The 253,953-nt window shown below is 35.0% G+C and overlaps 1 protein-coding gene across 5 annotated transcripts; it reads right to left on the reverse strand.

Annotated features, from left to right (window-relative positions):
• Positions 1–41,251: 41,251 nt before the first annotated feature.
• On the reverse strand, positions 41,252–168,987 carry TFEC (transcription factor EC). 5 transcript variants are annotated; one of them, XM_057504695.1, is made up of 9 exons: positions 168,942–168,987; positions 167,758–168,004; positions 85,360–85,611; positions 77,710–77,796; positions 54,391–54,505; positions 52,366–52,422; positions 48,706–48,781; positions 43,427–43,574; positions 41,252–42,556 (listed from the first exon to the last, which is right to left on the reverse strand). In XM_057504695.1, exons 2-9 carry the CDS (start codon positions 167,953–167,955, stop codon positions 42,176–42,178), a joined length of 1,314 nt encoding a protein of 437 aa, XP_057360678.1. In that variant the 5' UTR covers positions 167,956–168,004; positions 168,942–168,987; the 3' UTR covers positions 41,252–42,175. The 5 variants fall into 5 exon arrangements, with proteins under 5 accessions (XP_057360678.1, XP_057360680.1, XP_036787443.2 ...); XM_057504697.1 differs by lacking the exon at positions 168,942–168,987 and adding an exon at positions 87,716–87,774 and having other exon boundaries at positions 167,758–167,846; XM_036931548.2 differs by lacking the exons at positions 167,758–168,004; positions 168,942–168,987 and adding exons at positions 87,716–87,774; positions 109,302–109,437.
• Positions 168,988–253,953: the final 84,966 nt, after the last annotated feature.

Consider the following 253,953-nt stretch of genomic DNA (forward strand, 5'->3'; position numbering starts at 1 on the left):
ATACTTTTCAGTTTTAAATTTCCTTCTAAGCGTGGCTTTAGCTACAATCCCTCTCTCTTGGTATGATGTGTTTTCATTTCATTCATCTCCATATGTTTTCTAATTTTCCTTTTGATTTCTTCTTTGATCCACTAATGATTTAAGAGCATGTTGTTTAGTTTCTACATATTTGTGAAATTCTCGATTTTCCTTGTTATTGATTTATAATTTAATTCCATTATGAGGACATGATTTTCATGATTTTAATTCTTTTAAATTTATTGTGGTTTGTGTATGGTCTAACATATGCGGTCCATTCTGGAGAATGTCCTATGTGCACTTGAGAAGAATTTATATTTTGTTATTTTGTTGTGCTTGAGTGGAGTGTTCAGTAGATGTCTGTTAGCTCTACATTGTAAGTTGACAAAGTTCTTCATGTCCTCTATATTCTTGTTGATTGTTTTTTTGTTCTATTTTCAGAAAAAAGTGCATTATTCAAGACTTCAACTTTTACTGTTGTCTATTTTTCCTCTCAGTTGTCAGTTTTGGCTTCACATATTTTGAGACTGTTGTAAGGTACATATATGTATATAATTGTTATAGCCTGCGAGATTGAGACTTTTATCATTATAAATAATCCTTCTTTATCTGTAGTAACATTTTTATTTGTTTTAAAGTCAATTTTCTCTAATATTAGTGTAGACACTTCAGTTCTACTATGGTTGTTGTTTGCATGGTATATATTTCTTCATCCTTTTATAGTCATTCCATTTGTATTTTTAAATCTACAGTCTGTCTCTTATACCCAGCATGTAGTTGAATCATTTTCTCAAATTCAGTCTGACAATCTCTGCCTTTTGATTGGATTGTTTAATTCATTTAAAGTTAATGTTGTAATGATATTGTTGGATTATTTCTGGCATTTTGTTCTTTGTTTCCTTTATATCTCATGTCTTTTTATTCCTCTCTTCATCCTTTTCAGTCTTCTCTTGCATTAATTGAATATTTTCTTGTGTAATATTTTAATTCTTTTAACAATTTTTAAACTATATGTTATTTTCTTAGTGGATCCTCTAGAGTTTCCAAAATAGACTTACTAGAACCTTCTTCATATTTGTACTAAATTAATTCCAATATGGTATAGAAATATTAGTCCTCTATAGCTCTGTTCCCTCTTCCCCTTTCTGTGTTATTATTGATACACATTTTATACTTATGTATATCACAAACTCAAGACACACTGTGATATTTATTACTTGAGGTAATTTTTTTGTCTACTGAAAAACAGAGGAGAGAAAATATATACTTGTAGAGTTTTATGTATTACCTTTCAGGTTCTCTTCATTTGCTCCTGCAGATTTAAGTTACTATTTGGTATTATTTTCTTATTTTAATACAGCTTTGATGTTTTTCTGCTATTATTGTCAATATATTGCATTTCTATATATTTCTGGCTCACCAATAAAATTATATATTGTTTTATGTAGTTTTCAAATCAATTAAAAGAAGAAATGCGCATTTACTACCATTAAAATTACCTAAATATTTACCTTTACTGGCAATCTTTTATGTGTGTGGATCTTTTATTAAATGAGAAATTACCACAGTATATGGGATACACCCCAGTTTGTACTAGTGTATAAATAATTTGGAATGAAATGTGTCAAAATGTCAATCATCTTATGTCTGATTTATATCAATGTCAAGGTCTTTTATCACATTTATACATACATACTTTAATACATTTTCTAATTTCTATACAATAGATGCTATTTTAGATTAAATAAGCATGCTTTAAAATATAGATTCTAAAGTAGCACATTCTTTTTTTAATGTCTTTTAAGTTTTCTCTGAATATCCCATTCTACTTACTTAAATTCAAGGATAGTGGAATGTGCACAGTTCACCACAAAAATTTCATCATTGGTAATCATCCCAGTCAAAGAATTTACTTTCCTCAAAGAACATTGTTGCATCTTGTCAAGAAGAAAAAGTATTCCAAAGAATGTGAAAACGTGAGAACAGTCTAAGTTGGGATGAGGCAGCCTCTCATATAAGCACAGTTTAAAAAATTTTCCCTCTCATTCATGAATTTCTAGTCATAGCAAAGTTTATTTGTATAAAACAAAAATCAAACACGCTGTGACAGTTGAACGGGCATTCCCATGGATAAATGCCTAAGATGATGTGAAGGAAAGTAACGGAAGCCGGCTTCATCGTGCCGCCCTCAGAGGCTCCCTCACTTCTTGCAGGAAGATAAATCAGTGCAACCGAATATGGTGAGTCCCATACGTGTTTATCTGTATTGTTCTGATGTGCTCTAAGGGCTTTTAAACAGGTCTTATTTGTGGAGGAAACTTTTTCAACTCGTCATGCTTTCATTCATTTCTTAAATACATTCCTGAAGCTGTGTTTCAACAAAGTCAGGTGGATATCAGTTGACTGCCTTAATTATTTTTATTCCCATTTTGGGTGGTTTAATATACAAAATTAGTTAAATAATACACGAACTATGATACTTCACTCTCAAAATGAGAGCACTCTTATTAGAAGCTGCATACAGTATAGTAACAATGGGCAATGACTTACATGATAAAAGTATTTAGACTATTATGGATTCTGTTTTTAAGAAAAAGGTCCTTGGCAAAAGAAAAAAACAGAATCTCTCTTCAAACCTCAAGGAAAATTAGGCAACTTAAAAAAGAGTTAAGTGGAGTAAAAGTTAAGCATTTTACTTTCCAAAATATTAATTTAGTGATAGGTAATAACTTCATTGCTCTCTGATTACTGGCAAAGGCATGATGTGCATGCTCTCCTCTGAACACTGTTAATGAAATTGAAGGTTGTGTGCTTTATGCAGTGTATGTTCTGCAACATTTTGAAAGCTTAGCTGGGAATCCCTGTGGTGCTGACTGAAGGAAAAAAGGAAGCAAAGTCTTCTCCAGTTTTTAAAAACCAGAAGTATTTTTCAGAAGTCATGTATGAAATAAACTGCTTAGGAGAAAATGACTGTAATGTTGCCTCAGTGAATTTTCAGTGATAGAAGGATCTATTTAAAACACTCTGGCATAAAAAATAAATCAGCTTTAACTTCAATTATTAAGTACTAAAGTAGCATTCTTTGATAGAAAAGGGTGGGTTTCTGGCATTTCAATGATAAATATGTATGGAAAAAAAAAAAAGAGTTGTATCACCATGGAAACCGAAACCTCCCCGTACTTTTTTAGATAAGGCAAATAGTATTATAGAAACCAGGGATCTCTAACAGCGATACTGGCGACCAGTCAGTGTTATGGTACATTTCTGTATTCTTAAGTTTTAGCATTCTTTAGTTTTTAGCATTCATTTAAAGTTTTGCAAAATACTGTGAGGTTTTCATCCAGTCTTTTTTGAAATTTCAAGTTTTTTAATGAATGTGTCTAAAATAAGCATTGAGGCAACTCTCTTCATGGTTTTATTGACTAATTTGTTTCACAACTTTTGAACAATACCCCTCTGAAGGAATCAAATGTGTATTTCTCCTGAGTAACACTGCTCGGGCAAGTAGGCGATACCTCTTACTTTTCTCCTTCAGTTTTTATTTCCTATGAGTGAATTCTGGACTTAGAGATGAAGATGGTACCTGAATCTAGTGATGTTTTCCTGTGACAAATTTTACAAATATTTTCTGGAGTTTCGGGTAGAGTGCCTGCCCCTTGGCTTTTGTAGTTCCAAAGGCCTTCTGCTAGAAGCCAATACATTTCATATTGCCTCTTTCCCTACAACTATAGAGTTCAATTATCTTTAATGACTTAATTTTAAGAACATGTATATTTAAATGAACGTTATGATAGGCAATTCTAATATACCTTCTGATGTAGGAGTCAGTGTTGATGATGGAAAAGAGCACTAGTCCAAGATATCCAAATGTCCAACCCTCATTCTTTTTTAAATAGCCATTTGGCCTTGGAAAAGCCATTTTATCTCTCTGAGCCCTAATTTCCATGTTTATAAAATGGGACTCAATCTAAATGCACATGACCAGGATTATTTTGAGAAATACAGTTTATTTGAAAAATTTTTTAAAAACTGTAAACTACATTTCAAGTATAAGTTGAAAGTAAGTTTTATTGCAGCTAAAAACACCCAGGCTAAATCTTGCATGACACTAATGAATGATAAACTGAGTTTATAGCTCACAAACTACATCTAGGCTATGTTTATGCAACCAAAATATCTTGTTGAAAAGTGAAAATTCATAAAGGGCATATATGCAAATAAAATTTCCCCTGCTTGCTTTCTGTATTTATCTTATCAGCCATCAGAATTATTAGTGATTATGGAGTACCATTGAACAGTTAGGTAGACACTTTTAAGAAAACACTGTGGCAAACAACCCTTACCACAAGAGACATCATCAGCTTTGATATGTCTACCTGACTGATCACTATGCTACTTCAATGAGCAAGGAGAAATATGGGTATGGCAAGAATGGGACTTTTCAAACATATAAGTGAAATGTATATAAGTGGTAACAAACAACAAAAAAAATTCCAATCTTGTAGAGCACCCTTCTACTAATAAGTTTTTTGTAAAGAGCTTCCTACCTCTTCCAGAACATCCTCCTCCTTCCCTAAAATCCCATAGTCCATGGCTGCTGCACACACAGCGACCCTGCTATGGCCCCCAGGCTGGTGCCAGTATTTGGTGCCAAGGCCAGTGTGGCTTTGTAAGGGTTACCTAACAGCTCGTGTGAGGATGCACAGCCTCTTCTGTTCTCGGCGAGCCCTTACCTTACGGTCAGGAGACGCGCACCATGGCTGTCAGCACACCCCACACACCCTCAGTGCCTAGGGAGGTGGTCCAAATTCCACACTTACGGGTACATTAAAACACAGCACCAGACAATACACTGTCTACCCTGAGAGCAACTGTTTTTCTTCTTCGTGATGAAATCTTTTTCCTGCATAGCATTCAAAATGATTCTTTTATTATCATAGTATCAAGTCTGACTGAGTCTTTGGAAAGTCTAAGAGTTTCAATATGGTTAAGAAGGACTAATAAGGTCTCATTCACAAGCTCAGTGACCAGTAAAAAAAAAAATGCTTGTGGAACAGACTGTGACAAGAAATATGCCCACCTCCAAATGGAATAATGAATTTTACGTGCTCGTTTTTCATTATTCTTATTTATTTCAAAGGAGAGTATATATCTATTAAATTTCTTTTATTGGAAAAAATGTAAGTTTTTAAGTTCCTTGCATCTTAAAGTAAGTTGCAAAATTTCTGGTTTCATACGTAACCTCACATATTTTCTGGAACACAGACATCTAATTTCAAAATATGTTTTCCTCTTTGTTTCCTAGGATCAGCACCCCTGATTTAAGCAAAGCTATAGTTTATTAGGAATACGTTAAAACAGTAACTGATAGAGCAGTTTTCCTGTTGAATGAACGTATTGAATTACAAAAATGTGTATCTTTAACTACACATTTATAACTTTAAATGTTATCCCTTATTTAATTTAAATCTCAACTGCTTTTAATGGCAAAAAACAAGAAGCTGTTTGGGCATATTCTGGGATAGACTGGAACATTACATTCAATGTAGACACAAAAGTAAACATTTAGATTAAACAAAAACAAATAAAATCATTCTCAAATCCAGATTATTTCCTACACAATGACTAGTATCTTGAAATTTCTAATTATCCAGACTTTTTTTTTTTACTAATACCTTCAAATACCACAGATACTGCAATCTCTAAACTAGTAATTTCCTACAAAGAGGATCACTATCCAATATTGTTTCCACACTTCCATAAATTAATTTCTTACTGGGCAGGAAAGACTTATTTCTGCTTTTTTTCTCTCTACAAGTACAGAGTTTAATGTTTTTTAATTACATAAATATTTGGAGTCTTGGATCCTGGTGGACAAAAAAAAGCACTAATATTTTAGGTTTTAACAGACTGAAATATCAGAAGGCAAGAAAGGACGAACAGTCAAGGTGACTTTAAAGTTCATGTACACATATTTGCTTTTTTTAGGTGATGACAATTAAGCAGTGTGGGACTTATAAAATAGGAAGCCTGTTTCAAAAGAAACACTGTTTTAGATAGCTCTAAAGCTAAGAAAGAAAAATCCTCATAAATATATGCATAATAAATAACTAGTAATCTATTTTACCACAGAATGCTCTCATTCCTATCTCAGCTATGTTGCTATGTCTCATGTGTACACAATTTATCACAAAAGGCAAAGAACAAGAGATAGCAAGTGACTCAGTGAAAATCGTTTAACAGGACACTCAAAATTACAACATTTTGGTACCTAAAGTATAGCAGGCACTCTTAGACCTTAATAAAAGAAAAACTGTCTTGAACTCTCATTGTGAAATGATTACCTATTTATCAGTTATTAGCCATTTCTTTCAAAGCTGTATTTTAAAAACACTGTACTGCTTATCATTATTATTGATTATATAAGAAACATAGATTACTCAAATAGATACCTAGCTTTTTATACCACATTTATGTGAAGAAAATCCCCCACTCACAAATGTATGCAAAGCGAGATGAAAGCCAGGCTCACGTCTGGGTAAATAACCTGTGCTGTGAATTTAGGGACGTGTGGTAGGTAACATTTTTCTAAAGGGTCAATTCATCTTTTTCCTGTTTTATTCCACAGTTTAATGGCCACTAAAATGCTTTGAGAATTGCGTTCAAAGAGTGAGTGGAGTGAGGAAAAATTATGTAAAGAGAGAAGAAAAGCATAAGTAAGTTGAGGGTTTGAAGTTAAAAAAAAGGTACAGAAGAAGAATCTGAGGTCCTCAAAAATAAATTTCACCCACTGTAAGCTCTTCCTAGACTTGACCGTCTCCTCTCTCAAGAATCCCTCTGCCACCTCTTGACATCACCCATATTGGTTTACCTCCAGTAAACGTGGTTTATCTTAACACACATGGAATATACAACCACAAACATACACTCTTGTATGGGTGACTTATCAGCCAGCCATGCTTTGACATTTTGCGCTGAGAATTGGAAGAGATGAATAAACAAAAAATGGTTTTCTGATACTAGATCCACAGGTAGAAGATCAGTATAAACAATGATACAAGCAATTTTAATGAAAACTTTAAAAATCAGAACTGATCCTTAAAACTCTGGCTGTTTGAGAACATCTATTGAATACAATGCTCACAATTTTTCAATTTAATTTTTAAAATTATTTCTGTATTTGAAACCATGTTGTTTTCCACTAACTTTTTTCCCCCCAATCTCTTTTTTTTTTTCATTTATGAAACTTTCCAGAACACAAAATGCAACTTGTAAATAATTCTGGCTTGGCAAGCCCTCCTATGCATTCACAGATTGCATACTGTTCTGATTAGGCACACGAAAGAATGCTACTCAGTACGTATATGCGCTTCAACTCATAACGACAACTGATACATGGTTCACTATGCTGACTGCTTGAGGCATTTTTTTTACTGGTTCGATATTCATATATATTCAAGTCAAAATTTTATTGTGAACAAAGCAAATGAAATGATCTAAAAGATGGCTACTGACAGAGTTTCTCAAAACTACCCACTTGTGCTTTAACGGAAAAAAAATCTTGTCATTGTGTCAAATTCCTATGAAAACAAAGTAGGTCCTTTTAAAAGTAAAATAAGGCCAACGACATTCCATTATGTTTCCTGTGCCATTTCAGTTATTTGCCAAACTGAAAGAAATGTCAACAAGATGGTTTGAAGGTTTGCTTCAGAAAATTCTTTCATCTTTCTCCATTAAGACAAAGTCCTTATAAGACAGAAAAGACAAATTCTTTCTGTAACTTCATCAAGTCAGAGTCAAAGCCAAGTGGCCCTTGGCAGCTGCCCTTTCATGCACAAACTTCTGCATGATCTAACTGGTGAGAGTCGCCGTACAGGCAGGAGACCATGCTATTTTACCTTAACAACCAGCTATAAATCACTCCATCAAGGGAAACACTTGTTAAAAGCTTAATGGTCAGAGAAAAAAACATGCAAATTTCCAAAAGGAAAACTGGCACCTATTTCTGAGTTTGTCTCATAAATTGCACCCACACCCTGTTTCGCCACACAGGAAGAAGGCTCAGCTCCTTGCTTAGGTAGTAAACCCAATTTTCTCAGTGGAGAGAGAGAACACTCTGGATCCATAGATTCTTGGCACTTTGAACTCTGATAAGGGATTACTACAACCTATAATTTAATACTAGGAGGGGATACTTGAATAGGTCTATTCCTATAGTGGATTAAAAGAGGGAAAAAAATCTATATATACATGTGAATTAAGAAGCATATCTTTTAAAAATCACTAACATGAATTTACATTGTCTTCCAGATGGTTTTCATTGACTTCAGAAAACTCATTCAGGGTTTAAAGGTGGAAGTGGGAACAAAAGTTAAGCATATAACTTTCTAAAATGTCACAGGTGGATGAGAGAGAAAGGGATTTAAAAAAGGATTAAAAGATAGGGAAATAATAAAAAAGGGGGAAGTGTGAAAAGCTTTTTGGGGGTCCTAGGTTGTTTTTCCATCACTACAAAATATATTAAAAGTAAAGCCTTCTGATTGTTAAGACTGCAAAGAAGTCTGAACCAATCTGATTCAAACCAATTGCATTCCTTTATAATTCCCTGGTAACTAACAGAATTAAAATGTTCTTTTTACTTATGGGTTGCTAAGAAAAAAAAGGTAATGTGACTTCTGAAAAGTTTGGAAATGCCTTAAAAACTTTTTTCCCATAGTATGGTCAACATCAGAATGTCAATACTTCGAATAAAAGTAATCTGATAAACACACAATGTAATTACCAATTACCTTACTAATGTAGATATACAGAATAAAGATCTCATAAAGATGCAATATCATATCCTTTCAAGAGAAAGGCCAGCTTTGTTCTTTCAATTCTAATTTCTCTCGTGCAGATTTTCAACTTCCCTATTAAAATGACAATTTATTTTACCATCCCTTTTCCAAAACTGTACTTTGAGATGCACAAATTTCACTATAGACTAATTTCAACCACAAATTGCCTTGGAAACAAAAAGAAAGGAAGGAAGGAAAGGGAGGGGAGGGAGGGAGAGAAAAACTACCACTTAAATAGAATCTCCTCATTGCTGTAATTTGGATAATTTTGTTGTTGGTCACAATGGGTGTGGCTAATAGGGTCAATCTATCCTTTTATAACTTAGAATATTCTGAATTAAATAATAAAAAAAGAACTGCCTGAAACCAGAAATAATATTTCCTAAATTAGGAACAGAAACAGGAAGGAAAACATACCTTTAGGAGCATAGTGTCCTTTGATAGATAAAAAAAAAAAAACCCTCCTGCATTGAATGCCTACCCTGAAAAACCATCTTTCTTCAAGATAGTGCTTATTTAACATTCCATTAAAACGAGCCAATTAATACTCAAAAATAAGTTTTCCCAAGATAAAATGTTATTAACATGTTCTTAGCTTGTAAAACTTTTAGAATTTATATATATCTGTGGTGTATACACTGTGATGTTTCCAAGCTGCTGTTTGTTTTTAAACAATTGGGTCTTTTTCTCTGTTTCCAGAATAATTTGGTTGTATAGAGGTCCTACAGTATTCACTTCCCTTTTTGAACAGTCTCTTCAACTGTAAAATGAAAAACTAGTGTCTAAGACTCCTTCCCAAACTAAAATCCCACAAGTCTGTCATGCCTACGCTATTATTTCAGCAATCCGAACAGCTCTGACTAGTCACCTGCATGTGCTCTTACTGGAGGCGAAAGGGAGTTTGTCACTAATACAAAGAGACCAAAACTTTGTAAAAATGTCTGTTCAATCTAGTCACTCGAATTTTAAAATGTGCCAATCTTATATCTAATTTCATTGATGAGTTTTGTTGTTAATTGACCAGTAATTCAGTTAAAGTAGTTGAAGCAGTTGCATGTGCATATTTAGCTTCAGTCACCAAATACACTGATATGGCTGAGTTGGTGCTGAAAGAAAATATATACTTAACTGTTTAATAAATTACAGTTGGAGGAAGAGATTTCCAGTGAACTCTTTGGGTAGCAGAAAAAATTTCAATACTGTAAATAATGCATCACCTATTTTCTGCTTCTGCTAGAGAAGAGTTTTGGATTCTCAAAACTGTTGCTTGACAGGTCTGTGTTCTTCTGTCCAGGTGGTGGTACATTTCTGCTTGTCAAATTTCCTCACGCCCTTTTTCATTATCCAGTCTTGCACTGTGCTTAGCCACTGTATCCGTTCATGCAGACATACTCTACCTTCAGTGTAACACTAAAATTGATTTGCTAGGCGCTCCTTTGCTTCTTCACATTTCACATCTTCCCATTGCAGCCCTTGTGTCAGGAGCACAGCACTGTCTTTCTTCTTCCATCATCAGAAATCTGAACCCTTTTTGGGTTTTCCGAATATTTAAATGACTTTGTGACTGATATCAGTGCCCTTCATTGTATAGTACTTTGTTCCATGCAATTTTGTATTAGTCTTTGAGAGTGTTCAGTGTTTGGTTTCATTTTGTATTCTTTCTGCTTTAACATTATTGAAGCATACTGACTTTTTTGCGTGAATTAATGGCAGCAGACTTTTCGGGTAAAAAAACAAAGTTCCTGTTAGAATTTCCCCCAGAAAATATATATTAAAGACAAAACAAAAAATCCTACATACAATATGCATTTGTTTGAAGTTAAAAGTTTATATTCTATAAGAGGAATATACAAGAAAACAGCAAAAGCTAAACATACCTATAAAAATTAGAAAATAGGCTTTCTTTTTTACATGAAATGGAAGAAATGAATTTAAAATGATTCAGGCTTGCAATTACATGATCTAAGTTGGCACCAGATTTTAGATGTTCTTGGGAGAATTCAAAGCCTGACCCTTTAGTGTTACTGATGAGACATATTTATTGTTGCATATTGTTTTAACTTCTCACGTTTTGAGACTTTTGAAAGTGTAGGTGAAAGTTCAAACTTCTTTACTAAAGTGTAACCATAGTGTAATAAAGTACCCAAGATGATTCATTCAGTCAACGCAGTATCTACTCATCAAGGAAGAGAACAAGCTAAGGATGCACTATATCCTTCTCTAGCAAAACAAGTTAAGTGCAGCATTCCAATCTAAAAGGTAGAATTGTTCCTTTGAGTAAAATAATTAATGATCCCAACAAAAGGAAAGCTGTTACGAGAGAGACCTCTAGTGGAAAAAAATACAAGTGCCTTGGCGAAGGATGTCATTGTTTATACTTGGCCCGAAAAATGGACCTTGTGTATGCTGTTGAAGACACAGTTCACAAAATAGCAAACTAAATTCCTCTTTTGTGATTAGTACATACAATTTGGTCAAGAAAATAGTGCTTTTCAGAGCAGGCCCAACGAAATATCTGAGGGAGACTTATCTTCTTAGATACCAGGTTTTGAAAAACAGGTTACAGGTATCTAGAAGAAAGACAAAATTTGTAAAGGAGGGCAGCCAGAATTTGGAAGCACTGCAGAATCTAGAAATTATAGCCTTATTTGTTTGTTGAATCAACACTTTAATTGTAGGTAATTTTTTATATGTAAAAACATCAAAGCACTTTTCTGTGTGTGGAGGGTGAGGTATGATTGGGGGATTTTTCCAGTTCCTTACAAACCATAACATTTAATAATAAAATATATTAAAATGTTAACCCAAAGTTATTTTTTAAAAATAAATGGCAAAGGTCTGTGATATGCAGAGGCACCCAAGTACAGATTATTTAAAGAAAATAGTTGCCTCTGGATTAGAGTCTCTCATTCAACAATTGCCCTTTAGTTTTAAGATTACTTTCCTCTGTTCTCTATACAATTGCATTTAATTCACCCACCAACATATACCTAATTTTAACTGCTTTTACTTTAAACATTAATGATAAATATAAAAATTAGGATATGTTTTCTGGTTAGAGCACTAAATCCCAGAGGAATCTGGTCTACTCCGTGCATTTGCCAACTAGGTAGTAAACTTCTGATTTCATTTGTGACATCCTCTCTAGCTCAAGGAAACACGGTGACCCAGGGCTACATAATTTAAGAAAGTGCTCTAGGCATAAGGAAGAAAGTGAAGGAAGTTGGTAATACAAATGTATAGTATTAACTCAGCACTGAAATATGGTCACAGTTTTGAAGGAAAGTATAAAGCTGTGGGAACCAGCTGCTTACAGTAACAATTGCTGAATTCTCTTCTATAATAATGACAATTGTTACATATAACTAAAAAAATTAACCACAATAGAGCTTTACTTCTCTTATTGTTTGGCTGTTCATCATCTAAATTTAGGAAAGGAGTATTTTATTTATGAGGCTATTTTTATTTTCAGTGCCAGCCCCAGTGCTTATCCATCTTTAATTTTGCCCGTTGTCTTTAAAGAACTCTCTTCAATTTTTCCTCAGAACAATGAAATTTTAGAGCCTGTTTTCAAGACAGGTTGTTCACAGCCCTTATATTCCTCATACTAATATATCTCAGATAATGCTAGAGAGGAACTTTCTTTCCATTCTTACCAAATTCTGCACATCCCACAAGACGGGACATCATAATGCCAAGGACGTATAGTTCATGAATCTCTTCAAATTTGGGCTGGTGGCTGGCAGCCAGTGAGATGAGAATTGGTAGTCGTGTGTGGATGTGGGCGGAGGAGGAGGTCGCTAGAGAGTGTCACACAAATTTTGCTTCCATGACTTTGTCTCCAGTTTAGAATGGAGCTGCTTCAAAGAAAGAAAAATGACCTTCAAAATTTGGAGGCTTTGAATGAGATTTTTTTTTGTTTATATTTAAAAATAACTATAATGGCTAAAAGATATTTTCTAGAGATAGAAAAACATAAAGCTACTTTTATATATGGCCTCCTTTCAGATTCCTTATTCTTTAAAAGAAAACTAGTCATATTCCTAGGTTGCCACATGTTCTTTAAATAACACTGCACAAATTTAGTTTATAACTATTTTCCCTGCCAGCTCGGAAACCTGTCTCCTTTGATATGTGCACTTCTAGAATGGTATTCTTGCACTCTTGCTGATCTTAGTAGATCTCACCATTCATGGTATGCCTAAAATTAATTTCCACAAGTACCTTAGGATGTTTTGAGAAACCGTGAAGGTGGAAACAGAAGTCTTCAGAGTTTGCCAGAACTCTCAGTGCAAAAGTCACAACTGCATCAGGTCGAACGGCTGAAATGCAGACAGCCCCCCGCTCACCACCTTGTGCCTTGCTGGAGGGCCTCACTCACACACGTGCATACTGTCAGCAGGAAAAAACTGTGCAAATACAATTTCAGTCTTATTTTAGGTATGTTGCAGGCCCTGTCTTAATTATGAATGTTTATACACCTACTATTGCCCTTTTTGCTTCTCTCTTTTGGGTGCAAACATTGGGGTAAAAATAAAGAAAGGAAGGAAGAGAATCAGTCCCTTCTGTACTAGACATGCACATTATTTTTAATTTCGCTTTTTAGTTTGGGGCTATGTTTTTATATATGCTTCTTTCTGGCTGCAACAATTAATTCAAAATGCATCATTTACCATCATTCAATGTCATCCTTACCTTATCCCAACAGCCTTGAACCACCAGATAGGCACGAGATGTCCTATTACAGAGAAGCACTCCAGCGGAAAGACTGACACCAGGGGAATGGTGCTCAGTTGACCCGAGTGTTCTCATTTCGGCAGCACGTTTATTGTCACTGCACTGCCAGTAAATAGGTCACTTTAGTAGCCCCTAACTCTTCTGCGCTTTGGTTTATCTCTCCCAACTTGAAGATATGACTATTTCTCCTATACAAATGTTGATGTAAAGAGAAAGTACTTTGAAGAAATACAAATAGAAAGTAACATGGTGCATGTGAAAATGAAGATGGCGGCTGTAGGATACTGTCAGAAGGAACGTTCTACCTCACAGAATGGATGGCTGTCCTTGGAATCCCCCAGCTCAAATCCTGCCTTCAGTGCTTCAAGACCTTCCTGTAGTCACACAAATGACCGACACTGAAGTGTGGGTGAGACTAAGCCAGTCTTTGGACTGACCTGTGCATGTTTCCCTCCCTTTGCCAGCAAAGCAGCTCTGTCCAGTCAGTGGTCAACATCACCCTCCAGCCCATACGTGATTTCAGGTCCCAGATGCACGGGAGGGCTGAAGTGTCCAACCCCTGATTGTTCCAGGCTTTTCAGCCTCAAGGCCTTGCAGAGGGAAAAGCGACCTCTGGGGTTATGTGGGTCATTCATACAACAGGAATTATTTGAGCACCTACTAAGTAAGCAGAGTTTTCTCTGGTTTGCCAACAAGAGCATTTCTGGCAGGAAATCTCCTTGTCATGTAAGTTATTACAACTGACATCTTAATCAATTCAAGATTCTTTCACCAGAGTTAAAAATTAGGCTTACTTTCCCTTTCTTATGGGAGATCACAAAGGTCAGTGAGTATGGATGTTCTGGAAGACCATTGTCCCTACATTAAATATAGGGAAATAAGAAATGAGGGTTGTCACCTATCTTCTCTAAAAGAACATCCATATAATATCAGCTTACCTTCCTCAAAAGGTGTTAGCTAAAGTACCCCTTCCACCTCTACAAACTCTGATTTTAATTTTCTTTGTTTATGTGGTAAAATTCATAGGAATTTAAAAATTGTGTATATCAGTGTGAGCTTGAATTTGCTTTTGCATATTGTTTTGCCAATATTTGCACACTGAAAAGTAGAAATAGAGCAATTACCGGATAGGCAATTAATGTTGTTAGGGTCATACGAGTTTAATTTTAAATTGTGTTATAGTATGTTGTACATCCACCCATCTCCTCTACTATATTATGAGTTTTCTGAGGGCAAGGATCATACTAATCTTTATAGCTCTAGTATCCTGAATGTACCCATTCATATATTCATTCAGCATTTGTCGAGCATCTGCTAGGTGCCTGGAATAGTGTTAAGTGTACAAATATTTACAAAGATGATCTTAGCCGGAAAAGAGCCCACATAAAGGAAATAGCATAATATTTTATTATAAATTTTAGCAACTATACAATTTGAAAAGCACATTTACTTCCATGATATCCCTGGAACCTTAACAACCATGTGAGGCTGGTATAATTAGCCCCATTTTTACAGATGAGGACAGTGAGTTTCCCAGAGGTTAATTATGTTGCTTCAGGTCACTCAGCTCATCAATGGCAGATCACGGGCTCTAGGCTTCTTCCTCCAGATCCTGTGGGTGCTTAATAAACACTACTACTAACCCAACAACACAGCATTGTAGTAGTGTCATTGGATTTTTAGTTGTCTTGCTTCTTCTGAACAAATGAAAATATTTTTAAAATATCTTCCTAAACATCTGTCTTAAATCCATGCCATAAGTAAATTACATGTAATCAGAACTGAAACTCCTCATCTGACCAGATGAATTGTGAACACAGAATCTTTCAAAATAAATCAAAATAGTCACATATCCTCAAAAAGTTAGTACCACAAATCTGATTCAGTCCATTTCAACAGGCAAGAAAGCTGCTTTGGTGCATAAGCATTGCATGCAATAGAAGGATATGCTAGTACTTGCCCCCATGGTTCCAGTTCAAAGAATGACTGTGCCAGAAGTTGTTTCCTCTGTTTCTCTGTTACCAGCCCAGGAAATCTGATTCTAGTTAGTATCACTCCCTGTGCACAGGGAAAGTAGGAGAATGCTGCTTTGACTCAAGTCCAGTCTACACAGAGCACTGCGCCTGCCAGGCTGAATATGTATTGAAAGGAATGAAAAGAAGAATATGTTACCCGAAAAGCTTCTGTGTTGCAACCACAGGGACGGTGGGGCAGGGGGGCGGGGCTGCAATGGCATCCTGTGTGTCCTGAAGAAATGTTACAATCACTTAAGACAATCAGACCATATGTTATGCATACTAATTGGAGTAAACAATAGAGTAAACCAGATAAAAATTGCGTGAGGAATTATCAGTTGAGGAATCATTTAAACAAAGTGTTAAATATTCTAAATGTCAATATGACACAAGTTGATTGGTGATAGATGTAGAATATTCTGTGAATCTCCTCCTGACTTTGGGTCTATGTTATTCTCAAGTATAGCTACCTGATAAGCAGGTAACATATATCTGGTCCATATTTGAATCATAAGCTTTCCCTTCTTCTTTTTTCTTTTAAATTTTCCCAAACCAAGGTTTGAGATAAAACAGTGTTTAAGATTGAAAAATACCGTGTCATGGGGTTTTTTGAGTATCTCAGATGCAAGACTAGCAAGCAACAGATTGCAAAGCAAGTTCATGTATCTGTGGCTATGCATCTTGTTCACACACTCACTCACTCATTCATTCAATAACTTTTATTGACATTGACCTTGGGGTTATAGAAATGATGCAGCATAGGTCTTCCCTGTAGAAACCCACAGCTTAGTAAGAAAGACAGATGCAATTACCTCTTCCAGTGAAAGTCTATCAGTTAATATTGAAGATGAGAATCAAAATGAAGATGAGGAAGGTCAAGTCCTTTGATAAAGATGTAATACCAAGATTGTTATCCAGTTTCTAAAGAAGGAGGCACTGCATGGTTCATCTTTATGCTCTGCAATACCTAGAAGAGTCGCTGGAATGTGGAAGACAATAAATGATGGGTGAATGAATGGGTGTAATGAACATTGCAGGTCAAATTCTCAATGGATCCATAAGAAGTTAGTTTTCTTGACTCTAGTGAGTACATAGATGTTAAGCTAATGGTGAGTGAATGAAATTAATACTGTAGACCTGATGCTCAAAGTATTTCAAAAGACCAGCTTTGTTGGCTCAGTAATTTGACCCCAAACTGCATTTCATTTTTGACCCAACAACCTAATCATTTTGTATGACAGACTGAGTGAGTAAAGACAGACAGTAAGTTTAATCATGTGGCAGGTAAGGTGTACCCTGGGTTTTACAGGGGCCTCACCTGCCCGGTAGAGTCCATATAGTTTCAATATAATGTTTGGGTTTTAGGGCTTCTAGTAAGCTCTGAGATTTTTTTACCCACATCCTGAAAACATCATGTATTTTAGTGTTTTACATATGATATCACTCTGACATACTGTAAACATGACAGCATATTTTATGGCACTGGAAAAATAAGCAAAAAAAAGGAAATATCCTTCTTCCTTGCTTTGGTAAAATATATTTTATAGTTAACTAAACTTTGCACACATGCGGTTTCCAGAAATGTTCAGAAATGAACTTTCTACTGTGAGTAAATTTGATCTAATGAATGCAACTATTCACAGAAAAACAGAGATTCCTTGAAAATGTATTATTTCCCATTTCAAAGATATATTAGCTCCTCTAGCAAAAAATGTCTTTACTGTAATTCTAGTTCTAGGTCACTAGTATTGAAAAGCTTATTGCTCACTTTCAAGCTTTCAGAGTGCAGATAAAGGACTGAAATCTGAAGGTTTCAATTGATTTTAAGTTGGTTATTTCTGTCCTCCCACCCCACCTAGCAGAACCACAGCCATGAACTCGAGCTTATTTTTATTGAGCAGCCATCAGAAAGAGGAGAAGTGAGACTAAAATTCAAGTCAAGAACACATGGAGAAAAGAGGGTAAGAAACCAACAGAACCACAGTATTGGAAATGGGGCAGCTGTCAGCTTTCTCATCAGCGAGGTTATGTTGGGTCCAAGCTCTTAGCACTGTCCTGATGGTTTGAGAGGCAGACCTTGTACTTGATATTTGAAAGTGCAACAGGGTAGGTGGCTTATCATGTATGTTATTCAAAATTATACACAAAAAAGTAGTATTTAGTAATTTCTTCAAGTGTTTTTCAAAAGCTTGGGTCACCACCTTCTAGTTTCCCCTCAAATTTTTCCTGACTTTGTTTTCCTGAAGACAGTTGAAAACATCCATTGGTGTATATTGCTTAAATACATAGCCCCAGTTTACCCTGTGTGTAAGTCATCTCAGCAGTAAATATTTAAGTATGAAAATTGTTTTTCATTAGGTTTTAATTTATGAGTCACCTTAGTTATGTGAACAGAATAACGCATTTTGTTGATTTGCTTTTAAAAAATTAAGGAGTAAAGAAGAGTTAAGTTCAACTAGTCCAGCATTCCTTAGAGACTTAAAAAATCAAGTCCATGTGTTTACATGTAAAAAAATAATGTAAGAAAAAAATTCTGCCTAGAAAAAGCAACATAACTGCTGTCTTCCAGCTGACCCACACAGAGGGTTTCGATTCCATTAGCTTCATGAAGTAAACTGCTACTTGTAACATTATAAGCATAAGTTTTCCTTCTTTTTTCTGGCATTTACTAAGAATGTTTAAAATAATCTGAACTTCTTCAGCAGCTATTTATTGATGCATTTTATGTCTTTTGTTAGCTATAATCTTAGTCATTTTAATACACAGAGCCCTGATCTTCAAGTCTGTCAATCCCATTTTGCATTACAAATCATTTGTAGTTTTATAACTGTCATTTCCAAGGACATCTGGAAAAGATGGATTTATGAAAGGTTACCAGGCATTCTAAGGAGGCCAAGAATTAGCATGACTTTGTAAAGGTTCTTATAAATTGAGCAGCAGTCATCAGTGGCAATGAGGTGTTTTCTGCTTTTGTCAAGTATCTTTATTTCAATATTAAGGAAGAGATATGACCTTTGGCCTTGGAGAGCCTTGTGACATAGCAATGGCCCAAAGTACTAGCTGTCAATGGAGTGCTATGGCCTGACTCTCTCAAGGCCCCTATTTGTGGACAGTGTTATAATAACCCTTCCATTAGGCATCCCCAAGGCAAATAACCTCAGCTTTAACAGAGTCAGTTTAAAATTCCTTAGAGTAACATTAAGAGACTATCTGGTTTATGTCAGTTTAAGATCAACTACTCCCTGCATAGGTTAGTTCTGTAAATTTTAAGTAGCCACAGTTATTTAAGAATTATTTCATATATGCCTGCAGGTAAATATTAGACACATAGAATATAGAAATAACTCCATCTACTTTGATTTCTTAAGCAGCCTCTTTGGAAATTTACTGAACCCAAATGGGCTTGAGAATTTTTTTTTTTAATGACTTTTCATCTGTATACATATCTTTTGCTGATAGAAATTTCACAGAGTTGCTGCTTATGGTATGAGCAGGATTTGGAGACATCAAATCACAAATGGAAGAGACAAGATAATATTCATTTGGAAACAAGCATACCTCTCTTATGTGTGTGCTAGGGCTAGATAATGGTTAGCAAACCAAAAGTGTTGAGCTTTTTTCTGCCTTTCACCCTGATTTTGTCTGCCTCTTACACTATTTTACCCCCAGGTAAGTAAATCTGGTTATGCTCAGATGAAATGCTTGCATTTTGTTCACAAATTATTATTGCTCTTATCTCTAGCTACTCATTACTAAGACTTTGCAGGGGAAATCTGAGGTCAAAAGACATCCTTATTCTGCAAAAAAAATCAAGGTCAAGCTACCCAAAAATGCTCTAAAAAATCACCATTGTCATCCTAAGTCTTAAAATAAATCACTAAAGATGATATGAACACTTCAAATACTTGTCCATGAAATGAAGTAGTGTCTCCCCTGAATCCAGTTTTTGTATTTGTGTGTCTGTGATTTTCACTTAACACCTATCATTCAAATTAAAAAATAAATTCATTAGTGACTGTAGATGGTTATCAAATGCAACCTTTTTATTTATTTTTGTATTTATCTTTAAATACAAATGAATACCTTAATTTAATTTGGAAATTTCACTTTTAAACTAATGAGAAAGTCAACAAATGTTTACAGAGTGCCTACAATGTGTACATAGCACTGGGATAAGCATACACATCTTTCAATATTCTTTCCATTCTTACAGTAAAAATTTCAGTTATTTAAAAAAATAGTAATTTTTGGGGGAGAATACATTATGTTTACTATTCATCTTTACTTATTGATGCCAGGACATTAAAGTAAAAATAATGGTTGATTGAGTTAAGTATTATCTACATTAGGTTAACTGCTATAAGAAAAAAAATGTGAAATGATATCATGTGCTAAAACCCCAGGGCTCATAAACAACACTTAGCTTCTGATTTACAGTGAAATCACAATTCTCCATTTCTTGTTCCCTCTATCTCTGACATTGCATGTGAGACCATAGGGCAATACATGTCCTACGACATAATATAGGATGTAATTTAAAGCATTCTATTGATGCTGTAAATCACAAGTAGTTCTGCTGAAGCAGTTTATGAATGGCAGTAAAACACTAAGACTGGATTATATCATTAGAATTATGTACCACATGTAAGTATGGTTATTTGTAATTGGGGATAAAGTATTACAAAACGCGTATATAGAAATGTCATTTTTCTTGGTATTTACAGGCTTCTTTTAGGCAAGAAGATGTGTTTTTGGATAAAATAAGAAGTAAAGGGTTGTAAAATACCTCTCATTCTGGAGAAAGCATTTGTGTGCTCTGGGAGTAGACCATAATAGAATATATTCTGACATGTCATACATAACCCAATTGCCAGAAGCACAAAAAACTATCTGCACATGAACCACCAGCAAACTGAATAATGTTTAATCAGAGACATAATCCCAGAAAGTCATGACTTTATGATGCTTTAAAAATGAGTTGAAAAGTATACAAGATCAAACAACATGTTAGTGCTTCCTACAAGAAAATCACAACTGTGACGGATGGACGTTTCCACTGAACTGACTGGTTTTTCTAAGTATATATAGCCATTCTGAAGCCCTGACATAATCTGTACTTACAAGTTTCTTTTCTGGGAAGATAATATGATGGTGGCAGTTCTGTCAACTAGTCTGGGTACATCCTTAACAACAAAGAGGAATTCCAGTCTTCCAGCCTGTTTAGCTGTATCCTTCTGATACTACGAGTGAATTGTCCTAAGTGGATGTGTCTGTGTGACTGAAGCAGATGGCTTGGACTGATGCTAAACAGTTCTTCCATCTGCCATTTTATTCTATTTTTCTTAAAGAAACTAAAGTAACATTTAGGGGAAATCACAAGTAATTTCAGAATATTCTAGGTGTGTCTTTGGGTTCTTCAGATTAATTTCTCCAAATGAAGGCAATCCTGAGCAATACCTAAAATAGGTTAAGATGTTAGTGGCATCTACCTTTCTCTCCCAGGTGCTGACCAGCAATGGCCATCAACCTCCAGGCTTACCCCTAGTTTCCCAAGATTCATATAGGGTACTCCGGACTTATTCATCTGATTATCACCTTTCAGAGATGTGTCCTATCATTTTAGGTTTGTTACTTCCATATTTCCCTTTCCCTTGAAACAAATTCATTCTAGTCTTATTCCTTCTGGACAGAGAGAACAATTAATTGCCTAATAAACTATCCATATTAATTTGCAAAGGTAGCAGTTACTATATATAGATCATTCTTAAGTGACTTTCTGGGAATAACTCTATAGTCAATTAATCTAAAGATTAAACATGAAGGCGAGTAGAAGGGGCAGCTGATACTGTGGTGATTCAGTGGTGGTACTTGATTTGAATTTGTTGGGCACTGAGTCCATTCATGCTGAATACACACACAAAAAAACCTATCCACCAACACACACATATCCATGCAAATGCAAATAAATCTAACTGTGTATATGTATGTAATTCATCTCCAAACCTCAGTGCTACTCAGAGGAAAGAATTTTCATAGCTACTGATGTCCAGGGACATACCACATTTCAGAAGACTTAAGGAAAACCTATAGCACTGTAATATGACTAAGAGTAAGATTTGTGAATCAGATTAACCTGGGTTCCAATCCTTACGAGTTGTGTGATTTAGGTCAAGTCACTTAACTTCTACATTCCCAAATTTCCTCTTAGAGTAATTGAGAAAATTTAGTAATTTATGTAAAATGCCCACGGCAATGACTAACAAGTGAAAAGCATCCTGTGTATGTTTGTCATTAAGATGGTAAATTGTTCTTTAAGAAAGCCAGAGCTTATTTAGTGATATCCTAAAACATGTACACAAATTTTTACATAGAAATTTTGTATTACTGTATTATTGGGTTTGATAGTAATCCATCTTTCCATAAATTTATTCATTCAAGAAATTTTTAAACACCTAAATGTTAAAGATGTATATTTTTAACACCTAAGCTAAATGCTATGAAATACACAAAAAAGATCATTTTCCTCAATGAACTTAAAATCTATTGCCACTGAACCATAAGATATAGGCAAACAGTTATAATCCAAGATGGAAAGTGATAAGGCCATAAAGAAGTTAGAGATAATGTGCTATGACAGTTTAGACATGGTAAAAATGACTTGCAGCTAGAGGTTCCTTAGAAAGCTTCTTGGAGGAGATAAAATTTGAACTGATTCATGAAGATTAATCAGCATGCAGAGATAAGAAAGATGATCATTCTGAAGGAGCTTAGTCAAGGCACAAGGGCAGGAAAGTGAAAAATTCTGAGTATGGGAATCAGACACTCAATCATTGTGGGAATGTTGGGAAACATAGAAGCATGTGTACAAGAAATAATAATTTTGAATTATAATCTTGCTGCCAAAAATAATCAATACTAATATTGTTATACATTTTTGCTGATTGTTTCATGCATATATTATTTAAATAATTGAGAATGCACTGCATATATGACATATGATATAAATATATGCATGTATGTATGTTATATACTTTATGATTATATGCAATATTTATTTAAAAATAATTAAATACTTAAAATGCATACTTTTTCATAAGAATGAATAAGAGAACATTCAACTTTATGGGAAATGTATGTATTTTTCACATTTTGCTACTGTTAATAAGGTTAGAGTAAACATACTTACATATAAATCTTTGCTTGTATTTGCAATTGTTTTCTTAAGATATGTTCCCAGAAGTGATATTAGTGTCAAATATATTAAAGATTTTAAGGTTTCTGATACATAATGCCATGGTGCTTGAGTATATTCATTTTAAACCCTCCAAGTGGTAATAGACTGTTATCTTAATACTTACAGCCCCTTTTTCAATTTGATATAAAATTAATTTTTGGCATAAAATTGTATTTAATTTATCTTTACATTTATAATTTCAAGAATGATAACACATATTTAACTTTATGAGTCAGTTTCTCCTTTTTATTTCTTTATACTGATCTCCTTACTCTTACAAGGCAATTCATTCACCTATGAGAATGTCAGAATTGTTACTACAGAAATAGAGAAGCAAAGGTTTTTAAATGGCTTCTAAATGCAAGATAGGATTTTTTTTGTAGAAGTAAAAATATTTGAAAAATTATTTTTGAGGTCATTTTCTGCTGAATCCAATATCTGGATTATCACTGGATTTGCTCCTATTGCTTTTTAAAAATCTCCTGTTTTATCAGAAACTTTTCCTGGTAATACTGGATTATATTTCAAACATAATTTAATTTATAGTAGAGAAACTCTGGATTATGTTCTTTTCCTCTGGAGAGTGTAATACTTTCCTTTGGCAAAATGTTAAATTATTGGAGGGTGAATTACAGCTATGAAGAATTGGTTTTGGGCTTTGTTAAAGTGAATACCATTCAGCTTTGCTATTTCTCCAAAGATAGATCCATTATTCCTAGAGCATAACTCTTACTTTTAAGGCATAGAGTTTTTCAACTAAAAGTCTAAGATGCTTGCCACTTTAATTGGGTCTGAACTTTAATTTCTTTATATCACTCTCTGATTTCTAAAACAGATTTGAAAAACCTCATTCATCCCAAAGTTTATAGCCCAGAGTAGTTAGGATGGTCTTGCTTCAATGGGGTCTATTTAGCCCTAGATTGAGCACTGCTCCAGACTCCCCAAATATCATAAAGTAAGACCCAAAATGATCAAACTACTTCCAAGTAACTCAACTGCATGTCAGAACAAACACCTGGGGAAGCGAGCTAGGAAGTGGCTCTTTCCCAGTTCACCTTTGAGAGGACTGCAGCCTTGCAGAGGCTCAGAGTCAAAAGTTACTGCTAAGTCACATCTGGATTCCTGACCCACAGGAACTGTAAGATAATACAAGTTGTTTTAAACCATTAAGTTTTGGTGTAATTTTTTATGTAGCAATAGGTAACTAATAAAGAAGGGAACTTCCACAACCTTATAAAAGGCACCCATGAAACACCTACAGCAAACATATTTCATGGTGTAATACTGCATGCATTGTCCCCAAAAGTTAAGTAACACATAAGGATGCTTGCTCTTACTACTTCTGTTCAGTCTGTACCATGGGTTCTAGCCCACGAACCAGTTAGGCAAGGAAAAAAAATGAAAGGGATCCACACTGGAGAAGGATAAGTAAAGCTGTGTCTTTATTTACAGACAATATGATCATCTATGGAGAAAAATCAATGGACTCTACAAAATGAGCTACTAGGACTAATAAGTGAGGTTAGCAACATTTCATGTTATAAAACAAATTTACAAAAGTTGTCTTCTTTATATTGGAAACAAAAATCACAAGTTGAAATTAAAAAATACCATTCACAACAGCATAAAAAATATGAAATAGGGATAAGTATGACAAAAGATGTGTAAGATTTATACACTGAAAATTGCAAAACTGAAAGAAATTGAAGAAGACCTAAATAAATAAGAGAGATTCCATGTTCACAGGTCAGGAGGCTATTCAATATTGTTAAGATGCCATTTCTCCCATAAGTTGATTTGTAAATGCAAAACACCTCAGTTTAAATTTCAGCTGTATATTTGCAAAAACTGGCAAGATTCTAAAATCATATGAAAATGTAAAGGATCTTGAAAGAAAGAAAAGAGTTCTCAAGTCTACTATGTGCCTTCAGGTTACATGCAATAAAGTTATGAACAGAATAGAGAGGCCAGAAATACACCTTCAAAAATATGGACAGTTAATTTTCAACAAAAGTGCACAGACAATTTAGTAGAGGAAGGATAGTCTTTTCAACAAATGGTATTGGACTAACTGGATATCTGTAGGCATAAAATAAAAAGAAGAAAGAGGAAACTAAATTAAGCTAAACAAAGCTAAACATAAATACCCCCCCACACACATACAAGTATGAATAGATTGAACTTTAGAAAGATAGAAACAATTTACTAAAAACTTACAGAAAACTTCATATTTATTGCTAAAAAATGCATACACATTCCCATTGCTGAAGCATGGTTTTAAAAAGTTAAAACCTAACTGTCATACAAACATATAATGAACTTGTAGAGGTGAAAGACCTGTAGTCTGCAAGACATTGATTAAAGAAATTGAGGATGACACAAATAAATGAAAAGATATTCTACGCTCATGGTCAGGAAGACTTAAAATTGTTAAAATTGTCATACTGCTCAATCTGCAGATTCCGTGAAATCCCTATCAAAATAGTAATGGCATTTTTCACAGAAGTAGAGCAAATAATCCTAAAATATGTATGGAATCACAAGAGACCCTGAATAGCCAACACAATCTTGAGAAAGAGCAACACTGGAGATATCATGCTTTCTGATTTCAAACTATACTACAAATCTAAAGTAATCAGAACTATTCCTTACCAGCCCCAAAAAGACACATAGATCAATAGAACAGAATAAAGAGCCCAGAAATAAACCAACATCTCAAATGTATTCTTATAACTAACGAAAATTTCCAGCAAGATTTCTGGATTAAATATCAACACACAGAGAGCAGTAGCTTAGACTCATGAAGACAAAAAAGAAAAGGAGAGAGAAGACTCAGATTACTCAAATTAGGAATAAAAGAGAGAATCTCACTACCAATCTTATAATCTTAAAACAGATTATAATGACATTATGAATAGCCATATGCTAACAAATTAGATAATTTAGATGTAATGGAAAAATTTCTGGAAATACAAAAATCAACAGTTTTCTCTACCCTAAGTGTAAACATAGAAAAATTTTAATGTAAAAAATATCACATCTGTACTGGAAGAAAAAATTTTAAACAGAGGTATAAACATAATTAAAGTTATGCAAGATCTTAGAAAAAAATTACAAAACACTGTTAGGCACATAAAATTTGCCATAGAGGGAAAGGCTTGACATATTAAAAGTGTAAATTTCCCTAATTAATCTTTAAATTAAATGCAAATTTTTAAAAATATGCACATGATTCACAAAACTAGAAAACTGTTTTTCATATTGATGTGATCTACAAGCAGCAAAGACAATTATGAAGGGAGGTAGTAGGAACATAGTCTGTATATTAACGCTTATTGTTAATCTTCAGCATTAAGGCAGTATGGAGCTGGCAAAATGATTTTTAACAGAAAAGAAAATGGAAAATACTCAAATATATACCATAACATAGCAGATGATAAATGTGTATTACAATCATTTTAGGAGAGATTACTTAATAAATGATATTGGGATATGTTGGTCTAAAAAGAAAATTTGATCACTGCCTTACAATGTACTATATACAAGAATACGCTCCAGAAGAATTGGTCTCAAGTGTGTGAAATAAAAATTTTAAACTATTATAAGGTAATATATGGAGTATCTTTAATTAAGGGCACAAAAAGTTCCTAGCTAAGATATATGACATACAACTCAGAAAGGGTGATTAAAGATCTTGACTACATCCAAGTTTAGAATTTCCATTTAAAGGGAATAACTATCAATTTAAAAAAAGGCCACAGACTAGCAAAACCTGCCTGTAAATATATAACCAACAAATAATTGGCATACAGAATATATTCTGAATTCTTTTAATCAATTAAAAAATAGTTTCATGCAACAAACAATAAAAAAGAGACAAAGGATAGAGAATACTCATAAAAGAAATCCAAATGGTCAAAAATATTTTTAAAAATTTATTCCTAGGAGGAGTAAGTGACATGTAAAGTAAAGCAAGACAGTAACATTTTATCCTGTGAAATAGATAAAAATGAAACAGAAAACAAAGTCAAGTGTTGAGTTTTGGCCACAGGGAATGATCAAATGCTTCAAGTAGAGATATAAAATAATACACCTGCTTTGTAGGACATTACCCTATATTCTAGCTATTAATTTTCCAGGAGTGCATACTGAAAGATACCTACATGCAGATTCACTCACCTTCTGCAAAAGTGATATTTAAAGTCCATCAATAGGGGATGGTTAAATCAAATCAGTTACATCTTGACAATGTAATTTTATGAAGCTATTATAACAATGTTATATTAGAATATTCAATGAAAATAAAGATATCCCTAACTGAGTTAAAAAAAAAACAACTGTAATACGGTCATATTTTTGCAAAAACAAATCTTAGATGTGTTATGAACACTGAGGCACACATTTGCATACAGTCACACATGTGCACAAACACATATACATAGCAGCAAATTTGAAGAAGCTAAGATAAATATCAACAGAAATCTTTCTTTACATGGTAGAATATGAGTTGTTATATCTTCATTTTATTTAATATATTTTGACAGATTATATTTGTATATTATTTTGGAAGTTTGAACTAAGGTAATTGTATAATTTATCTTTTTATGTCATATTGTTTATATTATTTTTATATACTTGGGCTATCTAGGTATTAAGCATTTATTTAAAAAACAATAAACATTAATTTTCTTTTTAAAACAGGAAATAATTTACTTAAACAGTCTTAAGAAAGCTGCTTTCAGTGACATGGGATAGCAACACTCACCACAGACTCAGGGTGGAAGTCACTGCCTTCAGGAACCTTCTCCCGACGCCTGTTCGTCTGGGTACTTGTGCCTCTTCTGAGATCTCACGTTTAATTGTGGGTATACTGGTTCCTCTTCTCCACCAATGAGTTCCTTAAGGATGGAAACTAAGGAAACCTTTTCTCTGTCAACCACTGACAGAATGTGAAATACCAGACACCTGGTATGAAGAGCTGTTTGAGAAAGGCATAAACGGGTGAATGCAAGAAGCTGCGCTGTCATAGCAGCTGTGATCATGTCCATTTTGCATTCAGAATCACTTGCATTTCTGTGAATATCAAGAGAAAAACTGTAAATGATATAAATCAACTTATTTTCACCAATAGGAGGAGCTAGTCACATTAAGGGTATTGCAAAAAAGCTCTGCTTGTTTGAAAAGGAAAATGAGCTGTCTCTCCGACATCTGAATTTCCTCACATACATATTTCAAACCAGCAGAACTTAGGACATTGGATACATGTCCCTAAAACATGGAAATAGGGAGTTTCAATATGTGAAGATTCTGTGCTGCCTGCAAAGAGCTCAGATGGAGAATCAATGTCCTGCTCCCTTCTTAAGCATCAACACATGGGGGTCAGGCTTCAGTGTTCTGCCGCTGTCTCACACACCTGGGCCAAGTCTGTCTGAAGACCAGGCAGTGTTGTTCCTTTAGTTTGGGTGTATCTATTAGCATGTTTTCATTTGCCAGTACCAGAAATTCCCACCCAAACTGGCTGAAACATTCAAGAAGACTTTTTAAACCACAGAACTTAAAAAGACATGTGAGAGGGCAGGATTTGGGTGGGATTCAATTAGCACTCCCGTTGTGTTTCTCTGGAGTTCTCAAAGTCCCCTCCCCACACGTGTCTGGCCGGTCCTCAGGCTGACTTTCCTCCAGAAGACTAGATGGTTGCCTGCATTAACTGGTCCCACATGCTGCCCTGTTCACAAACATGGAGAGACAGCAAGCAAGTCACTTGCACTTAGAACAAAAGTTCTAAACTTCCCGAACGTTCCCACCCTTGAACCAATTATGGTGCCACAAACCAATTTTGTTGCCACGAGCTCATTATTGTACACCTGGGTTACCTGAACCAACCCCTATTGCAGGAACTCACACTTGAAACTCAAGAAGGAATCAGTTCTCCCAAAGTGACACAGTTGCTTCCTGCAGGGAAGGGCTGAATGAATGACAGCCTACGCTATTTCCATGCTGTTGACGAAGGCCCTAAATGCTCTGACAACACTCAAATATTTCAGAGTATGCTTTTGATATATTTGTAAGAATAATGCCTTCTAATGTTCTATCTGAAAAATGTTTTGGCAGATGAAAACATTTAATTCTACAAATGACTGACTCAAGAAATATCCTAGGCACTAGAGTACTAACCACACTACTCCAATTAGTTTTATAAAGGAGAAGTGGTAATAACTTGCTTATATCCTAACAGGTGATAATCTAGTCATTGTAGAAGTGGGGATTAAGCAGTTTGATATTTCCAGACACATATGGTCATAATCCTAGCCCATGAGTAAGTCCAAACAGACTGGCCTATCATGTGATGAGTTTGGAAGACGAAGTTGTAGCGGGAAGATAGGCAGATCATAGCTGCAGAATTAGATTACCTGTACCTCTACCCAGGTGTCCTAATACATTCCTCTTTCTCTGCTATGCATCACACTGGCCTTACCACTCCTCAGTCAAGCCAAGTTGTTCCACAGTGAGGTCTTTTTAATATTTACTCTCGCTTCTCCCCGGCATGGTCCTTTGCACAGTTTGTACACTCATAGATTTGCAATGTCTGTTCAAAAGTCACGTGAACTTTGAGGCTCTCCCTGATGCATGTTTAAAGCAGCAATCTCCCCTCTCATCACTGTTGATCATATTATCATTCTTTATTTTCTTCATAGGACTAATGGTACTTCAGAGTATTACATAACATTTTTTAAACTAATTTTTAGTATTTATTATTTTTATAATTTGTTAATTGCCTATATTCCCTATTTAAATAAGCTAAATGAAGGCAGCATCTTGGTCTTATTACAATGTTCCTGTGTGTATTATAATGCCTAGCAGAGTACAAACACCACCTTTTGTGGAAAAAAGTGAGTTGAGGGTGAGAAACTGTGGTGTGGGTTATGTGATCTAAGGCCAGCTATTCATCACTTTTGTGGTGAAATTTTTCAGTACTCATCATGTATATATGAGCTATTATATGTGAAAGCACCTTAAAAATTATAAAATCCTATGCACTTCAAATTCTTTCTGTAATAAGGAAGTTGTTTGATGTATGGATTAATGGATGGCTAGACAGATAGGAAGAAATGCTGGGATGTGTAACAGAAACTATAATAATGTTGAACCATCAATATGCTGACCTAAAAAATTAAATAAATAAAATTTGATAGGAAACAGCCATAGGGAGAAGCACCTTATCTTTGATAATAGTTATCATAGCTATTTTTACTGGGTGCTAGCTTACATGCAAAGGATTATGCTAGATTTTTTGTGCACTTTCTCTAATTTAATCTCCACTAACCATTTCATATGGTGGTTATTAAATTTGTTCCACTTTACACATGAGGAGACTGATGCACAGAGAGATTAAGTGAATTTTCAAAGTCACGCAGCCCCTAAGTTGCAGAGCAGGGAATTGGACCACTTTGATGACAAAGATTGTGGAATTCTCAAATATTACAGTTATCTCAAATATTACATAGAATTGAATCTGAAAGTCTCCAAGACACTTTGCATTTCTTCTGTGCTAAAACGAATGTGATCTGTATAGAATAATATCTGGAGTTAGGTTACTCAAAAGACTTGTTGAAATCAATAGGATCTAGAGTAGAGAATACGATTTTAAAAGCAAAAAGTCATTCAAAACCTAAACCTTCCTGCTTTCTCTTTCTGAGTAATTAAAAAACAGAGGCATTTTTCATTGAAGAGATTCATCTTCACTCTTCTTCATCTGCTCACTTCTCTTCCTCCTCCCTGCTTTCCCCCTTCTTTCTTTTTTAACTTACCTCTTTCTTTTTTCCTTCCTCTTCTTCTTTATTTGATTCTTAGCCTTTTTATCCTTTTCTTTCTGTTTTTTTTCTGAGACCCTGCTCATACACACACTTGTGAACAACAAATCTACTATGAGCACTCTCCACGTCCTTGGTGATCTCTTTAGTGACCTACAAAAACTACCATTATTCCACTGCCCACTAATTAACTGCATATTACCCATACCACTCTGAATTGGATGCTTTTAAAGCCCCATCTGTACAGGTATTATGATTCTCCTCATCTTTAAGGCTTAAAATCTTGAAGTTTTCACTGAATTAGAGCAAATAATCCTAAACTTTGTATGGAACCACAAAAGACTATGACTATCCAAAGTAATCTTGAGAAAGAAGAATAAAGCTGGGGCTATCACACTCTCTGCCTTCAAGCTATACTACAAAGCTACAGTAAATAAAATAGTCTGGTACTGACAGAGAACACATTCATAGATCAAGGGAACAGAATAGAGAGCCCAGAAATAAATCCATCCATATATGGTCAGTTAATATATGACAAAAGAGGCAAGAATATACAATGGGGAAAAGATAGTTTCTTCAATAATTGGTGTTGGGAAAACTGGACAGCTACATGCAAAAGAATGAAACTGGATCACTGTCTTATGCCATACACAAAAATAAACTCAAAATGGATTAAAGAGCTAAACGTAAGACCTAAAACCATAAAACTCCCAGAAGAAAACATAGGCAGTACTTTCTTGCACATTAGCATTAGTAATTTTTTTCTGGATATGTCCCCCCGGGCAAGGGAAATAAAAGCAAATATAAACAAATGGGACCACATCAAACTAAAACTTTTCTGCACAGAAAAGGAAACAACAAAATAAAAAGGTAACCTACTGTATGGGTGAATATATTTGCAAATGATATATATATCCAATAAAGGGTTGATATCCAAAATATATAAAGAACTCATACAACTGAACATCTAAAATACCAAGTAACCTGATTAAAAAAAAGGCCAAAGGACCTGAATAGACATTCCTCCAAAGAAGACATACAGATGGCCAACACACATGTTGATGGCTCAACATCACTAATCATCAGGAGAATGCAAATCAAAGCCACAATGAGATATTACCTCACATCCTGCAGAATGACTAGTCTCAACAGGACAAGAAATAACTAGATGGAGATGTAGAGAAAGGAAACCCTCATACACTGCTGGTGTGATTGCAAATCGATGCAGCCTCTATGGAAAGTAGTATGGAGGTTTCTCAAAAAACTAAAAATAGAAACACTGTATAACCCAGCAATTCCAGTTCTGGAAATTTACCCAAAGAAAACAGAATCACTCCTTTGAAAAGATTATGTTTATTGCAGCACTATTTACAATAGTCAAGATATGGAAGCAACCTAAGCATCCATCCATAAATGGATAAAAAACATGTGCATACAATGTAGTATTACTCAGCTTTAAAAAAGAATGAAATCTTGCCATTTGTGATAACATGGATGGACCTAGAGAGTGTTATGCTAAGTGAAATAAGTCAGACAGAGAAAGACAAATACCATATAATTTCACTTACATGTGGAATCTAGAAAACAAAACAAACAAAACAGAGAGACTCATAGACATAGAGAACAGACTGATGGTTACCATCTGGGAGGTGATAGGGGGATGGGTGAAACAGGTGAAGGGGAAAAAGCAATTTGTGAGAATATTTGATGTCTTGATCTGGGTGATAGCTACATTGAGTATATACATATGTCAAAATGCATCAAGGTGTACACTAAGATTTGTGAATTTTATTGTTCATATCTAATTTTAAAATATCTTAAACTAATTCTCTACTGTGTACATCTCCACCTACTGACAAATTCTAAGGCCAATTCATCCAGTGAACATTTATCAAAGAAATAACTGTATTGCAAGCACTGTATCAGCTGCTTCCAGAGCTAGACAGGGTCCTACAATCTGGGTAACAGCACACTGGTTTGAAACTGGTTGAGCTGGGGTTCTAATCTTAGGTCTGGTTCTGTGATGGTGACAAGCTACACAACTCTCTTTTCTAAACTGAGTATTGAATATCAAGAAAATGATAAAGTTGCATCTTTTGACCACAGCTGGGAAAAGGTTTCTGCTTTTAAGGACCCATATGATTAGATTGGGCCCACATAGACAGTCTCTCATTTTGAGATCCCTGATTTAACTATGTGAACAAAATTCTGTTTGCCATGTGAGATAATCAGAGGCTCCAGGGATTAGGATGTGGGCCTCTTTGGGGTGGCGGCGTTGTTCTGCCTGCCACAGGGCTCTTACAGCTAATGCTTCTATCAGGGTGGAGGTCCAGTTACTCCTAAGAATCCCCAGAAAAAGTAAGTGTGAATAGTTCACTTCTATTTGGCTTCATCTGCCTTCCTTCAGACAAGAGAGGTAGAACTGCACCCTGGCCAAAGGGACGTGAAAGCCAAGGTCAAAGAAAGTACTGTGGGTGAGCAAACAGATCGGAAAGGGAGACAACTGGAGCAATAAAGGCATTCATATAAACATACCGTGCATGTTACATTTTTTCTTTGAATAAATAACACATTTAAATGCTTCAAAAATTCATGAAAAGAATAAAAACATACTTAGTGAAAATATTTCCATATCTGCTCCCTCTTTATTACAGTTATTAGGTTCTTGCATATCTGTCAACAGTTTAGTTTTGCTTGTAAGCAAATATAAATACATATTATCTTTCCTTATCACCCAAAAGAGACTATATTTTACATGCAGTTCAATACCATATATTACCAAGGAAAAACTGTTCATAGAGAACTTTCCATATCTGAAAAAGGGATTTTCTCCCTTCATTTCTCATTGCAAGGACATAGTATTCCATTTTATGTATGTCCTGTCATTCTCAAATAGATGGGCATTTGGTACAATACCAACATCATGAATAGAATCATTTCTGCTTTACTGATTTGCAATGTTTCCTGTATGTGTAATTCCAATATGTATTTAGGCTTGTTTCTGCCCATTGGACTGTCTGTTGATTCATGTCCCATACCACTGGTTTTTGCTTAGTGAGACTTTAGGATATGTTCTAATATGTGATAGCCCTTGTCTTCTTCATTGCTCTTCTTTTTCAGAAGAAGTTTCCTTTTTTCTTATTTGCTTATCTTTCTTTATAAAGTTTAATATCAACTTGTCTGGTTTACAAAAACCTATTGGTACTGATAAAATTTATAAAATAATTTAGGGAGAATTGAAACTTTTATTACATTGCATTTTTCCATTCAAGGATGTAGTGCCCCTTTCTACTTCAGCAGTCTTCTTTTCATACTAGGTTTCCTAAATAATATGAGTTGAATATTAGTGAAAAGAGGCAAGGTGTTATTGAGTACTGTTGGGCATTCATAGACAGTGGGGAGAGGTACTTCAAAGGGGAAACTGCCACTGTAAGCAGAAGCTTTCCATATGGCTAATAAGCAAACAGAAAAAAAGAACACCCATATCACCTATCCGGGAAGGAGAGGTGGTAGTGGTAGAGCTATTTGAGAACAGTGCACCTTAGTTCTCCATATTAGTATACTTCCTACTCCTCTTCACTCACACACACACACACACACACACACACACACACACTCTGAAATGTATATACTTTCTTAATCTGGGCCTAGGAGAAGTAACACAAGGGTCCCCTGACCAAGGATCTGAGTAATCTGGTTCCTATATGATATGAGTGACAGTATTTTAAGACTAATGATTCCAAGTGAATCTAAATTTTCTGACCCCAAAGAGTTACATTCCATGTATGGAAAGCACTGATGAGCCCTCTGAATTAGTAATAGTAATCTGACCGGCTGCCTCTGTCCTCTCTTTTGCCTCCTCTTCTTGTACCAGGCTAGCTCCTGATCTGCCTAGAGGACTGTTTCCCTGAGACAGATCCAGATGACCTGATTTATGCTTCCCTAGTACCCTTAATTCTGCCTGCATAGCACTTACTACACTTTACTGAAAGATCTGTTACTTTCATCTTTTACATTCCTCCTAGCAACAACCATTGTTCCTTGGGGGATGCTTATTAAAGGAAGGATGAATGAAAAGAAGAATGAATACTAGAGTAGAAGATTTCTCTAAATCTATTATTGCAACATTAGACATTATTTAGGTATTAGGAACTCACATTTTAGATAAACCAAAAGACACAAATACTTACTCCCTGCAGTTGAAAGATTGACAAAGAGAGATTGAAACAGATTCATTTCAATGAATGGTCACAGCCTTGAGTGAGGACCATTTCATTATCTGAAGAATTTGACACTTGCATACTTTCCTTAACTACAACTAACAATCACTTACTCATTTATTAAGGAATTCATTTATTAAGCAAGACACTGTGTTAAGGGACAGGGAGAAAGCTAAAGCATAAATTTTATTTCCAATGGCCTTCCATCTGGTGAGGAAGTTGATCTATGCACAACTATAATAAACAGCAATACAAAGATAGATTTTAGGTAGCAGCTCACTGGAATATTTAGCAAGGACCACGATGATGATTGTTGGCTGGGGTGGTGAGAAAAAGCTTTAAAAGTAGAAAAATCTTGAGCTGGCCTCATTAGATTAAAGAACAGAAGGCCAGGCCAAGATGGAAGTTGCATAGATTGACTATCTTTATTGATTTGGGGACCCATGTAGAAAAAAGGCAATTCATCTATATCTCAAATCCACTCTTTATATTTACCCAGGAATAAATAGAAATTTAATGCCAGAATGAATAAAGTCTAAGGAACTCCCCTCTTCCTGTCCTTAGGTATGTCAGAATGGGTTTTATGCAAGTATATTCTGTTTCTAAAACTGTTAGAGTGATTGCAAAATCTTGAAGAACTTAGAAACCTACTTGTTTCATTAATTATACAAAATAAGTATTTTGAAGAGATAACCATATAAATCATACAGTATTTCTCCACAGATATATACAGCATCACTTTTCACTGGTGTAAGCAAATAAATTAAAATCATGCTTATAGTATTGGCAACAATTTAATTTTTCTGAACATAGCTCTTATTCTATTATAATGCTTGAATGATTCACATGCAATATTTCCAATCTGCTTTTCCTGCCTTGTGAAACTTTTTAACGAAATGTTAGCAGTTGCAGGCACCAGATGTTTTGACATAAGGAGAAGCAATATGTAAATTTTAATCCATGCTAGGAACAACAGCCTGCAGGCACCTTTTTCTTATTACATGAATCATATACTTAACCACAATGTGGTCAGTCCTATCAAAATCATCACCATCTACAATGCTGTCCTCTTGTCTTAGGGGTGCCAATTAGTGAAGCTGATATATATTTTACATGATAGGTATCTATTACTTACCCAATAAGCCTTGTTGTATTTTACCACTTCACCACCCCATAGCTGGAACTCTGCAGGGGATCATAATAATACTGACAACAACCTTTTAGGTGGGTTTTAATATTCCTTTTGGTGGTCAATAAAAACAATGCTTGTATTATATCTGAAGAGTTTATAGATGCATAACATCACTATTTGAACAAAATTAATAAAACCTATTACAGTTTTCTTCAACTTTTCCTTCTTCTGGACTCAACTCAGAGTAAGATGTGTGTGAATGTGTTTCTAATAAGAGAGATCTGGGGATAGCTTCAAACGTTGCCTCATAAAGTTCCAGTAAAGGTTGTACATTCAATAAAGAATAATATATAGAGCTCTCTCTAATACCAAGAGATTAGAGAACTTTTTTATAAGCTCCCACACTGGCCCACATGTATTTATGCCCAAAGGCGCCACACATGTACAGATATACACAGTAAACAACCAAGTATAAAATCCATTCAGTCATCCATCCACAGTCTATATAGTGACAAAAAGTCATTCTGACTTATTTTTACCTGTATTAGATTGCTTATTTCTTTCCACACAGAAATTACTGTATTGATCAGTATTTTTTGGCATATTGTATATGGTACAATTTTTTTAAAAGAGCAATGAACTTATGTTTGAACATAGAATACTGTCTTTTATAGTCAACCCAGAGCCATCCTGTTTTATTATTTTTGAAGCAGGTATGTAGAAAAGAATTCACAAACATGGTATTAAATATTAGAATATCTTAACATTTAACTGAAATCCTTATTAATTTCATTACCAAGGGATAGGTCTAGTCAATTAATAGCTTTAAAATGTTTTACATATTAAAACACAGTAGTCTATTTATCCTAGATTGTCTGGGGACCATGTAGTATATTAAAATTTTTGCAGAGTTTCTTAGTGATTTCAATGCTACAGTTCTGCCTGTGGGCAGTTTTGCAACATTTTGATAAATATTTTCCATGAATCAAAAAAAACCCCACAATGTCATGGAAAAACAGATGGTAGGAGACTATGAAGAATTTTCATTAATCATTAATCATTGTTTTCAGCATGGATTATATAGTGAGCAATTGTCAATTGTTAAGTCTAGTGGCTGTTAAGTATAGTTTCAGACAATTAACCCATGTTCTGTATTTTCCAATACAGTTTATATACAAAACAGAACAAAACATATATTAAAGCACTTAATAATTCTATGATTTCATTTAATATATGCAGAGAAAATATTAGTACAATTTTTAAGAGTGTGCATATAAAGATTCATGTATGTATTAAAGTATACCAGTGTTCTTCATTTTCTTAGAAAGCAAGACACATTACTTTGTTATTAAAAATGAAAAATAGCAATAATTACAAATTCTACAGTATTATCACACTAACAAGGTTCTCTGGATCTAACCAATGTTAGATTAAAATTACAGGAATGTTACTTCAGCTATTCATATATATAAAACAGTACTAAAGTTAAGATTTTTAACTACATTGTTATTATTAAGATTAAATAGCTGAACTAATTTTAGCCTTGTATGTCATAAGCAACTGCAATGCTGTTAGATAAGATTCTTGAATTTAGTTAGCTTTTAAACTTTAGTAATTATGTATTAAAGAAGAATATGTAACTTTCTTATTGTATGTAATTCAGCAAGATAATAATCTCCCTTTTCTTTTACATATTTCCTATATTTTATCTGTTATATGTAACCACCAGCTTTAAATAACACATAAAACTTATTTCTGTGGAAAAATCAAAGTTGAAAATACAAAATTTTAAAAATAAAATGGTATGACAGGAGTGGGAGAGGGAGCATTTCAAACAGGAGCCTTTTTGACAAATGTAGGAAAAAGACATTTTACTGAAGATTTCATCAGTAGAAAACACAATAGAAATCATTTGGATATGTAGAAATACATACACAAATCCCTTTTACAAGAAGATAAAAAGTTCCCTTTTATATATAAAGTAGCAGATAATACTATTTCATCATTGAATTGTTTGAATCCAGTAGGAGTTTTCATTTAATCAAAATAACTATTTTCTGATAATCTCCTATGTACTCAAATTCCCTGTGAACCCCACAGGAAAAAACAGTGTAGCACAGAAAAATTCTAAGAAAACTATTTTCATATATTTTAACTTTTTTTATGTTTTTTAATAACTTCTTTGTTTACAAATAAAAAATCATACAAATGATAAAATATTGTTATATGCAATGAATAATGATTATAGGAAGGTCATGTGACACATTAGATCAGCAACACAATGTGTATAGTATTTCTTAAGTAAATGTAATGAAATCTCTGTATATGTAACTTACACGAACTTCAATTGACATCTTATACTTATCAACATGCAGGGCGCTGGACAGACAAAAGATGTAATTGTGTACATGTAGCACATATAGGCTGACACATTATCAGGCAAACAGAAGTCAATCCTTCAGGTATTTTCAAGAAACCCAGATGTTTGATCTAGTGCTGATAACACAGGAAAATGGCTAATTGATTCCAGTTTTCATCTAAATCATATATCAGGTCATTAAATATCAGCCTAGAAATACTGTAAAAACATTGAAACACTTATTTATTTATATAAATATCAAAAATCCACATTATCAGAACAGTAAAAAAGTACTTTCATGATACCTTGAAGTAAAAGAAAATTCCAATATGACTCAATCTATCAAAACAAAGAAAAAATATATTCTTTTTTCTGTTGTAAAATCTAACTTCTCTCTTGACACAAAGGGAAATGAGCATGCCAAATGAAGAAACTCATATCTAATTTTTAAAAAGGACTATTAAATATTTTATTTAGTCATGTGTGGGGAAAAAAAATGAGTTAAAAAAGGAGGAGGAAGGCTGTAGCTCAATGTCCCAGATCATCTAGCTATTTATTATTTAGAGCTTTTGTAGCCACATAAAGAAGGCTACAGTCACTAAGATCATCTATGAACTGAGGAAACATGATGTGTACATATGTATATGTATATATATATATATTCCCCAGTTATGGGAAAATTCAAGAAGAAAGGACAAAAAAAAATTGTGAACAGCTATATCTACTCATAAAAGCTTTCATTATTTTAAGATAATTGACAGTAAGAAAGGCTGCTTAATATAAATCCACAGAAAAGGTGGCCAATGTTTTAATAGCGAAAAAATATTGGATGGGACATTATCTTGTAAAGATTACTAAAATAATGAAAATATAATTATTTTATCTTATTTTTAACAAAGTTTTTGTTATAATTGCATTATGTATCAATTCCTTGAATGAACAAAGTTCAGTTAATTGTGCATCAATAGTTTTGTGATAGATGATGCTTTTTGTGACAAAATTATTTGATAACCAATATTCCTCTTTTACTGTCATAAGTCTCATTTCTGCATAAATATTCCAGACATACTTCAATTTTCCTAAGGATCTCCCTTGATTCTGATACTCAAATATTTTGCTTTTGAATTTATATTATTCTTACTTTGATATTTATGTGTATCATTTAAAAATGTTAATGTCACATATTTACACCACCAACAATCATAGAGAAACTGACCCATAAATATATAGGTATATAACGGTGTGCATATATGCATATATATTATACATATGTGTGTGTGTATGTGTGTGTGTGTGTATATATATATATATATATATATATATATATATATATATATATATAAATAACTGGGGATGTTTGAAAGTCATCTACTTTATAAGTAAACAGCTTCCTCATTGCATAGACTGGTGTTTAGTACACTTGTACTTTCTTATGCAACCTCATCACTACTGGGGTTGGGATGATGATATTCTGATAACAAGGAATCCCTTCTCCATCATTGTACGTGACATTAACTAAGCACTTAACTCTTGAAAGAGACAGAACTAACAGAACTACAATGCCATCTGTCAACAGATATGATCTAATGTAATCCTCTTCTATGATTTTCAATGTTAAATTAACTATTCAGATAATTAAGTGGCATTTTTTCAGAAAGTTAAAAGAATACAATGTTCTCTCAAAAATTCTTGAGGAAATATATCTTATTACTCCCTTTCACATGGCATATTTCAGATGAACTTATCTATCTGGCTTTAATGACTAATCCTACAAATTAAGAATTATTTTTTTGCATGTCAAACAGTGAAAATTGTGTTAACTCTCCAAACTTTGAGCTAATGCTAAGTTAAGCCTGAGACAATTATTATACTGTAAGACTTCAACATTTTCCTACTTTTATTAACGTGAGAGTCTCAAATTGTGTGATGACGTATTTTCCATGTAATACCCGAAACATTCTTTTAAAACTTATTTCAAAGTTAATATTCATGAAAGATTAAAGCTCAATCAATTTAGTAATGTACAGTAGTACTTAATTTTTAGGCTTCTCTCTCCTTGTAAAAAAATCTATTTCTACTATACCATTTCACCCTAGCTTTCTACAACCTGTTGTTAATATTATTTTCAAGGACTCCCCAGTAGGCATCTTCTAGGATGACCAGATCTTTCTAATGAATGCCCCTGGAAGACACTTCCCTAACTGACTCTCATTTATATCATTTGATTGAAATTATTCCCCCATATTCCCTCCCCTTAACCAAATTTATGTTTTTAAAGGAAGTTAAATTCTGCTGTTTCCATAGACTTTTGTGATTCTACTACCTGCATTTATTTTCATTTTCTCTGACCTTCTATATTTACAATTAGGCTGCACCATGTAGACTAATTTTGTATGTCTTCTATCTTTTGCTGCTCTTTCTCATGTAGTTTTGTTAACTATCTGAGGAATAAAACCGTATCTAGTTCATTTGTTCTACATTTCTGAAGGACCCATTGCATTTTTAGTATCCCTCCATTGATTGGATGATCACTCGTGGAGGTCCAGCACAGAGCAACATGCTTGGTAAGTCAATTCCCAATCCTAAAACAAGCTCAAAAGAGAAAATTTTGAGTAAAGCATTGCAGATATAAATACTCTTAATAAATGTTAACAAAGCTAGTAAAGTTCAGAGGATACTCTTGAATATTTAATGCAAAGAGAACTATTATCCTCCACTCAGAGCTGAATGTAGCAAGAAAGAGTTTATGTTTAACTAATGATTTTGTCAGTTGGAAATTCGATTTTCAATATTTTGCCAATTTGGAGCAAAACTGTATCAATTAATTTACATCAAATTTTGGAGATAGTGATCAATTTTAAATACCCAATAAATGATCCTAGTAGGATCATTTTACTTACTGAAATTGAGTATCCAATATCTCTTCTTGATGAAGAAAAGAGGGTTTGAAATGTGATTTCTAATGCTTATTAGAAAATCAAAAGAGTGAAGGAAAAAAGAGAACACATACTACCTGCATCGTGCACCTGTTTGTGACTGTATGCTTGTGGGAAGGGATAAAGTTCTAGCCTGTATTCTTGAGGAAAGTATTCAGTGTTCCTTTTTCTGAATTGATCATGTCCCACAACTGTACAAAGAGACATTTAAGAATTAGTACAATTGAACTGACTAAAGGAATTAGGGTCTAATTTTAGAAATCAAAGTTTTTATAAATTTTCTGTACTTTATTGTGGAAAATGCTAATGTTTATTGTAGATTCACTTTCCAATTACAAGTGACATAACTTTTAAATCATTTCCCCTGTTAGGCTTGAATTCTGGACAATATGCCCCATCCGACAGTTGAGAATGGCAATGAGCCACGATGTCTGTTGATCTTGATTCTTGAAAATTAATATTTTAAGAGCTGACTAGGAAGGAGATGGAAGTGAATAACTAAGAAAAGGTTTGTTTATTTCAGTATGTCTGCTCTTTGCAGTCTGTTGGTTCCAACAGTAGCACATCACCAAGTTGCTACATTTCAAACACCAGTAGAGCTCTTTCCTTTGTTGTCCCTCTTTTCAGGAAAACAAAATTTAAGTAGATTCAGACTCCGCAGCCAAAGAAGAAAACATATTTTGTAATCCTCAGTAATTCAACACCATGTTTCTTCTTCCTGTGAATTCTTCTGTTGTTTCTGATTAGTCAGTTTTTCATGAACAATATATTCCTTTCAGAAGAATTAAGCCAAAGCAATTTATGAAACACAGAACATAATTGCATAGCACCAGTATGGAAGTGCTTCCCGGCTGATGAATTCAGCCTGTTTAGGTTTTATAACTCATCGTCATCATCTGAGCTAAAACTACTTCTCCTACTGCTCTCTTTGGAAACTGCAGGGGAAGTGGCAGATAACAGAGGATCTGATCCAAATGGAGATACTGCGTCATCCAGTAGCATGTCATCCAGTCTTTGTTCCTCTTTCAAAGCAGCACTAAATGATAAATCTGTGAAGTGTGACAAAGGATCAGAGAAGGCCATAGCTTGATCATAGAGCTCAGGGCTTGTCCCCTGAGATAGAGCCAGTTGTTGGCAATAGTCCCCTGAATTCTGCTCAGGATGAGTCTGCTGTTTGGTGATGTGAGCACCTAAGTCAACAGTGCCAAGGGAAGCCAGGGTTGGCAGACCATGAGCACGAGCTTGTATTTCTAGTTCCTGCAATTTCAAACAAGAATAAATAAGGACTTTGAAAGTGGACTTATATCTAGAAAATGAACCAGAAACAGAACCAAAATGTTAACAAGCATTCAAAATGAAGGGTAATAAATTTTATAAATATTCTATGCAAATAATAGGATGCAGTATATTTCTAATACCTGAAAAACAATCTTCAGATTAAAAAAAATTCTCCTCCCATTGCTGTTTAAAGGAATACATGACATATAATGGTCCTATGGTGGCTCAGACTATGGTACAGCCATTTGGAGATAGTGGAAAATCTTCCATTTTTTCTTCCTGATTAATTTCTCACTATAGGACCATTTCATGGAAACAGAGTAAGTGTTTTACCTGGCAATAAGCATGCCTACATAAAAAAGTCTTGAGAGTTATGAAAACCCATATTTTGATATTTTGTGTCACATAACAGATGTGGAGTCACTTAATATAAATTGGCACAATATGCCTTCAGGCAATGAAATCCATAGCAATATTATTAATGAAATAAAAGGGGGAGGGGAGAATTTAGTGTCCAATAATATCTAGAGAAACAAATGTTCTACTTATTATTTCGGCTGGGATAATACTGTGAATTTATAAGACTGGCTCTGTTTTCTGCATTTTGCAATTAGTTGTCATTCATTACATATTTTGAAAGCCAACTTGGTTTTCAAATCAAATCTGGACTTCTAATTAAAATCTAATTGAAACAACCCAATTCATAAACATCTAAAAGGCAATACAACTATCCTCAGGAGGAAAAATAATTGTTAATAGGAAAAAAAATATATGAGATTAATGAACAAAACTGATGACAGGTAAGTCATACATAAGCTATGGGGCTCATGGCAACATTCTTATAAAAACCTGAATGCGGAGTAGAAGCCGCCTGTTAGCCTGCTCTAATTTCTTCTGTCTGTGTTCTAATTCTCGGGCTCTCTGTTGTTCTTTTTGTAGCCACTTGATGTACTCCACTGATGCTTTTAGAATGGTTCCTTTGTTCCAGCGCATATCACTGTAGAACGGAGAGATAACCTTTTCACAATTGTGCGTGTCAGCAGAATTCATAAGAACTTACAAAATCTTTTACATTAATATGAAATAATGATTTACATGACTATTATTCACTCTTAGATATTATTGCTTCTGAATAGAAATTTTAATAGAATAGTTAAGAAGCCCTTATATAGTAAAATTAATCCCAGAATGAAAATAAGTGTCAAAAGAAAGTAATAAAGTGGCTTTTTGTGGGAGAGCTAAATGCAATATCATGATTCTACCATTACAGTTTTTATATTTTTAGTGAAAATTGCTTTTATTATTAACTCTGAGATTAAAATCTATGTGCAGTATTTCTGCATTAATGAACTAGGAAATGTACATTACTGAGGACTTAAGCCTAAATTTTTTAAGATCATTTCAAATGTACCAATCTTTTAACCTACTTTCTAATAAGGTTGCTTTTATGCTTCTAAGAAAAAAAAATAAGGCCCCTCCTGAATGGTGATCCTGAGTGATTGTGATACAAATCAGAGTTTGGCAACATCCCTCTATTCAATAGAGCAAAACTTTCTAGAATCATTAGGCAAATTTTTCTGTACAAAAAGCATCAATATTTTCTTAATAAACTGGATATCCATTTTTAAATAAATTTAAGGTAAGTAAATACAATTAAATATTACCAGATAATCTTTCAGGCTGTAACATTGAAAAAGTATTTTATTAAAACATTTTTAAGACAGAAGAAATGATGAATCTGGAATAACAGAATAGACTACTGATTTTACCATCTGAAAACATACATCAATGAACTTAATACTGTATGAGAACTGATAATACATGTTGCAAATGAGGCCAAATTAATTGCTAAAAGTTAATCAGAGCTGTTGAAAAACTTGATGAATTCTTTATTTAGAATCATGAGATTAAAAAAAATAATGCTGAAAGTAAGCATGTAAGTAAGTAAGCATGCAGAGAAATATTTTAAAGACTTTATATTGCATATATTTTTAGTTTATGTGAGCTATGTGAAATATATTGAACTTAATGTATATATTTATTAAGTGATCTGAAGTGGGAAAATATAGCTTATGAAAAATCTGACTTGCATATGCCTCACTGGAAGTCCAGATTAGATGGCAATTCCATTAGCTGCAACAAATTAAAAGAAGATACGTTTTTCTACTAGCAGATGAAAATGCTTAGTAGGCCTGGATAAGCTCTCTTCCACTGAAATGAATATTTTCATATACAAACATTACCAGTGTCTGTCTCAGTTTGAAATGCTTTGTCAGGGCTCCAGGGCTATAACAGGTGTTGGTCTTAGCCCATTCATAGTGATTTATCTGGTGGTGGGAAGGCTAGGAAACAGAGGCTGCTTCTGTCATTAAACCAAGAAGATATCTGTAAACTGAAACGTGAACTCCTGAATTAAAACTTTAAGCAGTGGCAGGAGCCTATTACGGCCCTAAGTGTGTTTCATTTCTTCTCATGGGAAGAAAACCTTGAAGGAGGGAGGAGTAAGATGAGAAGGATAATGCTAGTCAACTTTGAAGTCTAAGGTACTATTTATTTAGCTCTAAAAAATCCTTCAAAATGGTGGTAGAGACCACACAATAGGTCTCCCTACAATTTCAACCTGATGTCATTTGCACTAAAATTTAAAAAGTTCGCTCTATCTTAAAGCCATTTTTATATATGTTAAAACATTTTTCAAATGTATTGAGGTGTTTACCTCTCTTCCAAGATAATTTCAAGCAGCTAGGCATTAAAAACATATATAATATTAACAAATAAAAAGCCATGCCTAAGGAATGAATGTTGATACCGGCTTTTCATTATCTACAAAACAATTCTCCTTAAAGAACTTAAAATTTGGTGGGGGGAGTTAAAGGCTTGAATGCATTCAGGGCTAAAGCAGATAATAAAAATGCATACATTGGAGTGTAAGTGTGGCCAGGCCAAAGCATGGGAAAGGCATGACCTGCTGCTGTCACTGTAGGAGTCCCACCCACTCACAAGCATTAAAAAATAGAAGAGGAAGAAGCAAGACACAGTGACGGGTTTGATTTTTCTTGCTTCCACTGACATTTTATGACTTCTGATTTAGAAAGTCTTGTTAAGTCTCATGCAGTACTTCAACTACCATTCTTACACAAAAGCAAGAAGTTCTAACTACAGAGGAAGAAGACCACATCAACTTTGTAAAAAAAAAAAAACACCTGTCATCTATTTTAGAAATAAAATAGTAGAAACACAAAAGTTTTTAAAATAGGAACTGATCTTATTCATTTTAATGGTTGCAGTCACTTACTCAAAAATTAGACTGAAACTTAATAAACTCAAACTGAAATTTTGTTTGATCTTTTTAGATCCACTTTTTGTTAACTTTACCATTGCCACAACATGGTAATGGCATTTCTCTGAAGTGTGTTAGAGTGAGTAACGTTTCTCTGAACTTGCCTCCTCTATTTTAACCCATACTCTTTCCCCACTAATTTCATTCTCTGTTAACTTTTGAATTATCCATAGTAGCACCTGAAAATTTAACAAATGAATCCAAAATAATGCCATAGAGGAAGTGGCTACTCTTAGGCCCATGGACCAAGACTTTACTTCTCAGACCCATTTTAAAAAGCTACATTCTGGATTCAACCAAGGGACTCACACTGGTGAGCCCCACAGAGGGACACAAGAGGAACACACAAGGCCACAGTGAGCCAAGGGATAAGATGTGTTGAAATAGAACTGGCATTGGATGTCTGGAGCACCATGGCTGGCAGCGAAGTGGCTTTTCTGCCTTGTTTTGTGAAGGGATCAACATAGAAGTACCTTCTATGACCTAGAGGTCATAGGCTACCTTTTGATACACCTAGGTACTAATTAATGTGTTTTTAGTTAGACCCAAAATAAATATAATTTACCTACATATAACATAATGCAATTAAAATAAATAATTCTCCTTTCTGAAATCCATAAAGAACAGACACTTAAGTATGCTTACAGTGTGGTTTTCTTGTTTATGGTCCCTTTCAGATACGATTCTATAATTAATTGGTTTTCCATTTCTAGACAGGGGCAGGCAAACTACAATCTGTTGTCTGTTTTTGTCAATATAGTGTCATTGGATATAGTCATGCTCATTCATGTACACATTGCCCATGTCTGCTCTCATGCTACAGTGGCAGAGTAAAAAATTGCAACCAAGACTATATGGTCCACAGAGCTTGAAATATTCACTATTTGACCCTTTACAGGAAAAGTTTGCCATCTTCTTTTCTAGACAATGACTGGGATCTAGAAAGGAGACTTTTTATTACCTAGCTTCTATAAAAATGTAGACTAACAATAACCCTCACATAACCTTTAAAACTAGTACATTATTCTCATACATATTATTTGACTTTTTAAATAAAAACTCAAAAATACAATTGGTGCCTTACAGGCATGGTGACATCTGAAGATGCTCAGTTAGGCTTAAAAACCCAATCTTATAGGCTCATTTATCTGCTTATAACCGTGCCCTGGGATTGTGGGTTAGTTCTACCAGTTACAAGAGAAGCTCTTTTAACTGAATTTTACCTAATCACTTTCAGGATTAATTAATTCCCTTTGTGACACCCACTGTGACAAAACAAAGTAGGCAATAGAGGTCATAGGCTACCTTCTGACACACCTACGTACTTCTGATACCCTTGTGGTAACATGTACTTATCGAGAGGTGGTAAAATTAATGTCCATTGTTATAATGATAATATAATTAAATTATAAGTACATTAACTAATTAAATATGAATGCAAAAAAGAAGAAGGCATTTATAGAAAGTTACTGTTTTAAGAAAATTATATGAAAAGTTTTGGAAAAATTGAAAATATTAATAAAGGTAAGTTGACACAATTATGTTGTAAAAATTTGGTGTAAACATTTAAGTGTTTGTTTTATTTTAAAGAAATTGAAATAGAGTAGTCTAAGTGTTTGTTTTATTTTAAAGAAATTGAAATAGAGTAGTTTTTTGTGTTTTTATGTATTTTTGTGTGTGTATAGTTTATATATATATACAAGAAAGAAAAATTGAAAACATATGCAAACAAAAAGGCTTGGCCTTATATCAAATGTTTGGTAAGTGCGATTTACATTTTAAGTCTTAAAAAGAAAGTCCTACCAGGAAAATGGGTATTTTCTTCTGCTAATAGACAGTTGAGTGCTGAGAGACTTTAAAGGATTTGAAGTAATTGGCAGAGCCTCCAGTAAGACAGCTTCTCAGACTCTCTGACCAGTTCTTTCTGCCATTCTACTCCAGATACCTTTTCTACTTAACACACCCTATGAGGATAAATATTACAATCTGTTCTACTAAAAATTATTGATCAAGTGAATTGGCACATGTGGATTTAAGGAAAGAGTATTTCTAAATTTCATAAATAATACTTTACCAAACATTATTGTTTCTGAATAATGGATAATTGCCAGTACTTGGAGAGGCCAGTTCTCAGTTTGAATGAAGCATTTTTAAAGTCATTATTATTGCTAGAGATCATGATTTCATGTTTTTGGAGAAATATGCAGCATTCTAACTTGATACTTTGATTAATCAACTACTCCTTGAAATTTACAACCTCACTCATCTTGTTTAATTGGCTTCATGTCCATGACCCTGAAATCTGGCTGAAAATGTAATTATACTAACCAATTATTGGTTGGCCTCAATTAGCATGTTTTTACAATTCCATTTTTTACTTACATGTCTCCAGAATTTTGGAGCCTCTGAAAATCCAACAATTCAATTTTCATGTACACATAAAATCTTACACTGGAAGAATTGCTATAACCACAAATTGAGTATCCCAGTGTCAAAGACAACCCTTGATACTACCACTAAATCTGCCAATATTGAAAAGGAGTTCTATGAACTGAGAAGAAAAAATCATTTCCTATAGCTCAAAAAGGCAAGTGTTAGTAACAACACCGATGCCTCATAACTATCAGTCTTGAATAGATATTTAAATATGAGACCAGCAGTAGCCTTATCTTTAAACTAAGCTGCTTAGTTTCCTAGTCATTCGTTCTCCCCTCTCCCTCTTCCCTCTCACCCAGTTTTGGGGGTACTGAAACCATAACATTATTATAGAAACGACTGTTGAACTCACGGATCATTAGACTTGGGAATAAGAGTGCCAAGCTCCTTGATTCGGTAATTAATATTATACCTTCTTCTTCTTTCAACTATTAAAAATGAAATATTATTGATTATTTTCATTAAAGCACAATTCACTTTTGGTCAGCTGTAAACTTTCTTAATGATCTTTAAAAGACAATGAGCGAAAAAACTTCTGTTTAGTTAAAACAGTGTGTTTTGAAAATAAATGAAAAGTTCTAGTACATTTTATTCTAAAAGCAATAATAACATTAAAATCATGATTCTATTATTCATAACATTTTAAAAACATTCTTTCTCAAAAACACTTTTTTTATTCTTTGAAATGTTATATTTATACTGAAATATATTATATATATATATATATCCTATTTGATCATTATTTCACACATATGCATTTTGTCAGTCCATCAGTATTACAATCTTCTGAGGTCAGCACCATGCTTTATTCTTCTCATATACTCTCCTGGAAGCCTACACAAAATTTGGTACATAGTAGGTGTGTGTCCCTTGGGGGCAGGGACCATTTCTTCCTCATATTTGTATCCCCAGAGGGTTTGGCATATAGGAGATGCTAAATAAATATATGTTGATTAGACCGTAAATATATCTTTCTAATTTAAAAATGTTCAATAACATACAGAGCAGTGTTTTTCAAATTGTGATGTGCATCAGACATACCTACAGGGATTGTTAAGATGGATGTATGCCCCATACCTAGAGATTCTGATTTTAGTAGGTCTGATTTGGGACCCAAGAATTTGCATTTCTAACAAGTTCCCTGGTGATGCTGATACTTTATCTAGAGCCCACACTTTGAGAACTGCCACTATAGGTTCTCATTCAGGGGCTTCTGTTTGCATCAACATGCACTCATTGTTCATGGAAATTCTGTACATCTAGCAAATGTTCAAAAATGTCAGATACACAAATAAGCAGAGTTTCCTGTATTGACCCTTATCTAAGAGCAGTCTTGCAGAGCATAGTCCATTTTCCTTGTATCAAGAGCCATGTCATATAATAATACTTTCTTTTCAGTATATAGCATTTTTAAAGCTTTCCAGAGAAATGAAGGAAGAAAAAAGTCTTGAAGAAGCTGATCACATATCAAAAATTTTGGAAAAATACCTAAATAATTCATGCTTGAAAGTCAAGATCTGCTACTGAAAATAAGTCATGAAAGAATATCACTTGTCTTGGTGAACCTCTCAAAGCAATTTACCACAAATGGATTTGACCTTCAGGAATAATACATTGACATTCCTCTAAAATTAGAATATAATTGATTCCCGAGTGAGTTTATTTTCCCTCTTTATCAACCTTGCTTTTCCCCTGTGCATGTGATTAAAAAGACAATGATACTACATAAAAAAAAAACTGAAAAGAAAATAAACAAAGGTAAAGCTGATAGAAATACATATATATTTCACAGTGAGAATTTATTAATCATTCTGTGTTCAGACATACTCATTCCTCTATTATAAAACAGACTTTTAAATACAAGATGAAGAACAGTTATGAAGGATGTTCACAGTTTTATCTTAAAATAGGGGGCTGATTTAGTCCTATAATATTTCTCCAAAATCTATTATTTAATTGAACCTTATGTAAAATATCAGAAGTTCCTACTCTACTCAGATTGTGCTTAATAAATTTTTTAATGGCTAACTCTAATGAGGACTTTGGTTCCTCAATGTCCTCATATCTAGTACAAGTGATTCATAAAGGAGTCAAGTTTTAAGAAATTTCTAAGTTATTTCATTCCATGTACAGTTTCACTCTTCATGAAGTTTTTTATATGTTCATTTATTTCTGTCCTCAGATCCTAGGCAAGGAGGCCCCTGTCCTGGACCCCTTACTTTAGAGGAGCCACTTTTGCTTTCTCCCCACTGAACAAGGCAGCCATAGACCCACTCTGGGCAATTTGCACCAAGAATGTTCTCCCAAATTTCCTGAGCCCACTTTCAGACACTGTGCAGGCCACTTCCCAGACGCATCCTCCTGAGGGGGGCCATGACACCAGTGTGCTCACCCATAGGCCCAAGAAGTGGGCAATGGACAGTTGCTTACAGAGCTGTATACAGAGCTTGAATGTACAGGATGAGGTGCTCACACTCATGTCTGAGGTCACTGGCAGCACCCATGGGAACTGGGCGTGGGGAGAGAAATGAGATGGGCTGCTGGCTGAGGGCTAGCATTGCCCCACCCTGACATTCCCACTGAGCTGAGGAACTGAGAATTCTAGGTTCACACTTGGCCTTTCAGCCTTTAGGAAGGATAGAGCATACTTAATGGTTAAAATATAACTCATGCTAGAAAGGCTAAATTAAGCAGTATAATTTAAAGAGTCAGACACCTGGTTAAGTGGGTCTTCATTTGTCCTCTTGCCACGATTCTCATAAATTTTAGGGGTTGTCCTAGATCATTATATTTAATATGTGATATTAATTTTTCAACATTGATGTCTCCAAAAAGCAAGATCACTCAGTAAGGGGATCCCTCAGTAAGGGGACTTTGATAATGGACATACCAAGCACCCATCACATTTTACATTAAATGGCCTGTTGTTTAAACTGCAGATGCAGAGAGAAGAAGGAGTAAGGAGAGTGACAGCAGGATTAAAACTAAGAGAGGAGACCATAGTTCCCTGATGGTTTAATTATATCAACAATTAGTTCTTCCCACTCAAACTCTGTCTGTCTTATAAGCTGGACCCAAGCTTATCTGCTCTACCACTAAGGGCTTTGGAAGCAGATCATTTCCCTCTCCACGACTACCCTGAGGACAGTCACAACCACGTGTCAGCTCTTTCCTCAAGATCACACGGTCCACAAACTGAGCACCCTGTGACTAGGCAGGTATACTCTGAACAGACAAATGCAGTTTGCATAGGTATGTGTAGAATCACTTTCAGTTAATCACATATATGGAAATTCCTGGTTTGTATTAGAGCTTTAAAGTTCTTATTTTATTTTATTCTTGTCTCATTTTTTGATTTGGCTGCTGGAAATGAAGGGCTTCACACTCAATCAGTCAAGCTCACTGGAGACAGTTAAGCACTTGAGACATGACCAAACACCACCAAACAACATTCCGGCTCAGCTGATTCTCCATCACGTGTGACCCATTATCAGAGTGAAGCTGACCCCCGAAGGCATCGGAGACATACTTTTGCAGAGGTGGAATCCAACAGGATAATATAAGCAGTATCTTTCAGATAACTTATCATTAGCAAGGGAGGAGCAGATTGCACAGAAAGACAAGACCTGGAAATACATTTAGTGCTACTTACATGGTGTGTATTTCCTAAAGTCACTTTGATCTCTTTAAACCTCTGAGGCAATGAGTCACAACCGAGTTTAAATGTAACTCAACCCACTCAGTTCTGTCACATGTAGTCTTCTTGAGAGAAAGAGTATGTGTGATTAAGGAGAGAATTTGAGATGTTTTACTTTGTAAAAATGTATCGCATTTCTGAAGGTTAATGTTTAAATTTCCTAAGATAGCTCAACTAGTGAGCATGTACTATTCATTTTAGTCATCTGACCTCAAAATACTTATGGAGGGACAATAAAAAAACACACATTTTAACCTCCATGTATTTCCTTTTGGATTAATTAAATTTATTTGGAAAAAAGGAAAATATACTCACTGAGGTTGTGGTTGTCTTTTTTTTGTCTTTCTTTTGCCAAAGCTCGAGTATCAGTTTCTGATCAAAAGGAAGATAATTGAAACAGTACTTAGTTCTACTTTACAGCACCTACATTCAACATAATTTAGAAATACTAGATGAAGGTACAATATTACTTGCTCCATAAAATAATAATATTTTATGCAAATATTTAGAAATGTGGAGCAGAGTATTCTTTTACTAAAAGGCAATGGCAAACCCTTTAGGCTTTGAGTAGTAAAGCTTGGATTTGTATTCTGGCTCTCCATTTAATAACCTCGTGATCTATTATTTTCTGTGCCTCAGCCTCCTCATCTGTAAAATTGGTATAATTAATATAATACCTACCTAATAATCACTGTGATGGTTACAAGAGGTACAGTGCACAGCAAATATTAAACTTTCAATTATCATTACGATTTCCAGAATTATAAGATTATTCAAAATTATTCCAATCTAAACTTTAACGACCTACATGTTTCATAAATAATTATGATGTCTACAATCCAGGAGTTGGAACTAGTTACATTTCTCAGATATTCCTATCAAGCCACTCCAGACTTCCTGTAAATGACCCTCTCTGTGCCACATGGTTGTGAGCATTTGTGAGGGTCAGCCTCCAGCACAGCCCACAATGATTCTCACTCGTGATACTCACACCCTTGGTAGTTCTGCCCTCACTGAATAGGGGTGACCTGTGAAAACTATACAATATTGTGGAAATGACTAGTGTGGCTTCCAAGACTAGGTCATAAAAGATAATACAGTTGCCCTTTGGTGTCTCTTGGTGAAAACAGCAGCTGTCAGCTCTTTGGAGAGGCTCACGTGTAAAGAATCATGGCTGCTTGCCAGCTAGCAGCCTGAACCTGCAGGACCTGTGAGTGAACCTACATATGCCATCCTCCTGCTTGGGAGTGCATCCTCCTGTCCTTCAGGTGTCCACTGTCTGTATATCTGGCCAATATCTTGATGCAACCTAATGAGAAACTCTGAGCCAGAACCCATTTTCTAAGTCACCCCTGGATTTTTTCCCCACAGACATTGTATGAGATAAGAAATATAACAAATGTTTATCACTTCAGGTTGTTAAGTTTTTTTGTTTCTTTTTAACACAGCAATAGATACTGTAGTGTTGCTTGAATTATTCTAGTTTTTAAAGTAATATAGGAATATATTTGTTCATTTAAAACTGTATTCATTACTTGCAGTTTAAATATTTTGAATGCATAGACAGTTTTTAGTTATTGATTAGACTCCAAGGATGGATAAATTGCATGTACTAAAAATGTTAATATTAACTGTGTAAAAATTGCTAAAGACCAATGTTACAGAAATGTCAACAGAATTTAATTTTGTTCTTAAGGAGGACCACTGAATTTATAAGTCAGGAAATCCTTATTTTGATCTACTTCTGCCTCTAATCAGCTGTATGACTTTGGGAAAATAACTCCTCAGACACTTCATTTCCTCATCTATATACTGGAGGAACTTGACAGTGTCCCTATAATTCCTTTGAATTGTAACTGCTCTGAAATGTACTAGTGAAAATTGAGGTCTGTTTACGCCCTTGAGAAAGCTAAATGTATCTATCATGAAATTCATCAAGCAAGCTAAAAATGGGAAAATCTAATTAGTTGTCTTATATCAAATTCTACATACAAAAAATACTAGTTTTCCCTAATTGGTTATTTTGTGACCATGTTAATAATTATATTTTTTCAATATCAAAATGAGGAACTTAGCTGAGTTGTCATATATATGTGGGTAGAGCATCTGTGTATATTTTCTTAGTTCCCAAAATAATACATCAATTCAGGTGAACTGTAAGTTACATTAACTTACTGTTTAGGTGTCATAGGAAAAATAAAAGGATTCACTCTCTAGATGGCTCACATTTTAACTATTCTGATAATATTTTTAAAATTCTATTTACCTTGTTAATATGTATTGCTCATAACTTATGTAGTTGACAGAAACAAAAGGATAAAATTATGAAAGCAACATTACCTGTAATTTCTCTTTTCATTGGTAGGCTACTTGGACAGGAAGCACTTGTAAGGCCCATATTAACTGGTGAAATTCCCTGCTCACCACCATACACATTCAAAATACTTCCGGATAACTTTTGAGGAAAAAGGAAGAAAAGATCAATCAAACCTTTTGTGGACATTTATATATTAGTTGTATATTTTAAATTTACCACTTCAGTAATAATAACTTGTAGTACATGTAGCATTTTAATTTTAAACAAGGGTGAGTATGCATTGACTTTTTAAAATCATACAGGATGCTTGTGGATATATTAAAATGTTTTTTTTTGTATTTAAGCAAAAAGAGAAATTAGCTCATTACAAAGAAAAAATCTGGTTAATTTTTACAGTTATAGGGGTTTGATCTAGCACATTACCTGGTTATAAATTTTAAGAGGTTAAAAATGTCATTTGAACAAAAATCAATATACGTATTTGCAAAGCAGGAAAGTTCATTGCATATTATAAATGAGGTATGATGGGTGAACATTTTGGAAGATTTCTTAGTACCAACTGTGCTACTAGCAACTCACAGTCAAGAGGTGGTTTACACTGTTAATTAAGTGAGAAACTTTCTTTCCTTCCTTGAAGGCATACTTTTCTCAATGTACACTTAATGTTCTAGATTATTATAAATATCCCAGCTGGTAACCAAAAGTAGTCTTAAACTACTTTTGCCTCTAGTGAATATAGGGTAAATCTAATTACAGCAACACTGCAATTCTGCTTCTTGAGAAGTTTCCGGAAAAGCTGAATTACTTTATACACAATTCAAAATTGTACCAATTTATTCTTTAAAATGTGTTTATAGATTTGATCTCCCAAAAAAATTAAATTTAAATAATATTCATAATTGAAGTAATATTTATTCTAGAGCAAGCTACATTTAAAATGTAGGATTTGAACATTTAAGATATTTCCATTCTAAGTATCTTTATTTCATTTCTTGGCAATAAACCAAGAGCTGAATAAGTAGTAACTTCTTTTCTTAAGTACTAGAAAAATATAAGTAATTACACAAACCTATGCCCAAATTACTACAGAGACTTTAAGTCCTTATTCCAACTTTTTGCAAAACTCTGACTCAAACTGAGGGAACTTTTTTGATACTTAAAAAATCAACTGGAAATAAATGTGAAGAAAGGACAAATTAAGACTAAAATTAATTTCTGGCATATAATCAATTAAGCCATATGCAATAAATATTGGATATTTCTGAGGGAACAAAGTTTTGAAAACACAATGGAAATCAGGCTAATATACAAGTGTATGTGCATATCAATAAAGATCATATAGACTGCATATGCTATTCTGATGTGCTTCTTTTAATTATTTACTCTATCTGGACTCCTTATTTTTATTTTAAGTAAACCCTTTGTTTTAAAATGTTTTTTTTACTTTACAGAATTTGGAAGCGAGCTACTTAAGTCAGGTGTTTATTTTCTCATCTAAAAAATTAAGACAAATTAGATCAAACTGGATGGATGATGAGTGTTAGTATCAGAATAATAAAATAAGGAAGAGATCCTAAATGTAGATATTTCCCTAATGTGTGAGTCATTTAGTAATATTTGTAAAAGTAAAAAGTTTCCAAGCTCTTTTTTTTGAAAACCGTATTGGTTATAATCTAAGGCTCCACCAACCTGAATTTTACTTTCCACTGTGCCTCTGAGAGACATAATGCACGTGCTGAACAAAAGACAGGGAGCGAGGGGGAAGGAAGGGGAAAGGTACTAGGGACAAAGGGCACTTCTCTCTGAAGAGCTTGGATTCAGATGGATTTCAGTGCAGCAGTGGCAAATTGCAGAAATGTTTAAGAAGAAATGGAGCCATATCACATATACGTTACAACAATAAAGTGATAACTTCCTATCTATAGCATTTCACTAGGTCCATATTACCTGGTCAGACTATATTCATTGCATTTTTTTCCTTAGAAAGGGGCTGGAATTCTGATAATGAATCTAATCCCATTTAACTGTAGGTATATTACATCTTCTCCTTGGTTATTGTCTAATTTATGCCCTAAAGCACAATGATTAATATCCTATTTAATTTTATGCTGTAGGTACTACTCTATTTCATGTAATGGCTAATCACTTTTTGAATATCATTAGACAACTGGTTTCAATTTCAAAGTAGGCAATACACTTCATGTAATCTAAAGTGCCTTTTCTCCATTAAAATATATATATGAGTACAATGTTAGTGAAAATTCGAAGATTACATACACATCTGAAAGGGCTTACAAAACAAATTATATTTACTTTTCTCAAAGGTATAAGTTACTTAGGTAATAAAGCCTAAGTGTTAAATTTATTTTGTGGATTAGTAGGCACCAGGAGAGATATTTTATGAAGAAATATTCATTATTCTGGTAAAAAAAATGATCACTTTTTCAGTAAAACAAAACCTCTGACATGACACTAAGGGAACCTATTATTACTAACAACAAACTCACAAATTTTAAAGACATATAATAATTTATTATAAAATATTTTCAATAAGGTAGAACACACATCTCAAAACAATACTTCTTTCTGATAAAAAACATGAACTCCTGATCTCAGAAGTTGCTTTGAGGTAAGGAAGGACTGACAATGGTTCCTGATGTCTAAAATTCTCCACTCTAGATTTTATTCATTTCCTCACTACTGAGATCATAGAGACTGAAATAGACTGGGATCTAACCTTCTCACACATACACTGCTTTTCACAATAGCCAATATTCCTGGAAGAAAACAAGCTCACAGGTCAAAATATCAAAAAATTTGGGCAAAGTGATTATTTTAAAAGTAAAACAACATGACATACTAGGAATAACATCAAAAGTAAAAATAAAAATATAAAAATAAAAGATCAAATGAAACCAAATTTCTTAATGTAACTTAATGTACATTCTAAAAGCAATAATGGAAGACATTTGTGCTAATTTATAATACAATGTTACAAGTAGACATAAGAATCACCAAAGTGATTAAGCAGATACAGGAAATATGAAAATATAATACTTGATAAAAAGAAAATTAGAATGGAAAAATAGCATAATGGATACATGAGAAAGGAAAAAGGAATTAGTAAGTTATAAAACCAATAAATCTCTCAGGAGGATGAAGATATGGACCACAAAATAGAATATATGAAAGAAAATCTAATCAGTAAAGAAGATAGGATTATTAGAACTAGAAGACAGATATTAGGAGTCCCAGAGAGAGAGAAAAATAAAATTAGAAGAAAGAAAATATCTTAAGAAATAATGGAGATACAGCTGAGAATTAACAGTAAGTAAAAGACTAAGGTCTTCATTTCATCTTAATTTATCACTATTTTATTTTGATTTAAAAACCAAAGGGCCAAAGAAGGGAGGAAAAACTTATATACACTGTGGTGAAATGTAAGAATATGCAATGACAAGGAGAAAAATCTAAAAGCCTAAAGAGCAAAAGAGAAGATTATGTCCAAAGAAACAAGATTTTTCAATAACAAAATTGGGTGAAACAAGGAAGCATATTTTTTAAATGTTGAAAGAAAAAAACATAAAAACATAGAATTTTATATCCAGCCTAAATGTCATTCACATATGAAGCCATGATTTAAATATTCTTAGAGGGATAAAAAACTTAAGAATGTTTACCCACAAAAGACTGACATTTAAGACAGTTTTGGATAAAGTATCTAAGTGAAAGGAGAATTAGAGGATATTCTTCAAAAATATGAAATAAAAATGATTAAATATCTTAGCAAAGTCACTGTGGTCTGAAAAAGATGAGGGGAACCATGGTCAAAGATAAAATGAAATATATAACTATATAACTCAGTATTAAAGTTTAGATAATATCAGTATGATTGGGGTAGAATAATAAGCAAACCAAAGGATATGAAAGTACAAAAAAAAGTACTAGGGAGAAACATTTTAAAATATGGGATGTGTTTAAATAATAAATTAAGATGAGAAAAATAGGTGAAAATATATCAGTAATAAAAATATATCAATAATAATAATCAACTAAATAGGTCAAACTCCTTAGCTGAAAGGTTGACAGTTTGGGTAGGAAGACAGTATTTAGATTTCTGTAGCTTACACGAAACACATCTACATGGAAAAAGGTTGAAAATTAAAGATAGAGAAAAGATATATCCAGAAAATGATAGCCTTAGGAAAACTTATGTAGCTATATTACTATCAAAGAAAATAGGTTTCAAAATTAGAAAAAGTATCAGGGATAGAGACAGTCACTCTAGGATAATAGAGTTAAATTTTCCAAAAAAGGCATAGCAATTGTAAGCATGCATGTAGCTAATAAAATGACATCAAAATATATGAAACAAAATGTGAACTACAAGGAGAAATTAATAAATTCACCAATGCAGTGGAAGATCATATATATAGATTCAGAAAAACAATCAAAATGATATGAATCTAAAAGAATATAAACAAATTAATTTTCCATAATCAAATTGGGTTTCCCATAAATATGCTTTATGATGTTAAAAGATAAAAAGAAATCTATGATCATATGTATAGATTCAGAAAAACAGACAAAATTCAATAATAATAATAATATGAGAAAAATAGATAAAATTTTGAAGTTTGATAAATTAAATATTATTCTCAAGAAGCTAGAATAATACCTAAATAAGGTCAAAGAAAGAATAGCAGATAATAAAACAAGAGCATGAATCAGTGTAAAATAACAAATAACATAAAAAGTACATCCATGACAAGTTTTTTTTTAATTAACAAGAATGACATAATTCTGGAAAGACTGGTTAAAAAGAATAAGAACAAATAAATGATATTTTAAGTGAAAGGAGGCTAATTATATAATACAAGGTGAGATTTAAAAGATAAGTTTATGCCCCTACAATCAGAAACACACAAAACAAGGATGCCTGCTTTCACCCTTGTATTCAGCATAGGATTGGAAGTTCTAGACAAAACAATACAGCAAGAAAAAGAAACAGAAGCCATCTAAATTGGAAAAGAATAAGTAAAATGATCTTTGTTCACAGATGTTATCTTATATTTAGAAAACCTTGAGACTATACACACACACACACACACACACACACACACACACACAGTATGATAGAGCTAATAAATTAATTCAGCAAAATTGCAGGATACAAAATCAACATACAAAAGTCAGTTCCATCTTTATAAACTAACAGAGAAATGTGAAAAGGAAATTGAGAAACCAATTCCATTTATAAGAACATCAAAAAGAAAAAAATACTTAGTAATAAATTTACCCAAAGAGGCAAAATACTTGGATCCACATAAAAAAGAATGAAGTTGGATCCCTATCTTACATGATACACAAAAATTAACTTAAAATGAATCAAAGACCTAAGTATAAGAACTAAAACTATAAATCTCCTATAAAAAATACAAAGGGGAAAATCTTCATGATGTTGAATTTGGTCATGATTTTTTTGGATATGATATCAAAATCACAGGCTACCAAAAAAAACCAGATCAATTGGACATCATCAAAATTTAGAACTTTGTACATAAGAAGGTGGACACTATCAATAGATTAAAGACAACCCATAGAATGGGAGAAACTACTTGAAAATCATGTAACTAAGAGACTAATATCCAGACTATATTTAGAAAAACTCCTACCACTCAACAACCAAACAACCAATTAGAAAATGGGCAAATGACTTGAATAGACATTTCTCTACAGAAGATATACAAATAGCCAGTAAGTGCCTGAAAAGATGTTCAACATCACTAGTCATCAGAGAAACATAAATCAAGACCACAGTGAGATACCACTTCATGCTCATCAAGAATTATGTCATCTTATCCTAATTTTTACAAACATTTCCAGACAATAGAGACAAAAGAAAATATGTCCTAATTCATCGACACTGAAGCCATACAAACACATAATAAGAAAATTAGAGGTTCATTTCATTCATGATTATAAATCTTAAGAAAAATATTCTTAATGATATGAATCTAAAAGAATATAAACAAATTAATTTTCCATAATCAAATTGGGTTTCCCATAAATATACTTTATGATGTTAAAAAATAAAAAGAAATCTATGATCATATATATATAGATTCAGAAAAACAGACAAAATTCAATCCCTTTTATGACAAAACTCTTAGTTTTTGAGATGATAATTTTCCATGCCTTAGTAAATATAGCTTTGTCTATATTTAAAATCTGCTACTCTAGAGAAAATAAAATCTAGGTCTAAAATTATTGAATAAACATCCAAGTAAATTAAGAAAATGTTCATGCATAAATTTATTCTTCTCAGGCCAAATAAAGAACAACATAAATAATCTGACCTGAATTCCACCTATGTGTTTTTCTGACTGCTTTTCTTTCTTTGCCCTCCATATACTATGTCTGATCCATCACACCATTATGACTTTTTTCTTCTAAGTTATTTACCAGTTTAAATTTCTTCTATCCTCATATTTCAAGATCCTCAGGGCCCTAAGCTTAAATTATAACTCTCCAATAATAACAAATAACAGTATTTTAAGTAATCTTTATAACAACTATGAGGTGAATATCATAATTCTTACTTTAAATATAAAATGATTAAAACTCTGAAAAATTAAGTAATTATCTCTAGATCATACAGTTGTATAAATGGAGAGATTGGGATTCAAACTCAGGTCTATATGGCACAAAGGGATTCTTACTACCTACCTATTATGGAAAGGTCCTTGCCTTAACACCTTTAATGGAAAGAAGTGTTTTGAATAATCAAAAAAGTTGGGAGTTTGGGACTATATTTCTCTTGTTTCTATTCTTTCTCATTGTATTATCTGCCCCTAAAGCATCCTCACCCCTTCACGAAGCATCAAAAACCAACCTACTGTCTAAGGCTCAACTTTAGATCCAAACCTGGTCCAACTTTCTCCCTCAGCGCAACTTGATTTATTTTTCTCTTCACTGAAACACTATAGAACTAATAACCTCAACCATAGATTTAATAATTTAATTTATAATCATTGCTTTACCCCTCTTTATTTCACTCAGCAAGAGAGAGGCATCGCAGTATTACACTTACCATGTCCCTGAAAATTCATTATCTAAAATCCTGGAAATTTCCTGGAGATATGTGTGTATGTTCACATATATATGTATATATGTATTACATATATTATATACTTATGTGTATAGCATGTATGTGATATATCATCTCCCAGATAAACTCATTTTTATATTTACAAAAATATTTTCCAAAGAAAGGAAAATTTTATATACATATGGTTTCATATTATATTACCAGATAATTTTTCACTATAAAAATTTAAAGTGTAAAGAACCCTAAGCCCTTATATATATATATGTATGTGTGATATCTATATTATCTGTATCATCTTTTATCACATATTTATTGTGAGTTTCACAGGAAACTGGGGACATTTTTTAGTTGTTTGGATCTTCTTTTTGCTTTTCTGTGAAAACATCCAATATGAACTTAAAATGTTAAAAGCGAACATGAGGATCTGGCGGGAAGATGGCAGCATGAGTAGAGCAGCGGAAATCTCCTCCCAAAACCACATATATCTATGAAAATACAACAAAGACAACTCTTCCTAGAATAAAGACCAGAGGACACAGGACAATATCCAGACCACATCTGCACCTGAGAGAACCCAGCACCTTGCGAAGGGGGTAAGATACAAGCCCCAGCCTGACGGGAGCCGAACGCCCATCCCCCCAACTCACAGCGGGAGAAGAATAGGCAGAGCAGGAGGGAGACGGAGCCCAGGACTGCAGAACACCCAGCCCCAGCCATCCGGGCCAGAGTGCAGACACAGTGCGTGTGCAGGGGGCCCTGGATACTAGGAAAACAGGGCAGCAAGAACAGTGAGCGGGCACCGGAGGTCGGGCACCAGAGGACATAAGAAAAGCGCGCGACCAATTTTTTTTTGCTGTTTTGTTTTGGCGAGTGCTTTTTGGAAGTCTTAAAGGGATAGGGACCCCAATACTAGGGAAACAGGGCAGCAAGACCAGTGAGCAGATGCCTGAGGCTGGCACTGGAGAATAAAGAAAAACAAGCGGCCACCTTTTTTTTTTTTTTTTTTTTTTGTGGTCATTGTTTTGTTTTGGTGGGTGGTTTTTGGAAGTCTTAAAGGGGCAGGGCGGGACACTTAATCCAGAGGTAGGGAATCCGGGGATCTCTGGGCACCCTAACCCCTGGGCTGCAGGGAGCAGGGAGGCCCCTTACAGAGATAAATAGCCTCCGAGCCGCTCCCCCTCCAACGCGACTCCACCACTTTGGAGCAGCTGCCCGAGCCAGGCCACGCCCACAGCAACACCGGAGATAAACTCCATAGCAGCCGGGCAGGAAGCAGAAACCCTGTCTGCGCGCAGCTGCGCAGCACAAGCCACTAGAGGCCGCTGTTCTCCCAGGAGAGGAGGGCCACAAACCAACAAGAAGGGAAGTTCTTCCAGCCGTCACTCGTCCCAGTTCTGCAGACTATTCCTATCACCATGAAAAGGCAAAGCTACAGGCAGACAAAGATCACAGAGACAACACCAGAGAAGGAGACAGACCTAACCAGTCTCCCTGAAAAAGAATTCAAAATAAGAATCATAAACATGCTGACAGAGATGCAGAGAAATACGCAAGAGAGATGGGATGAAGTCCGGAGGGAGATCACAGATGCCAGAAAGGAGATCACAGAAATGAAACAAACTCTGGAAGGGTTTATAAGCAGAATGGATAGGATGCAAGAGGCCATTGATGGAATTGAAACCAGAGAACAGGAACGCATAGAAGCTGACATAGAGAGAGATAAAAGGATCTCCAGGAAAGAAACAATATTAAGAGAACTGTGTGACCAATCCAAAAGGAACAACATCCGTATTATAGGGGTTCCAGAAGAAGAAGAGAGAGGAAAAGAGATGGAAAGTATCTTAGAAGAAATAATTGCTGAAAACTTCCCCAAACTGGGGGAGGAAATAATCGAACAGACCATGGAAATACACAGAACCCCCAACAGAAAGGATCCAAGGAGGACAACACCAAGACACGTAATAATTAAAATGGCAAAGATCAAGGACAAGGAAAGAGTTCTAAAGGCAACTAGAGAGAAAAAGGTCACCTATAAAGGAAAACCCATCAGGCTAACATCAGACTTCTCGACAGAAACCCTACAAGCCAGAAGAGAATGGCATGATATATTTAATACAATGAAACAGAAGGACCTTGAACCAAGGATACTGTATCCAGCACGACTATCATTCAAATATGACAGTGGGATTAAACAATTTCCAGACAAACAAAAGCTGAGGGAATTTGCTTCCCACAAAACACCTCTACAGAACATCTTACAAGGACTGCTCTAGATGGGAGCACTCCTAGAAAGAGCACAGCACAAAACACCCAACATATGAAGAATCGAGGAGGAGGAATAAGAAGGGAGAGAAGAAAAGAATCTCGAGACAGTGTATATAACAGCTCAATAAGTGAGCTAAGTCAGGCAGTAAGATACTAAAGAGGCTAAACTTGAACCTTTGGTAACCCCGAATTTAAAGCCTGCAATGGCAATAAGTACATATCTTTCAATAGTCACCCTAAATGTTAATGGGCTGAATGCACCAATCAAAAGACACAGAGTAATAGAATGGACAAAAAAGCAAGACCCATCTATATGCTGCTTACAAGAAACTCACCTCAAACCCAAAGACATGTACAGACTAAAAGTCAAGGGATGGAAAAACATATTTCAAGCAAACAACAGCGAGAAGAAAGCAGGGGTTCCAGTACTAATATCAGACAAAATAGACTTCAAAAAAAAGAAAGTAACAAGAGATAAAGAAGGACACTACATAATGATAAAGGGCTCAGTCCAAGAAGAGGATATAACCATTCTAAATATATATGCACCCAACACAGGAGCACCAGCATATGTGAAACAAATACTAACATAACTAAAGAGGGAAATAGACTGCAATGCATTCATTCTAGGAGACTTCAACACACCACTCACCCCAAAGGATAGATCCACCGGGCAGAAAATAAGTAAGGACACGGAAGCACTGAACAACACAGTAGAGCAGATGGACCTAATAGACATCTATAGAACTCTACATCCAAAAGCAACAGGATATACATTCTTCTCAAGTGCACATGGAACATTCTCGAGAATAGACCACATACTAGGCCACAAAAAGAGCCTCAGAAAATTCCAAAAGAATGAAATCCTACCAACCAACTTTTCAGACTACGAAGGCATAAAACTAGAAATAAACTGTACAAAGAAAGCAAAGAGGCTCACAAACACATGGAGGTTTAACAAAACGGTCCTAAATAATCAATGTATCAATGACCAAATCAAAATGGAGATCCAGCAATATATGGAAACAAATGACAACAACAACACTAAGCCCCAACTTCTGTGGGACACAGTAAAAGCAGTCTTAAGAGGAAAGTATATAGCAATCCAAGCATATTTAAAAAAGGAATAACAATCCCAGATGAATGGTCTAATGTCACAATTATTGAAATTGGAAAAAGAAGAACAAATGAGGCCTAAGGTCAGCAGAAGGAGGGACATAATAAAGATCAGAGAAGAAATAAATAAAATTGAGAAGAATAAAACAATAGCAAAAATCAATGAAACCAAGAGCTGGTTCTTCGAGAAAATAAACAAAATAGATAAGCCTCTAGCCAGACTTATTAAGAAGAAAAGAGAGTCAACACAAATCAACAGTATCAGAAATGAGACAGGAAAAATCACCACAGACCCCACAGAAATACAAAGAATTATTAGAGAATACTATGAAAACCTATATGCTAACAAGCTGGGAAACCTAGGAGAAATGGACAACTTCCTAGAAAAATACAACCTTCCAAGACTGACCCAGAAAGAAACAGAAAATCTAAACAGACCAATTACCAGTAAACAAATTGAAGAGGTAATCAAAAAACTACCAAAGAACAAAACCCCCGGGCCAGATGGATTTACCTCAGAATTTTATCAGACATACAGGGAAGACATAATACCCATTCTCCTTAGAGTTTTCCAAAAAATAGAGGAGGAGGGGATACTCCCAAACTCATTCTATGAAGCTAACATCACCCTAATACCAAAACCAGGCAAAGACCCCACCAAAAAAGAAAACTACAGACCAATATCTCTGATGAATGTAGATGCAAAAATACTCAACAAAATATTAGCAAAACGAATTCAAAAATACATCAAAAGGATCATACACCATGACCAAGTGGGATTCATCCCAGGGATGCAAGGATGGTACAACATTCGAAAGTCCATCAACATCATCCACCACATCAACAAAAAGAAAGACAAAAACCACATGATCATCTCCACAGATGCTGAAAAAGCATTTGACAAAGTTCAACATCCATTCATGATAAAAACTCTCAGCAAAATGGGAATAGAGGGCAAGTACCTCAACATAATAAAGGCCATCTATGATAAACCCACAGCCAACATTATATTGAACAGCAAGAAGCTGAAAGCTTTTCCTCTGAGATCGGGAACTAGACTGGGATGCCCACTCTCCCCACTGTTATTTAACATAGTACTGGAGGTCCTAGCCACGGGAATCAGACAAAACAAAAAAATACAAGGAATCCAGATTGGTAAAGAAGAAGTTAAACTGTCACTATTTGCAGATGACATGATACTGTACATAAAAAACCCTAAAGACTCCACCCCAAAACTACTAGAACTGATATCGGAATACAGCAAAGTTGCAGGATACAAAATCAACACACAGAAATCTCTGGCTTTCCTATACACTAACAATAAACTAATAGAAAGAGAAATCAGGAAAACAACTCCATTCACAATTGCATCAAAAAAAATAAAATACCTAGGAATAAACCTAACCAAAGAAGTGAAAGACTTATACTCTGAAAACTACAAGTCACTCTTAAGAGAAATTAAAAGGGACACTAACAGATGGAAACTCATCCCATGCTCGTGGCTAGGAAGAATTAATATCGTCAAAATGGCCATCCTGCCCAAAGCAATATACAGATTTGATGCAATCCCTATGAAACTACCAGCAACATTCTTCAATGAACTGGAACAAATAATTCAAAAATTCATATGGAAACACCAAAGACCCCGAATAGCCAAAGCAATCCTGAGAAAGAAGAATAAAGTAGGGGGGATCTCACTCCCCAACTTCAAGCTCTACTATAAAGCCATAGTAATCACGACAATTTGGTACTGGCACAAGAGCAGAGCCACAGACCAATGGAACAGACCAGAGAATCCAGACATTAACCCAGACATATATAGTCAATTAATATTTGGTAAAGGAGCCATGGACATACAATGGGGAAATGACAGTCTCTTCAACAGATGGTGCTGGCAAAACTGGACAACTACATGTAGGAGAATGAAACTGGACCATTATCTAACCCCATACACAAAACTAAATTCAAAATGGATCAAAGACCTGAATGTAAGTTATGAAACCATAAAACTCTTAGAAAAAAATATAGGCAAAAATCTCTTAGACATAAACATGAGTGACCTCTTCTTGAACATATCTCCCCGGGCAAGGAAAACAAAAGCAAAAATGAACAAGTGGGACTATATTAAGCTGAAAAGCTTCTGTACAGCTAAGGACACTATCAATAGAACAAAAAGGTACCCTATAGTATGGAAGAATATATTTGTAAATGACAGATCCGATAAAGGCTAGATGTCCAAAATATATAAAGAGCTCACCCACCTCAACAAACAAAAAACAAATAATCCAATTAAAAAATGGGCAGAGGAACTGTTCTACAGAAAACAAATACAGATGGCCAAGAGACACATGAAAAGATGCTCCACATCGCTAATTATCAGAGACATGCAAATTAAAACTACAATGAGGTATCACCTCACACCAGTAAGGATGGCTGCCGTCCAAAAGACAAACAACAACAAATGTTGGCGAGGCTGTGGAGAAAGGGGAACCCTCCTACACTGCTGGTGAGAATGTAAGTTAGTTCAACCATTGTGGAAAGCAGTATGGAGGTACATCAAAATGCTCAAAACAGACTTACCATTTGACCCAGGAATTGCACTCCTAGGAATTTACCCTAAGAATGCAGCAATCAAGTATGAGAAAGATCAGTGCACCCCTATGTTTATCCCAGCACTATTTACAATAGCCAAGAATTGGAAGCAACCTAAATGTCCATCGATAGATGAATGGATAAAGAAGATGTGGTACATATACACAATGGAATACTACTCAGCCATAAGAAAAGGGCAAATCCAACCATTTGCAGCAACATGGATGGAGCTGGAGGGTATTATGCTCAGTGAAACAAGCCAAGCGGACAAAGAGAAATACCAAATGATTTCACTTATCTGTGGAATATAAGAACAAAGGAAAAACTGAAGGAACAAAACAGCAGCAGAATCACAGAACTCAAGAATGGACTAACAGGTACCAAAGGGAAAGGGACTGGGGAGGATGTAAGGGGGTATTAAGATTAGCATGCATGGGGGGGTGGGAGAAAAGGGAGGGCTGTACAACACAGAGAAGGCAAGTAGTGATTCTACAACATTTTGCTATGCTGATGGACAGTGACTGTAAAGGGGTTTATAGGGGGGACCTGGTATAGGGGAGAGCCTAGTAAACATAATATTCGTCATGTAAGTGTAGATTAGTGATACCTAAAGAAAAAAAAAAAGGCAGTTCCTGTGTGGTAACCACCAATGAGTTCTACACAAGGGTATAAAGGGCATATAAAAGTGTAGGCAAAGGGACTGTTTATGTTTATACAGAGGATCAAAGCCTAATTTGGCTTCCCCAAAAATGAACTAAGATACGATATGAAAAAGAATTTCCAACATCAGCACTCTCTGGAAGACTCAGGCCAGAAGATGATCATCAACAAAACTCCAATAAAGATCCACGCACTGCTACAGCTGTAGATGCACTCATCCCACCAGTTCCTGGACTTGCCATGGGAATGAAGAAGGAGATATCTAAGCTGGCCTGTGCATACAGTAAAACAACAAATTTGACTGGATCTATACTGTTGGAACTCAACCAAGAATTAGGAGAAGTGCAAATTGTAGCGCTCCAAAATCTTACAACTACAGACTATTTACTGTTAAAAGAACATAAGGGATATGAACATTCCTCAGGAATGGGTTGTTTTAATTTGTCTGATTTCTCTCAGACTGTTCAAGTTCAGTTGGACAATATCCACCATATCATAGATAAGTTTTCACAAATGCCTAAGGTGCCTAACTGGTTTTCTTGGTTTCACTGGAGATGGCTGGTAATTACAGGTATGCTTTGGTTATGTTAACTATACTCCTATTATGTTAATGTGTGTGCGCAATTTAATTCGTAGTTTAAAACTTATACATGCTGACGTTACTCTACAAGAAGATATGTCAAAGAAATAATCAATCTTCCCATGTTTTCTTCCGCCTGCTACTTCTATAGCTTTTCTTCTTCCTTCCTAATTACAACCCATAAATAGAATTCGTGTCACATATCAAATTTACCGAGTATCATAATTCTTCCAAGTGGTAAAGATACCTCAAGACAAATGCTGGGCATAGAAGCCACAGGGCATAAATATGCAAAGAAATAAAAAGCTAACCATTTCAAACAATAAGGCTTCTCTCTCACTTACCAACTTTACATTTCCCTGTATGGCCCCGGAAGATGACTGGTTAGCCAGAGACGGGTAAGATTCCTCAAGGGAGGTACAACCTAAGACAGGCACAGTCGCAGGGGGGTCATCAGGTGAGAAATTGGGGATCAACAGAGGTGAGGCTTAGAACCTCACCCCCCCTGTTCTGAGAGAAATGTTCTGCATACGTGGATGTTTTATTGCCCTTGTCTAGCTTGGATTAACACATAGTCTACAGGCACACACCTGATCATCTACATTTGCTCTCTTACAACACTAAACTATGTTTTCTACCTTTATCTTGTATCTACCTACCACTTCAGCATTTTATTAAAAATAATAATAATAAAGAGAGAAATGTGGTATCCACATATAAATCAAGTATAAAAATCAAATGAGTATTCATATTTGAACTGACTGTTTATAGTTCATAATGCATGAGCAAAACCGAAAGTTTCTGTGATGACTGCCCTTGTACTGTTCACTATGTAACTTATTCACTATGTAAGAATTTGTTCTCCATGTAAGAACTTGTTTGTTATGCCTCAGAAGATTGGAGACTGATGAAAATTAGGCTTGGGGTGGATTAATGATTGTGCATTGAGCATTGACTCCCCTATACAGAATTTTATTGTTGTTAACAATCATTTGATCAATAAATATGAGAGATGCACTCACAAACAAACAAACAAACAAAAAAAGTACATACTTCCAATGGTAAAATAAATAAGTAACCGGGATGTAATGTATAGCATAAGGAATATAGTCAAAATATTGTAACAACTTGGTATGGTGATAGCTGGTACCTAGAATTATCATGTATGTAAATGTTGAATCACTATGTTGTACACCTGAAACTAATGTAATGTAATACTGTGTCAACTACCCTTCAATAAAAAATAATTATCTACAAAAAAAAAAAAAATCCATCGATCTGGACACACACCTAAGATTTTTGTGCTTTACTGCATGTAAGTTAATCCTCAAAAAAAAAAAAAAGAAATAAAGCTTGCTATGAAATATTCCAAACATTCAAAAAATTAAAAAAAAAAAAGTGAACATGAGACTTTAGATAGAATAATCATAGACACAAAAGGAAGATAAAAATCAGGCATAAAGAGGTAGCACTGTAGGAGAGCACATGCCCCACACTGCATGCCCACAGGAAAACTGGCATTTAAAAGATTATTTTCTTTACTCTGGAGTATTTATTCATTTAAATGTAGTAAACTAGGTTTTTCCAGTTTTAAAACACACACCATTGCTCTCTCTCTTACTTCTATTTTATTTGCTAAAGCAGGGCTATCAGGTTTGAATGACAAACATTGAACAGGGAAGTCCTACTGAGTTATTATTATTATTTTATTGTTATTTTTGTTCTATTGTGAGTGAATAAAAGTAATGTGCTAGGCAGGCAAGAGAGATCCTTGTCCTGGGCCAGCTGGCTTATAACTCAAATAGAAAAGATAAAATATAAAATAGAGAAAGGTAACTTATAAATACGTCTGCATCATACACTTTATATGCATATGATCTGTTTAATATTAAATTAAATAAAAACAATTACTTTAAGCAGTGCAACAAATAATTAGTGGAACTCTCACTTTTTGATTAAAAAGTCACAGTAAAACATACTTTAATAACTTTTTTTACTAGACTATAATATTTTTTACTGTATTCAGAGCACTAAAAACTACCTTGTAAGTAAACAAGATTGTCAGTAGAGCAAATTACATATTACACATTTCAAAACTCAATTACTACCTACCTTATTTTATTGACTATTAGTATATAAAGTTTCAATTCAGTATTTAAGGTGGTTCCATCTGCAAACACTGAAAGAATTCCAAAATGCACTTGCTCACCAGTTTTAACTTTGAAGTGTCTATAACCACAGTAGAATGGTTTTCTCTTTCTACTGCATCATTTTCTTTTCCTTAAACCAGCAAACAGTAAGTGGGAGAGCTGTGCAGAAACTTATGCTCTAAGGTGAACTTTGGTTCTTCCTTGGACTTTAAGACTAATCTGGTCTAGATTGTGATTGACAAAAGCTTGCTTGTTGATGTTATGCAGTCCTTTCAAGTTCCAACCAAGCACAGGGGGTTGTTAATATTTACTCAGTCTTCGTCTCTGGAATGGTCTTGAACTATAACAGTTTACTGAGATTGCCAAATGGCACCAGCATTTACAGACACTTGATTGAAAAATACCTATAAATGATGAAAGAAATGAGTTACTATGCACAACCACGTCTCTGAGAGGAAGGGGTGATGTGAAGACCAGGGAGTGGGCATTATAAGGAAACAGATCTTAAACTCAGAGGCCAAGCAATCATTCAGATGGAGTGTGGCATAGGATCAGATCAGTCTTGTCCCTTCACATCCTGATTCCACAGTTGCATGAAAGAGCTTCTCTTTAAGCCTGCTGGTGCAGCAGAGTGGGTAGGCTGGCTGCATTCACTGTCCTCACTTGAACTTCAGAAACAGACTCCACCTAACTTCCCCACCACTTCTTGGCCCCTTGCAGCTCTTCTTCACACAGCAGGCAGAATGACCTTCACAAAGCAAAAATCAGATCCTGTTTCTCCTTGCTTAACATTCTGTTAACTTCCTGAAATCCTCAGAATATAATCCAGACCCTTTAACCACAGTCAGCACTTCCTTTAATTTTAGGCTCTGGCCTCAACAGCCTTCTTCCTGCCTCTCAAAGGCGACATACACATTATCATTTTAAGATCATTGAACTTCCTTTTTTTGGCTTAAAATACTTCTGTCCCAGATCTTTGCATGGCTGCCTCTTTATGCTTCAGGTCTTCAGTCCATACCACCTGGCCAAAGAGGCCTTCCACAATCATCCTAGGTAAAAGAGCCCACACCATCACTCCTTAAACCAGTCTTACTTTAATTCCCTCTGACAATTATGATTTGAGTAACAAAAATTACTTATTATTTTATGTACCTATGTATTGTGTGCTCTCACCCCTAGAATGTAAATTCCTCAAAGACAGTAATTTTATCTGTCATGTTCACCACTGTGTCCCTGCAACCTAGAATATGACCTGCTTATTATTTTATTCTTGGCACCCAGTACAGGTGCTCAGCAAATGCATGTTAAATAAATATTCTAAAATTCACACAAACTGTTGGAAAAATTGTTTCCATTATACATCATTATTTACGAATTTTTGAATGGGAAAAGGCAGTAGCAACAAAGATAACAATAATAGCGGCTACTATGCCTCACAAATGACAAGGATTGTGCTAAACACTTTATATGAAAAAATTGCATATCATCACCACAACAAACCTGTGAGACAGTGACTAGTATATCACAGACAGAGACTAGCAGCTGACAAAAAGCTGAGATTCAGGAAAACTTGGATACTGGTTAGAAGGGCATATTGATAGATATAGAGGTGCAGTAGTAAGAGAAAGAAGAAAAAAGAACTAATTTTTGTGTGTGTAAGTTGGGGGAGGGGGTTCGATATAAACCCAAGGCAGATTTGAGTGAGGGAAAAAACACTTGTTTTCAGTCATATTAAGTCTGAGATGTCTGTTAGAAGCACAAAAGATGTCACATAAGCAGTAAGATACATGAGTCTAGCATATAGGGAGAAGATCTAGGCTGGAGATGAGTTGCGATCATCTATAGTAGGTATAGATACATGAGAAAGAGGGCTGAAGTCTGAGCCTTAGGACAGTGTAGCACTTACACATCTGTTAGAGGAGACAAAATCAGCAAGGTGGGTAAAAATAGAAAATATGGTGCCACAGAATCCCAGATGTACTTCAAGAAAGAGGGAGTGGCCAAAATGACAAAAGCTACTGAGAAGCCACGTGAGGTGAGAATGGAGAATTTACTATTGGCTTCCGCACTGGCTGAGTTTATGAGCTCTTTTAAAATTGTGAGGACAGTAGCTCAATTGGAGGGTAGAAAATGGGAGGTGAGGAAATGGAGGCAGGGTGAAAATGGAAGCAGTGAGTTTTTTTGAGAGAAAATGAATCATGAAATGCCATGGCAGCTGGAGAGAAAATGTGTTCAAAGAGTATTTCTCAGTTTGGTTTTATGTTTAGGGAGTGTTATCAAAGACTAGTGTAATGCTGATATTTATAATCCAATAGATCATAATAGACTGATAACAGAGGAGAAGGAGTTGCTATTAGAGAAGGAGAATCCTTGAGAAGGTGAGAAAGAGTGAGACCCAGGACACAATGGTGGGCAGGCTTGAGGTTATGAGCAGGGACAATTATTTTAATAGAAGACATGGCAGAAAAATTAAAACAGGTGGTTTAGTGGAATTGGTGACACAAAGCTAGTAAGATCTAATCTGACTGCATATATCTGCTTTCTGAAATAGGTTATGAAAGAAATCAGCTGAAAAATGGAGAATGGACAGTGAATTGTAGAGATTTGAGGAGAGAAGATATAAAAAAAATTGTCTCAATTAATGGGAAGTTTTACCAGGAAATAGCTGTGTACTGTCTGGTAGTGGTGAAAGCGCTCTGTGAAATTTCGGTGACTTCTGAGGTGAGTACTATGAGCAATGTGGTGAGGTTTCATACATTTAGCTGCCCAGGTTAAGATGTAGGGGAAGATGAGAGATAAGTTTTATCAGGGTTGGGATTCAGCTAGGAGGGTAGAATGAAGGAAGACTGGGGACATGTTAAGAGTGTTTGCCAGATAATTGGTTAGAGTGCTTGACCAAAAACTCTAGCAGGTTAAGGAAGAAATCTTTAAAATGTCTTGAGTGGGAAGTAATAACAATTGAAAATAGCCATAGAGTCAATTGCTTTAGAGTCTCCACAGGCTTGAGCCGTTGGAGAAGTAAGACCATTAGAGAAGGTGGTCCGAAAAAACAGGATGCAATGGTTAAAAAGTGTGATATAAAACTGTTATGGCATAGATAAATGGGTAATAACATGATCCATGATATCATCACATAAGGAGATTGCTAAGAGGGGAAGAGAAAAATGTCATCGGCACTGAGAAGGAGAAACTGAGAGGTGAAGGTGTTGACAGAAGGACGTTAATCGGCTGAGCGTTTCTTGCACTTTGGTTTTCTTCGGTCCAGTTTACACAGCTGTTGCTGCTGGAACGAATGTCAGGAAGCTAACCTTCTTTATCAAGTAGGAGTCAAGAGGGGCTTCATTATTCTGAGTCTAGCCACTAATTACTTACAATTCATCTCTGGGTCAGAAATTCATGGGCTAAATTGATCTGTGAAAACCTTGAACTACTTCATTCAACCCAAATAAATGAGAAGAACTACCAGAAGTGACCCAGGCTTCCTCTCATCAGCTTCCAAGTTTCCTGCCAAGAGAAGTTATAACATGTCTTTTCATTAAGCCTACACACAATGGTCCTGGGTTAAATCTTAGCTAAGTGACATTCAAGGTTTTCTGCATGGGCTGCAGCAAACAAAACCTAAAGTGACTAACGGGCACTCTCAACAGAATGCCATGGGGACGTTGCACATAATAGGAGGAGGTGAGAAATTAATAATAATTATTGTTAGTGATAAATATCCTTGTTTTTGGAGCTTACCATAACAGACCTGTTTAGCCTCACTAGAATTCATTCACGTGTATTTTAGCAATAACTCCTGTGCTCCTGGTTTTCACTGTTTAGCCTAGATAATTTGTTGTGTTGGCTTCTCAGTCAAATCAGCTCCTACATGAGCCCAAGACCCAGAGAAACTGGTTTAGGGATAGCTATACGACAGAGATTACTCCAAGAAGAATTATTCCAGGTATTTAACTGGAACTAAGGGGATAAGGAAGCTCTCCTTCTCAGGTAGCCAAGCCTGACTGAATATATCCATTAGGTAACCCAATCAGAAAAATCCTGATAAAATTAATCTATAAAAGAAAGAAAAAAAAAATCTTACATACCATTAAGTCCATAGCTAAAGAACTCCCGAAGGGCATATAAGCAGTGTGTCTGCATTTCTATTGGCTTTTCCTCTCCTTTTGTTTTTGTTTTTGTTTTGCTTTTCCTTAATTTATCTTCCGGGCAACAAACTGACTACCTGAGTGAGCACACTGCCCTACCACACCAGAGAGAGGCGAAAACCTTTTCTTTCTTGGATATCCTTTAAAGACTAAAGAAAATTCCTAGAAGGCCCCAGCACCCTGCTCACCATGCCAGAATTGCGACACAACGCTCATTCTTAAGGGTTTCTGGAAGTGAAATGGGGCCACCAGGACTGGCTTCAGTTAGTCAGAAATTTCCTCTTCCTTATGAAGGAATGGAAAAAAACAAACTGGGTTAGCAATGAAGAACTGTGTGCATAACTAGGAATAGGCTGTGATAGTGTCTGCCTAGCAGCTGAGAATAAAGCCAGCTCAGAAGAAAAGAAGGCAGAGTTATGGAGGGTTACCGACATACACTATTACTTAGGAATTTATAGATGACATAAACAAATACCTTTCATGCTTAAGCTTACAATATGGGCCAGGTTCTACCATCTACAATCAAAAGTTCTCTAGCTAATATGCTTACTCAATGCATTCCTAACAGGCCTTCATTTTTATTCATATGAACTATAAAAATCGTTCAGGGTTTCCCTATCTCTTTTACTGGCCATTCTTAGACATTCTCTTTTTTCTCACTCTTTGCCTTTTTGTATGTTGTTCTCTTAACCTGCTAATTTTCTGCCTTCATGTTGTAAAATCTTAACCATCCTTTATAACTACATTTCAAACATCATATTTTCCTAAAGTACTTCAGAAAAATCTCAATTTAGCATGGTTTCTCCTTCACTTGGAACTCCAGAGTAACTCTCTGACCAGCATTTAAAATATGCACATGAGTCTACTAAGATTTAATATAAAAACAGCCTTGGAAACAAGTATTGTTAATTATTTTCATAATGCACAAGAAGAAAGCAAAGAGAGGTTAAGTGACTTGTACGATGTTCAGGTTAGAAGCTGGATTTAACACGAAGATCTGCACTTTCCGTCCCTGCTGCTCATGGGCAGCTCTCTGCACTGGCCCATGTCATGTGTTCTTGACATGTAAACTGTGTCTTACTCAACTTGTAGTTTTCTATGGTGTGTGTATTATGCTTTGCATATAGCACATATTGAATAAATATTTGGTTAATTGAACTGCTTGTTTTCTATGGTGATTTAGATTTATTTCTGACTACTGATTGGTCCACAGCAGATATTTCTTTTTATAAGTACAGATAGACCAGTTGTATCTACTTAACAGCACATTCTGAATATCAAAAGCAAATTCCTTATAGTCATCACCACCAATGTGCACTAAGCCATACTATGCAGCTACTACAAAACAAGTAAGAAAATGTGACAAAGAGAATGTTTCAACGCACAATTTCAATGAAGTATGTACCACTAAAAAGGAAGAGAAGATTGCAGGAAATGAACATCATTTCCTCAAACCCAGATGTTGAATGCTGGTAAGAAAATAGCATCCTCATGAAATTAGACAAGGAGAAATTAGCATTAAAAACATATTTATCCAGAGATTTCATCGAATTTCATGTATCTATCTACTTGAAATTTGAAGAAGGAAGAGGTAGAAAGAATTGTTACTCTACCCTAAAAGAAAAAAGACCTGCAAAAAAACTAGGTATAATCTTATTTGATCTTTGTCAGGTAATATTAGTATTAGTGACTTTTTATAAAATGGAGGTCCTGCAGACTGGAGAAAAGGAGGAAAGAGATATTTTTCTCTTCAATTAGTCTATATTCAATTTCTATTCAATTAGTCTCTTCAATTAATCTATTCAATTAGTGGGAACTACTAAAGAAAAAAGGTTGCCTTCTCCAATGTTTTCTAGGGTTTTAAATTTAAATATCCATCATTAATATAGCCGGCCCCATTGATTTATTGGTGAACATACAATATATATGTACTATAGCCAGAATTCACTTTCTTTAAATAGAATGTTTAGAGTAACAAATCACAATCTTTCCTATTTTTTCTCATTTTTCTAAAGGTCTAAAACCATAAACAAACTAACCAAGAATAACCCTTCAAAATGCATGGAAAGAGCTTGCACATTCTGTACAGATAACATGTTTAGTGATTAATAAATGTACAGTGAACATAAGAGCAATCAAATAGGAGATAAGATACCATCCCTTCATTGCATATTATTCCAGGAATTGGTGCTCATTTTGACATAGAAGTCTGTCTACATGCCTTAAGGAGGGCGAGGCCCCTTCTACCTTTCTTCAGTTCATCTTTAACCTCTGGCTATTGTCTCACAAGTTAAATTTTTTTTGCGGTTAAAATATTTTTCTCCTCTTCCAAGCGTAGAGTCTCTGATAGCTGTTAGACATGGTAAAATGGATAAAATTTAGCCATGAGTTTATGAGGGTGTGTGATTATATGCTCTGCTTCAAACAGGAAATCCTAAGATCAAATCATACATAGAAGATGCTATAACAGACTAGATATATAGGATATATAGAGGATGTTTATAGAGATTAGAGAGATAGATGGCACACTACAAGCCCTATCATCTTCCTCAATAACATTTTTCTGCACCAATAAATATTTTCTAATACTCATCTGTGATCCTCTGTTTCAAAAGTGCAGAAGAAAAACACTATTTGCTAATCAAATGAAATCTCGTTTTTTATCATTAGATGCTATTATTTATGCCAATTTCATTGACCTCCTCAGGTCTGGAAACACTTACTGTTCTTTGCATTAGCAGAGGAGAGTCTGTTCCTTCCTCTTTAAAACTTGATTCCATACCGATTATATCCTCAATAACGTGCTCCATCTAGAAAAATATAATACATTTAGAATATTGTGCATAGTGATAAAAGTTATGCTTCAACCTGAATTCATAGGGAGAAATTTTCACAATCTTTGAAAATTTTTAGAATACTCAAGATTATATGTCTAGCAAAACACAGAATATTTTAGAACTTAAAGTGAAGTAGCCCTGACACTCTTCAATCTGTGTTGCTTTTCCTTGCATTTGCTTCCACCAGAAGGAGGTGATGGCTGGGTGAGGCGCCCCAGGCTGGGCCTCTGGAAATCAGTATCCACATAGATAGAGCTGTTACCATGAGGTACCGCAACTCAGAGCCCATATATGTAAGAGACGACTTCCTACAAACTTTGTTTTTCTTTCAAAATGTTTTGATTGCATCTTGCAGTCTTGCATGTGGATATTCAGATATCAGTAGTCAAATTTTAGCTCATTAGCCCACACAGACATGAACTACATTGAAACATATTATTCAGCTTTCTCTAGAGACCAATAATAATAGCAGTAGCAGTAATTAAAAACAACAATAAAATTATAGATACATTCAATAGTAACAAGAACAAACATATAGTCAGGGCATGTGCCAGGCACTGTTGTACATGCTTTGCATATATCAACTCCTTGAATCTTCACAACAGTCCTATGAAGTGTACACTATCATTATCTTCATTGCACAGATGAGGAAACAGAGAAAAAAAGTTCAATAACTTGTTGCAGATTATACAGCTAGTGAGTGACAAAGGCAGGATTGAAATCCTGGAAACCAGGCTCTATAGTCCTAAGTTAGCTCAGCCTTTTACTCCCTTTCTCTCCTTTCTAAAATAGCCCTCATTTCCTTTTACTTTAGCTGGAGGATTTAAAAACTTTTATTCTTAAAATACCATATTGCTCCCTCTCCTTCTTTCTCACTCTAGCTCTCTTCTCTCCCATCATATTCTCTTTAGTGAAATTTTAAAACATGACGTAAACTCAAAGATAGTGAGGCTACTGAATTATGTAACTGTAGTACTCTAAATTTCCCATGTGTAGAAACAACCAGGAGTAAACTCTGGGAGATATACAAAAATATATGATTCTGTTAATGTTCTCTCTTAAGCAAGATTTTTGAGAACCTTCGAGAATCAAATGCTCACAGCCTTCTACTAAGATATTCCTAAAGGTGATAAACAAACAAATCACAACACTATCCATAGATTAAAAAATATTTATTGACCAATATTTATTGTAAGACCTTGTAAGCACTGAAACTGTAAAAGAAGCAAACAGCACACAGTTGCTGCCCTCATGAAGCTCAAACTTGATTGCAGAAATGGACAATAAACAGCTTGCTAATAGTCAGTGGTCTGAAGAAATTAAAGGAGGTAGGGGATAGAGCCTGATGACATGAGTGTTATTTTAGAAAATGGTCAGAAAAGGATTTACTGGTATTTGAACAGAGACCTGAATAACATGGGGAAGGGTAGTTCTTGGAAGGGAGGCAAAAATACAAAGACCTGAGGTAGGAAGAAGCTCAGGATTTGAAGGAAGGTGAGAGGAGTGGAGTGAGCAAGAGCAGGAAAGGCTTGAGATGGCCAGGAACTCACTGTAGAACCCTCTGGGCCAGTGGCGTCCAGGAAAAATTTCTGCAATAATGGGGATGTCCTATATCTGTACTGCCCAATTTAATAGCAAATAACCACATATGGATACTGAGCCCTTGAATTGTGGTTAGTGTAACTGAGGAACTGAATTTTTAATTTCATTTAATTTTTAAAGATTTCATTGAACTTGAATTAATTTAAAGTTAAATTTAAGTAGCTACATGTGGCTAGTGGGTATCATATCGGAAGTGCAGCTCTAGGCTATGGTCTGGACTTTAGATGTTACTCCATAGACATTGAGAGATAAAGGATCTAGGAAATAAACACATGCTTTGCTGTGGTTAGTACCATCTGTGGAAGTTTTAAAGTATCTTCTTGACTGTTACTAAATTCAAATTTTAACTTAATGGTATTTCTCTCATTCACATTCTACCATTAAGTGGGCAACAAATTTGTACTAAACACATGTGAAGAAGACCTGAGGGAAGAAGAAAGCTAAACACAATTTATGGTAAATGCTGTCCTTTGGGGTACTTCTAGTTGTTTCAGTAAAACTTACACATAAGTCATTCATCCCCTTTCTTTCTGGAAACTTACATCATAAATAACCCACTCTCTTGCATCTTTAATTTTTCCTCTTGCCTATAAACATGCTTAGGTTTCTCCTATTCCAGAAGGAAACCTTTCTTTTCTATATGAAAATTCACCCTCCTTAGAGGCCCTTCTTTTCCCTGTGACACTGCTGTCCCTCATTTCTGTCATCCACCTTCATGACTACCTTTTTCCTAATTTATTGAAGACATTAGTTCTTCCATTATCCTAAATTGATGTTAAGGTCTAAAATCCATTGAAGAATTTAGTTTCACAGCTTCTAGGAATCTTCAGAATCAATCATCTAAAAATCTAGCTGCTATTTTAAAAAAGACAACAAAAAACAGCATTTTATATCTGATGAAACAGAATTAACATATTAAACAAAAGAATTACAAATAAGCAGAATAAGCATCCGTAAAGTGATAAATGAAGATAATGAAATACAAAGAAATTTTAAAAATATTTTGACTAAAATCAAAATGGATATAACAGGCATGGAAAGTATAAGGTTCAAGGACAAAGGAAAACATTTATAAGCTTTGAGTGATTTAAAAATAAAGGTTTACTAACAACCAAGAGTGAAACTTTTCAACAATACTAGGTGCAAGGAGACAATGGCATAATATTCAAGGTAAAGTATTTTGAACCTAGGCATTTATAACCAATAAAATATCTTTTAAGTATGTGCGTAATGTTTTTCTTAGGTATAAAAAACTCAGAGGTTTTAAGGCAAAAGGACCTTTGAAAACAGTCTTTCAAGAACTACTCCAGTTAGATGATAAATAAAGCTATGACATCAGTACAAAATATAAGAAGAATGAGTAACAGTAAAATTTTGGGGGTCTAAATAACAATATAGACAGATAGATAGATAGCTGATAGACAATAGATACATAGAAAGGTAGATTCTATAAATAACACAGGAAGACAGGTGAAAACAAGAAGGAGCTGAGACCATTCTCGGGTATGACATAGATATTGCTAAACAATGATAGAGGTATAAAAAAAATGTAACTGTGTGTCTTAAAAAGTCAGGAATAACAAAAAAAAGAGCAAAGAACTTAACCTGTCTGATAGAGAACAGAAAAAGAGATGACAGACAAATAATAAAACAGAAAATACAGTAATTAAAAAAACATGTGAAAAGGTATCTGTGAAATCCTAATAGTAAAGTAATTACAAGAATGTAAATGAGTTAACAGACTGCTTGAGAAAATCTAATTAGATTTTTTTTAATTGCATTATTTTGTCTATATGGGACACATTTAAAATACAATAACAGAGAAAGCTGAAAATAGAGTGAAAGATATGCCACAAATACAGCCCAAAGGAAAGCCACAGTAGAAAATTTTAATATTAGGGCACATAAACTTCAAGATGCGATTTTAAAGGAAAAATAATATGAAGTGATCATGAATTCATATGCACCTAAAAATATCTATGGCAACAACTGTCAGAATCCTATGGAAAAATAAATCAACAATTATAGTCAAATATTTTAAACTTGCCACTCTCAAAGTCATAAACCCGAATTTAGTCTTATCTCCATCTATTCTCAGGCCCTGCCTTGAGTCTTCTCATCCTCTAAATTGTTCCATTCCTGAAATCTTAAATTCCATTATCTCTCTCATCAAATGCCATCTTCCTTTTAGATCCAATATAGATCCTGTGGCAGATCAACTGAACAATTCTCATTTTATGACCCTCTATGCCTTTGCTGTATTATCTCTCTGCCCAACTGTCCCAACCATTCCAGGACTTCATCCTCCCCACCTCCTGTTAACTGAATCCAAAGCAGAATGGTTTCTGCCCACCATCCTACTGAAATTCCTTTAATTGCTGTTTTCTTCGGCTGCTTGACTGCCAAATCCAATAGACAAGTTTTGGTCCTTATTTTACTAGACTCGGCTGCTGTATCTGCATGTGTAGATCATTCTCTCCTTTAGCTCTTTGGTTTCAGTGACACCACACCGGGTAACTTTTTACTTTGATTTCACGGGCCCTCCTCTGACCACCCCTTAAATGTTGGTGATCTCCTCAATCCTGTCCTTGATTCATCACGATCCTCACTATATTTGTTTTCCAAGAGCTCTTGCTCTCTTGTTCACATTTGCAGGTACCACCTACACGCTGACAACTCTCAAACCGCTTCCTCCAGTTGACGTTATTCCTCCCCAAAGCAAACTTGGAGATCTAGCTGTGCCACCAGCTCCTCCACAGGGCGGTCTCACCGAGGCCTGCTCCAGTGGAGAGCCTCATCATCTCTCACTGCGTCACAGAAATCACCTTCCAGTTGGTTCCCAGCTCCCTCCGTGCTTCTTCCCCTGTGTAGCTGAGAGTGATTAATTAAAGTTAAATATGATAATATCATCCAGCCCCCACATGCAGCCTCCATGAAATTGCTTACCATGGAGTGCCACCTTTCTGTGATTTGTTTATTGCCTACTTCCCTGGTGTTTCCTTTTACCACCACCTGCCTCTCATTTTCTACTCATCTCCTGCTATTTCCCATCTCTATTCTTTGCTCTTATTATCTCAGCTGGCTAAAGGCCCTGCTAGCTACTTTGCTCTAAGTATTACTACTGATGTACTTCTGGATAACACAGCACTTCTACACTCCTACCATTGTCCTTTCTACATAATACTGTATTTATGTGCTTTCTTTTTGGCTCTTCCCCAAAACCTGAAGCTCCTAGAGTACAGTCGGAAAGAAAAACAAGACAATGAATAATTAAAATGTAGCATGTGCTATGAAAATGCTGCAATGTTTATCTATACAAGTGTTACTATGAAAAGTCAGAGAATAGGCACCTAATCCATACAAAGAACCACCAACAAAACCACCACAGAGAAGAAACCTGAAATGAATTTTGAAGAGTGAATTGGAATTATCTAGACAAATGGTGGAGATTGAATGAGTAAAGAAAGGATGTAAGAAGAGAGAACCTGGCCACTGTGAGAATCACTAGTGAAGCCATAGCTGATGCACAGAGAGCCTTGGAGCTGCCAGAGGGTGGGTCCGGGTCAGGAGGCAAGGGTTACATGCGGAAGGGTCCTGTGTGTTATGAATAAAAATTTGGATTTTATCCTGGAAAGACCCATGCTATAAAAATGCTTCTTTTGATTTTATATACCACTGTCTCAGTGACCTTTAATTACCAAGTTACTACTAATTCCAAACCCCAAATCCTGAATCTAAGGTACTCTCACTTGTTGAGACTTGTTCTGTACAGACTTGTTCTGTAGTGGCTATGATTTCTGGAATCTTCTTTGAATTAATGAAATGTTCCATGATGTCACAGGAGGACAAGCTGAGAAGAAAGAAACACCAAAAGATGACTACAGCCACCATCTCCTGGACCCCCACTCTGTGCTTGTGTTAGAAACTTTAAAAAGTTCTTAAATGTGCAGGAATGTGGGGGAAAGAGGTTCAGAATTAGGACCACACGGCTGGTTGTGTGTGGTTCTAACCTCCTGCTGCTTAACTGTAAAACTGCACACTTTCTTTGTAACACCGACTCCTGGCACCAAATAAGGAATATTAGGAAATCACAACAGGATATATCTCAGCTGTTAAAGATAACAAGATTGAATGATGGTAGGATGTGAAAATGTGTGCATGAAAAGTCAGATTCAAAGAGAACCACACTGATTAAAACTATAATGCAAAATGAAATTATGACTAAATGGACAACAATGATGGAAGGGACTTTTATGCATAAAGTACAATGGTTTAAAAAATAAAAAAACGTTTGTCTGTAGCCAATGTGCACATTGCTCCTAGACCACTGCACCTCTTGGGGGTTTCAACCCTTACCAGTCATGCAACTACCGTTGACTGACACCACTTAAAGGACCACTATGATCATGTAAATTTCCTTTATAGTGTACAAAGTTATAAAAGAAAGGTAAGCTGTGTGCCTAAGGGATAACCATTATTAACCATGAAAAACCAGGAAGACTGATATATGTTACTTATTCTTTCTCATTTTTTAGAAAACATTTTTCATAAGATACATAATAAGATCAGTTTCTGGGTTTTGCCTAGAATTGACTGGCATATGCATATCCCTTGGGATTTGTTTTTTTCCTTTGGAAATCAATCTTCCACAGAAGGAAATGAACTTCAGAAGAAAGTGGTTGTAAAATAAATTGTATTGGGTGAGTTCTAATATTTACTGTACAGATTATTTTCATCCTATATTTATTTTTTCGATCTTCATAGAGTGAATGGAGAACTTAGCTCTACATTCTTTTCTTTTTTTGAAAATTCTTTGCGTATCCACAATTGAAAAGTTTAAGTAAATATACATGTAGAGATTTATGTTCAGTTTTGGATTTCAATGAGTCCTATTTTATGGCTGTTTTAAATTTCATTAAACAATTTATCAGATCTTTATTTTTTCCACTTTTCCAGATTAACATAAAATTTACAAAAAAAAATCTTCTATCATTTGGAATTCAAATAATGAAATACTGAGCATTACTTTTTTGTGCCTGGAGGCTACACCCTTAATAGCAGAGACCTGAAATCAGTAATAATCACCAGGAATGTAGACTGGGAGACTAAACCTGGGAGATCATAGGACCATGACTCCATTTAACAAATTAAATGAAAAAAAAAAAAAGAAACTGAAAAGAGAAAGCTCAAATATTAATGTAGTTTTTCTACATTGATATATTAAAGGAAGTCTTTCTTCCACTTCTACTTTCTAAGTTCAATTCATTCTTCTGTATTTTTGAAGATTCATTTATATGCAAGTCACAATAAATATAAATATCTTGAAGCCAGAAGACTAAGAAAATATCTTAGTCATTTTGTGTCCTCAGCACCTCTAAATTTCTGTTCATTAGTAAATGGTAATTCCTGTTTGTTAGTAAATGGTAGGCAAGTATTTGTTGAAAATGGAAATGAATGGATAGCCAATAGTAAAAAAATCCAGATATAATTCCAAAAATATGAAGTGCAACATTATTATTAGTCCTATTCTAATGGACATTTTAGAGCATGTATTTACTGCTACTTAAACAATTTCTGTCTGTCTTATTTTAATGGATATTTAAGATAATTGAACTACTGACAAATATTTTAACTGAAGTTATCAGAAACCCTGTACAATTAAAGCTAAATCTTCTTAACATAAATTACTATTAGAGCTTATTTTGACTCACGTTGACATAAAACTTAAATGAATATTTTTAAATGAGTTGTTATATCATGCATAATAATATGTATATAAATGTTACAAATTAATAAATTAAGACAGCCCTTTTGTTCAATGAATTTGTCTTTGGAATGTTTACTGTAAAAATGTTAGCTTCAATTTCTTTGTGTTCTTTTTTCCAAAATCTGATCATATACACTCATATACCCATAAGCAGCTATTAGACATACATGCCATTCTGCTCTGTCATCTTCTTTTCCAAGAGTTAGCAACTTGGTGTATGTGTTTCCAGTGAGTCCAGGGTCACTCTCAGGAGACAGGTGTCCATGCTTTTCCAGAAGCGCACTGCTTGGTGTTGGGGGATGTGACTGTTGAAGAGTCTGGCTGACAATCTGGTAATCAAAAGTCATGAAGGGTTTTACTTGCTGTCTCTGGATTTTCTGTAGCTGAGTCTTTGCAGGACTTTCCAGGTGCTCTGGGACCTGCAAAATAGAAGCCAACATAAGCAATATGAGCATCAGTCAAAGTTCCACTTTCAACAATTGGATTATGACAATAAGCACACTGTAACATCTAGTTTTTCTCAACTTTATGGTCTGTGCTTCTGCCATAATTTACATAAGATATTAATAGTTGACAGTTTTTAAGAAATAATTTAAAGTTCACTAAAATATTTTAAATGTTATCTAAGTTCTAAAATTATCCCTCAAAATTATATGCAATTGAAACAAAATTTGGAATATATAATACTTTTTGAGGGTCTAAAAAGAAAGCCTAAAATAATACAAGGAGAACTCAGCTGATTCAGTACTACTAGTGATTTTTTATATAATATATAATGCTTGGATTCCTTTATATTACATATAAATAGTCTATGGGATATAATCATGACTATCTTTTATTAAATTAAAAAAACTATGAGGGAAAAGAAACTAGAAATATATATGCTAAATATTAAGTGTGGTGAAAATCTAGGTGACTTTTTTTTTCTTACTTTTCTAAATTTTCCAGTTTCTATACTGAGCTTACTTTTATTTTTAAAAAGTCTTATCTTTAAACCTTTCTATATTCTCACTTTATAATAATAATTTCATAGACTTTTTATGAATTGACAGAAAAAAGCCTTCAGAGAACAATCTAACCAGTGTCATATACCAACTAAACAACTGTTCAGTATTTTAAAATCCCTTTTTCAAAACACAGACTTTAAATTCTGGGCATCTTCAATCTCATCATAGTTAACGACATACCATTATTTGTATAAGGACGATTTTAAGCATTTCAAGCTTTCCCTTTAAAAGCCTCTGAAAGTAGTTTGCCTGCCAGTCCCTTTATATTTACTATGCTGTGATGTGGCTTTTAATACATTTTCCTCAAGTGGCCTATATATAAGCCTATTTAATATTTCCCTCATGTTAAACAATAGTAAAGATTGCTGTACGGTGCTTATTTTTCCTTTTATTTCTGTTACACAAACTACTCCTTAAATCCCTTAACATGCATTAGCCCAGATAAATAGCCTTTACAAAGTATTTTGCATTTAAATTAGCTGGTTTGGGGTACAATATTGTAGTAGTTACTTTAGTTTAATTCTGTTATGCTGACATTTTTAGCATTATTTTAATTGTACTCCCATAAAATAATTTTTCAGTCAGATAAAAAAGATTAAGATTGGTAATAAAGATTACACATATTACTAATTATATTGCTATGAGCTTTAAAGTTGTAAAATAACATTGTATTAAAATGCCAGTGGTAATTTCTTTTAGGGTAGCTATTTAGATTATCCGACAGTTTTAAGTTAAACCTTCTCAATCTGTATACATTTACAAAGTATACATTATAAATAGCATTTTCAGTTTCACAAATTTTATTTCACATAATGTAACTAAACATTAAAGAACACTGTATATCTACAAATGGAAACTATCTCTGTTCTAAAAAGAACTAATTGCTTTCTCACTTTTCATCCACTGAGTCTAAAAGCCTTCATTAAAGTACTTATTGCATCGTGTGTTATGTAAAGAATACCAGAGAAGTCGTAGATGTGGTCCGGGCCTCTCAGAGTTTATGATCTACTTGGGAAGTATTAATCTCAACTATAGCAAGACAACAATAATGATAATAATAATATGGGCCAGGTACCAGGCACTGTTTTGAGCAATTTACATGCATTATTTCATTTAATCCTTGTTATAACTCTAGGAGATGGGTAACATTAATATCTCCATGCCCCATGTAGATGAAGCCACTGAGACAGCTAAGTTAACTGACACGCCTCATCTCGCCTCGCTGAGCTGCAACACAGAGCCTGCCTTCCTAAACATTATATAATAGTGGCTTTTGAGTAAATGACTGAAATAAGCACAAAGCAAAAGCTTAGTGATGTATACAATAATTTAAAAATAGTACAAAAAGTAGTAGATTTTGAAAACGAAGCAGAAGAGAAAGAGATTATAAATCAGGCCTTAGAAGGAGATGGTCTTGCATGGGGGCAATGGGAAGGAAATCTTCAAAGCAAAAGATCAAGATGAAAGAAGACAAGTTTGGGATAGTTAGAACTGCTAGTCATAAAAAAGAACTCACATGAATACTGTTCCTTTCTCAGTACTTTTTCCTTTCCCCCATCTCCTCATTAGACTACTCTATACAGAGACAGAATAAAACATAAAATGAAACCAACTCTAATTATGCCTAAATTATTATTTTTTAATAGAAAATTACAAAAGTTTAGGAGATGAAAGTGAGGACAATCTTGAACTCTGTAAGGATAAGAGTCTAGAAGTTTAGGGGAGCAGAGGAAGATCCAGCAGAATGTAATTAAACTACTCCTCAGAAAAATCGGATGTCAGAACAATGAGATGACTAAGGGTAACACATCAGTTAAACCCTGTGTAGCCTACTTTGAAATACTCTTAAATTGCCTAGGATCCGAAGATAAACATAAACCCATCTAATGGATTTCTTTTAATGAAGGCCCCAGTATTTTGTGGGATGAAGTAAACAAAACTATAGGTTACCATTGTGCATTTATTCACTTAAATAAGAAACATTTTTTGAGTACCAATAGTGTGTGCACTGAGCAGTAATTAGAAGGGACATAACTACAGAGTCTGCCTTCAAAGAGTTTACAGTCTGTTCACAGTTTAGACAGGGAAGAAAAATACGACATCTCCAGGGGCAAGATCTGTGCTTCACTTGCTGGCAGCTTTCCTGCCACATTTCCTGTACATAACCTAGAGAATAGTGCACAGCAGGCGCTTGGGAATATGTGTTCACATGTGTTCAATGAAAGAAAGGATGAGTCTTTAAAGTACCATGCTGTATGCGAGTAACTACAGTGACCACAGAGAGCTTTGGGAATCCACTAGAGGAGCAGGTAAACCACAATCAGTGTATCAAAACCTTCACTTGGAAGGCTGAAGCAGCTGTAGACTGTGATTTAGTTCACTGGACTGTTGACGAAATTAAGATCATGCAAATGTAGGGAAGTTTTGCTCTTGAAAATAATAAATAAATCATATCCCAAGAACCCTGAATTGTGTTTCAACATTATCACTCTGACATGCTGCTGTTGCAACTAAAAATAACAATGGTCAGTTTAATACCAAGGTTTTGTCAATATGCTGAAATCTATTTTATTTCACTTAAAAGAATGTATTTGCTTACAGTCTATCTTTCAAAACATTATATATAAATATGAGGTGTGAATGTGGTAAGAGATATTTACACCAGAAAATGTAGGTTGAAGATTAATATTGCAATGACACACAAAATTTACCCATGAGCATCCCAGCAGCCAAGGAAAAAGGAAAATAATAAATATTATTAGGTGGAACTTTGTGAAATTGCAGACATTTGACCATTTTTGATCTACAAAACCTCAGTTCCATGTAGTTCAACCACATGGAATTAATTAAATTGTAATTAAGTAATTAAGTTATAACAGTTCTGAGGATAGACAAATATTTTTAAGAATACTTAAAAATTTATAAACTAGATTTTTTTCATGATGGACTTGAATGGAATATTGAACAAAATTCCAATAGCAGCTTTTGTAAAATATGCAATGAAATTCTTGATATGTCTATATTTAAACAGACATATTTACTGTCTTAGTTTGGGTTAACCAGGAAACATATTTTGAGACTTGCCTGCAAGAGGTTAATGCAGGGTGCTTTCAGGAACTGCAACAGAGGAGGGTGAAGAAAATAGGATCACGCATTAGGATGCAAAGCTCAGTTATGAATGGGATGATCTAGGCCATGCACCATAACTTCCACTGTGTTTATTCTTTCTTTTTCCTCCATGTTTCTTGATCAAAGGCCCAAAGCATAATATGAATCATATAAAGTGAAAAGCCCAAATATATAACTTTGTACTGATCTGACTTGACTCTTAGATAGCACTTAACAGACTCCAGAGCAATTTACACTGCAGACTCTATCTTTGGATACACAAACTCAGAAGATCACCTGGTTATATTATGGCCCCAATACCAAATTTCTCAAAATAAGCTTTATTTGATCTACTTTCTCAAACAAGTAACTATGCTGTTTAAAGACATTTCCATTGTTTGGCGATAAAAAAAATGAAAAACTTTGCTTAAAATGTCTATTTAAAAAAATATATTTTAAATCTAGTTTAGATTTCCATATTCTAATAACAGGATGTGGGTCTTTTAAAAAAAATAGAAATGTATGTATTGGTGAGCTATTAAAATGCTTAGATCCATAGTACTTTTTTACTATTGCCTTAGAACAAGGGCAATGTGCTTAATGGGTAAGCTGAAGTATTTAAAAAAAAAAATTAGAATCACACAAACTCTTCTAAGAACAATGAGCTAAAGGTAAGGAGGTAGCCAGGAAGAAAAAATCATTCTCATGGTTGAAGGAAACATAATCATTTAGGGAACTACAATCACAAATACAAAAAGTATGTATCTGTGGCATATATTTTTCTCCTTTATTTATTTATTTTTTGACTAGAATAGATGCAGGAATCCTGACTATTGAGCTAATTGATGGAGGTTCATGAGAAAGCAGCCTAATGCCATAGGAAAAAATTAGCTATCATTCTCTGACAACTGTGGTTGAAAAACAAGAGAAGATGATTTAGGGTAACTGACATCTGATGAAAATTTTTTAAGCACCAGAGTTTAGATCAGTTATAGGAGGCTTCAACTCTACAAATCAGCAAAGATTTTGTTAGAAATTAGTTAAGACTAATAAAATGTTATTGAGTTAAGTAATTGTGTTTGCACTTGGGTTTACAAATCAGCAAAGATTTTGTTAGAAATTAGTTAAGACTAACAAAATGTTATTGAGTTAAATAATTGTGTTTGCACTTGGGTTTAAAATCTCCTAGTAAGTGGAGGAGCTGTGGAGTAATGTGGGCCAGCCATGCAGTGCTGGCTAGACTGACTCTATTCTTATTTTCAGAGTGCTTTTCAAATTCAGCTTCTAGATACATTAATTCATTCCCCCACTACTTGTCAGTATTCTACAATGTAGTCTTTTGAGTTAGTTCTTATATAGATTTCAGATCCCATCTAGTGGGTAACTATAAGGAAATTACATTGTGCAAGGAAGGACATTTTAGAAACAAAAAGGTAGTTAAACCAAAACACCTCTGATGGACTCTACCAACCCTGTGATTTTTCCATCTGTAAGTCTGTCTACTTGCATTGTCTCCTTAAATACTACTATACATCATACAAATACTTTTAAGCATAATTCATATTTATGCAGGCTTATATATGTATTTGAGTTTTTAAAAATATTATCTTTATATAGAGAAACTGCAAAATAATGGTAAAAACCCTCAGCTGATTCTTTCAACATTCTCTCAGCAAACATTTAATGAGAGTTTGCTTTGTTAAAGCCAATCCTAAGGGAAAGTCATTCCTCTCCAGAAAGCAGGTCTATGACCCATGTGTCACCATCCACCTGGAGCTCACTTATCTAAACTGAGGACACATAACCTGGGAGGAGATGAAACACCTTCTGCATACTGGTCTTTTGAAACTCAAAACTAAGAAGTAATGGCAAACATCACACAAACAATTATCTCAATAGCAAGACTTTTTGTCACCATTAATTTGACTAACCAGACAAATCAATCAGGCAAACACAGGCACCTATCCAATAACCATGTTTAAACTATCTGCAAGAGCAGAAACAGAAATATATTCAGCAAGAAATAGATTCATTCTCAATGTATTACCTGGTGATAATAAATAAAAACAAATATGCTGTCACTGAACATACACACACAGAGACATACACTTACGCACAACCCTATCAAAAAGCTACACAGACAATCCCATTCACTGCAACATGACAGTCCTTATTTAATTTTGTTAATTTTGTACTCAGCTTGAATTTATAAATGGAGTAAAAGCTTGGACTTCACAAGTGAGTAATAGGTAACTATTAATTATGTCCCTAGTATCAGAGGTACGTAAGAAGAAATCTATTTTGGGGGGCTTATGAATGTACTGCCTCCTAGGTACCTACTCATAAAAGCCACATGACATTTGTTAATGTTCTATAGTAAAAATTAATAACTCATTTCTTCAAATCTTACTTTCTTCACAGCGGTCTTTGGATATGATATACCCATAAATCTCATCTTGACTAAATTTAAAATTATACAGTCGAGCTTGTCTGATTGAGATATAACTACTGAATAAAGTAGGGCCTGGTTCATCAAAAGTTTTACTTAGGTTTCTGAATAACTGTCAGCATATTTCAGCTGAGTATTATATAATCCAAAGCTATTTAACGGATAATAATGTAAAATGTGATTGTAACATATTCCTTCAGTCCCAATCATTTGAATTTGGGTAATTCCAATAGTATGTCTTTTAGGAGAGGCCCACGCTAAAAGACTTTAAAGAGGCATGAATACTATTAAGCAGAGTTTTCTTAATTCAGTATTCTAGCAGTAAAAATGCTTGTACTCCACATGCACTCATGTTTGCACTAGGCTTCCCTTACAACGCTATCCAGCTCCATCTATACTTACGTTGATTTGCTTGGTTTGCTAGTAACTCAGGAAAATTACCTTACCATACCTTTCAAATAATTAGAACAAATACCAGCAATTGGTTTATTTAGCCTGATATGTTTTTTTTAAGAGTTTGTGTATTTGCAATTTTTGAGCCATAACATCAATTAAGAATTACATGAGAGACTGACCACGTCATGTAGGCTTTAAAACAACACAGTAGCCATGAACACACACACCTAAGTCAACTGGCAGCATCATCAACAAACAACACAAGCTAATATGAAACATGAAGATAACTTAAGGCATAATACTTAAAAATATATGTGATATTGCATTCAAAGGTTTAGCATTCATTAATTCTACAAACATTTTGAATGCCAACTATATATCAAGTTCTCTGTTACTTTAATAAGTCCTGGGGTCTAATGATGAACAAACAATATAATATAATCCAGTTTTCAAAAAATTCACACTCTATTCATGAGAGATACACAATTAAACATATAACACATATAATGTGATAAATCCTACAAAAGTAAAAGGTATCAGAAAGTCAAGCAGAAAAACCTAGATAAAATGGGAACAAGTCATTAAATGACAGTCTGGTTCATTCACTTAGTAGATATGTGTATGCCTATCAAAGACTAACTTTACTGGTTCATTCACTTAGTAGATATGTGTATGCCTATAAATCTTAGTCAGTATGCTAGTCCCTTCTATAGTTAACAGTGGTAATCCAAGGGAAACATGGTCTGTCTCCTCATGCAGTTTGTGGACAGGTGGAAGAGACAGCTTTGAATCAATCACATAAATGACTGTAATTTTCAAGTGCTATAAGTCACAAGAAGGAGATACACACATAACTACGAGTATGTAGGAGAAGATAATCTAGACAGAAGTTTCAACAGCTTCCCTGAGGAAAGGATGATAAGGCTGGAAATGAAGGATGAGTAGGAAGCAACTAAATATCAAAAAAAGCATTCAGAGAGATGGAACAGAATATGCAAAAACACTGGTGGGAGGAAGCAAGATGAGAAAAATGCACTGAAAGGAGATGACAGGACTACAGCAGGTGGATAACGGTGTGCAGTTGGGCTAAGGAGGCCAGTAAGACTAGTCCATGCAGTCCTTTAGGTCTATAAAGTGTCTTATCTATCACAAGTCAGGGAACAGTTGTAGTTCAGCCAGATGAATTTAGAGGAATAAAATGAAAGTCCAAGAAAGATAAAAGGGCCAACTGAATTAGGGTCATGTGAAACGGGTCATGTGGAAACAAGTAGTTTCCAAAGTTCAAACATGGATTAAGAAATGACACCTGAATTTCTGGCTAAAGTGACTGAATGGATAGTGATGGCCTTCACAAAGAAGACTGGGGTTTTGTGGGAAACAGAGAATCATAAGTTTGGTTTTGAACACACTGAGTTTGTGAACTCTTTAAGGTATCCAAGAGGGTATGTGAAATAGGCAGCTGGATATATGGATCCGGAACTCAGAAGTGAAGTATAACTGTAGATAAAATTTATATGACATTTACACTTAGATGATAACTGGTGAGATGAGCACTGGAGGATGTACGGAATTAGATGACAGGATCTAGAACTGAACATTGGACCAATTTTCTAATTACACATAGGACAATTGATTCTAATTTTAAACTCTGTTTTTCCCCTAGGTCCAACTGATTATTTTCACACTTTTTACAAAATTCTTATTTGAAGTTTGTGTGTAACACTTCAGGTAAATCCTCCTTAATTAAATGATCGTTAGTTTGCCCTACTTCCAAAATTATGAATTCAACACTGATATAGATACAGCCTTATTTTCCTAGTCCAACTGCATTACTAATCTCATACTGCCAATCCTCAGCCTCTTTACAGCGATTCCAAAATCCAAAATGCTCTGAAAATCAGAAATTTTCTTCTAAGTTTGGTGTAAATCTATTTCCTGGTAAAATCAGACCTGAAATGAAGTAGGACTATTTACAGTTCTTTATCCCAGTTACATCTTCAGATATACTGCTGCAGATACAGTAAGGTATTTGATCATGCGATGCTGTCTTGGGTTCTTTGTAAGGGTGTCAAGGAATAATTGGTATATATACCATATTGCCTTCCAATATCTGAAATACTGATAATTTTGAAATATATATAGCATGAGATTTTTTGGATAACAGACTTTGTACCTCCTTTTTGTTTATTGATCAAACATAGAAAGGACTTTACTATATGCTTTGCATATATTATCTTATTTAATCTTTTAATATCTCAAATGAAACCTCATTTGGGAAGACACAATTATTTTTTTAAACTTCAGTACAGTATTTAACTCATTTTATTGTCAGAAATTATAATATATCAAAAATTAAAATCAAATTGAACATATGCCATATCTTGGAGAAAGAGTGAGATGAAGAAATGCCCTTTCCAATTCAATAAACCAAATGAATGAATGAAAGATGTCTTCTTTCTTTAATAAGAATGAATTATCCAGGAGTAACATTATATTTTGATAGTATTAGACATATTTACATTTAGTGCTTATAGATGTATTGAAATAAGTTAATATCACAGCTTATATTGTTTTTAGAAGCTTCTCATACAATTAAATTGTTTCCTATAAATGTGGAAATATACATCTTAATTATTTAAGCTAGATTCAGTAAAATGTCTTAAATTTCTTTTAGAAAAAATTTATCTGACTGCATTAAAGCCTGAACAATATTTATTAAGAAGACTTCTATAAAGCAAAAGACATTTTTCTTCAGAAGTCAACAATCGTGTTTAGATGGTGGTTTACACTTCACAGTTTCTTTCAACTTAAAATAAAGCTCTTATGCAATGCTTAAATGCACTATTTTTCATCCTTAGTACAGTGACCTTTCAGTATTTTCATTATGAAGTTGTGAATGTTCTTTCAAGGATGCAGAAAATAAAGAAGAAACAAGACTGACTTCTTCGAGAGGTCATATTTCAAATATCTTTGAAAGTCATCAATGCATTTTTAAAAAATTTTACATGTTCTAAAATAAGTCCACAGCCATAAATAGAAATACCTGAGATAAAAATCCAAACATCCCTATAATACTTGCCATTGCTTGTATCTTTCTGCTACAAACTCATTATATTTTTTATTTTTATTATATCCTAATGGTTAGACTTGAGATACTATCCATATATTGTCAACTTATGCAGAACTTATTCACAGATCTCTCAATGTGGTTGAATTTATAACAAAGAAATTTTTATATTTTGTAAGAATAAAAGGATCATAAAGGTTTATTCCTGAAAAAAAAACTCTAAACAATTAGAATGGTTTTATACTATCTTAGGCTTGAAAACTTTTTATATCCTTTATCTATTTTATGAGTTGATATATGATCATCAATTAATGAAGTCATTTTTATCATAATAAAATGTCATCATTAGAACTGCAGTATTCTAGTCTAACCATTTTCTAAAGAATATGATTGGGGCATTTTATGTAGTTAAATATTAAAATAATCTAATTGAAAATGAGACTTTGAAATTATTCATTTTGATTGACAAACTGCAGAAAATGGCTTTGTTTCAGAATTACATTTCTATCACTCTATTTTTGCAGATATTACTAGTTTTTCTGGGAAAAAAGGTAAAATTTATGCTGTCTTTATTTTACTTAATTAATAAACAGTATTATATTTATGGCTTTCAATGTTTAAATGCACTTCATATTATCTACATTAATCAAATTCCTCAAGTAACTGGGCCTTCAGGTGGAAAAGGCTTTCAGTTACATAGTATAGTTAGTTTCACCTTCCCCTTGTCACTAAAGAACAATGCTCCTTTAGAATCAAAGAAACATACTTCTGTCCTAAATATTTTATGGGTAAAGAAAGTACATAGCCATGAAACATTAATTCACTGAGGATGCTGATCACAGGACCTCATGGACCAGTTGAAAGTCCCAGAATGCAAAACAATAGTAGCCACAGTCACATTTGAATCAAACATTCCAATGATCTGAGTAAGGACGTTTATCCTCATTTCTTAGGTGAAGAAACTGATGCTCTGACAGGTTATCAGACTTGTTCACAATCACACAGGCAAAAAAGTGAACTCGACTTCTAATCTTTTGATTGCAAGTAGGGTATTTCAACTGCAAGTTATTTATTATCAGCTCACAAAGATAATACAATTTAACCGCAGTCCCCACTATTTTTTTTAAATGTATCCTATATCTGTATATAAATATGAATCAACTGATTTCATTATCTGGTTACTTTTACTGCTTTTATCAGGATAGTAATGTGATCAACTAGTATTTCAGAAACATCCCTCAGGCAATAATATGGGGACTGAATTATTGAAAGACTAGACTGGGCATAGGAGAACAATTAGGAATTTTCAGTAATATTCTAGAAGAGAGGAATAGAGGAATGAAGCTAAGGCAATAGTATTTTACATTGGAAAGATAAGTCAAACGTTGCCCATAATATAAAAGGAATTAAACAAAAAATATGTATAGGACTTATAATTGATTTAAATAAGAGGTGAAGGAGAGGGAAGATTCATATATGATACTTCAGTTTGAAATGAGAAGTGGTGGAGAAGATGACACTTATCAAAATAAGGACTAAAAGTGCAGTCAGAAGTTTTGAAGGAAAGATGATGATTTCAGTCTTGGACTTCGTGAAATCAGAGTGCCTGTACACATCTGAAAGGAGGCCTAGTAAACAGCTGTGTTGGACTTAGATGTGGTGGCCAGCTCAGAAGTTACTGAATCAGGGTTTTAGTTAAAAGCACACAGGATGAAAAATTAGAATTAAAAAGACAGAATGCCAAGTAAAGAACTTTAAGGAATATCAACCTGGAAGGCAAGGCAAAGCTAAGGAATCTACAAAAGTATAAGGAAACTGAGGACAATAGTGACATTGCAAAGCCAAAATAGGATACAGTTTCTGGAAAAAAAGTGGCTAATGAAGGCAAATGCCACAAAGATGAGAGAAGAGAAAAGCAAGCAAGTGCTGGCAGCCTGGGAAATCACTGGGTCACTGGTGACCCTCGGGGGAACCATCTCAGGGACTTAGTAAGTCAGCAAGCAGGGACTAGAGGGACACTGGGAACTGTAAATGAGGAGACCTCAGGGATCCCCACTTGGTACCTTCCCTCTCTTTCCATGTTCTCCCCAAGGAGGTTCTTGTCTCTTTCTTTGATTTTAAATACTACATACATGCTAATGACTCCAAAATTTGCGTTTAGGTCCCACAACTTCCTGTGAGGATAGAACTTGGAATGCAGTGACTTGAGTGAGCTGGAGGTGCCACAACACCTGGCTCTGGACATCTTCTCGTTTTTTCTCTTCTACACAGACAATATCATCTGCCTCACAGTTTTAAATACTGTTGACATACTAACAAAACAAAAATTCAAAATGTTCTCTTTTTCTTGGAGGCCCAGCTTTGTATATATTAGATAGATACATATCTCAAAATTTAAAATTTACATGCCTAAGCACTCATGATTATCTTCCCCCAAACCTGTTTATCCCTAGGCTTCTCCAAATCATTAATGGCATCATTAGTCATCTAATTTCTCAACTCAGAAACTAAGCAGTCTTCCTTCGGTCCCTCCTTTTCCTTACCCCCCGACATATAATCTTCCCTATCCATTCCAGCTTGCAAATGTATTTCAAATAGACCCACCTTTATCACTACCATCTGAGCCCTATTCCAAGCCACCATCCTCCCTTACTGTGAATCCTTTGTTATTGATCTCCCAGCTCTTTCCATTGCTCTCTTCAACCATTCCTCAAACAGTCTACATAAGGGACTTTTATATCATAAAACGGATTATCCTCTCTCCTACCTAAAATCTTTCAGTTGTGACCATTTAATCTAGAATAAAATCCAGTTTCTTGTGACCTACAAGGTGGATAGGTGTTCCCCACCTACCTATCCAATGTCATCTCGCACCACTCGCCCCCATGCTCCCTGTGGACTGACCTCACTGGACTTTTTCTTCCCAGTTACTGCAGTAAGACCGGCACCAACCCCCAAGAGAGCTTCCAGACATGCTGTTCTCCCTGCTGGGAAGGCTTGTTCTTGGGTTTTCAAAGACTGACTTCTCACCTCTCTTGGTTATATTTCCTGACCATGCTGTGTAAATAGGTCCTTCCCTAATATTTTCCATTTCTGAACGTTTCATAGTGTTGGCATTTTCTAATTAGTCATATGTTTCTTTTTTAATTAACTATCTTATTGGCTACAGTCTATGCTGCTGTAGAACAAAGAATTGTTCTCTTTGATTTATAATCAGACATCCAATGCTGTGCACAGTGCCTGGTATATGATAGATTCTCAATAAATATTTTGAAAATAAGGAAATGAGTGAATGAGGAAAAAACCAAAAGTAGTTATGACTACCACATATTGAATACTTACTATATGCCAAGAACTAATCCATGTATTTATGTGTGTGTATTCATCTTTTAATCTTCCAACAATCTTATGGGGTAAGAACTATAACCATTCCCATTTCAATGATGAGAACACTGAGGTAAAAAGAAGTTGAGTAATATACCAAAGGGTACACAACCAGTACAGCCAGGATTTCAACCTAGGCAGTCTGCTTGCAGAGTTCACACTCAATCTGCTTTAAAGATTTCAGAGTACTTGACCAAAAACAGAAAGAAAAATCTTGGGGACTTCAGTTACTATGGAGAGCTCTAGGGATAATACACGGGAGTGTTTCTCTGTGTATTTATAAGCAGAGAGACTTCATCATACTCATATGAAAAGGGTAATGTCATTAAGGAAAGGCAGTAGATAAACTAAAAGAGGATGACTGACTAAGCAGGTGACTGAAAAAACAGTCATTCAATGGGACCTAAAGAAGGGGACCTAGCTTTGGCAAAAACATTCTTTTTCTATGAAACAGGAGGAAAAGGAAAGGTTGCACTTTGATAAAGATATTTTTAGATTTCTGGGGAGGGAGTTGAAAATTTCTTCCTCTTGTATTGGATTTTTCTCTGTAAAGTTATAGACAACTGGTGTGGAATCCAAAGACACTAATGAATATAATAAGATATAATATGCTGTATTTTTAGAGTATTTTATTACTTACAGAGCTCTTTCTTACCCATTGATCCCTTTTATGATCCCTTATTTGATGCATTTTATTTATGAACTAATGCTCAGAGAAGTTAATCAAATTATTGCAGTAGCAAAGAGTTAAATATCAACCTACGTCTACTTACCTCTCTCTCAGAGCTCCCTTCAAAGTTAAGAAGTATACTAGTAATCATGATAATAGTAACGTAAATTGCTGGTAAGTTTAGAAAATTGGCTATGTGTCAGGCATGGAGCTTGGGGCACTACACCTGTCTCAGGTAATCCTCACAGCAAGCCAGAGAGGTGAGCAGTCTTATTCTTTCCACTTGAGGAAGCGGGGATAGAGGAAAGGTTAAGGAAGTCAGAGGCAAAGCAAGAACTCAGCTCCTCTCCAGTCTCACTAATGAGTTTTTGGTCCTCATGAGAAGTGGTTATTAAAACAAAGGTTTTTGCCTTTCAAATTAACAAATATTTTTTAATGGTAATACCTAGTCCAGAGGAAGGAACCATGGAACAGGCACCCACCTGAGTTGCTACCAGGGAGGTAAATTTATTCAATACTATTGCACAGCCAAAAGAAATAATGCTAAATGTGTAAAAGATCTGAAGTGCCAAGATAATCATTGAAACATTACTCAGAATGATTCTTTAATGTAGAGAAGATATAAAATTTAAATATATATCCTAATGGTCTCTCTAGAGCATTCTTTAAACTGTGAAATTTGATATAATTCTCTCTTTTATTCAGGTCAAAGGGTTTTATTGCTACAAACAATCATAAAATGGCTAGAAAGCATAAACTTTGAAAGCAGAGCTGAGGTAAGCTTCCTTTCCCTCCATTAATCACAAAATTTAAAAAAAATAGAATGATACATCAAGTGACTCTAACATAAGAGAAAATATAAGCAAGCATTATAAGAAAAGTTTCACTATTTTAAAGTCATTATTAACACTCTAGCCCTAACTCCTCTCTAATCTGACCAATGAATTCATTTAATAAAAAGTTACCTGAGATAGCATCAAAGTCCTGAACATTTACAAAACATTTCCATGGGGAAAGTTCAAATTTTAGAAGAGCTAAAGAGCAGTACATGAAGAAGTCTTTCAAACAGTAACAGGATATTTCAAGTTCTCCAAGTAAATACATAGCAATATTCAACCAACATGAACTAGACCTTATAAACATGTGCTTAGCACAGACAATAACCTCATTACGTTCTCCCCATAAAGTTGAACACTATAATGTGAGAATAAATCATTCTTTCCATCCTTATGGTGGTGTTTTTGGTTTTTTTTTTTTTGTCTTGCCCAAACCTGGGAGCTCATTTCAAAGTAAATTTTTTTCAAGGAACAGAAATATAGATATACATAGGGGCTTGCTTTCAAAAAGCAGCTCAAATAATAATGTCCACCAGATTCTCTAGCCTCTCATCAAAAGTTTTGTGTGGTGTTTTATTTATTTATTTATTTCTCTCATATATCCTTCTTAGAAAGACTACTATCAGTGGCAAGGTCAACTTTGCCTTACCATCAGTTACTAATGACTGAATTGGTAACCTGATATCTGAGAAGTCATTTGCTATCATATACCTATCACCAACCCTTCAGAAGAGTAAGAGAATATGATACCCTATTTGAACTTGGCCAAGTTAGGGTAGAGTTTCAATAATATTAAACTCTATATGTGCATAGGGAAAAATGTGATTGTTTTGTAGCCTATAAATATATTGCTAGCTCTAGCAGAAGGCAAGTCAAATGCTGCCATGTGTCACTTTCAAATTTCTCTTACTGGTCCCAGGAAAATACGTACTGATTTCAAATAAAGATATTTAAAATAGATTCTGGTATACGGACATCCACATGTTCCAAAGTTAAATCTTCCAGTTAGACTGTCTCCAGTCAGACCACTTCAACCTGACAGGCAAGCCAGTCAAATAAGCAGGCACAGTGGGCCAAAAATCTGTCAAAATGGTTTGCTTAACTAGTGATTACTTTTTTGACTGATTTGAGCAGTCAAGTTAATCAAAACAGTCAAACCAGGTTTCCCACATATGCACAGTCTTAACTCTTCCTGAGTTAGTATGTGTGCCTTATTTATATATTTGAAAGGAGTTTTATTAAGTTACATTGCTTTTGAGAAACAAGTCAAAAAGTTGTGTGCAACTATTTGACAATTGGAGCTCTCTTCAGAGCTAATCCTCAGCTTCTGCACCAGGGAGAGAGGCTCACTGGCCCTGCTTGAGAGCTACGGAAGGGAGGCAGGAGAAGGGCCAGACAAGAGAAAGCACTGTGGGCGCAGGAAGGATCTATGCACTCCTAACATTTATCGGTTAGAGGACTGAGCCATGTGTCCTGACAAGTGAATAAGCTAGTTGTGCTTTTTGAGATTAAATTAAAACACTTAGAACCCATTGAATGTTCAGTGATATAGATGTCACTGTTGACAGTGGTTTTCCATTCTTAGTGTGAATAGCCATTTTTGTCAGAAGAAAGATAAGCTTGAAGAATCCCCTTAATTAATTTAAAAATGGGGGTGAGGGCAATTTAATTTCTCAGCTTGCACAAATGGCAACCTTGAATTGCAGTCTGATGTTTCAAAAGCATTGTTAGAGTAACAGGATTGCCGGTTTTGGAATCAGCCCACCTGGTTCCAACCTGGGTCCGCACTGACAAGCTGTGTGCCTTTGGGCCAGATATTTCCCTCCCAGTGTGTAAACACCCTTATCTGTACAATGGGCACATGATACTATTCACCTCCCAGAGCAAAGCACTTTCAGTAGGGTAGCGTAAGGAAGACTGTTCATCAAGAGGTATCTGACTAGTGGGAGATGGTCCATCTCAAGTTCACCATAACTGTGAGAGCGTCTTGTTCAAATACAGTTATTTTAATAAAATATTAGACTTTTTTTATACCAGTGTCTTATATTTAAGTCTTTCCCCAATTAATAGTTTTTTTCATATGGCTAAGGTTTCTAGGTCCCTCTGTGCAGCAATGAACTAAGAGATTTACCCTCACTTTCTCATTTAATAACCCTGAACCCAGTGAGGTATATCAAGTTTACACATGAAGACATTGAGCTTCAATCAAATCACATGGCCTGTCTAGGATAAAACAGCTGGTTTGGGGGTTTTGAACCCTAACCATCTTACTTTAAAACCTATGCTCCTAACATTCACCATGTTTCTAAGAGCCTGTAATGTAACAACTATCTAATTAATAATAACATTTCTGGCTCTTCCAGCAGAGAAAAGTAGTTAATATTGCAGGTTTGGTATTTCCTAAAGAGAAACATTTACCCATTAGGTCTCTGAAGATATTATAAGTTAAGCAGAGGAGCCAGTATGATTGGACACTGACCTATCGTATCTACAGCCCATGTTCTTTCCACTTTCTACCCTGTCACTTTGTGTTCCTAAAGAAAGTATCTAGAAATATATATGAAACTCACATATTCCTAAGGAATTAGAGCTCAACAGGATTTCAAAGACTGGTTGATTCAACAAATACAAAATAGAATGTCTAATAGAAGATGGCAGGAGCATCAGTTAATAGCCTGAAAACTAAGCAATTGTAATATCAAAACCATTTCATGCTGTTTTCATGGGTGATTTTTTCTGTCATTGATAGAGGAGGGAATCTCAGATGTTAATGTGCAAAAAACCTTAAGACTCTGAAGAAGCATGAATGGATGATACCTTTGGGAAGAGCCCAGGTTTCCTGCTAAAACTCAACATAGGACGGTAAAATCCAACATACAGGATTTAACATCTCGGGAGACTTGCCCTAGGTCAGCTCAACTCTCTGTGATGCCTTATCCTCTAGATGGAAATAAAAACAGTGAACTCTCTTAAATGTGCCCTATGGTCTGATTAAAGATTGAAAAGGTCTCTAAAAATCCACAGCACTCCCTGGGAAAAATGCTAAATATCATTATAATTATTACACCAAATGCCATAATTTGGTCTCCTCAGATTCTCCTTTTATGTAGATTCCATCACATTCTGACTTTTGACTTTTTGTGTCTCTGGCCAAATCTCTGATGACAAAGCAAAGGGAAATGTTGAGGCAATTAGTGGGGAATGGAAGCGATTAATTCCCCTTTTTTAGTGGAGACCTGGCCTCTGTGAACCAGTTTAACCACAGATAATCAATGACCTTTCTTTGACCAAACTGAAGCAAATCTACTTGATATTTGTCACTGGTTATCCATCTGCTGCTTCAACATTAATGAGTCTCTTCACTGTACCCCTTTCTTTTATGAAATAGCTATACATTCTAGTCCCTTGTTACTCTCTGCAACTGCTATTTTTGCAAATCTAATACAGTCAAAGACCTCATTATCCATGTGTAAGCCTAGGAACCATTTTTAGTGTAGCTGTGGTTTCTGATTTCCCCCAAACCTTCTCCCTTGAACTGTTTCCCCTTCTCTGTTATAAAGATGGGATCTTGTTCAAAATGAATGAAACAGAGCAACAAAGATAAAGTTTAAATTTAAAAGTGGCCAAGAAAAGATTAGATAATATACCTAGGTCTAAGCGCCATCAGACCTATGTTCAAGTCCTCGGCCCATCACTTAAACTCTGTGGTCACCTCGGGGAAAGCTACCTGTCCTCTGCAAACCATGCTTTCCTCTGGGAACATTGGAGATAACACTTCCCTCAAGGGTATTGTCAGGCTCCAAGGAGGTGATAACAAGCAAAGCTGTTAGCCCTTGATGAGAGCCCAATCAATGTCTGCTATTTTAACTGTTGAGAAGAGAAGATATCCTGCAATTTAGTTGATTTTGATACTCATGAAAACTCTTCTAAGATGACTGCTTCTCAAGCAGCAGTAGTTAACATCCACTGTCACCCTTTTATTCCTCAGTAGAGGACTTGGCCACTTATTTTATAAATTCTTTCCTTCTCTTGGCATATTTTGGAATATCTTTGCTTGCTATTTTGTTCTTGCTATTTTGTATTTAGATAAGTACATTTTAAGCAACTGGTCAAAAGTTTGGAGTGTGTTTTCACTGGGTGTTACATTCGGGTATTATACTGGGTATTACATTGGGAGTAACATTTCACTGGGTGGATTCAGTAAGACTGATTGTAAGTGAATTTAGATACTACTTAGTACAACCAGTGTTTTATACTGAAACAAATAGAAATGTGAATGAATTGGCAATTTGCTTTTTAGAAAGCATGGAAAAGTGAAGGTGACCTATGAAAAAATAACAACTAAAGGTTACTTCCCAAATTATGCAGAGTTGTTTCATTATCTACTTTATTTTGCTCTGAAAGCGCTGTCCTAAGGCAGAATCCTCTGAGGCTGTTTTCAGGAGAGGATATTGAGGAAATGAAAAAAAAGGCCAAATATACGAGAAAATAGCCCATGGTTATGTTTCACGCTCTGAAAATCTGTCAGAAATGTGAGATCAAGGATCCCATAGGGAAGAGAAAGGTCCTCCCTTTGGGCTGTGACCTGGATTTCCAATCTTAGAGCTCCCACATCCAATCTAAGTTCAATATCCCAGGAGTAAATTAAGAGCTACTATTTAGGCACCGGAGACCTAAACTTTACTACCACCAGACCCGTCATCGTTCACAGTCAGCCTTTCACTCTCCTCCACAATAGACATTAATTCAACTTAAAATATTCAGCAAACACACACACACACTTACTCAAAGTCACATGGCAGGATAGTAGCAAGCTAAAAATGCTGAATTTCTGACTTCCTATTTCAGCTTGTTCTATCAGCACTAAACCAAGCAACCACAAAGAAATCACAGAATCATTTGCAAATATTTGCTTAGACTACTGGTTTGGGTGCTATTGCATGTTCACTTTAGGTGGTTATTTCTACAGCAGAAAATGACACACTCTACCACCTTTGATTTTCTTATGAAGTAGATTCTATGGAATTCTTAGCAAAGCACTGGCCTTCTGTTCTTGCCAGAGATGCAACCACTCTGTGTGTTACCAGAGACACATCCTCGTCCTTGCTATCTTACAGCAGATACAGGAGCACTCTGTAAGCAAAACCGAAAGCTAATGACTCTAGCCTTCCATCCCTCCAATCTGTGTTCCAGATGTCCTGCTAAAATGCAATCAGATCAAGCTACTCTTCTTGTTAAAATCCTACCTTTAAAAGCATAGTTCTGGTGGTCTGACTCTACCTTTCCAGCCTTATTCTGTTATGTCATTCCCCACAGTGATGCCAAGCTCTAATCAAAGAGCCCTGATTGTGCCATGCTTTCCACCGCTGTGCACATGGTCTGCATAGTCTTTTGGTCCATGCCTTTCTCCTACCCTTTGCCTGCCTAGAGAATAGCTAATTATTTTTCAAGATGTACTTCAGCTATCATCTCTTGAACCCTTCCCCAACCCCCAGAACCATAGAGAACTCATATAACTTTATTATAACTATTGTCGTGCAATTAATTGTCAAGATGCCTTAACTGCTTGTTGGCACATACCACATCGTATGCATCTTAGCATCCTCAAAACCTCCTGTGACATCTGTACACTCTTCTACCTGTCACCTCCAACTTAACCAAACTTACATAGATATTAACTGATCAAGGCAATATCATACACTCGCACCTTCTCCAGAGGATGGTGTCATTAGTCATCTCACTGGGCACTCTCACTCACCGGTTTGTTCCTACTCCTAGAGTGGGTATGCTCAGAGATTTCCAAACACTGTTCAAAGGTAATAAGAAAATAATGGTTGTCTGCAATGAAAACAACAATAGATGTTTTAAAATTTGAGAGCAGAGAGAAAGTAAAGGAGGTTGAATACATATAGAAGAAATCTTTAATGGTAGTTAAAGTTTTGATGGAAAGAGCAAATCATCCATCATGTGAAAAGTGCCTTGCATACATAATGGAAAATCATAAGGTATAAATGAGGTAAAGTGATTGATTAAAAGGAGAAAAACATGTGAGGTTATGACTATAGGAATGCCTCTTAGCCTAAGGTTAATTAAGGAAAAGCCTAAAATTTACCAGAACTTTAAGTCTGATAGTGAAAAATGCTGCTGTTGCAGACCTTAGCTGGCACAGTAGGTTGAAATCCTCTCAAATAGGCACGGATCAAAGGGAGCAAGAGAGTATAAACATCTCAGCTACTGAGAAATTCCTTGCAGACACTAGCTGAGATCATCACAGACAGATTTTCAGTGTAGTAAGTACTAGTCTAAATTTTGGAGAAGTGGGGAAAGATATTTAATAGAATGAGTTTTGGCAAAGGGGCGGGAAGAAGGATACAACAAAATATCTGACTTAACAGACAGAAAGTACTGGTTCAAATTTTTATTTGGATGGAAATACATCTAGGGAAGCTGAATATCTTCCAGAACTCAATTTGTTCATATGCACATGAACTTCTGTAAGAGAAACATGTTCACGAAACAAGAAATAGAAGAAGGAACTAAGGGAGGGATAGAAGAAATTCTCTGGCCCACTGGAGGGAGCTAGAAAGTGAATCACAATCTGTTCCAGTAAGCAGGAATGTTTCAGGGAAGGTGAGAGGTGATTTGGAAATACTCTTCCATGGCAACTCTTAGGAATGAATACAAAGGAGCATGGGAATCCTTATTAAAATTCAGTCTCTATTTCCTGGACTCAATCACTTCAATTGCCTTTTTTAGTTCTATTTTCGAATTTTCACTTACTCTTTCAAACCTAGAGAAAACAGGCACCTATTGGATCTTTAAGGTCCTTAGGCTCAACCTCCTGCTGAATCCTGAGAGCAATGGCATAATCAAGGACAAGGGCTTTCTCTCCTTGAGCAGTCTTTTCTTAAAACTGGTCAAATTCCACAACCTATCTTACTATTTCACTTTTTAGTTATACAGATTCTCCCAATTTTTCTAATGTTTAACATAAACTACCTGTAACTACATTCTCATACTATTCCTTTTGTTGATGAGTGAGTGACCAAGACTTTTAATGTTCCAATAAATATAATTTAATGGAATCACAAAATTATCTATCATCAACTAAGCTCTCATAGACAAACTGATGTCTGCCAAATGTTGATATATCTCTAAACACCTGCATCCCAACCCACAGATTGCTTTACTAGCTGGTAATTCACAACTGTATAAAAAAGGAATTTTTGTACAATAGTTTTTTGCTGCTCAGTTTTTCTACAAGACTACTATTAAGGTTTACCCCCCAGGTATGTTTTTGAGGACCCTATGATTCTTCCTGCTTTCCTCATACATCCTCTGCTCTGTCTCCCAGACTCTTCTTACACATCTTAGTGAAATAATCAGTAAAGCCTGAATGGAAACCACATTTTGCACCATACATTCCTTTTGTTTTGTTTTGCTTATGGTATAAAATTTAAATATATGAAATTTCCAATCTGCTATTTATAAAAATCACCTCTCTAAATCTGCTATCGCTCCATTGCTTAATCCAGTGCTTTTTACTGTACAAGTTAATTAAATTTGCCTGCAAAAAAGAATATGGCCTGTTCAGCTAATTTCAGATAATTTTGTTTATGCATTGATTTGTTAAGAACTGAATGACTGTATTTCCACGTGTATAATATGATGATTATTTTGTCAATAGCCATCAGTATTTTCTTTGAAACATATTTCATTATTTTAAATTGTTGTGTAAGAATATTAATTTCTTTCAGTTTCTCCTTTCCTTATTTCTCTTTTCTATTCAGACCACTGTTTTCAAAATCATTTTCCACCTCCAGTGTGTTAATTATCACAGTTTCTGAAAATTTCACTGATGTTAGAAATTTGCATCATATTTAAGTGCATCCTAATTATTTTGGCCATCTAGAACTTAAAACAAACCATTTGCCACAGTCCTTAAAATTAAGCTAACTTTTAAGAAATCAGCTTGTTTCATTTTTTACATCAGCTCTCAGTTTCAGTTCAACAATGTACTCCTACATTGAACTCTTCTACTGCTTTGTAATGAAACTGAAAATTTTAGAAATGATAATAATAAAAACCAAAGAAACAGACATGAAAATTATACATGTTCTGTTTGTCTCATAGCTAAAAAGGATTCTTTTTCTCAAAATGGAGGTCACAAGGTTTGGCATATTTAAGGTAGTTTCACCCCCAAAAAGTGGAAGATTTAGTATTCAAAAACTACTTGAAAGTGTAAAGCTAGGCTCAGATTCATCTAGAATAGAAGTGAAGCAGAATTGTCTGAAGAATCCTGATAACGAGCTCCACATGCTGTTTCACTTTGCCTTATTGACAAGGTGGCTGCACAGGAAAAAATTGTGAAGGTTATTTTAAAGACTCTTAATGTTAAATGAAGTTCCTAGTAAATAAGTTACTAATAAGCTCTCCACAATGAATTAAAAATTACCTCAGGTTCATTTTTTTCTCAGAATATCTATTACAATGAAACATGTTAGGACAATATTGGAAGTATGATATTATAATTCATATTAAACATATGTTTGTTTATGTGTGTGTGTCTGTATATACAGATATATAGATAATCTTTAAGTCCCTACTATAATTCTACTAATTATTAAAATTGAAAGCTATTACCATAAAACATTATTGCTTTTGACATCCCCTACATAAACTTTTGTCCAAATCTTCATAAAAAACACAACAATTTTTAACCCTGGGAAAATAAATTCACTCAAGTACAATCTGGCGTTATTTCTGCTATGAACAGTATTCATATTTTCTTACCTTTAAAAGCCAATAAAATATATATTGCTAAAATGTAAACAGAAATTAACGTTTATTCATAAAATAATATATAAATGCAATAAAATGCTAAATTGTTCCAATTTAGTAAATATCCAAGAATATAAACTGGAAAAAGAAATTGCTTCAGTTATCATGAACTAAAACAGTGATTTCTACATTTTGATTAAAATTAGACATTAATATCATTTCAGATATATTTTACCCAAATTAAAGCAAATCACAGCTCAACTACTCTAATATGTTGATACCTTCTGATCATGCAAGATGAAACCATAATTATAAGGAAGCCACAGATGTCAGAGTAATAGGTATTCATTAGACTTGTCTTCATAGTTTGTTTAAAGTACAGAAAAGTAACCTGCCAGTTTAGTTACCTACCAGAAATGACTGGATTCTATCAGTGTTATCACCTCTACAAACAGCACCGAATTACAATCCCCCTCCATAACGTAAGCACCATGCCAAAAGAGACAGACGAAGTAACAGATCTGATCATGAATAATGAAAATTTGGGGCTGGTTGGAATCCACTTAGTTGAGGAAAGAGAAAAGAGAAGTGGCTCATTAGGGCATTTCCTGAACCTTGGCTGGAATTTCAGTTAAGGAAGAAGAAATGACACAGCAGTTTCAAGTAGGGGGACTTCCTTTCTGTATCTGAAATACACTACCAATTTGAGGAACAGCACTCCAACAAGACTACCGCGCAGCGATGTGGCCACAGGAAAAGCTCTCGTTGATCCCATTCTTGCCCCATAGCTGACACCTCTTCCCAGAATATACATAAGCAGTATATGGTTGCTATCAAAATGGACTACTAAGATTCCACATTTATTGCAACATATTATGTCACACATTTAACATTTCTTCAACAACCTGACCTGCACCTATTTTCAGTTTTTAAGAAGTTCAGTTTTGCTTAGAGTAGTAAAAGATTCTGACTTTTTGCAATCAAATTTCCCATATTTTCCACAATCACATTTTCCTTACATATGATTTTGATCTCAAAAGAGACTACAAGATAAAATGTTCTTGGACAAGATGGAAATTGTCTTCCCAGATAGATGGAAGATATACAATTCAGCTCAGACATTTCTAATTTTTATTTTTATTATTTTTCCTATCACAGTGTGATCTGTGTTTTTAAGGTACATGAGCATTGATCACTGACTGCCTTTACAAATGAAACTCCTAAAGAGGTCTCATTTTATATAGTAGTTATCTGCATGAACTTTAAAAATCTAAGCATACAACTTTGTTTCCACACTATAATTTGTGCTATGAAGTTTTACATTCATTCTATAAGTTACACCACTTGCTTATTTTACCTGTATTTAGAAAAACACATGAAGCAAAATGTTCATATTAATTACTGGAGTTTCATGCAAAGGTTACATTCAAATTTCTTTGCCGTTGTTGATTATCTGTCGATTAATTAGGGATTAATTGATTAAATATTTTTCTATTAATTAAATCAATATTTATATTTGTCAAGGAGTGGAAGTTATGTAAAAATATCTCAGTATTTTATGTTTTGCTTAAAGAACTGCAAAACTACTAAATTTAAAAAGTTCTCATTAGTAATAGCAAGTTTTGAGTCATCTTACATTTTCTGATGTTATACATTCATATCTACTAATGTGATGGGAAGGAGTAAATATTTAATTTAGAGTAAAACTTTGACTTAGATTAATATTAGAAATGTTAAAAAAACCAAGATTAATAAGGAACACTGTTAAGAAAGAGCAACACTTGGGATTTTAACTCACATTAGAAACTACTTCAGATTGAATTAGAATTTAAAAAACACTTGTATGAATCAGAAGGTAAGTTTTGAGAGTATTACTATATGGGCATATTTACTTGTAGAACTATTTTCTGAGTCCACTTCTCCTGCCATTGGTAAGCAACAATATTTTTCCTGTATGATCTCAATATTTTTTAACTTAAACATTATTTAATTTAAGCATTATCTACTATTGATTATGTCAGTGCCCCCACATATGTGTAACTTTAGAAGCAATCTCTACTTCCATGGCATTTCTTATTTCAATATGCTATTTCTTCCCAAAATGTGATGTAAGAAGACAATCCTTCTAATCCTTCCATCAGTTTTATTATTTCGTATATAACCCCATTAAATTACAGTCTTTCTGTTTTTAACTCATTTAAACCATGGGTTATTTCTCTTCCAAATTCTTATATTTTAATCTCCTTAAAGGTAAGGACCAAAGCTGTTGCCTTCACTAATGAATAAATGAATGGAAATATATGGTATTATTTTGATGGCTTAGTTCTTAATATACACTGTCTACTGTGTGACAGGACCATTTCTAATGGGAACAGATGGGGTCAGTGTTCTCTGTATACTCCCATATACCCCTTATCATTTCAGTGAGTGACAGCTTGTCTTCCAACAACCAGCATGCAAGTTTGGTCAGAGAGCTGCCCTCGGCATGACAGAGTCCAGAGCTGCTTGTGTGTAACTTGGGTAGGATGTGCCTGGGACTTAGTTTTCCTGGAGGAAGCCAGCAACCAGTGACTTATAGATTTGAGGGGTATGGTGATCCCAGATCCTTTGACTCCTGTCTGGAATAAGTTTAAGAAGTGTACTTTACAAACTTTTCAGTGTCATAAAACTAAGACAGAATTATTAATAAAATAAGAAAATATTATGGTCAAATCCAGCAATGAGCACATTTTCAGATAATAATTATAATACACTATGATAATTATCTATATATCATATGTTTTAAAGCTATGGGAAAAAATATTTTCCCAGTTTTTGTTTTGTCAAATTTAAAAAAAGCCTGCTGTTCTTAGAGATGCTTTAATATTTATGTGATCAAATGTGTTAGACTTGGTTTCTAATATTCTCTACTCTGTGAGTTATAATATAATCACTCACATTTTTTTGAATGATGTTTTAAAATTTTTAGTTTTAAATCTTTAAGATTTTTAAAATCAAATTCTGGGCATAGTAGAGGTACAGTTTCTCTATATATACTCCTTTTTTCCTCTCTCTGAACAAATCGTAATCACTTGCCTTTAAAGTATATATATATATATATATATATACAAGGAATTGTATCTATTTCCTACTAATGTGAAATACAACATTTAATATATGCTAGATATCTAAAAATGCATGTTTGAATTTAAGTTTTCTGCCTACTATACACCAGCAGTAAAGTATTAGTATAGTTTTACATGTTCAATATCTCATTGTCCAAGTTCTTCCTCACTAGTTTTTATTTTCAAAATATTTTGGCTGGTTTTCATTTATTCATCTTAGTAAATAATAACAGAAATACCCAATAGAATGTAACTAGAACTTTTGATGGATATTATATTGAACTTACAAATACATTTGGAGTTAAAATATATTGACATCAATATTTATACTAGAAATGTATGTAAAATCCCATCTGTTCACATACATACAAGTGCATTTAATTCTTCTTTCAAGGACAGTCTGTAGACGTGAGGTCAGATATGGTTTAGACTTCGGAAAAAAGATAGTCTTGCAGCAGAACATTCTAGGCAGAGGAAAGGAGGATGTTTTTGAGAAAGCTTAAAATCCAGACTCAGATTTGGTTGTAAAGACTTCTATAAACTATTCTAAAGAATTTAGAGTCATAGTTCAGGCACTAGGAAGTTTCTGATGTTTATAAGTAAGGAGAATGAAATGATCAAATCTGTGATTTAGAAAGATAACCTTTTAATCACAGTTCGTTCCTGTGGCAACCAGCCCCCATCCTGACGCTGTTTAGGGGCTCATCAGGTCCCCTCATTAACGTAAACTCTTATAAGGTTGAAAGGGGCTGTTAATGCATAACGGAAGATGCTCCTCTCACCCCTGTCAGGAACCAGGAACCAGAATGAATACCAAATATTTACTTATTATATCACAATATCACACAAAGGGTATTCTATCCTTAACTCTTTTGATGTATAAGCTATTTAAAAAATTAAAAATATATTTTAATACAAATAATATACATGTTTATTATATTAAGAATCTATAGGTAAACATTTTTTTAAAAAATCATAACTACTCCCTTGGACTATTATAAAGATAAGCACAGTTACACATTAGGTGCCTGTTCCTGCAGGTGTATGTATCCATGTGTGCATTTCCAATGTTTCAAAACCAAATGTATGCCCACAGAGTAATGCTCTCAAAACTTACCTTCTGATTCATACAAATGTATTTGAAACTCTAATTCATTCTGAAGTAGTTTCAAATGTGAGTTAAAATCCTGAGAAGATGGCATATTAGCCTTTCAAAAAGGAAAAATAATGCATTCATTGTTTCTTCAGATTGCTTTCACTGAAGTCTCAAACAAAAGATAAAAGATAAAGATTATTTCTAAATCCTTTTAATGGCAATTGATTTTATACATGTACACCTGGGATGTTGAGAATCTTCATAGTCATAAGTAGTCCTTTTTCCTTACCAACAAGTACCCTTGTTATAGACAATCATTAATTTATGAAACACTTCCAATCTGATAAACACTGAAGAAACTGGCTTCTCTTTTAAAAAGGAATCAAATAAATCAAAAAATGTTTCCTAAGAGTTTGGAAAGAAAGCCCAAGATCAATATTACCATAGAAAACAAGCAAACAAAATCAGATGTAAGTATATGGAACTGGAATTTATATGGCACTCATGAATAAGAATTGTACTTTTATTTAGAGAGATTTGTATTATAATTAAGTCACTTGGCAAATAATTGGCATTGATTATTCAGAAGTCTGACTTCATTAGCAGTTTTGGGAAGTGCAGAAGCTAGAAAGTGAATGCTCCCTGTTTTTATGTGATAACTCCAGACTGAATAGTATTTTGAGTACTTTAAGATAAACACTAAAAATGTTAAATATGATCTTGAATTCTCATATTTAAGAACTGGAGAACATCTAACATATACAAGTTCATCCCACTGAAATACTAACATTGAAACTTACATAGATTTCTACTATTTCATAGCACAATAGCAAGTAATATATTTGTAAACTTTAAAAATATATTTTAAAAGTACACTGAAGTTTTATTCTACCAAAGTCATTATGTCCTTAACAAGAAGCATACTAGGCAAGAGAGCTATGGAACATGTATAAAATGTGCATATTACTATACAATTGCAATGGTAGTACTTTTTCTCTTCTAAAATGTTCTTCATCTACTTCAGTGAACTTCAGAAACCACAATTCATCTATCCATCAGTGTCAGCAGAAGTGTATGGACTTACCATTGCTCCATGAGAAATGGGTAAATTCAATCAAGAGAATGAAATGACTTTCCAAAGTTTTTCTGTCCCCAACTCAGTTTTGAAGAGCAAGGAGTACCTAGAAACCTTTAAGGCATTGATATAATTTAATTCTTCTATGATGCCAAGGGCTTTAAGATTCTCTAGAGCTTATTTTTAATCTTAGCATTCACTAACGTATTAAACAAAGAGCCAGCACTTCAGAAAATTATGCAATAGGCAAAATTTGTCTTTAGCATTCAATCTCTATGTCCTTTTCCCTTTTGCCAGACAGGTGCCATGATCCCTTATCATCTCCCACTTTGCCACTATCTAAAACTATTTTTAGGAGACACTCTAATTAATTCATTACATACTTTATTCACTAAGGTATAAATGACTGATAAGATTTAAAATATTCTCCCTCCCAAAAGCATTTGCATTTGGAAGGTAATGAATCCTTAAGGTAAAGAAGAGAAGGTATATTTAAAATTGAGAAGGGATGATTATATATAAAATTCCAGAAATCAAAAACATCCCATGGAGGCTGCCATCTAATCTTAGCACTGCTCTATTCAGACCAGACATCGTAGTATCCATAAAATAAATAGAAGTGTAAAGCTTCTTCCTTTGTAATGTTAGAATGTTCCAAATGAGATGGCACCTCTCATGATTGACACTGCAGCTCCCTAGAGATTAGAAAAATGACAAGTCTTCTACAGTCTGCCAGAATTGTACAGTTGCGCTCTGTCAGACAGGGAGGATGGCATATACGCCATACAAACAACTCCAAAAAAACAGTGCTAAAAACAAAATGTTATTTCACACTCTACAAGTCCATTGTGGACTGGAAAGGAATGGTAAGGAATTTTGTTCCATACAGTCAAAGAGCTGGGATAAAAAAAGGTTCCATCTCCATTGATGCTTTCAACACTACTAAGGCAGAGAATAGGATGTGGAGAACCATATACAGGTTCTTAAAAGCTTCTACAGGAAGTGACACTCATTATTTCTGTTCCCCATTCACTGGCCAAACTGTCAACAGCTATGCCTAGTTCAGAGGAAATTACACTGCAGTCCTCCCATGTGCTCAGAAGAGAGCATTAGGGTCTTTGTTATTAGGAGCGATGACTGTAACACTCCCCTAATAGCCTTCAACATAACAACTTTCTCCAGGGAATCATTCTTTAGTAAAGACTAGTTCTCCTATAATGTCACCTAACAAACAAATTCAGTCCATCCAATAATAAGCTAAGAGCTTTATGCCAAACATTTCACCAGAAATACAAATAAAAAGAGATAGTTAGGTACAGGAATAGGGGAGGGCAGGACAGAGAGATAGTTGAAAATGATCATTTTAACTATCATGATTTGGGTATATAAGAACTAAAATAAAAGAAAAACTTTAAGTGTCTGTGTGTTTATCAGTGATTTTTACCCTTAAGATCCTTATTATGATTTTCATCCTTAAGATCTCTGGCAAAAACACATTTTAGATTCTACCTGTGAAGGAGAAATTGTCATCTTTCAGAGGGGCATAAAAATATGACTGAGACATTTAATAAATTCATATTTTGCTGGAAGCAGACATAAAGTTTTCCCAAGGAAACTATAATAATGATAACAATACAATTATTTTTAAAGGAAGAAAGTCCAGAAAGGGTTATAAGATCCAAGGTAAAGAAAGAAAAAAACATAGAATATTTTTCCATGTCTCCATTTTGAGGTTTCTTTTTCCTGTTCCTTTAAAGGTTTTAAAAAATGCCCATGCATACAAAAGAATCATCAATGCACACTTCTTGTTTTGATGTATAATTTTTGATTGGCACTTTCAATTATAATAAAACTACACTTTGTCAAAGTAGAATATATAATAAAACTATACTTTGTCAAAATAAGAATAGAAGGGGGAAAGAAGGGAGTAAGATTCTCCTCTTCCTCAAGTAAAATAGGATGTAATATGCAATAATCTTACAAAATCTAGATGTGACCTGGACAGAGAGAGCAGAATAAAGCAACATATAAATGTTCTCCTAGGAATAACATACTCTCAGTGACAAGAAATGTCAGAGGTATTTAAATTCACTTTGGTCAGTATAAATTCATGGTAGGGGAATAAAACAAAGGAAAATGAAGCTCATGTGACTTCATTAAGGAGTCAACAAATCCCAAGAAAATGATTGCATTGGCAGGAATAGTCTTTTTTTAACTGTTCGTCTCTTAGGAAGTAGCCAGCAAGATTTGCTCAGAGAGGGCGGGTTGGGGGAGGATTAATATTTTCTGTTAACAAGACTTTAATCTCATTTGGGTTCAGAAGAGAGAAGCCAAAATAAATACCTAAATCAGCATGTGAAATATGCTTTTCCTTTAAATTTTACAGGGACATACGAAACAGAAATTATAAATAGAAAGATATGATATTTTAATATTATTTTTGTTTTACAATTTCATTTTATTCATTTTTAAAAACTCTATTTTTATTTATTTTCTCTCCCCAGATTAAGTATCTATTATAATAACAAAATTGCAACGAGCTATGGTGGTCAGCTGAGTCCCCAGGTCAAGCACACACACGCAATAGCACATTCACTTGGAGCCACTGACATCGCGGCTGACGAAAACCATCCTGCATTTTCCAACCCACTTTCCCAGTCCCACTGCTGCCATTTGGGACTCATCTCAGAGGGTTTAACCCAGATTTGCCAGACTTCATGCATGACCTCTGCATTTGTGAGAATATTGTGATTCTTATGCGAAATGGTTAAAGAATTCATATTGGACTGTTCACTTTTATTTTGACAGAACTCAAATGGCAAAATAAATTAGATATACTACCATGGCTTAGGAAATCTAAAATGGAATACATTTTTACTAAGTAGCAGTTTCACTCAAGGGAATGTTAATACTTAATTTCCCAGGATACTTGCTTCATGTAGCTTGAGTATCTATCCATCTCCTGTCATAACATTGAAATGGGAAAGATTTGTTAAGTCTGTCAATTGAAATATTTCCCCAAATGTACATAATGATGTATCTAGACTAGCACGTAAATATCCTGATTATTTTGGGGAGAAGTTCTGTAACTCGCCTTAGCTTTCCAGGTGACATTTGTATGTGTTACATTTCCCATTGAGTAACATTTCCTTTCATTTTGCTAGCAACTAATCATAGAAAAAATGGAAGACATAAAAAGGAAAAAAAAAAAAGAAGTAAAAATATATCCAACTAAAACATTAGAGAAGGTAGGCCAACTATTATAAAACAGGCACAACCACAGTGAAGCATCAGCTTTAGATCCAAGTACTTTGGGTCATGTGTACATGTGCCAAGAGCCGTGCCAGGTGTTTCGCTTGCATGTGTGACGGAACACAGTGATTTAAAAAGATAAGAAAGATACGCACTTCAGAGATGATAAGTTAGAAGACTAGGAAATTCAGCCCCTTGAAAATTTCCTACATTAAATAAGAGAAAAAGATCTCTGGTAAGTGGCAGACCACCACACTGGTCTGTCTGAAAATCTAGGACAAGTAATGGTGTGCTCAGAAGTGATTTCTTTTCTCCTTGTGTACATCTTGCTAATCATGTAGAAAACAACTTCATTGTCTGGTTTCAACTCAAAGCAGGCAGAGGTGAGCTTTTAAAATCCCAGGGATTGATTTCACAGGTTTTATGCTCTCTGTTATGCTCTTGGGATGACAGCTCTGAAACAAAAAGGATGTACACCACACACACACACACACACACACACACACACACCTGCACAAATAATATAGTATTGGTGACACTAACTCCTATAAGACAGAGCTTCAAGATCCAAAACAAGGAGCAAGAAATGCAGCTCTCACAGGATATGCAGACTTAAAAACCAACTGCTCACCTTCTGCTGGCAATCTGATACAAAGCCATGAAGCAGGTTTTAGAGAGATGCGACAGGGTGAAAAAGAAGGGACAATAGCAGAAGTGGCACCCAGTAACCTTAATTTTTTTAAAAAAAGTAAAAAACAGGTAAATGTATCAGACACAATAGTTTGATTTTAGATGTCTATATTATCAACTCACAGAGCATAGATAGCAAAATGAAAATGACATTTTAGCACAATGAGATAAATGCAATCACACAGGTACCCCTGAAGAGTTGGTAGCATAGCATTCTTTTCTAGAATAGAGCCACAGAAGAACATGTTTGGCTTTCAAAATATATATAACACAGCATAAGCATTAGAAGGATTGCATTGCACATGAAGAGGAAACAAGTATGTGGGTTATGTGGGTTTCTTAGGCTTAGGGAAACATTCACAGTGTAGGCAACAAGACATTGATATAAAGAAGTAATATGAGATAGTCATCACCACATATCACAAGTGATTCTGAAGTTGTTTGGCTTATATTAATTTTGAACATTATGTGTTTTTTAATTTTACTTTTTCCAGCTTTACTGAGGAATAATTGACAAATATAATTTATATATTTAAAGTGTACAATTTTATGATTTGATATGCATATATCATTGTAAAATAATTACCATGATCAAGATAATTAACACAGCCATCGCCTCACAGTTAATCCTTTTTTTCATTGTGAGAGCACTTAAGATATATTCTCAGAAAATTTCAAGTATACAATACCATATTATTAACTATAGTCTAGTTGAAAGCAGAACTTTGTAGTTAAAATGGAGTTAAGTTCGTTATTAATTTGCTAATAGTTCATCTCTGCAGAAATATTAAAGCTAACTATGAGAACAATAAGTAATCCACAATGACATTTTATTAAATGTAATTACCACAAGTGATCTGGAAGCTGGAACTAAATATTTAAAAATAACAATCCATTCCTGAGTCTAACAGAATGCAGGACTCATTCAGGAGCCAGATGCAGATGATGGGGAGAATGAGTGAGAATAAGTCCATATCTAGGTTGACATGACCCTTCTCCCTCTAAGTTCCATTAATAAATCTCATTAATTCAATGGAGCAAATAGCTGAATAAATCTCAAATTATAAATCTGAATAACTTATTTGGGCTTCTTTAAACCTAATAGTTATATTTTCCAGAAAAAGAAAATAAACTCTCCTTACATTGAGAGAGAGGGCTGTAATATGTGAGACAACTGATCACAATATATGTACTCTCACTAAAACTTGAATCTTTTTACTCGTTAACTCAAACTGCCTTGACTTCTCATGTTTATGCAAAACAGATTTTTTTGGAGAAAAAAAGAAAGGTACCGTAACATCAGAGGAAATCATCAAAGAACTAGTGGCAACATCTTAAGGCTTTTATCAAAGTAGTGAGGGAATGCATTAAAGCAACAATATCTGAAGCTTACATGTGATGGGACTGCTAAATTTAATAGTGCGTCTTATGAACATATGTGGATATAATGATTTTTCTGTAAGAATACCTCATTTTGAAGGACTCTTTTTTCTGCATTAGAGAGCACTATTCTCTCAAGACAGTTCAGAAAAAAAAATCCACCAATATTTCATTAATAATAGATGCCTCACACTCTACAGAGGACCAAAGTTTTTGAAAAACTATATGCACTATAAGTGAAGGTTATACAAAAGGGAATAAGCTTATGAATGGAAAAAGTCATTAAAAAAATCCCTCATGGAATTCTTATGAGAAAGTGGTGGGTTAAAACATGAATTGTTAAAACTGCATCTTACTACATAAAGATTTAAGTAAAAGTAGAGGGCTCTCATCTAGCAAATCTTGCTAAGCAAGGTATAATCAAATATGAGATATCTATTTACATTTATAAAAATGTGTTAAAACTAAGCCATTTGTTATTATCAAGGAAAAAGTATTAAAAACAATATGGTTTTACCTGCAAATAATAGTTGAGAAAACAAAGGGAAGGAAACCCATATGAAAATGCATATCTAAGTATTTAACAGAGTGTGACCATTTGAGATGCTGCTACTAAGAAATGTTACGGGAGGTCAGCCACAGGTTCACTCATAAACCAACAAACTCAAGCTCAACATCTTATGCAAAGTCCATCTGCTTGGGGGTCAGAAAATGAACCAGGCACTACTGAACTCTTTGATTAATGAAGTAAAATGTATGGGTGGGAATAGTGATGCTATGAAGGAAGACGCTGCTGAGTGCCTGCCTTCCTGTGAACATGAACTACGAAGCCACTAACTAGTATTTCTAGGGCTCTCAGTTGCCACATAATGCTTAGATGTTTTTCTCAAAAATAAAAAGGTGATCTACAATCTCTAAAACTACATCATTTAAATTTATGGCAGAATTAGAATCTGTTTTGCAATATGAATACTGGAAAGTTTTATTCAGAAGGTATGAACTTGGACTTCTAAACGTTAGACAAAGTGACTAGCCCCAAAGAAGAAGGGAGTTGGATTTGTTAAATACTTTAAAGTTTTCCTATGCATATTCTCCATCACAGTTAGAGCAAGTCTTATGGTCTACCACACAGGCTAAAATTGTGTTACATCTAACTGATATTTTAAGGTATCTGTACAAAATCTATTTAGTGAGAGTAGACACTTGCTCTTAATTAATACTGATAGGACAGCTGGTCTAGGGCTCAGAGGCATAATCTACAGTTCCATTTGGAACCAACCTGCGTAAAATACAAAATACTCGACTGCAAGAGACCAACATCTGTAAAGAGGTTTTTCTTCTCCAAATTTTTTTCCACTGAGAATCACTGTTTACTTCAGTGGAAGAGAGACAACATTTTATTTTACCAGTTATGTAAGGATTGAGCAGGAGAACCCACACAAACTAGTGTCCTGTACCCAAAGTATTAGGTTGTTACAGTGTTACCCCAAAACTGGCACCCTATGATGCTCTGAAGGTGGCTGGAACCTTAATCCATCATAGACATTGGACAGAAAATAGTTGGGCAACTAGTAATTTATGTGAAAAAATATCTCTTCCTTGTTTCATACCATAAAGAGATTATGAAACTCTCAAAGAAGGCAGACCTTTTCCTGCTTAATCACCATTTTACCCCACTACAAAACTTAGTGCACATTAAAATAAAACTAGTGCTTAATAGTTAATCTGTTAAATGAATGAAATTCACAGACATTTGATACTGGTTATATTCCCACACTTTAAGTGCAGCTAAAGCCAGCTTGTTTTGTTCCAGAATGGTGCATATACAAAAAAATGGTAAGGAATCTGGGGCAAAATCACTCTGTGATTTATATTTTTGAAGTTGTGAAGAACTACTCCCATACGCATAGACTAAAACACCTGTAAGAGAGATAACACTTTGAATTTATGCCTTGGAAACTTCTGATGCAAAGGACCATTTTTACTATAACAAAAACAAAGTGGTGAACACTTATAAAGCACTTATAATATCTCAGGAACTGCACTGAAAACTGCACAAATATGAAAAAAATTGAATAATCCTATGAGGTGACTTTTTATTGTGCCCAGAAAACAGATGAGAAACTGAGGCATGGAATATTTCAAGTCCAGTCACTAGAGTCATACTGGAGACAAAATTCAAGGTATTTTGACTCAGGAAGACTGACTCAAATTGAATTCTTAACATTACATATCACTTCTAGTGATGAGATTCATTGGGTACTTCTCAAACTAAACTCAGATAAGTAGTCCAAAAGGAATTGCACTTCTACAGAACTAGAGCAAATAGAGAACACCTGATGACATTTCAGCCCATGGTATTTTATATTCAGGTGCCTATGTGTGTCTATTTATCTACATTAGCATAGCTTAGAAGAGGAAGAACAGAAAAGTGAACAGTATTAATAATAGAAAAATAAGCTGCAAACATTTATTGAATATTTAGTACACACCCGACACGTGGCTAGCACATTTCATGAATTACTGGTTTAATTCTATCCCAAATTTTTTGATAGTGCCACTATTTATCATCTACTTTTGCAATATTATGAAACCAAGGATTGGATCAGGGGGGCTCAGTCAAAGTAGGGGCACTGATAGTCCATTCAGAAGGAAAGGAGGGAAGCTAGACAGTGTGGATGGACTCAGAGAGGCTGGGGAATGTGGCTGTAAGAGTTTGGGGAAGTTCTTTTCTGATAGCTCACATTTCCTCATTGAGGGAGAATGTGAGCATGGGGGCAGGCATTCCAGGTTTCTGAGAAAGGAGAGGTGTGAAACAGAGGTGGAATGAATATTGGACATGTAAGTGGGTTTTGGGGGAGCAATAGGGCCAGTTTGAAGTTCACAGTTACTAATTTAAACTTAAACCAGACAACCTGTTTGTTTTGGTGTATTTTCCTTTTACTTTCCAAGTGTACGTACAGTGTACAGTTGGATTGAAATAAAATTAAGGTTTTTCCAGACAAGGAAGGTGAAGGAAGGGATTGGTAAAGGATTTGAGAATGTGAACAGAGACGTTTTGAATTGCTGGTGGCAGTAATTTCATGATGATGACAATTATAACAATGGCTGACATAATACTGCAGACAATGTACCAGGAAGGAACTGTTCTAAGCACATTATATAATTTTATTTTTCTTCTCAATAGCCTTATATGACATGGGTAACTCTTATTATTGCTATTTTATAGATGAGTAAACTGAGACAGAAAGATTAAGGTAATTATTGAAGGTTATGGCTAGTAAATGGTGAAGGCAGGGTTTAAACCCTTTAATTCAAGGTAGTCTGGCTCCATCTAACAATAATTCTATACCTCCATATGAGGAACTGTGGAATTTGTTGAACAAGGAGACAATTAAGACCATGAAGGATAAATGTAATGAAATGGTGGAAGGATCAATAGACTGTAGATCTCTGTGGAATAAAGAAGAACAAATACTGGAGTTTTAGATTTTCAATGATGTAGAATAAAAAATAGGAAGTGTTAGTTGGAGAGTGGAATTCTTGCAATTAAAGATTGTGGAAGATGCACCTATATTTGGAATGATGATGTCTCTAACATAATCATGTAAGAGGGTGGTTAATATTATAGAGTTCAAGAACCCTGGAGGAAAACAGATTAAAGAATTAAGAGACCTAGCATTGGAGATATTGTCTATAGCAGTATTGTAATCACTAAGATAGAACCAGTTTTAGAGAGAATGACATAGATACAGGGGCTAAATTATTCAGAGAATACAAATGGTGACCGGTGCTTAAGATTGCCTGACTGAGCAAATAAAAATACAGGATGCCCAGATACTTTTTAATTTCAGATAAACAAATGACTAGTTTTAGTGTAAGTATGACCCAAATATTGTGTGGGATGTACATATACCAAAAACATTATGTACTGTTCATCTGAAATTCATACGTAGCTAGGCATCTTGTGTTTCAGCTGGCAAACCTACTAATGGAGCCAGCATCTGAATTCAGATTTGTCCTACTCACAGATTGAGTTCTTAAACTTGGTATAATGAATCTTTACCACTAGCATTAATGTAAGCAAATAAATGATTCTTACCAAGTTAAAATTATACTCTTATTTTGCTAAATTAGAGTAAATGCATTCCATGATCTTACAATAGTATATTCATATAAATATATAAATGCATATGGCATTTTATGAAAGCAAAAGTATTTTAAAAGCACAAATTGAGATCTAAAATTTTATCACTAGTTATATGTGTAAGAAGATATCAATGGGCAGCCTCCCCAATCATCTCTGTTATTAATTCAGTTTAGTGAATAAGTCCAATTATGATGACAAGAAAATAGCTATGCATTATCACAAACCATCTTTCATCTTTGACATAAATGGGAAAAGATTCCTCTCAGTAATTCCACAGTTATATTTAAAACAAATTTAGCATTGTGTTTGAAGTTATGCTTTTAAAAGCAATAGGCCCCACAGTTTGGAATCAATGCTATAGTAATGTCTGTCATTTAAGTATGTCTTTTTTTTTTGCTTTATCCAATGCAATTTCATGCAATTTCATCTTTATTTTAAATCTTTATTAATTTATAGAGGCAAAAATCAAGAAAGATAGGAATATATGTGTAAAAGAAGAACAACAATCTAAATAGTTCCAAAACACAAACGTACAAGTATTTTCTATTATTTGTTATATAGTGATTTTATAGTCACTTAACAAATTATTGTTAAGAAAGCGTCAGCTGAAAAAAAAAACAAAACTAGTAACCATAATGTTGTTCAAGTAATTGTACATTAACAATACCAAAATTTTTTTAAAATAGCTAAAATGGTAAAAAAAAGAAAGAGAGAGTATCAGCTGGATGTTACTACAGCTGAACAAAACAGTAACAGGGAGCGGATATCCCCTCCTAAAGAAAACAACCAAAACACAGACAAAATACTTGGAATACCAGATTTTAAAAGACTAGTCATCAGTCAATAAAAGAGAGAGTGACCCCTGAGAGACCAGTAACATTCTAGAAAAAAGTGAGCTCAATGATTTTCCCCACTTACTGTCCTGAGAGTTTCCAGGATGTGGTACAAAGAATGTAGATGTGGTCAAAAGCTCCATGAGTGGATGAACAGATTTGAGAATAAGGGGAAGCCAAGGTGGCTAAAGTTCTCAGGACAGTTTACTGGGGAGGAAAGAAGTGCACAGAACAAGCACTTCAGGTATCTGCAGTACCCCTCTCCAACTATTAATCTAAGTACTGCTCAGTGCATTCATGTGAGGAAAATACTCAAACCACAAAGAACCACCTGAAATCATTAGCGGTCACAGCCACATCGAAAAGCATCTAATTCATGGCCTTTGAATACAGAACAGAGAAAGATCTTGCCTCAATTATGAGGATACTTAGCCCTAGATCTAGCTCTGCTTTGGTCTCATCTAAAAGAATCTTAAAAACATGATCCCAAAATTTAAAATTCTTTCTAAGTAACTAAACTGTGTCCCAGAACAAAGTTCAAAATAATCATAAGGATACAAAATTATCCAGTATCCAATAGTGTAAAATTCACAGTGTCTGGCATCTGATAAAAAATTATCAACCATGCACAGAAACAGGAAAACACAATCCATTATAGGAGAAAGATCTATTAAACAACCAAAACTGACACAGACAGTGGAATTAGAAGAAAATGGCATTAAAGCATTATAATAACTATTGTATATGTTTGAAAATTATAAAGACATATATAAAAAATATTCAATGAACTTCTAGAAATGAAAACTACATTGCCAATTTCATTGGATGGGAATAAGGGCAAATTACTACTGCTGAGAAAAAAAGATCAGGAAATTTAAAGTCATAGCAAAATAAACAACCCAAAATGAAACACAGAATAGAACAAAAATAAGAGCAACAATGAAAATGAACAGCAGTAAAAATGATCACAGTGTCAATTAACTGTGGGACAACTTCAAGCAGCCTAAAATATGTGTATTTGTAGTCCTCAGAGGTAGGAAAGAGGGGGGAGAAAAGAAAAATATATATATTGGAGAAGAAATGGCCTAAAAATTTTCAAATATGATGAAAACTATACACTCATAGATCCAAGAAACTCAATTAATTACAAACCCTAAGCATCAGGGCATATTATTACCAACTTGTTCCAAACCAGTGATATAGGTAGCCAGGGAAGAAAAACATGTTATGTACAGGGGAACAAAGACACAGATGCTAGCAGACTTGTCACGGAAGACAGTGAAACATCATTGTTAAGGTACTGAAGGGCAAAAATGGTAAACCTAGATTTCTAAACTCAACAAAAATATCTTTTGCAAATGAAAGTGAAATATTTTTCTAGATATACAAAATCTGAAAAAATTCATCACCATCAGACTCATACTATAAGAAATGTTAACAGAAGAAAAGGACTAGAAATAGTAATTTATGGGTAAATCTATAAGATTTTTTCTTATCTAAATCTCTCTAAAAGATAATTGAGCATCTAAACAAAATTAATAACAATGTAATGTGTGGCTTAAAACATATGTAGAGGCAAAATTAATAAAAATAAGACAAAAGTGGGGAGAGGAGAAATGGAAGTTTACTACTAGGCTCTATTAGTACACATAAAGAGGTTTAATATTAACTGAAGGTAAACTGTTGTAACTCAAAGATATAAGCTATAAGCCCTGAAGTAAGGACTAAAATATTTAAACAAAGAGTTAGAATGAATAAGCCAACAAAGGTGATAAAATGATATCATAAACAATATTTAATTTGATTAATCCAAATGAAGGAAGAAAAGGTAAAAAGGAATGAAGAATGACTGGGAAAAATAGAAAACAAATATTAAGATGACAGATTTAAATGACCCAAATTAATAATATTTTACATTAAGTATAAATGCTCTACTATCTCAATTCAAAGGCAAAAATTGGAAGATTGCATTTTTAAAAAAAGTAAGATGCAACTTTATATTCCCTACAAGAAATGCAATTTAAAATAACACACAGGTTAAAAATAAAAGGATGAAAAGGTATAACTACTAACACTAGTAAAGAGAAAATTGAAATGGCTATATTAATATCTGTTGAAGAGTTTTCTGAGCAGAGTATTAACAGGGATAAAGATCATTCATTATAATTAAAGTGTCAGGACAACAAATTTAAACAGTTATGCACTTAATACAGGTTCAAAATGTATGAAACAAAAACTGAAAGAACTACATTAAGAAATAGAAAATTCTACAATTTTAGAATGTTAATAACTCTCAATAATTTATAGAAGACAGAAAATCAGTAAAAATACAGGTCTTTAGCAACATTATCAGCCTACTTGACCTAATTGATATTTATAGAACATTCAGCCCAACAAGAAATTCACATTGTTTTCATGTGCAAATGGAAAATTTGCCAAGATAGACCATAATATAAGCAATAAAACAAATATCAATTCATTTAAAGGAATCATGTTATTCTGAGTATGTTCTCCAAATTGTAATTAAATTGGAATCAAAACAGAAAGATATCAGGAAAATCAAATGCTTGGAACAAAATAATATACTTCAAAATACCCCGTGGTCAAAAAAGAATTCAAAAAAGAAATTAGAAAACATTTTTAACTGAATGAAAACAAAAATAAAACAGCTAAATATGAGATGCTGGTAAAGCAGAACTTAAGGAAGAATTTTTACCACTAAATTCCTATATTAAGAAAGAAAAAAGGTCTCATATCAAAAATCTCAGATTCTACATTAGAAACTACAAAAAGAAGGCAAATGAAACCAAAAATAAAAAAAAGAAAGGAAATAATAAAGATCAGAGTGAAAATTAATGAAAAAAGAAAATCAATCAAACAAAAAATTTTGTTATTTCAAAAAAAATAATAATAGAATTGATTGCTTGAGAGCTTTGAACTTAACCAGGGAAGTGTTAAACTTCTTCAGATAAAGCTATTTAGCCAAATGGTAATTGTTTGTGTGCATTTAAAACAATTCACTTACAAATTAGAAAAAAAAAATCTCTGGACCTGAACATCTAACATGGGTTGTGTCTAGTGTGTAAATTGCCTCTTTAATACACAGAATGGTGCCCTAGTAGTTGTAAGAAGATAACGTAATTTACAATTTACTGAAATATTCCCTAGGCACACTTTACACAGTAGGTGTATATGACCTATTAAAGTCAAAGTACAATTTATGAAAAAACCATAATCCATCTTGTCTAAGAAGTGATTTCAAGTAAAATCTTGGGAATTCAATCATTTTCTCACATAAGAATTATTCGTATTTAAGGAAAAAATGTAAATATCCAGAGCTTTGAGATCAGTATGTAAAATGTACAGTACATTTAAAATGAACATTTAAATTCTGAGTTGTCTACTAACATTTCTTAGATTCTAATTATTGTCTATGGAGTCTCGTCAAAGGGGGAATTAGAAGGGTCCTTGGGAAAATGCCTCTAACCCAGAGGGACAAGGCCGTAAAACCTGAGGCAGGACCTGGGGAAAGCTCGTTATTTTTTATGTATTATATTACTCAGGATTCCCTGATTTTCCATTAACTTTGATTTACTCATTTCAAATGATTAGGAAGACCTATTTTTCTTGGATGTTTCCATGTATAAAGCAGGAAATGAAACAATTATTTTCAAGTGCTAATTTGAGAATGTTTGCAAAACCTCTGATACCAATGAAAACACACAGCGCCTCCAGTGAGATCCAGTGAGATGCTGACCATTGTTGACTTTGGATTATGGAATGGAAGATGAACAAGAAATGGAGACAAGAGAAATATGGAAAAACCTGTGGGAAATCAACCAAGAATTTTGGGTATCCATGACTACAAGCCTTTAGCTTGACTTTCACTTCATATTGCTTAGGCCAGGTGCACAGAGCAATTAAATGGCATATTGACCTGTTTCAAATGCTTTGAATATTCTTTGATTCTTCTTCTGTGCTTCTACCATCTTTGATCATTCATTTACTTGTTAATTTAGCAAATATTTATTAAGATCTAGTGTATGCTAATTGTAACTATTTCTCCCAAACTCATTCTTAAATAATCTATCTTTTGTCAAAAAGTGAATGTGTCCATGACTAAAGTCTTTCCACTTACTCCATATTTCTTCTCCACCTATAATGTGTGGGGTCATTAACCTGCAGCATTCAGTGCTGTCACTATGCTCTTTGGTAAATCGAAGGGAAAGAGAGGAGTACCATCTCATTTCTAACCTAAAGTGAAAGCTATCACCTAAGCCTGCCCTTCACTGAAACTCTTCACGAATCTACAGTTTTCTCACTCTTGTATCTTCTCAGATGCCCAAATCTCTCTCTCCAGTTTATCTAAATACTTACAAAAGAATAAATCCATGTCACTGTCTACCATTGAGTTTTTTTTTTTTCTTGCTTGTTTTGAAAGAGAATACTTGTTTCTCAAGTCAATGTTTAAGAATTTCAGGGAATGTTGTAAAATGAAATGAAGATTTCAAGCAAGACAGAAGCAATTTCTTTTTCATATATTTGAGAGGGTGAGGAGATTAGGAGGTTCCTGCTTCCCTTCCATTATATAAGGGGGTGATTATTTCTTTTTCCTATAAACCCAACCCTGATCTCCCTCAACCTAGAAAAATAACCATTTCAATGTTGTTAAGCCTGGAAATAGTTTGATTAAATATCACAATAAGTGCAACCTAAAAACAAGCATTCAGAGTATTTGACTCTGAAAAGCTAAAATGGTATATTAGTAAATTGTGGGTGTATAGTGTGGTGTATGAGTAAATGGGAAGGCAAAAAGCTAGAAAATTATACATCTATGTTTATGAAATAATTAAGCTGAGTCCCTGACACTAAAAAGTTCTAATATTCCAAACAGTATGCATAGTATGTTGTAATTTGATGAGAGATTTTTTAAATAATTAACAAAGTAGGAGGAAAGTTGACTTGTATATAAATAGATCATCTTTGAAATAAAAATTTAATGATTATTTTAACACTACCAGAAATGAATGCTTTGCATTCACAAGTCTTAATAACACATAATAAATCTAAAAGTAAATGGCAAAAAATACATCCCCAAACCACAGAGCAACTGCATTAAATCTATCAGATATACCTAGTGCTTTAGCTTATATACAGGCTACTTAACAATGATCTACTTTCTCATTTTTAAGATAACATTTATATTTTCCAAGGATATTTCCAGGAATAGAATACACTGAACTCGAACACATTGTAATAAAAAAAAATACAAACACAACACATAGAAGTAAGAAACAAAAACACAACTCTTAGAAAATAAGAAAAATAGGTAAATATAATTCATTAAGATTTGTTAAATTTGGGGTTTGTAAATATTACATTTCCCCATATTTGATTCTTGGGTAATGTTGAACTCTCATACATAGAAAGAGTGATTATTTTTCAAATTTAATGAAATAGAAAACAGAGGTACTCTAGAGAATCTCAACAAAGCTGTACATGGTTCTTTCAGGGGAAAAAGCTTTAAAAAAAAGATAAATCTCTGAAAAAATTGATCAAAACAATAGAGAAAAAATAAACAATATAATGAATTAAAAGGACATAATCACAGATAAAGAAGAAACCAAAAGAATAACGGGAATATTATCAACACCTATATGGCTATGCTATTAAAAGCAAAATTTTTAAATACCTAAAATTTTGTCTCATCAGAATTTACTCAGTAAGAAATGAAGAGCTTGAGTAAACCTATGCACATATTTGATATGTATTCCCTTTTCATGTTGATGATAAAAATGTGGAAGAAAAGTTCAAAGACTGTATTCTTTGAAATGCTGCTAGAGCCTTAATTCCAGGTTCTATTAACCAACACTACTGTTGATTAACGCTATTAATCAACAATGTAATAGTTTGTGCCATGATTCTTAAGTACAATTTTAGATTGACATGATTTATTCATACAGGTTTTTAGTCAGCACTGTTCCCTTTTCCAAAGAGGTCATAATTAATGGTTAATTCTATGCCACTAATGTGTTTGTCAGTAGTTTAAAAATCTTCCCACTTTTCACCTTTTCACTGCCCCTGCCTTAGTTGATGGATTCATGATTTCTTGTCTGAAAAATGATATAAGTTCCTAAATGGCCTTTTGCCAACCACAATTAGTCTTTCTACTAATCATTTAAAAGATACTTTTAGAAATTTACCCCAAATTCCTGATCTAGACTAATTTTAGTTTATCAAGATATTTGACCATTTTTAGCCTCCAGTGATGATGTGTACTCTGATTCACTCAGATCTACTTCTTTTAAGACAATATAAATACATATTATAGAAATATATACATATAGAAAATACATGAAATCATTTATAAGATATAAAAATATATTTATTTTATAAACATGCATATAAGTAATATACAAGCAATATAAATATGTGTGTGATTGATTGCATAGCCATTTTCAAAATTTCCAAAGTAATTCAACATTGTTAATTGTTATTAAGACCTATGAAATTCAGTATGATATCTTGTATCAAAATGTCAAGTATATTTATTTATTACTTCTTTTCAGCAAAGCCAGAGGCCATAATTAACCCCTAAAGCAAACAAATGGATCATTTTTGTTTATTTATACAAAAAATCCCTAACATATATTTACTTGAAAAATAAGATAATTTATTAATATCATAGTTTTGAACCAATATTGAAGCAATAAACTCAGAATATCTAATGCAAAATTATAGCATTAGGTATTTTAATATTTTGGTATTTAAGAATTTTGGCACTTAAGAATCTAGTGCTTAAGAATTTGGTATTAAGTATTTTGGTACTTAAGAATCTAGTATTATACCCTCAGAGATGAGTATCACTGGGTAATTAGATAAATATGAGGAGAACATAAATAGAAACACATTGGAAATGAGAAGAAACACATTCAATGTGTGCACCCTTTTTGGTAATTGGTTAGAAATTCATCCTTTAATATATATCACAATATACACCAGTGCCTATTAGATCTAAATTGAGGTTTTAATGACAAAATTTAGTTTTAAAGTATTAAATTTCTCCTATGATGAAATTATGGAGTTATGGAGCAGTCTTGGATATCTTTATCATGTAGTTAAAGTCAAATTGAACAATGTAAATATCCATGTTATGGCTATAAGAAAAGCATGAAAAAAATGTTCAATAACATATTTGAAGAAATAATATCCTAAGAAGAGAAAAACAGAATAAAAAAGGGTACAAACCCCAAAATAACAAATAGACATACCCATACTCACCCAAGTAATACACAATGAAATTGACTTAAAATATTCCTCTAAGCTATAAATCTGAACATAGTCTGTATTCTCCACACAGAAGGATTAAAAGAAAAAAAGGCAAAGATTCAAATGATAAAATGCATTCACACAGTCACAGTTTAAGTTATTTTGTTACTATATAAGAAGAGAATTTTTTAAATAAAATATTTTGATGATCAACAAGTTAACATTTTTTACATATTTAGGTGATGTTAAAATAAACACCTTAATGAAAAGAAAAATACCCCCCCCACAAAAAGTTGAAACTAAAATTTACAGATTCTCTGAAATTGAAGCTTACCCAAATAGATATGATAAAATTATATTCTTATATCAAATAAAATTAATACAAGATGAGATGACTCTTTCATCACAGCAAGCACACTAAAGTTAAAAAAAAAAACCTGAATATGAATCAAGGTATCAGGCATTTAAAGAGTGACTCAATATTAGCAAACCAAATTCAAAAATGCATCAAGAGGATCATACACCATGACCAAGTGGGATTCATCCCAGGGATGCAAGGATGGTACAACATTCGAAAATCCATCAACATCATCCACCACATCAACAAAAAGAAGGACAAAAACCACATGATCATCTCCATAGATGCTGAAAAAGCATTCGACAAAATTCAACATCCATTCATGATAAAAACTCTCAACAAAATGGGCATAGAGGGCAAGTACCTCAACATAATAAAGGCCATATATGATAAACCCACAGCTAACATCATACTGAACAGTGAGAGGCTGAAACCTTTTCCTCTGAGAACAGGACAGGGATGCCCACTCTCCCCACTGTTATTCAACAGAGTACTGGTGGTCCTAGCCACAGCAATTAGACAAAACAAAGAAATACAAGGGATCCAGATTGGTAAAGAAGAAGTTAAACTGTCACTATTTGCAGATGACATGATATTGTACATAAAAAACCCTAAAGACTCCACTGCAAAACTACTAGAACTAATATCGGAATTCAGCAAAGTTGACCTAAAGACTCCACTGCAAAACTACTAGAACTAATATCGGAATTCAGCAAAGTTGCAGGATACAAAATTAACACACAGAAATCTGTAGCTTTCCTATAAACTAACAATGAACTAATAGAAAGAGAAATCCGGAAAACAATACCATTCACAATAGCATCAAAAAGAATAAAATACCCAGGAATAAACCTAACCAAGGAAGTGAAAGACCTATACCCTGAAAACTACAAGACACTGTTAAGAGAAATTAAAGACGTCACTAACAAATGGAAACTCATCCCATGCTCCTGGCTAGGAAGAATTAATATCGTCAAAATGGCCATCCTGCCCAAAGCAATATACAGATTCGATGCAATCCCTATCAAATTACCAAAAGCATTCTTCAATGAACTGGGACAAATAGTTCAAAAATTCATATGGAACATCAAAGACCCTGAATAGCCAACACAATCCTATGAAGGAAGAATAAAGTGGGGGGGATCTCGCTCCCCAACTTCAAGCTCTACTACAAAGCCACAGTAATCAAGACAATTTGGTACTGGGACAAGAACAGAGCCACAGACCAGTGGAACAGAATAGAGACTCCAGATATTAAACCAAACATATATGGCCAATTAATATTTGATAAAGGAGCCATGGTCTTACAATGGGGAAAAGACAGTCTTTCAACAGATGGTGCTGGCAAAACTGGACAACTACATGTAAGAGAATGAAACTGGATCACTATCTAACCCCATACACAAAAGTAAACTCCAAATGGATCAAAGACCTGAATGTAAGTCATGAAACCATGAAACTCTTAGAAAAAAACATAGGCAAAAATCTCATGGACATAAACATGAGTGACTTCTTCATGAACATATCTCCCCAGGCAAGGGAAACAAAGGCAAAAATGAACAAGTGGGACTATATCAAGCTAAAAAGCTTCTGTACAGCAAAGGACACCATCAATAAAACAAAAAGGTATCCTACAGTATGGGAGAACATATTCATAAATGACAGATCCAATAAAGGATTGACATCCAAAATATATAAAGAGCTCACACACCTCAACAAACATAAAGCAAATAATCCAATTAAAAAATGGGCAGAGGAGCTGAATAGACAGTTCTTTAAAGAAGAAATCCAGATGGCCAACAGACACATGAAAAGATGCTCCACATCGCTAATCATCAGAGAAATGCAAATTAAAACCACAATGAGATATCACCTCACACCAGTAAGGATCGCCATCATCAAAAAGACAAACAACAAATGTTGGCGAGGTTGTGGAGAAAGAGGAACCCTCCTACACTGCTGGTGGGAATGTAAACTAGTTCAACCATTGTGGAAAGCAGTAAGGAAGTTCCTCAGAATGCTCAAAATAGAAATACCATTTGACCCAGGAATTCCACTTCTAGGAATTTACCCTAAGAATGCAGCACTCCAGTTTGAAAAAGACAGATGCACCCTTATGTTTATCGCTGCACTGTTTACAATAGCCAAGATATGGAAGCAACCTAAATGTCCATCAGTAGATGAATGGATAAAGAAGAGGTTGTACATACACACAATGGAATATTACTCAACCATAAGAAAAAAACAGATCCTACCATTCGCAACAACATGGATGGAGCAAGAGGCTATTATGCTCAGTGAAATAAGCCAAGCAGAGAAGGACAAGTACCAAATTATTTCACTCATATGTGGAGTATAAGAACAAAGGAAAACTGAAGGAACAAAACAGCAGCAAAATCACAGAACCCAAGAATGGACTAATAGTTACCAAAGGGAAAGGGACTGGGGACGATGGGTGGGAAGGGAGGGATAAGGGCGGGGAAAAAGAAAGAGGGCATTACGATTAGCATGCATAGTGTGTGGGGGGCACAGGGAGGGCTGCGCAACACAGAGAAGACAAATAGTGATTTTACAGCATCTTACTATGCAGATGGACAGTGACTGTGAAGGGGTATGTGGGGGGGACTTGTTGAAAGGGGGAACCTAGTAAACATAATGTTCTTTCTGTAATTGCAGATTAATGATACCAAAATAAAAAAAATAAAAATAAAAAAATAAAAAAAGAGCAACTCAAGTATGTAGCAATACAGAAATATTTATATTGAATTGAGATTTTGATATACTAGATAATCAAAGGTATATTTGAACTGACTCATTATTTTAAGAATAACTACTAAATTTTCAAAATATCCTTCCTTACTTTTCCTAAAATTGTACTGGTTATAAAGAGATTTATTTAGTCTATTTATATTGATTGCTGTATTCATGAGTGGGCACAATGAAAGAAATTCTGCTGTTGCCACATAATATACAAATCTTATTTTAAATAATTCTCTTATGAATGTTAATAACTTCCTTTTCTGATCTAAATATCTGCTTACGATGCCTCACTGTCTATCATAACGTACTTGAATTTTCTCGTTTAAATACCACGTATCAAGGCAGAAATCCATTTTCATTACAATATATATGCCACCATTTTAAGTAAACTATATAGTAGTGCTTTAAACTGGGAAGTGTACATTTCTCATAATAGAAATACATGTAAGACTAAGAAATAAATGTATTCACTTTTCACTCTTTCCCAAAGATTAGTCCCTATCTTTATTGAAATTTCATAAAAAATATAGCTATAGCTGCATACTTGTATATGTTTATGAAATGTTATTGTTAGTTTACAAAGAAAAATAACATATAAAATGTTATTACAAAAAAGCAAAGTATGAGAATACTGAAGTATAGGATACACAAATAATGCTTTGGTAGTCAGCTCAAAGAATTTTCTTAAAAATACACATCATTAAAACTAAAAATTTGTTATAAAAATTGCTAAATTAAAAAATTTTTAATGCCTACTCATCAAAATCATATGATCATTTTAACAGATGCAGAGATAGCATCTGATAAAATCCAACACATTTTCATGATAAATAAACAGCCAACAAACTAGAAATAGCAGGATATTTCCTCAACTTGATAAAGCGTATCTTTGAAAAAACAAAATGCTAAGATGATGTTGGTGAACAACTGCTTTTCCCTTACAATCATGAGCAAGACAAGGATGGCCACTCTTACCACTTCTATTCACCATTGTACTAAAGAGTCCGGACAGGGCAATTTGGCAAGAAAAAGAAATATAGGCATCCAGATTGGAAAGGAAGAAAAACTATTTCTATTTGCAGATAACATGATGTTGTACATAAAAAATTCTAAGTAATCCACTGGAAAACTTTTAAAACAAATAAATGAGTTCAGGAAGATTGCAGGAATAAGCAAAAAAAATGTTTCTATAAACTAAAGTCAGCAATCTAAAAAATGAAATTAAGAAAACAATTCCAGTTACAACGTCAAAAAGAATTTAAGATACTTAGGAATAAATTTAACAAAAAGTCCAAGATGTGTTTCCTAACCTACAAAATATTGAAAGAAAATTATGATCTACATATTTGAAGATATATCCTGTGGCTACAGATAGAAATATTCAATATGTTAAGGTTGCAATACTCACCAAATTGATCTATAGACTCAATAAAATCCCTTTCAGAATGCCAGCAGGTTGTTTTGCAGAAACTGACAAGCTGATCCCAAAATTCATGTGGAAATTGAGTTGACCCAGAATAGCCAAAACAAGTCTTGGAAAAGAACAACAAAGAAGCTGGAAGATTCACAATTCCCAATTTTAAAACTTAACCAAAAAAAAGGTACTATAATCAATATAAGTGGTACTGGCCAAGGATAGACAGAGATTAACGGAATAGAATTGAGAGTCCAAAAGAAAATCCGTACACTTACGGTAATTGATTTTCAACAAGGGGAAGAATAACTTTTCAGCAAATGGCACTGAGCAATTGGATATTCACATGCAGAAGAAGCTGAACCCCTTCCTTAGACAAAACACAAAAACTGACTTAAAACAGATCATAGATCTAAACATAAGAGCCTAAGCTTTAAAATTCTTAGAAGAAAACATAGGAGGAAATATTTGTGATTTGGGGTTAGGCAATGGTTTCCTAGATATGATATTCAAAGCACAAGTGACAAAAGGAAAAATATATAAACTGGACTTCCAAAATTAAAAACGGTTGTTCTTCAAAGGATACCATTAAGTAAGTGAATAGATAACCCACATAATGGGAGAAAACATTTGCAAATGACATACTTGACAAGGGACTTTTATCTAAAATATATAAAGAATTCTTACAACTCAATAATAAAAATATAAAGAACCCAATTCAAAAATGGACAAAAGATATGAATAGACATTTTTCCAAAGATCTAGAAATAGCCAATTAGCACATGAAAAGATGCTAAAATCATTATTTATTAGGAAAATGTAAATCAAAGTTACAAGGACTTCCCCCACCCTAGGACAGCTATAAGAGGACAATAACAAGTGTTGGTAAGGATGTGGAGAAATTGGACCCTTCATACATATCCAGTTGGAATGTAAAATTGTACAGTCACTTTGAAAAACAATTTGACAAATCCTTAAAATGTTAAATATAGAGTTACTGTATAATCTGGTAAATCCACACCTAGGTATATCCATACTGGAGTGAAATGAAAACATACATCCAAACAAAAGCTTATGCATATATATTATTCATAATAGCCAAAAAGTAGAAGCAACTCAAATGTCCATCAACCATTAATGGTTGAATAAAATGTAGTATGTCCATGCAATGAACTATTATGTCCCAATAAAAATGAATGAAGACGAAATTCTGTTACATGCTACAACATGGATGACTCTTGCAAACATTATGCTAAGTCAAAGAAACCAGCCACAAAAGACCATATATTGTATGATTCTATTTATATAAAATGGTCAAAATAGGCAAAAAAACAGAGGTGGTTGCCCAGAGTTGGGAAAATGGGGACAATGAACAGTGACTGCTAATGGGTATGGTGGTGTTTGTAGGCAATGATGAAAACATCTAAAATTAGATTGTGGTGGTGTTTGAATTGCACATTTTAAGTGGATGAACTGAGTGGTATATGAATTATATCTTAATTGCACTATTTTTTAAAATGTTAATTTCATTATCTTCTCACAAAGAAATAGTACACTTACATTGTCCCAAACACCAAAAATGTAAATGTAGGGGCTTTCCCTGAACTATACCAACTTTTTTACCTGGCAGTATTGAGTCCTGTGGAATCTATTTTTCAATCTTCTTTAAATCAGCCTCACTCTTCATGCTTCCTGCCCCCGCCTTGGTTGAGTGGGCCATAGTGTTATTCTCTAAATAATCTCAACAGCTTCTCAGGAGTTCTTGCCACAAGCCACGGGTCCACCATCTCCAGAGCAGCTACTCGCTGCTTACACGCTTCCTACAGCACACGTGCTTACAGATACTCCAAGTTCCCCCTGACCTCCCCAAAATAAGTCCAAAATCTGCACCATGGATAAGAGGTACTTTTCAGCCTGACCCCACACAATAAATTGACCTAATATCCTGGCAAATTTCCAACCAGTACACAGTAGTCAAAGTAATCTTCTAAGCAACTTAACTTGCTGCTTTTTGAATACAGTATGCTTTTCATACCTCGGTAACTTTGCTTAATATATGCCCTCACTTTTCACCTTTCCTGCCTGATTAATGTGTATTTAGCAACCGAGATCGAAGTTTAAAGGCCACTTTCTCTATGAAGTCTTCTGGGAGACCCCTCAGGCATTCAGTGACTCCTTTTTTCTGCTTGGCAAGAATGTTATTCATATGTTAATTATAGTATTGAACACTGTTGTATTTTATTATTCATTTACACATCTGTCTCCCCCCAAGAGACTGTGAGTTTCGTGATGACACTTTGATTCATCTTTACTGTTCCAGTCCTTCTATTACAATGCTTGTTGTAGGAGGAAATGCTTAATTAGTATTTTTTGAAGGAAAGAATGTATACAGAAGTAATAAATATTTGTACATACACATTTGCTTCAGGGTGAGTGAAGACGTGAACATGGTGAGGCAAACCAAAAGCCTCCTCACTCCTAAATTCCAAATCACCCAGATTTGGCTGAGCACTTTAGAGCTAGGGGGGCCTTTTGCTAGATTAACCTGATAAGCCAAAGTCTAAAGAAATTCTCTAAGGACTTTTAAAACTCTAACATTGTAAATTCAGAAAAATTTTAACTTACCACAGGAAATCTTTGGCCAATATTACATATTAATAAATCATTTATTAACAAAAATAAAAAGGTGCTTTCTGCTACTGATAAAGAAGAAAATGAATATCTTCTTCATTTAGAATCTAATTTGCTATTATGATCTAAAAGAAAATGTGTTAAGTTAAAAACTAGGCTATATCTCAGTAGATATATCCGAGGTAATTAGTACATATTTCATTTTTGTGAGATAATGAAATAACATATTTATGTTTCCAGTTAGTCTGATTTCCATCAATCATTCTCAATACATTTTAATAGATGTTTAATTAATGGGAGTCACAAAACTAAATTTCTATTGCCACCAATCTATTTTTTTCAGTATTTGACTCCAATTTGTCTCTAAAGTTTGAGAGAAATCTGACTGAATTACCAACAGATATATGAGTTACTTACTAACCACAGTATGCTTTGAGAAAGGCAATATAATAATAACTAAAAATAAAGAAGCTTTTAATAGAATTCTAGGTAAAATATAGTGCTGTTTTTGGTCAGATAAAATGATCACATTTAGTACTATGAAAATTTTGAAGTTTTAACTGATAGTCATCATGTGCATTACTTTTACTCTGATATTTGCAAATTCATAAAGATATCTAATTTCTAAAACTGAAATTAACTGTACAAGTATGATAATATAAAGCAATAACTATAAAGCTAACTTCAAGACTTTAAAGTGATTGATAATGATATTTTTCAAGTATTCAACTGCAAAAATAAAATTTACCCTGCCTTACATAATGATCATATAGAATTAAAAAAGCACAAATCTTGAAAATATTTGCATATTTTGTGTACAAAAATATAAGTTGTTATTAAAACATGTCCATATATACAACATATTTGGCTTACTAAATCAGAAAAATTCATAACACTTCCCTCAGAAATTTCTCAGGAAAGTTCACGTTTTCTCCCATTACTATCTAAAGTAAATAATCAGAGGTAATCAAAACTTCTGCAAACTACGTAACCCAAAAACATAAGAAATAATCTATAGTTACACGCTTGGAGTGTCAAAACCCTTGGTGTCTTTGTGTGTCATATGCCAATAATTCAGTTTCATTTAAAATAGTACAGGGAGTATAAACCCTCTATCACAGCCTCATACATCATTCAAATGGAAACATACATACCTGTCCACACCAAGCATACTCCAGCATTGTAGAGTTGGAGAATATAAGGCTTTCAAGATTCTGAATATGTGTGTAAATGCTGTTGATTCATTCAGAAGGAATCTGCTGTTTTCCCTCCTGAAAGAATGATTACTACTACAACTTCTTACTTAGCCGTCAACACAGCCACAATCCCAGCTTTGTTGTAATGTTGCACTCTTACAGCTAAAAACCTGTTGATAATGAACCTGAACCCATTATTTTGAGTCAATGAATTGAAAGAAATAGGGTAAAGAATGAAAGCCACAGGGCCAATTACGGGCATTCTTTGATGTATTACTTGCTTGCACCCACCGTATCACTTTGTGTCTTTGTCTGGATCCCCTCGGTTACTCTTTAATTATTCTGGAAGGGTTAAAGTTCAGAGAGCTAATTGCACAAACCATCTTTCTTGATAGGGATTCTCCCTCTTGTGACACTTTACCCAACTGTGCCCAGCCACCTTGTGTTATGCCAATTAACCCAATTCTTGGCATTTTTGCTTGGCCTTCCAATATCTTTTCAAGCTTTGCCTAAAATATTTTTACTAGGTCATTGACAGAATAAACCAAGGCAACTTTAAGATATTATTAAAACATATTTCTTGACATAATCTTCCCTAAACCTCTAATAATGCACTTTTTGTCTATACTAATTACATCAAAACACATTATTTATAACAAATAAAAATATTTTAACTAACCCATTGCTGAACATTTAACAAATATTGAATTATCCATTCTCTCTTCCTACACTGAGTCACAGCCTTTTATAATAAAAATGATTTTTTTTTGTATTTATCAGCCATGATCTGGCCTGAGAAGATAGTTTTTATATAGCATGCTGGTGAAGTTTCCATAACATATGAACTAACTCTAGTAGTATTAGGATATTTAATGTAATCAGCTGATGAGTCTACATTGTTTTTGGAAATTTTCAGTATTTGATCATTATAATTCTGAAATACAATTCTAAAAATAATCATGCCTTGCAGCTCTTCCTGGAATATATAAGGTATATCATGTCTCCTACTTCTACATTTTTTTCTAAATCTTCAGGAATCCTTTGCTCTCCATATATTTCAGTTGCAAAAGTATCTGGCAACTATTTGAAGCCATCTATTTTAGAGCTATGCACTAACTAAGTACTTATTTTTTTTTTGCAAGTATTGAAGTTGTATTTTCATTGATTAGTAATTATTGAGCAGCTACCACATATCAAGTATTTTCTGGTTGCTGTGGATAGAGTGAATTAATCAAATAGGGTCTCTGGGCTCCTAGAACTTTAGGCTAATTGTGTTATCAAAAGATCAGTAGATAAACAGACAATAATGTAAGTACTAAGAAATGCAGGCTAACTTGAAGGAGGATGCCCGTTAACAAATATGCCCATTAACTTGTAGAATGAAAAGGAGCCAGGCATGCAAAAAGTAGGGCAGAGGGAACAGTACATGCAAAAGCTCCTCATTAGAAATAAGCATGCTGAATTTGAGGAACTGAAATAGGGCTAGTTTGCAGTACAGTGAGGGGGAGAAGAATGTGTTGGGACTAGGTTAGGAAGATAGGAACCCGATCATGCAGGGTGTTTAGAGTGTGACAAGAAGATACATTTCATTTAAGGAATAATGTTTATGATGTGATTAATTTTTGTACTGCTGAGCAGAATACAACAGAGTTTCTAAACTAAGAGAGAAGTGAAGACAGGGCTCATTTTGTAAGAAGAAATTTCATAAATCTAATTATTTCTGTGTTAGAGAGTTTTTTGCACATACTCATAAAACTTTACATAAAAGTCTAATTTATAGAATGAGTTTGACCACATGGATTACATTTGTTAATCTCAAAAATCCCATATTCCACAAAGCAACTGTGTCAAAAGAATAGGTCAATAACTTCTTGGCTTAAATAAAAACATGTTTAAAAGCCTAGGTATGTAATTGTTGAATAAGATTTTTTTAAAGTTTGTTTATAGATTTCATTAAATGTCACAAGATAAAATAAGCCCAAAATAAAGTTAAATGAAATTATTAGCACCAGTGAAGTTAAACCAAGCACTCATTCAAAGTTATATAGATGTCACCTTTAGCTGGAATTGTGTATTAAATTTATTTGGTTAGTTCATTCACAGTGTTATCAATGACAGAACTTTTCAGATTGACCTTTTGATAAAGCTAACACAAAAATAACCAACCATGATTCCAAAGTTATTAAATGTATCCTTTTAACTTCTCTTTCATAAGATGCTCTAGCATGAACATTAGGATGGCAAAAATAGTTCCATGAATTAATTGACTCTTACATAACATCTGCAAAAATACATCTTTCAGAGCCTGTGGTTTGCCTATACCTCATTTTTAGAATGCCGATTATTCTCTTTTATATTTAACTTCTTTCACACATGATTTATTAAGATAATAAGCTATTTTTGTTAATAAAAATTAAAGGTAAATGATAGCTTTAAAAAATAGTTTGACTAAAGATTTTCCTCTCTTAACTCAAAGTAAAAAGTGGTGCTCTAGATTGATGTTAACCCCCTGACTCAAGATTTCAATGACTTATTTATGTTATTCCAATCCCTTTCATCCCCTTGGCCAAGTTTGTCAAACTGTTTTTTTCTAGCTAGTCACATAATGGGCACTTTCCTAAAATAATGATACCATATTTCCAGACCACAGAATTTGAGAAAGGCTAGCTGCAAATGACCATTCAATTGTTTTTCCTTATTTTTTTTAGAATCTTGAATGTTTCTTTACCACTATCCTTTCCACTGTTACTGAGGTTATAATGTTATGAGACACTGCACTTTTCCAACTGAGTTGTCAGCAAATGCAAAGTGATAATATCAACACTTTGAAGAAGTTGTATTTTACTTTTACGGATGAGACTTTGAAGAATAGTAACTCATTGTTCAATAGGAAGGAGAGAAAGTGGAATGTTCTGCCAAGTTATGTTTTTAAACTTTCCTCCCCTATTTGTAAGATACTAGTAAACTACTTGCATTGACATAGAATGGAAATTACATAATTATGTAATTTCTTCTCTCCTGTTTGTTTCCTCATATTTCACAAGATTATTCTGACATTTTCCCCCTGGATCTATAGGTAAGATAATTCTGAACCTGCCAAATGTTATAAAAGAAGGGAAGGACATCCTTAGAACAGTAGCACTAACGGAGCTATTTTTCCATGGGTAAATTCATTAACTCTCTTGCTTAATCTGTCATTATTTGGACCATTACTGGGAATTTTATAGCCAAACTCTTTGGTACAGCATCCACAATCAGTTAGAGGTAAAGGAAGAACAGATGTCTCAGCCAAAGTTAACAACTTCCAGATAAGCCTAGATGCCACCAACTCACATCCAAAGGTCCAGAATTTTATTCCAATGAAACTTTGCTAAAATATTTATTCAGGATAAACTATATTAAAAATGCTAAATATTTCACTAGGTCATTTCATATCCAATGGAATCATTTCTCTTTTAAGGGACTGTTTCAGGTGAAATTTTAAAATAAAAATTGTTGCATTTAATATTTGGGCCCTCTAAAACATGTAGCTTATCAAAACAGAAAGTCTAGAATTCTAAGAAATATTGACTAGTATGGCCTGTGATATTTTTAGCCTGTTCTCCATATCAAAACTGAAAATCTGTATTGTAAAAGACCATCATTTTATATTCCTTTACCATTTCTCCAAAATACATAGGGTTTTGACCCAAGAGCTATAAGATTGCTTACAAATTGAACTTCAAATATTATCAGATATACCTTATTTTCTATAAATTTTGAACTCAGCAAATTGGAGTGCTACATTCCATTGTTCATCATTTCTTAATATCATCCTGTCCATTCTAGTAATGATTTCAGGGGTAGGTGAGATGAAAAGTATCTTTGAGAACAATTTAAGTCCCTTCCCAGTGAGAGAAAGAAAAAAAATAACCTTTCAGTATTCATGAGAAAGGAAAATTTTCTAACCTATAATTAAATGTCTTCAGTAACAGGGATCTCAAACCCATTCTGCTGTTGGATCCTTCTAATAGCTGGTGTTTATTTTTAATCTTAAACTGTAAGTTACTACATTCTAATTCCTACATGTTAATTTCTGTTCATTTTTCCTTCTAGAATAAAGTGGAATGAGATTATTTTCTCCATTTAACAGTTCTTCAAAAAATACTTGCTATCACGATTTCCTTAAATCCTGTCTCTGAGGTAAATATGTAACATGTTCCTTCATCATTCTTTGTATGACTTTATGGTCAAGCTCTTGATCGCTCTTACCTCAGAGCTTTGGTAATGGCTGCTCCCTCTGCTTAGAGCAATATTTCCTGGCCCCTTACTGCTCCAGGCTACCTGTTTCTTATTCACCAGATCTTAACCTAGGGATAACATCCTTTGGAAAGCTTTCTCTAATTCAAAGAATGGGTTGAATAACCAGCCCCACCTCCACCCTTAGGGTTGCTATACAACCCTGTGCTGACCCTCTGTGGAACTTCTCCTAGTGCATTTCTCTCTTTTTCTCTCTGTCTTTCCAATTAGACTGCTAGCTCTCTGAAGACTGGAACTGCTTTAATCACTGATACATCTCCAAAACTGAACATGTGGTGAAAGTCAGTTAAATACTTGTGAAATAATTGGAAAACTGAAAAATAAGGCAGGATGGTGAACATCAGTGTTCCTCAATTTCTTTACATATAAAAAGAATATGAGAATACTATCCCCCTCTTGAGGTGACTGTATGATCAATTGAATCAATATACATAAAAATCCAAGAAAAGTTCCTAGTACATAGGAAGATTTCAATAAATCTTGCTTATTATTTTTTGGGATCCACTAAAACCCTTTCTTTTTCACATAGACTAATGTTAAACTATATCTACACAATTTTGCACTTATAGTGTCGATTTTTTAAATATAAATGAAGAATGAATTTATCATATATATTTGTTACTTTTCATCTTAGTCAACTGTTCCAGATAACTGCAATATGTACGCATTTACTATCTTCACCTAAGATACGAATAATAGACACACACACACATATATATATAATGTACATATAATATGTATATGGAACCTTTCAGTATTCATGAGAAAGGAAAATTTTCTAACCTGTAATTAAATGTCTGTGAACTTTCAATTACTGCAAAACATTAAATGATGTAAGATTTCAATTATTGCAAAACATAGTAAATGATGTAAGATTCTAAATATAAGCAAATGCTGTGTATATGGTGAAACAAATTATTGGTCAGGCCTTTTACATTTAATTGGATCTAACCTGTAATTAAATTAAAAATATATGGAATACATATTATATATATATGTGTGTGTGTGTGTATAAATATTATACACACACACAGAGTAACAGAAACAGGGAGATGAGGGAAGAATGGAGGAACAAAATGGTACAAAGAGAAAGTAGCCAAAAGTTGTTTATTGAACGACTGTCAGGTGTAAATTACAGCCCCTGACATTGATAGGGACACGATGATGAAACACACATTAGCCTTGAAGGCTACAAAAACAATCAAGTAAATTGAGGAATATAAACGTATATTTTTAGGAATTTATCACATAAGGCAGCTACGGCCACTTTTAAAATAGAAATTCAAATGATATTAAGGAGAAAAGATGTTAATTCCCACTGAGTAGAAGAGACTAAGAAAGTATCTCTGAAGAAAGATCATTGAAGCTGGGCCTTGAGGGCAGGAAGATGTCAACTACTAGCTGTGGGGGAGGAATGCACACAAACAGGAAAGTAAGGAGAGAAGCTGGTTTTAAAATGAAGATGGTAAGCTCTTCCCTCTATCCTTCTAGCCAGTTTCTCTGTAATTTCTCTTCTGTCCTGACGCTCAGGGAGTCAAGGTTTGGATCACACAAGTCCAACTCTCTGGGAAGAGGTCCCTAACCCCAAAGGACCAGTACGGCTTCTCCCAGGTGTGTCAACCCATCCCACAACTGGCAGCTGATATCTAGGATGCTGGTCTCCAAAGTGAGGTCTCACCACTGGGGTGAAAGTAGAAAATACTAGACTTTTCCTACTGCTCATGTTTTCTTCAAATGTAAAAAAGAAAACTTTTTTAGGTGGAAAAATACATTAGTACAATATTGTGAGTGTAAAATTTTAAATGTAGTAGACATACGCAATTTTCAGGTGCTCAAAAATGTTTTACCAGTAGAGTCACACAATGTGAAAAGATTGGAGAGGCTATTCCAGAGATCTGAACTATGGACTTTAAAGAGAAGACAAAGAAAATACTCTTCTTTCAATTCCTTATGCATAAAAAGTTCTCTAGGGAAATTCATTATATGGATCAAATTGTGAGAGAGCAATAATATAGCAGGAGAAAACATTGGTACCAAGAGTGATCTCTTCCTGAAATCGCAAACTATCCAGAGCTTTCAATTACTGCAAAACATATTAAATGATGTAAGATTCTAAATATAAGCAAATGCTGTGTATATGGTGAAATAAATTATTGGTCAGGCCTTTCACATAAAAATTCAGGATTGTATTTTTTCCCCACTTGTTTATTCCCCAGTTAGGTTATCCCAAATAGGAGATTCTTAATACAGGCAATTCACAAACATTTTAATGACCCTGCCATTAGAAAATCAGCTTCTTGATTTACAAAAATCATTCAGTGAGAGAATAAGAACAGAAACTCAAGACCCTGCATAAACAAAAAGTTTCTTTTCCAAATGGATGTCAAAACTGGCTGGGTAGCATTCTAACTGGAGAAACATCTCCAAAATGAAATTTTAAAATAATAATAAAAATAAACAAGAGCTCTAATCCCTTAATCCAATCTACAGAATCATCCAAGATTGAAAATGTGCCTTGTTCCAAACATGTTTATAAATGTGTTGTAAAATAGAGAAAAAAATTGCCCAGTTGCAAATACTATTGAAAAAAATATTTGTCATGTCACTAAAAAAATTAAAAAGCCCTGGGTACATATATTCATCCCCTTAACCATTAAGCTAAAGTGGCCCAAGTTAATTTCTAAAACAAAATAGCTACTAGGCTAGAATTTTGATGCCAACTTCAGCCTGGAGCAAATTTTTACATTGACAGTGTTTGCTCTGAAAAGTGTTATTTTAATGGAATCACTGTCAGGCCTTCATCTCCAGTAGAGCTACTGGATCCCCCTTACAGACATAATTTAAACTTCCAAACACAGGGGTCTTTTCTACCTACTAATTGTCCTCCAAAGATCAGACCACATCCCAATGTCTCCTATGAACTGCCCTGTGAACTCTGAAAGCATTCTTTCACATTGCCTTAAGGTTCAAGTGGAAAGGTAAATGGCAGAAAGTAGATATTACTGTTTGGTTCTTACATTATTCTTCCTTTAATACTAGTTACAACTTGAACTTCACCTAACTGACAAAGCCTGCAGACTCCATTCAATTAGCTTTAATAGGATTAAAACACTGCCGTGGAACTGCAGATTTAAGTAGACAAAAATATTGGCAAATACCTCTTTCATGTATCCCATTAATTCTAAAATAAATAAGATATTTGAGGCAAAATAAACATAATTAGATTTTAGCATTTTACTTTTCAGCTGAAGTATTTTTCTCATTATGGTGAAGTTTTAAAACCCAAAGTTGAAAAGAAATACCCATATGTGTGTATGAATTAGAGTTTACTCAAAACACATTCTTTGTTGGTAGTATTCTTCTAACTGACTTAAAATCAGGGCCAAAGCTAAAGGAGATACCACATTAATAAATTAAACTAACTGGTTTAGGTTGGGCCATCTCCACCAAGTGAACAGGCAGATTTCCATGATGGTCACTACTGCTCCTTTTATCTTTTTATTTTTCTTTTCTAATGTAGAAAATGTAGGTCATCTCAAGAGTCACTGAGTAGTTGCCAGACTGGAGCTCTAATCCTGTGTCCAAAATGTAAACTACAAAAGTGAATTGAATGTGACCATTACTAGAAAAATAGTCAATTTCCATTGGCCACAACAAAACACAAGATAAATTAACAAACAGCTCCACAAATGCCTTTGAAGCAATTTAGCCAGTCCAAAGAAAGAATAACCATTCTTAAAAAAGGTAAAATATTTGCATCCCTTTCATTGGCTCCCTTATTCAGCCAATTAACGTTTGCTGAGTAGCTACTGAGTTAACATATCAGCAGACTGAATACTTTGAAGTTTCAAAGAAAGCAGTAGACTTGGGCTTTATCCTCAAGGGAAAATTTGCTAGTAAGAGGCAAGACATGACATCCATGAAACCATGGTACGACAGGACATGAACTCTGCAGTGAGGTCTATAAGATATATACAACTGAAAAATGGAAAGTAAGAGAAAAATCTACTGATATAGTTCCTTGAACAGGTCTTCATTTTGTTTTTTAGCAAAAAAAATTCTCAAGGACACACAGATAAGGAAGAGATATTGTAAAGACACAAGGCAACAGAAGAGGCGATAAAGGACTCTAAGAAGAAAAATAAAGAATGCAGAATTTGAGGCTTTGAATTCTGAAGACTGAATTTACCTAATCTACAATTTAATGTATGACTTTTAGATAGTTTTAGACTGAGTTTACTTTTTGTCTTTCTTCCTTTTTTTGTTTAAATTCGTTCGTCATTGTGCTCTAACTAAATGCATATTCCCTTTGTAACTTCATGTTCCATAATTTTTTTCTCACATCTATTAATGCCTAAAATCCTCTCTTGATTTTTATAGAAAAATCTCTGCTTTTTTCCCAACTATTATGACTTTATGGATTTCTGAAGCTCTGATAGTGGAACAAGATCTAAGTGGATGTAAGGAAAATACATTCATAGGTCTATACATTAGAGAGAATGCAATCTCTAAAGGTTTGTATAGACATAAGCCCACCCACAAAAAAATCAGTATCAGAAATTTGGTTATGTTCACTTGTCTTCCTGAGATACTGTGGGGAAAATGGAACTTTCTGACCAGGATTCCCACCTGGCTTTAATAATACTCATTGTATATAAAATAAGAGCAATGTTTGCACATTTATGGAATGTTTACAGGCAACAGAGCTGCTGGTCAGTTATGGGACTGCTGGCCCAGGGTAGGGGTAGAGAGAAAACACTTATTCTATCCTCTGTCTGTATTCCTGATATGTATTTGGTTAGGCATCTGACAGTTCCCAGGGACCTACACACAGAGTTCCTCCTGGGGCATAGGAGCAGGGGGCTGGTCACTGTGGGAGAGTGAACAGAGAGCCATGGAGCCCCAGTGCTCCTGGAGAATTAAGCACGAGCATGGGAACAGGGATCTTGGAGGGCAGGGAGCAAGGAGAGACTGAGGCCTACTGCCTAGAGAATAAAGCTCGTGCTGGAGAGCAGACCTATAGCCAGTCTAGGGAGCACACTGGGGCCAGCCATGTGTACCGGGTCACCTGTGACCATAGTGAGAATAACCTCCTTTTCCCCCAACTTCTTGTCCTTGCCTTTCTTCAGTCTTATTGAATTCATAGAGAACTTTCCCTGAGTGGGGAACCCCTCCTCCTGGACCTAGACTAACTTTCCAAAGGTAATTTGCAAATCTACTGTACATAGGGTTTTGTTGTTTTGTTTCATTTTCCATCTTTCCCCAGGCTGTACAAATTGAAAGAATTTATTATAAAAGTGAGGTGAGTTTACCAAAACAAACACCACAAGAAAAATGTAATAGCATAAGGTACAAACATAGAAACTACTGAGACAGTTTGGAGACCAACAAAATATTATGTAAGGTAATTTAAAATATATTAAGAAGGTAGAAAAGGTAGAAAACTACATAAATAATCTTGATTCCTGAGTGTGAGATCATAAACACTATGGAGAATTTGCTGCCAGCATCTGGTAACCTGAACAATTTTATAAAAATCAGAATTGGTTTGAAGTCAGATGGGTAAAACCAACCTCTGTTAGTGTGATTACTTTTTTCTCATTATGCTTAAGTCTAGACTAGAATTCAGATTTAGCTTCACATAAGCACTACCATGTAATGACAAATGTATTTAAAAGTTTAAAATTAGACTACATTTTTTATTGGGATACACTAGCTTTACAGATTACCAAACTTGTGGATGGTTTTCCTCTACTCTTACTTTTAATTCAGTGGTCAATTTACTGTTCATTATTATAATAGCACCAGTATTATAGAAAGAGCTTACCACACTTTATGCTGTAAATTGAAGTTAAATTGCTAACTCCTATCAGATGCTAATTAAACTGACTATCACAGATTTTTTATGTAGCACATTGTGCTTTAAATACACATGCCTGGGATACCCAGCAGATGAATTGCTACTTACAGATACTAATAATGAGGATGTTGGTTATTTTTTTAACTTTAATTAACAGGTGTAATACCCACTTGCAAAGATATCATTAAAATGGTACCCAAGATTTACAGAATTTATAACACAGAGTCGGTTACTTAATATTCCTTTTAGAGCTTGACCTTTTCAAAATGCAGTCTAATATTTGGTCATAAAACCACTGAATTTTCAAAACTTTGTTGCCTTAGTTCACCTTAAAACCTATTTTCTCTGTGAAGTGTTTCTGTTTTATTAAAAGGAAAGACATTTCACTAATGCCACTATACCAACTGAAAAAACAGAAGTATGTGACTTCTGGTTTCCAGTCTGTAATGTAAGGAGCTTAAAAACAAGTGAAAAACAAGTGAAAAGCTGAACCAAAAAATTCAATAACTCTTTTTAGATCCATCAGAAAAGTGAGGTCATGGAGAAAACTGTTCCTCCCCTGCCCCAAGACTGCATAGACAGGCAGATACAGAGAATCATAACCTACCCAAGCAGAAATTCATAAGCAGAAAACTTCTTGGGAAGCAGTAGCATGGTAGAAAATCCTAAACTGTAATTGATCAATTGCTGGAAGTCCAGTGAGGACAAGGCTCAGAGTTAAAACTCTTGGGGATACCCAGACATATAGGGCTCCCACTTTTATGAGCTTTAACTGTAGGAGCTCTACCAAGTTCTCACAATGAATAATCAGAAAAAAATTCCCTTCTGCTTCTGGCAGCAGACAGAGAAGAAAAGTAGCCATTTTTAAAGACACCAGAGCATTCTGTTATTCTTAACAAGATCTTCCCTCAGGAGAAACTACTTTAAGAGATCCTAACCAGCCTGGGATTTCAACCCCATTTAGCCATCTTGTCACACCTAAGGTATGTGGAAGTAGAGATTCAGAATGTGTGAATCTCACAGTCCACAGTCCAGAGGCACAGGTTCACCAATAGAGTAGGATCTATAGAACATTCACAGGAATATAGACCAATTCCTTTCCCTGCACAACTTACCATAATATTACTGAAGGCCTGCCTATTTACAGCAGATTCTTTCACTCAATACATCATGAGTTTTCAACAAAGATACCACAAGTCATACTAAAATGCAAAAAACACAGTTTGAGAACATTGAATAAGCATCAAAATTAGAGTCAGATATGGCAGAATGTTAGAATTATAAGACCAGGAATTAAAAAAAATTCAACCTGTGATCAACATCTAAGGGTGTTAGTAAAAGAAGTAGACAACATTCAAGAACAAAGGGATAATATAAGCAGAGACATATGGAAGTCCTAAAAAGAATTAAAAACAAATGCTAGAGCTTAAAACACTGTAACAGAAGTGTGGAATGCTTTTGATAGGCTTCTTAGTAGACTGGACATGACTGAGGAAGGAATCTCTGAGTTCAAGGTTATGCCAATAGAAATATCCAGAGCTGAAAAAGAATGAAGATTGAAAAAAGCAGAGCAGAATATTCAAGAACTGTGGGACAACTACATGTAACATACACATAATGGAATACCAAAAGGAGATGGAAGAAAGAGAACAGAAGAAATATGTGAAGCAATAAGACAGAATTTCCTCAAGTTAATGTCAGACACCAAATCCAGGAAAGTTAGAGAACACCAGGAAGGAAACATGCTTGAAAGACTATACCTAGGCATATAATATTCAGACTTTGGAAAATCAAAGATAAAGGAAACATCTTTAAAGAAGCCAGAGAGGGGAAAACATACCTTACCTATAGAAGAGCAAAAATAAATATGGAAGCAGAAAAGGAGTGAAATGTTAAAAGTGCTGAGAGGAAAAAAAGCCCACATAACCTTCTGCAATTTGCAAAATTATCCTTCAAAAATGAAAGAGAAATAGACTTTCTCAGACAGGCTAAACTTGAAGAAGCTTGTTACCAGTAGACCTGCCTTGCAAGAAATGTTAAAAGAAGTTCTTTAGAGAGAATGAAAATGATATGGGTTAGAAACTCAGATCTACATAAAGAAAGGAGAAGCATAGGAGAAGGAATAAGTGAAGGTAAAACAAAAGCTTTTAGTTTTCTTATTCTTAAGTGATCTAACAGAAAACAGTTCATTCAAAATAATAATAGCAACATGTATTTGATTATGTATGCTTGTGTGTGTGTGCGCTTATAAAATGAAATGGATGACAGCAGTGATATAAAGAACAGTAGGGAAGAAATTAATACTATTTTGTTATTATAAGGTACTTCTACTATAATGAAGTAAAATAGTATTATTTGAAAGTGGACTTGGGTTAGTTGTAAATATATATTACAAACTCCAGAGCAAACACTAAATAAGTAAGAACAATATAATGGATAAGCTGAAGAAGAAAAAGAAAATGGAATCACATAAAATACTCAGTGAAAACCACAAAAGGCAAAAAAGAGTGGAAGATAAAAACAAGAATAAAGTAAAAGAACAACCAAGAGAAAATAGTAACAAACATGGGAAATATTACTCCAACCATATTGGGAATTACTTTGAATGTCAGTGGTCTGTATGCACCAATTAAATGACAGAGATTGTCTGAGTAGATCTAAAACTAAGAACCAACTATATTTTTTCTATAAGAAATTCACTTTAAACATAAAGGTTACATTTATATATATCTATATATCATGCAATATATAAATTAAAAGTAAATGAATGGAGACAGATACAATATATACTATACTAATATTACTCAATAGAAAGTGGGACTAGTTATAATAATTTTGGACAAAGTGGATTTCAGAGCAAGGAAAATTATAAAGAGAGGTATTACACAATGATAAAGAAGTGAATTCTCCAAGAATACATAATAATCCTTAACATGTCTGCATCTAACTATAGAATACATGAGGCAAAAACTGATAGAATTTCAAGGAGAAATAGATGAATCAATTATAGTTGCAGGCTTCAACCCTATCCCCTATCAAAATGGACAGATAGAGCAGACAAAAAAAAATCACTAAGAACATATATGAAATCAAAAAGACTGTTAATTAACTGGATATAGTTGACATCTATAGGCTATTTCATTCAACAATAGTAGAATGCACATATTTCTCAAACTCACATGGAACATTCACTGAGATAGGCCACATTCTGGGCCATAAAACTCACCTATAATAAATTTAGAAGAATAGGAACCACACACTGTATGCTCTCAGACCACAGTGGACTTAAACTAGGAATCAGTAAAAGAAAGATAGCATGAAATCCCCAAATATTTGGATGCTCAACAACATACTTCTAAACAACACATGAATTAAAGAAGAATATTCAGAGATATTTTTAAATATTTTGAAATAAATGGAAATGAAAACTTATCTCATCAAAATTCATGGGATGCAGTGAAATCAATGTTTAGAGGGGTATTCATATTCATAGCTTTGAATGCATATAGTAAATAAGAAGAAAATATAAAATCAATGATCTAAGGTTACATGTTAGGAAACTAGAAAAAAAGAACAAATTTAATCCAAAATAAGAAAAGGAAAAAATAATAAAAATTATATTAATAATCAATGAAATTGAAGACAGGAAATCAATAGAGAAAATAAACAAAAATCAAAAGCTAATTCTTTGAAAATATCAGTAAATCTCTAGTGAGACTAAGAATGAAAGAGAAAAAGAAAACACAAATTACCAATACCAGAAATGAAAGAGGGACAGTATAACAGAGTCAATGAACATTAAAAAGATAATAAAGAATATTATGAACAACACTATGTCCACAAATTTGGTAACCTAAATTAAGTGGGCCAATTTCTTCAAATGCACAATTTGCCAGAACTCACACAAGAATAAATAGATCATCTGAATAGGCCAATACCTATTAAAGTAATTGAATCAATAACTGGTAACCTTCTAAAAGAGAAGGTACTAGGTCCAGATGGTAGATTCTACTAATTACTTAATAAAGAAATTATACCAATTCTCTATAATCTCTTCCAGAATATTTTCAAGCTAATTTTATGAGGCCAGCATTACCCAGCAAAAGACATTACAAGAAAACTATACACCAAAATCTCTCATGTACAAAGATGAAAAAAATCAATAAAATATTAGCAAATTTAATTCCAACAATGTATAGACATGATTATATACCATGGCCAAGTGGGATATAGTTCAAGTATGCAAGACTGGTTCAATGTTGGAAATCAATTAATGTAACCCACCACTTCAATAGGCTAAAGAATAAAAATGATATCAATAGGTGTGAAACAGCATTTGACAAAAATCCATCACCTATTTATGATAAAAACTCTCAACAAACTAGGAATAGAAGGGAACTTCTCAACTCGATAAAGAACATCTACAAAAAAACCAACACCTAACATCGTGCTTAGTGGTGAGAAACTCAAAAACCTTTCTCAATAATATCAAGAACAAAGCAAGGATATTCCCTCTCACAGATGCTTTCCAGCATCTTCTTGGAAGTCCCAGGTAAAGCAATAAGACAAGAAAAGGAAATAAAAATAAACAGATTGGGAAGGAAGAAACAAAATTGTCTTTGTTCACAAATGATAGAGTCATCTGTGTAGAAAATCTGAAAGAAAGAATAAGCTTAGTTTAGTAAAAACTATTGACTGTCTTCCAAAGTGGCTGTACCATTTTGTATTACCACCAGCAATAAATAAGAGTTCTGTTGCTCTACATCCTTGCTAGGAGGTATTAGAAGTATGTTTGATTTTAGCTGTTCTAGTAGGTATGTTGTAGTATCTAATTGTTTTAATTTAGAATTCTCTAATGACATGCAATATTGAGCATCTTTTCATATGAATAATTGATATCTATATATTCTTTGGTGAGGTATCTGTTCAAATCTTTTGTCTACTTTTTAATGCGGGCATTCATTTGCTTATTGAGTTTAATGAGTTCTTTTTGAGTTTTTATAATTATGTTTGAAGGTTGAAGCAAAAAAATTATACCAATGTGTGCTCAAAGTATGTAGAAAAACGAATAAAGAAAAGTATATTTTAAAAGTGGCAGGGTGAAAGCACCTACATGGAAATCAACTTTCTATACTTTATTTGAAGTAGTAAAATGTCAGTACTAGTAGATTGTGATGTATGTAGACTATGACAGTAACATATATATATATACTGTAATACCTACAGCAACCACTAAAAAATATATATAATGTATACTCAAAATCATTGCAAATAAATCAAATGAAACTCTAAAGAAAGTTCAAGTAACCTCCACAGAAGTATAGGAAAAGGAAACAGAAGAAAGAGAAACAGAGGGTAAAAATAGAAAAATAATAGATTTATCCCTAATATATCAATAATTACATTAATCATATAACTGTTCTAAATATATAAATTAAAAGAAATTAGCAGGGTGGACTTGATAAAAAAACATGATCTAATTTTATGCTCTCTGCAAAAACTTACTTTAAACATAATGATACAGGCAAATTGAGAGGATAGAAAAAATACGGACATTTGCATGTAAACCATAATTTTTTTTTAAAGCAAGAGTAGCTCTACTGTATCATGTAAAGTAGACTTCTGAGCACAAAAACTCATGAGAAACAAAGAAGGCTATTACATGATAATGAAAGGGTCAATTTATCAAAACAACATAGTGATCGTACATATGTATGCACCAAGTAACAGAGCATCAAAATACATGAAACAAGAACTGATAGAACTGAAAGTAAAAATAGACATGCACAATTTAATTGGAGATTTCAATACCACATAACTGTAAAATAAATTGAATTTGTAATTTAAAAACTTACACATAAAAATCTCTAGGCCCAGATGGAGGACTCCAAACATTAAATAAGAATTGGCACCAACTCTACTTTATCTCTTCCAGAAAACAGAAGAGGAACTAACATTTCGAATTCATTGCAAGAGGTCAGTATTATCCTGATATCATAATCAGACAACAACAAAAGAAAGAAAGAAAGAAAGAAAGAGAGAGAGAGAGAGAGAGAGAGAGAGAGAGAGAGAGAGAGAGAGAGAGAGGGAGAGAGGGAGGGAGGAAGGGAGGGAGGGAGGGAGGAAGAAAACTGCAGATCAATGTCTCTCATGGACTTAAATGCAAAAATGTTCCACAAAATATTAGCAATCTGATTGTAGCAATGTGCAAAACAAGTTTCTTAAACCCGACACCAAAAACACCATTCTTAAGAGAAATCACGGATAAACTGGATTTTATCAAAATTAAAAATTTTTATAAACTATAGACTGGAAGGAAATATTGTGAACCACAAATTGGTAAAGGACTTGTATCTAAAGTTTATAGAATGAGGGACAGATAAATTAAAGAATTAATTTTCACTACTCTTTAGGTTATTTCTCTTCTCTTGTAGATTTACAGAATTTAGCACAATATTCTAGTAAAAACTGTATTGTGTTAAATAATCAGGAAGTAAGGTTCTGCCAACTAATAATCCTAGATAACAATATATGGTACATTATTACAGTTAGAGCACCCACAAAAATCAGACCTCTCTGTATTCACTCCATTAATTAGTCTTCTCCCACATTGACCCTGATCTTAGCTGTGTTGGCTTGTCTAGTGGGATATCATGCAATCAGAAGTTTTAAATAACTTATACATCAAGGCTTGCATCCTTTCTTCCTGCTTTTAGAACTGGGTTCCATATGAAGAAGCTAACTTGTCCTACTAAAGACAAATGGTCCAGCAGACAGCCAATACCAACAACCAGACATTTGAGTGAGGCTATCTTAGACCATCAGTCCCCAGGATAGGCACCAGATAGTATGCAGAAGGAGAAGCAAAATCCACTAAAATAAACCCATTCTATACTGCAGACACAGAGAATCATAAAGAGTTAAAACCGTTGATTTAGGTCTCTAATTTTGATAGTAGGCATTGCAGCAATACATAAATGGTAGTTTATTAGTAGTAAATGATTAAATCCAAAACATAAACTTAAGTAAATGGGTTGATCCAATTATGCAACTGAGTGGTTTAGTTTCAACTCTTATATGAAAAGCCTTTGACAATTATACCATTCTAACTTTTTAATCTCAGTTGCTCATGGTGTTTTGAGCATCACTGAACAGAGTAACAGCACCAATATAGATGACTTAGGAAATTGTTATTAAGTGTGAATTTATTCAGAAGTTGCCTTGCATATTGTATTTTTAATTTGTTAATAATGATTTTGGCTCCAAATTCTGCCTGTCTTCTTAACATCAAATGGTCAAAAAATAAAAAATTCAGCATTTATTTAGAACCAATTAATGTAAGTTCTACCAAACAAACCTTTATAAAAGATTCTATCCTTGAACCATTACGGACTGTGGGCTATTTTTTGTATCACCTATTTGGAATAGTTTAAAGGAGAAGAACCAATTGTCAAATGGGGATTAGCACTCTTAAAAGATGAAAATGTTCATCTGTCATTGTAATTTTGCCAAAAAATAAGTTACTAAGAGTAATTTGTGTAATTTATCATTCAACCTGTTATTTAGGTCAAACAATCTAGTAAGCACATTAATATGAAAAACATAAATTTTTCACCACCTCAGGTACAATACACTTTAAAATATGCCAATCTTCATGCTTTAGGGCATAATTTGGTTACCAGCTGGGGTCAGGAAGAAATTTTCCCCATAGTGTAGTATTGCCAATTACCATAGGTGTAGAGAGAACAAGAGAAAGAGTCAGGGGGGTAGAGGGACCTCTAAAGCATCTGGTATTGGATGCTCTCGGAGTGAGAATTCAGCATAAGATGAAACATTCAATTGTTCCTGTATGTCAATTTCTATATTCCTATGAGCTGCCAATATGACACTGCTGCCACAAGGGAGGGATTTCCTGCAGAACAGATGTCACTTACAGTATTATGTGGGCTATGTATCTCAACAAATAATTGCTTGGCACTTCTGCCCTATGGCAAGGGTCTGAAAATATGTTAGGGTGGAAATACACCATATAAGCAGATGGGCATAGATAAAAGAAAGAGCAAGAGCATACTGAGTCTGAAATGTATGTGTAAAAGCCAGATGGGGGTACTGAAGCAGATGTCTCCCCTTATCTTCAGTGACTAAAGCCCAAGATCAGAAATTTTGTTATTAGTTATTTAGAAGTTCTATTTTAAAATTTCTCTAGATGAGTATGTGTTGCATAAAGCTCCAATTTATTGAAACAAAGAAATCTTGGCTTTTCGATATACACTGCAATTTCCCTTTGAAATGAATGCATTTTGCTTAAGGCCTGAAACTGATAAGAGATTCCCAACACCAGTGCGCCCTATTTCCACTCCTCCCTGCAAAAAAAAGAAAAAGGAAAAAACTAGGCTGGGATAAGAGGATGGACACAAAGACTGACAATGAATGACAAAGTACAATTGAGATGGGACTTGCCTGAGAGAGACAGCAAGAGAGGGAAAAAAAGTTCTTTTAAAATATCAATAAGAGAATCAAAGAAGCAAGATCCTTTTTCTGATAAAAAGGGAAAAGTTAATAACCGTGAAGAAAGAAGGCAATTGCAATATGCTCCAACTGTAATGGAAGAAAAGAAGATGAAGGTAGAATCAGAAAGTAATCATTTTAAATAAGTTTAACATATATGTAACTTTCAGACTTTACACAATTCAAGGATTAAAGTTTTAAAAATATTTTAACTATTTGCAATAATGGCAGACCTGTTTCACTATATAAATAATTGGTTGGAGAAAAAGAAGGAATGTTTTTGTTCAAAAGAACTAGCAAAAGAATTTTTACTTAAAAATAGCATTGATTGCAGAAAAAAAGCTTGGGGATGGAGGTGGGGGACAAATAAATACAAGATAAACTATTAAAAGGCATTAAATGATATCTCAGAAACAGAAAATGTTTGAGGGTATTACTGATATGTTTCTAGGCTAAATTGAACATGAGTTAAAAGAACTTTGAAAATTTTCTAGACAAAAATAATTCAGCCATTCAATAATGTATGAAAACTGTGATTCAATGAAACACTGCTCATGTGTTGGAGAAGATCCAAAGATGATGCTTAAGGAAAAGTCTTATTTGCCTGCTAATATCCCTTCTTATGTATTTTGATCTTAGGGAATATTATCTTTATTGTAAGGTATTAATCCCACCACAGCCCCCTCTGTTTTCAAAGTTTAATAATCTATCCTCAATTATTAGTATGGTAAAACAGGATACAAGGTCCTTATTGGAGAAAATATTCTCAAATTTTTCTTCTAGCTATTTAGTCCAGCTGACAAAAGTATAACATAGGGGAAATTGCCTAAAATCAATCGTTCACTCTTTTGAGTACTGTAAGTAACAAAGGTGAGAGGAGTAAGGATGTTCCCCCAGCTCTAGGTAAATTAAGGTGGTTGGACCTTACCTTGAAGGGAACAGGAAGCCACTGAAATGCTTGTTGTGGGTTTGCTTGTTTGAGAGACGGGTACCACAGTCACATCTACAATGTGGAAGAACCCTGGGGTTACATAGTAGGGAAAGATTGGATGGGAAGACAGGAATGAAGGACACCAACACAGAGCATTGTAGTTACACAGATGAGAGAGATAATAACTTTGACTAGGATAGTGGCAGAAACAGTAGAGGAAAATGGACAGATATGAGAACTATTTATAAGGGACACTCAACAGGAATTTGCAATAACAGGATGAAGGAGAGAAAGGATAAAATGATGACCTGAATTTTGAGGCTTGAACAAGTACTTGGATAAGTATTCTGTTATGAAGTACAAAACACTGAAGGACAAGAAAGGTCTTTGTTTGGTTTGATTCATGAAGGCATTGGGAGACACTAGATCACTAATCCAGTTTGGGCCATACTGAATTTGAAGAGGCATCCAGGTAAAAGCAGCCAAGGTAGGGGATAAATTTGCCTGGGGATAGTGTGAAATGTCAGAAGCAAAGAATCCCAAATACAGTTTTAAGGAAAAACATTTGTTAAAAAGATATTATTGTGATCACCTATTCTGTTCTAGTCCCCAGAGCTTCATCTACAAGACAGACAATGTCCATTCTTCCATGCAGCTTACATTTTTGGGTGAGCCAAATAATTAACCAGTAAGCAAATAAGCAACAACTCCCTACAACATGATAGGTTGGGTATTTTCAGATATGTTGAAGAGTTATGTAAAAAGTAAAACAGCATACAGTGATAACAAGTGCCTGGAACATGGTGGAACACTTAAAGGAAGGGTGAGAAGGTGCAGCATTAGAAGGAAAGCAGGAGGGAACACTGACAGTTCCAGGATGCAAAGCAGAGGGATAGAAATAGGCCTCTGATGGACAAAGGGAGAATGTCATAACTAGGAGCCAACCAAGAGGCAGAAAATGGAAACTTAATTATTTCTCTAATAAGACCACCAGAAAATTGAAAAGTGTTTCTACCAAAACTTCTGCTTACACAGTGTGCAGTCAGACTGGACAAGTCTCAAAAAAGTTGTAGACAGTGTTGGCAAAACTGGACAGCTACATGTAAGAGAATGAAACTGGATCACTGTCTAACCCCATACACAAAAGTAAATTCAGAATGGATCAAAGACCTGAATGTAAGTCATGAAACCATAAAACTCTTAGAAAAAACATAGGCAAAAATCTCTTGGACATAAACATTAGTGACTTCTTCATGAACATATCTCCCCAGGCAAGGGAAACAAAGGGAAAGATGAACAAGTGGAACTATATCAAGCTGAAAAGCTTCTGTACAGCAAAGGACACCATCAATAAAACAAAAAGGGACCCTACAGTATGGGAGAATATATTCATAAATGACAGATCCGATAAAGGGTTGACATCCAAAATATATAAAGAACTCACGCACCTCAGCAAACAAAAAGCAAATAATCCAATTAAAAAATGGGCAGAGGAGCTGAACAGACAGTTCTCTAAAGAAGAAATTCAGATGGCCAACAGACACATGAAAAGATGCTCCACATCGCTAATTACCAGAGAAATGCACATTAAAACCACAATGAGATATCACCTCACACCAGTAAGGATGGCTACCATCCAAAAGACAAACAACAATAAATGTTGGCGAGGCTGTGGAGAAAGGGGAACCCTCCTACACTGCTGGTGGGGATATAAATTAGTTCAACCATTGTGGAAAGCAGTGTGAAAGTTCCTAAAAGTGCTCAAAATAGACTTACCATTTGACCCAGGAATTTCACTTCTAGGAATTTACCCTAAGAATGCAGCACTCCAGTTTGAAAAAGACAGATGTACCCCTATGTTTATCGCAGCACTATTTACAATAGTCAAGAAATGGAAGCAACCTAAATGTCCATCAGTAGATGAATGAATAAAGAAGATGTGGTACATATACACAATGGAATATTATTCAGCTGTAAGAAGAAAACAAATCCTACAATTTGCAACAACATGGATGGAGCTAGAGGGTATTATGCTCAGTGAAATAAGCCAAGTGGAGAAAGACAAATACCAAATGATTTCACTCATCTGTGGAGTATAAGATCAAAGGAAAAACTGAAGGAACAAAACAGCAGCAGAATCACAGAACCCAAGGAGGGACTAACAGTTACCAGAGGGAAAGAGACTCAGGAGAATGGGAGGGTAGGGAGGGATAAGGGCAGGGAAGAAGAAAGGGGGTACTATGATTAGCATGTATAATGTGGGGGGTGGGGGAAAGGGGAGGGCTGTTCAACACAAGAGAAGAGAAGTAGTGATTCTACAACATCTTACTATGCTGATGGACAGTGACTGTAATGGGGTTTGTTGGGGGGACTTGGGGTAGGGGAGAGTCTAGTAAACATAATGTTCTTCATGTAATTGTAGATTAATGATAACAAAATTTTAAAAATAAATAAATAAATAAAAAGATAAAGAAATGGAGGCACAGAAGTTAAGTGACTTGTCCAAAGTTACAGGGAAAAAGAAAAAAAAAAGTTGTAGACAGACAATGCCCTGAACCTCAACAGTAGAAAGTTAGAAGGAAAGTAAAAGAAATTGGCAATTGTTGAAGTTAGTAAGCTAAAGCAATTAATAAAACACCCCAAGATTAAACATTTCCTTATATCTTGAACTGAATATCTTAGCTTATATGGTCACATATTAATATTGAAAATGTAATTTGGAATGGAAATGTGTACTCTGCCTGCTTTTCTCAATTATTCATGTTTCCGATTTCACCCACAGGGTCAGTTAACATATATGGCACCGTCATTCATTTGGCGGAAGCTACGAGAAATAATTGTCATCTATATATCTGGACTTTCATATTTGGAAAAGAATTAAAAATGAAGATAGTAGTGTTGCCACTAAAAATAAGCCAAGCAAAGGTAAATGTTGAATATATATTATTTAAAAGTTCTAATGAAATATCTTCTTTGGGGGTCAACCCCCAAGATGCATTTTCAGGTAACTATGAGAAATTTGAAGAGGAGACCACTAGTTATAATAATTTATTAAAAGCCTTGAAAAGAAATGGAAAAATTGAAAATGGACAACAGTCTTCACATTTATAGAGGCAGATTATAAAGCTGAAGGTAACCAATATTCTATGTTTCAAGAAAAGTAAAAGGAAATTAGGCTAAAATTATAGGCCAATTGTAGTGAAAGGAGAACATTAATATTATAACTGGATGCCACAATATATTACCTAAAAATTTGTATAATTCTCTCTGCTTTATTGCCTAAAATCAGACAGACCCTGAAAAGCAGGTATTAATAAAAATCACAGTGCCAGACTGTCATACTTGAGGACTCTGAGGGAACAGGCGACTCCCACTCTTGTCCCCCTGGGCTGCAGTGAGCCTTTTTCCTCCCTTGGTAGACCTTTAGGCTATAAAGCTATTTTACTAGGTGCTGCAAGTCTCAGATGTATATATATATATATGTGTGTGTGTATATATATATATATGTTATTCAGACAACACAATGTGGATGAGGTATCTTCTTTTGGCTTCTTGATTATGAAGCTGATCATAAATTGGATGAACTTAGCGAAAGCAGCAGCTACCATTTCAGTTCGTCCCGCACTCATTATCAGGAAGTAGTAGCTACATTTTCTCAGATCTGAACCCGCATTCCTCATGTTTACAACAAAAGGGAACTTTGGGGAAAAAATGCTTTCATTCTGATTAAAAGAAAACCTTGCTACAGATAATGCATAGTTGCCACCTTACGATTTTTTAGCTCTACAGCTTCTGAAATTTCCCTTTTATCAACACTAGAGACAGAGGAACTTTTAAAGCATGGAAGGCCACTTGACATAATTTCTTTTTAAATCTGAGTTTTATGAAAAGAAAAAAAAGAAAGTTAGGGTTGTAGGAGGTCTTTGAAACTGATAACTTCAAAAGTTTGTTCAGCATAAATGTAAATGAGATTTTTTTCTGGAGGAGATGTCCAAATCCTACTGGTTATTTAACAAATCTAGAACACCCAAAGTACAACTAGAAAATGAGATCTAAGCATGAAAGATCTAGATCTAGCAACTGATTCTGTGATTGCTTTGTTTGTTTGTGTTTTTACTGCTTTCCCTTGTTCTTTAGTTTTACCTCTGTATCAGGATTAATATCTTTGATGTATATCACTTGTATATTTCTCCTTTTTTATATTTCAACTCCTTTCCTGGCAGCCCTTCTGCTCTGTGGACCCAGAGAAAAGGAGAGGTGAATGCCAGGAATGGAAAAAGGAAGACGTAGAAAGTTCTTAGCAGACCAAGAAGTAATGCTTCCTCAAAATAAAAAATAAATTATAGCAAGAAGACAAAGGGAGATAAGAAGACAAACATGCAGGTCCTAATTTGTCCCTGTTCTGAGACAAAACCATTAGTGTATATGCAGAAGAGAGTTTGCCAAAGGATAGAAACCCCAACTGGGGCAGTGAGAAACCTAAATAAGAGGGGCTTTTGCTCCATTTTCCATTTAGAACTCTGATACTGTTGAATAATCTCAGCATATCAGAAATGATAAGACGACATAAATTCCTGCAGACCCACACTAGTTAATAGTTCTTAACCACGAGGAGGTCCAGCCTAGGCTCCGCAATTGAGATGCAAAGTCCATTAGCATTGACTCTGCATCTTCCAAGAAGATAGTCCATGAGTCCCATTAGCCACAGACCTAGCAGTGGAAGATGACAGGAAGCCTGATGGCCAAGCCAAGCCACGAGCAGCATGGAAGAGGTCATCCAGGTCAAAAGATGTATGAACATGTAAGCTTCACCCTCATACCCATGAAAAACAGTGTTTGCCAAAAAGAAACAGATTTAACCTGAAAGCAACCACTTTAAGAAGGAAGACTTTGAGATACATTTAACTGGAACATTATTTTTATGCCATTATCCTCTCCCCAACTGACATCTACTCTTCCCCATTCCTTGTCACCCCCTACCCATCAGTAAGATATGAGTATTGATTGGGAGGGCACTGGGGAATTCAAGAAAAATTTAGAATTGTTACAAAAAAAGAGAGACTATATTTTACTCATAATTTTTATCCTCTTTACACATTATCAACAAAATGAAATTAGATACTTCAAGAGGATGGAGCTTCCCACAAAGAGTCCATTCACAGTCAACATAAGCCTGGCTCATGATAGCGTTTAGAAAGAAATATTGTTCCATGTTAAAGACTCCTGTTTTATGTACTCTAAAACAGCCAAATTTCATTCTTTAAAATAAAGTAATAAATACTCATTGAAACATATTATAATGTGCTAACAAGTCTCATAATATAGTATTTAAAATGCATTTATCACAGAATGAGTCTCTAAAGCTTAGAATCTTTTACAGTAGTGTGTCTCAACATTTAAAAAGTCAAAAATGTGAGTTGATCGATGACTTCAAGCAGAACTTCAAAGTGGGCAGTCCTTCATAAAGACAGACAAGAGTCTCGTCCTCTGAATACAATTTAATTTTTATCACATCACATAGTATTGATCTGAGATGCTGGTATGTGTTAACCGAAGATAAAGTTGACCAAATGGGCCCATTGTGTAAGGCATATCTGTCCCCATATTACTTCTAGAGAGTCTAAAAACACTACCCAGTATGTGTTGATTTTCATCTCTTTTAATATTAGAGGCTGATCCTTTTCCCAATCAGGAATAGAATTTTCAATCTCAGATAAATAACAAAAGTTTAAAATCTAGAAAACATATCTGGATCAAATCAACTTCAAATGTTCAAACCAAACTTGACCAACTTTAGCTTAATGGACAAAATTAGACAGAGCACCTGCACCCTGCAAATATGATGTAGAAGATCTAATCAGTTAGGGTGTTCACTCGTAGAGAATTAACTAAGGAGATGAGAACAGGTATCATAATGGTCTGTGTTCATAGCAACAATTGGGATGATTGCCTGGCACACAGTAATTTCTTGAAGGCCATGTCCATAGAGCACCCCCTACCAATTCTAATAACATACTATCCCTTCCATCTCTCCCTACAGCCACAAAAGAAAACACCTGGCCAATAAAAACTGAGCATAGCACTTACCATCACCTTATGGACCAGGCCAAGGGCTGGAAATGTGATCCCAGCAAATCTTTATCTGAAAATTTTCACACTGGAGCTGAGTAAATAAGCCCCATTTTCATAGGTGGCAAGTTGTAAAAATGTGCACCTAGAGGGAATGAAGCTTCCTGCAAGGAGGAACTGGTCTGAGAACAGAGACAATAGGAAGACAAAGGCACAAATGAGAGATGAACACGTTCTTAGCAATATTTTGAAGTCCTGGTTCCAGTACCCCTCATATTGGCTACCGTTCCTCATAATAGGAGCCAACAAATTCTTTATGGCTTCATTTACTTCCAACTGAGTTGATATTACTGGACATCATTTGAGTCCTCACTCATAAAGCTAGTGAGAAAGCAGTAAACCCCAACTAGGCTGGCAAATAACTTCAGCATTGTCATGGTCATAGAAGAATGGCATTTTTGCTAATTGTGCGATTTTGAGCTAATTTCTTAAAAATCTCTGAGCATCAGTTCATTATCTGCAAAAATGAGGCTTATAGCTACTCCATGGGGTTATTGAAAAATTAGGAATCAAGTACATAAAATGCTTAACGTGATGGTTCTCCCATAGTACTTGCTCAAAAAGTGCTAACATTTTATTGTTTCAATAATGATGATGATCCTAAGAAGACAAAGATGATAGAATTAAGACTCTATGTGATTTTTTCCATTAAAAGGATACCCGCTTAAATATATCTTAGTAAAGAAAGTTACAAGGACTAAAAAGGCAAATTAATAAAGTCAGAAATAATTTTTATACAAAACATAACCATTACCTTAAGAAGAAATGATTTTTGAAAGCTTAATTTACAATAAATAAGCATGAAAGTTTAAAAGAGGTTAATGGAGTTTATCTTATTTTTAAGAATAGGCTTAAAAATGAAAGCTAAAGTAAATATGATTGATATAGCTAATCCCTGAGAATAGATGTAGCAATACTTTCAGACCCAACTCATAGACACCCAGGATTAAGCCTTCCATCACCAAATCCAAATACAATTACCATGTGGCCACACCTATGGTACATAGTTGTTCATTAACTGCATTTACTTATTTACTCTTCTACATTATAAATCCTTCAATATGAAGGTCTCTTTTTCACAGTTGCAACTTGGTCAGAAGTAGCTGCTCAAAATATAGTATTTAAATTAAACTGAATTCTAGAAGTATACTGGGAGTCAGAAGAAATGGATTCTAATTTTGCCTCTGACACCAGGTGTCCTTGAATAAGTCACTAGCCATAGGGTCATATAGTCACTGTGTTGGCCCTCAAAGTTAGGTCCTTTAGCCCCTTACCACAGTGCAAAAATCACATCTAAAGTACATTTTCTACCTTTACACACTGAGATAGACCCTCTACAAAATGTAAAACTTCATAACCACTTTTGCAATAATTATTTGCTCTCACATTGAACAACTCAATGAAGCAATGCTTTAAAAGGCTCAGTGTCATTGAGTCAGCAATGCAGACCCATAATTCTAACTCAGAGATGGCATTCTTTCTATATATCACACCACTTACTTGAGTTTTAGAAGTCTTAAAATACTTTTAGAAAGCATATCACTCGTAATAATGTGCCTACTCAAATGTCACACCTCACTGACTGATTTGGATAGTCAAATGAGATAATATGAAACTTCCTTATAAAGTAGAAAATGCTCCAAAATACCAACTAGTATTATTTTAATAATGACAATGTCGATAATGATGATGATAGGGAAAAGAAAATTATGTACTTGGGATGCTTTGTCACTCTAATATTTACATGCTGTTAAATGAGCCGCTTACCGGGAATTGTAGCCTCTTATATGGGAACAGGGAGAAAGCTCTGGGTTTTTATTCTTATTTTCTCTTCAGCTTTTGAGTACAATTAAAATGTATGCATTTTCAGAGGTGGTTAACTGCTATATTTACTTAAAAATTATGGCTATATATGTGTATACAGATACATACCTTGGAAAAGGATGGCAATTGACTTGAAGAAATCTCTGGTCTTCCAGGGAAAAATCTGTGAAACATTGGTTTGTATGAAAACTGTGTGTGGAACTGGATATGCTGGGCCCTGGCTTTCTGGCTGAGTTGAAGTCTCCTCTCCTTTTCTCCTAATTGCTCTTTCAGTTGAAATTGGAGTCCAGCTAAAGCTTGTAACATATTTTTCTTCTTTTCTTCTCACTATTAATGGATTTGAAATAAAGGAACTCTACAAACAAAATGCAAAAAATTATTTTCTTTTATCACCTGAGATTGTATACTGTAAAATAAATCTAATAAATGACAGGGGAAGCATCTGAAATAGAAAAACAAACTCATTCTTTAATGGTCATGGTTCACCCGTAAAGATACAATTCTTAATGCTCAAGTTGAAAAAAAAAAGATGAGAAGAAACAGTTGGCATTCAGCTAACAATTGTGTTTGGAGATTTGTGCCTGACTTTGTTATTCTGAGCAAAGCCAGGTACCAGCCTCTTGGGATTATGTACAAAGGCAAGAAAAAAAGTGGACATGCACAAACCTCAAAGGTGACTGCTGGGTTAATAAAACAGTCTGTTTCCTGTTCACCCACTCTTGCTCTCAGTGTGCAAGTATATTAAAATATGTCAAAAGGAAAACCATTCCCTGTGCAAAAAATAATTCAACGACAAGTCACAATTTCCAGCTGATGGAGTGCCTTGGTGCATTTGACTGCAGTAACAAGTAATCCATACATCTCTCTGGATGAAAGTTGTATCCTCATTAAAGGAGAAACAAACACAAAATAGGAACAACAGTCACATAGGAAAACAGAGCACAAAAGATACTGCATTTGCCCCTCTCAGTTTCTGGTTTGAGCGATCACAGACTAAAGAACAGTGCTATCCTAGAAGTAACCTCCTAAAAAGCCATGAAAGTAAAATGAGGAAGCTGACAGAGGAACTGAATGTGTAGCTAATAGTCACCTATGTTTCTGTTCAGTCTATTGGGAAAAACATCTTTTTCTATCCAGTCTGTATAATATCTCCCACTACATCAGACATTGTAATATGAAGTGACTGGATTAAACAACACACCCCAGGAATTTTAAATTAATGCTCTAACTTATATCTTTAAATAGCCTCTTTTAGATAAACTCTGGTTTAAGCATTTATAAGATATACCAACCTTTGCTTTTCTGATTTTTCTCTAAAGAACTATATCATTGACAGATCTGCAAAAAACAAAAAAAAAATGTTAATGTCATTCAACTCTAATAATACTGCTCTTAGGTGGTTACTGTGTTGCATGTAACTAAGGCAAAAAAATACATTGGATATAAAATGTGAGAGCTCTGGTCCTGGGCACAGTTGGATATATGACAGGAGCATGTGCCTTCAACGAGTACTTAATAATCTGGAATAATAAGGGAACAACATTTTTGAGAGAATATAACTAATTTTAAAAGTGTGGTACTAGCATTTATTTCAAAGCTGAGGATGTGAGGGCGATCTGGCTGCGACATCTGTCACCCCATTGATCGCCAGGGTTGATTCGGCTGATCTGGCTGGCTAGGCGGGTGTCCCCTTCCTCCCTCACTGCTCCATGTGCGTCCCTCCCGAAGCTGCGCGCTCGGTCAAAGAGGACGACCTTCCCCGATAGAGGAGGACCGTTCTTCGGTCAAGGGTATACGAGTAGCTGCACTCCCCTGCTGGAACCTCCAAACAAGCTCTCAAAGCTGAGTAAGGTACTTCTGTATCCAGGCAACACCTTTGCTCAACTATTTGCTTGACAATTACCATACACTATTGCAATTGCCTGCTTACCTGGTCATCCCCTCCATACTAGAATGCAAGCTCCTCAAAGGCAAGATTTCCTATGTGTTGTTTTTTATGCTGTGAGAATCCCCATTTCATAAAGCCCCTGGCACATAATAGGAATTCAATAATTATCATTTCGTTGGTTGATTAGCTGATTAAATATAGTTGTGCACCTGACAATTTATGCCACACTTTGAACTGCCAACCCTTTACTGGAAGACAGCAGCAGATCTGTAAAGGAAAGGTGTATTTAGGAAAAGCCCGATTATTTCTGTGATAAACTATAGCCCAAGATCAATGGATATACACATAGAAAGGCAGAACGACTCAATTGTGAACTACACTTTAAACCAGAACAGATAGAACAACCACTAAAATGAAACTGAAGCCCAGTATAGGAGTGTAGGTAATAAAGGATCATTAAACCAATCTAAAGAAGTTCAATTGTCCAGGCCCAGGGCAATATATGAGCTTGGAAACAAGAAATAAATGTGATGAACCTAAGTTAATGATAAGAATAACATTAAAGATGAGAAACAGATTTAGACACTAAGAACTACTGAGCTTGACTTTTTATCCCCCATGAAAGTCTACAGTAGATTATAAAACAGCGTGTCCATGAAGTTATGAAAAATAAAGTGGAATTCAGTAGGAGACAGGCAGCTGGGGGTCAAAATAGTGTTGTATGAACCCAAAATTGCTGGGTTCATGTTCTGCATGTATGCCTCAGTCACTTTAGTGATTTGTCCTTTTCTCTATTAGTTTTGGGTAGAATTATGTCCCCCACAAAAATATGTTGAAGTCCTAACCCTGGTAAATGTAAAATATGCCCTAATATGGAAATAGGGTCTTTGTAGATCTAATTAAGTTACAAGTTAAGATGAGGGTATACTGGACTAGGGGAGCCCTTAATCCATATGGCTGGAGTTCTTAGAGGAATGAGGAGACATAGAAAAGACAGACACGGAGGGGAGCACACCACGTGATGATGGAGATAGAGACTAGGGCTGTGCTGCAAGAGCAGGGAAATCTCCCTCTGAGTCCCCAAGAAGGAGCCACTCCTGCCAACATTTTTTATTGCAGGCCTACAGAACTATTAGAGAATAACATTTTGTTGTTTTAAGCTACCCAGTTTGTGGTAATTTGTTATGACAGCCCTAGGAAACCCATACACCATTCTATAAAATGAATAATGTATCTTCCTGAGGTAATTGTCAGGAGGATTATAATATAATATCAGTAATTCTTAATTTCAGGAAAGGATTTCACAAAGTTTCTTATAATATGTTCACTGAAAAGAGAAATCTATATGAGCTCAATTATGAGCTAGGTTCAAAGTTGTCAAGACTATCAGTCCCAAAGAGAGCTGATTCATATTTCAACATTAACCCAACATTTCCCCAAGTTTTCACTTATTGATATATTAAAAATAGCTCTTAGACCTTGGATGTTTATATTTTAGAGCCCTTTGAGACAGACAGACAGAGGTTTGGAAGACTGACCTTGAGTAACATCTGTAATGGTGGACACAGAAACATTCAGTCATCCATTGCTATTTAACACAATTTAACAGGACTTAGAGAAATACCTAGAAAGGATGCTGCTCAAATATGGAAAAAAAACTAAGTTAGGAGAAATAACATTGTCTGAATGACAAAATCAACATTTAAAAATAAAATAATTGTTATTGTAACAATATGATTTAGTAATAATTACTACTAATAATAATTTAATATTTTAAGCCCCTAACAGAACTTGATACATAGTACAAACTCAGTAAATTACTATTATTTTTAATAGTAGGATGGCCTAGACTAATCTGCCAAGCCCACTTAGGTGGAAAATACACAGTATTTCATTTGGGTTCAAAATTTACATAGGTGTAAGGTGGGAAATATCCAGGTTCATCATCGATTCATATAGAATAGATTTGAAGATATCAGTTGACCAAAGTCTCAGTATGTCTGAACAGTGTTTTTTGTAGCTTCTAAAACGAAACAAAACAAAGCAAACAACAAGGGTGAGAGCTTGGAATGAATTAATAAGTATATATGTAAGCCTATGATAATTCACAGCATGGGAAGGTAAGAGGTCTGTTTTTTTAGAAACAACATTTCTCCTCTTTAAATTTGGCAACAGCCTCCTTGGTGAAGAGAGGAGGGCACAAGTCCAAAGGAGAGGGAGGGGTTCTGCCCGTTCCCATCGAGACTCCAGGAGGATAGCAAGATGTAGGCTCCCAAGCCATGCAAATCTCTGCCACAGGACATAGATCTGGGTGAAAGAGATTTCTTCTGGCCCCTATAAACATTTGAAGCTTCACAAAAGCGGCATCCAAGAAATGTAGCAACACTAAGAAATATCAGATACTCCCTCAGTTAAGACTGAAGTGCAAAGAATGGCCACAGACCTTTGAGGGAGTAAAAGAAAGACACCAGCTAGGAAGACACATTGGAGCATCTCTTCTTCCCGGAGATCCAAAGGGGGCCCCAAAAGTAATGGGGAAGGGAGGACCTTGTTGACAAAGGATGAAGACAAAGTTACCAAGAGAGAAAGATTTCCCCCACGGTGATTGTCATGAGCTCCAGTGATACCCAAGGCAAGGGGCACAACAGGGCAGGCCTAATGTCAGTGTGGCTCTTTTTTAATTAAAATTCTCTCTCAAGACTGTTAGAAACATCACATGCAACTGGGAACCTTCTGGATACAAAACATATTTCCCCAGGTGTTGCCTAGGACACAATGCTTATGATACTCATCACAGAAGTAACTGGGGCTCTTTATACTTGAGTTCTTTCCAGTGCAGGCTTTCAGACCATTTGGCATACTCACTGTATTAGTTTTCTTTGGATGCTGCTTTAAAAATTACCAAAAAAGTTGGTGATTTCAACAACACATTTTTTGTCTCTTATAATTCTAGCAAAAATGTCTGAAATTAGTTTCCCAGGGCTAAAGTCAGGGTGTCAGCAGGACTGGCTTCTTGTGGAGGTCTTAAGGAAGAACCCATTTCCTTGCTTTTTTTTCAGATTGTAGAAGTTATATTCCTGGGCTTGTGGCTCCTTCCTCCATCTTCAAAGTGCCCCCTTCAGTCTCTGCTTCCATGGCCACAGGTCCTTCTCCTCAACTCTGACTTCTACATCCCTCAGAGATGGACTACTGGGGTTACATTGGGCCCATCCAGGTGATCTCTTCTTGGGACCCTTAACTTAATCACACCTGCAAAGTCCTTTTTCGCTGTACAAGGTAATATCCACAGGTTCCAGGAATTAGGATGTGGACATATTTGGGGGACCTTCACTCAGAATACCAAACCCACTTTAAAAGAAACATTATAGGGAAAGAGTGTGGTATTGTATGAAAAGATAAACTGGCTTTGCTTGCTTCACCAACACTTATAATGTTTTTTATTGGCCAGATGCTTTTCTAAGTGTTTTACAAATATTAATTCATTTAACCTTCAGATCAGCCTTAGGAGATAAGGATCATTATAATCCTCATTTTATTGATGAGAATGCTGAGGCACAGAAAGGATAAGGTATTTATTTGTACATGGTTATTTAGAGCCTGTATGAATCCAAATCATGCCTCTTTGGTGGATAGTCTTGACACAATGTTTTTACTGGAAAAAACCTACTTTATATGACTGATGTGAGGATTAAATAAAATAATGTAAATTAAATAGTTATCATGGTTATTGACTCAAAAATTATTCATTACACCATAGATGATGAAATAAATATATTAGAAAGATTATCAAGAAAAACAGGAAAAGAAGAATAAGGATAGTTAGGGAACTCGAAACACTATCATCTGGAAAATGGTAGTTTAGCTTGGAAAATAAAAGAATTATGGGGACACCAAAGCTGTCTTGAAATATGTAAATAACTTTCACATGAAAGGGGAAGTAGATTTATTTTACTGCTCCCCCATAAAACCAAACTAAAACCTAAGGGTGGAAATTACACAGTGAAAAAATATGGCTCAAAAAAGAAAAGAAAAAGAGAAAGGAAAGAAAGGCCTAATAATTAGAGTGATCCACCAGTGAAAAAAATCTGTCTCAGAATTTTGTAAGCTTTTAGTCCATTGGAATGATTCTCTGTTGTATATAAAATATGGGAAGGATTTCAACAATGACAGGGACATTAAAATACATTCATGCATTTATTCAGCAAATATTTACTGACCATCTTCTGTGTGCAGTGCTTGTAAGGCCCCTTATAACTAAAAATAATAGAATCTCCTATACTATGAAGGAGCAGACAAGAACACGTGTTGCAGAAATGCACATAATTTCAGGCTGATTCTCATTGGCAGAGTCTACTAATTCTTTCATCTCAGGCTCTCTGGCTGGTCTTCTGGTGTGATCTGCAATAAGCCTTTATTTTCACAATCATTTATCACCAGTCACAGGAAGATTTTTCTATAGTAAAGAGTCAGTTTTTAATAGGAAAAAAATAACTCATTATTATATGATTCTCTCTTCTTCCTTAAAAGAAGAAAGAATTTTATGCCACAATGATTAGGGTGTTTTTCCTTTTGGCCTATGCAAATAAACATAATAGCACTTAACATCTTCTAACCAAGATCTGGACCATACGGTACTTTGGGAAGAGTCTGTGCTTTGTCCTTGTCCCCAGTAAAGATATGCAGAAACTTCACTCACTCTTTTGGACCCACAAACAACTAATTATGGTAGAAATCTATTAAATCTGATTTGCCCTGGGAATTAATATTAAAAATATCAATAAGATTCTATCTACCTATTTCTCATTTGTTCTTCCTGGCTACAGGGGATTGCTTTTGGAGAATTACCTGAATTGCACAGGTAATCCAAGGAAGTTTCCAACTATTGAGTAGAATGTGCCCAGCATCGGGGCACTTTATCACATATGATACTTTATCACACAGCACCCAATTGCAATTATTACACAGCTGTTAGAACATCTCAGAATTAACTGGATAAGTGGATAGTCCTCTAATTGATTTTTGCTGCTTACAGTATTTTCTTTGCAGAAGATAGAGCCAGGATAATGATAACCCTAATACAAATTGATGTTTAATGAGCTCTTACTATGTGATGATTACATCATGTTAATCACCATAAGCAATGCTTTCAACATGCTATCAGGCAGGTGCCACCCTTATCCTTGTCTAAATAATGTGAAGGGACCAATATTAAAATCCAAAGGGACATGGAACTCTTGAGGTCCCATTGGCTGATAAACTGCACCTACAACCTCCCTAATGGAGATAAATTAGTTAGAAGAATATTGAAGAGCAATTACAAGTCCGAAATTATTTAGATGTCTTTTCCAGAAATAAACAGTGAGCCAAAGATGGGGTTAGAACGCGTTTCCTAAATGCCATGTTCTAAATGACTATTGATTAAATTAAATATGAAAATCACTCACAGCACCTGAGAAGTAGTCACATCACTGAGTTATTAAATATCATGCAAGGGCTTGTACAGGTAGGAACACTAAAAAAAAATACAGTAAACTTTCTTCTCTTCCCCTTCAAAATGCCCCGAGGCACACATATACATTATGGGCACCCCTGGCCTAAAAATTCTAGGTTGAGGGAAAAAGAAATCCAAAATCCTTGAATTATAAGAGCAGTAAAAGCATCTCAAATGATAACTATTTTGCCCCTTTAACACCAAAAGATCAACTGATTTTTATTTTTCCCTTGGAGTTGACCTTTATTTAACCCATGGAATGCCAAAGTTATGGCCTGAAGCAATTTTTTCAGTGAATGCCTTGATTTGGGACAAGAATAGACATTTCACTCACCCTGTCTCTGAATCATCATTTCATACCACTGCTGATGGTCAGTCTAACAAAGAAAAAACATTTCTCAGCATTTAGAAAATGCTAAAACTTCCTATTCAATTATTTATTTCCTTCACTTCAAATATCTTCAGAACTATAAAATGCTTGCAAGTTCCAAAATAATTGCATTATTTTTCAGTTATTATTAAGCTTTTCACTAAGATATTTTGCTCATTTATATGTTAAAAATAACAAGCTGATTGTGTTTAAATCATGAAAAGTTGAAACAGTTTCTTTTGATCAGTTGACTGCCTGCTGGCATCTTTTCCTAATGGGGAAATTAATTTTAAGGTATTCTGGTACTTCTTTTACCCCTTAGATAAGTCCTGCACCTATATATGATTGTTCAGTGCTATCCCATTATTTTGAACTTAGTAAATGAGGTATATTTAAAGGATTTAGACATGATTAGTAGAGTCTAACAGTCTTTCTTTAACAAGAACTCAATAGTTGTATATTATGAAAGATTACATACCAAAGAGAAAAGTCCAAAAGTACAGTAGGAGGTATCTAATTTAGAGATTAAGAATTTATAGTTGTAAAGGCTTTGAGGCACCTCTATGAGTTACCCAAGAGAGAATGCAGATTCTCTGGAGCTTTGTAATGATATAAACAGCTACACTTCTGAGCTGACATAAATTCAACCCAAGTTACAAACAGGCAGCATAATAAAATAAAATATCTATCTCTGCAGAGGTAGATATAGGCTGGCTGAAGGATATCTAGAAGTAACTGTTCAACAACAACTATATTTATATCAACATAATTTAATAGTAGCACAAGTGTTCTATTGCATATCATCTTTACCTGGTTTTATATCCTAGGCACAACTGATCTTCAGAAAAATTACAAAAAAGGACCATTTCTACATTCTGAACACTTTCCTAAGCACTTTATGACTCTTAATCTCCTTCAACATATTCAGTAAGCCTATTTATTAATGTTCCTTATTGTTAACAAATAGAGAAACTGAAACTCAACAATAACAAGTAATTTGCTCCAAACTATACATGTAATAAGTGGAATATTAAGTCCAGATCAGTTTGACTTTAGAATATATGGTTCCAAACCCCTAAATTATACAGCAAATTAGTCCTAACTAATTGAGAGAACCATGGATACAGACAATGCAATAGACCAGGAAAGAGAAATGATTTAAAAGTAGTAGAAAAAATATACGATTATTATTTGTAAATATTATGAATAACTATATAGAAAAACCTAAGAGAAACAGCAGAAAACAAGTATAAATAACAAGAGTTTGAATACAACAAATTTAATGATTTTAAATTACACGTACAATATTGTGAATATACTTTAAAAACCAATGAATTGTACACTTTAAGAGAATGAATTTTATGGTATATAAATTTTATCTCAATAAAAATTTTTTAAAAATCATTATACTACCAGTTAATATGGGGGAGAAGGGAGTGAAATGACTATTCATTGATGGTATAAATGTAAATAAGAGCTTTTTTCTGGAGGGTAATTAAGTTTTGTTTATCAAAAGTCTAGTTATTATACTTCTAAAAATATATTCTAAGGAACTACCTGGAAATGTGCCATTAGATTTATATACAGTAATATTCATCAGAGTTTTGTTTATAATAGATCCCCCCAAAAGAATTAAAACAATGGAACCTACATAAATCCAGGAGCCTGTGATATACCTCAATACATCCATAAAAGTCATGTTTCATGTAATTAAGAAAGTTAATTACATTGGAAATTGTCACAATGTTAAGAAAAAAGGGCATAATACAAAAAAAAAGAAACTAAAGATTAAAAAGAAATTAGAACTGCAATAAATGGTATGAGAGAAGAGGATATTTTTGCAAAAGTATACTGTAGAAGATAAAGAAAACTGATGCAAAGGTACATTTGGATCTAGGAATGAATTCATTCGTTAGTGTGAAAAAGCTGTTACTGATGTAAAACGGGGTTAAGGAACTCTGTCTAGCTCTGTGCTTGTATAACTCCTAAGTATCAGGAAATGAGATGGAATTGCTACTCCACATAACTTTCCCTCAGGTACTCCAAGCCTACTTGCTCCATGGAGCCCTTGCAAAAGCTGTTTTCTTTCCCTGGCATATGTCTACCTTCCCCAGATTTGATTTGGCCGGCTCCTGATGCATATTCCACATTCATGTCCTTCTGAAAAATCGCTGAATAGTAAGTTTTCTACCCGCCCAAAGAAGCATAGGCATTACCTGGGAATTTGTTGGAAAGACAGACTCATATTCCACCCAAGACATACTGAATTCAAGTCTGTGGTTAAACAACATCTACTGATGATTTCCATGCACACTAAAATTTGAGAAGCACAAATTTTATAGTGTATGATAGAGACATCATTACCAATTTCCTGCACCATTTTCTTCATAGATACCCATAATCTAAAATTCTCTCTCTCTTCTTACCTGTAGTTCCATTAGGACAAAACCTTTTGTCTTTTTGCCTAGGAACTTGATTCCCAGTTCCTAAAAATCATTCTTGATGCACAGCTGGAACCAGTGAATGTTTAATGAAAGCACAGGATGGGGAGAAGAATGCCTCAGTGATTTCAGTTAAAGAAATATCATTTCATGTTTCCCTAGTTACTCTGGTTTTGGAGCCTTCTATTGAATATAGAGACAAGAGCTAATAGATTGATATCCTAGCCCAAGACACTATGTGTAAATAATGTTTGTGGTTGCATAATAAATCCTATCTAATAACCTTCTGAAGACTAATATTAGCATGTATGTAAAAACAATAGTAGGTTCCTAAAAAAGTTAAACATTGAATTACCATATAATCCAGCAATTCCACTCAAGAGATATACTCAAGAGAATTGAAAATAGGTGTTCAGACAAACATTTGAACATGAATGTTTGTAATAGCCAAAAAGAGCAAAAAACACAAATGCCCATCAATGGATGAATGGATAAGCAAAATTTCTTAAACTCATACAATGGAATACTATTAGGCCATAAAAAGAAATGAAGTATGGTACATGTTACAACATGGATGAACCTTGAAAGTATTTTGTGAACTGAAAGAAGCCGTACATAAAAAGGCTACATATTGCTGGATTCCATTATATGAAATGTCCAGAATAGGCAAAACCACAGAGAGAAAAAGCAGATTAGCAGTTGTTAGGAGCTAGAGGGATGGAGGAATAAGGAGTGCCTGCTTAATGGATATAGGGTTTCTTTTTTGGGGTGATGAAAATGTTCTAGAATTAGATAACAGTGATTGTTACAAATCATTGTAAATGTGCTGGAAATCACTGAATTGTACATTTTAAAGTGGCTAAAATGGTTATATGATGTCTACCTCAAAAAATAAATAAATAAAAGAAGATCACTGTTTTAAAATGGAGCAGAATTTAGATGTATTGACATGTTATCAAGAAATTTTGTGTTACAGACTCACTATTTCAGGGGTCAGGGCTCCAAATGATTAACACTATGTGATGATTATCTCTGTCAGACAGAAATAAGGCAGGGAAGTAAGGTAAAAGAAAAGAGTGTGGGACTTAACTAAGCTAGGACTCAGATTGCTTTGATTCTTTGCTAAAAGCCCTAATTGGCTCAAAAGGTCAAATGGAAAGGAAAAAGCAGACAAGAATAAATCAGTAAAATGAAAAAAATCATTAAAATGTAATTTGGGAGGAAAGAAAATAGCCTTTCTTTCTTCTGCTAAAGAGAAAATTGACAACCTAATTTTCAGAACAGGTAACATACGTAGAGCTATAGCTAGGTGCCCAGAATTTCATCTTTACAGGAAAATGTTGGAAACAAATTTAGGAGTCCTTAGACTTACTGAAGCCACTTAAATTGTAATTGTTGTTAACAGTTGCAAGGGTTTATTAAAGATCATCAGGAAGCTTGGCATTATAAAAGTGTTTGGATAGATAAGACCCCTGTTTGCACTTTAAGCCTTTACTGTTAATTACATGTTGCTATGACTAAGCACTTCACAAGTGACTTTTATGAACTGTGCTATTATTTAATTTAATAAGAACTTCTTATAAAGTTACAGGTTAACAAAAGTTCATTAGTAAGTTAAATGTTTGGAACTCAGAAGGCATTTCCCCACCGATCAGTGTTAGCCATGGTGGTTGGGCTCTATGTCAGCAGGTACAAAGGACCAGGTAATCCATACATACTGGCACTGATAATACTAAAAAACACAACACACGTATAAAAAGAATTCCATGGAGACATTCATTCAGTATTCTGAGACCAAGACCACCTATTCCTTAGTCTGCATTACTGATATTCACTCATTCATTTCATCATTTGATCACTCATCTGACAAGCATTGCCAGTGCCTGTTATGTGCCAGGCCCTCTGACGAGTTGTGTCCCTTTCTACCTGGCTTTCTTCAACTTGGAATAAACACCTTGTAGCTTAGCTAATACATTCTACCTATAGGGTAGAAGATGAGGTTTCTTTTTATCTGTGAAGTGAACTCTCTCACTGTCCACTTCCAAAGAAACTATATTCTATATAAAGAAAACTGATGCAAAGGTACATTTGGATCTAGGAACGAATTCATTCGTTAGTGTGAAAAAGCTGTTACTGATGTAAAAGGGGGTTAAGGAACTCTTTCTAGCTCTGTGCTTGTATAACTCCTAAGTGTCAGAAAGTGAGATGGAATTGCTACTCCACATCACTTTCCCTCAGGTACGCCAAGCCTACTTGCTCCATGGAGCCTTTGCAAAAGCTGTTTTCTTTCCCTGACACATGTCTACCTCCCCCAGATTTAATGATGTAATGATGTTGGGGACCAGTTAAACGAAGTGATAGCCAAGCTGCCTATCCTCTCTCCGCGTGCACCACAATGTGGCCAACACTGGCTTTATGGCATGAAACCCCTGGGAGATGATACCAATAAATGCCAGCAAAATATAGGATGCTTTTTTCTGCTTCACGCTCCCATAGGGCAGTAACCAGATTTGAGAAATGCCAGGAATAGAGTTAAAGCTAAACAGACCGAGAAGAGTAAAAGGAAAAGGGAAACATTTATGGATGGATATCCATAGGTGTGAATGTTGTGTATTAGGAATTGTGTGAAACAAAAACATGGGTTTCTTGGCGGCTGCTCACCTCGTAACTTTAAGGAATCCTATTACCGACTAACAAAGATCACCACCTAGTGGCCCCAGCGGGATAACTGCACTTGAAGAAAGTGTATTGAAATTCAACAATCTTGGAGTTTGTTACAAGAATTGAAAGTAACATTGAAGCTTCTCTTTTTTCCCCTTTGGATTTCAACCATTTCCTTTCCTCCTGGCCTTGGTTTCTCCTAGTTTATAACTCTAAATTGTCTCTAAAGCACTCTATTTACAGTTTCCATTATTTTAATCTTTATAATTAGCTGTCTACTTGGTTACATTTTGAGTACCTCTTCTTTTATGTATACCATAGCCCCTATGAGTCTTCCCTGAAGTCAGTTTTTTTAAACATCATTTTTGTCATATCACTTCCCTATTAAAGCTTGAATGCTTAAGGGAGTCCTGTTATGATCTTCAACAAGCCTGGTCTAACCTGTGTAATGCCCACTCCACCTAGCACAGAAATTGCCTGCCCATTAGACTACTTTCCTCACCGTTGTTTCACCAAGTCTCAAACGCAGCCACCCGTCTTACTCTTCTCTGAGTAATCCCGCCCAACTCAGAGTCCACCTTTTCCATTAGTTTCCCCAACTACTCCTGCCATGCTCACTTCTTTCTTCTCTGACTTATTATATTCATGCCTATTACCACTGAGTTTACTGCTTAATTATTTTCTAATTGTTTTATGTGTGTTGTGTTTGCTAAGAAGTTCCATGGCTTAACTACATCTCCCACAAATCACAGCCTGGTATTAAAATATTATATGAAAGCACAATAAATAAATGACTGATTTAGAAGGGGATAGAGAAGAAGCCCTGTAATTAAAGTGCTTTTAGTGGTCTGGTGGTGGGGACCAGGGAAAAGGAAGAGTAGAATTCTATCCACCTTTTTCATCTAAAATTGACAACATTTCCTCAAATGTCAGGGTTACATTCAAGCATATTTTAAAATACATCATAGTACAACTTAATCATAAACGCTTACAGTAGGATATAGTTTCTTTGGATGTGGACAGTGAGAGAGTTCACTTCACAGATAAAAAGAGGGGAAACTGAGGAGGAAAAGGAAATTGTTATTAAACACATAAGGAAACATTAACTTGCATTCTGAGGCAAGACAAAATTTTGCTTCTTGGGCAGTCACAGAAAACCTGTTTGGGGATATAAATTATAGACAGATTAGGCAGCTAGCTGCACAGTTGGAAATAACAGGACCAGGAGAAAGTTCTCTGCACTCTAACTCTGGTAGAGAGTTCAGCCAACTTTGAATGTGAACAGAAATATTTTACCCCCAAAATGTGAATAATAAAACAAATAAAATATTAAACAATCTACTCAAATGAAGAAGTCTGCAGAATAAGTAATGTGAACTTGAAAAATCTCATTAAGTGACACCAGAATTCTATTTCTAGTGCAACTGCAAGTAGTTTTATAACTAGGCCTCCAGGAAAATAATTAGACTATTTTGAGGGGTAGTAGCTGATTCTATCTTGAGGAGAGAAAAAGAAAAAAACAACAACAACACATGCTTCTCCTATGTAAATTTCCCCCCCAATTCCTCAAACTGATATTTTCAAAGGCACCATAGAAAGACAATTACTTATATGCTGTATATATTGCTATTTTACCACAAAAGAGCAATATATATGCAAGGCATAGTGCAAGACACTTGAGACTGAAACAATATAAATGCTGAGATTCTGTCCTCAAGCATCTTAATGGGGTGAGAAGGCCTATTTATAATCAATAGACAATAAATAATTCCATGGTAACTTTTAATAAGTATACCATATGTTATACAGATAGTCTATATTTTCATACCTCAACAAATATTAAAGTATCCAATTGGCAAGATGCTATGGTAAGCATTTCAAGAGTATGAAGTAAATCAATTACTCAACTGACACTCAAGAGCAGTATGTCTAATAAGAAATGTATGGCAGGTACGTTACATAGGGATAAGAGTTATTTGATGGAAGGGGTAGAATTTGTGATTTATTTTAAAGTACAGGTCTGATTTAAATATGCAGGGCTGAGGGGTATGAGAAAAAGCATTACAGGCAGAGATTTCATCATGAGCAAAGGCAGAGTTGGTAAAGCTAGGATGAGTATGAGAATATTAATTTATTTTACTGGGATAGATAGAAAATGTAACATGAAACAATGAAAAATAATATTGAAAACTAGATTGGGACTAGAATATGGAAATCATTCAATTCCAGGCTGAGGAATTTGGCTTTAGTCTAGCAAACAAGGAGTCATTGAAATTTTGAGCAACTGAGTGACACAATCACGTTGTGCCTGAGGGCAATTAGATAACAGTGCAAGCAATGGCCTTGAATGTGGAAGCCGGGGAAGCCATTAAAAAGCAGTGTCATATTAGTTCAGGGTAAAAGTAAAGTTGGTGGTTCATATGGTAATGATACCAGGACAACATGGAAGGGACAATTCCAAGAGATCCTAGAAAGAGAAAGTTGACTGACAGTTGGTTGATTAGATTAAATTAAATAGAGCAGAACTGAACTCGAAGAGAATGAACTCAAAGATGATACCATTTAGAGAAACTAAGAGCAAAATAGGGGTCAGGTTGGTATCTATGGGGAGTTGATGACTTTATTAACACATAATTTTCAGCTTGACATGTCTATCAGAAGGAAGAATCCATCTGAGAGTGAGCATAAAAGAACTGAGCAAACTGACATCTCAGAGCTTGTCCAGAGGGCAACTGGAAGAGGCAGCTCAACACCACAGAGGTCCAGTAGTAAAAACAGGGGGACTGGGAGAAAGGGGGAGCAGTTACCTCCCCATGTCCTCACCTTTCATTTAGTCCTCTTCCAGCATGGTAGGAGGTAGAAGATTTATACCTTGGAGAAATTAAGCCAAGCAGTACAAAAATTTCCCAATAAGAATGGTGTAGAAAAGAAACTTAAAGGGAATGAGACAATGTACATAAGGGGTAAAGAAAAATATGATGATAAAATAATATATTTTAGGAAATAAAAATCAAGATACAGTGAAAAAAAATAGAACAAATCTATTTTAATTAACTACATAAATATAAAACACTATCCCAAAATGCAGAAGTAAAAGAGTGATGGAAATAGAAAGGAAATAAGTAATTTAGTAAACAACTAGGAGTTCTAGAACGGAAAAAAGTGATGGAGAGAAAATGATCAAGGAATTAATAAATTAATAAACAAAATTTCCCAAAACTGAAGGTTGCCAATTTCCAGATTGAGAAAACTATTAAGGAATGACAAAAGTCACTCTATTGAGAAATTTTATTGAAAGAGGAATGTTGGACCAGAACTGCAGATGGAATTGGTATCAGTAACCCAAGGAAGCTAGTGCACAATACAGATAAGCCTCCAAAATCTGAGAGAAGATGACTTTTGGTCTAGAATTCTTCACCAGACTAATAATTAGGGAGGTCTTAGGGTGAAAAAAATCTCACAAACATGTAAGGTCTTGAAATTTAACTTCCCTTGCATACTTTTCTGATTCACTACTGAATAATGTACTTTATTCAATTGTGGAAATTAACAAAAAGAAAGGAGGGGAATTCAAAAAATAAAAACTGGGGCTCAGCAGAAGAGGGGACAAAGGATATGTAATGGCCACTGTGCCCTGAGTCTATACAACAACCAAAGTGGAACAAGAAGAAGGAGGACTCCTGAAGGGAGAAACAGTAATTTTAGGAGTTCAGGACAATTCAGATGGAAAGTTTTATCTACTTTAAATATGAGTATATGATTTCTCTACGCTAGGTTCCTAGTTCATTGTTCATCATTTTAATATCAACCTTTCTGAATGGTTTTGTTTTAAATGGAACTCTTGAAAATAGTTCATGTCTAGACTTTGTTTTTTAATCCAATGTAATAATCTCCACTTTTAGTAGGTAAGAATAATTTTACCAATAATGTTGAGGCAAGTCAAATGTCTAAAGAGGTTTCAAGTAATTACTCTCAATTCCTGTATTTACTGCAGATCAATAGCAAGTAGTTCATGCTCAAGCACAGATCTGATGACCATACTTTGAAATAGCACTGGCCTATAGTTTAACTTTGATATAAAAATAAAAATTAGTTACTTTATACAGCCCAACATTAAATAGATGTATTGACGTATTTCGTCACTTCTGTGCTCATGATTGTTTCTTGTGAACCATACCTTCCCACTGGCATCAATTTTATGTTTGATAAATAATTATTTTACTAGTTGTATTTCTAAAAATGGATTTATTTTCTCTCATCCAGAGTAATAGTTTAGCCAGGTATAAAATTTCAGGTTATAATTATTTTACCTTCACTATTTTATTATCTTCTGGCTTCTATTATTGCTGATGAAAAATCTTCAATTACTGTTATTCTCACCCCTTTTAAAGTAATCATTGTTTTGTCTCTACTAGTTCTAAATATTTCCGCTTCATATAGATATTCTGCTGGATGTGGACTTAACTTGGTTTAACTTCCTAGATATGGGGAATGTGACTTCAAACTAGTATGTTCACATCTTCAATTTTATTGACTATTTTTTTTCACTTTACTCCAGAACACATTTACTTTAAGTTACTAATAACTTAGCTTTAGAAATGCTATAAACTCTTCAAGTTATCTCTTCTTTAGTAGTTCATCTACTGATCTTTTCTTGTGGTTTCTGGCTTTTACATATGTATATTTTGAAAAGCTTTATACACCCAAAGACGATACATACATTCAGACAGGTAAAAAAGAAAAAGAGAACTTTGACAAAAATGTTATTTAAAGGCATGTGAGTAAACAATAATATAGGAGTGACATGTGGGTGTGACTAGGCCAGAGAAGGCAACCTAGATAAACTGTAACATGGTTTGAATATATAATGTGGAGGAAGAGTTGTTACTGAGAAATACAAGGGAAGCAAGCACAAAGTTATATTTTCTTGCTCGTGTTGTCTTTCCATTGGCACACCATATTTCAATAAGCATACCAAGAACATTAAATGTCATTTTGCATCAAGGTAATATAATTGATTCCCAAGATTCACTAGATTGATTCCTAATGAAGTGGTGAAATAATAAGATCTAGAACACAGTCCTCTTTGCATGGTGTTTTTCTTGTGACCTTTGTGATTCCTAATATTTTTACATTTTTATAATGTCTGAAGTTAGTTCTTAGCCAAATTGTGAGTACAGAGAAGGTTATTGTCATTATCCCAGATGTCTTTTCCTGATGTACTTTTTCCCTTTGATGGTGGTTTTCTACCACCTTCACCTACCAGAGCTGTCCTTGCCCTCACACTGTGATGTTGATGATTCAATATTTTTTCTGCATTCTTGTCTATATCACCATTCTACAGCTACCACAAATGCAAACATATGCACACACACCCCAAGCTTCTCTCTGCTCACTTACAAATTTGAAACACTATCCACTAGAAATCTCCTCTGAGTAATCAAGTGTGGTTTAGATGTGCTGTTTTCTTTCATTAACTCCCCATAGTTTCATAACACTACCCTTCTCACAGAGGCCTAGCAGTTTGTTTTCTTATCCATTCATTAGTTAGACTATAAATTCAAAGGGAGATGAGACCTGATCTTTCTTTTTCACTGTTACCAATCTAGGACAGCATGACAAATATGTGAACAAATAGAAGGAACTCTACCAAATGCAGAGAAAAGGAAATAAAAATGGTAATATGGTAACCTATGAGAAAAGCTCATACTACAACATATAAGAAAAATCTCAAATGCAATACTTAAGGGTGGTGAAAGTCCAGTGAAGAGACTGATAAAGGATAAGTTGTCAGGATTCTGACTTTAAAAGATGTCTAAACTTCCAGGTAACCATTCCAAACTTATCATACATTATTATTTACATTACCCTCTAAGATACAAGTGATGAAAGAAAAACTAAGAAGTAAAATACATCCTTAAAGATAGGAGACTAGGACAGGAAGCATTAGTTGGTAGAGCTTTTACCAAACTTTTAGAAGATAGGAGCAAACAGAGGGATTGTAAAAAAATCTTTGTTCTGTAAAGTTTATCTAGTCTGTATTTTAATTTATAGAAAAATCTCAGTAATTTGGAAGAAAGTAATGGAAAAACTGCGGTAGTAATACATATGAATTCCATAAATAGAATCATAAATATACATATTATCTAATATCTCATATTTTGGAAGGGGCCTTAGAAATTGTTCATCACATATTTCATACAATAAAAGACTTCCCCTAAGTGTTTGAAACTGCCATGATGATGCAACCTTATCTATATTCACACAGCTCTCAAACCAGCTAAGTTTCTGTCCCTTAACAATCCTTCATAATTAAAAAACAACCACCAAGACATCTCTAAGTAGTCACTTCATACAAAGTTTATCCAGTTACTCATAAACCATAGTTTATCGTAGTATCTCTTCTGAAAAATTCCACTTCATAAGTAGTGCTGAAAATGTAATATACTTCAAATATAAGATGAGCAATTTAATTTGGTGGAAATGTACCCCTCCTCATTCCATGTACCACATCTATTAACATAACCACTGTTAGAGTTTTGTAATCTCTCTCTCTCTCACATTCCCCTCACCTCCTGTCTCTCTTCTGCATCATATGTTGATTTATATTGAATCCTATTTAGAAAAGAAAAGATCAAAGAACTGAAACTTAAAAATAACAGAAACCTGTGTTTAAATTTGAACTCTATCACTTATTAGCTCAGTTTAGTTATTTTCTTTAAACTTTTTTTTTTCTTATCCTAGAGTTGTAAGTTTTATGAAGGCAGGAAATTTTGCATGTTTTGTTAATTGTTGTTTCCCAGAACTTAAAACAGTTATTGTCAGATGTAGGCATTTAATAAATATTTGTTATATCAATGAATGACTGAATAATTTATAAAATTAGAATAGTAATTAAATCTCAAGTTTGTTGTGGCGATCAAATGAAGTAATATATGTAATATATATTGCATAATATAATTTTCACACCAGTGGTAATTAAGACTCCATAAGGCCGTATTTCCAACCAACTAATGGACAGCTCCATCTATGTACCACAGGCACATCAGATTTATCATTTGTAAACTCTTCATTTAGAGCTAACCTATGCATCTCCAGGCCCGCTGTCTCTACTCCATGTATTATTTCTCAATGATGTCCCTTCATCTTCTTTCCTTTTCCCAAGACTTTGCCTAGATCAAAACTCCACAAAATGTGGTATAAACACTAACTCAATTACAAGATATGATTATATGACTGAACTTTCCTTTTACTGCATTAGAATTTATATTAATGTGTATTAACACAAAATTGTACCATGCACATTAAGACCCATGATCTCATTTATAATATTGCTGTGTGCAGCAAATCTTTTAAAGTTTTATTTATATGTAATTAATAAATATGCAATATAAATAGTAAAAAGATATGGCCATACTTTCACACCATCTGCAAATTGGGTCAACATGCCATCAATAAGTCATCTGAACTGTCATGCAATTAATAAATACCTTGGACAGGATAAAAAACAAGAACAGGGCACAAAGATCAGCCGCTACAGACCTCCTCTGGGGTAATATGGACCCACTAATAAAACCTGGCCTGTTAATCAGTTAAAATTATGTAACCATATCACTATCCAGAATATAAATCTTTACTTTGGTCACAAAGGTATCATGGAAATATGTATCTAGGATAGATTCCTCATTTACCAATCTAGTAATCTTACACTTATTATAAAAGCAAGTGTAATTATTTTGGTTAACAGCAGACAAAATACTGCCTCACAGTCTTCAAAAATAAATGGGAAAAAATGGAATGATTTTAATTAGCAATGTTTAGTACTTCTATTTAAATACATTTTTCTAGACATCTTGAGAGTACTTTACAGAAATTGGTTTCCTCAAGTGTTTTGTTTCCTCCATATATCATTTCCACTACCCATAAAGACAGAGCTTGCTAAGCCATGACAAAAACTAACATGAACGTCTACCCTAGCAGTACTAATGGCAAATGATGATTTACAGTATTCAGTACCCTTGAGATGTTAACACATATTAAATATGAAGTGGCTTGAGAGGAGCTTTTTCTACATGGCACAACAAATGGTAGAACCCAGGTACTTAATAATTGTTGTCACTTTCTGCACTCTTAATGTTCTTTTGATGTCTTAGTCTTGTCTGTGATCACATTGGGTCATTCTTCACTTTATGCTCTAAAAATCTGTAAAGAGCATTTGTCGGAGAGGTGAGAATGGTTTGCTTTCTTTTTTTTGTCAGAAAGTAGTGCTGTTCCCTCTAGATCTAGGTGATAGTCTATCATCACATGCACACAATAGATGAGATATCCTGTAGAGCAGCTGGGGGCAATGTGTTTAGGATTTACTGCCCATTGTTGACCCCTAAGTCCAAAAAATATAAAATGTATATAATCAAAGTTAATCATGGAAATCCCTTCAATCAACCCTAATCTGTATCCTTTAGTCTTGTTTTTACAACACTGCTCAAAAATACTATTTCTTAATGTTTTCTTAAGTATTTCAACAAATTGCTGCTCTTTTAGGCATCCGATGAAGGACTTAGCCATGAAAATCTACACTGAATGAAAACTACAAATGCAGAAAAGATCAAAGCTCCCTATCCAGGAGTTACTTGGAGTATCACCAATTAAGTACAGCTCTTGAAAAACTAAATGTGCTCAAGGGTCAAAATTTGATAAAGTTAATTATATCTACTGCCTTATTGAGGGCATTCTTAAGTAAAGTTGGCAATATTTTTAAATTGTGAGTACATGGCGGTGAAGAACACAGTGACTATTAACAGTCTGGTGCCACTGTTTTGATTCATGAAAAGGCATCAGCAGTTTTACTCACCATTGCTCTTGCTCCATCAATGCAAACATCAAAACTGTGAAAATGGTAAATAACAGTTTACAATCAATTTGAAAATAATTTTGACATTGTGGGCCTCCTTCCCAAAAAGGTCGTGGAGACTTGTTGGCCATCATAGAGCACTCTTTAATTACAGCTTTTAATCAACATTTAAACAAACTATGGAATATCAGTAGCTTAAAAAAATGAGAATTCTTTTCATTTGCAAAATATCTTTATGTTTTATTGTGAATGTTTATATAATGAATATTTATATAAAATTTTAATCAATAATACATATCAATCTTAATAATTTCATTTCTATTTTTATCTTTTTTTAAGCACAATGTCAATTTTATAACGTAGGCCTGTTACTTTTTATATTTTTTCTTCAAAATAGTTTTCTCCTGGATTAAGAGATGAAGAAATCCATTATTACAGTAACTTACAGAAATAAATTAATATAATGAAAGCTATCATAAATTTTTAAGCTGTTTATATAATCATTTTAAGTTTTTGTTGATTTTCAAAAGTTATATAGTGATTTATATAGTGATAAACAGTAATTTAATTTTTGTTTAAATCACAGTAACTAGATTTCTGATAATAAAAAGTGCAAACATTTCTTATTTAGCAAACAAAAGGTATTTCCTTCCTTAATTAGAAAAGTCTCTTGGATAATAGATGTTTTTTTCTGAAAAATATAATATAATTTTTAATTAAGTAAAAGATTTTTCATGTCACTTTTGTTGATTTCTCAAAAATTCACCTTTTCTTTCCTGGGTTGTATTTTGAGATAACTGAAAGATCTAAATAATGTAAATTTTTCCCTCTTTAACTACTTCTCATTTTCTTGTGTTATTTTTCAGGGCTTAACCTATGATACTGCAATAAGCACTAACTAAAACTTTATGAATAGCAACTTATTAGATGCTTAAGACAACTTTAAGATTTAAAGACAATGTTTATGAAGTTGCATAGTGTTTAATTTGTAGTGCAGATAAAAGAGAACAGGTTCTGAAAGGTAATAATGCAAAAATCAAAAACAGGATAGATTGACACAAGCTCCTACTGTGTAATCATTCACAGGAAAAGCCTGCAAATCAAGCCAAAAGATAGCAGGCCAGACAAACCAGACTAAAGGCTTAAGCTAAAAATAACTTCTTCACTAGGTCTTTGTACAAAAATTCTACATACTAAGGATGTCAATTTAAAGGTGTCTGGTTTATGAATAAGCATATTTCAGAACAAGGATGGCATACATTAAAAGAAACAAAATTAATATAAAAGACTGATTCAAGTGAACGATCTATGTAAGTTCAGAAACTTTTTGATTAAATAGTTGAAAAGCTGTAAAACTAGAATGACAGCTTTTATCCTTTATCATATGTAAAGCAGGGAGTCTATGCTTAACTTCTATGCTAAAAAGAAAAGAAGAAAATAAGAGAAAAGAGAAAGGAGAAGATGCTACCTTTATAAAAATTAATTGTGCACAAATTGAATCACCTCTTTCTTACAAGTTTATCAGAAACAATACTAAGTGCGGGAATGACTTGTCTACCATCTCAAATCCAGTTCAAATTCTTTTTTCCCTTTAGATCTCTGACATTTTTTTCACGAATTTGACAATTAACTTTACACATCAAGAGGGAATGGTGACTACTTGTGAATCTCTTATTTTGGAGAAAAAATGCTATGAAAAAACTTGGAGATAAGTAAGATTGTGAGCATTACTATATGAAAATTTAAAGTCCTATTTTGTCTTTTATTTTTGATATCTTCACTAAACATACAGGCATATTTTTTCTCTGTCTATACACATCTCATAAAAATGTGGCCATATTAATAGAAAACAAAAGGTATGTTGTAGCTCCATGGTGGGGTGGCAAAAATGCCCCAACCTATAATTGAAGTACCAAATAATGTTATAATATTGGTCTTTGAAACCAAAATAAATGTCTTATTTATTACGCATCAGGAAAACCTCTTCAGCTTCTGCTCAAACACAGTGCACATTTGAATAATGCCAGTCTCTGTAGGACTGATATTGGGACTATGAATATTTGACCTAGAATGTCATTAACAACTTATACATTTTAAAATCACGTTTTGAAATGCGGCTAAACTAAGATTGTAGTGAATTTAATTTCAAAGTCATACTATCCCTCCTTTTATGCTGTATGTGGTAATCCTTGATTTTTTTGCACTGATGCTAAATGTTAATGAACAGAGCCACCATGTACCATTTCACCTGGAGCAATGAAAACATTAAAATCTCTTTAGAAGCCTGAATAAAACTTTATTTTATAAATATAATCCATGTTAAAGCTCCACCGTTTCACAGTACTTTTGAAATAAGGGCACATGGAAAATATGGAAGCGTTTCCTTTGAGATGGCTAACTAAAGCTACAAAATGAGCACTGTACGGCATTTCCAAGGAACACGGTTCAAAAGTTGTACGATTACTACTAAGGTTATTTTATTCTCTACCACATTTGGAACAGGAAGTCTGTGTTGTTCTTGAAGAATTCTGAAAAGCAATGTCACAGTCTGATGACCTCTTCTCCTCATTAAAACGTTCCCAAAGACAGCGCTCTGCATGGTGTTTTGTAGCTTCAGCAGCCATGAACTAATTTGTACCTCTTATTTTGATCATGCACTGGTGAAAGCACCAAACAATATTTTTCTTTAAACACAGAGAGGTCTTTCAACAGCTCAGCGTGCACTTCTACCCCCTTTTTAATCTTGGAGCACCTATTTATTTGCTCTTTTCACCACTAAATCTTCTTTGCTCCTTTCTGCCCCCTGCAAAGCGGCTAGTTAAAAATCTTGAGTGTTTTTTCCTTCATAGGCTTAAACCATTAAAAGGGTATTACCATAAAAACAGAGATGAGGGCACAGATACAGTAGAAGGAGAATTTGCATTTCTAATTTTTAATCCAATTAAACTAAAATAATATTTATTTAGTTGCTATCTTTCTGTAACTTGCATGATCACTAAAACTAATGGGATAAAAATGCTGCTTTAGAAAATTAGTGTTTAGGGGTCTCTGCAAAGACTGGTTCTTCACAGGGAATAATGGAAGGCTTTACTTGAAGCTTATTAGTATGTATGTGATTTACTCATTTTGCATATCCCTACACTTTCTTTGGTTCAGTTACATCAATCCTTTCTATTTGTTCCTCTATACTACCAAGAAGGAGTTGAGATTATTGTATGCATTGTGCAGAAAATTTGTTTTAAGCCATGCATTTAATTTACTCAGGAAAGGAAAGGGGGGAGGCTGTAATAAAATGATCGTTAATGGATACAACTTCTTAAACAGTAATATTTTGAACTTTATTAATGAAAATAAGTTTAAATAACTTCATTCAAAATCATTGTTTTCAAATGTATATTAATTGGAGTTACATCCAACTCAGATATGGATAAATGCTGACAACTGAATGAATTATAGTAGATTTCATTAAGCCAGTGGAACAGCTGTAAATAGGATATCTTGCTAGGATTACAGATCTACTTGAGGAGAAATCTACAACCACATAGTAAAAGATTCTTTTTTCACCATGAAAGATTTATTTTTTCAAATGTAATTACTGAACACATTGCATTTCTCTTGAATGGATCAAAGATAATGTAAACATTTCAGAGTTAAGGAATTATAGCATGTTTTTAAACAACAGAAATTTGAATATTAATATTAAATTATTTAGAATGTTAACTCATGGACTTTCAAGTTTTCAAAAATTGATTCTTGAATACTGTTTTACATAAATATACAATTCATCCAAATAGTTTCTCAATTTAGCTGTAAAACTAAATATTTCTATAAAAAGAAATAAAATACTAGAAAGGTGTTTCTAAAGACCTGATCAATTTTTAATTTTAGTGACATTTAAAAACTATTTTTTTCCAAATAAAACTAATCAAGTCAGTAGGTCATCAAAATAAATTACATGACTTTTAAAGTCACCACATCTAATTAACTGATCCTTTTCTCTGTTCCAAATTGTTTCTTAATGAATATTTTTCATTGCATTTCCATTCATATGGCAAATTGGAATGTGTAAAAATTGTTAATTTCATGTACTATTCCTCCAAATTTATCAATTTTGCTGTTTAGAACTTTCCTCCATAAATTTATCTTTGACTAATTTAATCTTGAAATTTATATGTCCTGTTGTGTCTGTGTCATATCTTAAACATCATTTTTTCATAGACATAAATCTCATAGTGACCAGCAATTGTCATAAATTTTCTTGACAATCTTTTTCCCGCCAAGATAAAAGACTCACCAAGTTGTTCTGTCTTTTAAAATAATCCTTTAGGGATCTCCTGAGATACTCTACTCTAATTTGTATTTGTTTTCTATGTTTTTATGTTGAACAGGTCTAATTTGGGACTTGTCCTACCCATAGGCTTCTAAATCCTCAGGTGAAATAAACACACACAGAACCAGTTTTCCGGGGTTCCTGTGCTTAGTCTAGGGATGTTTTTCAACTTTGTGTAATAAAGTCAGAGATGTGGATGTGAACACAGGCCCTGCCACCAACCCTCTGGTGGTGAGTTTGAGCAAATAATTTCACTTCTTTAAGTCTTAACTTTCTCAGTTTTAAACTGGGTTTAGCAATCTTTTCCTGCAAGGTTATTAGCATTAGAAATAATGTAAGCAATATGGTCATGGTATTTGCTGGCTGGTAATTTATTAGATGTTGACAATTTAGGCAGGTTACCCCCAAAATTAAGAAATGTACTCACACTGCATTAACAGTGGTCTCTATTAGCAAGATGTCAAGAAACCTGAACTTTCTTCATTTATAAGTCACTTCACCTTCAATGAGCATTGATGAATAAACCATGAACTAAATAACTTTCATTAAGAATCAATAGTTTTCATTAAGAATCAATTTAGATGATAGATGAAAAAATCCCTTGAAAATTGTCAAATAGTATGGAAAACAAAATAATAATATACAAATTGAATTCCAGATTTCCAAACCAGAAAAAAAATTTGTTTAGCCCCATACTTTACATGTGAAAGAAGATTCACAGACTTTCCCAAAATTACATAGCTAGCCAAATACAACATTCATTTGTTCTATGTAAATCTATCTCTCCAAGGTTGGTAGTAAGATATCTTCCTGCACACACAGGATATTTTAAATTAAAATCTGACCCCACCACAATAAGCTATACGAAGTTAATCAAGCTAAATATGCCATTATATTCATAATGAGTTCAAAATAACAGAAAAAGTGATAATTGGATTTAAAATGCACATGACATCTTATTTTCAGAGAAAGTACACTGATTGTGATACAAGAAAGAAACATTTTCTAATTATTTTTAAAGAATAATGTTATCTAAAAGTCAGGATCCTGGTTGGTGCAGTTTTATGTTCCTTTCTAACTTTTGTCCACTAGATGTCTCCAGCACGTCACACAGAAGCTCTGATCTCAGATGGGGCCTTGTTAGGCAGAATATGCATCTACTGTTTCTTTTTGAAGTGAGTTCCTGAGATACCTTTTCAAATGATTTTTATTCCTGAGTTCATTTCATCCTCAAAATTAACAAGATACTAATCTACAGAGAAACGCAATCATTTAGAGATTTTGTCTGAGACAGAATATAACTTTGCCAATTTAAGAATCAATTAAAGAACATGTGTATCTTCTTTTCTGAAATGTGTTTAAGAAATCAAAGACCTGAAACAAGTTCAAAATCCTTAGAGAAAAAGTTCATAGCCTTGAAAAGCAGGACTCTTAACACAACTTTTAATTGTATTGATTTCAAAGGGTGAATAACATTTAAACAAAATAGTTCAGAAAACTTTGGTAACAGCAAGAGCCTTGTTTAATTTGAACTTTAATAAATTAAAGAAAAAAAAATAAAAGCCTGAACGGTCACCCAAAGCGTCCCTTCCTCACACAAAAACCTCTGTAACAAAGGCTTCGAGACTGAAATACAATAATAATTGCAACGTGGGGATGTTCAATTAGAGCGAGGCTTGCAAAATGCTGTCTTTTTTTTCCCTAAAAGCCCAGTGAGCCCATATTACAGGAGGCTTCTGCCTCTGAAACATAACACCCTCTGGGGTTGCCGTGGCAGACTGCTGCACTAGAGGGCTGAGAATCTACTCTTCTAAAGCAATTCAATAAGGATTCCTACAAGGTGTCTCAAACTGGAAGCACTCAGGCAGCATGTTTCTGCCTCTCAGGGCAAGAGGTAAAAAGTTCAGCCTGTGAAGTAGAACAGTTTCTGCCCCAGAGCAAGAGACAAAAAAAAGTACAAGAGTGTTCTGATGAATTATCTCTTACTCAGAGCTAACGCGGGCTTCCCAGGAACAATGGCCAAGTCTAACCAGAGTTGACAGCATCCATTCTCTGCCCAGCACTCCTTCCAGCACCGTGTTGGAACAATAGGCCACTCTCACCGCTTTCCAATGCATCCCCAGCCGTTCAACAAACCTTCTCCATTCAAGAGCCAGCCACTTCTTGATCATGTTTCCTTTGATTTAAAACTCACCTTTCGTCTCTCTAGTATTTTACTGTTATTATTTATGGAGTATTCCAAGAATGGAGATAATGCAAAAAAGTTTAAACCATTGAGCTTTGAATTTATTTAGTTTATAATCAAGGTTAGAAATGTCAACCAAATCATAGAAACAACTAGAAAAAAATTTAGTGATAAACTGGGATCTTGGCAAGAATTACTACGGTAGTTTACAGGAGATTATATTTATGTACAGGAAAAAAGGAATTATAGAGAAGTGGAATCCTGAACTAAATTGTAAAGGACTCAGGGAACTGGGAGAAAGAAGGGAGGCAAGAGGAGAGATCAGATGAGAAATCACTAAGTGAAAGGACCCAGATATAAAGATGACCATCACATAAGCAGAAGACGGAGGGAAGACAGCTGGACAGGTATCCAGACGCACCTGGAGAGAAATGGACATAATGTCCAGTAGGCTGCATTGTAGAGGGTCAAGAGAAAAAGGTACATGGTTTTACAAAGACAGGGGATCCATTCTAGTGTTTTATGCTGGGACATGATGCAATAGAAGGAATGTTCTAGAAATATAGTCATAGCAAAGTAAGCTGTTAAGGTAGGAGCAAAAAAGTTTAGCAAGAGAGATAAAAGACTGACAGTGAAGATAAGAGTTGGCTATTAATATAATCTGGGCTTTTAGTAATAAGGGCCAAGACCAGAAGATTGGCTGTTAGGTACAGAAAGAGAGGCAAATATTTTTGAAAAATAAAATAAATGAAAAAAAAAAAAAGGCAGCTTATACAGGAAGACAAACTACTTTTTGTTTAAATCCTACAATTTAACATTCTTCACCAAAGAGTACAGCTAATTTAATCTGTATTTTCTGTTTAGTATTCCATAGACATATTTCAATGAATGTGCTGTTTTTTAATGACTCCATCCCATGAGGAGATATTTTATTTCCCAAGACACCATCTCAGTATCTTTGAGAGAGCCTATAATAACTAGTAAAGCCCCCAAAACATCCTGAATTTCTGCTGAGGACAACTTTTATATAATTGCAAGGTATTAAAACTTCTATATAATTGCAAGGTATTACATCATTAGAACAAATAACAAAAGACAGATGCAATATAAACTGAAACAATGGTATATTGGCAGTGTCTTACAACATGAGAAGGCCAGTAACTATTTTAAATGTGTTGTCTAATGGGATACAGTAGTCCACAGATCCAGCCTTTAGAGGCAAAATGATAAGTCAGGTGAAAACTATCCAATTTCTCCCTTCCCATTTGTGACCTTCACCAGACTCTCCACACTCCAGAGGCCAGAGTATTATATGCTCTTTTTGTCATTCAGCAAATATTTAAAGAGCAGCCAGGATGTGCTAGTACTACTCTATTCACTAGAGACATAATTGTTGAATATAACACCACCTATGCTTTCAAGGCACTTGCAGTCTAGTGTCCTTCCTGAGCTGTCACCAAATGTTCCCCCACCACCCAGATATCAGCCAATTATTTATAAAATAATTACTCTGTATAAAGTACCAAGCCCTGTAAGAGACTTGAAAAAAACTCTTATTACATGGTCAATACCCTATGGAAATTTACAATCAATAAATAATAGAAGTACAGAAACAGAAGCATACATATTGCATGCTAATTAATAATGCATGCTAAATAAGTAAGTGGTGTAGGAGTTTTTCGGGATTTCACCAGTTAGTCAGGATATAGCCAGAAAAGTAAAAATTGAAAGGCTAGTTGCCATTTCCAAACTTAAATTGTTTAAGTATTATAAATATACAGAACTGTGGAAAGAAGCTGAAGCAGCTCAAACTATTACATTCTATTATATTAATATAATGAAAATAAATTATTTTCCCTTTTGAGGGATTATTTTCAAATTTTTAAGAGCTAAATAAAAAAATGAAGAGCTTCTGTTAACAATATCCCCTTTGCAACAAACGATTGAGCACCTCAAGTCACAATAAATACATTTGATCATCTAAACAAACCAACTCACTAGCCCAAAAACCTGCTCTGTACAACAAAGAGAGTCTGTGCTTATGCCCGCAGGTCTAGAGTGTCCTGTTGGTTTTGCCCTGCTTTCCTTTCAGTCAGATCCCTTAGAGAAGTACCATCATCTGAGACCTATGGAGGCACCACAGCCGTCAAACAAAGTCAGGCTGATTACTTGCCATAGCCAAGGAGATCACATCCGATGAGGAACTCCGGAGGACCTTAGTTCAAGAAGGTCACAGGGAGCTGGGTATGGAAGTCAGGCTTGTATTAGGTGATTTTTAGGAAGGGTGTAAAGGGGAAGCCTTAGCTCTAGAATGGAGGTTTTCAGAAAGTGTGGGTAACTCAGTAGCTGGGTATAAAAATAATTTTATAGGAATCAGGAAAAACATGGTGAGTCTAAATTTGTGATTGGTAAACAGGCAGCAGTCACTCATGTTAGCCAAGACAGAGAAGTGTCTGGTCATTTTTGTGGTCTGCACAGGGTTTTGTTTTTGTCTTTCTATCAGAATCATAGAGTGACCCCCTGAGAAGCTGGCACTGTTTAGGATAAACAGGAGATCACCAAGCCTTAGCTATTAGTGTCAGGCCAGCTAAGAGCTGACAGCTGTCAGAGCTACTTTTTCTCAAGTACAATTTTCTGTAATGAAAAGATTGTCCATACGGTAAGAAAAATATAAATCTTATGGAAAGATTTATATGAAGAAATGGAAGGAATTCTCTATTTCTTCACAACTCCCAACCAATAAGAACTTGCTGTTTGCTATAGCAGTAAACTGGAAAGCTGAAACAAAAGTATAAGGATTATATTTAAAGTAATGGAATCCTAAGAATACTGATAAGGTTGTAAGTAGTGCATTTTAAGGAACTCCTCCCAATTTTTCAGAATGTACTTCCACACATCGCTGGGCCCTACCAGCTACAATCACCCTGTATAACCCCTATCTCCTTTGCCACAATTAAGCAAGCAGAGGTAGACACCTGACCTTAACTGAACCAGTCAGATTCCCCAACCCAGAAACATGGGGTTGGGATTCAGAGAAGCCAAATGAGTTCTGCATGGGGTAGAATTGTCTAAGGTAAACCCAGGGGCTCTGTAGATGCTCTTTTTCTCACATGGCCCGAGGATTACAGAAAGCCAGGCAATAGAGAGAATGAATCAGAACTGCAGAGAGAAGCCAAGATGCAAATAGAAGGAGGGGCCTGACAATTTTCAGTTCTGTTTCTAGTCTCTTCCTAAGATCTATCTGCATTCACACCCTCAAGTTCCCTGCATCTCTATAATAAATTACCTATTTTATTTGTCATATTAAGCATATTTCTAATATTCAAAATAAAAATGCTATGAACCACCAATAATAAAGTAAAGCCAGGTGTAAGTGTAGCATGCATCACTGGTTGTCACTCAGTGTTTATTCCTCTCCTCTTTCTTTTATAGGACCCTGTGGGTTTTAGCTGGGTACATGGTGTCAAGCTAAAGGCTAAATTTCCCAGCTGCCCTTGCAGCTAGGTGTGGAGATACGACTAAGTTCAATATAATAGAATGTGAATGAAAGTGATGCATGTATCTGTATGGTTTTCTCCTTCAAACAAGCAGCCTGCCCCTAAGCTGTCCTGTTTTTTTGCTGGCTAGAAAATGGTGCCCACTAGAGCAACTGCCTTGGAAGAGAAACAGAAACACATTTGTGATGACCAACCAATGCACCTGGGTGACCCTCAGGAGAAAAGATTCTACCGTTGTCCTCAGACCATCTGCCTAACTTTGGACTACCAACATGAGAGAAATAAACCTCTTTCTCACTAGTACCTCTATAACATGAACATTTTTTTGCTACAAAAGATGACTCTCCCCTAATGAATACAAAGAGGTTGCCATAACAGACCTTCAGAGAAAATGCACAGCAAGATGATCAGAGGATATGTGGGGTAATAATGCTTATTCCAGGATGAAAAGCTGACTGATCATGTTATGTGGTACTGAAGCAATAGGCTAAATTTCCCCCTGTAGTTTCTGGGAATTCAAATGATATTCCCACCAAAGGCAACAATGTTTTAGGAGAATTCTTTGTTGTGTGTGAAAATTTCAAAATGTGAAACCTACTTTTTGTGATAGTCAATGAAGTAGAACATGAAAGAGAAAAAACAGTGGTCTAGGGGTTCCCAGCTGGAAGCAGACAGAGAAAACATGTTTAATGAAATGAAATTGCTGAAGTCTAAATCAAGAAATGAATAGATGTCTTACCAAGTTGAATTCTGCATATCACCCCTTGCTGTGTGTGTTACTGATGCTTCAGCTAAGGCACACCATCTTCCTGACCATTGGAATGAGAGCTGGGAGGGGCCTGAGAAGTGGGGAAGCCACTCTCCACATTCCTCCAACATGTCTTCATCTTTACTCCTTCTGCAAACATGTTCACCATGCCTCTAATTATAAAGTTTAGCACAAGATTATGGGAAAGAAGGAAGAGGCTCTGAGAAAATTAAAGATGAAGGTCTCAGAGACACTGTTCCTCAGACTGGTATTTTGAAAACATTTCCTGAGTCACTGATACTCAAGTATTAGGAAGGGTTAGTGCCTCTGCACAAAAATTCCATGAATATCACTCGTCAGGATATTCAGGTCACTAAAGTTGGGTATGCAAAAGGCATGATGCAAGTTATGAGGCCTTAGCAAGTGAAATCATGTTAAATGAAATTGGCAGGCTGTCCACTAAGATTTTATAGAATTGTGTGGTGATTAATTTTCATGTCAGGTCGGCTAGGCTGCGGTCCTCGGGTTTTTGGTCAAACAGTCATCTAGATGTTGCTATGAAGGTATGTTTTAGATGTGGTTGGTATTTCAACTGGCAGACTTTAAGTAAAGCAGATTGCCTCCATAACATAGGTGGGCCTTATCTAATTGGCTGAAGACCTGAAGAGAAAAGACAGGTTTTCTGAAAGAAGAATCAGTTCTGCCTGAAGGTTGCAGCATAGGAACCCTGCCTGAGTTTCCCATCTACTGGCCTGCCTTGTGGATTCTGATTCAAGACTACAACATCAACTCAACTGACTCTCCAGCCTGCTGGCACATCCTGCTCATTTCAGACCTGCCAGCCTCCATAATTATGTAAGCCAATTGCTTAAAATCAGTATCTCTCTCTTTCAAAATATCTATATCTATATCTATCCTGTTTCTCTGGAGGACTCTGACTAGTGCAGATTGTATTGCATTCAATACAGGAAAAAAAATTGGATTCCTGGCTAAGTGTAGCAGAAAAGTAAAATTAAATAAAAATGAAAGTATAGTAATCACCCCACCTTTTCCCCTGATCGTAGGAAATTCTTGATGCTCATTTCACAACAGCAAATTGTCTAAACAATTGAACACTGATCCTTCTTCTTTCCACAGAAATTTACCTGTCCTAAGTCTTGTCCCCTGGCCTCTTGACATTCCAAAGCGACACTCACCTTATTTTATAATCAAATAAGGAGAGATCAGGTTAGTACCTATAAATCGGGCCGCTTCCCTGAGCTATTCGCAGACAGGGACTCCTGCTTTTGCTCTCTGCTGTGAAGTGGCCAGAACAGTCACCTCCAAGCCACCGCTAAATAGAATAGGAAATCATTTGGTCAGGAGGGGCCTCGCAGCACCCATCAAATCACACCACAGCAGCCACTTCCCTTTCTGCACACATGTGAAGGCCCATAATTCTAGACTCACATCCAGCAAATGTTTTCAGTTCAATGAATCACAGGTAATTCCTAAAAGCCAGAGTATTTCCAACCAAGTACAAAGATTCAGAAGCCAAAAATAGTTTTGATGTGTTAAGGGACCCAGTAGCTCTAAAAAGTCTGGGAACTGAGTATATCAAAGAAAACCCACCAAAGCCAGAACCCCAAAGAAAGGACAATACTGTCAGTGCCTGAAAGAAATTGCCCTGCTTAAAGATCCTATGGAGATACTTGCCTGCTTCAGCTTTACCTGTGAGTGGAAGGCACAACGGTCTCTGTCCTGACCATAAGCCTCCACCCCAGGTATGTAAGGCAAGAATTCACACTCCTTGTATGGGCTAAAGCCCTCATGCCTGGGAATGTAGATCAAAGGATCCAGCTGGTAGTAAACACAGGTTTCTGACAACAGTGAGACAAATTCATTTTAACACATACCTCAAAGAGTTCTCACAGTTTATGCATCAAGTTTGTCTCACAGTGACAAGTCACCAAGCACTGAAGAGGGAGTCAAGATATAAGCCAAGAAACTGCCAAGTAAGACTCTCAAAGTTGGTGACTCTTACAATAATCAAAACGAGTTTACCTGATACACTTAGACTATTGTCAAGTACCATGGAGGAAGAAGAGATTATGGGAACAGACTAAAAACATTTGAAAAAGAATAAAATAAAATTTTTAGAAGAGAAGAAATATAGTAACAAGAAATAAGGACTCAAAGTTTGGATTAAACAACAGATTAGACAAAAGTGAAGAGAAATTGGTGAATTCTGAGACATGTATGGATAATTAATCAGATTTGAGAACAGAAAGTCAAAAGAATGGAAAGTATGAAAATTAGAAGACAGAAAAATAGAGAGATTCTAGCATACATTTGCTAACTACAGTTCCCAGACTGAATTAGTGAAAAAATGTAAAAGAAATATTTTGAGATGATAATGGTTGAGATCTTTCTTGATGTGGTAAGAAACACAGAGCCTCAAATTTCGAAACCTCAGTAAGTCGCAATCAAAAGAATGAAAATAAATCCATAACATAATGAAACTACAGAACATCACAGACAAAAAGAAATTCTTAAAACATCTGGAGGGAAAAGGCAGTTTAGCTAAAAGAAACAACAATTTGGCTGGTGGCTGATTTCTTAATGATAATAAGGAAAGCCAAAAGATTGGAAGATGATAACTTCAAAGTGCTGAGAAAAAAATAGCTGTCAACTTAGAATCCAATACCCCATGAAATTATCTCCCATTCAATCATTCATTCCATCTGACAAAAATATATTGTTTATTTACTATATGTTAGACAGTGATTAGGTTCCACTGGTGAACAAAATGGACAAAAAAACATTAAAAAAACCCAAGCTTTTCTGAAATATATATATATATATATATTCCAATGAAGAGAAACAAGTCAATAAATAATAACCATAATAAATAAGTAGAATATGCTGTGAAAACAGTGGTTCAGGGTAAGGGGATTGGGATGCAGAAGGAAGAGCTTTACAACTTTACATGGGACTGTCAGATAGAATTCATTAAGAAGGTGAGATTTAAGCCAAGGCTTGAAGGAGGTAAGGGATGTTTAGCAAGGAAGAGTGTTTCAAAGAAAGAGAACAGAAAGTACCTAACCTTATAGTGGGAGAATTCCAGAAACAGCAGATCAGTGGAAACGCAGTAAGTGAGGGCCATGGGAAGGGCTTTGATTTTTACCCGGTGAAGTGAAGCACTGAGGACAGGAGTGAGTGAAGAGTGGCATGATGGATGTTAACAGGATCACAGTGACTACTGTGTGAGAATATACTCTAGGCAGGGAGGGGATGGGGGCAGCAAGTAAGGAAATCAATTAGGATACTTTGAGGTAATCCAGGCTCAAGCTAAGGATGATTCAGACCAGAGTGAGAACAGTAGAGTGTTGAGAAGTGGCTAGATTTTCAGTTTATTTTGAATATAGAATCAAAAGAATTTCCTGACAGATTGGGCAAGAGAAGAATCAAGATGATTGACATATTTTTGTCTGAACTACTAGAAAAAAGAAGGGGTCATTAATTTGCAGTGTGGCTGTATTTAAGGTAGCTTTTCTAGAAAGAGGGAGGATATCAGAAATTTGGTTTGGACATGCTGAGTTTGAAACATCTATTAGACTTCAACATGATGCTATTGAACAGGAAGTTGGATAATTTAGTCTAGAGTCCAGAAGAAAGGTCTTTTCTAAATACATAAATTTGGACATCATTGGCATATAGCTGGTAATTAAAGGCAAAACAGTGGATGAGGTCACCAAGAGTGGTAAGTGTGAATATAGAAATGGCCCAGTGACTGACCAGGGAAACTTCAGATGGCTAGGAAAAAATGAGGAAAAATGTGCACAAAACCCCTAAAATGATTGATCCAATCCATGTGACAGAAGGAAACCAAAAGAGGTATTGTGTGTCAAGTCAAGAAAATATATTAAAGAGAAGTGATTGTTTCAAATGCTGCTGATAATGCAATATGATGGAAATGAAAATTTGGTGTTGGATTTAGCCATGTCACCTTGACGAAAAATGATTTGGTGGAGTGGTGGGAAACAAACCTGATTGGGTAGTTATATAAGATAAAGGCAAAAGAAGTGGAAACAGGTCTTGATTAAAAATTTTCTCAAGGAACTTTCTTGCAAAAGGAAACAGAAATACTGTGGCAGCTGGCTCTGTAAGGGTAAAACACTTTTTAGAAATATATGGGAGAAAGAAGAAATATATGTTGTATGCTGATGAGAATGTCTAGTAGAAAAGGAACAAGTGATTGTTCAGAAGAGAGTGGAGAGAATTGCTGGAGGAGTTCGCAAAGGGATACAAGGTCCAGGAAACAGTGGAAAGCTTGTCTTTAAGTGGGATGTGGCAACTTGACCTGAAATTTCAGCCAGGATAGCAGAGTGTAGATTCAGATGATACTGGGCAGATAGTGGGGTTTGGGGAATCTCTGCATATTCTCTTCTAATGACTCAATTTTTGTCATTGACATGGAAGATAAGATCATCAAGGGAGAGTAAAACTGAAGATGGAAGAGTGTTGAAGGTGTGAGAAAAGAAGTCCAAAAAAAAAAAAAAAAGACTTTCAAGAATCTTTCCAAAATGAAGATGAAACAGACCTTTTTCAGACAAAATTTGAAGCAGTTTACTATCAATAGAATATCAAAGGAATTAGAGAGAAAGCAATCAGGAAGGAAGGTCTGGGGGGCTAAAAATGAATGGTAAGCTCAGAAGTAGTTAACAAGCACTTATATCTAAATAAACAGTAATAATACTATCTAATTTGGGAATTAAAAATAATCATGTTTAACTATAATACGTGTAAGAATAACACAAGTAAGGAGAGGGTATGATTGGTATATGTATATATATATTTTATATATATATATATATATACAAGTTTGAGCATAGTCATTTCTCAAGTGGTCAACAGAGGCTTTTAAGGTTTTCTAAAGAATACATTTGATATTATAATTAGTGTTATCTCCAAATTTCAATAGAAATATTCACTCTTTTCTCTCATTATCCCAACCCCTACATTCTACAATAAATTCAGACAAATTTTCAGCCTTCAGATAATAGAGTTACTCCAAAGCAGACCTTAAGTGCTGCTGGACTCGGCAATTCACCATTGCCTCCTCAAGGGCTGTGCCTTGCCTCTAGGTAATGGGGCATCCAATCCATAATCTCCCTTGCAACAGCCAACGTTCAAGCAAATGGAAACCACCACACCAAAAATTCTCCTCCTCCCTATTTTGATTCCCCACCAAGTAAATTAATTCTGAAATGTAGAATAAATTGCTTATGTTGGTTTTTAAAATCCAAATAATTACACATTCCGAAAGACCAAAACATTTTTCTCACTTAGACTAAAATTTCCTTTTTGTTATACTTTGTTTACTTTTATAGTTTTATTACTAGTCTTCTCTTACTTAAAATGAGTCAATGTTAATTGGAAGGCATTACTTCTGTTAAAGCTCCTCTTCCTTGGGTAGTGGAAATATGACTTGCCATTCTCTGATTTTCAATGATATGCATGAATTATTTTTTTAATCAAAAGAATTACATCTTTTAAAATTAGAAGTCAGGGAATAAATTGTATTATACCTCATGGGACCCCTAATAGAATACTGAATACAAGTAATGATTCTGTGCCTCCTTGTCTTTGAATTTTATTTTGGAGCCACTAGAACTGTGATTCAATGGCCTTAAAGAAAAGCAATACACAAGCCACCTTCCTTCTCAACAACTGAACCACCACAGTCACATGATAGTATAACACATGGTTGAGGATATTAAAGAAAATGACAACAATCCTGGCATCTACATGTTTAGAAAATATGTGCATTTTTATTGTTGTCACATTACTTTCTTGCAGAGTGTATAGTTAGGGGAATACTATTTTAACAGTGTGTTAACTGGAAGTGAAACTAACATTTAAAAATTTATGAGAAGGGTTTTTGTGTTCTTATATTAGCATTCAGAGGTATAGTAAGGATGATTGGAAGACATGTGAGCATGACTCAAACTCAAAATATATTTGTTCATATAGAAATAAAGCCCTTGTGATACATAGCTTTATCTTGACTCAAAGCATGATTTGCTTAACATTAATTTTGGTATGCTTAAATGAGTATAATCAATGATATAAAATTAACTTTGAGATATTGTAATTATAAATTCTAAACACAATTTTATTCAAACTACAATATTTTCATTGATCTCCTTTGAAAGTAATGCAGTGGACTCTTAACAAGTTGTTTGTAGCATGCTATGTACTCCATCATTAGCATGTGAAAATGAATAAATGAGTGAGAAAGTCTGAACTTCCCTTGAAAGGTTGATTGATCAATCTTCGTTAAATTCAAAATAGATTTCTTCTAACATCAATCTGCTCACAGAGAATATTTTCAAGTTGTTGAAATTTTTACTCTCCAATTGAATTTTTCTCATATAGTGTGTTTCTTTTCTCTTAAAGGTGCCAAGACATATTTTTTCTTCACTTTTTATTATTATTATTATTATTATTATTGTTTTGTATCATTAATATACAATTACATGAGCAACATTGTGGTTACTAGACTCCCCCCATCATCAAGTCCCCACCACGTACCCCATTATAGTCACTGTCCATCAACGTAGTAAGATGCTATAGAGTCTATAGTGTGTTTCTTGTCCAGAGTGAAAACTCGTTACAATGGAATTTTCTTTCATTCAGCAGGACAAATATACATATTATTACACAAATTTTCATAGTTAGAAGATTTGCACTTTTAATGGATGAAATAGTGAATGAACACTTCTAGTATGAGATAATATGAAATAACTAACCTAATTGAGTCATAAGACAACAAAATCTGAATTGATTTGCTTCACTGGATTTCAAAAGTTTTGTTTACTGGGACATCCATGCTAATTCAGTAAGCACCTTGGACTTCAACAAAGACTGGATTTCTGGAAGATTCTTTCCCAATATATAAAGTAGAGTAATTTTGGCATAAGTATAGATCTCTCTATGATCACTTTCTCAAAAATATGTAGTAAACCTTTCCAAGTGATGATGCAGAGTAACAGTCACATCTTTCCAAGGGCATCCAGATTAAAGTTTGAATTTTTTAAAAATGGCATTTAAGAGCAATGTATGCAAGAGCTTTAATTTGGTAAAAAACATCAGGGACTTCCATTGCCAGCCAAGATAGAGGAACAAGGACTAGATTTAAATTCATGCCTTAAACAACTACAAATTCAAACAAAATATATGAAACACTTATTTTTAGACATTGAACAATAACCAGCAAAGAGTAGCAACCCCTGAGAGAAGGAAAATAAACAATCTAAATTTTATGATTGCTTCAGTTTACAACTTGGATAGAGTTCCCAAACCATAGCACAGGGAGAGGGAATCCAATCCAATCTGAATGGAAGAGACAGAGATGAGAATTTGTGGAGGCCAAGCAGTTAGAATTTGTAGAGCAAAGTGTCTTTGTAGGAAGCTACAAAGAGGGTGAGCTCCTGAGACCTGCATATGGTTCCCCAAAGGTCTAAAACCAAGTACTAATCAGAGCATTTCTGTAAGCAAACTACCTTTTGGCTGGGCAGTGAACTACTGGAAAGGAGCAACAGGAACAATTCCCAGAGATCACACAGTGCCAGGAATGGTTAGTTATTAAAGGATCAAAATGTTTCAAAACAATTTAACTGCATCCCAGAGCAAAGCTTAAAAATGTTTCTAAAAATTACTAAAAATATCAACACTCACAATGCTTGGTATCCACCTGAAAATCGTCAGGCATGCAAAGAAGTAGGAAAATGCCACCGATAATGTGGGGGAAAAAAAACATTAAATAAAAACTGACCAACAAATGACACAGACAATAGCAACAGTAAAAAGCACATTAAAATGGCTACTATAACCTTATTGAATATGTTTAAGAAGGTAGAAGAAAGCTTAAATTGAGACATGAGACATAAAGGAGAGACATGAAAGATATTTTAAAGGACCTACATATAAATTCTAGACAAGCAAAATATAATACCTAAAATGAAAATTACACTGCTAATATAAATCCTAGCCTGGGAACTGGAGAAACTTGCAACCAGGAAACACCATCAGGCTAGACAAATAGCCCTGATATTTCTTATCCTTCAAGCAAATTAAGCAACAGTAGTGATGATCTGGTTATTTTCCTTTCTTTGACATCATGGTTGGCAGTTAGTTATTTTGTGTTTTGCATTCCTCCTCTGGTCATTTGCTTTACCAGTAGTCATTAGCAATAACTGAGCAAAGAAAAAAAAAACTCTGTTCCTTTACTGTTTTAGCAAACCAAATAAAATTTATAATGAGGTAAAAAAATACACTTGATATATTGATAGCAGATGTGATATAAGAAGAGTAGTGAATTTAAAGATAAAACTAGAAAAATTAAACTGAAAAAGTCTGAAAAAATTCAGAGGATATCAGTGAGCTCTGAGACAATGTCAAGTGGGCTAATAAACACATAACTGGAATCACGGAAGAGGGGAAACAGCAAGAGTCCCTAGGTTTTAAAATCTTGGGTCTGTGGCTCATCCCTTGAAGCAGAGGATTAAATGAAACCATGAGACAAGAATGATTCTGTCCTAAGGTAACACAGTGCTCGCTACACATTGTCTTGAAACAGACATTAGGAAAGTTGTCCTTTAATTGTGGTTATGAATATTGAATTACAGTGTCCTTTCTTCATATGATGCCTCTCTTCCCACTTTTGACAAAAATCTTCCTAAATTGGTATATGTATTGGTGTAACCTATGAGGTATGAGGATAAGATGGATAAAGCAGTTAAGATTCAGGCAGAAGAAAATTTTCTAAGCTCTAAAACTGTCTCTTACTAATGCACTTCCTTTCCTTCCTCTCTCTCATCTCTAGCCCCCACTTTCTTCAGAGGGAGGCTTTATTATCTTTTATATATCATGAAGATTCTATTCACATTGTCATTGAAAGGAGCCTATAACAAACTCTTAGGGGAGATCATGACTCTTGAAAGTATAGTGGGAATGCCAATATTCATTCATATATTTTCCCATTTATGCAAAACTCTTCTATGGTCCAGGCACTATGAAATGTGCTGGGAATGTATTCATAAATAAGGTAAATAATCCCTGGCCCACAGAAATTACAGACTGTCTAGAAAGACTAGCATTATCCTGATAATAGTATTAATTAATATATAATTATTTAGTATAATAACATTATTTGCCTCAGTTCAATCCTTTTCTTCCCTGTTGGGTGTTGTATCACAGAGATCCCTGCAAACTGTATTTCCCAGAATCCCTTGCCAACCAACTTCCAGTTAGGTTTGGCCAATAGAGGCACTCATGCAATATTAAAGGTGGTAGGAGGGGAGAACTCAAGGACCTCTCTTTTGGGTATTTATTCCTGTCCTTGCCTTGAGGTGGTGTCTCTGAAAGTGGCTGTGACGCCTTCAGGGGTCTCATTCTTGGCCTTGATTTCCCCAGTTCAGCTTTGCTTTGTAGCCACACAGAAACAGGCCACAGGTATTTGTGGCTCTCTCATTATTGTGATTCCCTAGAATTTCTACTTGGTTTCTCAAGAGTTTACTTTTGCATTTCCTCGGTATAGCCCACAAGTCTGATATTTTCCATATCAATGTTAATAGGCCCCAGTTGAGCAGGAAAAGAACCTTGGATGTGGAGTCCAGGCAGGATAATGGCTGTATGTTTGTCCTTAGAAAAGGCACTTATGTCTCTATCTCTTCATCTCCAAAATGACAGTTTTGGACAAAAAGGTCATTAACACATTTTATCATTTTCACATCTTATGATCTAGTAATTCTGCTCCACAAACATATTTTAGACCAAATAGTAGACTTAAGGTGGCCTTATTGGAACTCTCTCTTCATCTCTGCTTTTGTGTGTAATACTAAATGTTATTTTGAAATATCAACTAAAATTAGTTACTTTGAAAATAATTTGGGGCCTTCCAATTATAGCAAGAGTTTTGGTTTCACATGGTAGGCCTCCTACATGTCTTGGATAATTTTTCCCTTACTTTCTTATCTCCTCTTTTTAAATTATAGTTTTCTTTTATCATATTCCCTAAAATCACCTATCTCAGAATATTTTCCTTTCACAGGCAGAAGATTCACAAGTATGTGAAAAGAACTAAATAGTGCTGCTCACATTTGTTAAGGTTTATTTTTCTTTTTCTCTTTCTCCCTCCCTTCAGTCCTCCCTTCCCTCATTTACCCTCTCTCTTTATTATCTTCTTTTATCTGCTTTGGTCCATTTTTCCCATTCTCTCCTCTTTTTTCTCTCATAAATTTCCCTTGTGACCTTATGACAGATGAGAACACCCTAGACGTCAAAGCAAATAAGCAAGTACAGGTAATACTACACGTTGAATTTTATTCAACAGTGTACATACTACACATCCTATATTCAGTGCTTATGGACTAACACAGCAAGGAAAACATACTCCATCACTGAAACAGATTAAAGATTATGCATAATATGTGATGGCAAATACATTTAGTAGGGAATGAACAATGTTTTTTGGGGAAAAAAGAAACCAGGAAATAGGTAAAACAAAAAATACAACACTGAATGTGGGGCTGGCAGTGAGTAGGAAAAGATAGATGCAAAAATACCCAAAATACCTTCTCCTGCTTTTGGAAAGTTGGGCTCCTCCCAATTCTGCTTCCTCTGAGAAGCCTTACTTGAGCACTTCATTGTGAACTGTCCATTTTTTCCTCCTTTTCTCACTTACAATCTAATACAATTGCACACACTTTAACTTCTATCACACTGAAAAGCACATATTCATTTGCATATCTGTTGTCCTGCTTCCCACTAAATACCAGTCTTCTTGAGGACATGGCTGTATATTATTCAACTTTGAATTCTTCATCTGACCCATATCAGGTACCTAGTTTCAGATCCTATGTCCCCTATATAATATTCATATAAATATATACTAGCTTTAAAATTTCTTTTTTAAAGAATTTATAAATCTCCTCATTTATAAAATTAGGAAAATATTACCTCAGGATTAAAGTGAAATAGCTAGGATTGAGATTTCCTTAAGCACCAAGGAAATTAACTGAACTTTTGTCTTTAAAAGCCTCAAATTTGAAAAGGTATTAAACTCGATTCTGCATAAAGTAAAAGCCTCTGAAGTTTGTTGAAGAATCAAATTCCTAATCCCTGTCACCTGGATTCTTGAAGTTTGGTGGGACCAGATCTACAGTGTCAGAGACCTGGATCTCAGAGGTGGCAGCCTCCCAGAGGAACTGGAAACGACTGAGCGCTGGGAACCGGCACCTTCAAATGGACCACTGCAGACTAGCAAAGTCTCTACAGCGCTTCCCCTGAATTGTGCGAATCCTAGCATCCAAGAACAGCCCAAAGACTGAAGGAGGAACCACAAAATAACTGATACTCGATGTGGTGAGTGTGGAACTAAATTTAATTTTCCATTACAAAGAAATATGATAACTGTTACCTTCCAGTATTTTCAAGCAATTCATATGGTCTTACAAAATCTAATAACCTGAGATTTCTGGTCAGTGTGAGCTTAGGCACTACAGTACAGTCATTGGTTGTTTGGGGAAAGCTGAGCGCCTGTTCTAATTAGAAAAATAGTGTTGTGATTTCCACTCTGAGTGAGGGAAGAATATATTAATATCACCAGAAGACAGTTTGGGGAGAATTTTAGCTCACATTTTTGAAATTATTTCCAAAGACTTTCAAAGCATATTCTCAAGAAGTAGCAGTCTCTGTGTTAGGCCACCTATTGCAGATCTCAGAAAGTCTTTATTATTCAAATACTTGAATTATTTCAGTATTCCCCTTTCCAGTGTTTTTTTCACACCTGTTTAAAACCCTTCTCCACTTTCCACATTCATTTTTCTTTCTAATAATGAGTGTGGCTCACACTCATTACCCTTTACCTCTGTATGTCTCACAACATTATTCTAAGAAATAACAATAGTACCATTCAAATTTCACAGGTTTGACTATAAATATATATTTTAAAAATCTATGAAGTCATTGAATAAGTAAAGATAATAAGCAAACCAACAGAAAAAAATATTTCTAAAATTCAACCCTATATCTGTCACCTAACCTCCTTCAATATAATACTCTGAAATATCTGGCCTATTTCAGAGCCAACTGAGTATTTTTTAAATGATTATTTCCTTACTTGCTTCCTCATTTTCAGTAAGAAATATCAGCTAAACCTCTGTAGCTTTAAATGAGCATTATGGACAAGAAAAATATCTAAACTGATTAAGTAAAATAATTTAGTTTTGTGAAAAATCATGCAAACCTCTGAAGCATGTATTCCACTTCTTGCTGGCCTCCTGAAATTTAAGCAACTATATACCTCTAGCCAAGTTGAACAAATTCACATCCTATTTATGCTCTCTAAGCAATTTACTTTCTATTTCTTAAAAATTCTGGCACAATACCCCCAAAAAGTGAAAGGTAGGCTAAAGGAATTTTTAATGATATCCAAAGGAAAAAAGTTAAGTTCTGAGCTATAAAAATATTTTATGAAGTTTTGGGCTCTTCTTGCTATACAATGAAATTCTGTGCTCTTACTGCTAGACAATAATGGATACACAGTTATGTTTTTCCTTTATTTTTTTATAGCATACAACTATAAAACTATAATACTAATGTTATTCTAAAACAATATAAATTCTCTTTTATAGTATTCCACAAGTTCTTATTAATATTATGAGTTAACTGAAAGAGGACCTTTGCTCAATTGTACTTGCTTTTATTTTTGATATTTGCTCATATTAAAAATGTAAGGTAGCAAAAAGTTATAATCAAATATCTTTCATTTTTATCCTTATGAGATTATGAAATACGGTGATTTATTTATTTATCATTCTCCAAATAGTAATGAAAGTCAACCTTACAAATAGCAATTTGAATAATCAGCATTTCATATCATTCATATATAATTTAGTGATTTATTTATTTTAATAGCATTCATTTTTAAATAACTCATTTCTCTCCCTTCAAGGGCTATCTGGAATTCAGTGTGATAAATGAAAGGAGTTCAAAGTTGCAGGGGCATTTATGTATTTACTGTAGTAAATAATGAGAAATAAATACCTCATGTTAACTATGAAATTCAGTTCTATTTATACCTCACTTCAAGGAAATAAAATTTTCAAAACTAAATTTATAATGCATATACTTTATCAAAAATATACTCTATAAAATAACTTCCTCAACTGTTATTTTTAAGTTAGATAGATGATGGATTATATTTCTTACATTGTATATATAATAATTATATCTTCAACCAATTTTTAAACATATACACTGCATAAAAATGAGATAACATACTCATGCCAATTTTCTGGCAAAATTTGAAAATGACTCCTGCACTGTCAAAACCAGATAATATTTAAAAGCCTCACATATCAGTTCTTCAATTCAGCATTTCCTTTTCTTCTATCAAATTCACCCCTGAAGTATTACAATCAAATGTCACCCATAATTTTTTTAGAAATAGTGCTGAAAATTTCATCTATTTCTAACTTATAGAGCAAAATGTATGTTAAAGTGTATGTTAACTTTATAAAACCAGCATTTAACATTAAGTTGAAATGTATAGCCATGTGCTTTTGAAGCCCTGGATATAAGCAATTTTATGTTTTATAGTTCTAATTAAATAATTTAGAGGCAAAAATTACCTTAGGTAATGGCTCAGGAACATAATCTGTGAGAGTCAATCTCTCCATTTGCTTTTTTATGTCCTGTGAGCATTGTCTGTCTGTTGCCTCCTCCTTCTCTACTTTTGTGACTTCTCAGGGAGGCCAAGCCATATAAACCATGATTCAGTTCCTCTTTTTGGCATTACATTCATTTCTCATATTCCTGACTACAATCTGACTGTTATAGTTAGCAGATCATGATTTGGATAATTTGCAATTACAAAGAATAATCCAATTCTTTCCTTTTCACTTTTCCCTCTATGAAATATTTTATTATTTTATCAACAACTATCTACATGCAAACAAAAGTTGGAGGTAATTAATACAAACTCTGAGAAGCAAGCACAAATTTCAATGTGTAGTGAGAGAATGATATTGCCACTGTTAGTTGTAGGCTCCCAGGAGAAAATTAATTGTTTCTCTGTCATCAGGCTTGATTTTCCCTAGATTTTTAAACCCCTTCTGGAGAAGTCAACAAGTAATCCCAAGGTGGAAACACCAAGCATGCCATTGTCAAAGATTTGGCAGGACAAGTGAGTCAAAACATAACATATATTTGTCTATCTGTGTATCTGCCAATAGGTGCATGGGATAATCATTACCAACGTTCACCATTTTCATCCAGATTCCATTCTCCTACATTTCTGGCTCACTTGAAATCAGGAGTAGCTATGGGACTACTTCTTGCCAATGAACTGAGAGAGTTTGACACGTTTACTTGCTAACCCCTGTCTCTATAGCCTCCCTTCCCAGCTGCCCTGATGACCATGGGAGCAGGTGTCCAAATGCAACTCCCATCATCCCGGATCCCAGGTGACTCTGATGGACAAAGCCCTCCTAAATCCTGTGTTGGACATGTAGCATAAATGAAAAACAAACTATTCTGTTAGCTACTGAAATCTGGAGGTTACATATTTAACCTGGTCAATCCTGACTGGCTGGGGGTTGAGATTATAATTATTCTAGTTTTAAAAGACATGTGCCTTTAACTACCCATTTCTAGAACAGGCATTTGCTCACTCCTGGGAGCTGTCTTGCCTCTGGAGTGTACGTGATGAATAATGGTGTGGTAGAGTGGAAAGAGGACAAGATTTGGAGATTTGGTAGTTGTCCAAAGTACAAACTAGTAATTAGTAGTAATGCTTGGGCCTCTCACTGACTCGTTGCCTTACTTTGGTAAGTCATTTAAGAACTCTAAACTTATGCTTCCTGTTTGTACAATGGTGACTCAATAGCTTCTCTGTTTATATAACAAAGTTGAGTACCAAATAAAATGATGTACAGGTTTTATGTATTGCCCTTACTAGAGGATAGAAATATATTTTATTCTTCTCTAAATCCCCAATCACCTGGTAAAGGATCTCATAGCACAATAGGTACTAAATAAATATTTAGTAACTAAAGGCAAATTCTATTCCAGCAATTATTTAAGCCTATAATTAATGTCTAACTGGTTTATAGACTAATTGAGGACATGTCTTTCAGGAAATACTTTGGCAGCAAAATGTTTAATTATTTTTGATGTGTTAAATACTTATTAATCATTTGCCACATGTCAGGTACGTTCTAAACACTGGAGGAGTGGATAATTGAGCAAATTAGAAAAATTCTCTGCTTTTATGGAGGAAAACACAGTGACAAGCAAAGGCTGTGTGTGGGAGGGGGAGGAAAGAGTGGTTTTCATAGATGGTCAGAAAAGGCCTCCTTGTAAAAGGCCTTACTAAGACATTTGAGCAGAGAATTCAATAAAGGAATGTAAACCATGTAGATACTTGAAAGAATAACATTCCAGACAGTAGGCACAGCATGTGCAAGGGCCCTGAAACAGAAGCATTCCAAGTATGTCTGAAGAACAGTATGAAAACTATTTAGGCTAAAACAATATTGAGCAACAGGATGAATATATGGATGAGATCAAACAAGTAGAGGAGAAACTGAGTCCCTTGAATTCTATGATGAGGGCAATGAATTGTATTCTGAATGAGGTAGAAAGTGTTAGAACGTTTTGGGTAAAGGGGAAAAGTGATTTGACTTACATTTTCAAAGGATCACCTGGACTGCTTTGTGGAGAATAGATTGTAGGAGGGCCAACTGTAGAAGTAGAAAGATAAGTTTGAAGGTTACTGAGATAGTCCCCCTGAAACAACTGGTTCCATGTAGTTAGATATATTTATATTTATATAAATAGTTTATAGTTATACAAAATGTTATATTATATAAAGTATAATACATATTTATTAAATAAAAATATTTTATATTTTAAAATTAAAATATTTATATATATCAGATTTCCTTTCTGCCGCCATTCTCAGAGCTATGTTGCTTTGACAGGAGTCAAACTGGAAAGTCAAGGATTTTGTTGCATAGGCAGGGGTATGTGCACGTCAGCAATAACCTCATGTTATGGGGAGGGAGAAAAGGAGGGATTTGTCTTAAGAGATGCACAAGAGCAGAGTCTGTATAGAAGAGAAGGTGGAGGAAGAGAAGGAGAGATTTTTATCTGCTAAAGCTTGTTTATTTTTAAAATGTAACCCTCAGTAGGAAGATTGGGAATCAAGACAATCTAAAGAGAAAATCATGGAGGCAACACATATGGTAAAAAAAAAAACTAAGAGAGAAACACTGGAGGACCTATTCCTGGAGATGTCAGAGGAGTTATTTCAGAAGAACAGCCAGCAAAAGGCAAGGTAGGCATTTGAAGTACATCAGATGCCTGGAAGGCACATCAGCCTAGAAGCCTAAGATGAGCCCCTAAATCAATCAAATCCTCCACAAGACTTATAACCAACAGGGAGGAAAACAAAATGAGACATTATGGGATTATGGTGACAAATCATTTTGCAAAATACTCAATAGTTGTCGGTTTCTATTGTAGCAAGAACATTTCCTTTTGTTATATATGATCAGCAGGATTATTACCAGTGTCTAGGCTTACAAATCTCAAACTCTCAACAGAAGCATTTTCCTAAATTTCAATTAAATTTGAGCCAATGAAAAAGTGACCCCCTGAAGACACAGTCCAGTGTTTAATGCCAGAGAAACCAGTCAGGGATCTGCATTCCCAGGCAGTTCCATGGGGCAGTTACAAAGTCAGTAGCTCAGCTTGCATGGTGGTTGTGCCCCAGGCGAACAGGAAGAGGGCAGAGAGGCACAACCTGGGTGTCCATGCCAAAGATGCCACAGGGCAAAGTCTGGTACTAAAGAAACATAAATGCTTCTGTAAGTCTACATCTTGAAGTCAAAGCAGCAGGAGGCAGCAACTGCTCCAACAGCTGCTGAGATCGAGATCTTCTGAGACTATAAATGCTGACGTAGCTCGGACCCATAAACTGCCGCTCAATACAAATCTCAGAATTTTTAAAGATCTCTAACATTTCTGAATGCCACCACCACCTGTCAGTAGTGCACACTTAGGGTACTAAAGACCCCCCAAGACTGTCTATAAATTGCCTATTTTTTTCTCTAGGTTAGGACTGTGTTCCTCTGAAGGGTTGAACTAGTAGCACATAGGCCGAGCTTCTACAATGGAGACCGAAAATACAGTGGGGTGAACACGGTAGTTTGTTTTGTGCTCATTTAATGGTAGAAAGATAAGAAGTCTCAGAAATTATGTAGGTAATCTGCCACTCTCAGCACGGGGTTTCCACCTCTAGGCCAATGTGCCTGTCCCAGTTCTGTCATCTTCTAGTAGCACGTATCACTTTCTCTCCCATCCTTTTGGTCAGAAACTAATTCTGTGAGGCTCTGTGAGGGTCAGAAACTAATTCTTTTTTCCTTCCCCATCATGTCTAGTCAGGCAGCTATGTACCCTGATGAAACTCAGGATTTCTCTGAATAAACTAGGGGAGAATGAGTCTTAGTGACTTCTAGGAGACTGCCACAGAGAAGTTGACAAAGGTTTATAAACAGTGAGATTGAGAGGAAGAGATATGTAGTCCCCCTTCCCATTTTATAGATGAAGAAACTAAAATCAGTTTTGTGGTATCTTTTAACTTATTCTGAAATTTTTGGAAAATCATTGAGTGACTTTTCTTGCTGTCACTCACTATAAAGATTCTATATTCATATGCTTGTTTCCCTTAAGTATTTATATCCTTTGTATTTACACAAAAGATCACTGGAGATAGTTTTGTTTATCCACATAGGATTTTAAAAATTATCAGTAGTCCAAAGGTTCAAACAGTAAGAATTATAAAATACACCAGAGAGTGAAATAAGCCAGGCAGAGAAAGACAAGTACCAAATAATTTCACTCATATGTGGAGTATAAGAACAAAGAAAAACTGAAGGAACAAAACAGCAGCAGAATCACAGAACCCAAGAATGGACTAACAGTTACCAAAGGGAAAAGGACTGGGGAGGATGGGTAGAAAGGGAGGGATAAGGGCAGGAAAAAAGAAAGGGGACATTAAGATTAGCGTGTATAATGTGTCTGGGGGGGGCATATACAACACAGAGAAGATAAGTAGTGATTCTACAGCATCTTACTACGCTAATGGACAGTGACTGTAATGGGGATTGTGGGGGGGACTTGGTGATGGGGGGAGCCTAGTAAACATAATGTTCTGCATGTAACTGTAGATTAATGATAACAAATAAAAAAAAATACACCAGGGATTTGTCTTAAGAGATGCACAAGAGCAGAGTCAGTATAGAAGAAGAAGAGAAGAAGGTGGAGGAAGAGAAGGAGAGATTTTTATCTGCTAAAGGTTGTTTATTTTTAAAAAGTAACCCTCAGTAGGAAGACTGGGAATCAAGACAATTTAAAGAGAAAATCATGGAGGCAACACATATGTTAAAAAAAAACTAAGAAAGAAACACTGGAGGACCCATTCCTGGAGACGTCAGAAGAGTTATTTCGGAAGAACAGCCTGCAAACTTAGCTATAACTGAGTTCCATTTATTCTAGTAGTGAAGAGACACATTCTAATAAACATCTGCTGAACATATCCTCAAAGGAAAACCCCTTTGACTGGGAAAGATTGAGAAAGATGTATGCTATTTCCCCCCTGATTATCACTCCCATTAACAAATGAATGCATATAAATCCCCAGTTAGAGATTACTTTTAAGTCTTGGGTTTTTATTTATAAGTAAACATACAAGAAAAGAGTTAGACAAAATAATTATGAATTTCTATGCAACATGTAATATTACTAATACTGCACCATAATTCCCCGGGGTAGTGAAAGGCACTTTACACACGTTGCCTGTAATTCTTACAGAACTTTAGGTAGGTAATATATAAGATGATCCCCACTTTAAATGTTGGAAAATAGAGGCTTAAAGAAATATCTTACCCAAGATCACATAGCTAGTAAGTGAAGAGTCAGAAGGCCAATAGAGGTCTTTCTATTTTAAGATTTGCATAGGACATATTCAAGTAGCTTTTTGTGTTGATGATGCTATTGAATCAAAGATTAAGTTGTGCTGCACAGACTGCTTAAGTCAGACAATAACCACCACTTCCATTTTAAGTTACCTTTCCCTGATTCCTTTGATTCTGTGCTCCAGTGCTAACCCTTTCCTTGCCTATTTTTGTCTAAGCATCTTGAGAAAAAAAAACCTAAGAATGCTCACTACAGAATTAGAAATTTCTCTTTTCAAGATATTACTGTCAAGTGAAGACCTTGGTTGATAAATTATAAGAAATAGAACCCACACTGTGAATTTAGAAATGACCTACACCTAACTTGATTATGTTTATTTGTGCCTTGCTCATTCAAAGGACCTAAACTGAGAAAAGAAGAATATTAGCCAGAATGCCTGTCATTAGGTTATGTTTGCTAACTTCAATTTAGCAGTATGATGAATTCTCTTGCTTTTTCTGTTTTCAGTGCAATTCCTATTTGGAAAGCTGGTACAATTATGACAATTGGAGAATTCATCTAACTGCAGAGATAAAATAAATAAAGTAAACCAATACCCTGAAAACAAAACTTTTGTTCAGTAAGTAGATCTATTTTCATAAAATAAAATCTACAGTGGAGTTCACTCTTTTTCTTTTTGAACTGTAAAGACATGGGCAATTGGAACTCTTCACTTCTCTATTCTTGTTAATGTAGTTCCTCTTTATTCTTCTTAGGTAATAATAAAACTAATATCAGTCTTAGTTCTTGTTAGAAAGTCCCTGGTAGTGGCAGGGTTGATATTGGAATTAAACTGCTGACTCACTATCATATGACTGCACTGTAAAGTCCTAAAACTTAGGGGATCTAGAAGGAAAATTCTGTATCAAATAGTCACAAGAAAGAAGCAAATTTAGAATTGAATAGACTGTGGCTGGATGGAATTTCCATAGTTGACACAATAAACCTGAACTTCTAATTATATAATGTAAGGTTTAGTTGTACCTTCTCTGGATTAGTGAGTGAATAACTTGTCACAGGTACTTGAGGTGAAGACTGGAAGGAAAGAAGCCAGTAAAATCTACTCTTCCTTCAAAGGCTTGAGTGGGAATGCACCAACCCTGGGTGCTTTACTGTACTTTCACCTAAACACAGTACGAGATAAAAATGGATGAAGCCCAAGGTCTATGAAGGCATGGTATACATCAGTTTCACTAAGCTGTTGGCCCTTTCTCATGGTATCCTTGTGAACATGCTGTCAAATATCAGCTGATTTGTGACTGCTTGAAGAAGGTTGATATCACCCTGAAGTACAGGCACTGGTGAAATGCCAGCAGATTCCAAACAAGTCAAACTTTTAATCAGCTGTTGAGAAGAACTAAGAAGGTATGCTGTTCTTATTCTTGCCATTTGCCCCACCCCAGCCTTGGTCATTCTCTGCCCTGCTTTATGCCCAGATGCAGAGGCTGATCGACTGTAGAGCTAATAAAGCTCCAGCCTCAGGGTTCCTTAGGTGTTGCCCCTTCCAAGCTTTGTGCCTAATGTCACTTCGAATTATTTTTCTTATAGAGATCTTCCCAACTGTATAAATTCATCCCCTCATTATCTGGACCCAACCCTGCTGTAGACCGTCAACTCATACAGTGGGCAGAAGGACGGCACCTTTCAAAGACGTCTGCATCCTAACCCTGCATGCCGTGAATATGTTACCTTCTGTAGAAAAAGAGCTCAGAGTGATGCTGTGTGAGGACTCAGCCTGCTGCTGCTGGCTCTGCAGATGGAGGGAGCTTGAAAAGGCAGGGAAGTGAGTTATCCTCTAGAGGCCCCAGAAAGGGAGGAGCTTTCCTGACACCTTGATTTTCACTAGTGAGGCCTCAGTAGGGCTTCTGACCTACAGGGATGTAAGATAATAAATTTGGATTGTTTCAAGCCATCAATTTTGTGGGTAACTTTTACAACAGTAACAGGCAACTAATACACCTGGCTTCTGGTTGGATGTGGCTGCCCGGAATCATCTGAAGGAAGTGGGAGACTGAGAGGAGAAAGTGTTCCAAGCGTTGCCTTACTGCTCTCTGCCTGCTCTGAGCCCAGCGTCCTGGTAGGGGCTGCATGTCCCCATAGCTAGAATGCCTGCTATGGGTGCCTCCTTCACTGCTCCAGCTCACTGGGATCCTGGGGCAAAATTCCCTTTCCTTGCCCCATCAAGCCTAGGGCTGGTAAGGGCTTCTGACTCGTGTTTCCTAACTCCAACCACGATTTTGAAAATGGTGCCTGTAGTGGGTTGAAGAGTGTTGTCCAAAAATGCATGTCTACCCAGAACCTCAGAATGTGACCTTATTGGGAAATAGGACCTTTGCAGTGGTGATAAATTAAAGATCTGGAGATTAAATCATCCAGGATTTAGAGTGAGACTTACATCCAGTGACTAATGTCCTCTTAAGGAGAGGAGAAGACAGAAAGATACACAAAGAGGAAGGATATTTGAACATGCTTTTACAAGCCAATGAATGCCAAGGCTTGCTGGAAAGCACTAGAAATTAGGAGAGAAGCATGGACAGGTTTGCCTTCAGAATCTCTAGAAGGAACAAACTGCCAACATGTTCATTTTGGACTTCTGGGCCTCTTAACTGAGAATAAATTTCTTCTGTTTTAAGCAACTGAGTTTGTAAGAGTTTTCTATGGCAGCCCTGGGAAGCCAACACAATACCTTTGTTAAAGTTTCATAAACCATCTGAGTTGGCTTGTTTTCTGCCATGACCCTGGCTGACAGAGACGAATGCTTACTACTCTTGCAAATGATAGGAAGTTGGGAGGAATGGTTAAAACACTGGATTGCACAGTCAAAATTTAAATTATCTCACAGTTTGATTAAAGTGTCATAACTGAAAAATATGATATATAACAACAGCTTTGCACTTAGGTTCAAAAATTCAGTTGCCATTATTGCCCATAGAACCTTAGACAGATCACTTGGTATTCCCAACTCTAAGTTTTATCGTGCCTCAGAATGAGTTAATAGAACTTGCTCTTCCTACCTCAGTGTTCTAAGAGGAATAGGAAATCATAGAATACAGGGAAATAAGTATAGATTTACAAGCCAGGAAATCTGGGTCCAGACCTAACTCTCTTCCCAACAAGCTGTATAATATTTAAGTAAGTTCACCTCTGTGATTTCTAGTTCCTTAGTCTCTAAAATGAGGAGCTTGGACTAGATGGCCAACAATTTGATCATTTGGTTCTAATATTCTATAGCTGATCAGGACAGGGAAGACATGTAAAACAGCCAACTTCATGAAAAAGACCAGGGGGATTTTTGGTAGTTGATCACAAGCTCAGAAGTAACTAGCTATGTCATGTGACTGCTAAAAATAAATTAAGAAAGAAGAGGAAAACCTAATATAGAATTAGTCTATATTGGAAATACATCTATCTAAAGGGAGATTAGAGTTCAACTGGCTGTGTTATGTAGTCAGTTATAAACATAAATCTGTAAAGGAATAGTAACAAGAATACTGTCACAGCAGACAATGGTTTGGCATCTGATAAATGTTACATATGTATTGATTTAATGAGCAAAGAATACATATGCTGAAGAAGAAAAGGTTTAAGATGATAGTAAATAAGGAGAACTAAGGCCAGTGATTCAAAGTAGAACAAATATAATTTCGGAAGCAAGATCAGGAAAAGAATTATACTAATTAGACCTGTAAAACAGTGGTAATGTTGGACACTAGGACTGTTCACAGCTATGGTTAGGTAGCATTTTAGGGTTCAACCTATCAAAGGTTTGTCAACACTGGCTCGTACCAGCTCACAAGAGACCATTGCTGGCACCTCTTCCAAATTCCATAATGAACATCATTTCAGTAGGTTCAAACTGGCCATCATGGTAGTATTTGCACCACAAAAATCAGCAAATACTAAAAACAAGAACCTTGAGATCTCATACAGTTCAAAATTATATTTATTCTATGAGATCAGGTGGTTTAACATTCACCATCACACAACTGGGTGTTATGGAATTCCAGCACTGAATAGTTCACTTTGCAATTTTACTCCCAATTCTAGGAGTCTCAAGATTCTATTTGACTCGATCTAGTGGAGGGAAAAATCAGGACAGATGACTCTATGTGAAGTTAAAATGCCTTCAAAGTGGGACTCCCAGACTCAGCTTCCCAGTTCTCTACATTCCTGTTAGTCTTGATAACTCTCCCACCCACATTGGGCATCCCCTCCCCTCTTTCCTTCTTGTCAAAATTAAGATAGATAGAACAACCAGAGAAAATGGAGACACATAATAAAGAGCTTCAAATAGGTTGTCATATAAGAAATAGATAAGGCTATTATTATTATTAGTTATATCACTTATTAGGGGAGGTATTCTAGTATGATTTAACCAACAATATCAACAACTTTATATGGATTCACAGCATTCACTAGCTGACACTGATCAGCTGCACAAGCCGAAAGGTCACTTTATAGCTCCTGGATTCTGTTTCTCATCTTGAAACAGGACTTTTACATCTCCCAATTCAAAAGTTTCTGAAGGTTTTCTATGACATAATGAAATGAAATTATTTTGTAGTTGCTATGCAGATAAAAATTGTTACCATAAAATTTTATTTACATTCCAATTAAAAATTGCATTATACTATAATTATAACAGAAGAAGAACTAGCTGCACAATATACTCCTTTATCCCTCACTATATCTTTTATCTAAATGTGATTCAGAAGCAAAATGATGCCATCCAACCTTGTTATTTCCCGTGTAACAGCAGCAGTGACCACTGCCAACACATCTTCTGCTGTGACTTCGCTGATCTGCTCAGCATATCCCTGCAGACATATTATATCAAAGGTATCCCAGAGCCTTGCTAATGTGGAGCATATCCTTCCTCAGTATGATTTATTCTGTGCTCTAAGATACAAATAAATAAATTTTTGAAAATGACAGCATTTTGAAATACTCACATTGTATTTTTCCCTTGGATTAGTCCTATTTTCTCCTTCCTGTAAAGGCCATTGCTGCCAGCACTAAGGCTAAGGTGTAAGGCTCAATGTCCTAGAAAAAAAAAGAGAGAGACTTGTGAGAGCCTAGAACAATGGCTGCTGTTTCATTCTGAAGCTCCAAATTAAAATTTCTGAGTCCACAGCAAGAGGGTGCTCTTGAAAGTCAGGTTTTGTTCAAAGAGTGAAGGATGTCCTAAAATCCAAAGCCTGCCTTTATATCTTGAGCTTGGAGGTCTGAATATTAAATTTTCCTGTAAGGTCTAGGCAATGAAGATTCAGGATATCAGATCCTGAAGCACATATCTGCCTATAGGTTTTGAGTAGATGTTTGGGAAGGAGAGTGTTCTGGATGGGGAAGGCAGATGGGATGGGAGGTGGAGGAAGTTAAGGACAGAAATTTAGATGAAACAAACCCAGGGTAAGGAAGTTGCAGGTACTGTGGCTGACAGGGATTCTGGAATTCCAAACAAGTTGAGAACAAACCTGAGAACAAGTGAACTGGTGATCCCGCTGCTGCTCTGGGGACAGGAGAGCAGTAAGGGTGGAGAGAGAGGTCTTGATATGTGGGCTGTGTGTCCCTACATCTCCCCTTTGCCCCCTGAGTCACAGAGGAGCCAGCGGTTCCCACGTGTAGGAGAAGGCAGAAGCAGTGAGCTCAGCAGGGGGGTCTGGTGACTAGGAGGTGAGCTTACAGCACAGAGCTCTGAGGCCAACTTCCCATGTGTCTTATCAACAGATTTCAGCACCTGACAAGTTCACTATGGATAAAATGTGACCAAAGAAAATGACAGTAAAATGTTCTTGGGGAGAAAGGGTTATACCCAACTTTATCCCACCTGTGGTGGCAGGTCAGTCACTAAAATCCTGTCCACGCAGAGCATGTCTGCATGCAGCAAGCCGGTCTCTGCCTCTGGGCCCCTCAGCCTTCGCAGCCGTCCTCTGGGCGTCTGTCCTCAGTGCTGCCACCACTCCAGCCTCTGCTCCACTCTCCTGCAGCCTTGCAGCCATGCCACCATGTAGCCCAGAGCACTGGGCGGAGCTCTTTATAAAGAGCCAATAGCAACGATTCCCACACGTGTGTAGTGAGCTAGCCAATCAGGGCCGGGTGAGAATCCTGGCCACAGGAACTTTCATTTTATCCACACCTGGTCATGTATTTTAACCTCCCATAACCACTCCTTGCCATTTGCTTAGGGAAAAGTACTTTAGGTAATAAGCCCTCTAAGAAAGAGACCAGCAGACCCACAGTTCTTGCCATGAATGGGTTAAAAAGGAAACCCTCATTGAAGTACCTGCCTTCACTGTTTCTTATGAGACTGAAGCCTGTCCCCCTGGAGTCAGGGCACCAATGAAGGTCAATGTCCATCAGGCTAAGACCCAGAGTAACGGACTCGGGTGGATCTGGGGAATGATGACCCTTCCCGAGGGAAGTGGTAGGGCTTTGCCTAGGGAAGGTAATGGAGTTTTGAATGGAGAGTGTGGACCTGGAGAGGAGACAAGACTGGCCAGGCATCTTTGGGAGGTGGAGACAGGTTTATAAAGGCCCATCCCTGGGAAGCCATAAGAGTTTCCTTTACATGCAGGATTCAAGAGAAACTCTGAGTTGACTAGTTCAATCTTGAACTCCTTTCTAAAATTGCTCTCATCCTAAAATAAAGAAGTCACACACCTGAAATTAATACAATATTAAATGTCAATTATATCTCAATTAAAAAAGAAAGATCTTACTTGTTATAAGAAACTCAGAATTTTCAAAATAGTGAGCATATATATTTATGATGTTCTTAATTTTTCACAATGTCAAAAATTAAAACTACTCTTTTTCTGATATAAAACTGCAACTACTGAGACATATCTCATGTTTTCCTCTTTAAGTTTAACTAGAAACAAATAAATAACAAATTTATCTTTCTTAAAAGAAGTGTGAAGAATCACCAAGGAAGGTGGTCAACTAAAAACTAAAAACTAAGGAAATCTTCCTGGTCCAATGCTTCTAGGAATCATACAACCTCAATATCTATCTCTTCAAAATGAGAAAGAAAGATTTTCTTTTAAGTCACATACTCTTAAAAATCAGGTGTGAAGATGAAGGAGTAGGGTGGCCAAGCATTTCCATGGGTTTGCTGGAAAAATGGTGTTAAAATATTGGAGCAACTCAGAATTCCAAAGGATGAAGAAAAATACCAGAGCCCAAAGGGAAACAAGAAATGGGGGAAGATCCCTGGGATATAAAAATAATTAAGAAGGATATGTAGATGATGAATTTTTCCACCAAACATTCTAGGAACTATCATTTCTGCTTACTGAGGGGCAGACAGGGCCTACTAAACTCCAACTCAAGTATGTGCCATCAAAAGACAAATGTGGTTTATGTTATCAATAGGACTGTGCATGATTTTTTTTCTTCCCTCTATTCTCTAGAGCTTATGCAGTCACATAAATACCATTTATTCAACAAATTTTTATTAACTCTTAGAATGTACCAGAAATTCCTCACAAATGAACAGAGACAAAAATCAATTCCCACCTGTATTGTAAATAAATACAAAGTAAAAGTAGATTATAAGTAGAAAAAAGTAACTTTGAATATTTTTAGCTCACTAGACAAATATGTCTATGTATATGTGTATGTGTGCACGTATCTACAGATCTATAGATAGATGTGGTTTTCCTGTTTATTTCCCTAGCGTCCTTTCATATTATGGTCAAGTCTTCATTTCGCTCACAGGTTTATCCTAATTGCCTAAAGCTTACTGACCTAAAAAGCTCAGTATTCATAATCCATCTATTAGATCCTTAAACCTTTGGTAAATTTAACTTAAACAAAATTATAGAAAATGAATCATGATACTTAGATTAAAACCTGGTTAATAAACTAATTTTTACACTCTAGCATACCCACTATAGTACCACTAGCACAACACACATATACACACCAATAAGGTTAAAATTAATATAAATTTAAAAATTATTTCCAAGTCAAGTGTATTTGTTAAAATAGCTATTACAGTTTTATATGAATGCTCAATGAGGAAACAGGGAAATTGCGTATTGCAGAATAATGAAAAATATTCCACTTGTCCATTAGGTGGCAGCAAAATTCTTCTACACATTTGAATTTTCAATGCCTTTGTTTTCAGGGCCTTTCAGGTTTGACAGGCTATACTACACACAGAGAAATAAAAATGATTGTTACCTCTCAGAGGAAGGGGCTCTATAGGCATCAAGACTTATGGTGTATTGAATTTAAAGCTTACTGGTTAGAGTAAATCATCTTTCAAATGTAAAAAAGTAAACAATTTTTTAATTTTTCAATTCAATCCAAAGAGTTACTCTCAAATATACATACCAGTAATATTTTAGGCATTTTCTATTTTTGGCTCCAATGCGTAGAACCCTATACGGAATCAATATACACCAGCAACATCAAAGCCTCAGGCTGCAACCTCCATCTCTTCCCTCACCAGTCTCCTGTCATCTGAGTAAAAGCTCCCTCTCTCTGTAAAGTTACTTCACTGGAAATTCAAGCTTGAAAATCATCCTAACACACATCATCAAAATTACTCTATTTGTCTAAAATGTCCTTTAAAGAGCAAGGATATCCACTCCCTTAATCCCCAAATTCAGGTGTTCTAGAGGGCCCAGGGCCATTACCAAAATTCAGCTATGGGACACCCATCTTGTCCCTACCTTTATCAACATCCGGGGGTGTAGCAGAAGAAAGTTCAAATGGGGACAAAATAATGCTGAGTGTGAGGATCTGAAGTACTATAGGGTGACTGTTGCCTGTGTGGTGGGCAAAACCCATAAACCCAGGCAGTGTATTGACCTCCTTCCCACAGGCACTGGACGCAATGCATATAGCAGATAAGACATGTTGCCCAGAGGCGCAGGCCACCCTATTCTGCAGTGACTGAGCTGGGTCCTGGGTCTTCACCGGTGCCCTTCCCAAAAGCTCTTTCCTGAGTTCAGCAGCAAGAGCCTTTTCTGTGTCATGGATGATACTCAGGCATTCAAATTCCACTTCCAAAGCCCTTGCTTCTCACCATCTACTCCTATTCTTAGTCACTCTCTTGGCCTTAAAACACAAAGAATGAACAAACAAAAACAACCCTGACATTTGCACACAGTAAACAGAGTAATAAATATACAGTGTAAAGTGAAAAATCAATGGTTTCCCACCCCAGCACTCCTTACCCAATCCCACTCATGAGAGGCAGCAGGCTTTAGTACCACCAAGTTTTATTTTTCCTCATAATCCCCATAATGAGTTGCATGCTTACTTTATTTCCTTTTTATTTTTAATTGTATCTATTTTATATAATTTTCATCCAATGACATGCACAGATTTTAAGGGTACAGCTTGATGAGTTTTTGGCAGTTGTATAGATCCATGTAACCATTATCTTAACCAAGATATAAAACATTCCATCTCCCCAAAAGTTTCCTCATGCCATGTCCAGTCAAACTTCTGCCTCCCGGCCAACCTCTGATATGGTTTCTATTCACTGTAGTTTAATTTTTCTGTTGTAGAATGTCATATTAGTAGAACCATTCAGGTTTTACCAGTTTGTGTCAGGTTTCTTTTGCTTACTGTAGTATTTTTGAGATTCATCAATATTGTTGCAAGGATCAGTAGATCTTTCGTTTTTTTTGCTAAGTATTCCATTGTGTGACTATTCCACAATTTCTCCCAGTCTCTTATGATAGATTTTTTAGTTGTTTCTACTTTTTTTGGCTTTTACGAATAAAGCTATAAATTTTTCTGTATATTCTTGTATAAGTCTTTTTGACCATATGTTGACATTTCTCTTGGACAAATCCCTAGGAAACTGGGACAGAAGGTAAGTGCATGTTTAACTCTTTAAGGAACTTCCAAACTGTTTTCCAGAGGGTTACACACTTTTACACTCCAGAGAGCAATGTGTGAGTATTCTAGTCATTCTATATTCTCACTCCACTAGTATTGTCAATATTTTTCATTTTAGCCATTCTAATATATATAAAGTCGTATCTTCCTGAGGTTTTCAAGTGTCTTCTTAGTTCCCCATATAACTTTAATAAGAACGTCTACATAGGCGAGCTGGGGCATGGTGGTTGTGCCAGGGACATATAACAAATGCACATGTATCTTTATTTTGTTGGCCCTCAGGGTCTCCAGGCCAGGCAGCCAGATCTAGGCTGGTCACTTTCAGATTAAAGGGCCTCATCCTTTTACCTCAAAGTGCCATAAAATAGCATTTTCAATATATGCCATGTGAAAATTGGGAAGCTCTTTAAAATATATACTTCAGCCTCTACTTTTCATCCTTTGTTCAACTTTAGTTAGGATCCCTTATCACTTATTAAAAATTTACAGCCCTTCATTTGAATTGTTCCCCCTTCTTTTTTTATCCTGAGAGCAAAGAAGGGGGTTGCAGGCTCCTGTGGAGTGAACAGTTTCAGAACTGATTTGCTAGTAGACTTAGAAGATGCTCCCCAAATGGGTCTACTACAACCTGAGAGCCTTTCAGTAACCTATGACTTACACACTGTATAAAACACAACATCTGGCAAAACTTACGTAAATTTCCTTCTGAATGGATCAGTCCTAAATCACTGTTCAAAAGAAGATCCACAGAAGAATTCATTTAAAGAAACTTCTTCCTTCCACCTCTATTTGATAGATTTTATGCTATGAGATGTACACTTAGGGAGGATGTGGCCCTGTGGCTCCCCAAACTCACGCACATACCCTTTGACACCTCCCTCCATTATTTTTTGTCACCTGCCAGTTACAGCCACAAAGCTTTCCTATTATTGCTAGGTTGCCTTTTGTTTGTTTTTGATTCAGAGTTTGCCTGTTAGCTATAGACCTTTGACTGTTTTCCAGAGTTCTGACAAAGTTGATTCTGCCAGTTCCCACTTGTTTTTCAGTGTTTCTGTGGAGAGATGAGAGTTTGGAGTTGCTAACTCCACTATTTTGCTGACGTCCCTAGATTTCTTTTTAAGGGCATGCAAAGCTTGTGAGAATGTGTTTAGAAGCTCCTGTAGTGGTCTGCATCAACAAATGGAAACCTGACAGGAAACTATCCATAATTCAACTTTCAGGAGTATAACCTGCCTGCCAATACATAAATTTTTGGTCAAATTTGGTTTACGTAAATGGCTAGACTTTCATTTTATATTTTAGATGTTCTTGGCTGTTTTATAAATATTTATCATTTTTAAAGATCACAAACAAAAATAACTCAGTTAAAATCTTTTATACACATAGTACACCTGGGAAACAATGATTATAGTACGTGCTACTATTAAACAGAAAAATGCCACATGTTGCTATTAAACACAAAATACAAAATTGCAACAATCCAAGGATAGTTTGTGGTTTGGAAGATAATCCATTTTACATGGTCAAAATCCAACTTTATATTTCATTACAGTGCTTACATAAGTTAATAAAATATAAAGTGATGTAAGTAAAGGTATAGTTGCTCACATATTTAAAAAATAACAAATAGTATATTTTGAAGGTCTTATCAAATATTTAATCTCATTGAGTTTCTCAGGAAGCCTGTGTGAGGGAAGAACCCCATGGGCAACTATCCTGAGGCGCTGGGACGGGGACCCTTGAAAGTCAACAATATCATTCTGATCTTGTATCTTAGAAAGATTGAGCTATGAGAAACAACAGAATATGACTGATAGAACTTAACTGGACCTTGAAAAAATGGGACTAGCCATGGGAAGGGAAATAAAAACCAAGGGAGAAACGTAAATATTTTAAGGGGTCTTCTTGGCCCGCTAACAGGGGAGAAGCCCTACTCTTCACCAGGCTTTTAATTAATTAGTATTTTGTACAATAGCATGCAGGAAGATCTAGAACTCTTAAGAGAAATATTAGTCAAAAGGGGTTTTTTGTTGGTTTTTCAATAAAGTCCCATTTATTTTCTACTTTGATGGTGAGGATCTATTTTTTGCATCAGGTATGAAAAATGAGAGGTACCCCACTTCCCAAATACCTTACACTGGCGTTAAGAGAGGCAAACAAAGAGACAGAGGTTCATCCATTATATCATAGAGAAGAAAGCATAAATAATTTCTACCACACAGAACATGATTTGCAAAGATTTGATAAAACATTCCTTACTTTTGTTTTCATCTGTTGTTGAAACTTAGATGCTATTTTTGATGACTTGAATTACCTGTGTCATAAAGTTATATTTTAAGAAAACCATTTTTCTTTTCTTCTTGAGAGTATCCAAATCCCATGGGAATATATGTTGGTGTGGGTCATTTTTTTATTATATACTCTTTTTGAACTCTGTGTGTTCTATCTCCATGCTGTGTCTTCTAATTTGAGATGTTTCTTTCTATATGTCTTTGATAATTTTCTTCCAACCCACATCTTCTTTTTTTCCTAGAACTTCTATCATATACTGGGGCTTGTTGGATTGACCCTATTTCAGTTTTTCTGTAGTGACTTTTTTAATATAAATGTCTAACTAAAAAGTTCACCCCATGTCTTTTCCATACTTGACAGGGGCCCTGTTTCTCCTGCACATGTCTTTCAGGCCCTCGGAAGGCCCATGACCAGCTGCCCCACGGACACTGCTGAATTCACCGCAGCGCCATCGGGGATCCCGGACCAGTGGTCCCACTAGGCAGATACTCTTTCTACATCGGATCCTGAGAGACCATTCCCTCCACACTCCCTAAGGAGCCACACCATGGCTTTCTTCACTGATAGATCACAGCAGTCTCACAAATAAACTAGGCTTAAATTCTAGCAGCTTCCCTTGAATGCCACAACGGAAGGAACTCAAAAACTTAGACCTTCACAAGGAAGGAGTTCCTGTGGATGCCCTGCCTCCAACCACCTGACCAAGCTTACCTGCTGTCATGTTGGTATCTGTGGGGTAAAAGGCATAAGAATACATACTCCAAAAGATGAAGAGTTTCAGGCAAGGATGACAGGATGTGGGAAACTCAACTTTTTCCTATTTCCCAGTGGTTAAGTAATGTGTTCATATTAATTTTAACAAAAAAATTCTAAGTAAATTTTAAAACAAAATTCTGAAGAATACTAATTTGTATGGCCTGACAGCCAAATATGCAAGACCTTAAGTGTCTTCCTTGCTTTTTATGGATCAACTTTTCTGTCCTTTTGTCTCATATTGCAAGTCATGGTATCACCATCGCAAAGCCCATGAACACGTAGGCCATTGGTGCTTCGCAGCACTCCTCAGCTCCTGCGGCTTTCAAGCTCTGATCCAAGACCTTCATGAGGCCCAGCAGCACCCCTTGCCTTGGGCTCCATGATACTCTCTACCATTTCCTCAGGTTTAGAGCAAACTACCTTAAGCAGTTTCAGTTGTCTGGAATGAAAAATTCCCCGATGAAGACACAGGGAAAGAATCCTTAGGGAAGAAAAACCACCAACTTGCCAATAGGAAAGCTTTAAAAGACAAACAGAGAGGCCTCCCATGGCCTCAAGGGGCCCTTGCAGATATGCCCTGGATTTGAGTTTTAGGAGGAGAAATCAGTGAGCAGAAATTTTAGTTATGAGGACAGCTAAGTCTGAAAGTCTATTACTAAAACAACACGCTTCTTTTCTATAACTAGCACTTGGCTTATTTCTTTAAAACAAACCATACCCCTTAAAGGTGAGAGTGGTAAGTGGTACTCTTCCAAGCACCAAAGGTAGTCAAAACAATGCATGCCTCAAATGCTTGTATTTACTTATTTTTCAAGTAGATGTTATTACTCCCATTCTACAGGTGAGAAAACTGAAGCTCAGAGAGCCATGTCTTTTGCTTGAGATCTCAAATCTAATTAGGTACAAAAACTAGCAATAAAACTCTGGGCTTTTCCAGTGACTGTAATGGGGTATGTGGTGGGGATCTGATAATAGGGGTAGTCTAGTAACCATAATGTTGCTCATGTAATTGTACATTAATGATACCAAAAACAAAAAACAAAAAACACGATAGATGAATAGATAAAGAAGATGTGGTACATATACACAATGGAATACTACTCAGCCATAAGAAAAGGGCAAAGCCAATCATTTGCAGCAACATGGATGGAGCTGGAGGGTATTATGCTCAGTGAAACAAGCCAAGCGGAGAAAGAGAAATACCAAATGATTTCACTTATCTGTGGAATATAAGAAAAAAGGAAAAACTGAAGGAACAAAACAGCACCAGAATCACAGAACTGAAGAATGGACTAACAGGTACCAAAGGGAAAGGGACTGGGGAGTATGGGTGGGTAGGGAGGGATAAGGGGGGGGAGAAGAAGGGGGGTATTAAGATTAACATGCATGGGGGGATAGGAGAAAAGGGAGGGCTGTACAACACAGAGAAGGCAAGTAGTGATTCTACAACATTTTGCTATGCTGATGGACAGTGACTGTAAAGGGGTTTATAGGGGAGACCTGGTATAGGGGAGAGCCTAGTAAACATAATATTCGTCATGTAAGTGTAGATTAGTGATACCAAAAACAAAGCAAAAAAAAAAAAAAAAGGGCAGTTCCTGTGTGGTAACCTCCAATGAGTTCTAGACAAGGGTATAAAGGGCATATAAAAGTGTAGGCAAAGGGTCTGTTTGTGTTTATACAGAGGATCAAAGCCTAATTGGGCTACCCCGAAAATGAACTAAGATACGATATGAAAGAGAACTTCCAACATCAGCCCTCTCTGGAAGACTCATGCCAGAAGATGATCATCAAAAAACCCCAACAAAGATCCACGCGCTGCTACAGCTGTAGATGCACTCATCCCACCAGCTCCTGGACTTGCCATGGGAATGAAGGAGATATCTAAGCTGGCCTGTGCATACAGTAAAACAACAAATTGGACTGGATCTATACTGTTGGAACTCAACCAAGAATTAGGAGAAGTGCAAATTGTAGCGCTCCAAAATCTTACAACTACAGACTACCTACTGTTAAAAGAACATAAGGGATGTGAACATGCCCCAGGAATGGGTTGTTTTAATTTGTCTGATTTCTCTCAGACTGTTCAAGTTCAGTTGGACAATATCCACCATATCATAGATAAGTTTTCACAAATGCCTAAGGTGCCTAACTGGTTTTCTTGGTTTCACTGGAGATGGCTGGTAATTACAGGTATGCTTTGGTTATGTAACTATACTCCTATTATGTTAATGTGTGTGCGCAATTTAAGTAGTAGCTTAAAACCTATACATGCTGAAGTACTCTACGAGAAGATATGTCAAAGAAATAATCAATCTTCCCATGTTTTCTTCCGCCTGCTACTTCTACAGCTTTTCTTCTTCCTTCCTAATTACAACCCTTAAATAGAATTCGTGCCTCATATCAAATTTACCGAGTATCATAATTCTTCCAAGTGGTACAGACACCTCAAGACAAATGCTGGGCATAGAAGCCACAGGGCATAGATATGCAAAGAAGTAAAAAGCTAACCTTTTCAAACAATAAGGCTTCCCTCTCACTTACCAACTTTACATTTCCCTGTATGGCCCCGGAAAATGACTGGTTAGCCAGAGACGGGTAAGATTCCTCAAGGGAGGAACAACCTAAGACAGGCACAGTCGCAGGGGGGCCATCAGGTGAGAAACTGGGGATCAACAGAGGTGAGGCTTAGAACCTCACCCCCCCTGTTCTGAGAGAAATCTTCTGCATACGTGGATGTTTTATTGCCCTTGTCTAGCTTGGATTAACACATAGTCTACAGGCACACACCTGATCATCTACATTTGCTCTCTTACAACACTAAACTATGTTTTCTACCTATATCTTGTATCTACCTACCACTTCAGCATTTTATTAAAAATAATAATAATAAAGAGAGAAATGTGGTATCCACATATAAATCAAGTATAAAAACCAAATGAGTATTCATATTTGAACTGACTGTTTATAGTTCATAATGCATGAGCAAAACCAAAATTTTCTGTGATGACTGCCCTTGTAATGTTCACTATGTAACTTATTCATTATGTAAGAATTTGTTCTCCATGTAAGAACTTGTTTGTTATGCCTCAGAAGATTGGAGACTGACGAAAATTAGGCTTGGGGTGGATTAATGATTGTACATTGAGCACTGACTCCCCTATATAGAATTTTATTGTCGTTAACAACCATTTGATCAAGAAATATGAGAGATGCCCTCACAAAAAAAAAAAAAAAAAAAAAAAAAAGGACAGACTTCCAATGGTAAAATAAATAAGTAACCGGGATGTAATGTATAGCATAAGGAATATAGTCAAGATATTGTAACAGCTTGGTAGGGTGATAGCTGGAACCTAGAATTATGTATGTAAATGTTTTATCACTGTGTTGTACACTTGAAACTAATGTAATGTAATACTGTGCGTCAACTACCCTTCAATAAAAAATAATTATTAAAAAAAAAAAAAAACCCTGGTTTTTCTAAGTCTAGTGTCCTCACATTTTTCCAGAGCCACCATTTCTAAGACTCCATAGCACACTGATCTCAGTGGCGACCAGTGCTGTAAAAGCAGGCAGCTAAAGGGTGTGTTGAGATGATCTCAGCAAGATCCCCTTCTCCAAAACATTTCTCTCTCTACCTGTCATATTTCTCCATCCTTATACTCAGATCAGGAGGAATTTAACTGAGACGAAAGGAGTAACAATTTCTCCCCATAACAGTTAGCAATGAATATCAAAGTAATATTAGAAGCTTTATGAGTATATTTATGCCTGGATCCCTCCATTCCCCTCCTCCCAAATCCAGATTTGGTGTGGGGAGGAACTAGTACATGTGCATATTGGAAAATTTCCCCCAGGAGATTCTGAAGTACTGCTCTAATTCAAGAACAACTGCCTCATTAGGATTTGTTGATAGATGACTGAGAACAAATTATATTTTTACTTTACAACGTATTTATTATCAGTCATGTATCAGACAATATATCAGGCACTGGTAACACATTAATGAAAACATGGGTCATGGCCACTGATTTCATGGAGTTTATATTTTATTTTATTATAGCATAACATTTTAATTATATTCTATCCATGGGAGAGGCAAGAATTATAAGGTAATAAGAATTAAAAGAGAATTCAGGTAGGACAACAAAGATAAACTACCACACACATTCCTTAGACATTAGGAAATTAGTCTTGATTAAAAGGAAGCAAAGTAAATATTAAGACTTGAGAAACAGAGATATTGACTTTCAAAATTAATGATATATTCAGCTCAATCCAGCTTATATAAGCACCAACCCAATAAACTTGCTGTAACAAGTTCCAGATATTGTTAAAACATAAACACTGGAGGGAGGAAATCATTGGAGCTTGGACTAAAGGAGTGAGGGAAAGAATACTGACAAGAAATTCAGTAAAAAAAAAAACATTCAGATTGCTCAGGAAGATAAACATCTTGTGAGAGAAAAGGATTAATGTAGTTCTTCAAAATATTTCTCTACTTAGTGGAATATTGGTCATGCTTATCATGAAATAAATTATTAAGATGGAAGCTGGATTAGACAAAGCCCTAAGAGTTGTATACCAGTGATTAACTGAATCTGAAGGAGTTAACTGCCATGTGAGATCTTCTTTAATAGTAACTTCCTTTAATTCCAAAATGTCTTCACCCCAGAGTTTTCCAAGTAAGCTTTGGTCTTTCATGTTTGCACATTCTCTTCCCTCTGCTTAGAAAGGTCACACCTTTATCTTGAAAAAGAAATCAGAATATGTTCATTTTCTAGGGCTGCCATAACAAAGTACCAGAGACTGGGTGGATTAAACAACACAAATTTATTTCCTCAAAGCTCTGGAGGCTGGAAATCCAAGATCAAACGGTCGACAGTTTGTAGATGGCTGTTTTCTCTCCATGTTTTCACATCATCTTCCCTCTTTGCCCATCTGTGTCCAAATTTCATCTTTTTACAAAGACACTAGTCTTACTGGATTAGGACTCACCCTAGTGAGCACATTTTGACATACTTATCTCTTTAAAGACTCTATCTCCAAATACAGTCACATTCTGAAGTCCTGGAGGTTGATACTTCAACTTACAAGTGTTGAGGGGATACAATTCAGCCCATAACAGACAAATTTTTACCTTGTACCATATATATCCTGATACTAATTTCTTCTAGGAATTCATCTTTAATCCTTCCATATCAGGCTGGGGTAGGTATCCTTCCTCAGAACTCCTGAACCAGAATATACATTCTGCTGTCACATTAAAGTTTCTGTTTTCTTCACTCTACTCTAAGATAAACTTTGGTTTTCATAATCCCAGCTCTTTTTGTTGTGCCTGGTAGTAAGTGTTCAAGACCTGTACCTTTATGCTTTAATGAAGTAGAAGCCTTCTGGCTTGGCTGCATAGTGACACCATTTAGCAAGCTGGGTGGTAAGTTTTCTTTTGGCATGTTCAGTTTAAGAGCTTTCCAAATGGAAATACCTAGCAGGGAGTTCAATAGAGAAAATCATACTGAAAATATGATTTGGTGGATGGATATGATAATTTAGGGAAAACATGTAAATGAGAAGGTGGCTTGGAAAACCCTTTAAAAAATGACAAAGAGGAGAAGAAAGAAAAATGAAATGGAACTCTCAGAAAACTAATGGAGACTCAGAGAGGATGGCCTCAGTTTCCATTTACTGTTTTGCATAAGGAAAGACGGGTTTTGTGGTGAGCTGGTTTTCCCTTATGTTGCCACCAGGGGTCTCCACCAACTTCTGCAGTGCCTGTTAGAGTCCTCAAGCACCTTCTAGCTGTCACTACAAGCTCTTTTCCAGCAGGGACGTCCATTGAGCTAGAAGACCAGTGCCTCACAACAGTGGTGGTTTATTGGATGCCTGACACTCTTGATTGAGCTATTTGGACACACTCTTTAAATGACTCATGTTCCGAGGTTTACTCACCTCCATGTAGTCTCTTTTATTGTCAACTACATCTCATGATACGTGAGTGAGACATTCTTTCCCTGTTTCAAGAATTGGAACTGGGTATCTGCCTAGGACATACTGGAGCCCAATATATAGCATACTGTATAAAGTATGGTGAGTCTCCCAGGCAGACTGAAAAGAATTGAAACTTCTTCCAAAAAAAATTCCATTATGTTATAGTGATTCTAGAAGCTATCTTTTTTTCTTCTAAAAAAAGAAAAGAGGAAAAACAAGTCTATCCCTTAGAACGAAAAAAAGATAAGACTAGATAAAGCTGAAAAGCATTTATTTCTTAAACTTTCTTCCTTTTTCTAATTATTCCTGCAGATAACACTCTTTCTGTAATGACAACTCCATTATCTCCAATAGGTTATAATGTAGTTGAGTTTTGTGTGTATGTACTTTCACACTGGATTTAAACATTTTTACCAAAATGAAATGTTTAGTAATACAGAAAAGTAGAAATAGCACAATATATCCATATAACCCCTCCATCATTAACATTTTGCTGTTTGTTTCTTTTATATGTGTTTTTATCTGAACTATTATAAACAAGTTATAAACACTATGGTGCTTCAGACCAACTACCTTAGCATGCATTTCCAGAAAATAGGAGCACTTCCCAGCTACTGGCAGTACTGTCAACACATCAAACAAATTTAGAAAACTTCTTAATGTCTTCTATTTCCCAGTCTATATTTAAATATTGCCACTTGTCTCCAAAACATATTTTGGACCTGTTTTTATTTGCAAACCAAGATCTAATCAAGGACCATGTATTATCTTTGGTGGTTGTCTCCCTTAATCTCAAGCAATCCCCATTTCCACTTTCTTCTTCCTATACAACACAGACTTGTCAAAGCACAAGTGATTTTATGGAACAGTATGTATCCTTGATTGGTCTGTTTCCTTGAAGTATCCTTTAAATTAATCCTCTATTCCCTGTATTTCCTGTACATAGGAGGTTAAGACAATAGGTTGAATTGTATTCAAGTTAACACATTTAACAAGAATGATTCGTAAGTGATTCTGTGTACAACATTGTACATCACATTGGAAGGCACATAATGCCTGGTATCCCATTATTAGTGTTAGTTGTGTGATTCCTGGGCTAAAGGGACAATGAGTTTATCTCTCTGATTTAAAGTTACATTATTTTCCTTTCGGATATATAATCTTCATTCCCCATCAACTTTTTATTTAATGGTTTTGAAATCCACTAATTATCCCTACTGTGAGAGGAAGAATAATGCCCCCCAGCAAAGATACCCATGTCCTAATCCTCAGAACCTATAAATATGTTACCATACATGAAAAGAAGAAAGGGAGTTTTTCAGATGTGATTATAGTTAAGGGTCCTGGGACGGGAGAGTATCCTGGATTTTCCAGGTGACTCCAGTCACATCACCAATAAAGCAGAGACCCTTTCCAAACCGTGGTCAGAGGAAGTGCTGTGATGATAAAAGCAGAGTCAGAGAAATGCTAAATCGCTGGCTTTGGAGATGGAGCAAGGGCTATGAGCCAAGAAATTCAAGTAGTCTCTAGTAGATGGAAAAGGCCAAAAAAAAAAAAAAAATTCTCCGCAGACCCTCCAGAAAGGAACATCCTGTTGACACTTTGATTTTTAGGCCAATCAGACCACTGTCCAACTTCTGACCTACAGAATTGTAACATAATGCAGTTGTATTTTTTTAAGCTGTCAGATTTGTCATAATATGTTATAGCAGCAATAGAAAACTAATATACCTACCTAAATCAATTATTTATTAAGGGATATGAGTGAGTGTGTATATGTGTTTTGAACATCAATCATATTCCAAATCATGTGTTCCTGAAGGCTATACTTGATCTATTGTATTGAAATATAACATAACTGTGGTCCATCAGTATCTGCGTAGTTATACTGTGGAATGATTTTTACTAATTTTTTTATCATAGAATGGGATTTTTCTGTTTTTTCAAATACCCCATGCCTTGTCTATCAAAACTTAAGACTTTATTTATTATGTGATAGCAACATTGAGGTCAGTCAGACAGTATTCATTCCTGAAAATGATTACCATCCTCAATTTAAAAATACTGTTCATGTGGGAATTTTTCTACATAGTTTGAAAGTTTTATAAACATTACTTTCCTCCTCCTTCCCACCCCACACATTGTCCCAGAAAACAAATGTCAAGAGTAACCAAAGAGAGCTGGAGTGGCTATATTAACATCAGGCAAATGGACTTTGAGATCAAAAGGACATTTTTATAATGATAAAAGGATCAATTCATTAAAAAGGTAATCATAATGAATATGTACCTAACAACAGAGCTCCAAAACACATGGAGCAAAAGCTGACAGAACTGAAGTGAGAAATAGACAATCCAAAAATACTTGTTGGACACTTCCGTAATGGCTATAACAACTATGCAGATCAAAAAGGAAATAGAAACTATCAACATTATAAACATAGTAACAGAAATAGAACATCTATAGAACATTCCCGCAACACCATAATATATATTCTTCTCAAGTGCATATGGAACCTTCTCCAGGATAGGAAGATCATATGTTAGGTCCTAAAATATATCTCAATAATTCTAACATACAAAGTGTGTTCTCCAATTTTAATGGACTTAAATTTGAAAATAACAACAACAGAAGGAAATTTAGGGAATTCACAAAAATGTAGAAGTTAAACAACATCCTCCTAAATAATCAATGGATCTACCTGGCTGGACAGCAGTGTTAGTCCTGTGGATGATTGTTGGTGGTGAGCCTCAAGGCTAGAGTTATGTTAGGCAGGAACTAAGAAGGGCTGCTATGTTCAACTCTCCAATATTTCTTGGATCTATCTCTGTCTGTAAACCAACAAATACATATTTGATGGTTTCTCAGACAAGCTCCCTAACCAATTATAATCAAACCTTATGAACCTATTGGTCACTTACTCATTACTGCCCAGTTCAACTGCCCAGCTAGGTTGATCCCCCAAGGTCTTGTAACACAGAATATGCCTTTGCACCCTCTGTGCCTTGGCTATACCAGTTTCCTCATTTTGAATGCCTGCTGTCATTTCTCTCTGACTATCTAGACACAGTTGACATCACATATATTCAATGCTTTGCAGTCCATAAAACAACACATAAATGTGAACTACATTTCCTGGAATTCATACCCTTCAAGAACCAGTTTAAATCCTGCTCCTTCAAGGAAGCCTCACTGAACTCCTATTGTCCTCACTGATTTCTTTTTTCTTTTTCTTGTCTGTATTTCCTTCCTCCCTCCCTTCCTTCCTTCCTCCCCTCTAAAACTGCATCCTCCTTGCTCTATGCTTCCATTCCCCATTCCCAGTACTTGGTAACCAGTATTCTGAATTTTCTGTTAATCATTTCCTGGTTTGTTTTGTGACGGTATTTATCATCCATGAATATATCCTGAAACAACAAACTTGTATTTTGCCTTTTATTAAACTTCACATAAAAATAATCACACTGTATTTATGCTTCGTACTTTGTTTCCTTCTTATTATCATCATGGGTCTGTTAGTTAATTTGACTAGGTTTTATGTATAAGGTTCAAAAATCAAAACAATACAAACAACAATGCAATATACTGAAAAGCCTTACTTTTTCTCCTGTTTTAACCACCCTAAGTCCCCTTCTAACTTTTCCCCATGAATAATCACTGATTAGTTTCTTTTGGATCTTTCCAATATAAGTAAGCATACCTATATTCTGTAATCTTACCCTCCCCCACCCTTTTTTTTAATCAAAAAAGTGACCTAACTTATCACATACAGATTTTTCCATATCTGTACACAAAGTACTTTCTTGTTCTTTGTTAAATCTGCAAAATGTTTCATGGTGTTCGTCTACTATAGCTACTATAACCAGTCCTCTATTAATGGACACTTGGATATTCTCTAATCTTCTACTAATACAATGCTGCAGATAAAAACATATATCATTTTTATGTGTGCATGCATTCCTTTAGGATAAATTCCTGTGAGTAGGACTCCTGGGTCAGAGGGAAAATACGTGTGTAATTTTGGTAGGCATTCTCAAATGACCCTTTAGAAAGTATGTAATATTTTATACTCAAAGCAATGATATGTAAATACCTATTTCCCTCTGTCTCATTGAATTCAGATTTTTGCTAATATAAGTAAAAAATGCATCTCATTATAGTTTAATTTGCACCTGTCTTACTATGAGTAAGGTTGTACATGTTTTTATTATGTTTAAGGTCATTTTCTCTGTCTTTTCTGTGAGCTAGCTTTTCATGTCCTTTGCACATTTTTCTCTTAGATTATTGATACTTTTTAACATCAATTGCTAGCATATTAATTATTAGGATTACACAGATAACAGTGTTTCTCTCTGATCTATCATTGGTCTTTTGACTTTATATGTGGTAGTTTTGCCACAAAGAAGTTTTTATTTTTTACTGTAATGAGTTTCATTAGTTTTCAAATAGCTCTCTGCATTTTTAATCAAGGTTAGAAAGTACTTTCCTAATCTAATTTTATAAACAAATTCTCCTATATTTTCTTCCAGTACTTAAATGATTTCATTTAAATTTTTGAGTTTATATCAGTGAATAGTATGACTGCATAGTTTCCTAAATGGAGCTACCAAGTAGTTACTATCCAACATTATGTATAAGACTCATCAGTGTTGATGCATATAGCTGTAGTTTATTCATTTTAAATGCTGAATTCCATTGAGTGAATGTAAATAACGTATTTATCTTTCAATGATAATGAACATTTTGGTTATTTCCAATGTTTTGCAATTATGAACAGAGTTGTTGTAAACATGAGTATTCATATTCTAATTTTTAAAGTTTATAGCATTTACTGTTTATCACATATAACTTGCATTAATTGAATAAATGAATTGCTATTTAACTATTTCCTACTACTTACTCTTGTCACACTAGGACTTGAGAGGAAGAAGATAATCATACATCTTTGGGCTATACGCTGTATTGACTAGGAAAGGAATGAGTTCTCAGTAGGAAATGAATTGAATTGAATTAAATTGAATGGAATTAGTAGCCTCGTGTGAGCAGTTGAAATGCAACATGAAATTAACAGTTTATTTCCTGTTAATTCACCAAAAGCAGAAGCAAAATAATAAAATTAACTATACATTATTTTGAAAATGTATAGGTCTTTATTTTTAAGGTTATGGAAAAATTAAATCTTAAGAAGCATACCAGTCAATTCAATTCATTTGCCTTTGATAATCTTGGAATCTCTCATGTGCATATGAATCTGATACATATTTAAATATCCTGTGACCTATCAAAAATGGATGAAATATGATAGAAATTTTACTGCCTAATTTTCTTCTCATGCATTCAAAAAGAACACTTATCTGGCATATCTCTCAAATCATTATTTTGACTAATCCATTTGTTTAAATGATAGGTGTCTTAAGGTTACTACAGCATCTTCCGGCAGAAGCAAATATCTTTCAGAATGCATTCAGGCAAAGTTTTTATCCAGGGATTTTTAAAAGCCTGAGTTCTAAGTGAACAAAATCTACATCTCTTTCAGAGCTATAATTGGTTTTCCTCCTTACCCAGCTATTACAGTAAGCACTACACTAAAATAGTCACCAATAGGCCAGTGGTATCCCTTTTTAGGACTGATTCAACTTATGAAAAATAAATTAGTAGCTTTTGCTCACACTGAGGCTTACCAGAGACTCATATTTATATTACAGTTAAGAGACATTCTAAAAAGTACATTTCCATTAGCCATAACATATTGAGCTCACAGGAAATGGTATACCCAAGGAAAAGCAGTTTAAAAAATGAGATCTTGTATAAATACCTTTTTTAATTTATTAAACTAGGCTATAATAGAAGAATGTTTTACTATAAAGTAAAATCACAACTTTATTATTAAGTAGTAATATTCCATTAAGACAAGGTGTGGTGTTATAATTAGTGTGGAATATAAATGTAAGCTTTGAAGCTTGTAGGACCTGCACATAGCACTGTGTCTCACATACAAGCTGACTTCTCTTTTTCTGCCTACTTCTCTTTTTCTGCTGACTTCTCTTTTTCTGTACTAAAACACTGTACTAGCTACCTACTAGAAAAACCATAATCACATTGTTTAGGATTTAAATTGCTACAATAACTAAAATAATTTAAGACAATGATATTTCCTTACATTTTACATGGTGCTAGCCTTAGTCCTTTCAGGCTGCTATAATAAAATACCGCAGATTGGGTGGCTTAAACGATAAACATTTATTTCTCACAGTTCTGGAGACCGGTAAGTCCAAGATCAAGGCCCTGGCAGATTAGGTGTCTGGTGAAAGCCTGCTTCCTGGTTCACAGACAGCAGTCTTCTCCTTGTGTCCTCATATGGTGGACGGGCAAGTTCCTCTCTGGGGTCTCTTTTATATGAGGGCATTAAGCTTATTCATGAGGGCTCTGCCCTCATGACCTCACCACCACCCAAAGGCCCCACCTTCTAACATCATCGCATCAGGGATTAGGTTTCAACATATAAATGGGGTGGGGGGCACAAACACTCAGTCTATAGCAGAGCTTATGGTTCTTCATTCATAGAATGTTTCCACAGCTGTTTGATTACTGATCATAACTGAAAAAGCCCTCATTGCTTATTCCTCAAAGGTATCATTCTACCCTGGGAGCATGCTGCCCATAGACAATAATTCCACAGATACCACTCAGCACTCACTACATTTGCCCACAAGGAAATATTTGTTTTAAAAATGATGTGAAATTCTCCACTCCAAGACACATAAGAATTCCTAGCCAATTACATCAATAAACTCCAATGCTATAATGTCTCTTACTTTTATTTTACAATCCTATCTTTTACATCACATTTTCCTTGTTTGCCTAGGAAAGTAGAGAGCATATATTTAGCATTATTATTAACATTTAAAACTGACTTGTGGGAGAAACAGGCAATATTTTTCCTTTCTGCTTTTTACATCATTTTCAAATTCATCTAGCAATTAAAAGGGGATTATTCAGTGCATTAGGTTTAGGTTAAAAATAAATCTTACTGCATTTTGTTGCAATAGTATGGAGTTTAATCAATCAAAATAACAACAACAAAAAAGTTTGATTCCTAGAGTAGAAAAATGAGTATTGTGTGCCCATATTTGCCTTAAGATTATAAGGGACAGAAATAGATAACACCCTGTGACTCAGTTTAATAAGAAGAGAAAACTCAGTTGTCCATAGATCATTCCCAGGGTTTTTCAAACCTGAACTTATAAAAAAGAGCCTTCTTTTATTTGGTTATTAAAGATGTGACCTGGAACTATCCGCACCCATGTCCCCCATGACCATGATATGGAGAAGCTGATCTGAAAGAATGAAACTGAAGTGCGACAACTGAGAGATGGAGAGAGAGAGAGAGAGAGAGAGAGAGAGAGAGAAACTCTAATGAAGTCAATAAACCCAATTGGCTTAAACTAGTTCAAATTGTGTTTCTGTCATATTTAACTAGATAATGATAAGACATTGAGAGATTACTATCTGAAACTGTGGTATTACTAAGGAAAGACATTAAAATGTGATTCTGTTGGGGAGGAAAACTATGATGAGATAGCAATCCTCTAATAATGATATTAAGAGAGCTGGTTAAGTTTCTTCCCAGTTTTCTGTTAGGACACATGGCCATGTACACTAAAGCTGCTACTTACAAGGATTCTATAGCAAATGTCAGGGTATTGGAGGGTGTTGGTGACTTCTTAAAGCCTTGAGTAAGTTACAAGAAAGAGACAGCTTGGATCCAAACGGGCTTATCAGAAAAAAGAAGGGGTCCATTAGGATTGATCAACAATTCATTAAGAGAAGCCCTTGCCACCTGCCTTCAGAAATCCAGAGTAGCAGGTCAAAAAATCATGTGTCTGCCTGATTACAAAGACTGACACTTGGTCTTACATTAAATAGGGTGTGTTGGCTTGGCCAGGTGCTTTCAGAAGGAGTCAGAGATCTGGGAAAGGTTTCATTTCCCATAATTCACTGAATTATCTCCTATGAACTCTCTGCCTGATTGCCTCTCCAAAACTCTCATTTCAAAACATAGTAACTTGGGATCAGCCCAGCAGCAGGGTGAAGCCTATTATTGTCTCTGATTGTTATAAGACAGTGGCCTAGAGCAGGCAATTAAATTGAGAATAGAAGGCATAAACAGAGACCTAAACTTATTGCTAAGAGATGGAATCTATGGCTATGGGCTAGAGATACAAAGATATTACTTGGCAGATTGTATTTTCCAAAAATAGTTACAAAAATATGTTTCATGAATGTTGCTGCTATGAGATATTGGCATTCTTATTGCATACTGAGGTCTATGTTCCCTTCATCCTGAGCAGACGTTTGTGAATACCTTGACCAACAGAATTTAGTGAAAGTGATGACATGAGACATAGGAGGCTAGTTCAGAAAAATGCCATGCACTTCCACCTTGTTCTCTTGGGATATTTATTCTTGGAACCCAGCTACCATATCTGAAGAAGTTTAAATTAGCCCAAGTTGAAAGAATGGTAAGGCCATTTGTAGATATTCTTGCTGACAGTCCTAGTTAACAGCCATCATCAACTAGACACAGGAAGTCACCTTCAGGTGTTTCTAGCTCCCAAGCATTGAGCCACCCCCAGGTTTCAAGTCTTCCAGCCAAAGCTCCAGACACGATGGAACAGAAACAAGCCTTTCCTATGCCTCAGATCCCCAAGATCACCCTCAGTTTTGATGATTAAGTATTAAGACTCACAGAACTCAGAAAAGCTGTTATACACATGGTTATAATTTATTACAGTGAAAAGATACAGATTAAAATCAGAAAAGGAAAAAGGCATGCAGGACAGAATCCAGGAGAGAGTAGGCATGAGCTTCCAGTTATCTTCTCCCAGTGGAGTTGTAAGGACAGTATTTAATTCTACCAGTAATGATGTGTGACAATACTATGAAGTATTGCCACCAGAGAAGCTCTCATGAGCCTTGGTGTTCACTGTTATTATTGGTAGTCATTCACATGGGCATGGAGCCCCTGTGTGGCTGACTTTATTTACTCAGTCTACAGCCCTCAAGAGGTCAAACTGATACAGCACAGCCTTCGGCCTTTACTGTAAGTCGCATTTTTAGTATAAACTATCTGGTGTGCTAGAAGGCTCCAAGTATACAAAAACATTCTGATCAGGCAGGATACTGCAAGGGTTTAGAGGTTATATCCTAGAAGCCAGTCATAGCCAGTCTTATATTTGGAATGGACAATGTAGGTCTACTGAGTTAACCCTCTATTGAGCACAAGGCTAGTTCAGAAGACGCCATGCAGGGCTACCTTACTCTGTGCAATCTTGGAATTCAGCTACCATAATATGAGGAGGTTCAAACTAGCCCATGCAGAAAACACGTGGAGAGCCTATATGCACATGTTCTTCCTGATAGTCGTGGGTGACAGCCATAATGAACCAGACATGGTTGTCCTCCATGTTTGGCCCCCACCCATTGTGTCATCTCCAGCCTTCAGGATTTCCAGCTAAAGCCCCCAGAAATTATGGAATAAAACTTTCCCACTATGCTCTGTCCAAATTCCTGGCCCACATAGTTTCTAAGCCTACTAAAATGACTGTTTCATGCAACTAACTTTGAGGTGGGTTGTTACAAAACAATAAATACTACAACAGCTTTTGGGTAAAGGAAGCAAGGTGCTGCACACACAAAAAAGGAAGAAAACATGTGACATTTGCTTTGGCAGAAGTGAGCAGAAACTCAAAGGGCCTTGAAGATAGTATTTGAGAATCTAAAGGGTTTCTAAGAGACAGGTCAAACTTGAGGAGGCTGTCAATATGGGCTTAAAGGAAAGAATGGAAATGGTACTAGAAGCTAATGAAAGGAACCAATTGTTATGTAGGAGCAGAACACTGCTAAGACTGTTGTCTGCAGTACTGTAGGGGGAAAAAATACCTAGAACTTGGTGATTATAGAATAGTGAAAGTGGAACCAGGCTTCTTTTCCCTAACTGTGATAAAGTGTGAGAGGAAAAACAAACCAAAGACTGTACTATTAAAAAAAAGGAAATGATACTTTCTGGGTTCAAAAGTAAAACTGTTTTCTTGTACCAAGCACTTTTCCAATGGCAAATTATTTTAAAATTAAGAATTAAGAGACTTCTGGGAAAAGATGAAATCCAGAGTGGTTTATAAGGGCTTTTGTAAGACTTCAAAAAGATCCAACAAAGTGACTCATATATAATCTTTTAGACAGAATGCCCCCTAAGGATCTTAAGAGCATGCCTCATAAATCTTATGCATTTAAAACAGTTTCTAAAAATACTAAATGTGTTCTCATGGAAATATTACACTGGGAGCAGAAGACAGAGGAGAGCTAATACCAAAGAGATTTGTGCACATAGCTTTGGCCTAATAGAATGGATTAGATGTTGATACATAAGAAACACACAAGATTTTTCAAATAATTATAATGGCCTGGGATAAAAGGGACAGAGTCAATACAAACGCAAAGAGGCCTTTGGACTCCCAAGTTTTGCTCCCATCCTATATACTCTTCTCTTCCTAAATTGTGATTTTGACATTCTTCTCATTAAGGTGAGGTCTATGTCTCCTCCCTTTATATTTCAGCAAAGTTTTGTGACTATCTCAAACAATAGAGCATGATGTAAGTGATATTAATATGCCTCTCAAAGCCAGATTATAAAATGAATTCCAGCTCACTGTCTTGGAACTCCTGCTTTTGAAACCCAGCCACCACTCTGTAAAGAAGTTCAAGCAGTTCAGGAGGGCCTGGCTAGAGAGGAATGGGGGCCTCCTACCTGCAAATGTCAATGAAGGTTCAAGCTAACAGCCAGGACAAACATGCCAGGCAGGTGAAGCCATTTTGCAGTACCCAGGTTAAGCCCTCTCAGCTAATGTTATATGCAGCAGAGATAAAGGATCCTTGCTTTTCCTGCTCAAACTGCAGATTTATGAAAAAACTAAAATTTTTTGTTGTTTAAAGCCACAAAGGTTTGGGGTGGTTTATTACACAACAATAGATTTCTGGGATCCTTTAAAGCAGTTGTTAGCTGATTCTGCTTCACGGAAGACCCTGGCAATGTTGGGAGACATTTTTGGTTGTCACAACCCAGGTAGGCTGCTACTGGCATATAGTAGGTCAAGACCAGGAATAATATTAAACATTCTCTAAAACACAGATAGTCCCTAACAACAAAGAATTATCTGGCTCAACATGTCATTGATATTATGGTTGAGAAATTCTGACTTAAAGTTCTTCTGAAATAAAAATGACCAGCATATGGTTACTTTCAATCTCTAACCTGACAAAAATGGCCTTACAGCTTTTTCCCTTATATTATCCTACTAATGCCATGTTCCCAAAAAATGTTCTTTTGGTAGGACAGATCTCCAGAAAGAAAGCCATCCAACGGTGCTTTTCTAGAACTTCACATTAGGGAATAATGGATAAGTAAGAGCTTCCTAGAAGTAACAATTGAGTGTCTTCCAAATGGAAGACAAAGATACTAACTCCCCTGATAGTAAAAGTTAGTTCTTATATTCCCAATTCTGCAGGAGTAGTGTTTGCTGTGGGACAATGGCCACTGACTGATTCTGGGTTTATTCCAAGTAGGAGTTTTATTGTGGTGATGCTTTTCTGTCTCCCCTTTTGTGGGTCAGTGTCCCTCCAAAGTTCATGTCCACCTGGCACCTCAGAATGTGACCTTATTTCAAAATCGGATTTTTGCAGATGTAATTAGTTAACATGAAATCATACTGGATTAGAGTAGGCCCTAAATCCAATGACTGATGTCTTCATGAGAAAAAGGAGAGAGAGATTCGGGTACACACACACACACACACACACACACACACACACACACACAGAGGAAATAGCTATGTGAAGATTCCTCACAAAGGGCTCATGAGAACTGCATTTCTGGAGTTCTATGTTGATAAAAGTTTGTACATTTTATACTTGAAAGTCACTTCATAAAATCTTTGGCTCACACTATCTTTCTTAAATATATTAAATATATTATTCTACTTTCTTCTGATCTAGATTACTATACAAAAAGTTTAATGTTAGTGTAATTTTCTTCCCCTTATAAATCATATGCTTTAAGTCTAGATATCCAAAGGGCTTTTTTCCTATTCCTCAAAGTCCAGTAATTTTACTAGAATATGTCTTGGTGTTGGTCATTTTGAATTAATATTCTTGGATATGTAATGTGATCTTACAATCTCTAGTTTCAAAAAAATTTCTTCTCAAATTCAGAACAGTTTTTTTGAACTATAATTTTGTGATATTTATTCCTTTGATTTTGTTTTCTTTGTCAGGGACTCCTACCATTCATGTTTCATCTCTGTATTCTATTTTCAATATTTGTTAACTTTCTCTAGAATACTTTCTATGTCATCCTTCTTTTTGATTTAAAAATTTTTTTTCTTCTTTTCTACCTCCTATTGTTTTTAGCCATCATCAGTTTTACCTTGTATTCCTTTTGATTAAGTAAAACTCTTTTCTGCATTTCTAAGTCTCTCCTGAATTCTATTGCCTGTGTTCTGATTCTGCTTTGTGTGGATCTTTCTTGACATATATTAACTTTTTAATGTCTTTTTAGCTTTCAGTTTTAAAATACCAGCTTACAATTTTGTTCTGTTTGCTGGACACATCTTTTTGATGTTCTTTCATCAACCATAGGGAAGTTATTCTGTTCTATTTTCTCATGATAACTTTGAATTAGATTCTAACCTTGATAATTTACTATTGCTCATTTTCTTGGACTCTTCTAATGAGGCAGGGTTCAGAAAATCATGTCCAAATTCTGAGAATGCCATCTTCCCTTGTTTTTATGAAATGTTAAAAAAAAGTGATTTTGGTATTTCCTAACTATGTTCCCCTCTCTGGCTGTTGATTGAAATACGGCTAGTCTGACCAACAAGTTGAATTTTAAATTTTAATTAATATTGGTTAATTTAATTAACTAATTAAAAGTTAATGACATGTGGTTAATGGCTACCATATTAGAGTTCTCCTCTAGCCTTTCACTTTCTTTCCACTGTCCTGCACCATCCTACTTGATTTTGATTTCCCCCAATGCACTTGCTTATTGTGGGGCCCCCTCCTAGAATGGAATCCTGGAGGGTTCAGTTTTGAGACATCAGAAGAGCAAGATTGCTTCAGCCCCTTCAATCATTTTTACTGTTTCAGCTGCTGTTATAAAATTAGCCCGCAGTATTTTTAAATGAATTACTGGAGGAGAATATCTCATGTCCTCCTATTGATCAGAAACTTCCTGACGCCTCTCCTCTCTTCCCCCAAGAAATTGTTTATACATATATGTCTCATGGCTCTTGGTGGTTTGTCCTCACTGCTTGTGTTTTGAGGTTTATGGAGATAACTTTGTCTTCTAGTTTTATTGTAAAGGTTGTCCATGGGCTTTGGTTTTGTTAACTAGTTAATCTGCTTTTTGTTTTGTTTTGTTTTTTAACAGATTTTCAAACAGATTGAAAAGTACATTGTTACTGTCCCATTTTCCTAAAATGCTTTGTATAATATATTTTTAAATAAGGTTTCTCCATTAAGAAATATGCCATGCTCATCAGGGAATACTTTTTTTAAAGGAAGAAAGGAATCCCTATGGACCCACCAATCAAAGACAAACCACTGCTGACATTTTAGTGTATTTTCCTCATGTTCCTTTTCTGTGCAAGGTATTTTTGCCTCCTTGTGAGCATACTGTATATACAATTCTATATTCCAGTTTGTTCCCATAATATTACAGTTGTTTACTATTACAAAAATATTTTAAGTATTATTGTTCAGAACCTGTGATAAATCTATCATATGGATCACCCATTATTTACTTGGTAAGTCCCTAATTAAAACTTTTTTTTACAGATAACAGTTCCCTAGATATGTTGGTATATCCCTATAGAAAATGGTATAATCCTATACAAGCTGCTAATGAGCAATAATAGCTATATCAGTAGTACTGGAGTTCCTCTAAGAGGTGTTAATAAATGAATAACATCGCTAAAGAGGACTTCTGGGACCTCAAAAATAATTGAGGAGCAAGGTATGGTTGTCTCTATCTTGAAAAATTACCTCCCTTAGTACAGAAAATTTTACCACTGGTGTTTCCTTTCCCTGGTGTGTATGAGTATATGTATATACATATGTATATATGTGTACCTGTGTATTTATAATCAGTCTTCTGTATCTCTAGCCCTGATCTTTCTTTTGACCACTAGACTGAGATCCAGTTGCCCTTGCAAAATCACTACATACAAAAAGCTAAACCCATTATCTTTTTCAGTCTTCTTTCCCTTCTGTCTCTTACCTTGAGGAGTGAATTACATCCACCATACTAGTTACCCAAAGTAGATTACTGAGAGTCATCCTAAGCTTATCTTCCCTCCCTTCAAGCCGATCAATCAATTCCAAAATTTTCCACCTCTTTAATATCATCGGTTACTCCTTCTGATTCTCCACACCAACTACTGCTACCTTACTTGGGCTCTCATCCTACTTCACATGGGATAGAACTAGCATTTCCTCAGTTTTCCAGCGATTTCCTTTCTGTTAAATCCATGGTCACTTGACCCTTCTCTACAATTTGGCATTATTGACTAATTCCTTCTTGATTTTCCTCTCTTGGTTGCTGTAACTCTACTCCACACTTTTTTCTTACCCTCTGACCAGACCTAATCTTCTTTCTGTGCTTTTCTTGCTCAGCTTCAATTGTCATTGACATTTTTTTTTTTTTGCAATTTCCATGCCGATTGTACCGCACTCATGGCTTTCAATTATTTAACTACGTAGGATATTGACTCCTATAACACCATTCTGATCCAGGTCTCATCTCTAATCTATGTTTGGTTACTTCACTATCCCAATCTCAAACCCAACGTACACAAAACTGTATCCTGTATCTCCACCACCTCCCAAAGAAAGAACTAAACAAAATCGTGCTCTTTATTCTGTATTTTCTCTTCTCCTGAGCCATCTACATAGGTGATCAAGCCAGAAACATGTGTGTCATCTTCTGTTCACTCCTCGCTCATCATCTAACTACACCAGTCATCAAACAGTGCCACTTCTAATTCCTTCACATCTCTCTAGCTTAACACTTGAATACCTAAATACTCACAATTTAGTTCTCCTAACTTAGCAGTTATCTACCTCAATTTTGTCTTCTACTTAATTGGCACAATAATGATTCCAGATGGAAATCACTGAAGTTCAACTTCCGTCCTTGCCAATGGTACACATACAAAGTGATGCTGGGAGGGCTGGGATGGAAGAGAGGGACAAAAGCAGAATTTAATGGAAAAAATGTTTCCAGATCTTTTTCTATCGTCTCTGAACTCCCATCAAATAAGCCCAAAATTTATGTTACAACATTTGTTTGGTGCCTTATTTAAACTGTTTTACTGGACATTTTCCATCTGTTAAGCTCCCTGAAAGAGACCAAATTGCCTTGTCATAGCTAAGTCTCATGTTCAGGGAGCTTACTCTGGATGAACTTTACAGGGGCCCAAACATTTTAGGATGGTTTGGGGAAATGGGATGGGAAAGTTTTACTTCAACTGAGTGAGAAGAAAAATTCATGAAACATTTTGGACATTCCATTTTTAGTTTATTAATAGGATAAGAAAAACATGCACATTATAAATCAATGCTGTGTTGAGCAATGTTAACAAACAGACAAGTAAGCAAAGGGTTTCAGTGTCGGCTAAAATAAATTTCAGGTGCTTTCAGTTACCAGATTTCCAGAGGAAAGGGGAGAGACATCTGGACCCCCATATCTACATTATTTGGGGATATTTTCTGTTTAAAAGTAGATAATGTGCCAGAATTGGAAGTCATCGGTCTGCCCACT

This window comes from Manis pentadactyla, chromosome 7, assembly GCF_030020395.1.
Source record: "Manis pentadactyla isolate mManPen7 chromosome 7, mManPen7.hap1, whole genome shotgun sequence".
In the NCBI taxonomy this organism is placed as follows: Eukaryota; Metazoa; Chordata; class Mammalia; order Pholidota; family Manidae; genus Manis; species Manis pentadactyla.

Bases quoted from the DNA above. Each gene is read 5' to 3' on its own strand.
- TFEC (XM_057504695.1), bottom strand. From the start codon at position 167,955: ATGTTACAAGCTTTAGCTGGACTCCAATTTCAACTGAAAGAGCAATTA. The intron at 52,423-54,390 runs GTAATGTTGCTT...CCTTTTGATCAG, and splicing joins AATGAAAAGAGAAATTACAG to AAACTGATACTCGAGCTTTG. The intron at 48,782-52,365 runs GTGAGTATATTT...CATTTTTAATAG, and splicing joins AAAAGACAACCACAACCTCA to TTGAAAGAAGAAGAAGGTAT.